The sequence below is a fragment of the Convolutriloba macropyga genome, chromosome 12 (assembly GCF_964194025.1).
Source record: "Convolutriloba macropyga chromosome 12, txConMacr16.3, whole genome shotgun sequence".
Classification (NCBI taxonomy): Eukaryota; Metazoa; Xenacoelomorpha; order Acoela; family Convolutidae; genus Convolutriloba; species Convolutriloba macropyga.
This window is the reverse complement of record NC_134479.1, coordinates 4688723-4977080: the sequence shown is the minus strand read 5'-3', so window position 1 is coordinate 4977080 and position 288358 is coordinate 4688723.

Genomic DNA, 288358 nt, shown 5'->3' with positions numbered 1-288358 from the left:
ATGTTGCTACTTGTTCTATTGTTTCATTTTGTTTTATGTTTAATATTTCATTGATATCATTTTCGTTTTCATAAGTAAGAAAATATAACGCTGTAAAGAAGTCTATTGAATTGGTTTGGTACATCTCTTCGTTTTGTTTTATGAATGTAACGTTTTGATACATGAAACCAATTAGGCCTTCATTTATTGTTATTTTATGTTGTTGTTTGTTTATTAGGAATATGTCTATAAAATGTTCGGTTTCTGATGTAAGATCTTTAATATCTGTAAATGATATGTTTTGATATTTGTTTATCGGTTCAAAATAGTGTTTAGAACTATAAAGTTTCTTTCCTTTTGAGTTTTCCATTTGTTTAAATATTGGTATTGGAAATGTTATGCATTTATTTTGTTCTCTATCTAGATAGATCGTTTCTTTGTTGAAAATTGGGTAAAGTCTAGAATAATATGGGTATCCTTTTGTACTGTTCATAAAAAATGTTATATCATTGTCTAGAATTGTACTAGTATTTATTGTTAGTTTGTTTGTGTTCACGTTTATTGTTTCTATATACTCCTTGAAAAATGGGGTTCCTAGGATATTGTGGTTACATTTTGTTATATAGAAATGAATATTAAAATTGTATTGTAGTTTGTTTCTGTTGTTTGATACTCTATCTGTTGTAAGATTTAATGTTATAGTTCCAAGTGTCTCTATAGTAGTATTATTTGCTGCTGTTAATGTTTTGTTTGCTCTTTCCAGATGTATTTCTGGGTTGTTATATTGTATCTCGTTCCAAGTATCTTCATTTATGAGATTTAATGTTGCTCCAGAATCAAGTAGGAAATCAATTTCTAGTATTGGTTTTTGTTTTGTGAAATCTTGTTCAAATTTATTGCATTGATACATCGGTAGAATCCATGTCGGGTTGTTTTCTAATGCATTCACTATGTGGTTACACGTTTCTTCGTTTGCATTGTAGAATTTGTCAAGCATTTCCTGGTCTTCATTCGATGAATCTGATGTGTATTCGTATTCATCTATGCCTGGTGGATCCTCTTTTTGTCTCTCAGCTTCAATGCTATTTATTCTATTTTTGTTATTATTGTTATAATTATGTCCGTTCGATCTGCGATCTTGTGATCTATTTCTGTCATTATATTCTCTATTTGTTGAATTTCGTCTGTCTTTCCTAGCATTGTTATTATTTGTATGTGTGCGATAGTTGTTTGAATTATGCCTACTATCGCTGATCGATCTATTTCTGTAGTTATCTCTTCTACTTGAATCTCTACTATTGTACCTCTGTCTATCATAATTATTATTATAATTGTTATATCTGTTGTTATTGTTATTATATGGTGATTGTGGTCTTGTTTGACTGTTATATCTTGAATTCGACCTACTGTTGTTTCGACTGTTATAATCATTGCTTCTGTTGTAGCTGTTTGTCCTGCTTCTGCTATGGTTATTTCTATTGTAACTTAAATTTCTGTTATTATAATTGTTATAGTTTTTGTTTCGTCGATCATTCGGTGTATTATAGTTATTTCGAGATTGTGGTCTATATGTTGTTCTGCTTCTCGAACTGTTATAGACTGGTGACGTCGATGGTAATTGACGTCCATTAACATTATTTGAGTCAATTCTCCGATTTGGTAGGTTTTGGTTGTTTCTCATATGACCGTAAAAGGATTTTTCTTTTGGTCTTGGTATGCTTTCTCTTCTTGGTCTTTTAAAGCATCTGCCTTTTGTATGACCATGAGAGCTACAGTAACTACAAAATAATGCAAATTTTGGTCGTCCTTTAAAGTTTTTTCTGTCGTAAGTATTGTTAATTCCATTAAGGACATTACAAATTGTTCCTTCAAACTGTTCTAAATCGTTTTGGTTTAAATCGTTTATATTGTTACATGCGATATTCATTTGTTTAAGATCGTCGTGAATACTATTTGTTGTTTGGTTGACTTCATATAATCGTTTGTGATTATTTGTTATTGTTCTTGTCAAATCCATTTGGTCTATCTTGTCTACTAAGTTTTTGAATGTCATTTCTGGTTCTCTTGGTGTTTGTTTATGGTTTGCGTGTTTTTTCAGTGCTGCTGTTTTTAATTCGTTATCCAAACATCTAATAAATGTTTGGTTCATTACGCTGTTTCGATAATCTTCTGTATACAATGAATATGCTGTTTTGACAAGTGTTTCTATTCGTAGTGCAAGTGAGCGTAGTGACTCGTTAGTATGTTTTTGTAGTTGTTGTAATACTATTTTTGCTTGTTGTTTTGATTTTTCTGAATCGAACATGTCTGAAAATTCTTTACAGAAAATTTCCCAATCTAATTTTGTTTCACTCGGTAGAGTTGAATACCATTTTTGGGCTGGGCCTTGTAATGTATGTAATATTAAGGCTGCTCGTTTTACTTTCCATTGATGGTGACCTGGTTTATTAACTGGTTCTATGCCGCTGCTGAATATCATCGCTGCGACTATACTGTTCAAATATTCTTCGACAGTATACGCTGGATCTCTGCCATCGAATGGTCTTATTGTTGTTGGTACTGACCCGCTACTTATATTTTGTTCAATTAATGGTTCTTCGTTTATGCTCATTGATGTCAATTGTTTATAAAATGGTAGTGGAGGTTCTGTAACTGTTGTTTCTCTTTCTTCCGTTGTATTAGAATTAGTAGTTTGTGAATTTGATACTCTTGTTCTGATTTCGTGTCTATGATCTGTTAAATAATTAGTCTCTGTGTTTCTATTTTCTGAGTGTCTATTGTTTTGTGTGTTTATGTCATTTATAGTTTTTTCTAGTTTGTCAAACATAAATTGTAATGCTTCGTTTTGTTTTCTTTCCATGTTCTCAATTATTTGTCGAAATCTATTTTCTATGTTATCTATTAATTTATTTGTATTGTTTGTTACTTGTTCTGTTATTTCGTTTTTTAAGTTATTATAGTTTTGTGCTTCTTGTTGCCAATTTTGATCGTTATTATCCGTTAGGGTATTTATATAATTATTATTTCTATAGTTGTTATTATCCGTTAATTGAGTTTTCTTTCGTACTCTTTGATTCACTGTATTTGGTATCCAATTGTGAAATCCTATTTCTTTTTCTCTTTCTTCGGAATCCGAAATAAATGTTTCGTCTGTAATTGTTTGATGATAACCAAATAAATTTGATGTTAACAGTTTATCTGGTTTAATTGTTGATTTTTGTTTTGTTTGGAGATTTGTATTCAATTGAATATCCTTCGGTGTCGAAGTTGTTGTTACTGTTTTCGATAGGTTAAATGTGGTAGAACCCGTTTGTCCCTGATCCAATATTTGTATATAATTTTCTAAACCTTGTATGTAATTTATGCTATCTGAGCATACTTTTAATGTGCTTTCAAAATACGGTGAATAATACTCACTGTTCCAGATTTGTTTTAGTTCCTCATTGATTTTTTCAATTTCTATTCTGAATGCTATTCCAAATTCTTTTCTTTTTTCGTTAATATGTTCAAAATTATCTAACCAGAATAGGAATGTGAATTCAGAAATTATTTGTACTACATCTAAGGTGGCTGATTTCAATTCTGTTTTTAACTCAATAATCCTAGTTAACCAATTATTATAATTTGTTATATCATTTCGAAGTTTATCGTTAACTGAGTGTATCGGTTTGTGATGTTCATTTAGATACTCAGATGTATTTCGTAGTATTTCGTATGTTGAAGTCGGTATCGCTTTTAATTTTGTTCTATCTTGGGATTCTTCGTGCCGTTTTAAAAATGTTTTTAACATGTCTGGTAGCGTTATGTCGTTTTGGAAATTATAGTACATCCGTTTTTGGTTGTTTTCATTTGTTAATGAAAATATATAGTTTTTATTTAGTTGGTCTCTTCCTAGTAGTATTACTGGAAGATAATGAGCTAAATGATTTCTATGTATACTTATTTGTTGTATGTGTTTTGTTTCTTTGAAGAAGTTATTCTTCAAATTTATTAATATTTTGTGTATTTTTTCGCGATTTTCGAAAGGACAATCATCAGAGATTTTGAATGGTATTAAGTAATTGTCATAATTGTTATCATCTAGTTGTTGATGGAAATTACTGGCCATTGTTATTACTGTAGTGTTCTTTAATTGATAGGTTATTCTGTTTTTATTGTTAGTTTTTCCGTTACGGATAGTGAAAAATAATTGTTTGTTATTTCAAAATTAGTCCGGCACTGGTCGCACCAGATAAGACGTGTTCTAGGGCTTACCTTTATTAGGGTACTTCCTGAACTGTCTTATGGTTGTCTCAAGAATATAGTATATCTTAAGGCTTACCTGACTAACTAAAGTTCTATTCCTCTAGTCTGTTACTCTTCTATCTGAGCTTCAGCAGACAGTGCACCGGCCGCAATGCTAAAGTCTAGCGTATATCTCAATACAAAACAAGAGCGGAGTAGAGAGAGAGAGAGAAATATACTTTATTATTATATCAGGTCTGACTGGTACCGACTAAAGGGTAGAGTTGTCTTGTTGTCTCTGGGAATAACAAATAAACATTTAAGGGAAGGATATTTCCATAATTTCAACCAATCAGGGTTGAGTATTTCAGTATTTATTTATTAAATAAAATAAGTTTATAAATCCTTTTGTTGGAAGTCAACACTGACTCCAATTAATAACTCAAAACTTCTAACTACAAACTATTAACTACTAACTACTAACTACTAACAGATAAAACTAACTATTAACTACCAACTACTGACTGCTAACTACTAACTATTAACTACTTACTACTATCTGCTAACTACTAGCTACTAACTACTAACTTCTAACTACTAACTACTAACTACTAAATATTAACTTACTACTGAAAAATAACTACTAACTACTAACTGCTAACTACTAGTTACTGACTACTAACTACTAACTACTAATCACTAAATACTAACAACTAACAACTAACTACTAACAACTAATTAGTAACTACTAACTTCTAACATCTAAGTATTAACTACTAACAACTAAGAACTAATTACTAACGGCTAACTAATAACTACTAACTACGAACTACTAAGTACTAACTACTAACTGCTAATTACTATCTACTTACAACTAACAACTAACTACTAACAACTAATTAATAACTACTAACTACTACTATCTAAGTACTAACTACTAACTACTAACTACTAAATACTAATTGATAACTGTTAACTAATAACTACTTACTACTAACTACTAACTACTAGCTAATTACTACTTACTACTAACTAATAACTACTAACTACTAACAACTAACTATTTACTACTAACTTCTAATTCATAACTACTAAATACTAATTGATAACTATTAACTACTAACTACATACTACTAACTGCTAACTACTAGCTACTAACTACTTACTACTAACTACTAACAACTAACTACTGAATATTAACTACTAACTACTTACTACTAACTACTATCTACTAACTGCTAAATATTAATTACTAACTACTTACTACTGAAAACTAACTACTAACTACTAACTGCTAACTATTAGCTACTGACTACTAACTACTAACTACTCACTACTAACTAATAATCACTAACAACTAACAACTAACAACTAACTACTAACAATTGATTAGTAACTACTAACTACTAACATCTAAGTAACTACTAACTACTAATTACTAACGGCTAACTATTAACTACTAACTATGAACTACTAAATACTGACTAATAACTGCTAACTACTAAATACTAACAACTAACAACTAACTACTAACAACTAATTAATAACTACTAACTACTAACATCTAAGTACTAACTACTAACTACTTACTATTAAATACTAATTGATAACTATTAACTACTAGCTACTTACTACTAACTGCTAACTACTAGCTACTTACTACTAACTGCTAACTACTAACTACTAACTACTATTTATTTACTACTAACTACTAACTCCTAACTAGTAACTACTAACAAACAACAACTACCTAATAACTACTAACTAATAACTACTAACTGCTAACTACTAACTACTAACTGCTAACTACTAATTACTAACTACTAACTGCTAACTACTAACTACTAACTACTAAACTACTAACTACCAGCTACTAACTACTAAAAACTAACTATTAGCTAGAAACTATTAACTGCTAACTACTAAATAAAATCTACTAACACCTAACAACTAATGAATAACTCAAAACTACTAACTACTAACTACTAACTGCTAACTACTAACTACCAATTGCTGACTTCTAACTACTAACTGGAGTCAATGTTGATTGACATCCACAAAACAGAAAAGGACTTTATTTATGAAACTAAATAAAGTCACAAATACTCGTTTCTGATTGGTTAAAAAAAGAATAAATATCCTTCCCTGAATGTTTGACTGTTTCCTTTTGCAGACTCTCTTTAGTTGGTGCCTAATGGAGTCACACCTGATATAATAATAAAGTATTTCTCGCTCTCTCTCTCTCTACTCCGCTATTGTTTTGTACTGAGATATACGTTAGATTTTAGCATTGTGGCCCATACACTCTCTACTGAAGCTCAGGTAGAAGAGTAACAAACTAGAGATATAGAGCTTTAGTTAGTCAGGTAAGCCTTAAGATTAGATAATGATCTTGAGACACTATAAAACCTCAGAGAAGTAACCTCGATAGGTAACTCTACTCGAGACACGTCTTATCTGGTGCGACCAGTAAATTGCTTTCAGAAACGAACCAAACAAAACCACAATATTTTTATTTTTTTTCCATAACTGATCTATTATTGATAACCAAACAGATTTAGTCTAGACATAACGATAAACAAATGACTACCAGCCATTCACAACAGCAAATGACTACCAGTCAATTCTTAACACCATTTACGATCGCTAACAATTGCACTGATGAAAATCGTGAAATTATAAACAGAATAATAATAAATTTGAAGAATAACATCTTCAAAGAAGCTAAACATATACAACAGATTAACATTCACAGACACCATCTGGTTCACTACTTACCAGCGATATTACTAGAGAGAGACCATTACAACAAAAATTACACCTTTACCTTAACAGATGAAATAGGAAGTCGAAGATCATTTTACAATTTCCAAAATGAAACAACTCTAGAAAACATGTTAAAATTACTCTTGAGGAGACATCAAGACTCTCAAGATAGAACAAAAATAACAACTATGCCAAACTCAACATACGAACTAATAAGAAATACTATTGAGTTCTTATCCGGAAAAACAAAACAACTAAAATCAGTGAATGATAGATTGCGAAATGATATAATAAATTACAATAACTGGCTGACAAGAATTATTGAAATAAAACCAGACATGAATAAAGCAACATTAGAGGTGGTTAGAATAATATCAGAATTCACATTCTTATTCTGGCTAGATAATATTTAACATATCAACGACAAAAGAAAAGAATTCGGAGAAATATTTGAAGAAGAAATAAAAAGTCTGAACACTTACTTAAAAATCCTCTGGAATCCTGACTATTACTCACCATATTTTGAGAATATCCTTAGAATAAGCTCAGACAGTTTGAAATACATAGTAGGACTTGATAGTAACGTAATAATCAGTGATCTAGGACAAATTGTATCAACAGCATTTAATCAGACAAAAAACATGACATCAACGTCTACAACAAAAGACATCCAAAGTAATACAAAATTACAGTTGCAACAAAAATCTACAATAAAACCAGATAAACAATTAACATCTAACTTATTGAGATACAAAAATAAAGCACTTACAGATGACATAGATATTTACGATCCGGAAGAGGATGAACTAAAATTGGGAAACTGGCTTCCACCATCAGTAAATCAAAGAACTAGGAAAAAAGACCAATATCCATTACAGAGTTATTATAATCCCAAATATCCAAATGTTAATTCACTAACTGATAACTCGGAACAACAAAATACATATTGGGAAAAAAACACATGAGTATAATGAATTACAAGATGAAATAACAGCAAAAGTAACAAATCACACAAACAAATTGATAGATAACTTAGAACACAGGTTCACACAAATGAATGAAAATATAGAACGAAAACAAGAAAAAGCATTTGGAATGATGTTTGAAAAACTCAGAACATTGGAAAATATCAACAGACAAAACAAAATAAGAACAGAAATCAGAGATACAGAGACAAATAGCAAACACAATAATAGACAATCAGAAACTCACACAAGAAGAAAAACTTCAATCACAACAGAAGAAAGAGAAACTACGGTCACAGAAGCGCCTCTACCATTCTAAAAACAATTGACATCAATGAGTATAAATGAGGAACCACAAAAAGAACAAAACATAAGCAGCGACTCAGTACCAACAACAATAAGACCATTTGACGGTACAGACCCAGCTTGCACTGTTGAAGAATACTTAAATAGTATTGTTGCATTAATGATTTTTAGCAGCGGCATAGAACCAATAAATAGACCGGGACACCATCAGTGGAAAGTAAAAGAGCAGCTTTTATACTACACACATTCCAAGGACCAGCTAAAAAATGGTACTCTACTTTACAGAGCGAAACCAAATTGGATTGGAAAACATTTTGTAAAGAATTCTCAGATATGTTCGACTCACAAAAATCAAAACAACAAGCGAAAATAGTAGTACAGCAACTACAAAAACATACTATTGAATCATTACGATCATTAGCATTACGCATCGAAACCTTAGTGAAAACAGCATACTCGCTATACGCTGAAGACTATAAAAATAGCGTCATGAATAAAACATTCACCTGATGTTTAGATAATAAATTAAAAACAGCCGTACTGAAAAAACAAGCACAATATAAACAAACACCAAGAGAACAAGAAATGCCACTTAAATCATTAGTTGATAAAAAGACCAAATGGATTTAACGAGAAGAATAACAAATAATCACAAAAGACTGTATGAAGTTAACCAAAGTACAACAAGTATTACCGACGATTTACAACAGATGAATACAGCATGCAATAACATCAACGATTTCAATCAAAACGATCTAGAACAATTTGAAGGTACAATTTGTAACGTACTTAACGGTATCAATAACACATATGGTAGAAAAAATTTCAAAGAAAGACCAAAATTTGCACTCTTTTGCAGCTATTGTAGGTCCCACGGACACACCAAAGGGTTATGCTTTAAAAGACCGAGAAGAGAAAGCATAGCAAGAACGAAAAAAAAGATCCTTCTATGGACATATGAGAAATAAAATCTACCGAGCAGAAAAATTGACTCAAATAACGTCAATGGACGACAATTACCTACTACATCACCTGTTTATAACAATTCATGTAGCAGAACTCCACATAGATCACAATCAAGAGACAGATATTACAATAGATCGACCAGTAGAGATAACAACAACCACCAAAGATCTCGAAATTATAACTGAAGTAACGGAGATAGAAGTACAAGGTTTAATAGAAGTAACTACAACAGAAGCAGAAATAACAGCTATAACAGAAACAATAATTATAATAGATATAATAATAGCAGATCAAATTCTCGATATACAAACCGAAGTCATTAGAGACAAAACCCACAATACAATAAAAACTATATTAATAATAATAATATTAATATTAATAATAATAATAATAATAATAATAATAATAATAATAATAATAGTAGTAGTAATAATAATAATAATAATAATAATAATAATAATAATAATAATAATAATAATAATAATAATATTAATAATAATAATAATAATAATAATAATAATAATAATAATAATAATAATAACAATACTAATAATAATAATAATAATAATAATAATAATAATAATAATAATAATAATAATAATAATAATAATAATAATAATATTAAAATTAATAATAATAAGAATAATAATAATAATAATAATAATAATAATAATAATAACAATAATAATTATAATAATAATAATAATAATAATAATAATAATAATAATAATGATAATAATAATAATAATAAAAACAGTAACAAACTTAACAGACAAAGACAATACAGCAAAGACTCAAAAGGAAATGATAGATAAAGACAAAGATCGAATAGTAACAACAGACACAACTCAAACAATAACAGAGATAATAGAAAAAAATTCATTGCATAGGGAACAAAGTAACAATCAGATAAAATTAATGATAGAAATAATTATAACAATCATAATAAGAGTAGAAAAAACCAAATTGACACAAAATCACAAAACGATTACCCACCGGGGATTGACGAATACGAATACACTTCAGAATCTTCAAACGAAGATCAAGACATCTTAGATTAATTCTATAATGCACATGAAGATACATGCAGTACAATCATAAACACATTAGAAAGTAATCCAACTTGGATACAACCAATGTACCAAGGCAACAAACTAGAACAAGATTTTACAAAACAAAAACCATTACTGGAAATATATTTCCTATTAGACTCAGAAGCAACATTAAATCTACTAAACGAAGATACGTGGAATGAAATAAAACACAACAACCCATAAATACGCTGGGAAAAAGCAAATAAAACACTTACAGCAGCAAACAATACAACAATAGAAACAATAGGAACAGTAACATTGAAATTAACTCCCGAAAGAATATCTAAGAAGGAAACAAACTTCAACAAACCTTTACTATATACTACTACGTAAACCAATGTAACCATAAAATTCTGGGAACTCCATTCTTCAAAGAATACATAGAAACAATAAATGCTAACACAAATAAACTTACAATAAATACCAATACTATTATAGATAACGATATCGCTTTCTTTATGAATAGTACAAAAAGATACACCAACTATTCTCGATTATATCCTATCTTCAGTAAAGAACCAATATACTTTGAAAGTAATCAACACAAATGCATCAGCTTTCCGATACCTATATTCCAGCGAATGGAAAAATCAGACGGAAAAACAATTTATGGATCAATACACTATTTTGATCTAATAAATATATACCATAATATCTCATTCACAGATATAAAAGATCTAACAATAGAGAAAGAACATTTAGCGACATATTCGTAATTAATTAAAACAAACACAAAATAACAATAAACAACGGTTTTACATACCAAGATATAACATTCAGAAAAAAATGAGGAAAGATATCAAACCAACTCAATAGACTTCTTTTCAGCACTCTACCATTTCACATATGACAACGAAAAAGACATTAACGAAATCCTGAATATACAAGAAAACGAAACAATTGAATAAGTTGCAATATTTGGAAGAAAATCTATTTTCAAATTTTAAATTTGACATTAGCAAATATGGCGAACAAGAGAAAGAATTCATACAAATGTTTGACTTTCAACATTCACACTTGACACAAGATCAATTTGAAAAGTTAGTATCAATCATACTAAACTATAAAAAAGTTTACGCAACGACAAAATTTGACGTAGGAAAGACAAAAGTAAAATTGAACCTTCATATGAAAAAAGATGCAATTTCCAAAAAAAACAAAGAATTAGCAAAGTACCGATACACCTCAGAGAACGAATTCAAAAACTACTAGATGTTTTTTTTTTAAAAAGTATGATATACTTGCACCAGTCAATAAAGAACAACTATCAACGGGTAACACATTTACTAACCCAGTTATAAAATTACGAAAAGGAGAATCCTTGAAAATAGTACTCGATACTAGATACCTGAAAACCATAATCGACGAATCAGAATGCAACTGGCCAATCGAACCTGTCGATTTAGTTCCAACAAGAATAAATGGAACAATATTTACAACAGCAGATCTCAATAGTGCATATAACCAAGTACCACTTGACGAACAATCAAGGAGGTACACCCATTTTACAATTGGCAAAGAACAATATTGCTTTAAATGACTATTTTACGGGATATCAATAGGCCGAGCAGCCTTTGCATCAATTCTAACACATTTCTTTTACCCCTTAATTGGAAATGGAACAGTAATTACTTACGTAGATGATATTTTTATGCAAACTAATTCATACGAACAAATGTATGAAACATTGCAAGACTGTTACAAAATACTATTCAAAGAAAACCTTAAAGCAGCACCAGACAAAACATATTTCATGTTGAAAAAAGGTAAATTCCTTGGACACATTATAGAAGATATGAAAGTAAAACCACTCACTTCTCGAATTGATGGTTTCCAAAAACTGGAACCACCCACAAGTATGAAAGCGTTACAAATATACCTTGGAACAATTCATTTTCTTGCAAAGTAAGTTTACGGCATGCAACCATTATTGCAACCATTGTATAATCTTCTACGCAAAGAAAACGACTTCAAATGGACAAATGAACATCAGAAGATCTTCAATGAAATGAAAAGAACAATAACATATCAACTAGAATTAACGATGCCGTATACAACAAAACCATTTTACATATTAACAGATGCTTCAAATAAAGGAATTGGAGCAGCACTATTACAACAACCAACGGAAAAGAAAAAAAAACTGATATCATTATTCAAGATTCAACAATTCACGATTGTTTACACCAATATAAATGCAACTCTCAACACTAATAATAGAATGCTCATCTATATTTTTTGCACTAACGGAATACGAATTCTTATTTACAGGCTCAAATCACCCAATTGTATTATTTACAGACCATAAACCAATAATTTATTTATTTACTCAAAAAAACAAACCAAACCATAGAATATATAGATTTCAATTAATACTAATTGAATTTCCAAATCTACATATTATTTGGACAGAGGGAAAGAACTTTGCTTTACCTGATCTCTTGAGCAGAACAATTGATGAGGAACATTCCACCAAATCACGGTGGAATGTTCCTCAAAATAACAGTAGAAATTCCAGAAAACACAAAATTTTTCTTTGCAAAGACACCATTTGCAAATAATTTGGAATGTGAATACAGCATATGTAATAACACGAATGACGAAAACTCGGATATAACACACTACCCAGTGTTAGCTAATATTCATAACAGTTATTTTGAAATAAACATTGAGAAAAAATAAGTATCATTCAATTTCATTTGAAAAATAAAACACAGAAACAAAAATTAATTTAATATCTAAATATAAACCAAAAATCAAAAATTGGAAATTACCAATAGTAAAAAAAGATGATCTCATAATTGATAAAAATCAAAAGGGACCATACACAGCACATCACGATGACGATTATCTCAGACTAATAAAAAATGTCAAAAAACAACCAAAAACAAATTACGAAAAAGTAAAAATAACAGATATTTTCTAAGACAAAAAAAAACAAAAATAAAAGAAACACAAATATTAGACCCAGTCCTCCATAAAGTGAAGATGTGGAAAAAACACAACAATAAACCACACTCAATTACAATAAATATTAGAGGAAAAAAAGGACTATTTGCCTACTTCATAAAACACAAATCAATCATAATTGACGAAAAATCAGGAATGATGAAAATAATTACAAAGATCAATATTACGTATTTGTCTACCACTGACACTACTACTTAGTGCATTCTACGAAAACCATTGCATTGATCTAGTAGGTTATACTGGCCTCGAGAAAACAAAACGGAACATAATGGAAAAATATTATTTTCCAAATATTAACACTTGGATAAAAATACTAATAGCCGATTGCATTCAATGTCAAACAAAAAAAATATTTGCAAATACAAAAACAAAAAGCAAACAAGGACAAATAGCAACAATAAAAACATAAATCAATGAAATGATCATCATTGACACCAAAAGGACCAATTCACCCAACATCTGAGGAAAACAATTACATATTTGCAATTGTTCATGCATTCTCGCATTACGTAACGATTATGTGTGTACCAAAAAACAACGCATATTATGCTTTCACAGCATTATTTGAACATTGGTTCATGAAACTCGGACTACTTGAAGAAATTAGATCAGATAACGGATCAGAGTACATTAACACCGAATTAACACACTTATGCAACTACTTTGAAATCAAATTCAAGCCAAGCACAATATATGCACCTTGGACCAATGGTTTAGTTGAAGGAACAAACAGAATACTTTGACAGTTTATTAGAACACTACTAAATGCAAAATATAATAATTGGTCAAGGAAAGCAAAATTCTTTCCTTATGCATACAATACACAATATCAAACACAATTAGGTATGTCACCATACGAAGTTGTTTTTAACCAGAAACCTTGAAAACCCATAAAACTGAAACTTGGAACCACAACGGATGAGTTTGGAAATTGCGAAACAACAGAGACAAGCGCGTGCAATACACAAACAACCCATACCCACTTAGAGAAACAATTTAATCACCCAAAAATCGCCAAACTTCAAAAAGGGACATTCGCAAAATCGTTTCTTGATAAAAAGAGACATTTTTATGAAATATACCAAACAATGACAAAAAGTCTTCAATACAGAAAAAAGTTAACAGATGAAATGAACCGTAGATTCAGAACCACCAAACCATAGAGAAAAACACATTTGTTCTAGTAACAAACCAGTAACAAATTAACGGAGTATCCAAAAAGCTGCTACCACTAAAAACAGGACCATATCTTGTAATAGATAAACCGACAGAAACCACATACATCCTCAAAGATAATAACAAGGACCATTTTACAATACATCGAAATCACATTGTGCCATTTTATCCTAAGGAACAGCATATTAAGTTAGAACTACAAAACTACCTACTAACTAACGAAATTCCATCACTTAAACAACCTGATAAACAAGAACCCAAAATCAAAAAAAAACCAGATAACACAAACAGTGATCACCAGTATAATCTTCGAAAACGAAAGGTTCAGTTAACATAATTCAAATAATTACAAAATTTTTTTTCTAGTATAACATATTAGTATACTCGTTAATGTATTATTATGAAAAAAAATACTTTTATGAAAAGACTATTCTAAACAAGTTTATATATATATATATATATATATATATATATATATTTTCTTCAACAAATTAGATATTTAAATAACATTATTATATACTTCTACACTATTGCTAATATACTACTATTATAAATTGTAATTTTACCTATATAACCATTCAGAAATAAAACTACAATTAGATCCAACTATCCTTATAAATATTTTCAACCTGCTTTTCAACTAACTTCTCCTTTTTTACAACTAAGTTTTTAAGTAACTTATCAACTATTTTCAACTAACTTTTTAATTAAATTACCCTTTACAATATATCATTTTCATCCCACGTACAGACAATGGCCATTTCTATATACATTTTTAGTCACACGATGATTATTTTACAGTACACTCCCTCCTAACCCGAACCAACCCATACCCCCTAACCGTTGAAATAGTATGAGAAAACAAATATATTAGAAAGTACAAAACACAAATAGTTCAAATAATACCAGTTCAATATCAAACAGTTAAACATGAATAACACCGAACAGCTAAATCAGCTAAAAAGGTTCAACAATAAACCTAATCGCTAACCAATAAAAAATATTACCTACGAATATTGTTAACTCTTATTGATTAATACCATTAGTAATAAAAAATTTTTATATGAAATTCAACCTTAATGAATAATCGTACCGAGTACACTTACCTAGAGTAACACTTTTTAGCAACAATAAAAGAGTAGTAAAAAATAAGCAAAACACTAATAAAAACACACTTAGATAGAATTAATATTAACAAATTCACCGCCGTCATCCAGGACACACTAGCCTCTCTTTCACTATCTCCACTGCCATCTCATACTCTACAATTATCCTGCAGCTCCACCTCCAGCTTCCTCCATCGCCATGTCATCATTCCCGTCTCTTCCTCTCCATCCTTCATCATCCAACCTCTCCCTCTTCCAACCACTCCAGCTTCATCTTCACTTCAGCTTCATCTCCACCCTTGCTCACATCTAATAAACATCAAACACTAACACATAAAAAAATGTAAGCAAATATAACACTCATAAATATAAACATCTGTTTAACAAAACATGTATACGACTTATTCTATTCTTCACAACTATTCCTATCCACACCCACACACAATCTCTTTACCTCAAATCTCATCTTGCATCCTCTACCAAAAGCTTCCTCTCTCACCTTCTTCCAGACTTCCTTCCGAACACACCACCTTTGAACACACTTCCTTCTGAACACACCACCGTTGAACACACCAACATTGAACACTTCCTCAGCTATTGAGCACATCACCATCTATTACCGTTTCATGATCAATCGCCGACGTTCACTCCACAGTAAACAAAATACAAATAAACACACCACCATCCGTAATAAACAAACCAGCCTGTTCCGTTAGTGCAAAGATTATTGCTGAGCATTTTCTTATTAGAGTTGAGGATCGCACTTCTATTGGTGTAAACAAACTGGAATTTGCTTGAACAAAAAGAACAAAAAAAAGGTAAGTCAGGTGAGTCACCGGACATCAGGAGCGCCTTCATCAACACCAGGGCCGTCACGAAAGGACCTTCACCCACTGGAAGTGGTGCTGGAATAGATACTTTCGTGGTTGTTGATGTTCAATCCTTGCTTTTTGGGCAACCTTTGTCCAGGAACTGACCTACTGACGAACCGATCAAACGCAACACAACCAAAAAGAAAAAGAAAATACTTCAGGGAGATTAAAGATAAATTGTCTGACTGTAATACTCAAAAACATTCAAAAACTCAACAACCGGAAAGATGGAGGCAATGTTGGTTGAAATCCACAAAAGAGAAAAAGAATTTATTTATGAAAATAAATAAAGTCAAAAATACTCGTTTCTGATTGGTTAAAGAAGAATAAATATCCTACCTTGAATGTTTGACTGTTTCCCTTTTCAGACTCTCTTTAGTTCGTTCCTACCTGATATAATAATGAAGTATATTTTTCTCTCTCTCTACTCCGATCTTGTTTTGTATTGAGATATACGTTAGACTTTAGCATTGGGGCCCGTGCACTGTCTACTGAAGCTCAAGTAGAAGAGTAACAGACTGGAGATATACAACATTAGTTACACAGAAAAGCCTTAAGATTAGATAATATTCTTGAGACGCTATAAGAACTCAGTGGAGTAACCTCGCATGGTAACCCTACTCGAGACACGTCTTATAACTGCTAACCACAAACAGCTTAAAACTGAGTACTAACTCTTAACAACTAACGACTAAATACTAACTATAACTTACTAACTACTAACTACTAACTACTGGATACTAAAAACTAACTATTAGCTACTAACTCTTAACTACTAACTAATAAAAACAATCTACTAACTACTAACCAATAACTCAAAACTACCAACTACTAACTACTATCTGTTAACTGCTAAGTACTAACTACTAACTGCTAACTACAAACTATTAACTACTTACTACTAACTACTAACTACTAACTACTAACTACTAACAACTAACTACTAACTACTAACTACTAACTACTGACTACTAAAAAATAACTATTAGCTACCAACTACTATCTGCTAACCTCAAACTACAAACTAATAACAACTAACTACTAATTACTAATTCAAAACTACTAACTACTAACTACTAACTGCTAACCGCTAAGTACTCCCTACTAACTACTAACTACTAACTACTAACTACTAACAACTAACAACTAACTACTAACTACTAACTACTGACTACTAAAAACTAACTATTAGTTTAACTACTAACTGCTAACTACTAACTAAAAACTACGAACAACTAACTACTAATTACTAATTCAAAACTACTAATAACTAACTTCTAACTGCTAACTGCTAAGTACTAACTACTAACTACTAACTAATAACTACTAACTACTAACTCTTAATAACTAACTATTAACTACTAACTACTGACTACTAAAAACTAACTATTAGCTACAAACTACTAACTGCTAACTGCTAACTAAAAACTACTAACAACTAACTAGAAACTACTATTTCAAAACTTCTAACTGCTAACTACTAACTACTAACAACTAACTACTAACTGCTAACTACAAACTACAAACTAATAACAACTAACTACTAATTACTAAATCAAAACTACTAACTACTAACTACTAACTGCTAACCGCTAAGTACTAACTACTAACTACTAAATACTAACAACTAACAACTAACAACTAACTACTAACTACTGACTACTAAAAACTAACTATTAGCTTTAACTACTAACTGCTAACTACCAACTAAAAACTACGAATAACTAACTACTAATTACTAATTCAAAACTACTAATAACTAACTTCTAACTGCTAACTGCTAAGTACTAACTACTAACTACTAACTAATAACTACTAACTACTAACTCTTAATAACTAACTATTAACTACTAACTACTGACTACTAAAAACTAACTATTAGCTACAAACTACTAACTGCTAACTGCTAACTAAAAACTACTAACAACTAACTAGAAACTACTATTTCAAAACTTCTAACTGCTAACTACTAACTACTAACAACTAACTACTAACTGCTAACTACAAACTACAAACTAATAACAACTAACTACTAATTACTAAATCAAAACTACTAACTACTAACTACTAACTGCTAACCGCTAAGTACTAACTACTAACTACTAAATACTAACAACTAACAACTAACAACTAACTACTAACTACTGACTACTAAAAACTAACTATTAGCTTTAACTACTAACTGCTAACTACCAACTAAAAACTACGAATAACTAACTACTAATTACTAATTCAAAACTACTAATAACTAACTTCTAACTGCTAACTGCTAAGTACTAACTACTAACTACTAACTAATAACTACTAACTACTAACTCTTAATAACTAACTATTAACTACTAACTACTGACTACTAAAAACTAACTATTAGCTACAAACTACTAACTGCTAACTGCTAACTAAAAACTACTAACAACTAACTAGAAACTACTATTTCAAAACTTCTAACTACTAACTACTAACTGCTAACAGCTAACTACTAAATTCTAACTACTGACTACTAAACAATAACTATTAGCTACCAACTACTAACTGCTAACTACAAACTACAAACTAATAACAACTAACTACTAATTACTAAATCAAAACTACTAACTACTAACTACTAACTGCTAACCGCTAAGTACTAACTACTAACTACTAACTACTAACAACTAAAAACTAACTACTAACTACTAATTAGTAACTACTAACAACTAACAACTAACTACTAACTACTAACTACTGACTACTAAAAACTAACTATTAGCTTTAACTACTAACTGCTAACTACCAACTAAAAACTACGAACAACTAACTACTAATTACTAATTCAAAACTACTAATAACTAACTTCTAACTGCTAACTGCTAAGTACTAACTACTAACTGCTAACTAAAAACTACTAACAACTAACTAGAAACTACTATTTCAAATCTACTAACTACTAACTACTAACTACTAACTGCTAACTGCTAAGTACTAACTACTAACTACTTAATACTAACGGATAACTACTACCTACTAACTACTAACCATTAACTACTAACTACTAATTACTAAAAACTAACTACTAACCACTAACTGCTAACTACTTACTACAAACTGCTAACAACTAACTACCCGCTACTAACTACTCATAACTAACTGCTAACTTTTAACTACTAACTACTGACTACTAACAACTAGCTACTAACAACTAATTAGTAACTACAAACTACTAACTACTTACTACTAACTACTTACTACTAACTACCAACTAATAACTAATAACTACTAACTGCTAATTACTAACTTCTTAATGCTAACTACTAACTACTAACTACTAAATACTAGCTGCTAACTACTAACCACTAACTACTTACTACTAACTGCTAACTACTAACTACTAACTACTTACTACTAACCACTAACTACTAACTACTAACTATTAAGTACTATAAAAAAACTGCTGACTACTTACTACTAAATACTAACTACTATCAGCTAACTACTAACTACTTACTACTAGCTACCAACTAATAACTAATAACTACTAAGTACTAATTACTAACATATAAATACTAACTACTAACTACTAACTACTAAATACTAACTGCTAACTGCTAACTAATAAATTCTGAATACTTACTACTAACTTCTAATTATTAACTACTAACTAGTTACTACTAACTACTATCTACTAACTACTAACTCCTAACTACTAAAAATTAACTATTAGCTACTAACTACTAACTACTTACTGCTTACGAATAACTACTAACTACTAACCAATAACTACTAACTACTAATTACTAAAAACTAACTACTAACTACTAACTGCTAACAACTAACTACTCGATACTTACTCCTAATCACTAACTGCTAACTATTAACTACTAACTACTGACTACTAACAGCTAACTACTAACAACTAATTAATAAATACTAACTGCTAACTACAATCTACTTACTACTAACTACTAACTACTTACTACTAACTACTTACTACTAACTACCAACTAATAACTAATAACTACTAACTGCTAATTACTGACTTCTTAAAGCTAACTACTAACCACTAACTACTTACTACTAACTGCTAACTACTTACTACTAACTACCAACTAATAACTAATAACTACTAACTGCTAATTACTAACTTCTTAATGCTAACTTCTAACTACTAACTACTAAATACTAGCTGCTAACTACTAACCACTAACTACTTACTACTAACTGCTAACTACTAACTACTAACTACTTACTACTAACCACTAACTACTAACTACTAACTATTAAGTACTATAAAAAACTGCTGACTACTTACTACTAAATACTAACTACTATCAGCTAACTACTAACTACTTACTACTAGCTACCAACTAATAACTAATAAATACTAAGTACTAATTACTAACATATAAAAACTAACTACTAACTACTAACTACTAAATACTAACTGCTAACTGCTAACTAATAAATTCTGAATACTTAGTACTAACTTCTAATTATTAACTACTAACTAGTTACTACTAACTACTATCTACTAACTACTAACTCCTAACTACTAACTACTAACTGCTAACTATTTCTACTAATTACTTATTACTAACTACTAACTGCTAGCTACCAACTAAAAACTATTAACTACTAAGTACTAAATACTAACATATAAATACTAACTACTAACTGCTAACTAAATACTATATGCTAACTCCTAACTACTAAAAACTAACTATTAGCTACTAACTACTAACTACTTACTGCTTACGAATAACTACTAACTACTAACTACTAACCATTAACTACTAACTACTAATTACTAAAAACTAACTACTAACTACTAACTGCTAACAACTAACTACTCGCTACTTACTCCTAATCACTAACTGCTAACTATTAACTACTAACTACTGACTAGTAACAGCTAACTACTAACATCTAATTAATAAATACTAACTGCTAACTACAATCTACTTACTACTAACTACTAACTACTTACTACTAACTACTTACTACTAACTACCAACTAATAACTAATAACTACTAACTGCTAATTACTGACTTTTTAACGCTAACTACTAACCACAAACTACTTACTACTAACTACTAACTACTAACTATTAAGTACTATAAAAAACTGCTGACTACTAACTACTAAATATTAACTACTAACAACTAACTACTAACTACTTACTACTAGCTACCAACTAAAAACTAATAACTACTATGTACTAATTACTAACATATAAATACTAACTACTAACTACTAACTACTAAATACTAACTGCTAACTGCTAACTAATAAATTCTGAATACTTACTACTAACTTCTAATGATTAACTACTAACTACTTACTACTAACTACTATCTACTAACTACTAACTCCTAACTACTAAAAACTAACTATTAGCTACTATCTACTAACTACTTACTGCTAACGAATAACTACTAATTACTAACTACTAACCATTAACTACTAACTACTAATTACTAAATCAAAACTACTAACTGCTAACTACTATCTACTAACTACTAACTCCTAACTACTAAAAATTAACTATTAGCTACTAACTACTAACTACTTACTGCTTACGAATAACTACTAACTACTAACCAATGACTACTAACTACTAATTACTAAAAACTAACTACTAACTACTAACTGCTAACAACTAACTACTCGATACTTACTCCTAATCACTAACTGCTAACTATTAACTACTAACTACTGACTACTAACAGCTAACTACTAACAACTAATTAATAAATACTAACTGCTAACTACAATCTACTTACTACTAACTACTAACTACTTACTACTAACTACTTACTACTAACTACCAACTAATAACTAATAACTACTAACTGCTAATTACTGACTTCTTAAAGCTAACTACTAACCACTAACTACTTACTACTAACTGCTAACTACTTACTACTAACTACCAACTAATAACTAATAACTACTAACTGCTAATTACTAACTTCTTAATGCTAACTTCTAACTACTAACTACTAAATACTAGCTGCTAACTACTAACCACTAACTACTTACTACTAACTGCTAACTACTAACTACTAACTACTTACTACTAACCACTAACTACTAACTACTAACTATTAAGTACTATAAAAAACTGCTGACTACTTACTACTAAATACTAACTACTATCAGCTAACTACTAACTACTTACTACTAGCTACCAACTAATAACTAATAACTACTAAGTACTAATTACTAACATATAAAAACTAACTACTAACTACTAACTACTAAATACTAACTGCTAACTGCTAACTAATAAATTCTGAATACTTAATACTAACTTCTAATTATTAACTACTAACTAGTTACTACTAACTACTATCTACTAACTACTAACTCCTAACTACTAAAAACTAACTATTAGCTACTAACTACTAACTACTTACTGCTTACGAATAACTACTAACTACTAACTACTAACCATTAACTACTAACTACTAATTACTAAAAACTAACTACTAACTACTAACTGCTAACAACTAACTACTCGCTACTTACTCCTAATCACTAACTGCTAACTATTAACTACTAACTACTGACTAGTAACAGCTAACTACTAACAACTAATTAATAAATACTAACTACTAACTACAATCTACTTACTACTAACTACTAACTACTTACTACTAACTACTTACTACTAACTACCAACTAATAACTAATAACTACTAACTGCTAATTACTGACTTTTTAACGCTAACTACTAACCACAAACTACTTACTACTAACTACTAACTACTAACTATTAAGTACTATAAAAAACTGCTGACTACTAACTACTAAATATTAACTACTAACAACTAACTACTAACTACTTACTACTAGCTACCAACTAAAAACTAATAACTACTATGTACTAATTACTAACATATAAATACTAACTACTAACTACTAACTACTAAATACTAACTGCTAACTGCTAACTAATAAATTCTGAATACTTACTACTAACTTCTAATGATTAACTACTAACTACTTACTACTAACTACTATCTACTAACTACTAACTCCTAACTACTAAAAACTAACTATTAGCTACTAACTACTAACTACTTACTGCTAACGAATAACTACTAATTACTAACTACTAACCATTAACTACTAACTACTAATTACTAAATCAAAACTACTAACTACTAACTACTAGCTGCTAACCGCTAAGTACTAACTACTAACTACTAACTACCAACTACTAACAACTAACAACTAACTACTAACAACTAACTACTGACTACTAAAAACTAACTATTAGCTTTAACTACTAACTGCTAACTACCAACTAAAAACTACGAACAACTAACTACTAATTACTAATTCAAAACTACTAATAACTAAATTCTAACTGCTAACTGCTAAGTACTAACTACTAACTACTAACTAATAACTACTAACGACTAACTCTTTATAACTAACTATTTACTACTAACTACTGACTACTAAAAACTAACTATTAGCTACAAACTACTAACTGCTAACTAAAAACTACTAACAACTAACTAGAAACTACTATTTCAAATCTACTAACTACTAACTACTCACTACTAACTGCTAACTGCTAAGTACTAACTACTAACTACTTAATACTAACGGATAACTACTACCTACTAACTACTAACCATTAACTACTAACTACTAATTACTAAAAACTAACTACTAACCACTAACTGCTAACTACTAACTACTGACTACTAACAACTAGCTACTAACAACTAATTAGTAACTACTAACTGCTAACTACTAACTACTTACTACTAACTACTAACTACTTACTACTAACTACTTACTAATAACTACCAACTAATAACTAATAACTACTAACTGCTAATTACTAACTTCTTAATGCTAACTACTAACTACTAACTACTAAATACTAGCTGCTAACTACTAACCACTAACTACTTACTACTAACTGCTAACTACTAACTACTAACTACTTACTACTAACCACTAACTACTAACTACTAACTATTAAGTACTATAAAAAAACTGCTGACTACTTACTACTAAATACTAACTACTACCAACTAACTACTAACTACTTAATACTAGCTACCAACTAATAACTAATAACTACTAAGTACTAATTACTAACATATAAATACTAACTACTAACTACTAACTACTAAATACTAACTGCTAACTGCTAACTAATAAATTCTGAATACTTACTACTAACTTCTTATTATTAAGTACTAACTACTTACTACTAACTACTATCTACTAACTACTGACTCCTAACTACTAAAAACTAACTATTAGCTACTAACTACTAACTACTTACTGCTTACGAATAACTACTAACTACTAACTACTAACCATTAACTACTAACTACTAATTACTAAAAAACTAACTACTAACTACTAACTACTAACAACTAACTACTCGCTATTTACTCCTAATCACTAATTGCTAGCTATAAACTTCTAACTACTGACTACTAACAGGTAGCTACCAACAACTAATTAATAAATACTAACTGCTAACTACAAACTACTTACTACTAAATACTAACTACTTACTACTAACTACTTACTACTAACTACCAACTAATAACTAATAACTACTAACTGCTAATTACTAACTTCTCAATGCTTGCTACTAACCACTAACTACTTACTACTAACTGCTAACTACTAACTACTAACTACTTACTACTAACTACTAACTACTAACTACTAACTACTAACTATTAAGTACTATAAAAAACTGCTGACTACTAACTACTATATACTAACTACTAACAACTAACTACTAACTACTTACTACTAGCTACCAACTAATAACTAATAACTACTAAGTACTAATTACTAACATATAAATACTAACTACTAACTACTAACTACTAAATACTAACTGCTAACTGCTAAGTAATAAATTCTGAATACTTACTACTAACTTCTAATGATTAACTACTAACTACTTACTACTAACTACTATCTACTAACTACTAACTCCTAACTACTAAAAACTAACTATTAGCTACTAACTACTAACTACTTACTGCTAACGAATAACTACTAATTACTAACTACTAACCATTAACTACTAACTACTAATTACTAAAAACTAACTACTAACTACTAACTGCTAACAACTAACTACTCGCTGCTTACTTCTAATTACTAACTGCTAACTATTAACTACTAACTACTGACTACTAACAACTAGCTACTAACAACTAATTAGTAACTACTAACTGCTAACTACTAACTACTTACTACTAACTACTAACTACTTACTACTAACTACTTACTAATAACTACCAACTAATAACTAATAACTACTAACTGCTAATTACTAACTTCTTAATGCTAACTACTAACTACTAACTACTAAATACTAGCTGCTAACTACTAACCACTAACTACTTACTACTAACTGCTAACTACTAACTACTAACTACTTACTACTAACCACTAACTACTAACTACTAACTATTAAGTACTATAAAAAAACTGCTGACTACTTACTACTAAATACTAACTACTACCAACTAACTACTAACTACTTACTACTAGCTACCAACTAATAACTAATAACTACTAAGTACTAATTACTAACATATAAATACTAACTACTAACTACTAACTACTAAATACTAACTGCTAACTGCTAACTAATAAATTCTGAATACTTACTACTAACTTCTAATTATTAAGTACTAACTACTTACTACTAACTACTATCTACTAACTACTGACTCCTAACTACTAAAAACTAACTATTAGCTACTAACTACTAACTACTTACTGCTTACGAATAACTACTAACTACTGACTACTAACCATTAACTACTAACTACTAATTACTAAAAAACTAACTACTAACTACTAACTACTAACAACTAACTACTCGCTATTTACTCCTAATCACTAATTGCTAGCTATAAACTACTAACTACTGACTACTAACAGCTAGCTACCAACAACTAATTAATAAATACTAACTGCTAACTACAAACTACTTACTACTAAATACTAACTACTTACTACTAACTACTTACTACTAACTACCAACTAATAACTAATAACTACTAACTGCTAATTACTAACTTCTCAATGCTTGCTACTAACCACTAACTACTTACTACTAACTGCTAACTACTAACTACTATCTACTTACTACTAACTACTAACTACTAACTACTAACTACTAACTATTAAGTACTATAAAAAACTGCTGACTACTAACTACTATATACTAACTACTAACAACTAACTACTAACTACTTACTACTAGCTACCAACTAATAACTAATAACTACTAAGTACTAATTACTAACATATAAATACTAACTACTAACTACTAACTACTAAATACTAACTGCTAACTGCTAAGTAATAAATTCTGAATACTTACTACCAACTTCTAATGATTAACTACTAACTACTTACTACTAACTACTATCTACTAACTACTAACTCCTAACTACTAAAAACTAACTATTAGCTACTAACTACTAACTACTTACTGCTAACGAATAACTACTAATTACTAACTACTAACCATTAACTACTAACTACTAATTACTAAAAACTAACTACTAACTACTAACTGCTAACAACTAACTACTCGCTGCTTACTTCTAATTACTAACTGCTAACTATTAACTACTAACTACTGACTACTAACAGCCAACTACTAACAACTAATTAATAAATACTAACTACTAAATACAAAATACTTACTACTAACTACTAACTACTTACGACTAGCTGCTTAACGCTAACTAACAACTAATAACTAATAAATACTAACTACTAATTACTAACTTCTAAATACTAACTACTTACTACTAACTACTGAATAATAACTGCTAGCTACTAACTACTAACTATTTACTACTAACTGCTAACTACTAACTACTAACTACTTACTACTAACTACTAACTACTAACTACTAACTATCAAGTACTATAAAAAAAAATGCTAACTAAAATCTACTAAATACTAACTACTAACTACTTACTACTTACTACTAGCTACCAACTAATAACTACTAAGTACTAATTACTAACATATAAATACTAACTACTAACTGCAAACTTAATATTATATGCTAACTGCTATCTACTAAGTGATAAATACTTACTCCTAACTACTAACTATTAACTACTTACTACTTACTCCTAACTACTAGCCACTAACTCGTAGCAATTAACTACTAACAAATAACAATTAACTATCAACTAATGACTACTAACTACTAACTACTAACTACTAACTACTAACTGCTATCTACTAACTACTAACTGCTAACTACTAACTACTTACTACTAACTACTAACTACTTACTACTAACTGCTTACTACTAACAACTTACTACTAACCGCTAAAGACTAACTGCTAACTACTAACTAATAAATTCTGATTACTTACTACTAACTTTTATTTATTAACTACCAGCTACTTACTAATAACTACTATCTACTAACTACTAACTCCTAACTACTAAAAACTAACTATTAGCTACTACTACTAAATACTTACTGCTAACGAATAACTACTAACTACTAACCATTAACTACTAACTACTAATTACTAAAAACTAACTACTAACTACTAACTGCTAACAAATAACTACTCGCTACTTACTACTAAATACTAACTGCTAACTATTAACTACTAACTACTGACTACTAACAGCTAACTACTAACAACTAATTAATAAATACTAACTGCTAACTACAAACTACTAACTACTTACTACTAACTACTATCTACTAACTACTAACTCCTAACTACTAAAAACTAACTATTAGCTACTACTACTAACTACTTACTGCTAACGAATAACTACTAACTACTAACTACTAACCATTAACTACTAACTACTAAGTACTAAAAACTAACTACTAACTACTAACTGCTAACAACTAACTACTCGCTACTTACTACTAAAAACTAACTGCTAACTATTAACTACTAACTACTGACTACTAACAGCTAACTACTAACAACTAATTAATAAATACTAACTGCTAACTACAAACTACTAACTATTAATTACTAACTACTTACTCCTAACTATTAGCCACTAACTCCTAGCAATTAACTACTACCAAATAACAATTAACTATCAACTAATGACTACTAACTACTAACTACTAACTACTAACTACTAACTGCTATCTACTAACTACCAACTGCTAACTGCTAACTACTAACTACTTACTACTAACTACTAACTACTTACTACTAACTGCTTACTACTAACAACTTCCTACTAACTGCTAAAGACTAACTGCTAACTACTAACTAATAAATTCTGATTACTTACTACTAACTTCTAATTATCAACTACTAACTACTTACTACTAACTACTATCTAATAACTACTAACTCCTAACTACTAAAAACTAACTATTAGCTACTACTACTACTAACTACTTACTGCTAACGAATAACTACTAACTACTAACTACTAACCATAAACTACTAACTACTAATTACTAAAAACTAACTACTAACTACTAACTGCTAACAACTAACTACTCGCTACTTACTACTAAATACTAACTGCTAACTATTAACTACTAACTACTGACTACTAACAGCTAACTACTAACAACTAATTAATAAATACTAACTGCTAACTACAAACTACTTACTACTAACTACTAACTACTAACTACTAAATAATAACTGCTAGCTACTAACTACTAACTGCTAACTAAATATTATATGCTAACTGCTAACTACTAAATGATAAATACTTACTACGAACTACTAACTATTAACTACTAACTACTTACTCCTAACTACTAGCTACTAACTCATAGCAATTAACAACTAACAAATAACAATTAACTATCAACTAATGACTACCAACTACTAACTACTAACTACTAACTGCTATCTACTAACTACTAACTGCTAACTGCTAATTACTAACTACTTACTACTAACTACTAACTACTTACTGCTAACTGCTTACTACTTACTACTTACTACTAACTGCTAAAGACTAACTGCTTACTACTAACTAATAAATTCTGAATACTTACTACTAACTTCTAATTATTTACTATTAACTAATTACTACTAGCTACTAACTACTTACTGCTAACGAATAACTACTAACTACTAACTACTAACTACTAACCATTAACTACTAACTACTAATTACTAAAAACTAACTACTAACGACTAACTGCTAACAACTAACTACTCGCTACTTACTACTAATTACGAACTGCTAACTATTGACTACTAACTACTGACTACTAACAGCTAACTACTAACAACTAATTAATAAGTACTAACTACTAACTACTTACGACTAACTGCTTAACGCTAACTAACAACTAATAACTAATAAATACTATCTACTAATCACTAACTTCTAAATACTAACTACTAACTACTAAATACTAAATAATAACTGCTAGCTACTAACTACTAACTGCTAACTAAATATTATATGCTAACTGCTAACTACTAAATAATAAATACTTACTACTAACTACTAACTATTAACTACTAACTACTTACTCCTAACTACTAGCTACTAACTCATAGCAATTAACAACTAACAAATAACAATTAACTATCAACTAATGACTACTAACTACTAACTACTAACTGCTATCAACTAACTACTAACTGCTAACTGCTAATTACTAACTACTTACTACTAACTACTAACTACTTACTGCTAACTGCTTACTACTAACTAGTTACTACTAACTACTAAAGATTAACTGCTAACTACTAACTAATAAATTCTGAATACTTACTACTAACTTCTAATTATTAACTATTAACTACTTACTACTAACTACTAACTACTTACTGCTAACGAAAAACTACTAACTACTAACTACTAACCATTAACTACTAACTACTAATTACTAAAAACTAACTACTAACGACTAACTGCTAACAACTAACTACTCGCTACTTACTACTAATTACGAACTGCTAACTATTGACTACTAACTACTGACTACTAACAGCTAACTACTAACAACTAATTAATAAATACTAACTACTAACTACTTACGACTAACTGCTTAACGCTAACTAACAACTAATAACTAATAAATACTAACTACTAATTGCTAACTTCTAAATACTAACTACTAACTACTAACTACTAAAAAATAACTGCTAGCTACTAACTACTAACTACTTACTACTAACTGCTAACTACTAACTACTACTTACTAACTACTAACTACTAACTACTAACTATCAAGTACTATAAAAAACTGCTAACTACTATCTACTAAATACTAACTACTAACTACTTACTACTTACTACTAGCTACCAACTAATAACTAATAACTACTAAGTACTAATTACTAACATACAAATACTAACTACTAACTGCTAACTAAATATTATATGCTAACTGCTAACTACTAAATGATAATGCTTACTAATAACTACTAACTTTAACTACTAATTACTTACTCCTAACTACTAGCTACTAACTCCTAGCAATTAACTACTAACAAATAACAATTAACTATCATCTAATGACTACTAACTACTAACTACTAACTACTAACTACTTACTACTAACTACTAACTACCTACTACTAACTGCTAACTACTAAGTACTAACAACTTAATACCAACTACTAACTACTAACTACTAATTATAAAGTATTATTAAAAAAACTGCTAACTACTATCTACTGTCTAACTACTTACTACTAACTGCTATCTACTAACTACTAACTCCTAACTACTAAAAACTAACTATTAGGTACTAACTACTAAGTACTTACTGCTAACGAATAACTACTAACTACTAACTACTAACCATTGACTACTAACTACTAATTACTGAAAACTTACTACTAAATACTAACTGCTAACAACTAACTACTCGCTACTTACTACTAATTACTAACTGCTAACTATTAACTACTAACTACTGACTACTAACAGCCAACTACTAACAACTGATTAATAAATACTAACTGCTAACTACTAACTACTTACTACTAACTACTATCTACTTACGACTAACCACTTACCACTAACTAACAACTAATAACTAGTAACTACTAACTACTAATTACTAACTTCTAAATACTAACTACTAACTACTAACTACTAAATAATAACTGCTAGCTACTAACTACTAACTACTTACTACTAACTGCTAACTGCTAACTACCAACTACTAACTACTAACTATCAAGTACTATAAAAAAACTGCTAACTACTATCTACTAAATACTAACTACTAACTACTTACTACTTACTACTAGCTACCAACTAATAACTAATAACTACTAAGTACTAATTACTAACATATAAATACTAACTACTAACTGCTAACTATATACTATATGCTAACTGCTCACTACTAAATGATAAATGGTTACTACTAACTTCTAACTATTAACTACTAACTACTTACTACTAACGCCTAGGAATTAACTACTAACAAATAACAATTAACTACCAATTAATGACTACTAACTACTAACTACTAACTACTAACTGCTATCTACTAACTACTAACTGCTAACTGCTAACTACTAACTACTTACTACTAACTACTAACTACTTATTACCAACTGCTTACTACTAACTACTTACTACTAACATATAAAGACTAACTGCTAACTACTAACTACTAACTACTTACTACAAACTACTAACTACTAACTACTAACTATTAAGTATTATTAAAAAAATGCCAACTACTATCTACTGTCTAATTACTTACTACTAACTACTATCTACTAACTACTAACTCCTAACTACTAAAAACTAACTATTAGCTACTAACTACTAAGTACTTACTGCTAACGAATAACTACTAACTACTAACTACTAACCATTAACTACTAACTACTAATTACCGAAAACTAACTACTAACTACTAACTGCTAACAACTAACTACTCACTACTTACTACTAATTACTAACTGCTAACTTTTAACTACTAACTACTGACTACTAACAGGTAACTACTAACAACTAAATAATAAATTTTAACTGCTAACTAATAAATACTTACTACTAACTACTAACTACTAACTACGAACTACTTACTACCAACTACTAACTACTAACTACTAACTATTAAGTATTATAAAAAAACCTGCTAACTACTATCTACTAAATACTAACTACTAACTACTTACTACTTACTACTAGCTACCAACTAATAACTAATAACTACTAAGTACTAATTACTAACATAAAAAAACTAACTAATAACTGCTAACTAAATACAATATGCTAACTGCTAACTACTAAATGATAAATACTTGCTACTAACTACAAACTATTAACTACTAACTACTTACTACTAATCACTAGCTACTAACTCCTAGCAACTAACTACTAACAAATAACAATTAACTACCAACTAATGATTACTAACTACTAACTATTAACTACTAACTGCTTTCTACTAACTACTAACTGCTAACTGCTAACTACAAACTACTTACTATTAACTACTAACTACTTACTACTAACTACTTACTACTAACTGCTTACTACTAACTACTTACTACTAACTACTAAAGACTAACTGCTAACTACTAACTACTAACTACTTACTACTAACTGCTAACTACTAACTACTAACTACTTACTATCAAATACTAACTACTAACTATTAAGTACTATAAAAAACTGCTAATTACTATCTACTAAATACTAACTACTAACTACTTACTACCACCTACCAACTAATAACTAATAACTACTAAGTAACAATTACTAACATATTAATACTAACTAAATACTATATGCTAATTGCTAACTACTAAATGATAAATAATTACTACTAACTACTAATTATTAACTACTAACTACTTACTACTAACTACTAACTACTAACTCCTAGCTACTAACTACTAACAAATAACAACTAACTACTAGCTAATTACTACTCACTACTAACTACTAACTGCTATCTACTAACCACTAACTACTAACTACTAACTACTAACAACTATCTGCTAACTACTAACTACTAACTACTAACTGCTAACTACTAACTACTAACAACAAAAAACTAACTATTACCTACTAAATAATAAATGCTATCTACGAACTACTGATAACAACTATCTACTAATTACTAATTAAAAACTACTAACTACTTACTACTAACTACTAACTACTTACTACTAACTGCTTACTACTAAATACACACTAATAACTAATAACTACTAACTACTAACTACTAACTACTAAATACTAACTGCTAAGTAGTAACTACTAACTACTTACTACTAACTGCTAACTAATAACTACTAACTACTTATTACTAACTAATAACTACTAGCTACCAACTAATAACTATTAACTACTAAGTAAAATTATAGTAAACTTACATATAAATACTAACTATTAACAGCTAACCAAATAATATATCCTAACGGCTAACTACTAAATGATAAATACTTGCTTCTAACTACTAACTATTAGCTACTAACTACTTACTACTAACTACTAACAAATAGGGACTAACTACTAACTAACGACTACTAACTACTAACTACTAACTGCTAACTGCTATCTTCAAACTATTTACTACTAACTGCTAACTACTAACTAGTAACTACTTATTACTAACTAGTAACTACTAACTACTAGCTACCAACTAATAACTAATAACTACTAAGTACTAATTACTAACATATAAATACTAACTACTAACTGCTAACCAAATAATATATGCTAACTGCTAACTACTAAATGATAAAAACTTACTTCTAACTACTAACCCTAACTACTAACTACTTACTACTAACTACCAACTACTAACAGCTAACCACTAACTACTAACTACTAACTACTAACTGCTAACTACTAACTACTACTATACTAACTACTAACTAAAAACTACTAGCTACTACCTACTAACTACTAACTACTAACTACTAACTACTGAAAACTATCTATTACCTACTAAATAATAAATGCTATCTACTAACTACAAACTAAAAACAACTATCTACTAATTACTTATTAAAAACTACTAACCACTAACTACTAACTGCTAACTGCTAAGTACCAACTAATAACTAAAAACTACTAGCTACTAACTACTAACTACTAACTACTAAAAACTATCTATTACCTACTAAATAATAAATGCTATCTACTAACAACAAACTAAAAACAACTATCTACTAATTACTTATTAAAAACTACTAACCACTAACTACTAACTGCTAACTGCTAAGTACCAACTAATAACTAAAAACTACTTACTACTAACTACTTACTACTAACTGCTTACTACTAACTACTTACTACTAACTACTAAAGACTAACTGCTAACTACTAACTACTAACTACTTACTACTAACTGCTAACTACTAACTACTAACTACTTACTATCAAATACTAACTACTAACTATTAAGTACTATAAAAAACTGCTAATTACTATCTACTAAATACTAACTACTAACTACTTACTACCACCTACCAACTAATAACTAATAACTACTAAGTAACAATTACTAACATATTAATACTAACTAAATACTATATGCTAATTGCTAACTACTAAATGATAAATAATTACTACTAACTACTAATTATTAACTACTAACTACTTACTACTAACTACTAACTACTAACTCCTAGCTACTAACTACTAACAAATAACAACTAACTACTAGCTAATTACTACTAACTACTAACTACTAACTGCTATCTACTAACCACTAACTACTAACTACTAACTACTAACAACTATCTGCTAACTACTAACTACTAACTACTAACTGCTAACTACTAACTACTAACAACAAAAAACTAACTATTACCTACTAAATAATAAATGCTATCTACGAACTACTGATAACAACTATCTACTAATTACTAATTAAAAACTACTAACTACTTACTACTAACTACTAACTACTTACTACTAACTGCTTACTACTAAATACACACTAATAACTAATAACTACTAACTACTAACTACTAACTACTAAATACTAACTGCTAAGTAGTAACTACTAACTACTTACTACTAACTGCTAACTAATAACTACTAACTACTTATTACTAACTAATAACTACTAGCTACCAACTAATAACTATTAACTACTAAGTAAAATTATAGTAAACTTACATATAAATACTAACTACTAACAGCTAACCAAATAATATATCCTAACTGCTAACTACTAAATGATAAATACTTGCTTCTAACTACTAACTATTAGCTACTAACTACTTACTACTAACTACTAACAAATAGGGACTAACTACTAACTAACGACTACTAACTACTAACTACTAACTGCTAACTGCTATCTTCAAACTATTTACTACTAACTGCTAACTACTAACTAGTAACTACTTATTACTAACTAGTAACTACTAACTACTAGCTACCAACTAATAACTAATAACTACTAAGTACTAATTACTAACATATAAATACTAACTACTAACTGCTAACCAAATAATATATGCTAACTGCTAACTACTAAATGATAAAAACTTACTTCTAACTACTAACTATTAACTACTAACTACTTACTACTAACTACCAACTACTAACAGCTAACTACTAACTACTAACTACTAACTACTAACTGCTAACTACTAACTACTACTATACTAACTACTAACTAAAAACTACTAGCTACTACCTACTAACTACTAACTACTAACTACTAACTACTGAAAACTATCTATTACCTACTAATTAATAAATGCTATCTACTAACTACAAACTAAAAACAACTATCTACTAATTACTTATTAAAAACTACTAACCACTAACTACTAACTGCTAACTGCTAAGTACCAACTAATAATTAAAAACTACTAGCTACTAACTACTAACTACTAACTACTAAAAACTATCTATTACCTAATAAATAAAAAAAGCTATCTACGAACTACAAACTAATAACAACTATCTACTAATTACTAATTAAAAACTACTAACTACTAACTACTAACTGCTAACTGCTAAGTACTAACTACTAACTACTAAATACTAACTGCTAAGTAGTAACTACTAACTACTTACTACTAACTGCTAACTACTAACTACTAATTACTTATTACTAACTAATAACTACTAGCTACCAACTAATAACTATTAACTACTAAGTACTAATTACTAACATATAAATACTAACTACTAACAGCTAACCAAATAATATATCCTAACTGCTAACTACTAAATGATAAATACTTACTTCTAACTACTAACTGTTAGCTACTAACTACTTACTACTAACTACTAACAAATAGGAACTAACTACTAACTAATGACTACTAACTACTAACTACTAACTGCTAACTGCTATCTTCAAACTACTTACTACTAACTGCTAACTACTAACTAGTAACTACTTATTACTAACTAGTAACTACTAACTACTAGCTACCAACTAATAACTAATAACTACTAAGTACTAATTACTAACATATAAATACTAACTACTAACTGCTAACCAAATAATATATGCTAACTGCTAACTACTAAATGATAAAAACTTACTTCTAACTACTAACTATTAACTACTAACTACTTACTACTAACTACCAACTACTAACTACTAACTACTGAAAACTATCTATTACCTACTAAATAATAAATGCTATCTACTAACTACAAACTAAAAACAACTATCTACTAATTACTTATTAAAAACTACTAACCACTAACTACTAACTGCTAACTGCTAAGTACCAACTAATAACTAAAAACTACTAGCTACTAACTACTAACTACTAACTACTAAAAACTATCTATTACCTACTAAATAATAAATGCTATCTACTAACAACAAACTAAAAACAACTATCTACTAATTACTTATTAAAAACTACTAACCACTAACTACTAACTGCTAACTGCTAAGTACCAACTAATAACTAAAAACTACTTACTACTAACTACTTACTACTAACTGCTTACTACTAACTACTTACTACTAACTACTAAAGACTAACTGCTAACTACTAACTACTAACTACTTACTACTAACTGCTAACTACTAACTACTAACTACTTACTATCAAATACTAACTACTAACTATTAAGTACTATAAAAAACTGCTAATTACTATCTACTAAATACTAACTACTAACTACTTACTACCACCTACCAACTAATAACTAATAACTACTAAGTAACAATTACTAACATATTAATACTAACTAAATACTATATGCTAATTGCTAACTACTAAATGATAAATAATTACTACTAACTACTAATTATTAACTACTAACTACTTACTACTAACTACTAACTACTAACTCCTAGCTACTAACTACTAACAAATAACAACTAACTACTAGCTAATTACTACTAACTACTAACTACTAACTGCTATCTACTAACCACTAACTACTAACTACTAACTACTAACAACTATCTGCTAACTACTAACTACTAACTACTAACTGCTAACTACTAACTACTAACAACAAAAAACTAACTATTACCTACTAAATAATAAATGCTATCTACGAACTACTGATAACAACTATCTACTAATTACTAATTAAAAACTACTAACTACTTACTACTAACTACTAACTACTTACTACTAACTGCTTACTACTAAATACACACTAATAACTAATAACTACTAACTACTAACTACTAACTACTAAATACTAACTGCTAAGTAGTAACTACTAACTACTTACTACTAACTGCTAACTAATAACTACTAACTACTTATTACTAACTAATAACTACTAGCTACCAACTAATAACTATTAACTACTAAGTAAAATTATAGTAAACTTACATATAAATACTAACTACTAACAGCTAACCAAATAATATATCCTAACTGCTAACTACTAAATGATAAATACTTGCTTCTAACTACTAACTATTAGCTACTAACTACTTACTACTAACTACTAACAAATAGGGACTAACTACTAACTAACGACTACTAACTACTAACTACTAACTGCTAACTGCTATCTTCAAACTATTTACTACTAACTGCTAACTACTAACTAGTAACTACTTATTACTAACTAGTAACTACTAACTACTAGCTACCAACTAATAACTAATAACTACTAAGTACTAATTACTAACATATAAATACTAACTACTAACTGCTAACCAAATAATATATGCTAACTGCTAACTACTAAATGATAAAAACTTACTTCTAACTACTAACTATTAACTACTAACTACTTACTACTAACTACCAACTACTAACAGCTAACTACTAACTACTAACTACTAACTACTAACTGCTAACTACTAACTACTACTATACTAACTACTAACTAAAAACTACTAGCTACTACCTACTAACTACTAACTACTAACTACTAACTACTGAAAACTATCTATTACCTACTAATTAATAAATGCTATCTACTAACTACAAACTAAAAACAACTATCTACTAATTACTTATTAAAAACTACTAACCACTAACTACTAACTGCTAACTGCTAAGTACCAACTAATAATTAAAAACTACTAGCTACTAACTACTAACTACTAACTACTAAAAACTATCTATTACCTAATAAATAAAAAAAGCTATCTACGAACTACAAACTAATAACAACTATCTACTAATTACTAATTAAAAACTACTAACTACTAACTACTAACTGCTAACTGCTAAGTACTAACTACTAACTACTAAATACTAACTGCTAAGTAGTAACTACTAACTACTTACTACTAACTGCTAACTACTAACTACTAATTACTTATTACTAACTAATAACTACTAGCTACCAACTAATAACTATTAACTACTAAGTACTAATTACTAACATATAAATACTAACTACTAACAGCTAACCAAATAATATATCCTAACTGCTAACTACTAAATGATAAATACTTACTTCTAACTACTAACTGTTAGCTACTAACTACTTACTACTAACTACTAACAAATAGGAACTAACTACTAACTAATGACTACTAACTACTAACTACTAACTGCTAACTGCTATCTTCAAACTACTTACTACTAACTGCTAACTACTAACTAGTAACTACTTATTACTAACTAGTAACTACTAACTACTAGCTACCAACTAATAACTAATAACTACTAAGTACTAATTACTAACATATAAATACTAACTACTAACTGCTAACCAAATAATATATGCTAACTGCTAACTACTAAATGATAAAAACTTACTTCTAACTACTAACTATTAACTACTAACTACTTACTACTAACTACCAACTACTAACAGCTAACTACTAACTACTAACTACTAACTACTAACTGCTAAATACTAACTTCTACTATACTAACTACTAACTAAAAACTACTAGCTACTACCTACTAACTACTAACTACTAACTACTAACTACTGAAAACTATCTATTACCTACTAAATAATAAATGCTATCTACTAACTACAAACTAAAAACAACTATCTACTAATTACTTATTAAAAACTACTAACCACTAACTACTAACTGCTAACTGCTAAGTACTAACTACTAACTACTAACTACTAACTACTAACTAATAACTACTAATAGCTAACTACCAACTAATAACTAAAAACTACTAACTACTAACTGCTATATACTAACTACTAACTACTAACTGCTTACTACTAACTACTATCTACTAACTACTAACTACTAACTACTAACTAATAACTGCTAACTACTAACTACTAACTACTAACTACTAACTACTAACTACTAACTGCTAACTATTTCTACTAACTACTTACTGCTAACTACTAACTACTAACTAATAACTACTGACTACTAAAAACTAACAACTAACTACTAACTACTGACTTCTAAAGACTAACTTTTAGCTGCTAACAACTAACTGCTAACTATAAACTACAAACTACTAACAACTAATTACTAATTACTAAATCAAAACTACTAACTACTAACTTCTAACTGCTAACTACTAACTACTAACTCCTAACTACTAACTACTGACAAATAACAACTAACTACTAACTAAAGACTACTAACTACTAACTACTAACTGCTATCTACAAACTACTAACAACTAACTGCTAACTACTAACTACTAACTACTAACTGCTAACTACTAACTACTAACTACTAACTACAAACTAATAACTAATAACTACTAACTACTAATTGCTAACTTCTTAATACTAACTACTCACTACTAACTACTAAATACTAACTGCCAAGTACTAACTACTAACTACTTACTACTAACTGCTAACTACTAACTACTAACTACTTATTACTAACTACTAACTACTAGCCACCAACTATTAACTATTAACTACTAAGTACTAATTACTAACATATAAATACTAACGACTAACTGCTAACTAAATACGATATGCTAACTGCTAACTACTAAAAGATAAACATTTACTATTAACTACTAACTATTAACTACTAACTACTTTCTACAAACTATTAACTACTAACTCCTAACTACTAACTACTATCAAATAAGAACTAACTACTAACTAATGACTACTAACTACTAACTACTAACTGCTAACTGCTATCTACAAACTACTTACTACTAACTGCCAACTACTAACTACTAACTACTTATTACTAACTACTAACTACTAACTACAAGCTACCAACTAATAACTAAAAACTACTAAGTACTAATTACTAACATATAAATACTAACTACTAACTGCTAACCAAATAATATATGCTAACTGCTAACTACTAAATGACAAATACTTACTTCTAACTACTAACTATTAACTACTAACTACTTACTACTAACTCCTAACTACTAACTCCTAACTACTAACTACTAACTACTAACAAATAACAACTAACTACTAACTAATTACTACTAACTACTTACTACTAACAGCTATCTACTAACTAATAACTACTAACTGCTAAATACTAACTACTAACTACTAACTACTAACTGCTAACTACTAACTACTATCTACTAACTACTAACTAAAAACTACTAAGTACTAATTACTAACATATAAATTCTAACTACTAACTGCTTACCAAATAATATATGCTAACTGCTAACTACTAAATGATAAATACTTACTTCTAACTACTAACTATTAACTACTAACTACTTACTACTAACTACTAACTACTAACTACTAACTACTAACTACTAACAAATAACAACTAACTACTAACTAATTACTACAACTACTTACTACTAACTGCTATCTACTAACTACTAACTGCTAACTACTAACTACTAACTACTAACTGCTAACTACTAACTACTAACTACTAACTACAAACTAATAACTAATAACTACTAACTACTAATTGCTAACTTCTTAATACTAACTACTCACTACTAACTACTAAATACTAACTGCCAAGTACTAACTACTAACTACTTACTACTAACTGCTAACTACTAACTACTAACTACTTATTACTAACTACTAACTACTAGCCACCAACTATTAACTATTAACTACTAAGTACTAATTACTAACATATAAATACTAACGACTAACTGCTAACTAAATACGATATGCTAACTGCTAACTACTAAAAGATAAACATTTACTATTAACTACTAACTATTAACTACTAACTACTTACTACAAACTATTAACTACTAACTCCTAACTACTAACTACTATCAAATAAGAACTAACTACTAACTAATGACTACTAACTACTAACTACTAACTGCTAACTGCTATCTACAAACTACTTACTACTAGCTGCCAACTACTAACTACTAACTACTTATTACTAACTACTGACTACTAACTACAAGCTACCAACTAATAACTAAAAACTACTAAGTACTAATTACTAACATATAAATACTAACTACTAACTGCTAACCAAATAATATATGCTAACTGCTAACTACTAAATGACAAATACTTACTTCTAACTACTAACTATTAACTACTAACTACTTACTACTAACTCCTAACTACTAACTCCTAACTACTAACTACTAACTACTAACAAATAACAACTAACTACTAACTAATTACTACTAACTACTTACTACTAACAGCTATCTACTAACTACTAACTACTAACTGCTAAATACTAACTACTAACTACTAACTACTAACTGCTAACTACTAACTACTATCTACTAACTACTAACTAAAAACTACTAAGTACTAATTACTAACATATAAATTCTAACTACTAACTGCTTACCAAATAATATATGCTAACTGCTAACTACTAAATGATAAATACTTACTTCTAACTACTAACTATTAACTACTAACTACTAACTACTTACTATAAACTATTAACTACTAACTCCTAACTACTAACTACTATCAAATAAGAACTAACTACTAACTAATGACTACTAACTGCTAACTACTAACTGCTAACTGCTATCTACAAACTACTTACTACTAACTGCCAACTACTAACTACTAACTACTTATTACTAACTTCTAACTACTAACTACTAGCTACCAACTAATAACTATTAACTACTAAGTACTAAATACTAACATATAAATACTAACTACTAACTGCTAACTAAATACTATATGCTAACTGCTAACTACTAAATAAAAATTTTTTACTATTATCTACTAACTATTAACTACTAACTACTTACTACTAACTACTAACTTCTAACTACTAACTACTATCAAATAAGAACTAACTACTAACTAATGACTACTAACTACTAACTACTAACTGCTAACTGCTATCTACAAACTACTTACTACTAACTGCTAACTACTAACTACTAACTACTTATTACTAACTACTAACTACTAACTACAAGCTACCAACTAATAACTAAAAACTACTAAGTACTAATTACTAACATATAAATACTAACTACTAACTGCTAACCAAATAATATATGCTAACTGCTAACTAATAAATGACAAATACTTACTTCTAACTACTAACTATTAACTACTAACTACTTACTACTAACTCCTAACTACGAACTCCTAACTACTAACTACTAACTACTAACAAATAACAACTAACTACTAACTAATTACTACTAACTACTTACTACTAACAGCTATCTACTAACTACTAACTACTAACTGCTAAATACTAACTACTAACTACTAACTACTAACTGCTAACTACTAACTACTATCTACTAACTACTAACTAAAAACTACTAAGTACTAATTACTAACATATAAATTCTAACTACTAACTGCTTACCAAATAATATATGCTAACTGCTAACTACTAAATGATAAATAATTACTTCTAACTACTAACTATTAACTACAAACTACTTACTACTAACTACTAACTACTAACTACTAACTCCTAACTACTAACTACTAACTACTAACAAATAACAACTAACTACTAACTAATTAATACAACTACTTACTACTAACTGCTATCTACTAACTACTAACTACTTACTACTAACTGCTAACTACTAACTGCTAACTGCTATCTACAAACTACTTACTACTAGCTGCTAACTACTAACTACTAACTATTTATTACTAACTACTAACTACTAGCTACCAACTAATAACTAATAACTACTAAGTACTAATTACTAACATATAAATACTAACTACTAACTGCTAACCAAATAATATTTGCTAACTGCTAACTACTAAATGATAAATACTTACTTCTAACTACTAACTATTAACTACTAACTACTTACTACTAACTACTAACTACTAACTCCTAACTACTAACTACTAACAAATAACAACTAACTACTAAGTAATTACTACTAACTACTTACTACTAACTGCTATCTACTAACTACTAACTACTAACTGCTAACTACTAACTACTAACTACTAACTACTAACTACTAACTGCTAACTACTAACTATTATCAACTAACTACTAACTAAAAACTACTAGCTACTAACTACTAACTACTAACTACAAAATTAACTAATACCTACTAAATAATAAATGCTATCTACGAACTACAAACTAATAACAACTATCTGCTAATTACTAATTAAAAACTACTAAACACTTACTACTAACTACTAAATACTTACTACTAACTGCCTACTACTAACTACAAACTAATAACTAATAATTACTAACTACTAATTGCTTATTTCTAAATACTAACTACTAACTACTAAAAACTATCTATTACCTACTAAATAAAAAAAGCTATCTACGAACTACAAACTAATAACAACTATCTACTAATTACTAATTAAAAACTACTAACTACTAACTACTAACTGCTAACTGCTAAGTAGTAACTACTAACTACTAACTACTAACTACTAACTAATAACTACTAACAGCTAACTACCAACTAATAACTAAAAACTACTAACTACTAACTGCTATATACTAACTACTAACTACTAACTGCTAACTATTAACTACTAACTACTAACTACTAACTGCTAACTACTAACTAATAACTGCTTACTACTAACTACTAACTACTAACTACTAACTACTAACTACTAACTACTAACTACTAACTACTAACTGCTAACTATTTCTACTAACTACTTATTACTAACTACTAACTACTAGCTACCAACTAAAAACTATTAACTACTAAGTACTAAATACTAACATATAAATACTAACTACTAACTGCTAACTAAATACTATATGCTAACTGCTAACTACTAAATGGTAAATTTTTACTATTATCTACTAACTATTAACTACTAACTACTTACTACTAACTACTAACTACTAACTCCTAACTACTATCAAATAAGAACTAACTACTAACTAATGACTACTAACTACTAACTACTAACTGCTAACTGCTATCTACAAACTACTTACTACTAACTGCTAACTACTAACTACTAACTACTTATTACTAACTACTAACTACTACTTACTAGCTACCAACTAATAACTAAAAACTACTAAGTACTAATTACTAACATATAAATACTAACTATTAACTGCTAACCAAATAATATATGCTAACTGCTAACTACTAAATGACAAACACTTACTTCTAACTACTAACTATTAACTACTAACTACTTACTACTAACTCCTAACTACTAACTCCTAACTACTAACTACTAACAAATGACAACTAACTACTAACTAATTACTACTAACTACTTAATACTAACTGCTATCTACTAACTAATAACTACTAACTGCTAACTACTAACTACTAACTACTAACTACTAACTGCTAACTACTAACTACTATCTACTAACTACTAACTAAAAACTACTAAACACTAATTACTAACTGCTAACTGCTATCTACAAACTACTTACTACTAGCTGCTAACTACTAACTACTAACTATTTATTACTAACTACTAACTACTAGCTACCAACTAATAACTAATAACTACTAAGTACTAATTACTAACATATAAATACTAACTACTAACTGCTAACCAAATAATATTTGCTAACTGCTAACTACTAAATGATAAATACTTACTTCTAACTACTAACTATTAACTACTAACTACTTACTACTAACTACTAACTACTAACTCCTAACTACTAACTACTAACAAATAACAACTAACTACTAAGTAATTACTACTAACTACTTACTACTAACTGCTATCTACTAACTACTAACTACTAACTGCTAACTACTAACTACTAAATACTAACTACTAACTACTAACTGCTAACTACTAACTATTATCAACTAACTACTAACTAAAAACTACTAGCTACTAACTACTAACTACTAACTACAAAATTAACTAATACCTACTAAATAATAAATGCTATCTACGAACTACAAACTAATAACAACTATCTGCTAATTACTAATTAAAAACTACTAAACACTTACTACTAACTACTAAATACTTACTACTAACTGCCTACTACTAACTACAAACTAATAACTAATAATTACTAACTACTAATTGCTTATTTCTAAATACTAACTACTAACTACTAAAAACTATCTATTACCTACTAAATAAAAAAAGCTATCTACGAACTACAAACTAATAACAACTATCTACTAATTACTAATTAAAAACTACTAACTACTAACTACTAACTGCTAACGGCTAAGTAGTAACTACTAACTACTAACTACTAACTACTAACTAATAACTACTAACAGCTAACTACCAACTAATAACTAAAAACTACTAACTACTAACTGCTATATACTAACTACTAACTACTAACTGCTAACTATTAACTACTAACTACTAACTACTAACTGCTAACTACTAACTAATAACTGCTTACTACTAACTACTAACTACTAACTACTAACTACTAACTACTAACTACTAACTACTAACTACTAACTGCTAACTATTTCTACTAACTACTTATTACTAACTACTAACTACTAGCTACCAACTAAAAACTATTAACTACTAAGTACTAAATACTAACATATAAATACTAACTACTAACTGCTAACTAAATACTATATGCTAACTGCTAACTACTAAATGGTAAATTTTTACTATTATCTACTAACTATTAACTACTAACTACTTACTACTAACTACTAACTACTAACTCCTAACTACTATCAAATAAGAACTAACTACTAACTAATGACTACTAACTACTAACTACTAACTGCTAACTGCTATCTACAAACTACTTACTACTAACTGCTAACTACTAACTACTAACTACTTATTACTAACTACTAACTACTACTTACTAGCTACCAACTAATAACTAAAAACTACTAAGTACTAATTACTAACATATAAATACTAACTATTAACTGCTAACCAAATAATATATGCTAACTGCTAACTACTAAATGACAAACACTTACTTCTAACTACTAACTATTAACTACTAACTACTTACTACTAACTCCTAACTACTAACTCCTAACTACTAACTACTAACAAATGACAACTAACTACTAACTAATTACTACTAACTACTTAATACTAACTGCTATCTACTAACTAATAACTACTAACTGCTAACTACTAACTACTAACTACTAACTACTAACTGCTAACTACTAACTACTATCTACTAACTACTAACTAAAAACTACTAAACACTAATTACTAACATATAAATACTAACTACTAACTGCTAACCAAATAATATATGCTAACTGCTAACTACTGAATGATAAAAACTTACTTCTAACTACTAACTATTAACTACTAACTACTTACTACTAACTACTAACTACTAACTCCTAACTACTAACTACTAACAAATAACAACTAACTACTAACTAATTACTACTAACTACTTACTACTAACTGCTAGCTACTAACTATTATCAACTAACTACTAACTAAAAACTACTAACTACTAACTACTAACTACTAACTGCTAACTACTAACTATTATCAACTAACTACTAACTAAAAACTACTAGCTACTAACTACTAACTACTAACTACTAACTACAAAAAACTAACTAATACCTACTAAATAATAAAGGCTATCTACGAACTACAAACTAATAACAACTATCTGCTAATTACTAATTAAAAACTACTAAACACTTACTACTAACTACTAAATACTTACTACTAACTGCCTACTACTAACTACAAACTAATAACTAATAATTACTAACTACTAATTGCTAATTTCTAAATACTAACTACTAACTACTAAAAACTATCTATTACCTACTAAATAAAAAAAGCTATCTACGAACTACAAACTAATAACAACTATCTACTAATTACTAATTAAAAACTACTAACTACTAACTACTAACTGCTAACTGCTAAGTAGTAACTACTAACTACTAACTACTAACTACTAACTACTAACTAATAACTACTAACAGCTAACTACCAACTAATAACTAAAAACTACTAACTACTAACTGCTATATACTAACTACTAACTACTAACTGCTAACTATTAACTACTAACTACTAACTACTAACTGCTAACTACTAACTAATAACTGCTTACTACTAACTACTAACTACTAACTACTAACTACTAACTACTAACTACTAACTACTAACTGCTAACTATTTCTACTAACTACTTATTACTAACTACTAACTACTAGCTACCAACTAAAAACTATTAACTACTAAGTACTAAATACTAACATATAAATACTAACTACTAACTGCTAACTAAATACTATATGCTAACTGCTAACTACTAAATGGTAAATTTTTACTATTATCTACTAACTATTAACTACTAACTACTTACTACTAACTACTAACTCCTAACTACTAACTACTATCAAATAAGAACTAACTACTAACTAATGACTACTAACTACTAACTACTAACTGCTAACTGCTATCTACAAACTACTTACTACTAACTGCTAACTACTAACTACTAACTACTTATTACTAACTACTAACTACTACTTACTAGCTACCAACTAATAACTAAAAACTACTAAGTACTAATTACTAACATATAAATACTAACTATTAACTGCTAACCAAATAATATATGCTAACTGCTAACTACTAAATGACAAACACTTACTTCTAACTACTAACTATTAACTACTAACTATTTACTACTAACTCCTAACTACTAACTCCTAACTACTAACTACTAACAAATGACAACTAACTACTAACTAATTACTACTAACTACTTACTACTAACTGCTATCTACTAACTAATAACTACTAACTACTTACTACTAACTACTAACTACTAACTCCTAACTACTAACTACTATCAAATAAGAACTAACTACTAACTAATGACTACTAACTACTAACTACTAACTGCTAACTGCTATCTACAAACTACCTACTACTAACTGCTAACTACTAACTACTTATTACTAACTACTAACTACTAACTACTAGCTACCAACTAATAACTAAAAACTAATAAGTACTAAATACTAACATATAAATACTAACTACTAACTGCTAACCAAATAATATATGCTAACTGCTAACTAATAAATGACAAATACTTACTTCTAACTACTAACTATTAACTACTAACTAATTACTACTAACTACTTACTACTAACTGCTATCTACTAACTACTAACTACTAACTGCTAACTACTAACTACTAACTACTAACTACTAACTGCTAACTACTAACTACTATCAACTAAATACTAACTAAAAATTACTAGCTACTAACTACTAACTACTAACTACTAACTACAAAAAACTAACTATTACCTACTAAATAATAAATGCTATCTACGAACTACAAACTAATAACAACTATCTGCTAATTACTAATTAAAAACTAATAACTACTAACTACTAACTTCTAACTGCTAAGTAGTAACTACTAACTACTAACTACTAACTACTAACTACTAACTACTAACTAATAACTACTAACAGCTAACTACCAACTAATAACTAAAAACTACTAACTACTAACTGCTATATACTAACTACTAACTACTAACTGCTAACTACTAACTACTAACTACTATCTACTAACTACTAACTACTAACTACTAACTACTAACTACTAACTACTAACTGCTAACTACTAACTACTAACTGCTAACTATTTCTACTAATTACTTATTACTAACTACTAACTGCTAGCTACCAACTAAAAACTATTAACTACTAAGTACTAAATACTAACATATAAATACTAACTACTAACTGCTAACTAAATACTATATGCTAACTGCTAACTACTAAATGATAAATTTGTACTATTATCTACTAACTATTAACTACTAACTACTTACTACTAACTACTAACTACTAACTCCTAACTACTAACTACTATCAAATAAGAACTAACTACTAACTAATGACTACTAACTACTAACTACTAACTGCTAACTGCTATCTACAAACTACTTACTACTAACTGCTAACTACTAACTACTTATTACTAACTACTAACTACTAACTACTAGCTACCAACTAATAACTAAAAACTAATAAGTACTAAATACTAACATATAAATACTAACTACTAACTGCTAACCAAATAATATATGCTAACTGCTAATTACTAAATGACAAATACTTACTTCTAACTACTAACTATTAACTACTAACTACTTACTACTAACTCCTAACTACTAACTCCTAACTACTAACTACTAACAAATAACAACTAACTACTAACCAATTACTACTAACTACTTACTACTAACTGCTATCTACTAACTAATAACTACTAACTGCTAACTACTAACTACTAACTACTAACTGCTAACTGCTAAGTAGTAACTACTAACTACTAACTACTAACTACTAACTACTAACTAATAACTACTAACAGCTAACTACCAACTAATAACTAAAAACTACTAACTACTAACTGCTATATACTAACTACTAACTACTAACTGCTAACTATTAACTACTAACTACTAACTACTAACTGCTAACTACTAACTAATAACTGCTTACTACTAACTACTAACTACTAACTACTAACTACTAACTACTAACTACTAACTACTAACTGCTAACTATTTCTACTAACTACTTATTACTAACTACTAACTACTAGCTACCAACTAAAAACTATTAACTACTAAGTACTAAATACTAACATATAAATACTAACTACTAACTGCTAACTAAATACTATATGCTAACTGCTAACTACTAAATGGTAAATTTTTACTATTATCTACTAACTATTAACTACTAACTACTTACTACTAACTACTAACTCCTAACTACTAACTACTATCAAATAAGAACTAACTACTAACTAATGACTACTAACTACTAACTACTAACTGCTAACTGCTATCTACAAATTACTTACTACTAACTGCTAACTACTAACTACTAACTACTTATTACTAACTACTAACTACTACTTACTAGCTACCAACTAATAACTAAAAACTACTAAGTACTAATTACTAACATATAAATACTAACTATTAACTGCTAACCAAATAATATATGCTAACTGCTAACTACTAAATGACAAACACTTACTTCTAACTACTAACTATTAACTACTAACTACTTACTACTAACTCCTAACTACTAACTCCTAACTACTAACTACTAACAAATGACAACTAACTACTAACTAATTACTACTAACTACTTACTACTAACTGCTATCTACTAACTAATAACTACTAACTACTTATTACTAACTACTAACTACTAACTCCTAACTACTAACTACTATCAAATAAGAACTAACTACTAACTAATGACTACTAACTACTAACTACTAACTGCTAACTGCTATCTACAAACTACCTACTACTAACTGCTAACTACTAACTACTTATTACTAACTACTAACTACTAACTACTAGCTACCAACTAATAACTAAAAACTAATAAGTACTAAATACTAACATATAAATACTAACTACTAACTGCTAACCAAATAATATATGCTAACTGCTAACTAATAAATGACAAATACTTACTTCTAACTACTATCTATTAACTACTAACTAATTACTACTAACTACTTACTACTAACTGCTATCTACTAACTACTAACTACTAACTGCTAACTACTAACTACTAACTACTAACTACTAACTGCTAACTACTAACTACTATCAACTAAATACTAACTAAAAATTACTAGCTACTAACTACTAACTACTAACTACTAACTACAAAAAACTAACTGTTACCTACTAAATAATAAATGCTATCTACGAACTACAAACTAATAACAACTATCTGCTAATTACTAATTAAAAACTAATAACTACTAACTACTAACTGCTAACTGCTAAGTAGTAACTACTAACTACTAACTACTAACTACTAACTACTAACTAATAACTACTAACAGCTAACTACCAACTAATAACTAAAAACTACTAACTACTAACTGCTATATACTAACTACTAACTACTAACTGCTAACTACTAACTACTAACTACTATCTACTAACTACTAACTACTAACTACTAACTACTAACTACTAACTACTAACTGCTAACTACTAACTACTAACTGCTAACTATTTCTACTAATTACTTATTACTAACTACTAACTGCTAGCTACCAACTAAAAACTATTAACTACTAAGTACTAAATACTAACATATAAATACTAACTACTAACTGCTAACTAAATACTATATGCTAACTGCTAACTACTAAATGATAAATTTTTACTATTATCTACTAACTATTAACTACTAACTACTTACTACTAACTACTAACTACTAACTCCTAACTACTAACTACTATCAAATAAGAACTAACTACTAAATAATGACTACTAACTACTAACTACTAACTGCTAACTGCTATCTACAAACTACTTACTACTAACTGCTAACTACTAACTACTTATTACTAACTACTAACTACTAACTACTAGCTACCAACTAATAACTAAAAACTAATAAGTACTAAATACTAACATATAAATACTAACTACTAACTGCTAACCAAATAATATATGCTAACTGCTAATTACTAAATGACAAATACTTACTTCTAACTACTAACTATTAACTACTAACTACTTACTACTAACTCCTAACTACTAACTCCTAACTACTAACTACTAACAAATAACAACTAACTACTAACTAATTACTACTAACTACTTACTACTAACTGCTATCTACTAACTAATAACTACTAACTGCTAACTACTAACTACTAACTACTAACTACTAACTGCTAACCACTAACTACTATCTACTAACTACGAACTAAAAACTACTAAGTACTAATTACTAACATATAAATACTAACTACTAACTGCTAACCAAATAATATATGCTAACTGCTAACTACTAAATGATAAATACGTACTTCTAACTACTAACTATTAACTACTAACTACTTACTACTAACTACTAACTACTAACTCCTAACTACTAACTACTAACAAATAACAACTAACTACTAACTAATTACTACTAACTACTTACTACTAACTGCTATCTACTAACTACTAACTACTTACTACTAACTGCTAACTACTAACTACTAACTACTTATTACTAACTACTAACTACTAGCTACCAACTAATAACTATTAATTACTAAGTACTAATTACTAACATATAAATACTAACTACTAACTGCCAACTAAATACTATATGCTAACTGCTAACTACTAAATGATAAATACTTACTTCTAACTACTAACTATTAACTACTTACTACTAACTACTAACTACTAACAAATAACAACTAACTACCAACTAATTACTACTAACTACTTACCACTAACTGCTATCTACTAACTTCTAACTACTAACTGCTAACTACTAACTACTAACTACTAACTACTAACTGCTAACTACTAACTACTATCAACTAACTACTAACTAAAAATTACTAGCTACAAACTACTAACTACTAACTACTAACTACAAAAAACTAACTATTACCTACTAAATAATAAATGCTATCTACGAACTACAAACTAATAACAACTATCTGCTAAATACTAATTAAAAACTACTAAATACTTACTACTAACTACTAAATACTTACTACTAACTGCCTACTAATAACTACAAACTAATAACTAATAATTACTAACTACTAATTGCTAATTTATAAATACTAACTACTAACTACTAAAAACTATCTATTACCTACTAAATATAAAAAGCTATCTACGAACTACAAACTAATAACAACTATCTACTAATTACTAATTAAAAACTACTAACTACTAACTACTAACTGCTAACTGCTAAGTAGTAACTACTAACTACTAACTACTAACTAATAACTACTAACAGCTAACTACCAACTAATTACTAAAAACTACTAACTACTAACTACTAACTGCTATATACTAACTACTAACTACTAACTGCTAACTACTAACTACTAACTACTAACTGCTAACTACTAACTAATAACTGCTTACTACTAACTACTAACTACTAACTACTAACTACTAACTACTAACTATTAACTACTAACTGCCAACTATTTCTACTAACTACTTACTGCTAACTACTAACTACTTACTACTAACTACTGACTACTAAAAACAAACTACAAAATACCAACTACTGACTACTAAAAACTAACTTTTAGCTGCTAACAACTAACTGCTAACTATAAACTACAAACTACTAACAACTAACTACTAATTACTAAATCAAAACTACTAACAACTAACTGCTAACTACTAACTACTAACTACTAACTACTAACTGCTAACTACTAACTACTAACTACTAACTACAAACTAATAACTAATAACTACTAACTACTAATTGCTAACTTCTTAATACTAACTACTAACTACTAACTACTAAATACTAACTGCTAAGTACTAACTACTAACTACTTACTACTAACTGCTAACTACTAACTACTAACTACTTATTACTAACTACTAACTACTAGCTACCAACTAATAACTATTAACTACTAAGTACTAATTACTAACATATAAATACTAACTACTAACTGCTAAGTAAATACTATATGCTAACTGCTGACTACTAAATGATAAATGTTTACTATTAACTACTAACTATTAACTACTAACGACTAACTACTAACTACTAACTACCAACTCCTAACTACTAACTACTATCAAATAAGAACTAACTACTAACTAATGACTACTAACTACTAACTACTAACTGCTAACTGCTATCTACAAACTACTTAATACTAACTGCTAATTACTAACTACTAACTACTTTTTACTAACTAATAACTACTAACTACTAGCTACCAACTAATAACTATTAACTACTAAGTACTAATTACTAACATATAAATATAAACTACTAACTGCTAACCAAATAATATATGCTAACTGCTAACTACTAAATGATAAATACTTACTTCTAACTACTAACTATTAACTACTAACTACTTACTACTAACTACTAACTACTAACTCCTAACTACTAACTACTAACAAATAACAACTAACTACTAACTAATTACTACTAACTACTTACTACTAACTGCTATCTACTAACTACTAAATACTAACTGCTAACTACTAACTACTAACTACTAACTACTAACTGCTAACTACTAACTACTATCTACTAACTACTAACTAAAAACTACTAGCTACTAACTACTAACTACTAACTACTAACTACAAAAAACTAACTATTACCTACTAAATAATAAATGCTATCTACGAACTACAAACTAATAACAACTATCTGCTAATTACTAATTAAAAACTACTAACTACTAACTGCTAACTGCTAAGTACCAACTAATAACTAAAAACTACTAGCTACTAACTACTAATTACTAACTACTAAAAACTATCTATTACCTACTAAATAAAAAAGTTATCTACGAACTACAAACTGAAAACAACTATCTACTAAATACTAATTAAAAACTACTAACTACTAACTGCTAACTGCTAAGTACTAACTACTAACTACTAACTACTAACTACTAACTAATAACTACTAACAGCTAACTGCCAACTAATAACTAAAAACAACTAAATACTAACTACTAACTGCTATATACTAACTACTAACTACTAACTGCTAACTACTAACTACTAACTACTAAATACTAACTGCTATATACTAACTACTAACTACTAACTACAACTGCTAGCTACTAACTAATAATTGCTAACTACTAACTACTAACTACTAACTACTAACTACTAACTACTAAATACTAACTACTAACTACTAACTATTAACTACTAACTACTAACTACTAACTACTAACTACTAACTACTAACTACTAACTACTAACTACTAACTACTAACTATTTCTACCAACTACTTACTGCTAACTACTAACTACTAACTACTGACTACTAGAAACTAACTACTAACTACTAACTACTAACTACTAACTACTATCTACTAACTACTATCTACTAAATACTAATTAAAAACTACTAACTACTAACTGCTAACTGCTAAGTACTAACTACTAACTACTAACTATTAACTACTAACTAATAACTACTAACAGCTAACTGCCAACTAATAACTAAAAACAACTAAATACTAACTACTAACTGCTATATACTAACTACTAACTACTAACTGCTAACTACTAACTACTAACTACTAAATACTAACTGCTATATACTAACTACTAACTACTAACTACAACTGCTAGCTACTAACTAATAATTGCTAACTACTAACTACTAACTACTAACTACTAACTACTAACTACTAAATACTAACTACTAACTACTAACTATTAACTACTAACTACTAACTACTAACTACTAACTACTAACTACTAACTACTAAATACTAACTACTAACTACTAACTATTAACTACTAACTACTAACTACTAACTACTAACTACTAACTACTAACTACTAACTACTAACTACTAACTACTAACTATTTCTACCAACTACTTACTGCTAACTACTAACTACTAACTACTGACTACTAGAAACTAACTACTAACTACTAACTACTGAAAACTAACTTTTAGCTGCTAAATACTAACTGCTAACTATAAACTACAAACTACTAACAACTAACTACTAATTACTAAATAAAAACTTCTAACTACTAACTTCTAACTGCTAACTACTAACTACTAACTACTAACTCCTAACTACTAATTACTAACAAATAACAACTAAATGCTAACTAATGACTACTAACTACTAACTACTAACTGCTATCTACAAACTACTAACAACTAACTGCTAACTACTAACTACTAACTACTAACTACTAACTGCTAACTACTAACTACTAACTACTAACTACTAACTAAAAACCACTATCAGCTAACTACCAACTAATAACTAAAAACTACTAACTACAAAATACTAACTGCTGACGGCTAAGTATTAGCTACTACCCACTACTAACAACCAACTGCTAATTACAAACTAATAACTGCTAACTACTAACTACTAACTACTAACTGCTAACTATTTCTACTAACTTCTTTCCACTAGCTACCAACTAATAGCTAATAACTACTAAGTAATAATTACTAACATATAAATTGATAACTGCAAAATGATAAATAGTTACTACTAACTACTATCTATTTACTACTAACTACCTACTACTAACTACTAACTACTTACTCCTAACTACTAACTACTAACAAATAACAACTAACTACTAACTAATGACTATTAACTACTAACTACTAACTGCTATCTACTAACTACTAACTACTAAGTACTAACTATTAACTACTAACTACTAACTGCTAACTACTAACTGCTAACTATTTCTGCTAACTACTTACAACTAACTACTAACTACTAACTACTAATTACGAACTACTAACTACTAACTACTAACTACTAACTACTAACTACTAACTACTAACTACTAACTACTAAGTACTAACTACTAACTACTAACTACTAACTGCTAACTACTAACTACTAACTGCTAACTACTAACTAATAACTGCTAACTACTAACTACTAACTACTAACTACTAACTACTAACTACTAACTACTAACTACTAACTACTAACTACTAACTACTAACTACTAACTACTAACTACTAACTACTAACTACTAACTACTAACTACTAACTACTAACTACTAACTACTAACTACTAACTACGAACTACTAACTACTAACTACTAACTACTAACTACTAACTACTAACTACTAACTATTAATTGCTAACTACTAACTACTAACTACTAACTACTAACTGCTAACTACTAACTAATAACTGCTAACTACTAACTACTAACTACTAACTACTAACTACTAACTACTAACTACTAACTACTAACTACTAACTACTAACTACTAACTACTAACTATTAATTGCTAACTACTAACTACTAACTACTAACTACTAACTGCTAACTACTAACTAATAACTGCTAACTACTAACTACTAACTACTAACTACTAACTACTAACTACTAACTACTAACTACTAACTATTAATTGCTAACTACTAACTACTAACTACTAACTACTAACTGCTAACTACTAACTAATAACTGCTAACTACTAACTACTAACTACTAACTACTAACTACTAACTACTAACTACTAACTACTAACTACTAACTACTAACTACTAACTACTAACTACAAACTACTAACTACTAACTACTAACTACTAACTACTAACTACTAACTACTAACTACTAACTATTTCTACCAACTACTTACTGCTAACTACTAACTACTAACTACTGACTACTAAAAACTAACTACTAACTACTAACTACTGAAAACTAACTTTGAGCTGCTAAATACTAACTGCTAACTATAAACTACAAACTACTAACAACTAACTACTAATTACTAAATCAGAACTTCTAACTACTAACTTCTAACTGCTAACTACTAACTACTAACTCCTAACTACTAATTACTAACAAATAACAACTAAATGCTAACTAATGACTACTAACTACTAACTACTAACTGCTATCTACAAACTACTAACAACTAACTGCTAACTACTAACTACTAACTACTAACTACTAACTACTAACTGCTAACTACTAACTACTAACTACTAACTACTAACTAAAAACCACTATCAGCTAACTACCAACTAATAACTAAAAACTACTAACTACAAAATACTAACTGCTGACGGCTAAGTATTAGCTACTACCCACTACTAACAACCAACTGCTAATTACAAACTAATAACTGCTAACTACTAACTACTAACTACTAACTGCTAACTATTTCTAATAACTTCTTTCTACTAGCTACCAACTAATAGCTAATAACTACTAAGTAATAATTACTAACATATAAATACTAACTAAATACCATATGCTAACTGCTAACTACTAAATGATAAATAGTTACTACTAACTACTATCTATTTACTACTAACTACCTACTACTAACTACTAACTACTTACTCCTAACTACTAACTACTAACAAATAACAACTAACTACTAACTAATGACTACTAACTACTAACTACTAACTGCTATCTACTAACTACTAACTACTAAGTACTAACTACTAACTACTAACTACTAACTGCTAACTACTAACTGCTAACTACTAACTGCTAACTATTTCTGCTAACTACTTACAACTAACTACCAACTAATAACTAAAAACTACCTACTTTTAACTACCAACTGCTATCTATTAACTACTAACTACTATCTGCTATCTACTAACTACTAAATACTAACTGTTATCTACTAACTACTAACTACTAACTACGAACTACCAACTGCTATCTACTAACTACTAACTACAAAAAACTAACTATTACCTACTAAATAATAAATGCCAACTACGAACTACAAACTAATAACAACTATCTACTAATTACTAATTAAAAACTACTAACTACTTACTACTAACTACTAACTACTTACTACTCACTACTAACTGCTTACTACTAACTACCAACTAATAACTAATAATCACTAACTACTAATTACTAACTTCTAAATACTAACTACTAACTACTAACTACTAAATACTAACTGCTAAGTTCTAACTACTAACTATTTACTACTAACTACTAACTACTTACTACTAACTGCTAACTACTAACTACTAACTACTTATTACTAACTACTAACTACTTACTACTAGCTACCAACTAATAACTAATAACTACTAAGTACTAATTACTAACATATAAATACTAACTACTAACTGCTACCTAAACACTATATGCTAACTGCTAACTACTGAATGATAAATACTTACTACTATGTACTAACTGTTAACTACTAACTACTTACTACTAACTACTAACTACTAACTCCTAACTACTAACTTCTAACAAATAACAACTAAGTATTAACTAATGACTACTAACTACTAACTACTAACTGCTAGCTACTAACTATTAACTAAAAACTACTAGCTACTAACTACTAACTACTAAAAACTATCTATTACCTACTAAATAATAAATGCTATCTACGAACTACAAACTAATAACAACTATCTACTAATAACTAGTTAAAAACTACTAACTACTATCTACTAACTGCTAACTGCTAAGTACTAACTACTAACTACTAACTACTAACTAATATTTACTAACAGCTAACTACCAACTAATAACTAAAAACTACTAATTACTAACTACTTACTACTAGCTACCAACTAATTACTGATCACTACTAAGTACTAATTACTAACATATAAATACTACTACTAACTGCTAACTACACACTATATGCTAACTGCTAACTACCGAATGATAAACACTTACTACTAAGTACTAACTATTAACTACTAACTACTTACTACTAACTACTAACTACTAACTACTAACAAATAACAACTAACTACTAACTAATGACTACTAACTACTAACTACTTACTACTAACTGGTTACTACTAACTACCAACTAATAACTAATAACTACTAACTACTAATTACTAACTTCTAAATACTAAATACTAACTACTAACTACTAAACACTAACTGCTAAGTACTAACTACTAACTACTTACTACTAACTGCTAACTACTAACTACTAACTACTTACTACTAACTACTAAGTACTAACTACTAGCTGCCAACTAATAACTAATAACTACTAATTACTAACATATAAATACTAACTACTAACTGCTAACTAAAGACTATATGCTAAATGCTAACTAATAAATGATAAATATTTACTACTAACTAATAACTACTAAGTACTAAAAACTATCTATTACCTACTAAATAAAAAATTCTATCTACGAACTACAAACTAATAACAACTATCTACCAATTACTAATTAAAAACAGTAGTCACTACTAACTACTAACTGCTAACTGCTAAGTACTAACTACTGACTACTAACTACTAACTACTAACTAATAACTACTAACAGCTAACTACCAACTAATAACTAAAAACTACTAACTACTAACTACTAACTACTAACTTCTATCTACTAACTACTAGCTACTAACTGCTAACTACTTACTACTACCTACTAACTGCTAACTACTAACTAATAACTGCTAACTACTAACTACTAACTACCAACTAATAACTAAAAACTACTAACTACTAACTACTAACTGCTATCTACTAACTACTAGCTACTAACTGCTAACTACTTACTACTACCTACTAACTGCTAACTACTAACTAATAACTGCTAGCTACTAACTACTAACTACTAACTACTAAATCCTAACTACTAACTGCTAACAAATAACAACTAACTACTAACTAATGACTACTAACTACTAACTACTAACTACCAACTGCTATATACTAACTGCTAACTGCTATCTAATAACTACTAACTACTAACTACTTACTACTAACTACTAAGTACTAACTACTAGCTACCAACTAATAACTAATAACTACTAATTACTAACGTATGAATACTAACTGCTAACTAAACACTATATTCTAAATGCTAACTACTAAATGATAAATTTTTACTACTAACTACTAACTATTAACAACTAACTACTTACTTCTAACTACTAACTACTAACAAATAAGAACTAACTACCAACTAAGGACTACTAACTACTAACTACTAAATACTAACTGCTATCTACTTACTATTAACTACTAACTGCTATCTACTAACTACTAACATCTAACTGCTAACTACTAACTAATACTATACTAACTATTAACTAAAAACTACTAGCTACTAACTATTAACTACTAACTACTAACTACTAACTACTAAAAACTATCTTTTACCTACTAAATAATAAATGCTATCTACGAACTACAAACTAATAACAACTATTTACTAATTACTAATTAAAACTACTAACTACTAACTAGTAACTGCTAACTGCTAAGTACTAACTACCAACTACTAACTACTAACTACTAACTACTAACTAATAACTACTAACAGCTAACTACCAACTATTAACTAAAAACTACTAGCTACTAACTACTAACTACTATCTACTAACTACTAACTACTAAATACTAAAAATTATCTTTTACCTACTAAATAAAAATGCTATCTACGAACTACAAACTAACAACAACTATCTTCTAATTAATAATTAAAAACTACTTACTACTAATTACTAACTGCTAACTGCTAAGTGCTAACTACTAACTACTAACTACTAACTAATAAATATTAACAGCTAACTACCAACTAATAACTAAAAACTACTAACTACTAGCTACTAACTGCTATTTACTAACTACTAACTACTAACTACTAACTGCTAACTACTAACTAATAACTGCTAACTACTAACTACTAACTACTGACTCCTAACTACTAACTACTAACAAATAACAACTAACTACTAACTAATGACTACTAACTACTAACTACTAACTACCAACTGCTATCTACTAACTACTAACTACTATCTGCTATCTACTATTTACTAACTACTAACTGCTATCTACTAACTACTAACTACTAACTATTAACTGCTAACTACTAACTACTACTATACTAATTACTAACTAAAAACTACTAGCTACTAACTACTAACTACTAACTACTAACTACTAACTACCAACTGCTATCTACTAACTACTAACTGCTATCTGCTATCTACTAACTACTAACTACTATCTGTTATCTACTAAATACTAACTACTAACTAATAACTGCTAACTACTAACTACTAACTAAAAACTACTAGCTACTAACTACTAACTACCAACTACTAACTACTAAATACTAAAAATTATCTTTTACCTACTAAATAAAAAATGCTATCTACGAACTACAAACTAACAACAACTATCTACTAATCACTAATTTAAAAACTACTTACTACTAACTACTAACTGCTAGCTGCTAAGTGCTAACTACTAACTACTAACTACTAACTAATAAATACTAACAGCTAACTACCAACTAATAACTAAAAACTACTAACTACTAGCTACTAACTGCTATTTACTAACTACTAACTACTAACTACTTACTGCTAACTACTAACTAATAACTGCTAACTACTAACTACTAACTACTAACTCCTAACTACTAACTACTAACAAATAACAACTAACTACTAACTAATGACTACTAACTACTAACTACTAACTACCAACTTCTATCTACTAACTACTAACCACTATCTGCTATCTACTAACTACTAACTACTAACTGCTATCTACTAACTACTAACTACTAACTATTAACTGCTAACTACTAACTACCAACTGCTATCTACTAACTACTAACTGCTATCTGCTATCTACTAACTACTAACTACCATCTGTTATCTACTAAATACTAACTACTAACTAATAACTGCCAACTACTAACTACTAACTAAAAACTACTAGCTACTAACTACTAACTACCAACTACTAACTACTAAATACTAAAAATTATCATTTACCTACTAAATAAAAAATGCTATCTACGAACTACAAACTAACAACAACTATCTACTAATCACTAATTTAAAAACTACTTACTACTAACTACTAACTGCTAGCTGCTAAGTGCTAACTACTAACTACTAACTACTAACTAATAAATACTAACAGCTAACTACCAACTAATAACTAAAAATTACTAAATACTAGCTACTAACTGCTATTTACTAACTACTAACTACTAACTTCTAACTGCTAACTACTAACTAATAACTGCTAACTACTAACTACTAACTACTAACTCCTAACTACTAACTACTAACAAATAACAACTAACTACTAACTAATGACTACTAACTACTAACTACTAAATACCAACTGCTATCTACTAACTACTAACTACTATCTGCTATCTACTAACTACTAACTACTAACTGCTATCTACTAACTACTAACTACTAACTATTAACTGCTAACTACTAACTACTACTATACTAATTACTAACTAAAAACTACTAGCTACTAACTACTAACTACTAACTACTAACTACTAACTACCAACTGCTATCTACTAACTACTAACTGCTATCTGCTATCTACTAACTACTAACTACTATCTGTTATCTACTAAATACTAACTACTAACTAATAACTGCTAACTACTAACTACTAACTAAAAACTACTAGCTACTAACTACTAACTACCAACTACTAACTACTAAATACTAAAAATTATCTTTTACCTACTAAATAAAAAATGCTATCTACGAACTACAAACTAACAACAACTATCTACTAATCACTAATTTAAAAACTACTTACTACTAACTACTAACTGCTAGCTGCTAAGTGCTAACTACTAACTACTAACTACTAACTAATAAATACTAACAGCTAACTACCAACTAATAACTAAAAACTACTAACTACTAGCTACTAACTGCTAACTACTAACTACTAACTACTAACTGCTAACTACTAACTAATTACTGCTATTTACTAACAACTAACTACTAACTCCTAACTACTAACTACTAACAAATAACAACTAACTGCTAACTAATGACTACTAACTACTAACTACTAACTACCAACTGCTATCTACTAACTACTAACTACTATCTGCTATCTACTAACTACTAACTACTAACTGCTATCTACTAACTACTAACTACTAACTACTAACTGCTAACTACTAACTACTACTATACTAAATACTAACTAAAAACTACTAGCTACTAACTACTAACCACTAACTACTAACTACCAACTGCTATCTACTAACTACTAACTGCTATCTGCTATCTACTAACTACTAACTACTAACTAAAAACTACTAGCTACTAACTACTAACTACCAACTACTAACTACTAAATACTAAAAATTATCTTTTACCTACTAAATAAAAAAAGCTATCTACGAACTACAAACTAACAACAACTATCTACTAATCACTAATTTAAAAACTACTTACTACTAACTACTAACTGCTAGCTGCTAAGTGCTAACTACTAACTACTAACTACTAACTAATAAATACTAACAGCTAACTACCAACTAATAACTAAAAACTACCAACTACTAGCTACTAACTGCTAACTACTAAATACTAAAAAATTATCTTTTACCTACTAAATAAAAAATGCTATCTACGAACTACAAACTAACAACAACTATCTACTAATTACTAATTAAAAACTTTTTACTACTAACTACTAACTGCTAACTGCTAAGTGCTAACTACTAACTACTAACTACTAACTAATAAATACTAAACGGCTAACTACCAACTAATAACTAAAAACTACTAACTACTAGCTACTAACTGCTAACTACTAACCACTAACTACTAACTACTAACTGCTAACTAATAACTAATAACTGCTATTTACTAACTACTAACTACTAACTCCTAACTACTAACTACTAACAAATAACAACTAACTGCTAACTAATGACTACTAACTACTAACTACTAACTACCAACTGCTATCTACTAACTACTAACTACTATCTGCTATCTACTAACTACTAACTACTAACTGCTATCTACTAACTACTAACTACTAACTACTAACTGCTAACTACTAACTACTACTATACTAACTACTAACTAAAAACTACTGGCTACTAACTACTAACCACTAACTACTAACTACCAACTGCTATCTACTAACTACTAACTGCTATCTGCTATCTACTAACTACTAACTACTATTTTTTATCTACTAACTGATAACTACTAACTACTATCTGCTATCTACTAACTACTAACTACTAACTGCTATCTACTAACTACTAACTGCTAACTACTAACTACTACTATACTAACTACTAACTAAAAACTACTAGCTACTAACTACTAACCACTAACTACTAACTACCAACTGCTATCTACTAACTACTAACTGCTATCTGCTATCTACTAACTACTAACTACTATTTGTTATCTACCAACTACTAACTACTAACTACTAAAAACTATCTAATACCTACTAAAAAAATGCTGTCTACGAACTACAAACTAATAACAACTATCTACCAATTACTAACTAAAAACTACTATCTACTAACTACTAACTGCTAACTGCTAAGTACTAACTACTAACTACTAACTACTAACTACTAACTACTAATTACTAACTACTAACTAATAACTACTAACAGCTAACTACCAAATGATAACTAAAAACTACTAGCTACTAACTATTAACTACTAACTACTAAAAACTATCTATTACCTACTAAATAACAAATGCCATCTACGAACCACAAACTAATAACAACTACTTACTAATTACTAATTAAAAACTACTAACTACTAACTACTAACTACTAACTGCTAACTACTAACTACTAATTACTAACTACTAACTAATAACTACTAACAGCTAACTACCAAATAATAACTAAAAACTACTAGCTACTAACTATTAACTACTAACTACTAACTACTATCTGCTATCTACTAACTACTAACTACTAACTGCTGTCTACTAACTACTAACTACTAACTACTAACTGCTAACTACTAACTACTACTATACTAACTACTAACTAATAACTACTAACAGCTAACTACCAAATAATAACTAAAAACTACTAGCTACTAACTATTAACTACTAACTACTAACTACTATCTGCTATCTACTAACTACTAACTACTAACTGCTGTCTACTAACTACTAGCTACTAACTACTAACCACTAACTACTAACTACTAACTACCAACTGCTATCTACTTACTTCTAACTGCTATCTGCTATCTACTAACTACTAACTACTATTTGTTATCTACCAACTACTAACTACTAACTACTAAAATCTATCTAATACCTACTAAAAAAATGCTATCTACGAACTACAAACTAATAACAACTATCTACCAATTACTAACTAAAAACTACTAACTACTAACTACTAACTGCTAACTGCTAAGTACTAACTACTAACTACTAACTACTAACTACTAACTACTAATTACTAACTACTAACTAATAACTACTAACTGCTAACTACCAAATAATAACTAAAAACTACTAGCTACTAACTATTAACTACTAACTACTAAAAACTATCTATTACCTACTAAATAACAAATGCTATCTACGAACTACAAACTAATAACAACTACTTACTAATTACTAATTAAAAACTACTAACTACTAACTACTAACTACTAACTGCTAACTGCTAAGTACTAACTACTAACTACTAACTACTAACTACTAACTACTAACTACTAATTACTAACTACTAACTAATAACTACTAACAGCTAACTACCAAATAATAACTAAAAACTACTAGCTACTAACTATTAACTACTAACTACTAAAAACTATCTATTACCTACTAAATAACAACTACGAACTACAAACTAATAACAACTACTTACTAATTACTAATTAAAAACTACTAACTACTAACTACTAACTACTAATTACTAACTACTAACTAATAACAACTACCAGCTAACTACCAACTAATAACTAAAAACTACTAGCTACTAACTACTAACTACTATCTACTAACTACTAACTACTAAATACTAAAAACTATCTTTTACCTACTAAATAAAAAATGCTATCTACGAATTACAAACTAATAAAAACTATCTACTAATTACTAATTAAAAACTACTTACTACTAACTACTAACTGCTAACTGCTAAGTGCTAACTACTAACTACTAACTACTAACTAATAAATAATAACAGCTAGCTACCAACTAATAACTAAAAACTACTAACTACTAACTGCTAACTACTAACTACTACTATACTAACTACTAACTAAAAACTACTAGCTACTAACTACTAACCACTAACTACTAACTACCAACTGCTATCTACTAACTACTAACTGCTATCTGCTATCTACTAACTACTAACTACTATTTGTTTTCTACCAACTACTAACTACTAACTACTAAAAACTATCTAATACCTACTAAAGAATGCTGTCTACGTACTACAAACTAATAACAACTATCTACCAATTACTAACTAAAAACTACTAACTAATAACTACTAACTGCTAACTGCTAAGTACTAACTACTAACTACTAACTACTTACTACTAACTACTAATTACTAACTACTAACTAATAACTACTAACAGCTAACTACCAAATAATAACTAAAAACTACTAGCTACTAATTATTAACTAATAACCACTAAAAACTATCTATTACCTACTAAATAACAAATGCTATCTACGAACCACAAACTAATAACAACTACTTACTAATTACTAATTAAAAACTACTAACTACTAACTACTAACTACTAACTGCTAACTGCTAAGTACTAACTACTAACTACTAACTACTAACTACTAACTACTAATTACTAACTACTAACTAAAAACTACAAACAGCTAACTACCAAATAATAACTAAAAACTACTAGCTACTAACTATTAACTACTAACTACTAACTACTATCTGCTATCTACTAACTACTAACTACTAAGTGCTATCTACTAACTACTAACTACTAACTGCTAACTAGTAACTGCTACTATACTAACTACTAACTAAAAACTACTAGCTACTAACTACTAACCACTAACTACTAACTACTAACTACCAACTGCTATCTACTAACTACTAACTGCTATCTGCTATCTACTAACTACTAACTACTATTTGTTATCTACCAACTAATAACTACTAACTACTAAAAACTATCTAATACCTACTAAAAAAATGCTATCTACGAACTACAAACTAATAACAACTATCTACCAATTACTAACTAAAAACTACTAACTACTAACTACTAACTTCTAACTGCTAAGTACTAACTACTAACTACTAACTACTAACTACTAATTACTAACTACTAACTAATAACTACTAACAGCTAACTAACAAATAATAACTAAAAACTACTAGCTACTAACTATTAACTACTAACTACTAAAAACTATCTATTACATACTAAATAACAAATGCTATCTACGAACTACAAACTAATAACAACTACTTACTAATTACTAATTAAAAACTACTAACTACTGACTACTAACTACTAACTGCTAACTGCTAAGTACTAACTACTAACTACTAACTACTAACTACTAACTACTAATTACTAACTACTAACTAATAACTACTAACAGCTAACTAGCAAATAATAACTAAAAACTACTAGCTACTAACTAATAACTACTAACTACTAAAAACTATCTATTACCTACTAAATAACAAATGCTATCTACGAACTACAAACTAATAACAACTACTTACTAATTACTAATTAAAAACTACTAACTACTAACTACTAACTACTAATTACTAACTACTAACTAATAACAACTACCAGCTAACTACCAACTAATAACTAAAAACTACTAGCTACTAACTACTAACTACTATCTACTAACTACTAACTACTAAATACTAAAAACTATCTTTTACCTACTAAATAAAAAATGCTATCTACGAATTACAAACTAATAAAAACTATCTACTAATTACTAATTAAAAACTACTTACTACTAACTACTAACTGCTAACTGCTAAGTGCTAACTACTAACTACTAACTACTAACTAATAAATAATAACAGCTAGCTACCAACTAATAACTAAAAACTACTAACTACTAACTACTAACTGCTATCTACTAACTACTAGCTACTAACTGCTAACTACTAACTACTAACTATTAACTACTAACTACTAACTACTATCTGCTATCTACTAACTACTAACTACTAAGTGCTATCTACTAACTACTAACTACTAACTGCTAACTAGTAACTGCTACTATACAAACTACTAACTAAAAACTACTAGCTACTAACTACTAACCACTAACTACTAACTACCAACTGCTATCTACTAACTACTAACTGCTATCTGCTATCTACTAACTACTAACTACTATTTGTTATCTACCAACTACTAACTACTAACTACTAAAAACTATCTAATACCTACTAAAAAAATGCTATCTACGAACTACAAACTAATAACAACTATCTACCAATTACTGACTAAAAACTACTAACTACTAACTTCTAACTGCTAAGTACTAACTACTAACTACTAACTACTAACTACTAATTACTAACTACTAACTAATAACTACTAACAGCTAACTACCAAATAATAACTAAAAACTACTAGCTACTAACTATTAACTACTAACTACTAAAAACTATCTATTACCTACTAAATAACAAATGCTATCTACGAACTACAAACTAATAACAACTACTTACTAATTACTAATTAAAAACTACTAACTACTAACTACTAACTACTAATTACTAACTACTAACTAATAACAACTACCAGCTAACTACCAACTAATAACTAAAAACTACTAGCTACTAACTACTAACTACTATCTACTAACTACTAACTACTAAATACAAAAAACTGTCTTTTACCTACTAAATAAAAAATGCTATCTACGAATTACAAACTAATAAAAACTATCTACTAATTACTAATTAAAAACTACTTACTACTAACTACTAACTGCTAACTGCTAAGTGCTAACTACTAACTACTAACTACTAACTAATAAATAATAACAGCTAGCTACCAACTAATAACTAAAAACTACTAACTACTAACTACTAACTGCTATCTACTAACTACTAGCTACTAACTGCTAACTACTAACTACTAACTATTAACTACTAACTACTAACTACTATCTGCTATCTACTAACTACTAACTACTAAGTGCTATCTACTAACTACTAACTACTAACTGCTAACTAGTAACTGCTACTATACTAACTACTAACTAAAAACTACTAGCTACTAACTACTAACCACTAACTACTAACTACTAACTACCAACTGCTATCTACTAATTACTAACTGCTATCTGCTATCTACTAACTACTAACTACTATTTGTTATCTACCAACTACTAACTACTAACTACTAAAAACTATCTATTACCTACTAAAAAAATGCTATCTACGAACTACAAACTAATAACAACTATCTACCAATTACTGACTAAAAACTACTAACTACTAACTACTAACTTCTAACTGCTAAGTACTAACTACTAACTACTAACTACTAACTACTAATTACTAACTACTAACTAATAACTACTAACAGCTAACTACCAAATAATAACTAAAAACTACTAGCTACTAACTATTAACTACTAACTACTAAAAACTATCTATTACCTACTAAATAACAAATGCTATCTACGAACTACAAACTAATAACAACTACTTACTAATTACTAATTAAAAACTACTAACTACTAACTACTAACTACTAATTACTAACTACTAACTAATAACAACTACCAGCTAACTACCAACTAATAACTAAAAACTACTAGCTACTAACTACTAACTACTATCTACTAACTACTAACTACTAAATACTAAAAACTATCTTTTACCTACTAAATAAAAAATGCTATCTACGAATTACAAACTAATAAAAACTATCTACTAATTACTAATTAAAAACTACTTACTACTAACTACTAACTGCTAACTGCTAAGTGCTAACTACTAACTACTAACTACTAACTAATAAATAATAACAGCTAGCTACCAACTAATAACTAAAAACTACTAACTACTAACTACTAACTGCTATCTACTAACTACTAACTACTAACTACTAACTAATAAATAATAACAGCTAGCTACCAACTAATAACTAAAAACTACTAACTGCTAACTACTAACTACTAACTAATAAATAATAACAGCTAGCTACCAACTAATAACTAAAAACTACTAACTACTAACTACTAACTGCTATCTACTAACTACTAGCTACTAACTGCTAACTAATAAATAATAACAGCTAGCTACCAACTAATAACTAAAAACTACTAACTACTAACTACTAACTCCTAACTACTAACAAATAACAACTAACTACTAACTAATGACTACTAACTACTAACTACTAACTACTAACTGCTAACTACTAAATAATAACTGAAAAGTACTAACTACTAACAACTAACTAATAAATACTAACAGCTAGCTACCAACTAATAACTAAAAACTACTAACTACCAACTACTAACTGCTATCTACTAACTACTAGCTACCAACTCCTAACTACTATCTACTAACTACTAACTACTAACTGCTAACTACTAACTAATAACTGGTAACTACTAACCACTAACTACTACTTACTAACTACTAACTAATAACTACTAACAGCTAACTACCAAATAATAACTAAAAACTACTAGCTACTAACTATTAGCTACTAACTACTAAAAACTATCTATTACCTACTAAATAACAAATGCTATCTACGAACTACAAACTAATAACAACTACTTACTAATTACTAATTAAAAACTACTAACTACTAACTACTAACTACTAACTGCTAACTGCTAAGTACTAACTACTAACTACTAACTACTAACTACTAACTACTAACTACTAAATACTAACTACTAACTAATAACTACTAACAGCTAACTACCAAATAATAACTAAAAACTACTAGCTACTAACTATTAACTACCAACTACTAAAAACTATCTATTACCTACTAAATAACAAATGCTATCTACGAACTACAAACTAATAACAACTACTTACTAATTACTAATTAAAAACTACTAACTACTAACTACTAACTACTAACTGCTAAGTACTAACTACTAACTACTAACTACTAACTACTAATTACTAACTACTAACTAATAACTACTAACAGCTAACTACCAAATAATAACTAAAAACTACTAGCTACTAACTATTAACTACTAACTACTAAAAACTATCTATTACCTACTAAATAACAAATGCTATCTACGAACTACAAACTAATAACAACTACTTACTAATTACTAATTAAAAACTACTAACTACTAACTACTAACTACTATCTACTAACTACTAACTACTAAATACTAAAAACTATCTTTTACCTACTAAATAAAAAATGCTATCTACGAATTACAAACTAATAAAAACTATCTACTAATTACTAATTAAAAACTACTTACTACTAACTACTAACTGCTAACTGCTAAGTGCTAACTACTAACTACTAGCTACTAACTAATAAATAATAACAGCTAGCTACCAACTAATAACTAAAAACTACTAACTACTAACTACTAACTACTAGCTACTAACTGCTAACTACTAACTACTAACTAATAACTGCTAACTACTAACTACTAACTACTAACTCCTAACTACTAACTACTAACAAATAACAACTAACTACTAACTAATGACTACTAACTACTAACTACTAACTACTAACTGCTAACTACTAAATAATAACTGAAAAGTACTAACTACTAACAACTAACTAATAAATACTAACAGCTAGCTACCAACTAATAACTAAAAACTACTAACTACCAACTACTAACTGCTATCTACTAACTACTAGCTACCAACTCCTAACTACTATCTACTAACTACTAACTACTAACTGCTAACTACTAACTAATAACTGCTAACTACTAACTACTAACTACTAATTACTAACTACTAACTAATAACTACTAACAGCTAACTACCAAATAATAACTAAAAACTACTAGCTACTAACTATTAAGTACTAACTACTAAAAACTATCTATTACCTACTAAATAACAAATGCTATCTACGAACTACAAACTAATAACAACTACTTACTAATTACTAATTAAAAACTACTAACTACTAACTACTAACTACTAACTGCTAACTGCTAAGTACTAACTACTAACTACTAACTACTAACTACTAACTACTAACTACTAAATACTAACTACTAACTAATAACTACTAACAGCTAACTACCAAATAATAACTAAAAACTACTAGCTACTAACTATTAACTACTAACTACTAAAAACTATCTATTACCTACTAAATAACAAATGCTATCTACGAACTACAAACTAATAACAACTACTTACTAATTACTAATTAAAAACTACTAACTACTAACTACTAACTACTAATTACTAACTACTAACTAATAACAACTACCAGCTAACTACCAACTACTAACTAAAAACTACTAACTACTAAATACTAAAAACTATCTTTTACCTACTAAATAAAAAATGCTATCTACGAATTACAAACTAATAAAAACTATCTACTAATTACTAATTAAAAACTACTTACTACTAACTACTAACTGCTAACTGCTAAGTGCTAACTACTAACTACTAACTACTAACTAATAAATAATAACAGCTAGCTACCAACTAATAACTAAAAACTACTAACTACTAACTACTAACTGCTATCTACTAACTACTAGCTACTAACTGCTAACTACTAACTACTAACTAATAACTGCTAACTACTAACTACTAACTACTAACTCCTAACTACTAACTACTAACAAATAACAACAAACTACTAACTAATGACTACTAACTACTAACTACTAACTACTAACTGCTAACTACTAAATAATAACTGAAAAGTACTAACTACTAACTACTAACTAATAATTACTAACAGCTAGCTACCAACTAATAACTAAAAACTACTAACTACCAACTACTAACTGCTATCTACTAACTACTAGCTACTAACTCCTAACTACTATCTACTAACTACTAACTACTAACTGCTAACTACTAACTAATAACTGCTAACTACTAACTACTAACTACTAACTCCTAACTACTAACGACTAACAAATAACAACTAACTACTAACTAATGACTACTAACTACTAACTACTAACTACTAACTGCTAGCTACTAAATAATAACTGAAAAGTACTAACTACTAACTACTAACTAATAAATACTAACAGCTAGCTACCAACTAATAACTAAAAACTACTAACTACCAACTACTAACTGCTATCTACTAACTACTAGCTACTAACTCCTAACTACTATCTACTAACTACTAACTACTATCTGCTATCTACTAAATACTAACTATTAACTGCTATCTACTAACTACTAACTACTAACTACTAACTGCTAACAACTAACTACTACTATACTAACTACTAACTAAAAACTACTAGCTACTAACTACTAACTACTAACTACTAACTACCAACTGCTATCTACTAACTACTAACTACTATCTGCTATCTACTAACTACTAACTACTAACTGTTATCTACTAACTACTAACTACTAACTACTAACTACTAACCACTAACTACTACTATACTAACTACTAACTAAAAACTACTAGCTACTAACTACTAACTACTAACTACTAACTAATAGTAGTGGACAAAACAGGGAAATGAAACACAACTAAAATTTTTTTTGTTTCCTAACACCATCACAGGAAACCAACCACCAGCAAAATTTGTCCCTTTCTCCTAACGCTAATCACGCATGTCGAGCAGGAACAAATTTTGCTGCTTGCTGGTTTCCTTGTTTTATCCACTACTACTTATTCACTCTAAGTCTAACATTAAAATATGAAGTGTTTTAATTCTAGAAAAAAAATAATATACAACTTACCAAAATTTTTGTTTTATTTCCTAACACTAATCACAGGAAATTACCCAACACTAAAATTTGTTCCTAACATCAATCCACGAAGTGGTTACATCAATCCAGGAAGTGGTTGGAGAACCAAGACCGAAGGTCCTTACATCAATCACACATTTCGTCTAGGAACACATTTACTATTTGTTTCCTTAACCAAACACCACTCAAACTTGTTTTATTTTCGTCATAGAAACTCGGAAATGAAACACCACTCAAACTTGTTTATTTTCCTCATAGAAACTCAGAAAATAAAGTTTGTGACTACCAAGTCGTCTGCTATCTGCTTTCCGTGTTTTATCCACAACTACAGCCACCAATAAAATTTAACCCCTTCTCCTTACACTAATCCATGAAGTGGTTACACCAATCCATGAAGCGGTTGGGGAACCAAGACCGAAGGTCCTTACACCAATCCATCAATAAAAAACTACATGACAGATAAATTAATATTATACTTATAAACATGCTCCTTGAATTGATTTCTAGTATTGCCATATCTGTATCTATCAAGATAAATACACAATCTACACTTAGCATTTCTAAATCTATAGTAAGAAATATGTTTATTAACCCCACACATACAACATGTTAAATATAAATTCTTATCATTATAATGTTTTCCTAAATGTTCAATATAATCCTTTACTTTGATTACATTCTCACATATATAACAAGAATATTCTAATTCTTTACTGTTATCACAACACTCTTTCCAAGGCTTATTTTTTCACTTATCACACTTCATTTTTTACTTTCGAAAAATTATTTTTTCCATAATTTTCCCTAGCAAAATACACCATGTCTCACTCAACAAACAGTAATGTAAACCTTTGTGATTTATGTGATTTATCCTTTGGTTCAAGGAAGGATTTTCTCAAACACACTTTAATAAACCAACACCAGAAAAGAGCTAGGGATATTATTATGGATCTTGATGAAGCTGAAACTAAAACTAAACCTAAAGCCGAAGACAACATCTACACCAGAATTAAATCGGCGAAGCCGTTTGGGAACCAAGGGCAGAGCCCCTTTCACGGATATGAGTGTAAAGAATGTCATGAAGAGTTTAGGAATAAAATAGCTCTAACTACTCACTCATATAGTCATAATCGTAAGTATCTAGAAAACACAGAAGACTTTGATATAAACTCCAGTCAGAACATGAAACAATTTTATAATACTGATAAAGGGGGGAATTACATTAAAGATATAGATGAAGCAACTAATTACTCTTTAGAAGAAATTAAAAACTGCTACCAGTTTCGTAGAGTTAAGAGTTTTAAATATAAGATTACAGTCGAGTGTGATTATAAGAAGAGAACCAAAGAAGACGTTAAGATTGCAAAAAAATTTTTCAATACTGACTACATTAATAATAATGCGATTTATGAAAATGGAGACTTCGCGGATTGGCTAAACTTCGAAAAGGAAACATATGAAGGTTATGGTTATGATTTCGAGTTTCTTGGAATAAGAAGTATTCAATTCAACATTGAACCAACTAAAGCATCTATTGGTAGCTATATAGATTTACCAGCTGATCTCAAAAACTCTAAATCGATATTAAATATACGCAATTCCAAATACAACTGCTTGCAACTAACTGTTACTGCTTGGCTATATCCAGTCATAGTTAATGCAACACGTGAAAGTAAATATGTAGATAAACTAATTGAACCAAAACAACAATATGAAGATGACTTTGGATATATATTAAGAATACAGAAATTATACAATATTAATATTTGGTTATACACACCTTGTGGTGGGGGTAAAGTAGAATTGTTTAAACCAGTGGATGACTTTAATAAAGATAGAAACGATGTAAGAATACTAGCTTGGGGGATGGTACTACAGAACACTGTGCTCTAATTAAAAACATAGAAACCTTGTTAGATCGACCAAATAGAATGAATCACAAATTCTATTACTGTGATAGATGTACATATTGGTTTGATTCAAAAATTGAATATGACAAACATGAATGCAACAACTAATTCAAACCAGAGATTGTTTGTCTTAAGAAAAAACATGTTACTTTTATAAGTGAACACAAACGTCAGAATATAAAAAATACTATAACTGCCGATATAGAATGTTGCATTGTTGAAGTCTCAACTAATGATTGTAAATATGTAATAGCTGAAGATATTCCAATAGCTGTGGGTTACACCTGGCAAGGTAACTTCAAGCACTACTTCGGTCTTGATTGTATCAAAAGATTTGCTAGAGATCTATTAGAGATAGAAACAGAAAATAATTTCAAACATAATGAAAAGATGATATTCACAGAAGAAGATAAATTATACCATGAAACTAATAACACTTGTCATATCTGCAGCAAAACATGTATTAATAAAGTGAGAGATCATTGTCATGAAACTGGTAAATATAGAGGACCAGCATGTAAGATATGTAATCTGAGGTATAAACAACAAAACTTCATTCCTGTAATATTCCATAATGGCTCTGGCTATGACTTCAACTTACTATACAGTGAACTCTTCAAACAGAATAATGATAAAAGAAAAGTAGATAACATACAACTAGCTGCTGGTAAGTCTAAGATGTTTAGCATTGGTTGTCTCAAATTCTTAGATAGTTATAACTTATTAGCTATGCCTCTAGATCAAATGGCAAAGATATACGGATGTAAAACTAAAACATTATATCCATATGAATACTTTGGTTTAGATGATTATGACAGCGAAGCTGCCAATGGTAGCAAAGCTACCTACCAAGAAGTTATAGGTAATCTAAAAATAGAAGACTTTAAATCCTCTCTACATAATAAATTACCAACACAAGAAGAAGTAGATAACTTTAATAATGAAAACAGTCATAAAACTGGTAAAGATCTAACTATAGAGTATTTACAGAATGATGTGGAAATATTAGACTATTGCATGAATGAATATTTTAAACTAAGCATGAAAGAATTCAAGCTCAATCCCCTACACTATGTAAGTCTCCCAGGTTATAGTTTTGATTGTTGGTTAATGTCAAGCGGTGTAACATTAGATACATTACAAGATAAAAAAATGCTAGATGGTTTTGTTGGAGCAAAGAGAGGTGGTATATGCGGCATAATGGGTGTTAGATATATAGATAACAGTGATGGTAAGATCATATAGTACATAGACGCAAACAACCTATATGGTTATGCAAAGATGCAAAAGCTACCTTATAAGGACTTCCAGTTTACTACTACTACTCTAGACACTATACTAAATACTCCAGATGATAGTGATCATGGTTATTATATAGTTTGTGATATTGATTATACTAATGAATGTAAAGAGAGAACAGAGCAACTAGCACTAATGCCTAATAAGAGAAAGATAAATGATAATGAATTAGGTTACAGAGAAAGAGATGGAGGCAAAGCAAGATCAGAGAAATTAATCTTAGATCAAAACAACAAAACAGAATATATGGTTCATTATAGGATGTTAAAGTTCTATGTTGAGATGGGAGTAAAAGTAACAAAAATACATAGAGTAATTAAATTTAAACAAGACTTTATATGTAGAGATTATATACAAAACAACACAAATAAAAGAGCAACAGCTAAAACTGAAGCAGAGAAGGATTTAAGGAAATTAATGAATAACTCCCTATATGGAAGAATGTGCATGAATCCCCTACACTTCCTTCAAAGCAAGTTCTTGCATGATAATGAAAAGATAATGAAAAGTGTAAGTAAACCAACATTTTAGAATATAACTAGATATAGAGATTATAGCCAAATAGAATATATAAAGAAAAAAATAGAATATAGCTCACCTGTATATGTGGGAGTAACAATACTCGAACTTAGCAAATTACACATGTATGATGTATTCCATAATATTCTACAACCATCCCTCAAAGATCTAACACTTCACTATATGGATACGGATAGTTTCGTATTAAGTTATAGTGAAGGTAAAGTTAGTGATGAGCATATGGATCTATCAAATCTCGAAAAACCAATCAAGACAAATAATAAAGTCCCCGACAAGTTTAAGCATGAGCTTGGGAGTAGGACTATTGAGGAATTTATAGTCTTAACACCTAAGACTTATAGTTTTAAAGATAGCCCAAAGAATACTAAAGAAAAAGGAATAAAGAAGCATAATAATGCTAAACATGAAGAGTATTATGATGCATTAATGAATAATATACAGAGAACAGTAGATGAATGTAGAATACAAAAAGTTGGTAATAACATGACAACAACAAAAACAACTAAGATTAGTTTAAATATATTTGATGATAAAAGGTTTTATGTAAATAACATTAAAAGCTATCCTCACGATGAGAATCTATATCTATTCAAAAGAGATCTAGTAAATAAAATCTTTGAAGCATATTTAAATTTAAACAAAGACCTACTTATAAATAATATTAAAGAGCTAACCATTAATGATGATAGAAAGTTAATCCTTGCTGGAATTACACTATATAATGATTTATTATAATTATAAAAAATGACTAAACTAGAGAAACTTATAGAATTAAACAACCTAGAAAAACAAAACAGAAGAAATAGATTAGAAGATAAATTAAAACAACAAGAGTATTATGGTGAAATAGAAGAGTTATTTGATCCTTTAACAAAAACTATCAGTGAAACTGCTTCGCAGATAAATGCAAACAATAAACACAATCTAATATTAAGTGAACAAACATTGAGAGCAATAGATTGGCAAAATCAAGAGTTAGATAAACAAACTAAGATGATTGGTGAAACTGCTTCGCAGATCGAGCAAGCTGGTTCCCAGTTTAATGAAACTGCTTTGCAGATGGGTGAAACCGCTTCTCGGGTTCATGAAACTGCTTCCAAGATTGGTAAAACGTTAAACGGGACCATAAAGCAAACTCAAGATATAGCACCAGTTTATGTTGATACAAAAACAGCCAAACTTCTTCATGACATGGGGGCTCAAACTAATCCTCAATTAAAATTAGAACTCGTAGATTTACCTAGTAGGAGATATAAAATGAATGGTGTTGATATAACTCTAGAGCAGGGTGAATTTTGAGTTAGGGATAATGTATATGAGTTTTCAGAAGGATTTACTGATTTTCTTACTAAATCAAATGTAACATATGATGATAAGCTTGAGGAAGATGAAAGCAAAATTAAAAGGTTTTTAAAGGATATTAGATATGATTTAGGAAAAGGGGATAAGAAAAGTGCTAGATATAGAACAATAAAACGTATAATGGAGGTAAGAGATGATATATTTGGCAGGGGATTAAAAAGCAACCCAAATAGTTTAGTAGAAAGATGAGAACTATTAATACTAGAAACAAAAGCTGGTCATGATGGATTATATGATGAAATGCTAGATATATCTAAACAACTATTATCTATGAATATTATTAATCAAGAGCAACTAGATAATTTTGTTTTTAACTATAGTAAATGAATAATGATGGAAAAACAACAACAACTCCTAGCTAAAGAAGTATTCAGTCCTCAAATAACAAAGTTTAGAAGAGAAAGAATAATACCATTATATAAAGATGAAACATGGTCAGCTGATTTAATTGATAAGTCATCTCTAAGTAAATACAATAATAATTATAAGTTTATATTAACAGTTATAGATATATTCACAAAATATGCATGGGCTGTTCCATTAAAGAATAAATCTGGTTTATCTATAACTAATGGTTTTAAAACAATCCACTGGGTGGCTCTGAAAGTCGAAAACCAGAAAAGTTATGGGTAGATAGAGGTAGTGAGTTTTATAATAAAACATTTAAATCTTTACTTAAAGAATATGAAACGAACATATATTCTACTTATAGTGATTTAAAGGCTGTGTTTATAGAGAGATTCAATAGAACATTATTACGTATAATAAATAAACCAATGTTCATCAATGGTGATGGTAATTGGGTAAATATATTAAGTGATGCAGTCATAACATATAACAATAACATCCATTCAACAATTAATATGACACCTGTTGATGCTTCTAATAATCCCGATAAGGTTAAATACACTTTTAATTTTAAGAATATTAAGCCAAAACTTAAAGTCGGTGATTATGTTAGAAATGCAGATAAACGCAATATCTTCTCTAAGGGATACACTTCTAATTGGAATAGAGAACTATTTAAAGTTAAGGAAGTTCTAAAAACACAACCACCAACATATAAGATAGAAGATTTTAATGGAGAGATAATAGAAGGTAAATATTATGAACAGGAATTATTAAAATCCAAGTTTGATTTCGAATCTAATAATAAAGTTTTGGAAACATTAAATATAGACCTCCGGTGATCTGCGAAGCAGGTTCCCTGATAAGCCAGCAAGCTGGATCAAATCTTTCTGTAAACAAATACAAAGATGACAAGAAATAGATTCAATCAAGCTAAACATAAATCAACATTAACATCAACAAACAACTTAACACTAAGTAAGGCTCGTGGGTTATTCCTAGAAGATAATGATAATATTGATATGACGGATACCTATAAAATTACAAATGTTCATCCTCCAATAGATGAAAAGGATGTGGTTAATAAAGAGTATTGTGACAATAACTTATTATCCTCTTCTAATAAAATTGATATTTTAAGTAGAAACATAACTGAACTAAGAAAAGGTGAATTTGATAAAGTTACAACTAAATTATTACAGCTAAATGAAATACAAGTTAATGAAAATCTGATTAAAGAATTCATTAAATCAGCAAATGAAGTCACAAATACTGTTAACTTTTGTAATAAAGTTGCTGCAGATACTATCTCTAAATACAATCAATTTAAACAAGAATTTGATAATAATAAGTTTAATCAGAATATCACTAACATACAACTAGATGAAATGTTTACTAATGGTCTAAGGGAAATGAAAGATTACAATAAATCTCTTAGAGGTGTTATAGTACAAAAATTTCTATACTTTTACGAAGTAAGTTACTTGATAATAAAGAGCAAGACAGACTTGAGATGCATTATGGATTTAAACAAGAAGATATAACAAAAGAAATAGAAAGTTTTTTCAATAATGAAAATGAGTCAGCCAACAGCACCGAGTGAGAGCTTACTGTATCCAGATTTATCATCAGTATCAGAACGGTTGATAAATGAAAAGATTCAAGCTAATAATAAATTTAACAATAATATTAACATTATAAAAGATATTAGAAATAATTATGAAACTGAAACTAATAATTATAATAGGAAGTTAAGTAGATATAAAATTTATATTAACGTAGCTGAGATAACAGAAATACTATTATCATCAATTGCAACAACAGCAACAACAACATCAGTTGCATTAACAGGTATTGGATTACCTTATTCTATACCCACAATGTTTGCTACAGCAACTGTTTGTGGTTCATTATCAAAAACAATTAATACTAAAATAAGAAATAAAATTGTAAAATATTCACAAATGTATATTCTAGCTAAACAGTTTAGTGATAAATTTAATAAACTATATACTAAATCAATGAATGATAATAAAATAGATAATGATGAATATAATGAATTAGTCAAGGTATATGAGGATTATAAGAAGAACAAGAAAAATAAACTAAGTGTTTTTTAAACTAAAGTTAGTAGTGTTTAGTTATAATAACATATTTAATAATAATATTATTAGTATTAATATTTATCCGCGAACAGACTCCGTCTGTGGTAAACCAAGCGGTTACACCGATCAGGGAACCTGCTTCGCCGATCGATAGATATAGAGTTAGAATTAAATTATCTCTTCTTTGTACCTAAGTATAAACCTCTTCCTTTTTTGTACTACCTTTATACCTTCACCAGTAGTTGCAAATTTAATTAAATCAGGTGTGGCTGATAAAGCAGCTCTAGGGTTTCTAGATGCAGCTGCAGTTCCTATTTTACTTGCAATCTCTTATGCTCTTACTGGATTATTAGCAACTTTCTTTCCAAAGTTAACTGTTGCTTTACCAACACTCTTAAAGAAATCTTTCAATCCCTCAGCTTCTATTGTTGCATCAAATACTGTCATTGATTTTTTCCTTCCACATTTAGTGCAGGATCCTCTTAACATTTTAGTATCTTTGGCTGAGATAACTCCTCTTATATTATTAGTACAACTATAATGTCTACCACCAACACAATATGAATTGGCTTTGAACTTATTTCTATATATAAAAAGACTCATTTCTATATATAAAAAAAATGGAAGTTAAAAAGTATAATCCTTTTGTTGTTATTAAACTCAAGCCTAGGCCTAAGCCTAAACCAAAGCTTGAAGCTAGAGGCTTAGCTCTAGAGAATAAAAAGAAATTAGATATTATTTATGCTAAAGGTTTTGTTAATACTAAAAAGAAATAGTTGGATATTAACAAGAGTAAAAATTAGAGATGACTAGCTATAAGTATAAGTATAAGTATATGGTTATGTATATAATTATAACAATAACTATATTATACTATACTTATCTATCTAAAATTATAATTATAATTAAGACTTAATTATAATTAAGACTTAAATTATAATTATGATATAATAGACCTTCGGTCATTAATCTCTACGAGATAATATCAACCATCTTATAACCATCACTATTAACACTAATAACCTTTCTAGTTAATACTAATGCATGACATATAACATCTGCAACTGCAACACTAAATTTAAAATTAAGTTGTATTGGTTGTGGACCTATATGATCCCTTTGATATCTAGTATCGAATACATATATTCTATAATTACTTTTGAATGTTCTATGATTTTTGTATATGGTTTTATATTATGTGGTAACCCATTATAATCTTTATTAAAGCTAACAATCTCTTTGAAAGCCTCATTATAATTATTGGTTCCATAATTAATATTCATTCTATCCTCGAGATAAAACTCACTACCAATCTTACAATAACATTCAGTAACATTCATTACATCAAATGTACTTGCATCATGAGTTTGTTCATCAACACTATTATTTTCAAAACCAACTATTATATATTGTGGTCTTTCCATGCCACTTTCCATACCTAGATCAAACAAGAAGTTAGTAGCATTAGGTACGTTCTTATAAAACGTCTTTCTTTCATAATAACTGGTCTATATTATTTTTTTTATTTAATCCTTTCTGCGCAATAATTCTATTATCCTTACTAGGATCAATACTAGGCACACACCATGATATATCTCTAATTTCTATATTATCATCATTAGCAACTGCACCAGGATTAGCATTAACTCTATATAGAGCTCTATCCTTATTATTCCTTTTTAATATTAGTTTAAATCCTAAACCACATATAATCTTTTCTAAATCATTTACGAAACCAAATAGATCACTCATCTTAACCATCATATACATATGACCTCGTTCTACAGCAATATGGTCACCTTTAAGTTGACTATCTCTATTGCTCTGATTTCTAATGAAATCACTCTCATATTCATCATCAGTACTAGTTAATAACTTATACATCAATAGATTAGGATGACAATGATCTATATATTCAATAGTCCTACCACCACTAGTTTCAAGCTTAATTGAACTAAACAATGCCATCATACCATAATTAACTAATCTGATATTAGCATCATTAGCAAATACACCACCAGCATCATTTGATACAACAAACTCTGTCTCTAGATATTTAAATGATTCTCTTCTCTATTTAGTATGATATTAATATTGGTATTAACCGTATTCATTGTTGCCAGGTTATTTGGTTTATATTTTATAATCTTACTTTTATGTATATCATTTTTGTAACCATAAGTTGCATCCAAATTAAAATCCATTTTTATTAGATAAAAAATGACAGACAACTTGATTCTATATGAACTACAAAATATACACGAAGCTTTAACTAAAACTAAAGAAGAGCATACACTTAACTTTAGAATGATAAAACGAACAGAAAATTTTAACTTTAGTGAACCTATACCTAATACAACAAAATCAGGTTTAATTAGATTATCTGTTTATAATTCGGTGTTTAATGTGAATAGGAGAAATAATCAATTCTTATATGCTAGTACTGTTATAGAAGATGATGAAGCTTTACCTCGGGCTCTTAGCTCTGACCCTAACCTTAACCCTATCTCTACCTCAAGCCCAAACATTACATCTATACTTAATTATAGTTATAAAGGAATCCCGTTGCTATATTCAACTATTACACCGGGAGCATATGAGTTAACTGACAGCAGAATTAATAAAAGAAGAAACTGATGGTAATGTTATAATAGAACCTGATAAGAATACGATGAAATGTTTAATGGAAATAAAAGAAGGAGCACTCAGCTTTGATGTAGAAAACTCACTAGTCTCATTACTAGGATTTAGAAAAATAATTTATATTAAAGGTAGATATAAATCTCAGAAAATCATTGATATTATGGGTTTTAGTAATATTAACATTCATTGTAATATTATATCTGGAGTTAAAGATAATGGTAAAGATACAGATATACTATATACTTTTAACCTAACTGAACCACCAGGTTACTTGATAAATATTATACCAACTAATATCTTGTATCAAAATGTAACTAAAGATAGAATAGAATATATAGAATTTCATATTAAAGATGAGCATGGAAGACCTATAGACTTTAATGGTGATGTATTAAGTTTTACTTTACATTTGATTTAGACTTAGACTTAGACTTAGACTTATACTTACACTTAGACTTATCTGCGAACGAGCTCTGCTCGTGGTAAGCCAAGCAGGTTCCCTGATACTTATACTTAGACTTAATTATGAAACTCCCCGATCCCAATTAATTCTTAGTTTACCATTAATATTTTTATTTTTACTTATATCAATTACAATATAATTATACGGTTCTTTCCATACCTTATTACATATATTAGCAAAATCATTATAACTAAGTTCCACATTATTAAAGAAATCTTGATATATAGATATGAGGGCTTTACCTCTCTGTTCAAATAAAATAAATAGATTACAGTTCTCTCTAACACTCTGTCTATCCAGAGAGAACAGGTTTTGATTAAGATATATCATATTACAATTATTATGTCTATCTCTACAAAATTATTCATTAATAACTGGTTCTTTGGCTCTAACATCATCGAATATCATTAGTTTCTTTAAGTCTTTGGGTAGTTTATCAGGAGATGGTAAATCTTTTTTATCTTTAATAAATTCAACATCTGCTTTTGGGTTTATTCTTTTTATACCATGGTACTGATCACCAGTAAGTCCAATGATGTATAGCTTATCAAAGTATATACTAGCTAGAATTAGGTTTTTTCAATAAGAATGTCTTACCACATTCACTAGGACCAGATATTATACATCTAAAGTTATCTGGGAATGCGGCTTCAGTAATTATATCATCATCATTTAGCCATGAATATAGATCATCATTTATGTTTATAGAGATATTATTAGTAGGACTATGGGACTTGCGTGAAGCGGTTCCACCGATGTTTCACCATTACTAATGCTATTACTATTGCTATTCCTATTAGATTTACTCTTTTGATATTTTTCATCAAATAGATCTGTGAAGCAGGTTTCCTTATATATAAAATTATCTCTATCATTATCATTATCATTATCATTATCATTATTAGCAAAGCTACTTCGTAGATCATTAACATTATCATTATCAGTATCATTATCATTATCATTATCATTATCATTATTAGCAAAGCTACTTCGTAGATCATTAACATTATCATTATCATTATCATTATCATTGTCATTATCATTATCATTATCATTATCATTATCATTATCATTATCATTATCATTATCATTATCATTATCATTAACATTATCATTATTAGCAAAGCTACTTCGTAAACCTTTATCAATGACAATATCACTATCATTATTAGCAAAACTACTTCGTAGATCATTATCATTATCCTTATAATTATCATTAACAGTATCAATAACATTATCATCTGCGAACCAGGTTCCCTGATTAACATTATCATTATTATTAACATTATCGTTAACATCATCTCTACTACAATTCAAACAAAAACACTCAATATACATTCCTGGATATTTACATTGATTAACTAGAATATTCAAAGCAATGTTAATTCTAAATCCTCTATCAATAAGATAGATCATGTATAAACAATAAGCCCCACAATAAGATTGATCATATTGTTGTATTCTTTCATCAGAGCCTAGATCATCATATTTTTCTAAATATAATGGTGGCGTCTCAACACCAAAACTATCAAAGTAATAAACAGGACCACCTTCTCTTCTTATAACTAAAATCCAATGTGTACCTTCAGTTGGATGTAAATTTACAATAATGTTGAAGTTAGGTTCATTAATATTATCTGGAGTTTGATCTCTCATAACAATTTCAATTGGTGTTAGACTTATATCTTTTCCTATATCTTTTATTCTGATATCACTCATAGCCTTATTATCAATATTAAATTTATTTTTATATTGCTCAAAAGTTAGGATAAGCATTTTTTATATAAAAAATATTATATTTATCTATGTTTTCATTTATAAAAATGGAGACAGGTAGTGTGGTTATAATTTTTATTTTCTTAATTATATTTTGTTTTATAATATATGATTCAATACCGAGTAAATTCGCAAAACTAGAAGAAAGCTTTGGCGGATTTATGAATAGGAGTCTAGTTAGATTTGAATATGAAAAGTCACCATTACATACTATTGTTTATGGTGGAACTGGTACAGGTAAAACATTTTTTATTAGACAATACTTAAAATTATACTCAGTCAAAGATCAAGATCAAAATCAAGATCAAAATCTAGATCAAAATCAAGATCAAAATCAAGATCAAAATCTAGATCTAAATCAAGATCAAAATCAAGATCAAAATCAAGATCAAAATCAAGATCAAAATCAAGATCAAAATCTAGATCAAAATCAAGATCAAAATCAAGATCAAAATCTAGATCAAAATCAAGCTAAAAATATAGTTATAGTGTGTAAAGATGACAGAGACTGGATAGATCCCGAGACTAATAAGTTTTATACTGGGTTTAATAAATGTGATATAAATATGATCACAAAAAATAATATGCATAAATTTCAAAATTGTGTAATAGTACTTGATGATATGGGTGATAAGTTAACTAAGGATATAGGTTATTATTTTACTGAAGGTAGACATTATAATATTCAAATGATTGTAATGTGTCATAAACCAGCTCAAATAATTAGTACAGCAAGAAAGAGTTGTGATACTATTTATTTAACAACTTATAATGGACCTGACCTATTTAAAAACTTTAATGATATATATATTATATATATATATATATATATATATATATATATATATATATATATATATATGTGAACATGACTTTAGTAAAATAATTAGTGAGTTAAATAGTAACCATTATAATCGTACAGATGGATTGGCAAATGAAATTCGTTATGGTATAATTAAATATAATAAGAAAGAAAATACTTTTATTATTATTAGTAGTAATAGAACAATGATATATGACTCGAGAGTTGGTTTCCTTGATTTAAAAGCTCTCAGTTTAAAAGATGAGTTAGAAGGAGAAGATATAAATAAACTTATAGCATATATGAAACCACTAATGATTAATGCAACAGATAGAAATGTTATTAATCATGATAATTATCAGTTTTATTTTAATAAACTTCTTACTTTAAAAGGTATTAAAATACAGAATGATGTTTTAACTCAGGAAGTGGTTAAAGCAAATGGTCTTAGATTATTTTCAAATATTTTAGGTATTATAAGTTCAGGTTTAATGATATATAATTTCATGAGTCCTGATATAACAGTAAGAAATGCCGGACATGTGGCAACTGCAGCGAGTACTATGTTGAATTGAACAAGTACATTATTGAACTATGGATTTGGCAGAAATCAAGATCAAGATCAAGATCAAGATCTGGAACATGAAAGGGAATATATTGATCAGCGAAGCTGTTACACAGATCTGCGAAGCAGTTACACTCATAAATATACTGGAATTTTAATTAAAGAGGGACGAGAGAATTTAAACAGTCTATACATAATAATGAAGAATTTAGAAATGAAATAATAAATACGTTAAAAATAAAATGCAATTTTAGATAGGAGATGTAAAACTAATATACTCAATACGTTAGGAAATAAATATTTAGCAGAGTGTATCAAATTTAAAGATAATACTAAAGATGTAATTGAAATCTTGGGTAAATATGTTGAGTATAATTGAAATCAGTGAAACTGCTTCGCAGATTTGACCAATTATAAATGGTTATGAAATGTTTAGAGTGTAACTACAAATGTGGAAACATTGCTTGTTTAAAATATCATTACAAATCATGTCATAAAGATAAAATTGATAAATGTATATGTGGTAATATAACAATAAGTGCTATTTGTGCTAATGATTTTCTCCATGGGGTTGTTCTTTAAAAAATGAATCTAGTTCTAGTTCCAATTTTAGCTCTAACCCTAGTTCTAATTCTATTTCTAGTTCTAGTTCTAACCCTAGTTCTAGTTCTAACCCCAGTTCTAACCCTAGTTCTAACCCTAGTTCTAGTTCTAGTTCTAATTCTAGTTCTGATTCTGGTTCTGGTTCTGGTTCTATCTATGACTATAACTCTGACTCAGATCCTAACCCCAACCCTAACCTTATCCCTAACCCTAACCCTAACCTTATCCCTAACCCCAACCTTAACACAAGCTCAGAAGTATTAACTAGATGTTGTAATAAGTGTAATTATATAAAACCACTAAATAATTTTGATGAGGGTAAGTATACATGTAGAAGTTGTACTTCAGCTAAAGTTAATTGTCCATATTGTACTTCTGTTGTGAGATATGATGGGATACGGGCTCTTGTAAAGAAACAACATCCAGATATAGAATTGACTAGAGGATTTAGTAGAAATCTGCGAAGCAGGTTCCCTGATCTGAGTGGGAAAAAGCAAAGTTCTAGAACTGTAAGTCCTTTAGTCAATGAACAAGCTGAAGATCTGGGAATTTGCAAAACAACTCCGTTGAGCAGCTTCACTGATAGTTGCTCATGTAAATATTATGATTTTGTATTATTTCTTATTAATAATGGAATAAACATAGAAAAAGTAAAAGAAAATATAAATTTATTGAAAAGTATAGACAATTTGAAATGAAAATATATATATTAGAAATACAAAATGGAAATGAACAGATGTTTAGCTTGTAGAAAACAGTGTCATAGTATATGTGAATTCGTTAATCATGTTAAAAATCCAAATCATGATAAACAAATTATTTCATCCTATTCCAAGTATGTGGATACCCCTAAGAAAATAATAGACTTTATAGAATACAATAAAAATATAATTGCAAAAGCGGGAACGTTAAGGGATAGCCCAGACCCTATGGCAATAATGATGGTTGAGATGATGATATATAATATATTAACTACTAAACCAGCGGATGTAATACATGAACTATATAAATGAGTAGTAATATAACAATCATTTTTTATATTTAACTGTAAATGTTATAATTTTGTATTATTTCTTATTAATAATGAAATAAATATAGAAAAATTTATAAAAAGAGGGAATCACTCTTTAAGAGTGAAAAAAGAGCGATATTTCTACTGGGGGTTCACTCCGAATAAGAGTGAATCACTATTAAAGAGTTAAATGTAATTTTTGCATTTTTTGATCGAAGAGAATGTAGTCAAAGTAAAGGATTATATTGAACATTTAGGAAAACATTATAATGATAAGAATTTATATTTAACATGTTGTATGTGTGGGGTTAATAAACATATTTCTTACTATAGATTTAGAAATGCTAAGTGTGGATTGTGTATTTATCATCATAGATACAAATATGGCCATACTAGAAATCAATTCAAGGAGCATGTTTATGAGTATAATATTAATTTATCTGTCATGTAGTTTTTTATTGATGGATTGGTGTAAGGACCTTCGGTCTTGGTTCCCCAACCGCTTCATGGATTGGTGTAACCACTTCATGGATTAGTGTAAGGAGAAGGGGTTAAATTTTATTGGTGGCTCTAGTTGTGGATAAAACACGGAAAGCAGATAGCAGACGACTTGGTAGTCAGAAACTTTATTTTCTGAGTTTCTATGAGGAAAATAAACAAGTTTGAGTGGTGTTTCATTTCCGAGTTTCTATGAGGAAAATAAATCAAGTTTGAGTGGTGTTTGGTTAAGGAAACAAATAGTAAATGTGTTCCTAGACGAAATGTGTGATTGATGTAAGGACCTTCGGTCTTGGTTCTCCAACCACTTCGTGGATTGATGTAACCACTTCGTGGATTGATGTTAGGAACAAATTTTAGTGTTGGGTAATTTCCTGTGATTAGTGTTAGGAAATAAAACAAAAATTTTGGTAAGTTGTATATTATTTTTTTTCTAGAATTAAAACACTTCATATTTTAATGTTAGACTTAGAGTGAATATGTAGTAGTGGATAAAACAAGGAAACCAGCAAGCAGCAAAATTTGTTCCTGCTCGACATGCGTGATTAGCGTTAGGAGAAAGGCGTAACTACATGCGTAACTACTAACTGGTATCTACTAACTACTAACTACTAACTACTAACTGCTAACTACTAACTACCACTATACTAACTAAAAACTACTAGCTACTAACTTCTAAATACTAACTACTAACTACTAACTACTAACTACTAACTACTAACTACTAAAAACTATCTATTACCTACTAAATAATACATGCTATCTACGAACTACAAACTAATAACAACTATCTACCAATTACTAATTAAAAACTACTAACTACTAACTACTAACTGCTAACTGCTAAGTACTAACTACTAACTACTAATTACTAACTACTAACTACTAACTACTAACTAATAACTACTAACAGCTAACTACCAACTAATAACTAAAATCTACTAGCTATAAACTACTAACTACTAACTACTTAGTACTAAAAGTTATCTATTACCTACTAAATAAAAATTGCTATCTACCAACCACAAAATAATAACAACTATCAACAAATTACTAATTAAAAACTACTATCTACTAACTACTAACTGCTAACTGCTAAGTACTATCTACTAACTACTAACTAGTAACTAATAACTACTAACTACTAACTAACAACCACTAACAGCTAACTACCAACTAATAACTGAAAACTACTCACTACTAACTACTAACTGCTATCTACTAACTACTAGCTACTAACTCCTAACTACTAACGACTAACAAATAACAATTAACTACTAACTAAGGACTACTAACTACTAACTACTAACTACTAACTGCTATCTACTAACTACTAACTACTAACTGCTATCTACTAACTACTAACTACTAACTACTAACTACTAACTACTAACTACTTACTACTAACTGCTTACTACTAACAACTTACTACTAACCGCTAAAGACTAACTGCTAACTACTAACTAATAAAATTCTGATTGCTTACTACTAACTTCTAATTACTAACTACTAACAACTTACTACTAACTACTATCTACTAACTACTAACTCCTAACTACTAAAAACTAACTATTATCTACTACTACTAACTACTTACTGCTAACGAATAACTACTAACTACTAACTACTAACCATTAACTACTTCCTACTACTAATTACTAAAAACTAACTACTAACTACTAACTGCTAACAACTAACTACTCGCTACTTACTACTAAATACTAACTGCTAACTAAATGTTATAATTTTGTATTATTTCTTATTAATAATGAAATAAATATAGAAAAATTTATAAAAAGAGGGAATCACTCTTTAAGAGTGAAAAAGAGCGATATTTCTACTGGGGGATCGCTCCGAATAAGAGTGAATCACTTTTAAAGAGTGAAATGTAAATTTTGCATTTTTTGATCGAAGAGAATGTAGTCAAAGTATAGGATTATATTGAACATTTAGGAAAACATTATAATGATAAGAATTTATATTTAACATGTTGTATGTGTGGGGTTAATAAACATATTTCTTACTATAGATTTAGAAATGCTAAGTGTAGATTGTGTATTTATCTTCATAGATACAGATATGGCCATACTAGAAATCAATTCAAGGAGCATGTTTATAAGTATAATATTAATTTATCTGTCATGTAGTTTTTTATTGATGGATTGGTGTAAGGACCTTCGGTCTTGGTTCCCCAACCGCTTCATGGATTGGTGTAACCACTTCATGGATTAGTGTAAGGAGAAGGGGTTAAATTTTATTGGTGGCTGTAGTTGTGGATAAAACACGGAAAGCAGATAGCAGACGAATTGGTAGTCACAAACTTTATTTTCTGAGTTTCTATGAGGAAAATAAACAAGTTTGAGTGGTGTTTCATTTCCGAGTTTCTATGAGGAAAATAAATCAAGTTTGAGTGGTGTTTGGTTAAGGAAACAAGTAGTAAATTTGTTCCTAGTCGAAATGTGTGATTGATGTAAGGACCTTCGGTCTTGGTTCCCCAACCACTTCGTGGATTGATGTAACCACTTCGTGGATTGATGTTAGGAACAAATTTTAGTGATGGTTAATTTCCTGTGATTAGTGTTAGGAAATAAAACAAAAATTTTGGTGAGTTGTATATTATTTTTTTTCTAGAATTAAAACACTTCATATTTTAATGTTAGACTTAGAGTGAATATGTAGTAGTGGATAAAACAAGGAAACCAGCAAGCAGCAAAATTTGTTCCTGCTCGACATGCGTGATTAGCGTTAGGAGAAAGGGACAAATTTTGCTGGTGGTTGGTTTCCTGTGATAGTGTTAGGAAATAAAACAAAATTTTAGTGGTGTTTCATTTCCCTGTTTTTTCCACTACTACTACTAAATACTAAAAACTATCTATTACCTACTAAATAATAAATGCTATCTACGAACTACAAACTAATAACAACTATCTACCAATTACTAATTAAAAACTACTAACTGCTAACTACTAACTGCTAACTGCTAAGTACTAACTACTAACTACTAATTACTAACTACTAACTACTAACTACTAACTACTAACTACTAACTAATAACTACTAACAGCTAACTACCAACTAATAACTAAAATCTACTAGCTATTAACTACTAACTACTAACTACTAAGTACTAAAAAATATTTATTACCTACTAAATAAAAAATGCTATCTACGAACTACAAAATAATAACAACTATCTACTAATTACTAATTAAAAACTACTATCTACTAACTACTAACTGCTAACTGCTAAGTACTATCTACTAACTACTAACTACTAACTAATAACTACTAACTACTAACTAACAACTACTAACAGCTTACTGCCAACTAATAACTGAAAACTACTCACTACTAACTACTAACTGCTATCTACTAACTACTAGCTACTAACTCCTAACTACTAACTACTAACTACTAACTACTAACTGCTAACTACTAACTAATAACTGCTAACTACTAACTACTAACTACTAACTCCTAACTACTAACTACTAACAAATAACAACTAACTACTAACTAATGACTACTAACTACAAACTACTAACTACCAACTGCTATCTACTAACTACTAACTACCATCTGCTATCTAATAACTACTAACTACTAACTGCTATCTACTAACTACTAACTACTAACTACTAACTGCTGACTACTAACTACTACTATACTAACTACTAACTAAAAACTTCTAGCTGCTAGCTACTAACTACTAACTACTAACTACTAACTACTAAAAACTATCTATTACCTACTAAATAATAAATGCTATCTACGAACTACAAACTAATAACACTTATCTACTAATTACTAATTAAAAACTACTAACTACTAACTGCTAACTGCTAAGTACTAACTACTAACTACTAACTACTAACTACTAACTACTAACTACTAACTACTAACTACTAACTACTAAATAATAACTACTAACAGCTAACTACCAACTAATAACTAAAAACTTCCTACTATTAACTACTAAACGCTATCTACTATTTACTAACTACTAACTGCTAACTACTAACTAATAACTGCTAACTACTAACTACTAACTACTAACTCCCAACTACTAACTACTAACAAATAACAACTAACTACTAATTAATGACTACTAACTACTAACTACTAACTACCAACTGCTATCTACCAACTACTAACTACTATCTGCTATCTACTAACTACTAACTACTAACTACTAACTCCTAACTACTAGCTACTAACAAATAACAACTAACTACTAACTAATGACTACTAACTACTAACTACTAACTACCAACTGCTATCTACTAACTACTAACTACTATCTGCTATCTACTAACTACTAACTACTAACTGCTATCTACTAACTACTAACTACTAACTGCTAACTACTAACTACTACTATACTAACTACTAACTAAAAACTACTAGCTGCTAGCTACTAACTACTAACTACTAACTACTAACTACTAACTACTAAAAACTATCTATTACCTACTAAATAATAAATGCTATCTACGAACTACAAACTAATAACAACTATCTACTAATTACTAATTAAAAACTACTAACTACTAACTACTAACTGCTAACTGCTAAGTACTAACTACTAACTACTAACTACTAACTACTAACTACAAACTACTAAATAATAACTACTAACAGCTAACTACCAACTAATAACTATAAACTACCTACTATTAACTACTAACTGCTATCTACTAACTACTAACTACTAACTGCTACCTACTAACCAATAACTGCTAACTACTAACTACTAACTACTAACTCCCAACTACTAACTACTAACAAATAACAACTAACTACTAATTAATGACTACTAACTACTAACTACTAACTACCAACTGCTATCTACCAACTACTAACTACTATCTGCTATCTACTAACTACTAACTACTAACTGCTATCTACTAACTACTAGCTACTAACTACTAACTGCTAACTACTAACTACTACTATACTTACTACTAACTAAAAACTACTAGCTAATAACTACTAACTACTAACTACTAACTACTAGCTACTAACTTCTAAAAACTATCTATCACCTACTAAATAATAAATGCTATCTACGAACTACACACTAATAACAACTATCTGCTAACTACTAATTAAAAACTACTAACTAAAAACTACTAACTGCTAACTGCTAAGTACTAACTACTATCTACTAACTACTAACTACTAACTACTAACTAATAACTACTAACTACTAACTGCTATCTGCTAACTACTAGCTACTAACTGCTAACTACTAACTTCTAACTACTAACTACTAACTACTAGCTACTAACTTCTAAAAACTATCTATCACCTACTAAATAATAAATGCTATCTACGAACTACTCACTAATAACAACTATCTACTAACTACTAATTAAAAACTACTAACTAAAAACTACTAACTACTAACTACTAACTACCAACTACTATCTACTATCTACTAACTACTAACTACTAACTACAAACTACTAAATAATAACTACTAACAGCTAACTACCAACTAATAACTATAAACTACCTACTATTAACTACTAACTGCTATCTACTAACTACTAACTACTAACTGCTTCCTACTAACCAATAATTGCTAACTACTAACTACTAACTACTAACTCCCAACTACTAACTACTAACAAATAACAACTAACTGCTAATTAATGACTACTATCTGCTAACTACTAGCTACTAACTGCCAACTACTAACTACTAACTACTAACTACTAACTGCTAACTACTAACTGCTATCTACCAACTCCCAACTACTAACTACTAACAAATAACAACTAACTACTAATTAATGACTACTATCTGCTAACTACTAGCTATTAAATGCCAACTACTATCTACTAACTACTAACTACTAACTACTAACTGCTAACTACTAACTAATGACTACTAACTACTAACTACTATCTACCAACTGCTATCTACTAACTACTAACTACTAACTACTAACTGCTAACTACTAAATAATACTATACTAACTGCTAACTAAAAACTACTAGCTGCTAGCTACTAACTACTAACTACTAACTACTAACTACTAACTACTAACTACTAACTACTAACTACTATACACTATCTATTACGTACTAAATAATAAATGCTATCTACGAACTACAAACTAATAACAACTATCTACTAATTACTAATTAAAAACTACTAACGACTAACTACTAACTGCTAACTGCTATCTACTAACTACTAACTACTAACTGCTATCTACTAACTACTAACTAATAACTGCTAACTACTAACTACTACTATACTAACTACTAACTACTAAATACTATCTATTACCTACTAAATAATAAATGCTATCTACGAACTACAAACTAATAACAACTATCTACTAATTACTAATTAAAAACTACTAACTACTAACTACTAACTGCTAACTGCTAAGTACTAACTACTAGCTACTAACTAATAACTACAAACTACTCAATAATAACTACTAACAATAACAATAAATATTAACTACTAACAGCTAACTACCAACTAATAACTATAAACTACCCACTATTTACTACTAACTGCTATTTACTAACTACTAACTACTAACTGCTACCTACTAACCGATAACTGCTAACTACTAACTACTAACTACTAACTCCCAACTACTAACTACTAACAAATAATAACTAACTACTAATTAATGACCACTAACTACTAAATACTAACTACCAACTGCTATCTACCAACTACTAACTACTATCTGCTATCTACTAACTACTAACTACTAACTGCTAACTACTAACTTCTAACTACTAACTACTAACTACTAGCTACTAACTTCTAAAAACTATCTATCACCTACTAAATAATAAATGCTATCTACGAACTACACACTAATAACAACTATCTACTAACTACTAATTAAAAACTACTAACTAAAAACTACTAACTACTAACTACTAACTACCAACTACTATCTACTATCTACTAACTACTAACTACTAACTACAAACTACTAAATAATAACTACTAACAGCTAACTACCAACTAATAACTATAAACTACCTACTATTAACTACTAACTGCTATCTACTAACTACTAACTACTAACTGCTTCCTACTAACCAATAATTGCTAACTACTAACTACTAACTACTAACTCCCAACTACTAACTACTAACAAATAACAACTAACTGCTAATTAATGACTACTATCTGCTAACTACTAGCTACTAACTGCCAACTACTAACTACTAACTACTAACTACTAACTGCTAACTACTAACTGCTATCTACCAACTCCCAACTACTAACTACTAACAAATAACAACTAACTACTAATTAATGACTACTATCTGCTAACTACTAGCTATTAAATGCCAACTACTATCTACTAACTACTAACTACTAACTACTAACTGCTAACTACTAACTAATGACTACTAACTACTAACTACTATCTACCAACTGCTATCTACTAACTACTAACTACTAACTACTAACTGCTAACTACTAAATAATACTATACTAACTGCTAACTAAAAACTACTAGCTGCTAGCTACTAACTACTAACTACTAACTACTAACTACTAACTACTAACTACTAACTACTAACTACTATACACTATCTATTACGTACTAAATAATAAATGCTATCTACGAACTACAAACTAATAACAACTATCTACTAATTACTAATTAAAAACTACTAACGACTAACTACTAACTGCTAACTGCTATCTACTAACTACTAACTACTAACTGCTATCTACTAACTACTAACTAATAACTGCTAACTACTAACTACTACTATACTAACTACTAACTACTAAATACTATCTATTACCTACTAAATAATAAATGCTATCTACGAACTACAAACTAATAACAACTATCTACTAATTACTAATTAAAAACTACTAACTACTAACTACTAACTGCTAACTGCTAAGTACTAACTACTAGCTACTAACTAATAACTACAAACTACTCAATAATAACTACTAACAATAACAATAAATATTAACTACTAACAGCTAACTACCAACTAATAACTATAAACTACCCACTATTTACTACTAACTGCTATTTACTAACTACTAACTACTAACTGCTACCTACTAACCGATAACTGCTAACTACTAACTACTAACTACTAACTCCCAACTACTAACTACTAACAAATAATAACTAACTACTAATTAATGACCACTAACTACTAAATACTAACTACCAACTGCTATCTACCAACTACTAACTACTATCTGCTATCTACTAACTACTAACTACTAACTGCTATCTACTAATTACTAGCTACTAACTACTAACTGCTAACTACTAACTACTACTATACTTACTACTAACTAAAAACTACTAGGTACTAACTACTAACTACTAACTACTAACTACTAGCTACTAACTACTAAAAACTATCTATTACCTACTAAATAATAAATGCTATCTACGAACTGCACACTAATAACAACTATCTACTAATTATTAATTAAAAACTACTAACTACAAACTACTAACTGCTAACTGCTAAGTACTAACTACTAACTACTAACTACTAACTACTAAATAATAACTACTAACTACTAACTGCTATCTGCTAACTACTAGCTACTAACTGCTAACTACTAACTACTAACTACTAAATACTAACTGCTAACTACTTAATGACTACTAACTACTAACTACCAACTGCTATCTACTAACTACTAACTACTATCTGCTATCTACTAGCTACTAACTACTAAATGCTATCTACTAACTACTAACTACTGACTACTAACTGCTAACTACTAACTACTACTATACTAACTACTAACTAAAAACTACTAGCTGCTAGCTACTAACTACTAACTACTAACTACTAACTAATAACTACTAACTACTAATTACTAAAAACTATCTATTACCTACTAAATAATAAATGCTATCTACGAACTACAAACTAATAACAACTATCTACTAATTACTAATTAAAAACTACTAACTACTAACTAATAACTGCTAACTGCTAAGTACTAACTACTATCTACTAACTACTAACTACTAAATAATAACTACTAACAGCTAACTACCAACTAATAACTAAAAACTACCTACTATTAACTACTAACTGCTATCTACTAACTACTAACTGCTAACTACTGACTAATAACTGCTAACTACTAACTACTAACTACTAACTCCCAACTACTAACTACTAACAAATAACAACTAACTACTAATTAATGACTACCAGCTACTAACTACTAACTATCAACTGCTATCTACCAACTACTAACTACTATCTGCTATCTACTAACTACTAACTGCTATCTACTAACTACTAGCTACTAACTACTAACTGCTAACTACTAACTACTACTATACTTACTACTAACTAAAAAATACTAGCTACTAACTACTAACTACTAACTACTAACTACTAACTACTAACTACTAAAAATTATCTATTACCTACTAAATAATAAATGCTATCTTCGAACTACAAACTAATAACAACTATCTACTAATTACTAATTAAAAACTACTAACTACTAACTACTAACTGCTAACTGCTAAGTACTAACTACTAACTACTAACTACTAACTACTAAATAAGAACTACTAACAGCTAACTACCAACTAATAACTAAAAACTACCTACTATTAACTACTAACTGCTATCTACTAACTACTAACTGCCAACTTCTGACTAATAACTGCTAACTACTAACTACTTACTACTAACTCCCAACTACTAACTACTACTATACTTACTACTAACTAAAAAATACTAGCTACTAACTACTAACTACTAACTACTAACTACTAACTACTAAAAACTATCTATTACCTACTAAATAATAAATGCCATCTACGAACTACACACTAATAACAACTATCTACTAATTACCAATTAAAAACTACTAACTACAAACTACTAACTGCTAACTGCTAAGTACTAACTACTAACTACTAACTACTAACTACTAAATAATAACTACTAACTACTAACTGCTATCTGCTAACTACTAGCTACTAACTGCTAACTACTAGCTACTAACTACTAACTACTAACTGCTAATTACTAACTAATAACTGCTAACTACTAACTACTAACTGCTAACTCCTAACTACTAACTACTAACAAATGATAACTAACTACTAACTAATGACTACAAACTACTAACTACTAACTACCAACTGCTATCTACTAACTACTATCTGCTATCTACTAACTACTAACTACTAACTGCTGTCTACTAACTACTAACTACTAACTGCTAACTACTAAATAATAACTACTAACAGCTAACTACCAACTAATAACTAAAAACTACCTAATACTAACTACCAACTGCTATCTACTAACTACTAACTACTAACTGCTAACTACTAACTAATAACTGCTAACTACTAACTACTAACTCCTAACTACTAACTACTAACCAAATAACAACTAACTACTAACTAATGACTACTAACTACTAACTACTAACTACCAACTGCTATCTACCAACTACTGACTACTATCTGCCATCTTCTAACTACTAACTACTAACTGCTATCTACTAACTACTAACTACTAACTACTAACTGCTAACTACTAACTACTACTATACTTACTGCTAACTAAAAACTACTAGCTACTAACTACTAACTACTAACTACTAACTACTAACTGCTATCTACTAACTACTAAATACTAACTCCTAACTACTAAATAATAACTACTAACAGCTAACTACCAACTAATAACTAAAAACTACCTACTATTAACTACTAACTGCTATCTACTAACTACTAATTACTAACTACTAACTACTAACTACTAACTGCTAACTACTAACAGCTAACTACCAACTAATAACTAAAAACTACCTACTATTAACTACCAACTGCTATCTATTAACTACTAACTACTATCTGCTATCTACTAACTACTAACTACTAACTACTAACTGTTATCTACTAACTACTAACTACTAACTACTAACTGCTAACTACTAAATAGTAACTACTAACAGCTAACTACCAACTAATAACTAAAAACTACCTACTATTAACTACTAACTGCTATCTACTAACTACTAACTACTAACTGCTAGCTACTAACTAATAACTGCTAACTACTAACTACTAACTACTAACTCCCAACTACTAACTACTAACAAATAACAACTAACTACTAACTAATGATTACTAACTACTAACTACTAACTACCAATTGCTATCTACCAACTATTATCTACTATCTGCTATCTACTAACTACTAACTACTAACTGCTATCTACTAACTACTAACTACTAACTACTAACTGCTAACTACTAACTACTACTATACTTACTGCTAACTAAAAACTACTAGCTACTAACTACTAACTACTAACTACTAACTACTAACTGCTATCTACTAACTACTAAATACTAACTCCTAACTACTAAATAATAACTACTAACAGCTAACTACCAACTAATAACTAAAAACTACCTACTATTAACTACTAACTGCTATCTACTAACTACTAATTACTAACTACTAACTACTAACTACTAACTGCTAACTACTAACAGCTAACTACCAACTAATAACTAAAAACCACCTACTATTAACTACCAACTGCTATCTATTAACTACTAACTACTATCTGCTATCTACTAACTACTAACTACTAACTACTAACTGTTATCTACTAACTACTAACTACTAACTACTAACTGCTAACTACTAAATAGTAACTACTAACAGCTAACTACCAACTAATAACTAAAAACTACCTACTATTAACTACTAACTGCTATCTACTAACTACTAACTACTAACTGCTAGCTACTAACTAATAACTGCTAACTACTAACTACTAACTACTAACTCCCAACTACTAACTACTAACAAATAACAACTAACTACTAACTAATGATTACTAACTACTAACTACTAACTACCAATTGCTAACTACCAACTATTATCTACTATCTGCTATCTACTAACTACTAACTACTAACTGCTATCTACTAACTACTAGCTACTAACTACTAACTGCTAACTACTAACTACTACTATACTTACTACTAACTAAAAACTACTAGCTACTAACTACTAACTACTAACTACTAAAAACTATCTATTACCTACTAAATAATAAATGCTATCTACTGCACACTAATAACAACTATCTACTAATTACTAATTAAAAACTGCTAACTACAAACTACTAATTGCTTACTGCTAAGTACTAACTACTAACTACTAACTACTAACTACTAAATAATAACTACTAAATACTAACTGCTATCTGCTAACTACTAGCTACTAACTGCTAACTACTAACTACTATCTACTAACTGCTAACTACTAACTATTAACTGCTAACTACTAACTACTAACTACTAACTCCTAACTACTAACTACTAACAAATGACAACTAACTACTAACTAATGACTACTAACTACTAACTACTAACTACCAACTGCTATCTACTATCTACTAACTACTATCTGCTATCTACTAACTACTAACTACTAACTGCTATCTACTAACTACTAACTACTAACTACTAACTGCTAACTACCAAATAATAACTACTAACAGCTAACTACCAACTAATAACTAAAAACTACCTACTACTAACTACTAACTGCTATCTACTAACTACTAACTACTAACTGCTAACTACTAACTAATAACTGCTAACTACTAATTACTAACTACTAACTCCTAACTACTATCTACTAACAAATAACAACTAACTACTAACTAATGACTACTAACTTTTAACTACTAACTACCAACTGCTATCTACCAACTACTAACTACTATCTACTATCTACTAACTACCAAATACTAACTACCAACTGCTATCTACCAACAACTAACTACTATCTGCTATCTACTAACTACTAACTACTAACTGCTATCTACTAACTACTAGCTACTAACTACTAACTGCTAACTACTAAATACTACTATACTTACTACTAACTAAAAAATACTAGCTACTAACTACTAACTACTAACTACTAACTACTAACTACTAAAAACTATCTATTACCTACTAAAAAATAAATGCTATCTACGAACTACAAACTAATAACAACTGTCTACTAATTTCTAATTAAAAACTACTAACTACAAACTACTAACTGCTAACTGCTAAGTACTAACTACTAACTACTAACTACTAACTAGTAAATAATAACTACTAACTACTAACTGCTATCTGCTAACTACTAGCTACTAACTGCTAACTACTAGGTACTAACTACTAACTACTAACTGCTAATTACTAACTAATAACTGTTAACTACTAACTACTAACTACTAACTCCTAACTACTAACTACTAACAAATGATAACTAACTACTAACTAATGACTACAAACTACTAACTACTAACTACCAACTGCTTTCTACTAACTACTAACTACTATCTGCTATCTACTAACTACTAACTACTAACTGCTGTCTACTAACTACTAACTACTAACTGCTAACTACTAAATAATAACTACTAACAGCTAACTACCAACTAATAACTAAAAACTACCTACTACTTACTACCAACTGCTATCTACTAACTACTAACTACTAACTGATAAATACTAACTAATAACTGCTAACTACTAACTACCAGCTCCTAACTACTAACTACTAACAAATAACAACTAACTACTAACTAATGACTACTAACTACTAACTACTAACTACCAACTGCTATCTACCAACTACTAACTACTATCTGCCATCTACTAACTACTAACTACTAACTGCTATCTACTAACTACTAACTACTAACTACTAACTGCTAAATACTAACTACTACTATACTTACTGCTAACTAAAAACTACTAGCTACTAACTACTAACTACTAACTACTAACTACTAACTGCTATCTACTAACTACTAACTACTAACTGCTAACTACTAAATAATAACTACTAACAGCTAACTACCAACTAATAACTAAAAACTACCTACTATTAACTACTAACTGCTATCTACTAACTACTAATTACTAACTACTAACTACTAACTACTAACTGCTAACTATTAACAGCTAACTACCAACTAATAACTAAAAACTACCTACTATTAACTACCAACTGCTAACTATTAACTACTAACTACTATCTGCTATCTACTAACTACTAACTACTAACTGTTATCTACTAACTACTAACTACTAACTACTAACTGCTAACTACTAAATAATAACTACTAACAGCTAACTACCAACTAATAACTAAAAAGTACCTACTATTAACTACTAACTGCTATCTACTAACTACTAACTACTAACTGCTAGCTACTAACTAATAACTGCTAACTACTAACTACTAACTACTAACTCCCAACTACTAACTACTAACAAATAACAACTAACTACTAATTAATGACTACTAACTACTAACTACTAACTACCAACTGCTATCTACCAACTATTATCTACTATCTGCTATCTACTAACTACTAGCTACTAACTACTAACTGCTAACTACTAACTACTACTATTTTTACTACTAACTAAAAACTACCAGCTACTAACTACTAACTACTAACTACTAACTACTAACTACTAACTACTAAAAACTATCTATTACCTACTAAATAATAAATGCTATCTACGAACTACACACTAATAACAACTATCTACTAATTACTAATAAAAAACTACTAACTACAAACTACTAACTGCTAACTGCTAAGTACTAACTACTAACTACTAACTACTAGGTACTAACTACTAACTACTAACTGCTAATTACTAACTAATAACTGTTAACTACTAACTACTAACTACTAACTCCTAACTACTAACCACTAACAAATGATAACTAACTACTAACTAATGACTACAATCTACTAACTACTAACTACCAACTGCTATCTACTAACTACTAACTACTATCTGCTATCTACTAACTACTAACTACTAACTGCTATCTACTAACTACTAGCTACTAACTGCTAACTACTAGGTACTAACTACTAACTACTAACTGCTAATTACTAACTAATAACTGTTAACTACTAACTACTAACTACTAACTCCTAACTACTAACTACTAACAAATGATAACTAACTACTAACTAAAGACTACAAACTACTAACTACTAACTACCAACTGCTATCTACTAACTACTAACTACTATCTGCTATCTACTAACTACTAACTACTAACTGCTAACTACTAGGTACTAACTACTAACTACTAACTGCTAAATAATAACTACTAACAGCTAACTACCAACTAATAACTAAAAACTACCTACTACTTACTACCAACTGCTATCTACTAACTACTAACTACTAACTGCTAAATACTAACTAATAACTGCTAACTACTAACTACTAACTCCTAACTACTAACTACTAACAAATAACAACTAACTACTAACTACTAACTACTAACTACTAACTACTAACTACTAACTGCTATCTACTTACTCCTAACTACTAACTGCTAACTACTAAATAATAACTACTAACAGCTAACTACCAACTAATAACTAAAAACTACCTACTATTAATTACTAACTGCTATCTACTAACTACTAATTACTAACTACTAACTACTAACTACTAACTGCTAACTATTAACAGCTAACTACCAACTAATAACTAAAAACTACCTACTATTAACTACCAACTGCTATCTATTAACTACTAACTACTATCTGCTATCTACTAACTACTAACTACTAACTGTTATCTACTAACTACTAACTACTAACTACTAACTGCTAACTACTAAATAATAACTACTAACAGCTAACTACCAACTAATAACTAAAAACTACCTACTATTAACTACTAACTGCTATCTACTAACTACTAACTACTAACTGCTAGCTACTAACTAATAACTACTAACTACTAACTACTAACTACTAACTCCCAACTACTAACTACTAACAAATAACAACTAACTACTAATTAATGACTACTAACTACTAACTACTAACTACCAACTGCTATCTACCAACTATTATCTACTATCTGCTATCTACTAACTACTAGCTACTAACTACTAACTGCTAACTACTAACTACTACTGTACTTACTACTAACTAAAAACTACTAGCTACTAACTACTAACTACTATCTACTAACTACTAACTACTAACTACTAAAAACTATCTATTACCTACTAAATAATAAATGCTATCTACGAACTACACACTAATAACAACTATCTACTAATTACTAATTAAAAACTACTAACTACAAACTACTAATTGCTAACTGCTAAGTACTAACTACTAACTACTAACTACTAACTACTAACTACTAACTACTAAATAATAACTACTAACTACTAACTGCTATCTGCTAACTACTAGCTACTAACTGCTAACTACTAACTACTATCTACTAACTGCTATCTACTAACTAATTACTGCTAACTACTAACTACTAACTACTACTTACTAACTCCTAACTACTAACTACTAACAAATGACAACTAACTCCTAACTAATGACTACTAACTACCAACTGCTATCTACTATCTACTAACTACTATCTGCTATCTACTAACTACTAACTACTAACTGCTATCTACTAACTACCTACTACTAACTACTAACTGCTATCTACTAACTACTAACTACTAACTGCTAACTACTAACTAATAACTGCTAACTACTAATTACTAACTACTAACTCCTAACTACTAACTACTAACAAATAACAACTAACTACTAACTAATGACTACTAACTACTAACTACTAACTACCAACTGCTATCTACCAACTACTAACTACTATCTGCTATCTACTAACTACTAACTGCTATCTACTAACTACTTACTACTAACTACTAACTACTAACTGCTAACTACGAACTACTACTATACTTACTGCTAACTAAAAACTACTAGCTACTAACTACTAACTACTAACTACTAACCACTAACTACTAACTACTAGAAACTATCTATTACCTACTAAATAATAAATGCTATCTACGAACTACACACTAATAACAACTATCTACTAATTACTAATTAAAAACTACTAACTACAAACTACTAATTGCTAACTGCTAAGTACTAACTACTAACTACTAACTACTAAATAATAACTACTAACTACTAACTGCTATCTGCTAACTACTAGCTACTAACTGCTAACTACTAACTACTATCTACTAACTGCTAACTACTAACTAATTACTGCTAACTACTAACTACTAACTACTACTTACTAACTCCTAACTACTAATTACTAACAAATGACAACTAACTCCTAACTAATGACTACTAACTACCAACTGCTATCTACTATCTACTAACTACTATCTGCTATCTACTAACTACTAACTACTAACTGCTATCTACTAACTACTAACCACTAACTGCTAACTACTAACTAATAACTGCTAACTACTAATTACTAACTACTAACTCCTAACTACTAACTACTAACAAATAACAACTAACTACTAACTAATGACTACTAACTACTAACTACGAACTACCAACTGCTCTCTACCAACTACTAACTACTATCTGCTATCTACTAACAACTAACTGCTATCTATTAACTACTTACTACTAACTACTAACTACTAACTGCTAACTACGAACTACTACTATACTTACTGCTAACTAAAAACTACTAGCTACTAACTACTAACTACTAACTACTAACCACTAACTACTAACTACTAGAAACTATCTATTACCTACTAAATAATAAATGATATCTACGAACTACACACTAATAACAATTATCTACTAATTACTAATTAACAACTACTAACTACTAACTACTAACTGCTAACTGCTAAGTACTAACTACTAACTACTAACTACAAAATAATAACTACTAACAGCTAACTCCCAACTAATAACTAAAAACTACCAACTACTAACTACTAACTGCTATCTGCTAAATACTAGCTACAAACTGCTAACTACTAACTACTAAGTACTAATTACTAACTGCTAACTACTAACTAAAAACTGCTAACTACTAACGATTAACTACTAACTCCTAACTACTAACTACTAACAAATAACAACTAACTACTAACTAATGACTACTGACTACTAACTACTAACTCCCAACTGCTATCTACTAACTACTAACTACTCTCTGCTAACTACTAACTACTAAATGCTAACTACTAACTAATAACTGCTAACTACTAACTACTAACTACTAACTCCTAACTACTAACTACTACCAAATAACAACTAACTACTAACTAATGACTACTAACTACTAACTACTAACTACCAACTGGTATCTACCAACTACTAACTACTATCTGCTATCTCCTAACTACTAACTACTAACTGCTATCTACTAACTACTAAATAATAACTACTAACAACTAACTGCTATCTGCTAACTACTAGCTACTAACTGCTAACTACTAACTACTACCTACTAACTGCTAACTACTAACTAATAACTGCTAACTACTAACTACTAACTACTAACTACTAACTACTAACTCCTAACTACTAACTACTAACAAATGACAACTAACTACTAACTAATGACTACTAACTACCAACTACTAACTACCAACTGCTATCTACTATCTAATAACTACTATCTGCTATCTACTAACTACTAACTACTAACTGCTATCTACTAACTACTAACTACTAACTACTAACTGCTAACTACCAAATAATAACTACTAACAGCTAACTACCAACTAATAACTAAAAACTACCTACTACTAACTACTAACTGCTATCTACTAACTACTAACTACTAACTGCTAACTACTAACTAATAACTGCTAACTACTAATTACTAACTACTAACTCCTAACTACTAACTAATAACAAATAACAACTAACTACTAACTAATGACTACTAACTACTAACTACTAACTACCAACTGCTATCTACCAACTACTAACTACTATCTGCTATCTACTAACTACTAACTGCTATCTACTAACTACTAACTACTAACTACTAACTGCTAACTACGAACTACTACTATACTTACTGCTAACTAAAAACTACTAGCTACTAACTACTAACTACTATCTACTAACCACTAACTACTAACTACTAAAAACTATCTATTACCTACTAAATAATAAATGATATCTACGAACTACACACTAATAACAATTATCTACTAATTACTAATTAACAACTACTAACTACTAACTACTAACTGCTAACTGCTAAGTACTAACTACTAACTACTAACTACAAAATAATAACTACTAACAGCTAACTACCAACTAATAACTAAAAACTACTAATTACTAACTACTAACTGCTATCTGCTAAATACTAGCTACAAACTGCTAACTACTAACTACTAAGTACTAATTACTAACTGCTAACTACTAACTAATAACTGCTAACTACTAACTATTAACTACTAACTCCTAACTACTAACTACTAACAAATAACAACTAACTACTAACTAATCACTACTGACTACTAACTACTAACTCCCAACTGCTATCTACTAACTACTAACTACTATCTGCTAACTACTAACTACTAAATGCTAACTACTAACTAATAACTGATAACTACTAACTACTAACTACTAACTCCTAACTACTAACTACTACCAAATAACAACTAACTACTAACTAATGACTACTAACTACTAACTACTAACTACCAACTGGTATCTACCAACTACTAACTACTATCTGCTATCTCCTAACTACTAACTACTAACTGCTTACTACTAACTACTACTATACTTACTGCTAACTAAAAACTACTAGCTACTAACTACTAACTACTAACTACTAACTACTAACTACTAACTACTAACTACTAAAAACTATCTATTACCTACTAAATGATAAATGATATCTACGAACTACACACTAATAACAACTATCTACTAATTACTTATTAAAAACTACTAACTACTAACTACTAACTGCTAACTGCTAAGCACTAACTACTAACTACTAACTACTAACTACTAAATAATAACTACTAACAGCTAACTACCAACTAATTACTAAAAACTACTAACTACTAACTACTAACTGCTATCTGTTAACTACTAGCTACTAACTGCTAACTACTAACTACTAACTACTAATTACTAACTGCTAACTACTAACTAATAACTGCTAACTACTAACTACTAACTAGTAACTCCTAACTACTAACTACTAACAAATAACAACTAACTACCAACTAATGACTACTAACTACTAACTACTAACTACCAGCTGCTATCTACTAACTACTATCCGCTATCTACTAACTACTAACTACTAAATGCTATCTGCTAACTACTAGCTACTAGCTACTGACTGCTAACTGCTATGTACTAACTACTAACTACTAACTACTAACTACTAACTACTAACTACTAACATTTAAATAATAACTACTAACAGCTAACTACCAACAAATAACTTAAAACTACTAACTACTACTATACTAACTACTAACTAAAAACTACTAGCTACTAACTACTAACTACTAACTACTAACTACTAACTACTAAAAACTATCTATTACCTACTAAATAATAAATGCTATCTACGAACTACAAACTAATAACAACTATCTACTAATTACTAATTAAAAACTACTAACTACTAACTACTAACTGCTAACTGCTATGTACTAACTACTAACTACTAACTACTAACTACTAACTACTAACTACTATCTACTAACTACTAACTACTAACTTTTAAATAATAACTACTAACAGCTAACTACCAACAAATAAATTAAAACTACTAACTAATACTAAACTAACTACTAACTAAAAACTACTAGCTACTAACTACTAACTACTAACTACTAACTACTAACTACTAACTACTAACTACTAACTACTAACTAATTACTGCTAACTACTAACTACTAACTACTAACTACTAACTTTAAAATAATAACTACTAACAGCTAACTACCAACAAATAACTTAAAACTACTGACTACTAACTGCTAACTACTAACTACTACTAAACTAACTACTAACTAAAAACTACTAGCTACTAACTACTAACTACTAACTACTAACTACTAACTACTAACTACTAACTACTAACTACTAACTACTAACTAATTACTGCTAACTACTAACTACTAACTACTAAATAATAACTACTAACAGCTAACTACCAACTAATAACTAAAAACTACTAACAGCTAACTACTAACTGCTATCTACTAACTACTAGCTACTAACTACTAACTACTAACTACTAACTACTAACTACTAACTACTAACTACTAACTGCTAACTACTAACTAATTACTGCTAACTACTAACTACTAACTACTAACTCCTAACTACTAACTACTAACAAATAACATCTAACTACTAACTAAGGAATACTAACTACTAACTACTAACTACCAACTGCTTTCTACTAACTACTAACTACTATCTGCTATCTACTAACTACCAACTACTAACTGCTATCTACTAACTACTAACTACTAACTACTAACTAATAACTGCTAACCACTAACTACTACTATACTAACTAAAAACTACGAGCTACTAACTACTAACTACTAACTACTAACTACTAACTACTAACTACTAACTACTAACTACTAACTACTAACTACTAACTACTAACTACTAACTACTAACTACTAACTACTAACTACTAACTACTAAAAACTATCTATTACCTACTAAATAATAAATGCTATCTGCGAACTACAAACTAATAACAACTATCTACTAATTACTAATTAAAAACTACTAACTACTAACTACTAACTGCTAACTGCTATGTACTAACTACTAATTACTAACTACTAACTACTAACTACTAACTACTAACTACTAACTACTAACTACTAACTACTAACTTTTAAATAATAACTACTAACAGCTAACTACCAACAAATAACTTAAAACTACTAACTACTAACTGCTAACTACTAACTACTACTAAACTAACTACTAACTAAAAACTACTAGCTACTAACTGCTAACTACTAACTACTAACTACTAACTACTAACTACTAACTACTAACTACTAACTAATAACTACTAACAGCTAACTACCAACTAATAACTAAAAACTACTAACTGCCAACTACTAACTGCTATCAACTAACTACTAGCTACTAACTGCTAAATACTAACTACTAACTACTAACTACTAACTGCTAACTGCTAACTGCTAACTACTAACTAATTACTGCTAACTACTAACTACTAACTACTAACTCCTAACTGCTAACTACTAACAAATAACATCTAACTACTAACTAATGACTACTAACTACTAACTGCTAACTACCAACTGCTATCTACTAACTACTAGCTACTATCTGCTATCTACTAACTACCAACTACTAACTGCTATCTACTAACTACTCACTACTAACTACTAACTGCTAACTACTAACTACTAACTACTAAAAACTATCTATTACCTACTAAATAATAAATGCTATCTACGAACTACAAACTAATAACAATTATCTACTAATTACTAATTAAAAACTACTAACTACTAACTACTAACTACTAACTACTAACTACTAAAAACTATCTATTACCTACTAAATAATAAATGCTATCTGCGAACTACAAACTAATAACAACTATCTACTAATTACTAATTAAAAACTACTAACTACTAACTACTAACTGCTAACTGCTATGTACTAACTACTAATTACTAACTACTAACTACTAACTACTAACTACTAACTACTAACTACTAACTACTAACTTTTAAATAATAACTACTAACAGCTAACTACCAACAAATAACTTAAAACTACTAACTACTAACTGCTAACTACTAACTACTACTAAACTAACTACTAACTAAAAACTACTAGCTACTAACTACTAACTACTAACTACTAACTACTAACTACTAACTACTAACTACTAACTACTAACTAATAACTACTAACAGCTAACTACCAACTAATAACTAAAAACTACTAACTGCCAACTACTAACTGCTATCTACTAACTACTAGCTACTAACTGCTAAATACTAACTACTAACTACTAACTACTAACTGCTAACTGCTAACTGCTAACTACTAACTAATTACTGCTAACTACTAACTACTAACTACTAACTCCTAACTGCTAACTACTAACAAATAACATCTAACTACTAACTAATGACTACTAACTACTAACTGCTAACTACCAACTGCTATCTACTAACTACTAGCTACTATCTGCTATCTACTAACTACCAACTACTAACTGCTATTTACTAACTACTCACTACTAACTACTAACTGCTAACTACTAACTACTAACTACTAAAAACTATCTATTACCTACTAAATAATAAATGCTATCTACGAACTACAAACTAATAACAATTATCTACTAATTACTAATTAAAAACTACTAACTACTAACTACTAACTGCTAACTGCTATGTACTAACTACTAACTACTAACTAATAACTACTGACTCCTAACTACTAACTACTAACTACTAACTACTAACTACTAAATAATAACTACGAACAGCTAACTACCAACTAATAACTAAAAATTACTACTTACTAACTACTAACTGCTATTTGTTAACTACTAGCTACTAACTGCTAACTACTAACTACTAACTACTAATTACTAACTGCTAACTACTAACTAATAACTGCTAACTACTAACTACTAACTCCTAACTACTAACTACTAACAAATAACAACTAACTACTAACTAATGACTACTAACTACTAACTACTAACTACCAATTGCTATCTACTAACTACTAACTACTATCTGCTATCTACTAACTACTATATACTAACTGCTATCTACTAACTACTAACTACTAACTACTAACTGCTAACTACTAACTACTACTATACTAACTACTAACTTAAAACTACTAGCTACTAACTACTAACTACTAAATACTAACTAATAACTACTAACTACTAACTAATAACTACTAACAGCTAACTACCAACTAATAACTAAGACTACTAACTGCTAACTACTAACTGCTAACTACTTACTAATAACTGCTAACTACTAACTACTAACTACTAACTCCTAACTACTAACTACTAACAAATAACAACTAACTACTAACTAATGACTACTAACTACTAACTACTAACTACCAACTGCTATCTACTAACTACTAACTACTATCTGATATCTACTAACTACTAACTAAAAACTACTAGCTACTAACTACTAACTACTAACTACTAACTACTAACTACTAACTACTAACTAATAACTACTAACAGCTAACTACCAACTAATAACTAAAAACTACTAACTGCTAACTACTAACTGCTAACTACTAACTAATAACTGCTAACTACTAACTACTAACTACTAACTCCTAACAACTAACTACTAACAAATAACAACTAACTACTAACTAATGACTACTAACTACTAACTACCAACTACCAACTGCTATCTACTAACTACTAACTACTATCTGCTATCTACTAACTACTAACTACTAACTACTAGCTACTAACTACTAACTACTAACTACTAACTACTAACTACTAACTACTAACTAATAACTACTAACAGCTAACTACCAACTAATAACTAAAAACTACTAACTGCTAACTACTAACTGCTAACTACTAACTGCTATCTACTAACTACCAGCTACTAACTGCTAACTACTAACTACTAACTACTAACTGCTAACTACTGACTAATTACTGCTAACTACTAACTACTAAATCCTAACTACTAACTACTAACAAATAACATCTAACTACTATCTAATGACTACTAACTACTAACTACTAACTACCAACTGCTATCTACTAACTACTAACTACTATCTGCTATCTACAAACTACCAACTACTAACTGCTTTCTACTAACTACTAACTACTAACTACTAACTACTAACTACTAACTACTAACTACTAACTAATAACTACTAACAGCTAACTACCAACTAATAACTAAAAACTACTAACTGCTAACTACTAACTGCTATCTACTAACTACCAGCTACTAACTGCTAACTACTAACTACTAACTACTAACTGCTAACTACTAACTAATTACTGCTAACTACTAACTACTAAATCCTAACTACTAACTACTAACAAATAACATCTAACTACTAACTAATGACTACTAACTACTAACTACTAACTACCAACTGCTATCTACTAACTACTATCTACTATCAGCTATCTACAAACTACCAACTACTAACTGCTTTCTACTAACTCCTAACTACTAACTACTAACAAATAACAACTAACTACTAACTAATGACTACTAACTACTAACTACTAACTACCAATTGCTATCTAATAACTACTAACTACTATCTGCTATCTACTAACTACTATATACTAACTGCTATCTACTAACTACTAACTACTAACTACTAACTGCTAACTACTAACTACTACTATACTAACTACTAGCTAAAAACTACTAGCTACTAACTGCTAACTACTAACTGCTAACTACTAACTCCTAACTACTAACTACTAACAAATAACAACTAACTACTAACTAATGACTACTAACTATGGACTACTAACTGCCAACTGCTATCTACTAACTACTAACTACTATCTGATATCTGCTAACTACTAACTAAAAACTACTAGCTACTAACTACTAACTACTAACTACTAACTACTAACTACTAACTACTAACTACTAACTAATAACTACTAACTACTAACTACTAACTCCTAACTACTAACTACTAACAAATAACAACTAACTACTAACTAATGACTACTAACTACTAACTACCAACTAATAACTAAAAACTACTAACTGCTAACTACTAACTGCTAACTACTAACTAATAACTGCTAACTACTAACTACTAACTCCTAACTACTAACTACTAACAAATAACAACTAACTACTAACTAATGACTACTAACTACTAACTACCAACTACCAACTGCTATCTACTAACTACTAACTACTATCTGCTATCTACTAACTACTAACTACTAACTGCTATCTACTAACAACTAACTACTAACTGCTAACTACTAACTACAACTATAATAACTACTAACTAAAAACTACTAACTGCTAACTACTAACTACTAACTATTAACTACTAACTACTAACTACTAACTACTAACTACTAACTAATAACTACTAACAGCTAACTACCAACTAATAACTAAAAACTACTAACTGCTAACTACTAACTGCTATCTACTAACTACCAGCTACTAACTGCTAACTACTAACTACTAACTACTAACTACTAACTGCTAACTACTAACTAATTACTGCTAACTACTAACTACTAAATCCTAACTACTAACTACTAACAAATAACAACTAACTACTAACTAATGACTACTAACTACTAACTACTAACTACCAATTGCTATCTAATAACTACTAACTACTATCTGCTATCTACTAACTACTATATACTAACTGCTATCTACTAACTACTAACTACTAACTACTAACTGCTAACTACTAACTACTACTATACTAACTACTAGCTAAAAACTACTAGCTACTAACTACTAACTACTAACTACTAACTACTAACTACTAACTAATAACTAATAACAGCTAACTACCAACTAATAACTAAAAACTACTAACTGCTAACTACTAACTGCTAACTACTAACTAATAACTGCTAACTACTAACTACTAACTACTAACTCCTAACTACTAACTACTAACAAATAACAACTAACTACTAACTAATGACTACTAACTACTAACTACCAACTAATAACTAAAAACTACTAACTGCTAACTACTAACTGCTAACTACTAACTAATAACTGCTAACTACTAACTACTAACTCCTAACTACTAACTACTAACAAATAACAACTAACTACTAACTAATGACTACTAACTACTAACTACCAACTACCAACTGCTATCTACTAACTACTAACTACTATCTGCTATCTACTAACTACTAACTACTAACTGCTATCTACTAACAACTAACTACTAACTGCTAACTACTAACTACAACTATAATAACTACTAACTAAAAACTACTAACTGCTAACTACTAACTACTAACTATTAACTACTAACTACTAACTACTAACTACTAACTACTAACTAATAACTACTAACAGCTAACTACCAACTAATAACTAAAAACTACTAACTGCTAACTACTAACTGCTATCTACTAACTACCAGCTACTAACTGCTAACTACTAACTACTAACTACTAACTACTAACTGCTAACTACTAACTAATTACTGCTAACTACTAACTACTAAATCCTAACTACTAACTACTAACAAATAACAACTAACTACTAACTAATGACTACTAACTACTAACTACTAACTACCAATTGCTATCTAATAACTACTAACTACTATCTGCTATCTACTAACTACTATATACTAACTGCTATCTACTAACTACTAACTACTAACTACTAACTGCTAACTACTAACTACTACTATACTAACTACTAGCTAAAAACTACTAGCTACTAACTACTAACTACTAACTACTAACTACTAACTAATAACTAATAACAGCTAACTACCAACTAATAACTCAGAACTACTAACTGCTAACTACTAACTACTAACTAAAAACTACTAGCTACTAACTACTAACTACTAACTACTAACTACTAACTACTAACTACTAACTACTAACTACTAACTACTAACTACTAACTAATAACTACTAACAGCTAACTACCAACTAATAACTAAAAACTACTAACTGCTAACTACTAACTGCTAACTACTAACTAATAACTGCTAACTACTAACTACTAACTCCTAACTATTAACTACTAACAAATAACAACTAACTACTAACTAATGACTACTAACTACTAACTACCAAATACCAACTGCTATCTACTAACTACTAACTACTATCTGCTATCTACTAACTACTAACTACTAGATGCTATCTACTAACAACTAACTACTAACTGCTAACTACTAACTACAACTATAATAACTACTAACTAAAAACTACTAACTACTAACTACTAACTACTAACTACTAACTACTAACTAATAACTACTAACAGCTAACTACCAACTAATAACTAAAAACTACTAACTGCTAACTACTAACTGCTATCTACTAACTACCAGCTACTAACTGCTAACTACTAACTACTAACTACTAACTGCTAACTACTAACTAATTACTGCTAACTACTAACTACTAAATCCTAACTACTAACTACTAACAAATAACATCTAACTACTAACTAATGACTACTAACTACTAACTACTAACTACCAACTGCTATCTACTAACTACTACCTACTATCTGCTATCTACAAACTACCAACTACTAACTGCTTTCTACTAACTACTAACTACTAACTGCTAACTACTAGCTACTACTATACTAACTAAAAACTACTAGCTACTAACTACTAAATCCTAACTACTAACTACTAACTACAAACTACTAAAAACTATCTATAACCTGCTAAATAATAATTGCTATCTACGAACTACAAACTACTAACTGCTATCTACTAACTAATAACTACTAACAGCTAACTACCAACTAAAAACTAAAAACTACTAGCTATTAACTACTAACTACTAACTACTAACTACTAACTACTAACTACTAACTACTAACTAATAACTACTAACAGCTAACTACCAACTAATAACTAAAAACTACTAACTGCTAACTACTAACTGCTAACTACTAACTAATAACTGCTAACTACTAACTACTAACTCCTAACTACTAACTACTAACAAATAACAACTAACTACTAACTAATGACTACTAACTACTAACTACCAAATACCAACTGCTATCTACTAACTACAAACTACTATCTGCTATCTACTAACTACTAACTACTAAATGCTATCTACTAACAACTAACTACTAACTGCTAACTACTAACTACAACTATAATAACTACTAACTAAAAACTACTAACTACTAACTACTAACTACTAACTACTAACTACTAACTACTAACTACTAACTACTAACTAATAACTACTAACAGCTAACTACCAACTAATAACTAAAAACTACTAACTGCTAACTACTAACTGCTATCTACTAACTACCAGCTACTAACTGCTAACTACTAACAACTAACTACTAACTGCTAACTACTAACTAATTACTGCTAACTACTAACTACTAAATCCTAACTACTAACTACTAACAAATAACATCTAACTACTAACTAATGACTACTAACTACTAACTACTAACTACCAACTGCTATCTACTAACTACTAACTACTATCTGCTATCTACAAACTACCAACTACTAACTGCTTTCTACTAACTACTAACTACTAACTGCTAACTACTAGCTACTACTATGCTAACTAAAAACTACTAGCTACTAACTACTAAATACTAACTACTAACTACTAACTACAAACTGCTAAAAACCATCTATAACCTGCTAAATAATAATTGCTATCTACGAACTACAAACTAACAACAATAATCTACTAATTACTAATTAAAAACTACTAACTACTAACTACTAACTGCTAACTGCCATGTACTAACTACTAACTATTAACTACTAACTACTAACTACTAACTGCTAACTACTAGCTACTACTATACTAACTAAAAACTACTAGCTACTAACTACTAAATCCTAACTACTAACTACTAACTACAAACTACTAAAAACTATCTATAACCTGCTAAATAATAATTGCTATCTACGAACTACAAACTACTAACTGCTATCTACTAACTAATAACTACTAACAGCTAACTACCAACTAAAAACTAAAAACTACTAGCTTTTAACTACTAACTACTAACTACTAACTACTAACTACTAACTACTAACTACTAACTAATAACTACTAACAGCTAACTACCAACTAATAACTAAAAACTACTAACTGCTAACTACTAACTGCTAACTACTAACTAATAACTGCTAACTACTAACTACTAACTCCTAACTACTAACTACTAACAAATAACAACTAACTACTAACTAATGACTACTAACTACTAACTACCAAATACCAACTGCTATCTACTAACTACTAACTACTATCTGCTATCTACTAACTACTAACTACTAAATGCTATCTACTAACAACTAACTACTAACTGCTAACTACTAACTACAACTATAATAACTACTAACTAAAAACTACTAACTACTAACTACTAACTACTAACTACTAACTACTAACTACTAACTACTAACTACTAACTAATAACTACTAACAGCTAACTACCAACTAATAACTAAAAACTACTAACTGCTAACTACTAACTGCTATCTACTAACTACCAGCTACTAACTGCTAACTACTAACAACTAACTACTAACTGCTAACTACTAACTAATTACTGCTAACTACTAACTACTAAATCCTAACTACTAACTACTAACAAATAACATCTAACTACTAACTAATGACTACTAACTACTAACTACTAACTACCAACTGCTATCTACTAACTACTAACTACTATCTGCTATCTACAAACTACCAACTACTAACTGCTTTCTACTAACTACTAACTACTAACTGCTAACTACTAGCTACTACTATACTAACTAAAAACTACTAGCTACTAACTACTAAATACTAACTACTAACTACTAACTACAAACTGCTAAAAACCATCTATAACCTGCTAAATAATAATTGCTATCTACGAACTACAAACTAACAACAATAATCTACTAATTACTAATTAAAAACTACTAACTACTAACTACTAACTGCTAACTGCCATGTACTAACTACTAACTATTAACTACTAACTACTAACTACTAACTGCTATCTACTTACTACTATCTACTAACTGCTATCTACTAACTACTAACTAAAAACTGCCATCTATTAACTACCAACTACTAACTACTAACTGCTAACTACTAACTACTACTAAACTAACTACTAACTAAAAACTACTAACTACTAACTACTAACTACTAACTACTAAAAACTATCTATTTCCTTCTAAATAATAAATGCTATCTACGAACTACAAACTAATAACAAATATCTACTAATTACTAATTAAAAACTACTAACTACTAACTACTAACTGCTAACTGCTATTTACTAACTACTAACTACTAACTACTAACTACTAACTGCTATCTACTAACTACTAACTACTAACTGCTATCTACTAACTACTAACTAATAACTACTAACTACTAACTACTAACTGCTAACTACTAGCTACTACTATACTAACTAAAAACTACTAGCTACTAACTACTAAATACTAACTACTAACTACTAACTACTAACTACTAACTACTAAAAACTATCTATTACCTACTAAATAATAATTGCTATCTACGAACTACAAACTAACAACAATAATCTACTAATTACTAATTAAAAAATACTAACTACTAACTACTAACTGCTAACTGCCATGTACTAACTACTAACTACTAACTACTAACTACTAACTACTAACTGCTATCTACTTACTACTATCTACTAACTGCTATCTACTAACTACTAACTAAAAACTGCCATCTACTAACTACTAACTACTAACTACTAACTGCTAACTACTAACTACTACTATACTAACTACTAACTAAAAACTACTAACTACTAACTACTAACTACTAACTACTAAAAACTATCTATTTCCTACTAAATAATAAATGCTATCTACGAACTACAAACTAATAACAAATATCTACTAATTACTAATTAAAAACTACTAACTACTAACTACTAACTGCTAACTGCTATTTACTAACTACTAACTACTAACTACTAACTACTAACTACTAACTACTAACTGCTATCTACTAACTACTAACTACTAACTGCTATCTACTAAATACTAACTAATAACTACTAACTACTAACTACTAACTGCTAACTACTAGCTACTACTATACTAACTAAAAACTACTAGCTACTAACTACTAAATACTAACTACTAACTACTGACTACTAACTACTAAAAACTATCTATTACCTACTAAATAATAATTGCTATCTACGAACTACAAACTAACAAAAATAATCTACTAATTACTAATTAAAAACTACTAACTACTAACTACTAACTGCTAACTGCCATGTACTAACTACTAGCTACTAACTACTAACTACTAACTACTAACTGCTATCTACTTACTACTATCTACTAACTGCTATCTCTTAACTACTAACTAAAAACTGCTATCTACTAACTACTAACTACTAACTACTAACTGCTAACTACTAACTACTACTATACTAACTACTAACTAAAAACTACTAACTACTAACTACTAACTGCTATCTACTAACTACTAACTACTAACTGCTATCTACTAAATACTAACTAATAACTACTAACTACTAACTACTAACTGCTAACTACTAGCTACTACTATACTAACTAAAAACTACTAGCTACTAACTACTAAATACTAACTACTAACTACTGACTACTAACTACTAAAAACTATCTATTACCTACTAAATAATAATTGCTATCTACGAACTACAAACTAACAAAAATAATCTACTAATTACTAATTAAAAACTACTAACTACTAACTACTAACTGCTAACTGCCATGTACTAACTACTAGCTACTAACTACTAACTACTAACTACTAACTGCTATCTACTTACTACTATCTACTAACTGCTATCTCTTAACTACTAACTAAAAACTGCTATCTACTAACTACTAACTACTAACTACTAACTGCTAACTACTAACTACTACTATACTAACTACTAACTAAAAACTACTAACTACTAACTACTAACTACTAACTACTAACTACTAAAAACTATCTATTTCCTACTAAATAATAAATGCTATCTACGAACTACAAACTAATAACAAATATCTACTAATTACTAATTAAAAACTACTTACTACTAACTACTAACTGCTAACTGCTATGTACTAACTACTAACTACTAACTACTAACTACTAACTACTAACTACTAACTACTAACTACTAAATACTAACTACTAACTTCTAACTGCTATCTACTAACTACTAACTACTAACTGCTATCTACTTACTAATAACTACTAACAGCTAACTACCAACTAAAAACTAAAAACTACTAGCTATTAAATACTAACTACTAACTACTAACAAATGACAACTAACTACTAACTAATGACTACTAACTACTAACTACTAACTACCAACTGCTATCTTCTAACCACTAACTGCTATCTGATATCTACTAACTACTAACTACTAACTGCTATCTACTAACTACTAACTAAAAACTGCTATCTACTAACTACTAACTACTAACTACTAACTACTAACTGCTAACTACTAACTACTACTATACTAACTACTAACTAAAAACTACTAACTACTAACTACTAAAAACTATCTATTTCCTACTAAATAATAAATGCTATCTACGAACTACAAACTAATAACAAATATCTACTAATTACTAATTAAAAACTACTTACTACTAACTACTAACTGCTAACTGCTATGTACTAACTACTAACTACTAACTACAAACTACTAACTACTAACTACTAACTACTAACTACTAAATACTAACTACTAACTTCTAACTGCTATCTACTAACTACTAACTACTAACTGCTATCTACTTACTAATAACTACTAACAGCTAACTACCAACTAAAAACTAAAAACTACTAGCTATTAAATACTAACTACTAACTACTAACAAATGACAACTAACTACTAACTAATGACTACTAACTACTAACTACTAACTACCAACTGCTATCTTCTAACCGCTAACTGCTATCTGATATCTACTAACTACTAACTACTAACTGCTATCTACTAACTACTAACTATTAACTACTAACTGCTAACTACTAAATAATAACTACTAACAGCTAACTACCAACTAATAACTAAAAAGTACCTACTACTATCTACTAACTGCTATCTACTAACTACTAACTGCTAACTGCTAACTACTAACTAATAACTACTACTATACTAACTACTAACTAAAAACTACTAACTACTAACTACTAACTACTAACTACTAAAAACTATCTATTTCCTACTAAATAATAGATGCTATCTACGAACTACAAACTAATAACAAATATCTACTAATTACTAATTAAAAACTACTAACTACTAACTACTAACTGCTAACTGCTATGTACTAACTACTAACTACTAACTAAAAATTACTAACTGCTAACTACTAACTACTAACTACTAACTGCTATCTACTAACTACTAACTACTAACTGCTATCTACTAACTACTAACTAATAACTGCTAACTACTAACTACTACTATACTAACTACTAACTACTAAATACTAACTACTAACTACTAACTACTAACTTCTAACTGCTATCTACTAACTACTAACTACTAACTGCTATCTACTAACCAATAACTACTAACAGCTAACTACCAACTAAAAACTAAAAACTACTAGCTATTAAATACTAACTACTAACTACTAACAAATGACAACTAACTACTAACTAATGACTACTAACTACTAACTACTAACTACCAACTGCTATCTACTAACTACTAACTGCTATCTGCTATCTACTAACTACTAACTATTAACTACTAACTGCTAACTACTAAATAATAACTACTAACAGCTAACTACCAACTAATAACTAAAAACTACCTACTACTATCTACTAACTGCTATCTACTAACTACTAACTACTAACTACTAACTGCTAACTACTAACTAATAACTGCTAACTACTAACTACTAACTACTAACTCCTAACTACTAACTATTAACAAATAACAAATAACTACTAACTAATGACTACTAACTACTGACTACTAACTTCCAACTGCTATCTACCAAGTACTAGCTACTATCTGCTATCTACTAACTACTAACTACTAACTGCTATCTATTAACTACTAACTACTAACTGCTAACTACTAACTACTAACTACTAACTACTAACTACTAACTACTAACTACTAACTACTAACTACTAACTACTAAAAACTATCTATTAACTACTAAATAATAAATGATATCTACAAACTACAGACTAATGACAACTATCTACTAATTACTAATTAAAAACTACTAACTACTAACTATTAACCGCTAAATGCTAACTACTACAAAATAACTACTAACAGCTAACTACCAACTAATAACTAAAAACTCTTAACTACTAACTACTAACCGCTATCTGCTAACTAATAGCTACTAACTACTAACTACTAACTACTAACTACTAACAAATAACAACTAACTACTAACTAATGACTACTAACTACTACCTACTAACTACCAACTGCTATCTACTAACTACTAACTACTATCTGCTATCTACTAACTACTAACTACTAACTGCTATCTACTAACTAATAACTAAAAACTACCTACTACTATCTACTAACTGCTATCTGCTAACTACTAACTACTAACTGCTAACTACTAACTAATAACTGCTAACTACTAACTACTAACTACTAACTCCCAACTACTAACTATTAACAAATAACAACTAACTACTAACTAATAACTACTAACTACTGACTTCTAACTATCAACTGCTATCTACCAACTACTAGCTACTATCTGCTATCTACTAACTACTAACTACTAACTGCTATCTACTAACTACTAACTACTAACTGCTAACTACTAACTACTACTATAATTACTGCTAACTAAAAACTACTAGCTACTAACTACTAACTACTAACTACTAACTACTTACTACTAACTACTAACTACTAAAAACTATCTATTACCGACTAAAAAATAAATGATATCTACGAACTACACACTAATGACAACTATCTACTAATTACAAATTAAAAACTACTAACTACTAACTACTAACTGCTAACTGCTAAGTACCAACTACTAACTACTAACTACTAACTACTAAAAATAACTACTAACAGCTAACTACCAACTAATAACTAAAAACTACTAACTAGTAACTACTAACCGCTATCTGCTAACTAATAGCTACTAACTACTAACTACTAACTACTAACTACTAACTAATGACTACTAACAGCTAACTACCAACTAATAACTAAAAACTACTAACTGCTAACTACTAACTAAGAACTGCTAACTACTAACTACTAACTCCTAACTACTAACTACTAACAAATAACAACTAACTACTAACTAATGACTACTAACTACTAACTACTAACTACCAACTGCTATCTACTAACTACTAACTACTATCTGCTATCTACTAACTACTAACTACTAACTGCTATCTACTAACTACTAACTACTAACTGCTAACTACTAACTACTACTATACTAACTACTAACTAAAAACTACTAGCTACTAACTACTAACTACTAACTACTAACTACTAACTACTAACTAATAACTACTAACAGCTAACTACCAACTAATAACTAAAAACTACTAACTGCTAACTACTAACTGCTATCTACTAACTACCAGCTACTAACTGCTAACTACTAACTACCAACTACTAACTACTAACTGCTAACTACTAACTAATTACTGCTAACTACTAACTACTAAATCCTAACTTCTAACTACTAACAAATAACATCTAACTACTAACTAATGACTACTAACTACTAACTACTAACTACCAACTGCTATCTACTAACTACTAGCTACTATCTGCTATCTACTAACTACTAACTACTAACTGCTATCTACTAACTACTAACTACTAACTGCTAACTACTAACTACTACTATAATTACTGCTAACTAAAAACTACTAGCTACTAACTACTAACTACTAACTACTAACTACTAACTACTAACTACTAACTACTAAAAACTATCTATTACCGACTAAATAATAAATGATATCTACGAACTACACACTAATGACAACTATCTACTAATTACAAATTAAAAACTACTAACTACTAACTACTAACTGCTAACTGCTAAGTACCAACTACTAACTACTAACTACTAACTACTAAAAATAACTACTAACAGCTAACTACCAACTAATAACTAAAAACTACTAACTGCTAACTACTAACTAAGAACTGCTAACTACTAACTACTAACTCCTAACTACTAACTACTAACAAATAACAACTAACTACTAACTAATGACTACTAACTACTAACTACTAACTACCAACTGCTATCTACTAACTACTAACTACTCTCTGCTATCTACTAACTACTAACTACTAACTGCTATCTACTAACTACTAACTACTAACTGCTAACTACTAACTACTACTATACTAACTACTAACTAAAAACTACTAGCTACTAACTACTAACTACTAACAACTAACTACTAACTACTAACTAATAACTACTAACAGCTAACTACCAACTAATAACTAAAAACTACTAACTGCTAACTACTAACTGCTATCTACTAACTACCAGCTACTAACTGCTAACTACTAACTACTAACTACTAACTACTAACTGCTAACTACTAACTAATTACTGCTAACTACTAAGTACTAAATCCTAACTTCTAACTACTAACAAATAACATCTAACTACTAACTAATGACTACTAACTACTAACTACTAACTACCAACTGCTATCTACTAACTACTAACTACTATCTGCTATCAACTAAGTACCAACTACTAACTGCTTTCTACTAACTACTAACTACTAACTACTAACTGCTAACTACTAACTACTACTATACTAACTAAAAACCACTAGCTACTAACTACTAACTACTAACTACTAACTACTAACTACTAAAAACTATCTATTACCAACTAAATAATAATTGGTTTCTACGAACTACAAACTTATAACAATAATCTACTAATTACTAATTAAAAACTACTAACTACTAACTACTAACTGCTAACTGCCATGTACTAACTACTAACTACTAACTACTCACTACTAACTACTAACTACTAACTGCTATCTACTTACTACTAACTACTAACTGCTATCTACTAACTACTAACTAAAAACTGCTATCTACTAACTACTAACTACTAACTACTAACTGCTAACTACTAACTACTACTATACTAACTACTAACTAAAAACTACTAACTACTAACTACTAACTACTAACTACTAACTACTAAAAACTATCTATTTCCTACTAAATAATAAATGCTATCTACGAACTACAAACTGATAACAAATATCTACTAAATACTAATTAAAAACTACTAACTACTGACTACTAACTGCTAACTGCTATGTACTAACTACTAACTACTAACTACTAACTACTAACTACTAACTACTAACTACTAACTACTAACTGCTATCTACTTACTACTAACTACTAACCGCTATCTACTAACTACTAACTAATGACTGCTAACTACTAACTACTACTATACTAACTACTAACTACTAACTACTAAATACTAACTACTAACTACTAACTACTAACTACTAACTTCTAACTGCTATCTACTAACTACTAACTACTAACTGCTATCTACTAACTAATAACTACTAACAGCTAACTACCAACTAAAAACTAAAAACTACTAGCTATTAACTACTAACTACTAACTACTAACTACTAACAAATGACAACTAACTACTAACTAATGACTACTAACTACTAACTACTAACTACCAACTGCTATCTACTAACTACTAACTACCATCTGCTATCTACTAACTACTAACTACTAACTGCTATCTACTAACTACTAACTATTAACTACTAACTGCTAACTACTAAATAATAACTACTAACAGCTAACTACCAACTAATAACTAAAAACTACCTACTACTATCTGATAACTGCTATCTACTAACTACTAACAACTAACTGCTAACTACTAACTAATAACTGCTAACTACTAACTACTAACTACTAACTCCTAACTACTAACTATTAACAAATAACAACTAACTACTAACTAATGACTACTAACTACTGACTACTAACTACCAATTGCTATCTACCAAATACTAACTACTATCTGCTATCTACTAACTACTAACTACTAACTGCTATCTACAAACTACTAACTACTAAATTAACTACTAACTACTACTATAGTTACTGCTAACTAAAAACTACTAGCTACTAACTACTAACTACTAACTTCTAACTACTAACTACTAACTACTAACTACTAAAAACTATCTATTACCTACTAAATAATAAATGATATCTACGAACTACACACTAATGACAACTATCTACTAATTACTAATTAAAAACTACTAACTGCTAACTTCTAAGTACTAACTACTAACTACTAACTGCTAACTACTAACTAATAACTGCTAACTACTAACTACTAACTACTAACTCCTAACTACTAACTCCTAACAAATAACAACTAACTACTAACTAATGACTACTAACTACTAACTACTAACTACCAACTGCTATCTACTAACTACTAACTACTATCTGCTATCTACTAACTACTAACTACTAGCTGCTATCTACTAACTACTAACTACTAACTACTAACTGCTAACTACTAACTACTACTATACTAACTACTAACTAAAAACTACTAGCTACTAACTACTAACTACTAACTACTATCTACAAACTATTAACTACTAATTGCTAACTACTAACTACTACTATACTTACTGCTAACTAAAAACTACTAGCTACTAACTACTAACTACTAACTTCTAACTACTAACTACTAACTACTAATTGCTAACTACTAACTACTACTATACTTACTGCTAACTAAAAACTACTAGCTACTAACTACTAACTACTAACTTCTAACTACTAACTACTAACTACTAACTACTAAAAACTATCTATTACCTACTAAATAATAAATGATATCTACGAACTACACACTAATGACAACTATCTACTAATTCCTAATTAAAAACTACTAACTGCTAACTTCTAAGTACTAACTACTAACTACTAACTGCTAACTACTAACTAATAACTGCTAACTACTAACTACTAACTACCAACTCCTAACTACTAACTCCTAACAAATAACAACTAACTACTAACTAATGACTACTAACTACTAACTACTAACTACCAACTGCTATCTACTAACTACTAACTACTATCTGCTATCTACTAACTACTAACTACTAGCTGCTATCTACTAACTACTAACTACTAACTACTAACTGCTAACTACTAACTACTACTATACTAACTACTAACTAAAAACTACTAGCTACTAACTACTAACTACTAACTACTAACTACTATCTACAAACTACTAACTACTAATTGCTAACTACTAACTACTACTATACTTACTGCTAACTAAAAACTACTAGCTACTAACTACTAACTACTAACTTCTAACTACTAACTACTAACTACCAACTGCTATCTACTAACTACTAACTACTATCTGCTATCTACTAACTACTAACGACTAGCTGCTATCTACTAACTACTAACTACCAACTACTAACTGCTAACTACTAACTACTACTACACTAACTACTAACTAAAAACTACTAGCTACTAACTACTAACTACTAACTACTAACTACTATCTACAAACTACTAACTACTAATTGCTAACTACTAACTACTACTATACTTACTGCTAACTAAAAACTACTAGCTACTAACTACTAACTACTAACTTCTAACTACTAACTACTAACTACCAACTGCTATCTACTAACTACTAACTACTATCTGCTATCTACTAACTACTAACTACTAGCTGCTATCTACTAACTACTAACTACCAACTACTAACTGCTAACTACTAACTACTACTACACTAACTACTAACTAAAAACTACTAGCTACTAACTACTAACTACTAACTACTAACTACTATCTACAAACTACTAACTACTAATTGCTAACTACTAACTACTACTATACTTACTGCTAACTAAAAACTACTAGCTACTAACTACTAACTACTAACTTCTAACTACTAACTACTAACTACCAACTGCTATCTACTAACTACTAACTACTATCTGCTATCTACTAACTACTAACTACTAACTGCTAACTACTAACTACTACTATACTAACTACTAACTAAAAACTACTAGCTACTAACTACTAACTACTAACTACTAACTACTATCTACAAACTACTAACTACTAATTGCTAACTACTAACTACTACTATACTTACTGCTAACTAAAAACTACTAGCTACTAACTTCTAACTACTAACTACTAACTACTAACTACTAAAAACTATCTATTACCTACTAAATAATAAATGATATCTACGAACTACACACTAATGACAACTATCTACTAATTACTAATTAAAAACTACTAACTGCTAACTTCTAAGTACTAACTTTTAACTACTAACTGCTAACTACTAACTAATAACTGCTAACTACTAACTACTAACTACTAACTCCTAACTACTAACTCCTAACAAATAACAACTAACTACTAACTAATGACTACTAACTACTAACTACTAACTACCAACTGCTATCTACTAACTACTAACTACTATCTGCTATCTACTAACTACTAACTACTAGCTGCTATCTACTAACTACTAACTACCAACTACTAACTGCTAACTACTAACTACTACTACACTAACTACTAACTAAAAACTACTAGCTACTAACTTCTAACTACTAACTACTAACTACTAACTACTAAAAACTATCTATTACCTACTAAATAATAAATGATATCTACGAACTACACACTAATGACAACTATCTACTAATTACTAATTAAAAACTACTAACTGCTAACTTCTAAGTACTAACTTTTAACTACTAACTGCTAACTACTAACTAATAACTGCTAACTACTAACTACTAACTACTAACTCCTAACTACTAACTCCTAACAAATAACAACTAACTACTAACTAATGACTACTAACTACTAACTACTAACTACCAACTGCTATCTACTAACTACTAACTACTATCTGCTATCTACTAACTACTAACTACTAGCTGCTATCTACTAACTACTAACTACTACTACTAACTGCTAACTACTAACTACTACTATACTAACTACTAACTAAAAACTACTAGCTACTAACTACTAACTACTAACTACTAACTACTAACTACTAACTACTAACTAATAACTACTAACAACTAACTACCAACTAATAACTAAAAACTACTAACTACTAACTACTAACTGCTATCTGCTAACTAATAGCTACTAACTGCTAGCTACTAACTACTAACTACTAATTACTAGCTGCTAACTACTAACTAATAACTGCTAATTACTAACTACTAACTACTAACTCCTAACTCCTAACAAATAACAACTAACTACTAACTAATGACTACTAACTACTAACTACTAACTACCAACTGCTATCTACTAACTACTAACTACTATCTGCTATCTACTAACTACTAACTACTAGCTGCTATCTACTAACTACTAACTACTAACTACTAACTGCTAACTACTAACTACTACTATACTAACTACTAACTAAAAACTACTAGCTACTAACTACTAACTACTAACTACTAACTACTAACTACTAACTACTAACTACTACCTACTAACTAATAACTACTTACAGCTAACTACCAACTAATAACAAAAAACTACCAACTGCTAACTACTAACTGCTAACTACTAACTACTAACTACTAACTGCTAATTGCTAACTACTAACTAATTACTGCTAACTAGTAACTACTAACTACTAACTCCTAACTACTAACAAATAACATCTAACTACTAACTAATGACTACTAACTACTAACTACTAACTACCAACTGCTATCTACTAACTACTAACTACTATCTGCTATCTACTAACTACCAACTACTAACTGCTATCTACTAACTATTAACTACTAACTACTAACTGCTAACTACTAACTACTACTATACTAACTAAAAACTACTAGCTACTAACTTCTAACTACTAACTACTAACTACTAACTACTAACTACTAACTACTAAAAACTATCTATTACCTACAAAATAATAAATGCTATCTACGAACAACAAACTAATAACAACTATCTACTAATTACTAATTAAAAACTACTAACTACTAACTACTAACTGCTAACTGCTATGTACTAACTACTAACTACTAACTGCTAACTACTAACTACTAACTACTAACTACTAACTACTAACTACTAACTACTAACTACTAACTACTAACTACTAACTACTAACTGCTATCTACTAACTACTAACTACTAACTACTAACTGCTAACTACTAACTACTACTATACTAACTAAGAACTACTAGCTACTAACTTCTAACTACTAACTACTAACTACTAACTACTAACTACTGACTACTAAAAACTATCTATTACCTACTAAATAATAAATGCTACCTACGAACAACAAACTAATAACAACTATCTACTAATTACTAATTAAAAACTACTCACTACTAAATACTAACTGCTAACTGCTATGTACTAACTACTAACTACTAACTACTAACTACTAACTACTAACTACTAGCTGCTAACTACTAACTACTACTATACTAACTACTAACTACTAACTCCTAACTTCTAACTACTAACTGCTATCTACTAACTACTAACTACTAACTGCTATCTACTAACTAATAACTACTAACAGCTAACTACCAACTAATAACTAAAAACTACTAGCTAATAACTACTAACTACTAACTACTAAGTACTAAAAACTGTCTATTACCTACTGAATAAAAATGCTATCTACGAACTACAAACTAATAACAACTATCTACTAATTACTAAATAAAAACTACTAACTACTAACTACTAACTGCTAACTGCTATGTACTAACTACTAACTACTAACTACCAACTACTAACTACTAACTACTAACTGCTATCTACTAACTAATAACTACTAACAGCTAACTACCAACTAATAACTAAAAACTACAAGCTAATAACTACTAACTACTAACTACTAACTACTAACTAATAACTGCTAACTAGTAACTACTACTATATTTACTACTAACTACTAAATACTAACTACTAACTACTACTATACTAACTACTAACTACTAACTACTAGCTACTAACTACTAACTACTAACTACTAACTGCTATCTACAAACTACTAACTACTAACTGCTATCTACTAACTAATAACTACTAACAGCTAACTACCAACTAATAACTAAAAACTACTAGCTATTAACTACTAACTACTAACTACTAACTACTAACTGCTAACTGCTAACTACTAACTAATTACTGCTAAGTAGTAACTACTAACTACTAACTCCTAACTACTAACTACTAACAAATAACATCTAACTACTAACTAATGACTACTAACTACTAACTACTAACTACCAACTGCTATCTATTAACTACTAACTACTATCTGCTATCTACTAACTACCAACTACTAACTGGTATCTACTAACTACTAACTACTAACTACTAACTGCTAACTACTAACTACCACTATACTAACTAAAAACTACTAGCTACTAACTTCTAACTACTAACTACTAACTACTAACTACTAACTACTAACTACTAACTACTAAAAACTATCTATTACCTACTAAATAATAAATGCTATCTACGAACAACAAACTAATAACAACTATCTACTAATTACTAATTAAAAACTACTAACTACTAACTACTAACTCCTAACTTCTAACTACTAACTGCTATCTACTAACTACTAACTACTAACTGCTATCTACTAACTAATAACTACTAACAGCTAACTACCAACTAATAACTAAAAACTACTAGCTAATAACTACTAACTACTAACTACTAAGTACTAAAAACTGTCTATTACCTACTAAATAAAAATGCTATCTACGAACTACAAACTAATAACAACTATCTACTAATTACTAAATAAAAACTACTAACTACTAACTACTAACTGCTAACTGCTATGTACTAACTACTAACTACTAACTACTAACTACTAACTACTAACTACTAACTACTAACTACTAACTGCTATCTACTAACTACTAACTAATAACTGCTAACTAGTAACTACTACTATATTTACTACTAACTACTAACTACTAACTACTAACTACTAACTACTACTATACTAACTACTAACTTCTAACTACTAACTACTAACTACTAGCTACTAACTACTAACTACTAACTACTAACTGCTATCTACAAACTACTAACTACTAACTGCTATCTACTAACTAATAACTACTAACAGCTAACTACCAACTAATAACTAAAAACTACTAGCTATTAACTACTAACTACTAACTACTAACTACTAACTGCTAACTGCTAACTACTAACTAATTACTGCTAACCAGTAACTACTAACTACTAACTCCTAACTACTAAATACTAACAAATAACATCTAACTACCAACTAATGACTACTAACTACTAACTACTAACTACCAACTGCTATCTACTAACTACTAACTACTATCTGCTATCTACTAACTACCAACTACTAACTGCTATCTACTAACTACTAACTACTAACTACTAACTGCTAACTACTAACTACTACTATACTAACTAAAAACTACTAGCTACTAACTTCTAACTACTAACTACTAACTACTAACTACTAACTACTAAAAACTATCTATTACCTACTAAATAATAAATGCTATCTACGAACAACAAACTAATAACAACTATCTACTAATTACTAATTAAAAACTACTAACTACTAACTACTAACTGCTAACTGCTATGTACTAACTACTAACTACTAACTACTAACTACTAACTACTAACTACTAACTACTAACTACTAACTGCTAACTACTAACTACTACTATACTAACTACTAACTACTAACTACTAACTCCTAACTTCTAACTACTAACTGCTATCTACTAACTACTAACTACTAACTGCTATCTACTAACTAATAACTACTAACAGCTAACTACCAACTAATAACTAAAAACTACTAGCTAATAACTACTAACTACTAACTACTAAGAACTAAAAACTGTCTATTACCTACTAAATAAAAATGCTATCTACGAACTACAAACTAATAACAACTATCTACTAATTACTAAATAAAAAATACTAACTACTAACTACTAACTGCTAACTGCTATGTACTAACTACTAACTACTAACTACTAACTACTAACTACTAAATACTAACTGCTATCTACTAACTACTAACTAATAACTGCTAACTAGTAACTACTACTATATTTACTACTAACTACCAACTACTAACTACTAACTACTAACTACTAACTACTAACTACTAACTACTAACTACTAACTACTAATTACTAACTACTAACTACTAACTACTAAAAACTATCTATTACCTACTAAATAATAAATGCTATCTACGAACAACAAACTAATAACAACTATCTACTAATTACTAATTAAAAACTACTAACTACTAACTACTAACTCCTAACTTCTAACTACTAACTGCTATCTACTAACTACTAACTACTAACTGCTATCTACTAACTAATAACTACTAACAGCTAACTACCAACTAATAACTAAAAACTACTAGCTAATAACTACTAACTACTAACTACTAAGTACTAAAAACTGTCTATTACCTACTAAATAAAAATGCTATCTACGAACTACAAACTAATAACAACTATCTACTAATTACTAAATAAAAACTACTAACTACTAACTACTAACTGCTAACTGCTATGTACTAACTACTAACTACTAACTACTAACTACTAACTACTAACTACTAACTACTAACTACTAACTGCTATCTACTAACTACTAACTAATAACTGCTAACTAGTAACTACTACTATATTTACTACTAACTACTAACTACTAACTACTAACTACTAACTACTAACTACTACTATACTAACTACTAACTTCTAACTACTAACTACTAACTACTAGCTACTAACTACTAACTACTAACTACTAACTGCTATCTACAAACTACTAACTACTAACTGCTATCTACTAACTAATAACTACTAACAGCTAACTACCAACTAATAACTAAAAACTACTAGCTATTAACTACTAACTACTAACTACTAACTACTAACTGCTAACTGCTAACTACTAACTAATTACTGCTAACCAGTAACTACTAACTACTAACTCCTAACTACTAAATACTAACAAATAACATCTAACTACCAACTAATGACTACTAACTACTAACTACTAACTACCAACTGCTATCTACTAACTACTAACTACTATCTGCTATCTACTAACTACCAACTACTAACTGCTATCTACTAACTACTAACTACTAACTACTAACTGCTAACTACTAACTACTACTATACTAACTAAAAACTACTAGCTACTAACTTCTAACTACTAACTACTAACTACTAACTACTAACTACTAAAAACTATCTATTACCTACTAAATAATAAATGCTATCTACGAACAACAAACTAATAACAACTATCTACTAATTACTAATTAAAAACTGCTAACTACTAACTACTAACTGCTAACTGCTATGTACTAACTACTAACTACTAACTACTAACTACTAACTACTAACTACTAACTACTAACTGCTAACTACTAACTACTACTATACTAACTACTAACTACTAACTACTAACTCCTAACTTCTAACTACTAACTGCTATCTACTAACTACTAACTACTAACTGCTATCTACTAACTAATAACTACTAACAGCTAACTACCAACTAATAACTAAAAACTACTAGCTAATAACTACTAACTACTAACTACTAAGAACTAAAAACTGTCTATTACCTACTAAATAAAAATGCTATCTACGAACTACAAACTAATAACAACTATCTACTAATTACTGAATAAAAAATACTAACTACTAACTACTAACTGCTAACTGCTATGTACTAACTACTAACTACTAACTACTAACTACTAACTACTAACTACTAAATACTAACTGCTATCTACTAACTACTAACTAATAACTGCTAACTAGTAACTACTACTATATTTACTACTAACTACCAACTACTAACTACTAACTACTAACTACTAACTACTAACTACTAACTACTAACTACTAACTACTAACTACTAATTACTAGCTACTAACTACTAACTACTAACTACTAACTGCTATCTACGAACTACTAACTACTAACTGCTATCTACTAACTAATAACTACTAACAGCTAACTACCAACTAATAACTAAAAATTACTAGCTATTAACTACTAACTACTAACTACTAAGTACTAAAAACTATCTATTACCTACAAAATAATAAATGCTAACTACGAACAACAAACTAATAACAACTATCTACTAATTACTAATTAAAAACTACTAACTACTAACTACTAACTGCTAACTGCTATGTACTAACTACTAAATACTAACTACTAACTACTAACTACTAACTACTAACTACTAACTGCTATCTACTAACTACTAACTAATAACTGCTAACTACTAACTACTACTATACTAACTACTAACTACTAACTACTAACTACTAACTGCTATCTACTAACTACTAACTACTAACTGCTATCTACTAACTAATAACTACTAACAGCTAACTAACAACTAATAACTAAAATCTACTAGCTATTAACTACTAACTACTAACTACTAAGTACTAAAAACTATCTATTACCTACTAAATAAAAATGCTATCTACGAACTACAAACTAATAACAACTATCTACTAATTACTAATTAAAAACTACTATCTACTAACTACTAACTGCTAACTGCTAAGTACTAACTACCAACTACTAACTACTATCAGCTAACTACCAACTAATAAATTAAAACTAGTAACTACTAACTGCTATCTACTAACTACTAGCTACTAACTCCTAACTACTAACGACTAACAAATAACAACTAACTACTAACTAATGACTACTAACTACTAACTACTAAATACTAACTGCTATATACTAACTACTAACTACTAACTGCTATCTACTAACTACTGACTACATACTGCTAACAACAAACTACTAGCTACTACCTATTAACTACTAACTACTAACTACTAACTAATAAAAACTATCTATTACCTACTAAATAATAAATGATATCTACGAACTACAAACTAATAACAACTATCTACTAACTACTAATTAAAAACTACTAACTACTAACTACTAACTGCTAACTGCAAAGTACTAACTACTAACTAATAAATACTAACAGCTAACTACCAACTAATAACTAAAAACTACTAAATACTAACTACTAACTGCTTTCTACTAACTACTAGCTACTAACTGCTAACTACCAACTGCTAACTACTAATGGAGTCAAGTCTGACTTCCAGAAAAGACTATTTGAAAGACTTTATTATTTAAATAAATAAAGACTGAAAATACTCTTCCCTGATTGGATAAAAAGGGAATAATATCTTTTCCTTTCTTTCCATTAGATGCTTACCTGTTTTCCCTTTTCTCAGAAGAGAAGGCTATTTAGTCAATTCCAGTTACCTTCCTGATATAATAATAAAGTATATTTCTCTCTCTCTACTCCGCTCTTGTTTTGTATTGAGATATACGTTAGACATTAGCATTGGGGCCCGTGCACTGTCTACTGAAGCTCAGATAGAAGAGTAACAGACTAGAGATATAGAACTTTAGTTAGTCAGGTAAGCCTTAAGAGTATACCTTATTCTTGAGACAACAATAAGACAGTTCCGGAAGTACCCTAATAAAGGTAAGCTCAGAACACGTCTTATCTGGTGCGACCAGTGCTGAACTAAATTGGGAAAACAACTCTTAATAAGCTAATAACAAATTTATTGTTGGTAAACACAACGCATATAAAGAAAAGAACATTAAAATGGCTTACAACTATGATGAACAAACAAGTACTAACAATTTCTTAATACCATTTACAATTGCTAGCGATTGCCCACAAGAAAACTGTGAAATTATATACAGAATAATAACAAACTTGAAGAATAACCTCTTCAAAGAAACAAAACATATACAACAGAATAATATAAACAGAAACCATCTAGTACATTACCTACCAGTAATACTACTGGATAGAGATCAAGATAACAAACATTACACATTTACACTAACAGATGAAAAAGGAAATAAAAAGATATTTTCTAATTTCCAAAATGAAACAACACTATCGGATATGCTTAAAATATTCTTAAAAAGACATGAGGAATTACAAGATAAAACAAAACTGACAGCAATAACATCTACAACTTACGAAACATTAAGAAATACAGCCGGGTACCTAAACGAACATCGTCAACAAATACAGTCAGTAAACGATAGATTACGACTAGACATAAAAAATTATAACAATTGGCTAACAAAAATAATTGAATTAAAACCAGATTTGAAAACATCAACATTAGATATAATAAAAATAGTATCTGAATTTACATTCCTATTTTGGTTAGACAACTTTGAACATATAAATGAAAAACGAATTCAATTCGGAGAAACGTTTCCCGATGAAATCAATTATCTATGTAACGAACTACAAAACATTTGGAATAGCGAACACTATTCAGAGCATTTTGAAAGTACATTAAAAGTATGCTCAGATAGCATAATATTCATTGAAGGATTACAAAGTCATGTAAAAATCACGGATCAAGGACAGGCAGGATCTTCTTCATTTAATTTATCAAGAACTCTAACATCAACATCGACACCGAAAGATATTCAAACAAATAATAACTTACAACCAAAACAAAAATCAACAATAAAACCTGATAAACTGCTAACATCGAATTTATTTGGAAACCAACAAAATATAGCAGATGACATAGATATCTCAGACTCAGAAGGAAGAGAGATAAGATTTGAAAACCAATTACCACCATCAGTGAACCAAAATGTTCGGCGGAAATATCCAATGAGAGATAACCACAATAGAAACAATACTAGTTCGCTGAATGAAAACCAGGAACAACAAGAACGATATTGGGGACAACAAGCAAATAATTACATGGAACTAAAAGATGAAATAACAGCCACAGTAACAAACCACACAAATAAACTAATAGATGATCTGGAAATGAAATATCAACAAATGAACAGAAAAATGGAGAAACGACAAGACGAAGCCCTCGAAATGGTATTCGATAGACTAGACAAAACCCTAGAAAACTTTCGAAGACAAAATAATTTCAGAACAGAAACCGAAAACATACAGAACAATAGAAACATAGATAATAATAATATACAATATAACAATATGCATCATAATAATAACCAAAATAACAGACAACAAGAAAATCGTACTAGAAGAAGAAATTCTATTACAACAGAAGAAAGAGAAACAACTGTAACAGAACCTCCCTTACCATTCTATAAACAATTAACATCAATGAGTATTAATGAAGAACCACAAATAGAACAAAACATTAGTAGTGGTTCAGTACCCACAACAATTAGACCATTCGATGGTACAGACCCAGCATACACTGTCGAAGAATACTTAAATAGTATAGTTGCAGCAATGATATTCAGCAGCGGCATAGAACCAGTAAACAAACCTGGACATCACCAATGGAAAGTTAAAAGAGCAGCTTTAATATTACATACATTACAAGGACCAGCACCAAAATGGTTTTCAACACTACCGAGTGAAACAAAACTCGATTGGGAAACATTTTTTAAAGAATTCTCAGATATGTTCGACTCGGAAAAGTCAAAACAACAAGCGAAGATAGTATTACAACAATTACAAAAACACACAAACGAATCATTAAGATCACTTGCATTTAGAATAGAAACACTAGTAAAAACAGCATATTCACTGTATACAGAAGATTATATAAATAGCGTAATGAATCAAACATTCATTAGATGCTTAGAGAATGAACTAAAAACAGCAGCGTTGAAAAAACATGCGAATCATAAACAAACGCCAAGGGAACCAGAGATGCCATTCAAAACATTAAGAGATAAAATAGACCAAATGGATTTAACAAGAACAATAACTAATAATCATAAAAGATTGTACGAAGTCAATCAAAGTACAAGTAATATCAATGAAGATATAAAACAAATGAGTATAGCTTGCAATAATATAAACGAACTTAATCAAAACGACCTAGAACAATTTGAAGGAACAATATGTAACGTTCTTAACGGAATTAATAATACATATGACAAAAAGAACTTTAGAGGAAGACCGAAATTTGCATTATTTTGTCGTTATTGCAGTTCACATGGACATACTAAAGGTAGATGCTTTAAAGGACCACGTCGAGAAAACATAGCACGACCAAAAGAAAAGTCATTCTACAGACATTTGAGAAATAACCAAAATTTACCAAACAGAAGAATTGATTCAAACAACATTAACGGAAGACAATTACCATCAACATCACCAATATACAACATTTCACGAAGTAGAACACCATATAGATCACAATCAAGAAATAACTATAATAATAATAATAATAATAACACAAATCCTAGAGATAATAGAAATTATCAAGGATATCGGAGATCAAACAACTACAATAACAGAAGTACCAGCTATAACAGAAATAATTACAGTAGAAACAGAAGTAATAGTTACAATAGAAATTATAACTATAATAGAAACAACACTAGTAGATCAAGTTCAAGATATACAGACAGAAACAATTCAAGACAACAGTCACCATATAACAAAAATAATAGTTATAATAGCAATAACAGACAAAGACACAACAGCAGAGACTCTAGTAGAAACGACAAATATAGACAACGTTCTAATAGTAACAACAGAAATTACTCAAACAATAATAACAAGGATAACAGCAGAAATCAATCACAAAACGACAATTACAGACATTATAATATAGAACGACGCAATGATGGAAACAGATATAATAATAACAAAAACAGAATAATTAATGTAGAATCAGACAAACAAAATGATGACCCATTTGGCATTGATGAATATGAATACACATCAGAATCATCAGATGAAGATCAAGAAATATTAGATAAATTCTACAACGCGAACGAAGACACCTGCAATACAATAATAAACACACTAGAGAGTAACCCAACTTGGATACTACCAATTTATCAATGTAATAAATTTGAACAAGATTTTACAAAACAAAAACCGATACTAGAAATCGATTTCCTTTTAGATTCAGGAGCAACATTGAATTTACTAAAAGAAGATACTTGGAACGAAATCAAATACAATAACCCAGAAATACAATTAGAAAGAGCAAACAAAACTTTAACAGCAGCGAATAACACAACCATAGAAACATTTGGAACAGTAACACTAACATTAACACCAGATAGAATCTCAAATAACAGAAATAAGCCTCAAAACAATTTTCACATACACTTCTATGTAACACAATGCAACCATAATACATAATATCCTAGGAACCCCATTCTTCAAAGAATATATAGAAACAATAAACGTTAACACTAATAGACTAACATTAAATACAAACACCATCTTAGATAAGGATATCATATTCTATATGAACAGCACAAAAGGTTATCCGTACTATTCTCGATTATACCCGATATTTAACAGAGAGATAATTAATATCGAACAAAATCAGAATAAAAATATAACAATTCCAATTCCGATATTCAAACAAATGAAAAAATCAAATGAAAAAACAATTCGTAAATCACATTTCTATTTCGAACCAATAAACAAATATCAGAATATATCTTTCACAGATATAAAGGACTCCACAGCAGATGAAGAGTACTTCATAGAGATTTTATTAATTAACAAAAATCGACACCGAATAACTATAAATACCGGATTAATTGGTTTCATGAACAGAAACATTACATTTAAACGGCAAAAAGAAGAGATATACCAGACAAATTCAAAAGACTTATTCACAGCATTGTATCATCTAACATACGAAAATGAAAACGATATTAATGAAATACTTAACATACAAGAAAACGAAAAAATTGAACAAGTAGCAACATTTGAAAGAAAACCATACTTTAAATGCAAATTCAATATTACCAAGTACCCAGAACAAGACAAAGAATTTATACAAATGTTCGATTTCCAATAGTCACACTTAACACAAGAAGAGTTTGAAAAAGTAGTAACAATCATACTACACTATAAACAAGTATACGCAACATCAAAATTTGACGTAGGAAAAACAAAAGTAAAATTAAACCTACCCATGAAAACAGATGCAGTTTTCAAAAACCGAAGAATAAGCAAAGTACCGATACACCTTCGATAACGAATACGAAAACTATTAGATGCATTAAAAAATATGACATAATTGCACCCGTTAACAAAGAACAACTATCAACAGGAAAGACGTTCACAAATCCAGTAATAATATTACGAAAAGGAGAATCCTTAAAAATCGTACTTGATGCAAGATACTTGAACAGCATGATAGACGAATCAAAATGCAATTGGCCTATAGAACCAGTTGACGTCGCACTCACAAGAATCAACGGAACAATATTTACAACAGCTGATCTAAATAGTGCATACAACCAAATACCTTTAGACGAAGAATCAATGAGATACACCCATTTTACAATCGGAAACGAACAATACTGTTTTAAACGATTATTCTACGGAATATCAATTGGACCAGCAGCATTTGCATCAATATTAACACATTTCCTATATCCTCTAATAAGGAAAGGAACAGTCATCACATATGTTGATGATATCTTCATACAGACAACTTCTTATGAACAAATGTTTGAAACACTAATAGAATATCACAAAAAACTTCTTAAAGAAAATCTTAAAGCAGCACCTGATAAAACATACTTTATGTTAAAAAAAGTCAAATTCCTAGGACACATAATTGAAGATAAAAACGTGAAACCACTTACATCAAGAATTGATGGATTCCAGAAACTGGAACCACCAAACAGAATGAAAGCATTACAGAGATACCTCGGAACAATAAATTTCCTTGCGAAATATGTCTACGGTATGCAACCAATACTTCAAACATTATACAATCTCTTACATAAGGAGAGTGATTTCAAATGGACAAAAGAACATCAAACTATTTTTGAACAAATGAAAAGAACAATAACACATAAACTCGAAATAACAATGCCGGACACCATAAAACCATTCTATATCATAACAGATGCCTCAAACACAGGCATTGGAGCAGCATTGTTACAACAGCATCCAACTGAAAAGAAAATGAGATTAATATCAGCAAACTCTAGACTCTTTACACCATTTGAGATGCGATTATCTACATTAATTAGAGAATGCTCCGCGATTATATTCGCCCTAACAGAATATGAGTTTCTACAGACAGGCTCAAATCACCCAATTATCTTATTTGCAGATCACAAACCAATAATTTATCTATTCACACAAAAGAACAAACCTAATCACAGAGTTTACAGATTTCAACTTATACTGATGAAATTTCCAAATTTACACATCATTTGGACGGAGGGACAAAACCTAGCCTTACCAGACCTTCTCAGCAGAACAATAGATGAAGAACACTTTACTAAAACACGCAATATAACAGTACAAATACCGGAAAACGTAAAAATTTTTCTTCGCAAAAACACTATTGCAAACAACTTAGAATGCAAGTACAGCATATGTAACAACACAGATGAAGACAATAAAGAAAAAACACACTACCCAGTTTTAGCTAACATACATAACAATTATTTTGAAATAAATATTGATAAAAACGAATATCATCCAATCTCCTACGAGAAATATAACAAAGAAACAAAAACAAATTTAATACCGAAATACAAACAAAAAACAAAAAATTGGCAATCACCATTCGTAGAAAAAGACGACCTAATTATTGAAAGAAACCAAAAAGGACCCTACACAATTCATCACGACGATGACTACCTTAGACTCATAAACAATTATAAACAAGAATATAATTACGATAACGCAAAAATAACAGACATATTCTATAATGAAAAAACGAAAAGAACAGAAGATCTGATCAAAGAAACACAGATAATAGATCCAGTACTTCACAAAGTAAAAATGTGGAAAAAACACAACAATAAAACACATTCAGTAACATTGGATATACGCGGAAACAAAGGACTATTCGCATATTATCGAAAATTTAAATCAATAATAATTGATGAACAAACCGGAGTCATTAAAATTATAATTCGAATTCACAAAAATACAATACAACGAATCTGTCTACCGCTAACATTATTATTATGTGTTTTCTACGAAAACCATTGTACAGACACAGTAGGTCATAAAGGACTTGAAAAAACAAAAAGAAACATAGTGGAGAAATATTATTTTCCAAACTTAACAACCTGGATAAAAATCCTGATAGCAGATTGCATTAAATGCCAAACAAACAAAGTCTTCGCGTACACTAAAACAAAAAGCAAACAAGAACAATTAGCACCGACAAAATCATATTTTAACGAAATTTTTATGATAGATACAAAAGGACCAATCCACCCAACATCAGAAGGAAACAATTTTATCTTTGTGATAGTAGATGCATTTTCACACTATGTAACAATAATGTGTGCACACAAAAATAATGCACATTATGCATTCACAGCATTATTTGAACATTGGTTTATGAAATTCGGATTACCAGAAGAAATTCCTTCCGATAACGGATCGGAATACATTAATACAGAATTAACACATTTATGTAACTATTTCGAAATTAAGTTTAAACCAAATACAACATACGCACCTTGGACAAACGGACTAGTAGAAGGAACAAATAGAATAATTGGACAATTTATCGAACTTTATTAGATGAGAAATACCAAAATTGGTCAAGAAAAGCATAGTTTTTTCCATATGCGTACAATACACAATATCAAACACGATTAGGTATGTCACCTTATGAAGTTGTTTTCAACCAAAAGCCAAGAAAACCAACAAAAATTAAACTTGGAACAACAACAGACGAAATGGGAAATTGCAACCCAACAGAAACAAGTGCATGTAACACACAACCGGCACATACCCATTTAGAAAAACAATTTAGTCACCCAAAAATAGCAAAATTACAAAAAAGAACATTTGCAAAATGGTTCCTCGACAAAGAAAAACATTATAACGATACATATCGAACAATAACAAGAATTTTACAGAACAGGAAAAAGTTAACAGATGAATTGAACATCCGATTCAGAACAGCAAAACCTCTTGAAAAAAACACATTTGTATTAATAACAAATCAACAACAGATTGACGGCGTATTTAAAAAATTATTACCACTAAAGACAGGACCTTACCTTATTATCGACAAACCTACAGAAACGACATACATACTAAAGGACAACAATAAAGAGTATAATACAATACACAGAAATCATATAGTACCATATTACCCAAAAGAAAGACATATTAAACTAGAATTACAAAACTATTTATTAACAAACAAAATTCCAATATTAAAACAACCTACTATAAACAAATCAACTAAAAAACATATAACACAGGATGAAATTAAACAAACTCATAATTACAAACTTCGTAAGAAGAAAATAACATTAACACAATAAACAGAATAATAAATACTATTTATAATAAAAATAAAAGTGATAATAATAATAGTAATAATGATGATAATGCTAACCAAATTAATACTAATAGTAATAACAATAGTAATAATAATAATTCTAATACTAATACCTAGTACAAAAACTACGATATACAGTGTATTTGTAACACTTGACATTGATAACATACATAGATCTTTTACACCAATCCACTATAGATCGTGGTGTCGAATTTAAAACCTTTCGCTAACTTACAATTAATAATCAGCACATACTCCACTCCCCACATTATTCAAAATTATAAATGTATAAAATATTCATTTCACTTAACCGATTGTAGCAAAAGTCATTTCATGATAATCCGTACATACAGCTATCAGTAATACAGCTACAAATAGGATTTTGTAATCACTTAATGTATTATTATTATTATTATTGTAATTCATACTAACTATTTTTAACCCCCCCATCTTCGTGACACCTCTTAAATAATATCTACGAATAATTCTGAAATCTATCGGATTACATCCATTACATCATTCTAATGTACGTTCCTCAGTACATCCAGTATTTCTGCGAGCACACATACCTAACCATAACCTTGTGTGCAAAACCCCAGGATCAGTAAAAACACAAAACAAAATGATATTTATATTAAAACAAGACAATAAAATAAACAACAAACATGATTAAAACATACAACGAATGAAATAACTACCAGGTGTTAACATTCACCTAACCACTAACCAATTATACCTTTTATAAAACATTGGATCATACCCAGAGATATAACAACCCATTTTATGGATTAGTTATGAACTAACAATGCGGAATATTAACACTCCATAAATACCTTTAAGGAAAAACTACCACCATATAGTTTAACACCTTATAGTGAGAAATGAAAAAAGCAACAGAATATAAAAGCAAAAAGGGATTTAATAGTCATACACACTGAAAGTTTAAACAATCGCTGTAAACATTACTGACCAAAATATCTTCTCGTCCCAGACTGACGTCCATATACAACATCCATCCGACCTCTCCATCAGAGATAGTAATTGACAACAGCATCCATTACCATCGGCGAAATAAATAACAAATGTTCAAATAACAAAAAATCAAATAACAAATACAAACTATCCACAAAGGATATACTAATACAAATAGGTTTTTGATAGTAGCCCTTGAAACCCCAACTAAGAATGTCACAAAGGGTAATTTCTCATGTAAACAAAATCAAGTAAACAAAAATCAAAGAAACAAGAATACAAAAATTATTTTATGTTCCGAAGCTTAAAACTGGAATAGACGTTTCGAGATAGTAAATGTTATACAATAAACAAAGAACAAAAGATACAAGTAATCAAAGGACAAATAAACAAATCCTTTCTAACAGGATTAAGGATCTATCCACCTCACGGAATGGAACAGATATTTTGAAGACATCGATATTCAAGAACACGTTTAAGGACACGACGTTCTTTTCTTAAGAACACTAATGAAAATAAAAAAGGGATTCAACAATAATAAGGAATAAGTACACAACAATGATGACTCAGAAGTAAACGAAAAAAAAGGGTAAAAGTAACAAAATAATAATTAATAAAACGGTTGTAACAGCAATAAAAACGGAAGCTAAAAATAATGAGTACAAAAAAGATAACAAAGAATATACCACTAGTAAAAAATAAAATAACGTATCGGCTGAACGAATAACAGAATAACATCCTCTGAAAATAACGTCCTGTAAAGTGTAATAAATGGAAAAACTTCCTTTCCAACAATGACACAACGCATCCAGTTATCTCCAACAATCAGATCTAAAACACACTAATAAACGTTTACACTCATAAATACACGTTATCTTTGAATAGACATATAAATTCACGCAAAAGAACACTATATCCATTCACATTTCTTGAAACACCCCTATACCCTACACACATTTAGGCATTCGGCCATCAGACATTCGGCTAATAGACATTTAATATAAATATTCGGCTAATAGACCTTCGATATTATGATCAGTTAATCAACTGTGCACCTTTCTTGCACAGAACCGAACAACATACGTCATACATATACACGTCATACCAAATACGGACGTCATACATCTCATTAGTGAAAATACGGACATTAGTAAACTTACGGACGTTAAAAGGCATAGACATCATTAGTAAAGAAACGGACGTTATACGACATCATTAGTACATCTCATTAGTAACACAAACAATAACTAAAACCCAATAAAGACGCCATTAACGGGAAGAAACTAACAAATTGATAACATCCATAAGGGGATGACAAGATGTTAAACAATTTACAGAGACACACTGTCTCTTTGCAGACGCAATTAGTAACAAAAAGTAAATGTCAAGCCAATTAACATTTTTCAGCACCATGAACAAAATGGTGATTACCAAGACAGATCTTACCAAGATCATTAGTAGTTGAAATACACATTTCAATTACGTCTAAACTTCTTTTACGTCAAAGCTTCTCGAAACAAAGCAATTCATAAAAAACTACCAATTACCATTTAAAAGTTGCAAAGTTGCAAAAACTGCAACAACGTATCCAATTATCACTAACACAAGTTCAGTAATTAGAACTTTTTGCACCAAATTACTTGGTATAAGTTGGCGTCACCAACCATACCAATGATCAAACAACCTACTTCAATACAAAAGACAATGGTAAAATTGGCGCCAACATCAGACTCATTAGCATAACATACCATGATGGAAACACGTCAACTAACCATCAAAAATACTAATTACATACCAATATACCAATTACAAGGAAAAACAACATCTTGAGAACAAAAGTTCCAAAAAATGTCAAAAGAAACTTCAATTCAAGAACTGGGAACCTAACAATCTAATTGGACCTAGTAATTATTAAAATTGACAACTTAAAACCCAAGAAATGAAAAACGGGAGATATGTAAATGTCAGAAACATTGTACAGAGCAAGAAACAAGAAAGTAAAAATCACAACTCAGATTTTGTCTCGTACAAGTCACAACCACCGAATAACTCGAAAAAATTTCTTGAAAATTTCAGCTAAGTTGAAAACTAAAATAACAGTTAGAAAATTCAGATAACTCCATTCGGAGTTCACATTTAAACACTCTTAGTAAATACAACTTCTTCTATTTGTAACTTTTCATTTTTTTAACTTTTCATATCGAAAATAAACTCTCACAACATATCTCAGATATAGTAAACCTATTTGAAAACTCGAAAAGCAAAATTGACGAAATATTGCATTGCCTCTTCCTAATAAACAGTTTTACCATCATTCCATCAGAAAACAAACCAGCAATACCAGGTAACGTGAATTACTTTAACTTCTTTTCAGAAAGGCTAATTCACCACTATAGCCATCATTTTGATGAAAAACCACCAATGTTAAGCGTATCAGAGTTTATGCAATCATTAAACAACAATCAACTTTTCATAAAAATCCAAGTACAAAGAGACAACTTTATTCAACTCGATTTTCCTTTTGGTAATCATATACACTTCAATAACGATAGTATCAGAGTATCAGACTGCAAAATATTGGACAGTAATTGTTTAATTATTATTGAAGGCACGACTGAAACCGGACAAGAAGTAAAACTTTTTTGGGGAGAAAAGCACTTTTAATTATTAAAAGACATAACGCTCTGCAACGAAACCATTACAGAATTTGAAACATTGAAAAAACAAATACACACAGATCGATGTGTTGATATCAATAAACTAAACACAGTTTTTATAGTAGTCTGCAAGAAAGAAGCTATTGAACTAGTAGACGATAAACTAAAAGAATAACATGATACCAATCATTGTTATTATAGTATACCACTAAATTGAAGTAAATTATTAAACCGTATAACACAGTTTAGTTTCAAGCAAATAACTGCCACTTTTCAGTTAAGCAGTAACAAACTCCAACGTAAAACAAACATCAAACAACAACAACGTACAAACATTCACACGATAAACCAGCTTCAGCAATTGATTTCCCAGACACATTAATAGCTACCTATTTAATACTATCTAAAATAATATTCTTCCTCACTATATTTTTAGTACCGTGCATAGTATTTATAACTGCATACCTAGCTGTAGTAACAATAAATGAAGTAATTAGAAATCGTAGAGTGATATATGCAAGCCCACCGATACAATAGGTAAATGCAAAACACTCATTCTGATATTTATCATATATGTAAAACAGATATCGATATAGTAGAACTGGAAATATTTAAATTCATTAAAATTGCAAATATAATATATTTTTTAGTACGAATGTGTTTCGGATTAATAGATTACTTTGTAAACCCATAAAAATTGATCAAACTCCCGACATAGAAGAATCTATATTTTACACACTACACTCACAAAAGTTCTATCCACAAAGCGGATTCCCTGAAGAATCATCATTTTACGGAAACGTTATCATCTACCAGCTAAACTTAAGACCACAAAATAACGAAATTTGAATATCAAACTTAGGAGCACAAATACATCAACCAGAACAAGAGTTGACATCACTAATAATCATAGCACCTCCATATATTCATATCCCACCACACGGACCAGGTTCCGGAGCGTAAAAAACAAAATCAGCAAAAATTGAGTCATTAAGTAATAACAGTAATAGTAACAATAACCAAGAACAACCACATCATAACGAAGTAACAGATCTAACAAATATACCGACATCACCAGAAGTAGACGATACAGACCCTGGAAACAAAAACCCGTATACAGTACGGCGTGATAGAACAGAAACTAGACATCTACTACGCGGACGCCGTAGAGCTTCACTATCATTTCCAACACAAGACTCAACATTAGTCTCGTACGGCTCCACAGACATAGAATCAAATATAAAAAGACCTATAGAAACCGGACAATCAAAACCACCTAGTCGAACCGGAACACCAACCGGAACACCAACCCGAACACCAGCACTCCATAATTTTAATATAAGTTCACCAAGCGATCAATCAAGTGTTAATACTATCCCAACACCTACATCATCTGAATTACGAGCAAATCCTTTCTTACCGCCCACATTTCAACAAAGACAAGACTTCAAATTTGTGCAAGATCATTTTCGTATACAACCAGTACATTCACCACATAGCTCACTTTGGTCAGCAACTTCTCCACAACAAACAGCAAGTATAAATACAACACCACAGAGTTCAAATCAACCGTCATCATCTAACACATCAATCAGTGTACCACGAGTGGAAGTAACAAATTCATTAAAACCACCACGAAATACAGCACTTTCACCAGCATCATTTATACCGGAATTAAGATTAGCATCAAGCCATCCAGGAGGAACTCGGGCAACACCAGTACTAAATCCAAATCCACCTACTTTATGTAGAACTAATGAACATACATATCTTTTTGCATTAGATCACAAAACTTGGAATCCACCTCCATCGTTATTAGGACCTACCAACCTTGGTGATACACTTACCAATTGGTCAAGAAATAGACTTACAAATACTTTAAATCTAACACATCGCCAAAGAAACACAGCACTTGAAGTTCTAGCAACACCATCTTTAGAGCTAAAGTTTAAAGCAACGATCAAATACAACACTATATTCAATCACCCATTTCATGGAGCAACACCTTCTATAGTAACTACAACAACACCAGCACCGTTCATCTGCATTGATTTTATTTATAAATTTGATAGATATACTAAACAAACTTTAGGTTTTGCAACATTTTATAACCCTCACACAGGCTTATCATATACATGCCGTTTCAACTAAAATCCATAATACTAATATTATTATTAATATCAATATTTATTTATATGTATTTTGAAACGAAAATACAATCACAACATAAATTACGAAATAGAATCAAAGAACAAATCAGAAACCGTATTAATGAACGAATGGAAAAACAAATCCAGAAATTTCAAAATAAAAACAAAACACAAACAAATATACCACACAACACAACACAAGGAGCTTTCAACAAATTGGAGGACCATATATCTAATAATACAACCAAATTCAAAACAAACCCAAATCTCTTTATATACAATGACAACAGTAAAGAACTAGAAGAATATCGAAATATTTCGGACTATGAACAAATGTGGGAAATAGCTATTGATAAATGGACACGAAACTGGAATATCTATAGAGAACGTCTAACAGATAGCATTCTGGAAAAATTCCAACTAAATAACAAGAGGCAAAAACGCCAAACAAAGGAAGATTATGTCGAATTAACAGGACAAAATATAAATGGTTCAGCAATTGGACCTCAGGACATCTTCATCGAACATTATGATTGCGATGCAGAAGAAATAACAAATGTAAAGTACTATGAATTAAACAAAATCAGTACATGTATATTCAAACCACTAGATTTAGATATGACCAAAACAGAAGTACAACTATTATCAAAAGCACAAGCAGTAGAAATCAAAGCTTAGAAATAAGAGAAATATCACTTATACTAAATCTTGACGTAGAAGAAATATCATACATGTTAACAAAACTACCATGTGACCTCCAGAAAGGAGAGTGTCTGCCGACACCTTTCACAAAAGCAACAATAGTTTGGGAACCACAAACCCATTTTCAATTATTTGAACTAATTCGATTTGATGCATACATGGTAAAATACCAGGACAGATACTGGATAGAAACAAATGCAGAATGGAAAACAAAACAAAAACCAGATATACAAGAAAAAAATAAAATTAAATAAAACAGCCTCAATAGCAACACGATTTGAGGTGTACCCAATAGTTGAACACGAATGTGGATCACCACAACCAATACATAAAACAAAATACGATGATATCTACATAATATACGAATATGGCTTTGATATGCATACAGGACAAAAAATAACAAGAAAGAAAGATAAATTCGACGATGAAAAATTCATAAAAATAAAAACAAAAGAAATCACGTCATCACACACACGCTACGAAGATGAAGATAATCAACAATTTTACTACGGCTTTGTAAATGAAAACACACACCTACATATGAAAATGGACTTATATATGAGTAACATATATTCAAGAATAAGTCTACAAGCAATCGAATTTTATTCACAAATTTGCAAACGAATTCGGAATCTCCGACAACTAACCTTAACACAAGTACAAAAGAACACACCACTTCTAGGATACATCCTTACAGGAGATAGATCGATATTTGTCAAACAAGAAGGAGTTAATGTTATGAAAATGTACAAATGTGCAAAGAAATCATCACCACTTTACGTACCACAAACACGTGAATGTTACGATAAAATACCAATTCTATACAAGAATAGAGTACAATACGTACATCAATTAACACATCAAACGTACCTTTGGGCAAAAAAGGTACCGTGTTCACATAGTAATTTTGATCAACTCGTATCTATAGATACCGAAGGAGCAGCTAGATACAGATTGACACCATATCCAGTTAAAGTAGAAACAGTACTAAACACTATATCACCAGAAGAAATAGTATTAGACAACATGTTTAGTAAAGCAAGCTTAATAGAAAGCGGAATATATAGTAAGGAACAATTAGTGCAAGAACGAAAAAGAGATTTACTACATGAATACATGAGAGATCGGGAACAACCATTACAAGAAGCACAATCAGCTAATGCACTAAAACTATTAGAACTCGAACAACTAGGATTATTACAAACATACAAAAATTATGAACAATCACTAAGATGGCTAGGAGATTTGAACATTAATGGATATAACTTCAAAATAGATCAACCAAGTGTTAACTGGAAAGAAATTTTTGACGGTGCATGGCTAAAAGAACAAATTTTAACAATCTTTGGTTGGCCATGGTACATCTTAGAGAAAATGGCTATCATTTAGGATATGATTAGCATGATACTATTCATAACAAACCTTGTTATCAAGTTCTATAACGCTTTCGCCATTCATAAAGCAATTGGAAAACAAGTGAGCATAACAAAAATACTATTAACCGGAATCTTTGGAATATTCTCACAAACAATTACACTGTTAGTACCTCAAATACAAGAAGAAGATATAGATGACGACAGCGATGATAATAATTCAAATTATGGGAACTTAAATAACAGACCAAGAAAAAATAAACCTAACTTTCGTAGACATTCAACGGAAGTAACAACATCAACTCATAATAACAATGAGATACCAACAGAAATTTATGTTGACACAAATTATAAACATTATAACACTACAATTCGTAGAACGGAAAACGGATTACAATTACGAACTTTGGAATCATCGACAAAGATACAGAAACCACCATTACCAGAAAGAAAATATAAACCAGAACCATTTAAAATAGAACAGTTAGAAACAATAAAAGAGAATAAATTACAAACAATACTACCACAACTGATCACACCACCTCCGGCATACCAATGCCTAGGAAACAGTTTATCAGCACCTATCCCTAGTGCACCAAAGATCGAACAACATAATATTTTATTTAACAAACACCCATATGAAACACCAATACCAATTAATCAACCAACACCGTATGAAATTCCGAAACCTTCATCAACATCTAACGAACAAAAACATCTTATACCTACGTCAAAACTTCTCGATATACAAAACCCTCCACCAATTGATTTTGATCAACTAAAATTAACGGCTAACAAAATGCATAACCGCAGCCATAGCTTAGACATACTCAAAAATGATCAGCCACACACAATTGAAGTCACATACTTTGACACTCATTCGGCTGATACATACGAAATTTAAAATCAGATTTAAATTAGGGAACAACTAACAATAGTTTTGTATTTTACACACCCCCCTTCCAATTTAAATAATAGAACGTTTACTTTATTGAAAACAAAATGCATGAAGACGTCCAGTAAAAAATAACAAAACACTTTACCCTATAACAAAGTAACCACTAACGAGTGGGTATATAACTAATAAAAGTAGAAAATAGTTTTTATAACAGTCTCTATACCAATTGTAACCATTGTATTATTCAAAGCATAATTATATTACTCAAAGAATAATCCTTCATGAGTTTTAGCATATGGCTACAAGCATGGATTATGATTAACCATACAAAGTAGATTCACCCTTCAACTACGACGTTGAAGAGGGGGAACTAAGCCCGGGATCCGAACGATCAAGTCCCGGTACAATCAGAGATAATGTCTCGGACTGTGGAACTCAAACAGATGACCAAATGGGAAGCACTGATGAAACAGTAACAACTATGCGAGTACACTTGGATAACACTCCAGAGAACACTCAAACTCCACAGGAAATAGCACGTAAAATTAGAAATAAATTTCATCAATCAAGACAAAATGAGGATAGACGGAATTTACCATCATTTAATAATAACAGAATTACTATTACTAGTGAACAAAGCACAAATACAAATTTGCATAGTTATGAAAATAACCGACCAGTTAACAATCAGAACCGTTCAACTACGGAACAGTACACATCACCACCACTTCCAAATTACCCACCACCAATGCGACCGCCACCACCATCTGACCATATTATAGAAAACCCGAAGACCCAACCTCATGATCAACAGCAATTGTTCATGAAAACAGCCAATAATAGGCCGAACAATCTAAGATTTCCATATGCAGTAACACCGAGATCAAATAATAAGAAATCATTTTTCCATCAATCAACAAATGAGCAAACACCAACGGCAACAGTTATGGAAACCATTTGGTTCCAGGACAAAGACCCTAGAGCACTTAATAGCCCACACAGTAGCAATTACAATCCATTATTGTCATACAGAAATTGGGCTAACATGCCATTCGATTCGCGAGAGTATAACTTCTTCATGACACCCTTACACAATCTTAAGGACCGTGTGTCAGAGTACTTCCCACCTCTGCCACCAGAAAACACAAACACAGTTAAACGTAGCACAAAAAACATGGGAAGAGACAAACTCCACCAAACACTGTATCCTAAATTAAAACAATTTTACAGCCTAACTGAAAGATTTCTGTACGATTAAGATTACGAATTCCAGCTACCAGTAACATGTAACTACGATCTGCTAATAGCGAAAGCCTCTCATGATCTATCTGCATATAGTATATATGAACATCAAATATTTCAACTGAGTTTCAATTTTCTCAACCCAACGCCAAAAGACGTACAAAATAACAATTACAGAGTACATGAGACCAAACTTATACATAATCTCATATACTACACATTTCTACGAAATAAAAACCACACTACTTCGAAAAGCTACATTCATATGAACGACCAGCTCACATCGCCCTACTTTTTGAATTACGGATATCGTTTGAAATGGGAGTATACTTTGGGCACACTCAGAAATTTTGACCCAGTAAAAATTATTACGTCTTTCAACCAAAAGATACACCTGAACGGCCTCTAATGGTACCTCTCGAAGCTTTACAACCTTGTGAGGAATACCATATCTATCACCTCGAAGGTAGCGTAGCAAACCGCGCTTTTACAAACAGAATTAATTTCAACAACGAACGGAAAATACCAGAATTAGAACAAGAATTATGCAATACAATCAAAGCATCCATTACGGACATCCCAATACAAGATATCACGAACTTACTTGCATATTTCTTTTTGAAGGATGACCACTTTGTGAAAGAATATAATCACTATAAAGAACGGACAAACCATCCGAAACAGACGGAGAGATTATAATATTCTCAAGACAGTAACAAGTAACAACTTCTAATCGTCTAAATCTATACCAACAAGTAACAAGAAACAACTAACCATGAAAACTACCCTGCATATATGGTTATCTATGTTCATTTCAGATAGTTAGTAATTCTTTTTATAACTCAGACAATCTACCCCTTCATTCTAAATGTATTTGTAAAATCCCAACTTTACAATCAAATACTTTATAAAACCATTTGACATCCTTCTTTTGAATAATCGTACATTAGATTAACAATTTGTATTCTTTACATGCATGTACCATTGTACTAATTTTTAGAATATCTAATACCTAATAAAATATAAAAACCAAAAACAATTTTTATTTTTCCTGAAGCTCTAACCTTATTTCTAGATTGTACATGTATATATGCAAAGAATTTTCCATAGTTAGTTATATGCAATTTTGTAGATAAGTAAATTCAAAAAAATAACTAACAATTGTAATTCACCACGAACTGACGGAAATTAGAACAACTGATAATACACACTATACAGTGTGAACAATATGCAACTGAACAAACAATGAATAATGCAATAGACATACTAGCTTTACGTATAACGTGTAATAATACCTTTCAGACCATGAGTCATTCACATGACAATTTAACAGATATAAACTTTAATTTTTTGGACAATCTAGTTAGGTACACAACGTTGGAACAGAAATACAGGTTTAAAGTTAAAATAACACAACGAAGTGTTACATGATTTTCCAAACAATCCATCACAGTGTAAGAAATTCCAACACAGATAGAACAAAAGTATTTCAACTATGAAAATTTCACATGTAAAAACATGTAAATAAACCGATAACTAAATGAATGTAAAACATGTAATCACTCATTAGAAGAATACAACACATGTATATATGGAATACACTCCATTAGTTCATTAGTAACAACTCACAGGTTTACCTTTATTCAGTAACAACTAACATAGTAGTACTCCAAATACCGAAAGAGTCTTTGGATTATTTAGAATGATTGAATGTAAGCGCGCAGACAGAGACTTTAACTTAATTTCTGATGTTAAAGAAATAGAAGTTGATTGAATACGGTAATTGGACATTTTTGGACATATCCATTACAAACCCATAAGCGAGATCTATAAACCCTTTACAAAATACATAACATAGAGACAAAATGTAGAAGTATAGCAATACAATTCGTAAGAATTGATTGCATCAGAATAACTTCTGATTTCGCGCAGGAATCGGGTTATTAATACATGTTCATCTTCAGTAACAAAATTTGTACTAATCCAACATAGCCAAACAATCACATGTCACTTCTCGATTGTATCAACAACTTGTGTTGACAACCTACACAATTACCCTCAATTTTTCCATCGAATTCCATAAATCATATAACATAATATACCTAACACTTAACATATAAGATTTCAATTTTCTTTTCAACCGGAAGGGATACTACGTATAACAGAACAGTGAAACCTAACACAGGTTATAATAGAGAAAAACTTTCTGAACACCTAACAACTGACAACAACAAACTAAACCAATCCAGGTAAGTCAGGTAAGTTACCGGACATCAGGATCGCCTCCAGACATCAACACCGGGCCTACCCGAAAGGATCTTTACCCACTGGACGTGGTAATGAAATAGATACTTTTGTGGTTGTTGATGTTCACTCCTTGCTCTTTGGGCAACCGATGTCTAGGAATCGACTTGCTGACGAACCGATACAAAGCAACATATTCAAAAAAGAAAGAAAATCCTTCAGAGAGAATACAGAGAGATTGACTTATTATATTATACAAGAGACTTTCAAAAAACTCAAAACCCCGGAAAGATGGAGTCAAGTCTGACTTCCAGAAAAGACTATTTGAAAGACTTTATTATTTAAATAAATAATGACTGAAAATACTCTTCCCTCATTGGATAAAAAGGGAATAATATCTTTTCCTTTCTTTCATTTAGATGTTTACCTGTTTTCCCTCTTCTCAGAAGAGAAGGCTATTTAGTCAGTACCAGCTACCTTTCTGATATAATAATAAAGTATATTTCTCTCTCTCTACTCCGCTCTTGTTTTGTTTTGAGATATACGTTAGACATTAGCATTGGGGCCCGTGCACTGTCTACTGAAGCTCAGATAGAAGAGTAACAGACTAGAGATATAGAACTTTAGTTAGTCAGGTAAGCCTTAAGAGTACAACTTATTCTTGAGACAACCATAAGACAGTTCCGGAAGTACCCTAATAAAGGTAAGCTCAGAACACGTCTTACTAATTAAAAACTGCTAACTACTAACTACTAACTAATAACTACTAATATCTAACTACCAACTAATAACTAAAACCTACTAACTACTAACTACTAACTGCTATCTACTAACTATTAGCTACTAACTCCTAACTACTAACGACTAACAAATAACAACTAACTACTAACTAATGACTTTTAACTACTAACTACTAACTGCTATCTACTAACTACTAACTACTAACTACTAACTGCTATCTACTAACTACTAACTACTAACTCCTAACTACTAATTACTAACAAAAACAACTAACTACTAACTAATGACTACTAACTACTAACTACTAACTACTAACTGCTATCTACTAACTATTAACTACTAACTGCTATCTACTAACTACTAACTACTAACTCCTAACTACTAATTACTAACAAACAACAACTAACTACTAACTAATGACTACTAACTACTAACTACTAACTACTAACTACTAACTGCTATCTACTAACTACTAACTACTAACTACTAACTCCTAACTACTAATTACTAACAAATAACAACTAACTACTAACTAATGACTACTAACTACTAACTACTAACTACTAACTACTAACTGCTATCAACTAACTACTAACTACTAACTGCTATCTACTAACTACTGACTACTAACTGCTAACTACTAACTACTACTATACTAACTACTAACTAAAAACTACTAGCTACTACCTATTAATTACTAACTACTAACTACTAACTACTAAAAACTATCTATTACCTACTAAATAATAAATGCTATCTACGAACTACAAACTAATAACAACTATCTACTAATTACTAGTTGAAAACTACTAACTACTAACTGCTAACTGCTAAGTACTAATTACTAACGATTAACTACTAAATAATAACTACTAACAGCTAACTACCAACTAATAACTAAAGACTATGAGCTACTAACTACTAACTACTAACTACAAACTACTAACTACAACTAAGTATTACAAACTATTTATTACCTACTAAATAAAAAATGCTATCTACGAATTACAAACTAATAACAGCTATCTACTCATTACTATCTAACAACTACTAACTACTAACTACTAACTGCTAACTGCTAAGTACTAACTACTAACTACTAACTACTAACTAATAACTACTAACAGCCAATAACCAACTAATAACTAAAAACTACTAAATACTAACTACTAACTGCTATCTACTAACTACTAGCTACTAACTGCTATCTACTAACTACTAACTACTAACTGCTAACTACTAACTGCTAACTACTAACTAAAAACTGCTAACTACTAAAAACTAACTAATAACTACTAACAGCTAACTACCAACTAATAACTAAATCCTACTAACTACTAACTACTAACTGCTATCTACTAACTACTAGCTACTAACTCCTAACTACTAATTACTAACAAAAAACAACTAACTACTAACTATTGACTAATAACTACTAACAGCCAATAACCAACTAATAACTAAAAACTACTAAATACTAACTACTAACTGCTATCTACTATCTACTAACTACTAACTGCTATCTACTAACTACTAACTACTAACTGCTATCTACTAACTACTAACTACTAACTGCTATCTACTAACTACTAACTACTAACTGCTATCTACTAACTACTAACTACTAACTGCTATCTACTAACTACTGACTACTAACTACTAACTACTAACTACTAAAAACTATCTATTACCTACTAAATAATAAATGCTATCTACGAACTACAAACTAATAACAACTATCTACTAATTACTAGTTAAAAGCTACTAACTACTAACTGCTAACTGCTAAGTACTAATTACTAACGATTAACTACTAAATAATAACTACTAACAGCTAACTACCAACTAATAACTAAAGACTATGAGCTACTAACTACTAACTACTAACTACAAACTACTAACTACAACTAAGTATTACAAACTATTTATTACCTACCAAATAAAAAATGCTATCTACGAATTACAAACTAATAACAGCTATCTACTCTTTACTATCTAAAAACTACTAACTACTAACTACTAACTGCTAACTGCTAAGTACTAACTACTAACTACTAACTACCAACTAATAACTACTAACAGCCAATAACCAACTAATAACTAAAAACTACTAAATACTAACTACTAACTGCTATCTACTAACTACTAGCTACTAACTGCTAACTACTAACTACTAACTACTAACTGCTAACTACTAACTGCTAACTACTAACTAAAAACTGCTAACTACTAACTACTAACTAATAACTACTAACAGCTAACTACCAACTAATAACTAAATCCTACTAACTACTAACTACTAACTGCTATCTACTAACTACTAGCTACTAACTCCTAACTACTAATTACTAACAAAAAACAACTAACTACTAACTATTGACTAATAACTACTAACAGCCAATAACCAACTAATAACTAAAAACTACTAAATACTAACTACTAACTGCTATCTACTAACTACTAACTACTAACTGCTATCTACTAACTACTAACTACTAACTGCTATCTACTAACTACTAACTACTAACTGCTATCTACTAACTACTAACTACTAACTGCTATCTACTAACTACTAACTACTAACTGCTATCTACTAACTACTGACTACTAACTACTAACTACTAACTACTAAAAACTATCTATTACCTACTAAATAATAAATGCTATCTACGAACTACAAACTAATAACAACTATCTACTAATTACTAGTTAAAAGCTACTAACTACTAACTGCTAACTGCTAAGTACTAATTACTAACGATTAACTACTAAATAATAACTACTAACAGCTAACTACCAACTAATAACTAAAGACTATGAGCTACTAACTACTAACTACTAACTACAAACTACTAACTACAACTCAGTATTACAAACTATTTATTACCTACCAAATAAAAAATGCTATCTACGAATTACAAACTAATAACAGCTATCTACTCTTTACTATCTAAAAACTACTAACTACTAACTACTAACTGCTAACTGCTAAGTACTAACTACTAACTACTAACTACCAACTATTAACTACTAACAGCCAATAACCAACTAATAACTAAAAACTACTAAATACTAACTACTAACTGCTATCTACTAACTACTAGCTACTAACTGCTAACTACTAACTACTAACTACTAACTGCTAACTACTAACTGCTAACTACTAACTAAAAACTGCTAACTACTAACTACTAACTAATAACTACTAACAGCTAACTACCAACTAATAACTAAATCCTACTAACTACTAACTACTAACTGCTATCTACTAACTACTAGCTACTAACTCCTAACTACTAATTACTAACAAAAAACAACTAACTACTAACTATTGACTACTAACTACTAACTACTAACTACTAACTACTAACTGCTATCTACTAACTATTAACTACTAACTGCTATCTACTAACTACTAACTACTAACTACTAACTGCTAACTGCTAACTACTAACTACTACTATACTAACTACTAACTAAAAACTACTAGGCACTACCTATTAACTAATAACTACTAACTACTAACTACTAAAAACTATCTATTACCTACTAAATGATAAATGCTATCTAAGAACTACAAACCAATAACAACTATCTACTAATTACTAATTAAAAACTACTAACTACTAACTACTAACTGCTAACTGCTAAGTACTAACTACTAACTACTAACTACTAACTAATAACTACTAACAGCTAACTACCAACTAATAACTAAAAAATACTAGCTATTAACTACTAACTACTAACTACTAACTACTAACTACTAAGTACTAAAAACTATTTATTACCTACTAAAAAAAATGCTATCTACGAATTACAAACTAATAACAGCTATCTACTAATTACTAATTAAAAACTACTAACTACTAACTACTTACTGCTAACTGCTAAGTACTAACTACTAAATACTAACTACTAACTACTAACTACTAACTAATAACTACTAACAGCTAACTACCAACTAATAACTAAATACTACTAAATACTAAATACTAACTGCTAACTACTAACTACTAACTAATAACTACTAACTGCTAACTACTAACTAAAAACTGCTAACTACTAACGACTAACTACTAACTACTAACTACTAACACTTAACTAATAACTACTAACAAATAACAACTAACTACTAACTAATGACTACTAACTACTAACTACTAACTACTAACTGATATCTACTAACTACTAACTACTAACTACTAACTACTAACTAATAACTACTAACAGCTAACTACCAACTAATAACTAAAAAATACTAGCTACTAACTCCTAACTACTAATTACTAACAAAAAACAACTAACTACTAACTATTGACTACTAACTACTAACTACTAACTACTAACTACTAACTGCTATCTACTAACTATTAACTACTAACTGCTATCTACTAACTACTAACTACTAACTACTAACTGCTAACTGCTAACTACTAACTACTACTATACTAACTACTAACTAAAAACTACTAGGCACTACCTATTAACTAATAACTACTAACTACTAACTACTAACTACTAAGTACTAAAAACTATTTATTACCTACTAAAAAAAATGCTATCTACGAATTACAAACTAATAACAGCTATCTACTAATTACTAATTAAAAACTACTAACTACTAACTACTTACTGCTAACTGCTAAGTACTAACTACTAAATACTAACTACTAACTACTAACTAATAACTACTAACAGCTAACTACCAACTAATAACTAAATACTACTAAATACTAAATACTAACTGCTAACTACTAACTACTAACTAATAACTACTAACTGCTAACTACTAACTAAAAACTGCTAACTACTAACGACTAACTACTAACTACTAACTACTAACACTTAACTAATAACTACTAACAAATAACAACTAACTACTAACTAATGACTACTAACTACTAACTACTAACTACTAACTGATATCTACTAACTACTAACTACTAACTACTAACTACTAACTAATAACTACTAACAGCTAACTACCAACTAATAACTAAAAAATACTAGCTACTAACTCCTAACTACTAATTACTAACAAAAAACAACTAACTACTAACTATTGACTACTAACTACTAACTACTAACTACTAACTACTAACTGCTATCTACTAACTATTAACTACTAACTGCTATCTACTAACTACTAACTACTAACTACTAACTGCTAACTGCTAACTACTAACTACTACTATACTAACTACTAACTAAAAACTACTAGGCACTACCTCTTAACTAATAACTACTAACTACTAACTACTAAAAACTATCTATTACCTACTAAATGATAAATGCTATCTAAGAACTACAAACCAATAACAACTATCTACTAATTACTAATTAAAAACTACTAACTACTAACTACTAACTGCTAACTGCTAAGTAATAACTACTAACTACTAACTACTAACTAATAACTACTAACAGCTAACTACCAACTAATAACTAAAAAATACTAGCTATTAACTACTAACTACTAACTACTAACTACTAACTACTAAGTACTAAAAACTATTTATTACCTACTAACAAAATGCTATCTACGAATTACAAACTAATAACAGCTATCTACTAATTACTAATTAAAAACTACTAACTACTAACTACTAACTGCTAACTGCTAAGTAATAACTACTAACTACTAACTACTAACTAATAACTACTAACAGCTAACTACCAACTAATAACTAAAAAATACTAGCTATTAACTACTAACTACTAACTACTAACTACTAACTACTAAGTACTAAAAACTATTTATTACCTACTAAAAAAATGCTATCTACGAATTACAAACTAATAACAGCTATCTACTAATTACTAATTAAAAACTACTAACTACTAACTACTTATTGCTAACTGCTAAGTACTAACTACTAAATACTAACTACTAACTACTAACTAATAACTACTAACAGCTAACTACCAACTAATAACTAAATACTACTAAATACTAAATACTAACTGCTAACTACTAACTACTAACTAATAACTACTAACTGCTAACTACTAACTAAAAACTGCTAACTACTAACGACTAACTACTAACTACTAACTACTAACACTTAACTAATAACTACTAACAAATAACAACTAACTACTAACTAATGACTACTAACTACTAACTACTAACTACTAACTGATATCTACTAACTACTAACTACTAACTGCTATCTAATAACTACCAGCTACTAACTACTAACTACTAACTACTAAGTACTAAAAACTATCTTTTACCTTCTAAATAAAAAATGCTATCTACGAACTATAAACTAATAACAACTATCTACTTATTACTAATTAAAAACTACTATCTACTAACTACTAACTGCTAACTGCTAAGTACTAACTACTAACTACTAACTACTACCTACTAACTACTAACAAATAACTACTAACAGCTAACTACCAACTAAAAACTAAAAACTACTGAATACTAACTACTAACTGCTATCTACGAACTACTAGCTACTAACTGCTAACTACTAACTACTAACTAATAACTACTAACTGCTAACTACTAACTAAAAACTGCTAACTATTAACTACTAACTACTAACTACTAACACTTAACTAATAACTACTAACAAATAACAACTAACTACTAACTAATGACTTCTAACTACTAACTACTAACTACTAACTACTAACTGATATCTAGTAACTACTAACTACTAACTGCTATCTACTAACTACTAACTACTAACTGCTATCTACTAACTACCAGCTACTAACTACTAACTACTAACTACTAAGTACTTAAAAACTATCTATTACCTTCTAAATAAAAAAATGCTATCTACGAACTACAAACTAATAACAACTATCTACTTATTACTAATTAAAAACTACTATCTACTAACTACCAACTGCTAACTGCTAAGTACTAACTACAAACGGCTAACTACCAACTAATACCTAAAAACTAAAAACTACTAACTACTAACTGCTATCTCCTAACAACTAGCTACTAACTACTAACTACTAACTGCTAACTACTAACTAAAAACTGCTGAATACTAACTACTAACTACTAACTACTAACTACTTACTCCTAACTACTAACTACTAACAAATAACAACTAACTGCTAATTAATGACTACTAACTACTAACTACTAACTACTAACTACTATCTGCTATCTACTAACTACTAACTGCTGTCAACTAACTACTAACTGCTATTTACTAAGTACTACTACACTAACTACTAAATAAAAACTACTAGCTAATAACTACTAACAACTAACTACTAACTACTAACTACAAAAAACTATCTAATACCTACTAAATAATAAATACCTATCTACGAACTACAAACTAATAACAACTATCTACTGATTACTAATTAAAAATTACTCAATACTAACTACTAACCGCTAACTGCTAAGTGCTAACTACTAACTACTAACTACTAACTACTAACTACTAACGACTAACTAATAACCACTAACAGCTAACTACCAACTAATAACTAAAAACTACTAGCTACTAACTACTAACCACTAACTCCTAACTTATAACTACTAAGTACTAAAAACTATCTATTATCTACTAAATAAAAAATGCTATCTACGAACTACAAACTAATAACAAATATCTACTACTTACTAATAAAAAAAACTACTAACTACTAACTACTACCTGCTAACTGCTAAGTACTAACTACTAACTACTGACAACTAACTACTAACTAATAACTACTAACAGCTAACTACCAACTAATAGCTAACAACTACTAACTACAAACTACTAAATGCTATCTACTAACTACTAGCTACTAACTGCTATCTACTAACTACTAACTACTAACTAATAACTGCTAACTACTAACTAATTAGTGCTAATTACTGACTACTAACTACTAACTACTAACTGCTAACTATTTCTACTAACTACTTACTACTAACTACTAATTACTAATTACTAACTACTGACTACTAAAAACTATCTACTAACTACTAACTACTGACTACTAAAAAAACGATTAGCTGCTAACTATTATTTGCTAACTATAAACTACAAACTACTAACAACTAACTAACAACTAACTACTAACTTCTAACTGCTAACTGTTAACTACTAACTCCTAGCTACTAACTACTAACAAATAACAACTATCTACCAACTAATGACTAATGACTACTAACTCCTAACTACTAACTGCTATCTACTAACTACTAACAAATAACCACTAACTACTAACTACTAACTACTAACTACTAACTACTAACTAAAAACTACTAACTACTAACTGCTAAATGCTAAGTACTAACTACTAACTACTAACTATTAACTACTAACTAATGACTACTATCAGCTAACTACCAACTAATAACTAAAAACTACTAACTACAAACTACTAACTGCTGACTGCTAAGTATTAACTACTACCCACTACTATCAACTAACTGCTAATTACTAACTAATAACTGCTGACCACTAACTACTAACTACAAACTACTAACTGCTAACTATTTCTACTAACTACTTACCCCTAACTACTAGTTTCTAACTACTGACTACTAGAAACTAACTATTAGCTGCTAACTACTAGCTGCTAACTATAAACTACAAGCTACTAACAACTAACTACTAATTACTTACTCAAAACTACTAACAACTAACTACTAACTGCTATCTACTAACTACTAGCTACTAGATGCTAACTACTAACTACTAACTTCTAACTACTAACTGCTAACTAATAACTAATAACTGCTAACTACTAACTACTAACTACTAACTACTAACTGCTAACTGTTTCTACTAACTACTTACTACTAACTTCTAACTACTAACTACTGACTACTAAAAACCAACTACTAACTACTAACTACTGACTACTATAAAATAACTATTAGCTGCTAACTACTAACTGCTAACTATAAACTACAAATTACTATTAACTAACTACTAATTACTAAATCAAAACTACTAACAACTATTTTCTAACTGCTAACTACTAACTAATAACTACTAACTACTAACTACTAACAAATAACAACTAACTACTAACTATTGTCTACTAACTACTAACTACTAACTGCTATCTACTAACTACTATCAACTAACTGCTAACTACTAACTACTAACTACTAACTACTTACTACTAACTACTAACTGCTAACTACTAACTTCTAACTACTAACTAAAAACTACTAACTTCTAACTGCTAACTGCTAAGTACTAACTACTAACTACTAACTATTAACTACTAACTAAAGACTATTATCAGCTAACTACCAACTAATAGCTAAAAACTACTGACTACAAACTACTAACTGCTGACTGCTAAGTATTAACTACTACCCACTACTATTAACTAACTGCTAATTACTAACTAATAACTGCTAAACACTAACTACTAACTACTAATTACTAACTGCTAACTATTTATGCTAACTACTAACTAATAACTCCTAACTACTAACTACTAACAAATAAAAACTAACAACTAACTAATGTCTACTAACTACTAACTACTAACTGCTATCTACTAACTACTATCAACTAACTGCTAACTACTAACTAGTAACTACTAACTACTTACTACTAACTACTAACTGCTAACTACTAACTTCTAACTACTAACTAAAAACTACTAACTTCTAACTGCTAACTGCTAAGTACTAACTACTAACTACTAACTACTTACTACTAACTACTAACTGCTCACTACTAACTTCTAACTACTAACTTCTAACTGCTGACTGCTAAGTATTAACTACTACCCACTACTATTAACTAACTGCTAATTACTAACTAATAACTGCTAAACACTAACTACTAACTACTAACTACTAACTGCTAACTATTTCTACTAACTACTTACTACTAACTACTAGCTTCTAACTACTGACTACTGAAAACTAACTATTAGCTGCTCACTACTAGCTGCTAACTATAAACTACAAGCTACTAACAACAAACTACTAATTACTTACTCAAAACCACTAACAACTAACTACTAACTGCTATCTACTAACTACTAGCTACTAGATGCTAACTACTAACTACTAACTTCTACTTACTAACTGCTAACTACTAACTAATAACTGCTAACTACTAACTACTAACTACTAACTACTAACTGCTGACTATTTCTACTAACTACTTACCACTAACTTCTAACTACTAACTACTGACTACTAAAAAACAACTACTAACTACTAACTACTGACTACTATAAACTAACTATTAGCTGCTATCTACTAACTGCTAACTATAAACTACAAATTACTATTAACTAACTACTAATTACTAAATCAAAACTACTAACAACTATTTTCTAACTGCTAACTACTAACTAATAACTCCTAACTACTAACTACTAACAAATAACAACTAACTACTAACTAATGTCCACCAACTACTAACTACTAACTGCTATCTACTGACTACTATCAACTAACTGCTAACTACTAACTACTAACTACTAACTACTTACTACTAACTACTAACTGCTAACTACTAACTTCTAACTACTAACTTAAAACTACTAACTTCTAACTGCTAACTGCTAAGTACTAACTACTAACTACTAACTATTAACTACTAACTAAAGACTATTATCAGCTAACTACCAACTAATAACTAAAAACTACTAACTACAAACTTCTAACTGCTGACTGCTAAGTATTAACTACTACCCACTACTATTAACTGACTGCTAATTACTAACTAATAACTGCTTAACACTAACTACTAACTACTAACTACTAATTGCTAACTATTTCTACTAACTACTGACTACTAAAAACTAACTATTAGCTGCTAACTACTAAGTGCTAACTATAAATTACAAACTACTAACAACTAACTACTAATTACTTACTCAGAACTACTAACTACTAACTTCTAACTGCTAACTGCTAAGTACTAACTACTAACTACTAACTACTAACTATTAACTACTAACTACTAACTACTAAAAACCATCTATTAACCACCAACTACTAACTGCTAACTACTAATTACTAACTACTAACTACTAACTACTAGCTACTAACTATTAACTACAAACTACCAACTACTAAAAACTAACTTCTAACTACTAAGTGCTAACTAATAACTACTAACTTTTAACAACTAACTACTAACTGCTAACTACTAACTAAAAATTACTAACAACTAACTGCTAATTACTAATTCAAAACTACAAATTACTAACTACTAACTGCTAATTGCTAAGTACTAACTACTAACTGTTAAATACTAACTAAAAAATACTAACTACTAACGCTTAGTAACTAATTTTTAACTACTATCTACTGACTAATAAAAACCAATTATTAGCTACTAACTACTAACTGCTACCTACTAACTAAAAACTACTAACAACTAACTTTGAAATTAATAATAGAAAACTACTATCTACTAACAACTAACTTCTAACTGCTAAGTACTAACTACTAACTACTAACTACTAACTACTAACTTATAACTACTAACAGCTAACAACCAAATAATAACTAAAAACTACTAACTAATGACTACTTACTGCTATCTGCTAACTACTAGCTACTAACTGCTTACTACTAACTACTAACTACTAACTACTAACTGCTAACTACTAACTAATAACTGCTAAATACTAACTACTAACTACTAACTACTAACTCCTAACAACTAACTACTAACAAATAACAACTAACTACTAACTAATGACTACTAACTACTAACTACTAACTACTAACTGCTATCTACTAACCACTAACTACTAACTGCTATCTACTGACTACTAACTTCTAACTACTAACTGCTATCTACTAACTACTAACTACTAACTGCTATCTACTAACTACTAACCACTAACTAATAACTACTAACAGCTAACTACCAAATAATAACTAAAAACTACTAACTAATGACTACTTACTGCTATCTGCTAACTACTAACTGCTATCTACTAACTACTAACTACTAACTGCTATCTAGTAACTGCTAACCACTAACTACTAACTGCTACTTACTAAGTACTACTATACTAACTACTAACTAAAAACTACTAGCTACTAAATACTAACTACTAACTACAAACTACTAACTACCAAAAACTGTCATTTATTTACTAAATAATAAATGCTATCTACGCTCTACGAGCTAATAACAACTATCTACTAATTACTAATCAAAAACTACTAACTACTAACTACTAACCGCTAACTGCTAAGTACTAACTACTAACTACTAGCTGATAACAACTAACAGCTAACTACCAACTAATAACTAAAAACTATTAGCTACTAACTACTAACTACTAACTCCTAACTACTAACTACTAAGTACTAAAAACTATCTATTACCTACTATAAAAAAATGCTATCTACGAACTACAAACTAATAACAACTATCTACTAATTACTAATTAAAAACTACTAACTACTAACTACTAACTGCTAACTGCTAAGTGCTAACTACTAACTACTAACTACTATCTACTAACTAATAACTAATAACTACTAGCAACTAACTATCAACTAATAACTAAAAACTACTAACTACTATCTACTAACTGCTATCTACTAACTACTAGCTACTAACTGCTAACTACTAACTTATAACTACTAACTACTAACTGCTAACTACTAACTAATAAGTGCTAATTACTAACTACTAACTGCTGACTACTAAAAACTAACTACTAACTACTACTTACTGACTACTAAAAACTAACTATTAGCTGCTAACTATTAACTGCTAACTATAAATTACAAACTACTAACAACTACTAATTACCAAATCAAAACTACTAACTACTAACTCCTAACTACTAACTACTAATAAATAACAACTAACTACTAACTAATGACTAATGACTACTAACTACTAACTACTAACTGCTATCTACTAACTACTAACAACTAACTGCTAACTACTAACTACTAACTACTAACTACTAACTAAAAACTACTAACTACTAACTGCTAACTGTTAAGTACTAACTACTAACTACTAACTATTAACCACTAACTAATAAAAACTATTAGCTAACTACCAACTAATAACTAAAAACTACTAACTACAAACTACTAACTGCTGACTGCTAAGTATTAACTACTACCCACTACTATCAACTAACTGCTAATTACTAACTAATTACTGCTAACTATTTCTACTACTACTTACTACTAACTACTAACTACTAATTACTGACTACTAAAAACTAACTTTTAGCTGCTAACTACTAACTGCTAACTGTAAACTACAAACTACTAACAACTAACTACTAATTACTTACTCAAAACTACTAACTACTAACTTCTCACTGCTAACTGCTAGGTACTAACTACTATCTACTAACTACTAACTAAAAACTACTAACTACTAACTACTAACTACTAACTACTAAAAACAAACTATCATCTACCAACTACTAACTGCTAACTACTAATTACTAACTACTAACTACTAGCTACTAACTATTAATTACTAACTACCAACTACTAAAAACTAACTACTAATTACTAAGTGCTAACTACTAACTACTAACTACTAACAACTAACTACTAACTGCTAACTACTAACTAAAAATTACAAACAACTAACTGCTAATTACTAACTCAAAACTACTAATTACTAACTACTAACTGCTAACTGCTAAGTACTAACTACTAACTGATAAATACTAACCAAAAACTACTAACTACTAACTCTTAATAACTGAATATTAGCTACTATCTACTGACTACTAAAAACTAACTATTAGCTATTAACTACTAACTGCTAACCACTAACTAAAAGCTACTAACAATTAACTAGAAATTACTAATTCAAAACTACTAACTACTAACTACTAACTGCTAACTGCTAAGTACTAACTACTAACTACTTACTACTAACGAATAACTACTAACTACTAACTACTAACTAATGACTACTAAAAACTAACTATTAGATAATAACTAATAACTGCTAACTACTCACTAAAACTACTAACAACTAACTTCTAATTACTATTTCAAAACTACTAACTACTAACTACTAACTGCTAGGGACTAACTACTAACTACTTACTACTAAAGAATAACTACTAAATACTAACTACTAGCCATTAACTACTAACTGCTAATTACTAAAAACTAACTACTAACTTCTAACTGCTAACTACTAACTACTAACTGCTAACAACTAACTACTCGCTACTAACTACTAATTACTAACTGATAACTATTAACTACTAACTACTGACTACTAACAACTAACTACTAACAACTTATTACTAACTACTAACTGCTAACTACTAACTGCTAACTACTAACTACTTACTACTAACTACTAACTACTTACTACTAACTACCAACTAATAACTAAAAACTACTAACTACTAATTACTAACTTCTTAATACTAACTTCTAACTACTAGCTACTAACTATTAACTGCTAACTACCAACTACTAAAAACTAACTACTAACTACTAACTGCTAACTACTAACTACTAACTACTAACAACTAACTACTAACTAGAAATTACTAATTCAAAACTACTAACTACTAACTACTCACTGCTAACTGCTAAGTACTAACTACTAACTGCTTACTACTAACTAAAAATTACTAACAACTAACTGGTAATTACTAATTCAAAACTACTAATCACAAACTACTAACTGCTAACTGCTAAGTACTAACTACTAACTGATAAATCTAACTAATAACTACTAACTACTAACTCTTAATAACTAATTATTAACTACTATCTACTGACTACTAAAAACTAACTATTAGCTGCTAACTATCAACTGCCAACTACTAACTAAAAACTACTAACAACTAACTAGAAATTACTAATTCAAAACTACTAACTACTAACTGCTAACTGCTAAGTACTAACTACTAACTGATAAAAACTAACTAATAACTACTAACTACTAACTCTTAATAACTAACTATTAACTACTATCTACTGACTACTAAAAACTAACTATTAGCTACTAACTACTAACTGCTATTTACTAACTAAAAACTACTAACAACTAACTAGAAATTACTAATTCAAAACTACTAACTTCTAACTACTAACTGCTAACTGCTAAGTACTAACTACTAACTGCTTACTACTAACGAATAACTACTAACTACTAACTACTAACTACTGACTACTAAAAGCTAACTATTAGTTACTAACTAATAACTGCTCACTACTAACTAAAAACTACTAACAACTAACTACTAATTACTATTTCAAAACTACTAACTACTAACTACTAACTGCTAAGTACTAACTACTAACTATTTACTACTAAAGAATAACTACTAACTACTAACTACTAACCATTAACTACTAATTGCTAATTACTAACTTCTAACTGCTAACTATTAACTACTAACTGCTAGCAACTAACTACTTGCTAGTAACTACTAATTACTAATTACTAACCATTAACTACTAACTACTGACTTTTAACAACTTTTAACAACTACTGACTTTTACTAACTACTTACTACTAACTACTAACTACTTGCTACTAACTACCTACTACTAACTACCAACTAATAAATAATAACTACTAACTACCAACAACTAACAACTAACTACTAACTACTAACTACTAACCAAAAATTACTAACAACTAACTGCTAATTAATAATTCAAAACTACTAAATACTAACTACTAACTCTTAATAACTAGCTTTTAATGACTATCTACTGACTACTAAAAACTAACTATTAGATACTAACTTCTAACTGCTAACTACTAAGTACTAACTGCTAACAACTAACTACTCGCTACTAACTACTAATTACTAACTGCTAACTATTAACTACTAACTACTGACTACTAACACCTAACTACTAACAACTTATTACTAACTACTAACTGCTAACCACTAACTGCTAACTGCTAAGTACTAACTACTAACTGCTTACTACTAACGAATAACTACTAACTACTAACTACTAACTACTGACTACTAAAAGCTAACTATTAGTTACTAACTAATAACTGCTCACTACTAACTAAAAACTACTAACAACTAACTACTAATTACTATTTCAAAACTACTAACTACTAACTACTAACTACTAACTGCTAAGTACTAACTACTAACTATTTACTACTAAAGAATAACTACTAACTACTAACTACTAACCATTAACTACTAACTGCTAATTACTAACTTCTGACTGCTAACTATTAACTACTAACTGCTAGCAACTAACTACTTGCTAGTAACTACTAATTACTAATTACTAACTATTAACTACTAACTACTGACTTTTAACAACTTTTAACAACTACTGACTTTTACTAACTACTTACTACTAACTACTAACTACTTGCTACTAACTACCTACTACTAACTACCAACTAATAAATAATAACTACTAACTACCAACAACTAACAACTAACTACTAACTACTAACTACTAACCAAAAATTACTAACAACTAACTGCTAATTAATAATTCAAAACTACTAAATACTAACTACTAACTCTTAATAACTAGCTATTAATGACTATCTACTGACTACTAAAAACTAACTATTAGATACTAACTTCTAACTGCTAACTACTAAGTACTAACTGCTAACAACTAACTACTCGCTACTAACTACTAATTACTAACTGCTAACTATTAACTACTAACTACTGACTACTAACACCTAACTACTAACAACTTATTACTAACTACTAACTGCTAACTACTAACTGCTAACTGCTAAGTACTAACTACTAACTGCTTACTACTAACGAATAACTACTAACTACTAACTACTAACTACTGACTACTAAAAGCTAACTATTAGTTACTAACTAATAACTGCTCACTACTAACTAAAAACTACTAACAACTAACTACTAATTACTATTTCAAAACTACTAACTACTAACTACTAACTGCTAAGTACTAACTACTAACTATTTACTACTAAAGAATAACTACTAACTACTAACTACTAACCATTAACTACTAACTGCTAATTACTAACTTCTGACTGCTAACTATTAAATACTAACTGCTAGCAACTAACTACTTGCTAGTAACTACTAATTACTAATTACTAACTATTAACTACTAACTACTGACTTTTAACAACTTTTAACAACTACTGACTTTTACTAACTACTTACTACTAACTACTAACTACTTGCTACTAACTACCTACTACTAACTACCAACTAATAAATAATAACTACTAACTACCAACAACTAACAACTAACTACTAACTACTAACTACTAACCAAAAATTACTAACAACTAACTGCTAATTAATAATTCAAAACTACTAAATACTAACTACTAACTCTTAATAAGTAGCTATTAATGACTATCTACTGACTACTAAAAACTAACTATTAGATACTAACTTCTAATTGCTAACTACTAAGTACTAACTGCTAACAACTAACTACTCGCTACTAACTACTAATTACTAACTGCTAACTAATAACTACTAACTACTGAATACTAACAACTAACTACTAACAACTTATTACTAACTACTAACTGCTAACTACTAACTACTTACTACTAACTACAAACTACTTTCTACTAACTAATTACTACTAACTACCAACTAATAACTGATAAATACTAACTACTAATTACTAACTTCTTAATACTAACTACTAACTACTAGCTACTAAATATTAACTACTAACTACCAACTACTAAAAACTAACTACTAACTACTAACTGCTAACTACTAACTACTAACTACTAACAACTAACAACTAACTACTAACTGCTTACTACTAATTAAAAATTACTAACAACTAACTGCTAACTACTAATTAAAAACCACTAATTACTAACTACTAACTGCTAAGTGCTAACTACTAACTGATAAATACTAACTAATAACTACCAACTACTAACTCATAATAACTAACTATTAACTACTATCTACTGACTACTAAAAACTAACTATTAGCTACTATCTACTAACTGCTAACTACTAACTAAAAACAACTAACAACTAAATAGAAATTACTAATTCAAAACTACCAACTACTAACTACTAACTGCTAACTGCTAAGTACCTACTACTAACTACTTACTACTAAAGAATAACTACTAACTACTAACTACTAACTACTGACTACTAAAAACTAACTATTAGTTACTAACTAATAACTGCTAACTACTTACTAAAAACTACTAACAACAAACTACTAATTACTATTTCAAATTTATTATCTACTAACTACTAACTGCTAAGTACTAACTACTAACTACTTACTACTAAAGAATAACTACTAACTACTAACCATTAACTACTAACTGCTAATTACTAAAAACTAACTAATAACTTCTAACTGCTAACTACTAACTACTAACTGCTAACAACTAACTGCTCGCTACTAACTACTAACTACTAATTGCTAACTATTAACTACTAACTGCTGACTACTAACAACTAACTACTAACAACTTATTACTAACTACTAAATGCTAACTACTAGCTACTTACTACTTACTATTAACTACTTACTACTAACTAATTACTACTAACTACCAACTAATAACTGATAAATACTAACTACTAATTACTAACTTCTTAATACTCACTACTAACTACTAGCTACTAAATATTAACTACTAACTACCAACTACTAAAAACTAACTACTAACTACTAACTGCTAACTACTAACTACTAACTACTAACTACTAACAACTAACAACTAACTACTAACTGCTTACTACTAATTAAAAATTACTAACAACTAACTGCTAACTACTAATTAAAAACCACTAATTACTAACTACTAACTGCTAAGTGCTAACTACTAACTGATAAATACTAACTAATAACTACCAACTACTAACTCATAATAACTAACTATTAACTACTATCTACTGACTACTAAAAACTAACTATTAGCTACTATCTACTAACTGCTAACTACTAACTAAAAACAACTAACAACTAAATAGAAATTACTAATTCAAAACTACCAACTACTAACTACTAACTGCTAACTGCTAAGTACCTACTACTAACTACTTACTACTAAAGAATAACTACTAACTACTAACTACTAACTACTGACTACTAAAAACTAACTATTAGTTACTAACTAATAACTGCTAACTACTTACTAAAAACTACTAACAACAAACTACTAATTACTATTTCAAATTTATTATCTACTAACTACTAACTGCTAAGTACTAACTACTAACTACTTACTACTAAAGAATAACTACTAACTACTAACCATTAACTACTAACTGCTAATTACTAAAAACTAACTAATAACTTCTAACTGCTAACTACTAACTACTAACTGCTAACAACTAACTGCTCGCTACTAACTACTAACTACTAATTGCTAACTATTAACTACTAACTGCTGACTACTAACAACTAACTACTAACAACTTATTACTAACTACTAAATGCTAACTACTAGCTACTTACTACTTACTATTAACTACTTACTACTAACTAATTACTACTAACTACCAACTAATAACTGATAAATACTAACTACTAATTACTAACTTCTTAATACTCACTACTAACTACTAGCTACTAAATATTAACTACTAACTACCAACTACTAAAAACTAACTACTAACTACTAACTGCTAACTACTAACTACTAACTACTAACTACTAACAACTAACAACTAACTACTAACTGCTTACTACTAACTAAAAATTACTAACAACTAACCGCTAACTACTAATTAAAAACCACTAATTACTAACTACTAACTACTAACTGATAGATACTAACTAATAACTACCAACTACTAACTCTTAATAACTAACTATTAACTACTATCTACTGACTACTAAAAACTAACTATTAGCTACTATCTACTAACTGCTAACTACTAACTAAAAACTATTAACAACTAAATAGAAATTATTTATTTCAAAACTACTAACTACTAACTACTAACTGCTAACTGCTAAGTACTAACTACTAACTACTTACTACTAACGAATAACTACTAACTACTAACTACTAACTACTGACTACTAAAAACTAACTATTAGTTACTAACTAATAACTGCTAACTACTTACTAAAAACTACTAACAACTAACTACTAATTACTATTTCAAATTTACTATCTACTAACTACTAACTGCTAAGTACTAACTACTAACTACTTACTACTAAAGAATAACTACTAACTACTAACTACTAACCATTAACTACTAACTGCTAATTACTAAAAACTAACTAATAACTTCTAACTGCTAACTACTAACTACTAACTGCTAACAACTAACTACTCGCTACTAACTACTAACTACTAATTGCTAACTATTAACTACTAACTGCTGACTACTAACAACTAACCACTAACAACTTATTACTAACTACTAACTGCTAACTACTAACTACTTACTACCTACTATTAACTACTTACTACTAACTAATTACTACTAACTACCAACTAATAACTGATAAATACTAACTACTAATTACTAACTTCTTAATACTCACTACTAACTACTAGCTACTAAATATTAACTACTAACTGCCAACTACTAAAAACTAACTACTAACTACTAACTGCTAACTACTAACTAATAACTACTAACTACTAACAACTAACAACTAACTACTAACTGCTTACTACTAACTAAAAATTACTAACAACTAACCGCTAACTACTAATTAAAAACCACTAATTACTAACTACTAACTACTAACTGATAAATACTAACTAATAACTACCAACTACTAACTCTTAATAACTAACTATTAACTACTATCTACTGACTACTAAAAACTAACTATTAGCTACTATCTACTAACTGCTAACTATTAACTACTAACTGCTGACTACTAACAACTAACCACTAACAACTTATTACTAACTACTAACTGCTAACTACTAACTACTTACTACCTACTATTAACTACTTACTACTAACTAATTACTACTAACTACCAACTAATAACTGATAAATACTAACTACTAATTACTAACTTCTTAATACTCACTACTAACTACTAGCTACTAAATATTAACTACTAACTGCCAACTACTAAAAACTAACTACTAACTACTAACTGCTAACTACTAACTACTAACTACTAACTACTAACAACTAACAACTAACTACTAACTGCTTACTACTAACTAAAAATTACTAACAACTAACCGCTAACTACTAATTAAAAACCACTAATTACTAACTACTAACTACTAACTGATAAATACTAACTAATAACTACCAACTACTAACTCTTAATAACTAACTATTAACTACTATCTACTGACTACTAAAAACTAACTATTAGCTATTATCTACTAACTGCTAACTACTAACTAAAAACTATTAACAACTAAATAGAAATTATTTATTTCAAAACTACTAACTACTAACTACTAACTGCTAACTGCTAAGTACTAACTACTAACTACTTACTACTAACGAATAACTACTAACTACTAACTACTAACTACTGACTACTAAAAACTAACTATTAGTTACTAACTAATAACTGCTAACTACTTACTAAAAACTACTAACAACTAACTACTAATTACTATTTCAAATTTACTATCTACTAACTACTAACTGCTAAGTACTAACTACTAAATACTTACTACTAAAGAATTACTACTAACTACTAACTACTAACCATTAACTACTAACTGCTAATTACTAAAAACTAACTAATAACTTCTAACTGCTAACTACTAACTACTAACTGCTAACAACTAACTACTCGCTACTAACTACTAACTACTAATTGCTAACTATTAACTACTAACTGCTGACTACTAACAACTAACCACTAACAACTTATTACTAACTACTAACTGCTAACTACTAACTACTTACTACCTACTATTAACTACTTACTACTAACTAATTACTACTAACTACCAACTAATAACTGATAAATACTAACTACTAATTACTAACTTCTTAATACTCACTACTAACTACTAGCTACTAAATATTAACTACTAACTGCCAACTACTAAAAACTAACTACTAACTACTAACTGCTAACTACTAACTACTAACTACTAACTACTAACAACTAACAACTAACTACTAACTGCTTACTACTAACTAAAAATTACTAACAACTAACCGCTAACTACTAATTAAAAACCACTAATTACTAACTACTAACTACTAACTGATAAATACTAACTAATAACTACCAACTACTAACTCTTAATAACTAACTATTAACTACTATCTACTGACTACTAAAAACTAACTATTAGCTACTATCTACTAACTGCTAACTACTAACTACTAACTGCTAACAACTAACAACCAACTACTAACTGCTAACTACTAACTAAAAATTACTAACAACTAACTGCTAACTACTAATTCAAAACCACTAATTACTAACTACTAACTCTTAATAACTAACTATTAACGACTACCTACTGCCTACTAAAAACTAACTATAAGCTACTAACTTCTAAATGCTAACTACTAACTACTAACTGCTAACAACAAACTACTCGCTACTAACTACTAAATACTAACTGCTAACTCTTAACTACTAACTACTGACTCCTAACAACTAACTACTAACAACTTATTACTAACTACTAACTGCTAACTACTAACTACTTACTACTAACTACTAACTACTTACTACTAACTACTTACTACTAACTACCAACTAATATCTAATAAATACTAACTACTAATTACTAACTTCTTAATACTAACTACTAATTACTAGCTACTAACTATTAACTGCTAACTACCAACTACTAAAACCTAACTACTAACTACTAACTGCTAACTACTAACTACTAATTACTAACTACTAACAACTAACAACCAACTACTAACTGCTAACTACTAACTAAAATTTACTAACAACTAACTGCTAACTACTAATTCAAAACCACTACTTACTAACTACTAGCTACTAACTGCTAAGTGCTAACTACTAACTGATAAATTCTAACTAATAACTACTAACTACTAACTCTTAATAACTAACTATTAACTACTATCTACTAACTGCTAACTACTAACTAAAAACTACTAACAACTAAATAGAAAATACTAATTCAAAACTACTAACTACTAACTACTAACTGCTAACTGCTAAGTACTAACTACTAACTACTTACTACTAACGAATAACTACTAACTACTAACTACTAACTACTGACTGCTAAAAGCTAACTATTAATTACTAACTAATAACTGCTAACTACTAACTAAAAACTACTAACAACTAACTACTAATTACTGTTTCAAATTTACTAACTACAAACTACTAACTGCTAAGTACTAACTACTAACTACTTACTACTAACTACTAACTACTTACTACTAACTACTTACTACTAACTACCAACTAATAACTAATAAATACTAACTACTAATTACTAACTTCTTAATACTAACTACTAACTACTAGCTACTAACTATTAACTGCTAACTACCAACTACTAAAAACTAACTACTAACTACTAACTGCTAACTACTAACAACTAACTACTAACTGCTAACTACTAACTAAAAATTACCAACAACTAACTGCTAATTACTAATTCAAAACTACTAATTACTAACTACTAACTGCTAACTGCTAAGTACTAACTACTAACTGATATATACTTACTAATAACTACTAACTACTAACTCTTAATAACCAACTATTAACGACTCTCTACTGACTACCAAAAACTAACTATTAGCTACTAACTTCTAACTGCTAACTACTAACTACTAACTGCTAACAACTAACTACTCGCTACTAACTACTAATTACTAACTGCTAACTAATAACTACTAACTACTGACTACTAACAACTAAATACTAACAACTTATTACTAACTACTAACTGCTAACAACTAACTACTTACTACTAACTGCTAACTACTTACTGCTAACTACTTATTACTAACTACCAACTAATAACTAATAACTACTAACTACTAATTACTAACTTCTTAATACTTACTACTAACTACTAGCTACTAACTATTAACTACTAACTACAACTACTAAAAACTAATTACTAAGTACTAACTGCTAACTACTAACTACTAACTACTAACAACTAACAACTAACTACTAACTGCTAACAACTAACTAAAAATTACTAACAGCTAACTGCTAACTACTAATTCAAAACTACTAATTACTAACAACTAACTACTAACTGCTAAATACTAACTAATAACTATTAACTACTATCTACTGACTACTAAAAACTAACTATTAGCTACTATCTACAAACTGCTAACTACTCACTAAAAACTACTAACAACTAAATAGAAATTACTAATTCAAAACTACTAATTACTAACTACTAACTGCTAACTGTTAAGTACTAACTACTAACTACTTACTACTAACGAATAACTACTAACTACTAAATACTAACTACTGACTACTAAAAACTAACTACTAGTTACTAACTAATAACTGCTAACTACTAGCTAAAAACTACTAACAACTAACTACTAATTACTATTTCAAAACTACTAACTACTAACTACTAACTGCTAAGTACTAACTACTAACTACATACTACTAAAGATTAACTACTAACTACTAACTACTAACCATTAACTACTAACTGCTAATTACTAAAAACTAACTACTAACTTCTAACCGCTAACTACTAACTACAAACTGCTAACAACTAACTACTCGCTACTAACTACTAATTACTACTTGCTAACTATTAACTACTAACTACTGACTACTAACAACTAACTACTGACAACTTATTGCTAACTACTAACTGCTAATTACTAACTACTTACTACTAACTACTAACTATTTAATACTAACTACCAACTAATAACTAATAACTACTAACTACTAACAACTAACTACTAACTGCTAACTAATAACAAAAAATCACTAACAACTAACTGCTAATTACTAGTTCAAAACTACTAATTACTAACTACTAACTGCTAACTGCTAGTACTAACTACTAACTGATAAATACTAACTAATAACTACTAACTACTAACTCTTAATAACTAACTATTAACTACTATTTACTGATTACTGAAAACTAACTATTAGCTACTAACTACTAACTGCTAACTACTAACTAAAAACTACTGACAACTGACTAGAAATTACTATTTCAAAACTACTAACTACTAACTACTAACTGCTAAGTACTAACTACTAACTACTTACTACTAACTACTAACTACTAACTACTAACTACTAACTACTAACTACTAACTACTAACTACCAACTACTAACAACTAACTACTAACTACTAACTACTAACTACTAACTACTAACTACTTACTACTAACGAAAAACTACTAACTACTAACTACTAACTACTGACTACTAAAAACTAACTACTAGTTACTAACTAATAACTGCTAACTACTAGCTAAAAACTACTAACAACTAACTACTAATTACTATTTCAAAACTACTAACTACTAACTACTAACTGCTAAGTACTAACTACTAACTACATACTACTAAAGATTAACTACTAACTACTAACTACTAACCATTAACTACTAACTGCTAATTACTAAAAACTAACTACTAACTTCTAACCGCTAACTACTAACTACAAACTGCTAACAACTAACTACTCGCTACTAACTACTAATTACTACTTGCTAACTATTAACTACTAACTACTGACTACTAACAACTAACTACTGACAACTTATTGCTAACTACTAACTGCTAATTACTAACTACTTACTACTAACTACTAACTATTTAATACTAACTACCAACTAATAACTAATAACTACTAACTACTAACAACTAACTACTAACTGCTAACTAATAACAAAAAATCACTAACAACTAACTGCTAATTACTAGTTCAAAACTACTAATTACTAACTACTAACTGCTAACTGCTAGTACTAACTACTAACTGATAAATACTAACTAATAACTACTAACTACTAACTCTTAATAACTAACTATTAACTACTATTTACTGATTACTGAAAACTAACTATTAGCTACTAACTACTAACTGCTAACTACTAACTAAAAACTACTGACAACTGACTAGAAATTACTATTTCAAAACTACTAACTACTAACTACTAACTGCTAAGTACTAACTACTAACTACTTACTACTAACTACTAACTACTAACTACTAACTACTAACTACTAACTACTAACTACTAACTACCAACTACTAACAACTAACTACTAACTACTAACTACTAACTACTAACTACTAACTACTTACTACTAACGAAAAACTACTAACTACTAACTACTAACTGCTGACTACTAAAAACTAACTATTAATTACTAACTAATAACTGCTAACTACTAACTAAAAACTACTAACAACTAACTACTAATTACTATTTCAAAACTACTAACTACTAACTACTAACTGCTAAGTACTAACTACTAACTACTTACTACTAAAGATTAACTACTAACTACTAACTACTAACCATTAACTACTAACTGCTAATTACTAAAAACTAACTACTAACTTCTAACCGCTAACTACTAACTACAAACTGCTAACAACTAACTACTCGCTACTAACTACTAATTACTACTTGCTAACTATTAACTACTAACTACTGACTACTAACAACTAACTACTGACAACTTATTGCTAACTACTAACTGCTAACTACTAACTACTTACTACTAACTACTAACTATTTAATACTAACTACTTACTACTAACTACCAACAAATAACTAATAACTACTAACTACTAACAACTAACTACTAACTGCTAACTAATAACAAAAAATTACTAACAACTAACTGCTAATTACTAGTTGAAAACTACTAATTACTAACTACTAACTGCTAACTGCTAAGTACTAACTACTAACTGATAAATACTAACTAATAGCTACTAACTACTAACTCTTAATAACTAACTATTAACTACTATTTACTGATTACTGAAAACTAACTATTAGCTACTAACTACTAACTGCTAACTACTAACTAAAAACTACTGACAACTGACTAGAAATTACTAATTCAAAGCTACTAACTACTAACTACTAACTGCTAACTGCTAAGTACTAACTACTAACTACTTACTACTAACGAAAAACTACTAACTACTAACTACTAACTACTGACTACTAAAAGCTAACTATTAATTACTAACTAATAACTGCTAACTACTAACTAAAAACTACTGACAACTGACTAGAAATTACTAATTCAAAGCTACTAACTACTAACTACTAACTACTAACTGCTAAGTACTAACTACTAACTACTTACTACTAAAGAATAACTACTAACTACTAACTACTAACCATTAACTACTAACTGCCAATTACTAAAAACTAACTACTAACTTCTAACTGCTAACTACTAACTACTAACTGCTAACAACTAACTACTCGCTTCTAACTAGTTACTAACTTCCAACTATTAACTACTAACTACTGACTGCTAACATCTAACTACTAACAACTTATTACTAACTACTAACTGCTAACTACTAACAACTTACTACTAACTACTTACTACTAAAGAATAACTACTAACTACTAACTACTAACCATTAACTACTAACTGCCAATTACTAAAAACTAACTACTAACTTCTAACTGCTAACTACTAACTTCTAACTGCTAACAACTAACTACTCGCTTCTAACTAATTACTAACTTCTAACTATTAACTACTAACTACTGACTGCTAACATCTAACTACTAACAACTTATTACTAACTTCTAACCACTAACTACTAACTACAAACTGCTAACAACTAACTACTAGCTACTAACTACTAATTACTACTTGCTAACTATTAACTACTAACTACTGACTACTAACAACTAACTACTGACAACTTATTGCTAACTACTAACTGCTAACTACTAACTACTTACTACTAACTACTGACTATTTAATACCAACTACTTACTACTAATTACCAACTAATAACTAATAACTACTAACTACTAAAAACTAACTAACGAAAAACTACTAACTACTAACTACTAACTACTGACTACTAAAAACTAACTATTAATTACTAACTAATAACTGCTAACTACTAACTAAAAACTACTAACAACTAACTACTAATTACTATTTCAAAACTACTATCTACTAACTACTAACTACTAACTACCTACTACTAACGAATAACTACTAACTACTAACTACTAACCATTAACTACTAACTGCCAATTACTAAAAACTAACTACTAACTTCTAACTGCTAACTACTAACTACTAACTGCTAACAACCAAATACTCGCTTCTAACTAATTACTAGCTTCTAACTATTAACTACTAACTACTGACTGCTAACATCTAACTACTAACAACTTATTACTAACTACTAACTGCTAACTACTAACAACTTACTACTAACTACTTACTACAAACTACCAACTAATAACTAATAACTACTAATTACTAATTACTAACTTCTTAATACTAACTACTATCTACTAACTACTTAATACTAACTGCTAACTACTAACTGCTAACTACTAACTACTTACTACTAACTACTAACTATTTATTACTAACTACTTACTACTAACTACCAACTAATAACTAATAACTACTAACTACTAACAACTAACAACTAACTACTAACTGCTAACTACTAACTAAAAATTACTAACAACTAACTGCTAATTACTAGTTCAAAACTACTAATTACTAACTACTAACTGCTAACTGCTAAGTACTAACTACTAACTGATAAATACTAACTAGTAACTGCTAACTACTAACTAAAAACTACTAACAACTAACTACTAATTACTATTTCAAAACTACTAACTACTAACTACTAACTGCTAAGTACTAACTACTAACTACTTACTACTAAAGAATAACTACTAACTACTAACTACTAACCATTAACTACTAACTGCCAATTACTAAAAACTAACTACTAACTTCTAACTGCTAACTACTAACTACTAACTGCTAACAACTAACTACTCGCTTCTAACTAATTACTAACTTCTAACTACTAACTACTAACTACTGACTGCTAACATCTAACTACTAACAACTTATTACTAACTACTAACTGCTAACTACTAACAACTTACTACTAACTACTTACTACAAACCACCAACTAATAACTAATAACTACTAACTACTAATTACTAACTTCTTAATACTAACTACTATCTACTAACTACTTAATACTAACTGCTAACTACTAACTGCTAACTACTAACTACTTACTACTAACTACTAACTATTTACTACTAACTACTTACTACTAACTACCAACTATTAACTAACAACTACTAACTACTAACAACTAACAACTAACAACTAACTACTAACTGCTAACTACTAACTAAAAATTACTAACAACTAACTGCTAATTACTAGTTCAAAACTATTAATTACTAACTACTAACTGCTAACTGCTCAGTACTAACTACTAACTGATAAATACTAACTAATAACTACTAACTACTAACTCTTAATAACTAACTATTAACTACTATTTACTGATTACCGAAAACTAACTATTAGCTGCTAACTACTAACTGCTAACTGCTAAGTACTAACTACTAATAACTTACTACTAACGAAAAACTACTAACTACTAATTACTAACTACTGACTACTAAAAACTAACTATTAAGTACTAACTAATAACTGCTAACTACTAACTACTAATTAATATTTCAAAACTACTAACTACTAACTACTAACTGCTAAGTACTAACTACTAACTACTTACTACTAAAGAATAACTACTATCTACTAACTACTAACCATTAACTACTAACTGCTAATTACTAAAAATTAATTACTAACTTCTAACTGCTAACTACTATTTACTAACTGCTAACAACTAACTACTCGTTTCTAACTAATTACTAACTGCTAACTATTAACTACTAACTACTGACTGCTAACATCTAACTACTAACAACTTATTACTAACTACTAACTGCTAACTACTAACAACTTACTACTAACTACTTACTACTAACTACCAACTAATAACTAATAACTACTAACTACTAATTACTAACTTCTTAATACTAACTACTATCTACTAAGTACTAAATACTAACTGCTAACTACCAGCTACTAACTACTAACTACTTACTATTAACTTACTAATTACTAACTACTAAAAACTAACTATTATCTTCTAAATAATAAATGCTATCTACGAACTACAAACTGCTAACAACTAACTACTAATTACTAATCAAAAACTACTAACAACTAACTGCTAACTGCTAAGTACTAACTACTAACTGCTAACTACTAACTACTAACTATTAAGTACTATAAAGATATGCTAACTACTAACTACTAAATATTAACTACTAACTACTAACCACCAACTGCATACTACTAGCTACCAACTAATAACTAATAACTACTAAGTACTAAATACTAAGATAGAAATGCTAACTACTAACTACTAACTACTAAATACTAACTGCTAACTGCTAACTACTTAAATCTAAATACTTACAACTAACTACTAACTATTAACTACTAACTACTTACTACTAACTACTTACTACTAACTACTAACTCTTAACTACTAAAGAATAACTATTAGCTACTAACTACTAACTGCTACTTACTAACTGAAAACTACTAACAACTACTAATTACTAGTTCAAAATTACTATCTACTAAATACTAACTGCTAACTGCTAAGTACTAACGAACAACTGCTAACTACCAACTACTCACCATTAACTACTAACTACTAATTACTAATTCAAATCTACTAACTGCTAACAACTAACTACTCGCTACTTATTACTAATCACTAACTGCTAACTATTAACTACTAACTAATGACTACTAACAACTAACTACTAACAATTAATTAATAAATACTAACTGCAAACTACTAACTACTTAATACTAACTACTAACTACTTACTACTAACTGCTTACTGCTAACTACCAACTAATAACTAATAACTACTAACTACTAATTAATAACTTCTAAATACTAACTACTAACTACTAACTACTAAATACTAACTACTAAATACTAACTGCTAACTACTAACTACTAACTACTTACTACTAACTGCTAACTACTAACTAATATCTACTCACTACTAACTACTTACTACTAGCTACCAACAAATAACTAATAACTACTAAGTTTCAATTACAAACATATAAATACCCACTACTAATTGCTAACTACTTAAAACTAACTACTAACTACTACTAACTACTAAATACTAACTACTAAATACCAACTGCTAACTACTAACTACTAACTACTGACTACTAAAAACTAACTATTAGCTACTAACTACTAACTGCTAACTACTAACTACTCACAACTAACTGCTAACTACTTACTAATAACTACTAACTACCGACTACTAACTACTAACTACTAACTACTAAAAATTAACTATTATCTTCTAAATATTAAATGCTATCTACGAACTACAAACTGCTAACAACTAACTAATAATTACTAATCAAAAACTACTAACTACTAACTGCTAACTGCTAAGTACTAACGACTAACAACTAACTACTAACTAATAACTACTAACAGCTAACTACCAACTAATAAAAAAACTACTAATTACAAACTACTAACTGCGGACTGCTAAGTTTTAACAACTACCCACTACCAACAGCTAACTTTCAACTACTAACTAATAACTGCTAACTACTAAGTACTAAATACTAACTACTAACTGCTAACTATATCTACTAACTACTTACTACTAACTACTAACTACTAACTACTGACTACTAAAAACTAACTATTAGCTACTAACTACTAACTGCTAACTTTAAACTACAACCTACTAACAACTAAATACTAATTACTAATTCAAAACTACTAGCTACTAACTTCGAACTGCTAACTGCTAAGTACTATCTACTAACTACTAACTAAAAGCTAACTATTAACTAGTCTCTACTAACTACTTAATACTAACTACTGACTACTAACTTCTAATAATTAACTACTAACTACTAATTACTGAAAACTAACTACTCGCTACTAACGACTAATTACTAACTGCTAAACATTATTATTACTAACTACTTACGACTCACTACCAACTAATAACTAATAACTACTAACTACTAAATAATAACTACTAACTACTAACTACTAACTGCTAACTACTACCTACTAACTACTAACTGCTAACTACCTACTACTAACGACTAACTATTAACTACTAACTAAAAACTACTAACTACTAACTACTAACAACTAACTACTAATTACTAATTAAAAACTGCTAACTATTTCTACTAACTACTTACTACTAACTTCTAGCTACTAATAACTGACTACTAAAAACTTACTATTAGCTACTAACTACTAACTGCTAACTACTAACTGCTAATTATTTCTACTAACTACTTACTACTAACTACTAACTACTAACTACTGACTACTAAAAACCAACTATTAGCTACTAACCACTAACTGCTAACTATGAACTACAAACTGCTAACAACTAACCACTATTTACTAATTCAAAACTACTAACTACTAACTGCTAACTACTACCTACTAACTACTAACTACTAACTGCTAACTACCTACTACTAACGACTAACTATTAACTACTAACTAAAAACTACTAACTACTGACTACTAACAACTAACTACTAATTACTAATTAAAAACTACTAACTACTAACTACTAACTGCTAACTGTTAACTACTAACTAATAACTGCTAACTACTAACTACTAACTACTAACTACTAACTGCTAACTATTTCTACTAACTACTTACTACTAACTACTAGCTACTAACTACTGACTACTAAAAACTTACTATTAGCTACTAACTACTAACTGCTAACTACAAACTACTAACTAATAACAACTAACTACTAATTACTAATTCAAAACTACTAACTACTAACTTCTAACTACTTACTACTAACTGCTTACTACTAACTACCAACTAATAACTAATAACTACTAACTACTAATTACTGACTTCTAAACACTAGATACTAACTACAAACTACTAAAACTTAAAAACTAGCTATTAACTACTGTCTACTAAATACTTACTACTAACAACTAACTACTAACTACTAAATTTTAACTACTAACAACTAATTACTAAAAACCAACAAATAACTACTAACTGCTAACTACTAACTGCTAATTATTTCTACTAACTACTTACTACTAACTACTAACTACTAACTACTGACTACTAAAAACCAACTATTGGCTACTAACCACTAACTGCTAACTCTAAACTACAAACTACTAACAACTAACCACTATTTACTAATTCAAAACTACTAACCACTAACTTCTAACTACTTCCTACTAACTACTTACTACTAATTACCAACTAATAACCAATAACTACTAACTACTAATTACTAACTTCTAAATACTAACTACTAACTACTAATTACTAACTACTAAATAGTAACTGCTAATTACTAACTACTAACTACTTACTACTAACTACTAACTACTAACTACTGACTACTAAAAACTAACTATTAGCTACTAACTAACATTTGCTAACTATAAACTACAAACTACTAACAACTAACTACTAAATACTAATTCAAAACCACTAACTACTAACTTCTAACTACTTACTACTAACTGCTTACTACTAGCTACCAACTAATAACTAATAACTACTAAGTACCAATTACTAACATATAAATACTAACTACTAACTGCTCACTACTAAATACTAACTAATAACTGCTAACTACTAACTACTAAATACTAACTACTAACTGCTAACTATTTCTACTAACTACTTAGTACTAACTACTAGCTACTAACTACTGACTACTAAAAACTTACTATTAGCAACTAACTACTAACTGCTAACTACAAACTACTAACTAATAACAACTAACTACTAATTACTAATTAAAAACTACTAACTACTAACTACTAACTGCTAACTGTTAACTACTAACTAATAACTGCTAACTACTAACTACTAACTACTAACTACCAACTGCTAACTATTTCTACTAACTACTTACTACTAACTACTAGCTACTAACTACTGACTACTAAAAACTTACTATTAGCTACTAACTACTAACTGCTAACTACAAACTACTAACTAATAACAACTAACTACTAATTACTAATTCAAAACTACTAACTAATAACTTCTAACTATTTACTACTAACTGCTTACTACTAACTACCAACTAATAACTAATAACTACAAACTACTAATTACTGACTTCTAAACACTAACTACTAACTACAAACTACTAAAAACTTAAAAACTAGCTATTAACTACTATCTACTAAATACTTACTACTAACTGCTAACTACAACCTACTAACTACTAACTACTAACTGCTAACTACCTACTACTAACGACTAACTATTAACTACTAACTAAAAACTACTAACTACTAACTACTAACAACTAACTACTAATTACTAATTAAAAACTACTAACTACTAACTACTAACTGCTAAATGTTAACTACTAACTAATAAATGCTAACTACTAACTACTAACTACTAACTACTAACTGCTAACTATTTCTACTAACTACTTACTACTAACTACTAGCTACTAACTACTGACTACTAAAAACTTACTATTAGCTACTAACTACTAACTGCTAACTACAAACTACTAACTAATAACAACTAACTACTAATTACTAATTCAAAACTACTAACTACTAACTTCTAACTACTTACTACTAACTGCTTACTACTAACTACCAACTAATAACTAATAACTACTAACTACTAATTACTGACTTCTAAACACTAACTACTAAATACTAACTACTAAAAACTTAAAAACTAGCTATTAACTACTATCTACTAAATACTTACTACTAACAACTAACTACTAACTACTAAATTTTAACTACTAACAACTAATTACTAAAAACCAACAAATAACTACTAACTGCTAACTACTAACTGCTAATTATTTCTACTAACTACTTACTACTAACTACTAAATACTAACTACTGACTACTAAAAACCAACTATTGGCTACTAACCACTAACTGCTAACTCTAAACTACAAACTACTAACAACTATCCACTATTTACTAATTCAAAACTACTAACTACTAACTTCTAACTACTTCCTACTAACTGCTTACTAATAATTACCAACTAATAACCAATAACTACTAACTACTAATTACTAACTTCTAAATACCAACTTCTAACTACTCAATAATAACTACTAAATAGTAACTGCTAATTACTAACTACTAACTACTTACTACTAACTACTAACTACTAACTACTGGCTACTAAAAACTAACTATTAGCTACTAAATCACATCTGCTAACTATAAACTACAAACTACTAACAACTAACTACTAATTAATAATTCAAAACCACTAACTACTAACTTCTAACTACTTACTACTAACTGCTTACTACTAGCTACCAACTAATAACTAATAACTACTAAGTACCAATTACTAGCATATAAATACTAACTACTAACTGCTAACTACTAAATACTAACTAATAACTGCTAACTACTAACTACTAACTACTAACTGCTAACTATTTCTACTCACTACTTACTACTAACTACTAGCTACTAACTACTGACTACTAAAAACTTACTATTAGCTACTAACTACTAACTGCTAACTACAAACTACTAACTGCTAACTACAAACTACTAACTAATAACAACTAACTACTAATTACTAATTCAAAACTACTAACTACTAACTTCTAACTACATACTACTAACTGCTTACTACTAACTACCAACTAATAACTAATAACTGCTAACTACTAATTACTGACTTCTAAACACTAACTACTAACTACAAACTACTAAAAACTTAAAAACTAGCTATTAACTACTATCTACTAAATACTTACTACTAACTACTAACTACTAACTACTAAATATTAACTACTAACAACTAATTACTAAAAACCAACAAATAACTACTAACTGCTAACTACTAACTGCCAATTATTTCTACTAACTACTTACTACTAACTACTAACTACTAACTGCTAACTATTTCTACTAACTACTTACTACTAACTACTAGCTACTAACTACTGACTACTAAAAACTTACTATTAGCTACTAACTACTAACTGCTAACTACAAACTACTAACTATTAACAACTAACTACTAATTACTAATTCAAAACTACTAACTACTAACTTCTAACTACTTACTACTAGCTGCTTACTACTAACTACCAACTAATAACTAATAACTACTAACTACTAATTACTGACTTCTAAACACTAACTACTAACTACAAACTACTAAAAACTTAAAAACTAGCTATTAACTACTATCTACTAAGTACTTACTACTAACTACTAACTACTAACTACTAAATATTAACTACTAACAACTAATTACTGAAAACCAACAAATAACTACTAACTGCTAACTACTAACTGCTAATTATTTCTACTAACTACTTACTACTAACTACTAACTACTAACTACTGACTACTAAAAACCAACTATTGGCTACTAACCACTAACTGCTAACTATAAACTACAAACTACTTACAACTAACCACTATTTACTAATTCAAAACTACTAACTACTAACTTCTAACTACTTCCTACTAACTGCTTACTACTAATTACCAACTAATAACCAATAACTACTAACTACTAATTACTAACTTCTAAATACTAACTGCTAACTACTAATTACTAACTACTAAGTACCAACTGCTAATTACTAACTACTAACTACTTACTACTTACTACTAACTACTAACTACCGACTATTAAAAACTAACTATTAGCTACTAACTAACATCTGCTAACTATAAAACACAAACTACTAACAACTAACTACTAATTACTAATTCAAAACCACTAACTACTAACTTCTAACTACTTACTACTAACTGCTTACTACTAGCTACCAACTAATAACTAATAAATACTAAGTACCAATTACTAACATATAAATACTAACTACTAACTGCTAACTACTAAATACTAACTGCTAACTAATAACTACTAAATGATAAATACTTACTACTAAGTGTTAACTATTAACTACTAACTACTTACTACTAACTCCTAACTACTCACTACTAACAAATAACAACTAAACGCTAACTAATGACTACTAACTACTAACTACTAACTACTAACTGCTATCTACTAACTACTAACTACTAACTGCTAACTACTAACTACTAACTACTAACTAATAACTGCTAACTACTTACTACTAACTACTAACTAAAAACTACTAGCTGCTAACTACTAACTACTAACTAATAATTACTAACTACTAAAAAGTAACTATTACCTACTAAATAATAAGTGCTATCTACGAACTACCAACTACTAGCAACTAACTACTAATTACTAATTAAAAACTACTAATTACTAACTGCTAACTGCTACCTACTAACTTTTAACTACTTACTACTAACTGCTTACTACTAACTACCAACTAATAACTAATAACTACTAACTACTAATTACTGACTTCTAAACACTAACTACTAACTACAAACTACTAAAAGCTTAAAAACTAGCTATTAACTACTATCTACTAAATACTTACTACTAACTACTAACTACTAACTACTAAATATTAACTACTATTGACTAATTACTAAAAACCAACAAGTAACTACTAACTGCTAACTACTAACTACTAATTATTTCTACTAACTACTTACTACTAACTACTAACTACTAACTACTGACTACTAAAAACCAACTATTGGCTACTAACCACTAACTGCTAACTATAAACTACAAACTACTAACAACTAACCACTATTTACTAATTCAAAACTACTAACTACTAACTTCTAACTACTTCCTACTAACTGCTTACTACTAATTACCAACTAATAACCAATAACTACTAACTATTAATTACTAACTTCTAAATACTAACTACTAACTGCTAACTACTAAATACTAACTGCTAACTAATAACTACTAAATGATAAATACTTACTACTAATTATTAACTATTAACCACTAACTACTTACTACTAACTCCTAACTACTAACTACTAACAAATAACAACTAACCGCTAACTAATGACTACCAACTACTAACTACTAACTACTAACTACTAACTACTAACTACTAACTACTAAATATTAACTACTAACAACTAATTACTAAAAACCAACAAATAACTACTAACTGCTAACTACTAACTACTAATTATTTCTACTAACTACTTACTACTAACTACTAACTACTAACTACTGACTACTAAAAACCAACTATTGGCTACTAACCACTAACTGCTAACTATAAACTACAAACTACTAACAACTAACCACTATTTACTAATTCAAAACTACTAACTACTAACTTCTAACTACTTCCTACTAACTGCTTACTACTAATTACCAACCAATAACCAATAACTACTAACTACTAATTACTAACTTCTAAATACTAACTACTAACTGCTAACTACTAAATACTAACTGCTAACTAATAACTACTAAATGATAAATACTTACTACTAATTATTAACTATTAACCACTAACTACTTACTACTAACTCCTAACTACTAACTACTAACAAATAACAACTAACCGCTAACTAATGACTACCAACTACTAACTACTAACTACTAACTACTAACTACTAACTACTAACTACTAACTACTAAATATTAACTACTAACAACTAATTACTAAAAACCAACAAATAACTACTAACTGCTAACTACTAACTACTAATTATTTCTACTAACTACTAACTACTAACTACTAACTACTAACTACTGACTACTAAAAACCAACTATTGGCTACTAACCACTAACTGCTAACTATAAACTACAAACTACTAACAACTAACCACTATTTACTAATTCAAAACTACTAACTACTAACTTCTAACCACTTCCTACTAACTGCTTACTACTAATTACCAACTAATAACCAATAACTACTAACTACTAATTACTAACTTCTAAATACTAACTATTAACTACTAATTACTAACTACTAAATACTAACTGCTAATTACTAACTACTAACTACTTACTACTAACTACTAACTACAAACTACTGACTACTAAAAACTAACTATTAGCTACTAACTAACATCTGCTAACTATAAACTACAAAACTACTAACAACTAACTACTAATTACTAATTCAAAACCAATAACTACTAACTTCTAACTACTTACTACTAACTGCTTACTACTAGCTACCAACTAATAACTAATAACTACTAAGTACCAATTACTAACATATAAAGACTAACTACTAACTGCTAACTTCTAAATACTAACTGCTAACTATTAACTACTAAATCATTAATACTTACTACTAAGTATTAACTATTAACTACTAACTACTTACTACTAACTCCTAACTACTAACTACTAACAAATAACAACTAACCGCTAACTAATGACTACTAACTACTAACTACTAACTACTAACTGCTATCTACTAACTACTAACTACTAACTGCTTACTACTATCTACTAACTACTATCTAATAACTGCTAACTACTTACTACTAACTACTTACTACAAACTACTAACTAAAAACTACTAGCTGCTAACTATTAACTACTAACTAATAATTACTAACTACTAAAAAGTAACTATTACCTACTAAATAATAAGTGCTATCTACGAACTACAAACTACTAACAACTAACTACTAATTACTAAATAAAAACTACTAACTACTAACTGCTAACGTCTAAGTACTAACTACTAACTACTACCTACTAACTAATGACTACTAACTACTAACTACTAACTACTAACTACTCACTGCTATCTAATAACTACTAACTGCTAACTACTAACTACTAACTACTAACTACCAACTACTTGCTACTAACTACAAACTACTACCTACTAACTAAAAACTACTAGCTACTAACTACTAACTACTAACTACTATTTACTAATTACTAACTACTAAAAACTAACTACCACCTACTAAATAATAAATGCTATCTACGAACTACAAACCACTAATTACTAATTAAAAACTACTTACAAACTAACTACTAATTACTAATTAAAAACTACTAACTACTAACTGCTAACTGCCAAGTACTAACTACTAACTACTAACTAATAACTACAAACAGCTAACAGCTAACTACCAACTAATTAAAAAAAACTACTAACTACAAACTAATAACTGCTGACTGCTAAGTATTAACTACTACCCACTACTAAAAAATAACTGTTAACTACTAACTAATAACTGCTAACTACTAACTACTAAATACTAACTACTTGCTAACTATTTCTACTAACTCCTTACTACTAACTACTAACTACTAACTACTGACTACTAAAAACTAACTACTAGCTACTAAATACTAACTGCTAACTTTAAACTACAAACTACTAACAACTAAGTACTAATTACTACTTCAAAACTACTAACTACTTACTTCTAACTGCTAACTGCTAAGTACTACCTACTAACTACTAACTAATAACTACAAACTACAGACTACTAACTACTAACTACTAAACGCTAACTAATAACTACTATCTACTAACTACTTACTACTAACTACTGACTACTAACTACAAATAATTAACTACTAACTACTAATTATTGAAAACTAACTACTAACTGCTTACTACTAATTACTAACTAAAAACTACTAGCTACTAACTACTAACTACTAACTACTAAAAGCTAACTAATAACTACTAACTGCTAACTACTATTTGCTAATTATTTCTACTAACTACTTACTACTAACTACTAACTACTAACTACTGACTACTAAAAACCAACTATTGGCTACTAACCACTAACTGCTAACTATAAACTACAAACTACTAACAACTAACCACTATTTACTAATTCAAAACTGCTAACTACTAACTTCTAACTACTTCCTACTAACTGCTTACTACTAATTACCAACTAATAACCAATAACTACTAACTACTAATTACTAAATTCTAAATACTAACTATTAACTACTAATTACTAACTACTAAATACTAACTGCTAATTACTAACTACTAACTACTTACTACTAACTACTAACTACTAACTACTGACTACTAAAAACTAACTATTAGCTACTAACTAACATCTGCTAACTATAAACTACAAACTACTAACAACTAACTACTAATTACTAATTCAAAACCAATAACTACTAACTTCTAACTACTTACTACTAACTGCTTACTACTAGCTACCAACTAATAACTAATAACTACTAAGTACCAATTACTAACATGTAAAGACTAACTACTAACTGCTAACTTCTAAATACTAACTGCTAACTATTAACTACTAAATGATTAATACTTACTACTAAGTATTAACTATTAACTACTAACTACTTACTACCAACTCCTAACTACTAACTACTAACAAATAACAACTAACCGCTAACTAATGACTACTAACTACTAACTACTAACTACTAACTGCTATCTACTAACTACTAACTACTAACTGCTTACTACTATCTACTAACTACTATCTAATAACTGCTAACTACTTACTACTAACTACTTACTACAAACTACTAACTAAAAACTACTAGCTGCTAACTATTAACTACTAACTAATAATTACTAACTACTAAAAAGTAACTATTACCTACTAAATAATAAGTGCTATCTACGAACTACAAACTACTAACAACTAACTACTAATTACTAAATAAAAACTACTAACTACTAACTGCTAACGTCTAAGTACTAACTACTAACTACTACCTACTAACTAATGACTACTAACTACTAACTACTAACTACTAACTACTCACTGCTATCTAATAACTACTAACTGCTAACTACTAACTACTAACTACTAACTACCAACTACTTGCTACTAACTACTAACTACTACCTACTAACTAAAAACTACTAGCTACTAACTACTAACTACTAACTACTATTTACTAATTACTAACTACTAAAAACTAACTACCACCTACTAAATAATAAATGCTATCTACGAACTACAAACCACTAATTATTAATTAAAAACTACTTACAAACTAACTACTAATTACTAATTAAAAACTACTAACTACTAACTGCTAACTGCCAAGTACTAACTACTAACTACTAACTAATAACTACAAACAGCTAACAGCTAACTACCAACTAATTAAAAAAAACTACTAACTACAAACTAATAACTGCTGACTGCTAAGTATTAACTACTACCCACTACTAAAAAATAACTGTTAACTACTAACTAATAACTGCTAACTACTAACTACTAAATACTAACTACTTGCTAACTATTTCTACTAACTCCTTACTACTAACTACTAACTACTAACTACTGACTACTAAAAACTAACTACTAGCTACTAAATACTAACTGCTAACTTTAAACTACAAACTACTAACAACTAAGTACTAATTACTACTTCAAAACTACTAACTACTTACTTCTAACTGCTAACTGCTAAGTACTACCTACTAACTACTAACTAATAACTACAAACTACAGACTACTAACTACTAACTACTAAACGCTAACTAATAACTACTATCTACTAACTACTTACTACTAACTACTGACTACTAACTACAAATAATTAACTACTAACTACTAATTATTGAAAACTAACTACTAACTGCTTACTACTAACTACTAACTAAAAACTACTAGCTACTAACTACTAACTACTAACTACTAAGAGCTAACTAATAACTACTATCTACTAACTACCTACTACTAACTACTGACTACTAACTACTAAGAATTAACTCCTAAATACTAATTATTAAAAACTAACTACTAACTGCTAACTACTAACTACTTACTAAAAACTACTCGCCACTAACCACTAATTACTAATTGCTAAATATTAACTACTAACTAATAATTACTAACTACTTACGACTAACTACCAACTAATAACTAATAACTACTAACTACTAAATACTAACTACTAACTACTAACTACTAACTGCTAACTACTAACTACTAACTATTACCTACTAACTAAAAACTACTAGCTACTAACTACTAACTACTAACTACTATCTACTAATTACTAACTACTAAAAACTAACTATTACCTACTAAATAATAAATGCTATCTACGAACTACAAACTACTAACAACTAAATGCTAATTACTAATTAAAAACTACTTACTATTAACTACTAACTGCTAACTGCTAAGTACTAACTACTAACTACTAACTACTAACTAATAACAACTAACAGCTAACTACCAACTAATAAAAAACTACTAACTACAAACTACTAACTGCTGACTGCTCAGTATTTACTACTACCCACTACTAACAACTAAATGTTAACTACTAACTACTAACTGCTAACTACAAACTACTAACTACTAACTACTAAAAGCTAACTATTAACTACTATCTACTAACTACTTACTACTAACTACTGACTACTAACTACCAACAACTAACTGTTAACTACTAAGTAATAACTGCTAACTACTAACTACTAACTACTAACTACTAACTACTAACTGCTAACTATTTCTACTAACTACTTACTACTAACTACTATCTATTAACTACTAACTCCTAATAATTAACTACTAACTACTAATTATTAAAAACTAACTACTAACTGCTAACTACTAACTACTAACAACTAACTACTCGCTACTAAATACTAAATACTAACTGCTAAATATTAACTACTAACTACTTATTACAAGCTACTTACGACTAACTACCAACTAATAAAAAAACTACTAACTACAAACTACTAACTGCTGACTGCTAAGTATTAACTACTACCCACTACTAACAACTAAATGTTAACTACTAACTACTAACTGCTAACTACAAACTACTAACTACTAACTACTAAAAGCTAACTATTAACTACTATCTACTAACTACTTACTACTAACTACTGACTACTAACTACTAATAATTAACTACTAACTACTAATTATTAAAAACTAACTACTAAATGTTAACTCTCAACTATTAACAACTAACTACTCGCTACTAACTACTAATTATTAACTGCTAAATATTAAAAACTAACTACTTATTACTAACTACTTACGACTAACTACCAACTAATAACTAATAACTACTAACTAGTAAATACTAGCTACTAACTACTAACTACTAACTGCTAACTTCTAACTACTAACTACTAACTGCTAACTTCTTACTATTAACAACTAACTATTAACCACTAACTAAAAACTACTAGCTACTAACTACTAACTACTAACTACTAATTACTAACTACTAAAAAAAACTATTACCTACTAAATAATAAAAGCTATCTACGAACTAGAAACTACTAACACCTAACGACTAACTGCTAACTGCTAAGTACTAACTACTAACTACTAACTAATAACTACTAACAGCTAACTATCAACCAATAAAAAAACTACTAACTACAAACTACTAACTGCTGACTGCTAAGTATTAACTACTACCCACTACTAACAACTAATTGTTAACTACTAAATAATAACTGCTAACTACTAACTCCTAACTACTAACTACTAACTACTAACTGCTAACTACTAACTACTAAATATTAACTACTAACCACTAATTACTAAAAACCAACTAAAAACTACTAACTGTTAACTACTAACTGCTAAATATTTCTACTAACTACCTACTACTAACTACTAACTACTAACTACTGACTACTAAAAACTAACTATTAGCTAATAACTACTAACTGCTAACTATAAACTACAAACTACTAACAACTAACTACTAATTACTAATTCAAAACTACTAACTACTAACTTCTAACTGCTAACTGCTAAGTACTATCTACTTACTACTAACTACTAACTACTAACTACAAACTACTAACTACTAACTACTGACTACTAAAAACTAAATATTAGCTACTAACTACTAACTGCTAACTATAAACTACAAACTACTAACAACTAACTACTAATTACTAATTCAAAACTACTAACTGCAAACTTCTAACTGCTAACTATTAACTACTAACTACTCGCTACTAACTACTAATTACTAACTGCTAAATATTAACTACTAACTACTTAGTACTAACTACTTACGACTAACTACCAACTAATAACTAATAACCACTAACTACTAAATACTAACTACTAACTACTAACTGCTAACTGCTAAGTACTAAGTACTAACTACTAACTACTAACTAATAACTAAAAACTACACACTACTAACTACTAACTGCTAAAAATTAACTTTTAACAACTATCTACTAAATACTTACTCCTAACTACTAACTACTAAATTTTAACTACTAACTACTTATTACTAAAAACCAACTACTAACTAGTAACTGCTAACTACTAACTACTAACAATTAACTACTCGCTACTAACTACTAATTACTAACTGCAAAAGGTTAACTAAAAACTACTTGCTACTAACTACTTACGACTAAATGCCAACTAATAACTAATAACCACTAACTACTAACTGCTAACTGCTATAACTGCTAAGTACTAATTACTAACTATTAACTACTAACTAATAACTAAAAACTAACTACTATCTACTAAATATTTACTACTAACTACTAACTACTAACTACTAAATATTAACTACTAACTACTAATTACTAAAAACCAACTACTAACTAATAACTGCTAACTACTAACTACTAACTATTAACTACTAAGTGCTAACTATTTCCACTAACTACTTACTACTAACTACTAACTACTAAGTACTAACTACCGACTACTAAAAACTAACTATTAGCTACTTACTACTAACTGCTAACTATAAACTACAAATTACTAACAACTAACTACTAATTACTAATTCAAAACTACTAACTACTAACTTCTAACTGCTAACTGCTAAGTACTATCTACTAACAACTAACTACTAACTAATAACTACAAACTACTAACTACTAACTACTAAAAGCTAACTATAAACTACTATCTATTAACTTCTGACTACTAACTACTGACTACTAAATACTAATAATTAATTACTGACTACTAATCACTAAAAACTAACTACAAACTGCGAACTGCTAACTACTAACTACTAACAACTAACTACTCGCTACTAAGTACTAATTACTAACTGCTAAATATTAACCACTAACTACATATTACTAACTACTTACGACTAACTACCAACTAATAACTAATAACTACTAACTACTAAATACTAACTACTAACTACTAACTGCTAACTGCTAAGTACTAACTTTTAACTACTAACTACTAACTAATAACTACAAACTACTAACTACTAACTACTAAAAACTAACTATTAACTACTATCTAATGAATACTTACTACTAACTACTAACTACTAAATATTAACTATTAACTACTAATTACTAAAAACCAACTACTAACTACCAACTGCTAACTACTAACTACTAACTGCAAAAGGCTAACTACTAATTTTTTGCTACTAACTACTTACTACTAACTACCGACTAATAACTAAAAACTATTAACTACTAATTACTGACTTCTAAATACTAACTACCAACTACTAACTACTACTTACTAAATACTAACTGCTAACTACTGACTACTAACTACTTACTACTAGTTGCTAACTACTAACAACTAAATACTTACTACTAACTACTAACTACTAACTGATAAATATTAACTACTAACTACTTATTACTATATTTTTAAGACTAACTACCAACTAATAACTAGTAACTACTATCTACTAAATACTGACTACTAACTACTAACTGCTAACTGCTAAGTACTAACTATTAATTACTAATTACTAACTAATAACTACAAACTACTAACTACTAACTACAAAAAACTATTAACTACTATCTACTAAATAATTACTTCTAACTACTAACTACTAAATATTAACTACTAATTACTAATTACTAAAAACCAACTACTAACTACCAACTGCTAACTACTAACTACTAACTGCAAAAGGCTAACTACTAATTTTTTGCTACTAACTACTTACTACTAACTACCGACTAATAACTAAAAACTATTAACTACTAATTACTAACTTCTAAATACTAACTACCAACTACTAACCACTACTTACTAAATACTAACTGCTAACTTGTGACTACTAACTACTTACTACTAGTTGCTAACTACTAACAACTGAATACTTACTACTAACTACTAACTACTAACTGATAAATATTAACTACTAAGTACCTATTATTATCTTTTTACAACTAACTACCAACTAATAACTAATAACTACTATCTACTAAATACTGACTACTAACTACTAACTGCTAACTGCTAAGTACTAACTATTAATTACTAACTACTAACTAATAACTACAAACTACTAACTACTAACTACAAAAAACTACTATCTACTAAATAATTACTTCTAACTACTAACCACTAAATATTAACTACTAATTACTAATTACTAAAAACCAACTACTAACTACCAACTGCTAACTACTAACTACTAACTGCAAAAGGCTAACTACTAATTTTTTGCTACTAACTACTTACTACTAACTACCGACTAATAACTAAAAACTATTAACTACTAATTACTAACTTCTAAATACTAACTACCAACTACTAACTACTACTTACTAAATACTAACTGCTAACTACTGACTACTAACTACTTACTACTAGTTGCTAACTACTAACAACTGAATACTTACTACTAACTACTAACTACTAACTGATAAATATTAACTACTAACTACCTATTATTATCTTTTTACAACTAACTACCAACTAATAACTAATAACTACTATCTACTAAATACTGACTACTAACTACTAACTGCTAACTGCTAAGTACTAACTATTAATTACTAACTACTAACTAATAACTACAAACTACTAACTACTAACTACAAAAAACTACTATCTACTAAATAATTACTTCTAACTACTAACTACTAAATATTAACTACTAATTACTAATTACTAAAAACCAACTACTAACTACTAACTGCTAACTACTAACTACTAACAAATGACTAATCGCTACTAACTACTAATTACTAACTGCAAAAGTTTAACTACTAACTACTTGCTACTAACTACTTACTACTAACTATCAACTAATAACTAAAAACTATTAACTACTAATTACTAACTTCTAAATACTAATTACTGACTACTAACTACTAAATACTAACTGCTAACTACTAAATACTAACTACTTACTACTAGTTGCTAACTACTAATTACTAACCCCTTACTACTAACTATTAACTACTAGTTATTAAGTACTATAAAAAAACTGCTAACTACTAACTACTAAATGGTAACTACTAACTACTAACTACTTACTACAAGCCATCAACTAATAACTAATAACAACTAAGTACTAATTACTAGCATATAAATACGAACTACTAACTACTAAAAACTAACTGCTAACTGCTAACTATTAACTACTAAACACTAACTACTAACTACTAACTATTAACTACTAACTGCTAACTACTAACTACTAAAAAATAACTACTCGCTACTTACTACTAATTACTAACTTATAAAGGTTAACTACTAACTACTAACTACTAAATATTAAGTACTATAAAAACTGCTAACTACTAACTACCAAATGCTAACTACTAACTACTAACTCCTTACTACAAGCTGCCAACTAACAACTAATAACTACTAAGTACTAATTACTAGCATATATATACTAACTACTAACTACTAAAAACTAACTGCTAACTGCTAACTACTAACAAATAAGTGCTTTTTACTAACTACTAACTAATAACTACTAACTGCTAACTACTAACTACTACCAAATAACTACATGCTACTAACTACTTACTAGTAACTATCAACTATTAACTACTGATTACTAACTTCTAAATACTAACTACTAACTACTAACTACTAACTACTTACTACTAACTGCTAACTACTAACTACTAACTACTTACTACTAACTACTAACTACTAATTATTAAGTTCTATAAAAAAAATGCTAACTACTAACTACTAAAGGCTAACTACTAACTACTAACTAGTTACTGCAAGCTACATACTAATAACTAATAACTAAGTACAAATTACAATCATATAAATATTATCTATTAAATACGAACCACTAAATACTAACTGCTAACTGCTAACTACTAACTACTAAATACTAATATTAAATACTAACTATTAACTACTAACTAATTACTACTAACTACTAACAAGTAACTACTAACTGCTAGTTCTTAACTAATAACTACTAACAAATAACAACTAACTACTAACTATTAACTTCTATCTACTAAGTACTTACTACTAACTACTAACTACTAACTACTAAATATTAACTACTAACTACTAATTACTAAAAACCAACTACTAACTACTAACTGCTAACTACTAATTACTAACAAATAACTAATCGCTACTTACTACTAATTACTAACTACTAAATACTAACTGCTAACTACTAACTACTAACTTCTTACTACTAGTTGCTAACTACTAATTACTAACTACTTACTACTAACTACTAACTACTAGTTACTAAGTACTATAAAAAAACTGCTAACTACTAACTACTAAATGCTAACTACTAACACCTAACTACTTACTACAAGCTACCAAATAATAACTAATAACAACTAAGTACTAATTACTAGCATATAAATACTAACTACTAACTACTAAATACTAACTGCTAAACGCTAACTACTATCTACTAAATACTTACTACTAACTACTAACTATTAACTACCAACTGCTAACTACTAACTACTAACAAATAACTACTCGCTAGTAAATACAAATTACTAACTGCTAAAGGTCAACTACTAACAACTAACTACTAGCCACTAATTATTAAGTAGTATAAAAAAATGCTAACTACTAACTACAAAATGCTAACTACTAACTACTAACTACTTACTACAAGCTACCAACTAATAACTAATAACTACTAAGTACTAATTACTAGCATTTAAATACTAACTACTAACTACTAAATACTAACTGCTAACTGCTATCTACTAACTACTAATTGTTACTACTAACTACTAACTATTAACTAGCAACTGCTAACTACTTACTACTAACTACCAACTAAAAACTAAAAACTATTAACTACTAATTACTAACTTCTAAATACTAACTACTAACTACTAACTACTAAATACTAACTGTTAACTACTAACTACTAACTACTTACTACTAACTGCTAACTACTTACTACTAACTACTAACTACTGATTATTAAGTACTATAAAAAACTGCTTACTACTAACTACTAAATGCTAACTACTAACTACTAACTACTTATTACAAGCTACAGACTAAAAACTAATAACTACTAAGTACAAATTACTAACATATAAATACTAACTATTAACTACAAACTACTAAGTACTAACTGCTAACTGCTATCTACTAACTACTAAATACTTACTATTAACTACTAACTATTAACTACTAACTACTTCCTACTAAGTACTAACAAGTAACTACTAAGTGCTAGTTCCTAACTACTAACTACCAACAAATAACAACTAACTACTAACTACTGACTACTAACTACTAACTACTAATTGCTAACTACTAACTCCTAACTACTAACTACTAACTAGTTACTGCAAGCTACATACTAATAACTAATAACTAAGTACAAATTACAATCATATAAATATTATCTATTAAATACGAACCACTAAATACTAACTGCTAACTGCTAACTACTAACTACTAAATACTAATATTAAATACTAACTATTAACTACTAACTATTACTACTAACTACTAACAAGTAACTACTAACTGCTAGTTCTTAACTAATAACTACTAACAAATAACAACTAACTACTAACTATTAACTTCTATCTACTAAGTACTTACTACTAACTACTAACTACTAACTACTAAATATTAACTACTAACTACTAATTACTAAAAACCAACTACTAACTACTAACTGCTAACTACTAAATACTAACAAATAACTAATCGCTACTTACTACTAATTACTAACTACTAAATACTAACTGCTAACTACTAACTACTAACTTCTTACTACTAGTTGCTAACTACTAATTACTAACTACTTACTACTAACTACTAACTACTAGTTACTAAGTACTATAAAAAAACTGCTAACTACTAACTACTAAATGCTAACTACTAACACCTAACTACCTACTACAAGCTACCAAATAATAACTAATAACAACTAAGTACTAATTACTAGCATATAAATACTAACTACTAACTACTAAATACTAACTGCTAAACGCTAACTATTATCTACTAAATACTTACTACTAACTACCAGCTATTAACTACCAACTGCTAACTACTAACTACTAACAAATAACTACTCGCTAGTAAATACAAATTACTAACTGCTAAAGGTTAACTACTAACAACTAACTACTAACCACTAATTATTAAGTACTATAAAAAAAATGCTAACTACTAACTACAAAATGCTAACTACTAACTACTAACTACTTACTACAAGCTACCAACTAATAACTAATAACTACTAAGTACTAATTACTAGCATTTAAATACTAACTACTAACTACTAAATACTAACTGCTAACTGCTATCTACTAACTACTAATTGTTACTACTAACTACTAACTATTAACTAGCAACTGCTAACTACTTACTACTAACTACCAACTAAAAACTAAAAACTATTAACTACTAATTACTAACTTCTAAATACTAACTACTAACTACTAACTACTAAATACTAACTGTTAACTACTAACTACTAACTACTTACTACTAACTGCTAACTACTTACTACTAACTACTAACTACTGATTATTAAGTACTATAAAAAACTGCTTACTACTAACTACTAAATGCTAACTACTAACTACTAACTACTTATTACAAGCTACAGACTAAAAACTAATAACTACTAAGTACAAATTACTAACATATAAATACTAACTATTAACTACAAACTACTAAGTACTAACTGCTAACTGCTATCTACTAACTACTAAATACTTACTATTAACTACTAACTATTAACTACTAACTACTTCCTACTAAGTACTAACAAGTAACTACTAAGTGCTAGTTCCTAACTACTAACTACCAACAAATAACAACTAACTACTAACTAATGACTACTAACTACTAACTACTAATTGCTAACTACTAACTCCTAACTGCTAACTACTAACTGGTAACTACTAACTGCTCTCTACTAACTACTAGCTACTATCTATTAACTAAAAACTACTAGCTACTAACTACTAACTACTAACTACAAACTACTAAAAACTAACTACTAACTGCTAACTGTAAGTACTAACTACCAACTACTAACTACTAATTACTAACTGCTCTCCACTAACTACTAGCTACTAACTACTAGCTAAAAACTACTAGCTACTAACTACTAACTACTAAAAACAAACTATTAGCTACCAACTACTAAGTGCCAACGACGAACTACAAACTACTAACAACTGACTACTAATTACTAATTAAAAATTACTAAAAACTAACTACTAACTGCTAACTGCTAAGTACTAACTACCAACTAATAACTACTAACTACTAACTACAAACTGCTCTCTACTAACTACCAGCTACTAACTACTAACTAAAAACTACTAGCTACTAACTACTAACTACTAAAAAAAACTATTAGCTACCAACTACTAACTACTAACTACTAACTACTAACTAATAACAACTAACTTCTAACTACTAACTACTAAAAACTAAATATTAACTACTATCTACTGACTACTTACTGCTAACTACTAACTACTAACTACAAATTATTAACTACTAACTACTAATTACTAACTGCTGTCTACTAACTAATAACAACTAACTACTCGCTAGTAACTACTAATTACGAACTACTAGCTACTAACTAAAAACTACAAACTACTAACAACTAACTACTAATAAATAATTCAAAACTAATATCTACTAACTACTATCTGCTAACTGCTAAGTAATAACTACTAACTACTAGCTACTAACTAATAACTACAAACTACTAACAACTAACTACTAAAAACTAACTATTAACTACTACGTACTAACTACTTACTACTAACTACTAACTATTAACTACTAACTGCTAACTACTGGCTACTAACTACTTAATACTAACTACCAACTACTAACTACTAATTACTAACTTCTAAATACTAACTACTAACTACTAACTACTAACTACTAACTACTAACTACTAATTACTTACTACTAACTGCTAACTACTAACTACTAACTACTAACTACTATAAGTACTAATAAGTACTACTAAGTACTATAAAAAAACTGCTATTACTAACTGCTAAATGCATACTACTAACTACTAACTACTTACTACAAACTACATGCTAATAAATAATAACTACTAAGTACTAATTACTAGCATTAAAATACTAACTACTAACTACTAAATACTTACTACTAACTACAAACTATTTACTACTAACTGCTAACTACTAACTACTAACAAATAACTACTCGTTACTAACTACTAATTACTAACTGCTAAAGATTACCTACTAACTACTAACTACTAACTATTAACTATTAATTATAAAGTACCCAAAAAAATTGCTAACTACTAACTACTAAATGCTAACTACTAACTACTAACTACTTAATACAAGCTACCGACTAATAACTAATAACTACTAAGTACTAATTACTAGCATTAAAAACTAACTACTTACTACTAAATACTAACTGCTAACTGCTGACTACTAACTACTAAATACTTAATACTAACTACTAACTTTTAACTACTAACTGCTAACTACTAACTACTAACAAATAACTACTCGTTACTAAGTACTAATTACTAACTGCTAAACGTCAACTGCTAACTACTTGCTACTAACTACTTACTACTAACTACTAACTACTAATTATTAAGTACTATAAAAAAACTGCTAACTACTTACTACTAATTGCTAACTACTAACTACTAACTACTTACTACAAGCTATATACTAATAACTAATAACTACTAAGTACAAATTACTAATATATTAATACTAACTTTTAACTACGTACTACTATATACTAACTGCTAACTGCTAACTACTAACTACTAAAAACTTACTATTAACGATTTAATATTAACTACTTACTACTTAATACTAACAGCTAACAAGTAACTACTTACTGCTAGTTCCTAACTACTAACTACTATCAAATAACAACTTACTACTAACTAATGACTACTAACTACTAACTACTAACTGCTAAAGACTAAATACTAACTGCTAACTGCTAACTACTAACTACTAAATACTCAGTACTAACTACTAACTATTAACTACTAACAAATAACTACTCGCCACTAACTACTAATTACTAACTGCTAAAGGTTAACTACTAACTACTAACTACTAACTACTAATTAATAAGTACTATAAAAGAATTGCTAACTACTAACTACTAAATGCTAACTACTAACTACTAATTATTAAGTACTATAAAAAAACTGCTAACTACTTACTACTAAATGCTAACTACTAACTACTAACTACTTACTACAAGCTATATACTAATAACTAATAACTACTAAGTACAAATTACTAATATATTAATACTAACTTTTAACTACGAACTACTAAATACTAACTGCTAACTGCTAACTACTAACTACTAAAAACTTACTATTAACTATTTAATATTAACTACTTACTACTTACTACTAACAGCTAACAAGTAACTACTTACTGCTAGTTCCTAACTACTAACTACTATCAAATAACAACTTACTACTAACTAATGACTACTAACTACTAACTACTAACTGCTAAAGACTAAATACTAACTGCTAACTGCTAACTACTAACTACTAAATACTCAGTACTAACTACTAACTATTAACTACTAACTGCTAACTATTAACTAATAACAAATAACTACTCGCCACTAACTACTAATTACTAACTGCTAAAGGTTAACTACTAACTACTAACTACTAATTATTAAATACTATAAAAGAATTGCTAACTACTAACTACTAAATGCTAACTACTAACTACTAATTATTAAGTACTAAAAAAAACTGCTAACTACTTACTACTAAATGCTAACTACTAACTACTAACTACTTACTACAAGCTATATACTAATAACTAATAACTACTAAGTACAAATTACCAATATATTAATACTAACTTTTAACTACGAACTACTAAATACTAACTGCTAACTGCTAACTACTTACTACTAAAAACTTACTATTAACGATTTAATATTAAGTACTTACTACTTACTACTAACAGCTAACAAGTAACTACTTACTGCTAGTTCCTAACTACTAACTACTATCAAATAACAACTTACTACTAACTAATGACTACTAACTACTAACTACTAACTGCTAAAGACTAAATACTAACTGCTAACTGCTAACTACTAACTACTAAATACTCAGTACTAACTACTAACTATTAACTACTAACTGCTAACTATTAACTACTAACAAATAACTACTCGCCACTAACTACTAATTACTAACTGCTAAAGGTTAACTACTAATTATTAACTACTAACTACTAATTATTAGGTACTATAAAAGAATTGCTAACTACTAACTACTAAATGCTAACTACTAACTACTAATTATTAAGTACTATAAAAAAACTGCTAACTACTTACTACTAAATGCTAACTACTAACTACTAACTACTTACTACAAGCTATATACTAATAACTAATAACTACTAAGTACAAATTACTAATATATTAATACTAACTTTTAACTACGAACTACTAAATACTAACTGCTAACTGCTAACTACTAACTACTAAAAACTTACTATTAACGATTTAATATTAACTACTTACTACTTACTACTAACAGCTAACAAGTAACTACTTACTGCTAGTTCCTAACTACTAACTACTATCCAATAACAACTTACTACTAACTAATGACTACTAACTACTAACTACTAACTGCTAAAGACTAAATACTAACTGCTAACTGCTAACTACTAACTACTAAATACTCAGTACTAACTACTAACTATTAACTACTAACTGCTAACTATTAACTACTAACAAATAACTACTCGCCACTAACTACTAATTACTAACTGCTAAAGGTTAACTACTAACTATTAACTACTAACTACTAATTATTAAGTACTATAAAAGAATTGCTAACTACTAGCTACTAAATGCTAACGACTAACTACTAATTATTAAGTACTATAAAAAAAACTGCTAACTACTTACTACTAATTGCTAACTACTAACTACTAACTACTTACTACAAGCTATATACTAATAACTAATAACTACTAAGTACAAATTACTAATATATTAATACTAACTTTTAACTACGAACTACTAAATACTAACTGCTATCTGCTAACTACTATCTACTAAATACTCAGTACTAACTACTAACTATTAACTACTAACTGCTAACTATTAACTACTAACAAATAACTACTCGCCACTAACTACTAATTACTAACTGCTAAAGGTTAACTACTAACTACTAACAACTAACTCTTAATTATTAAGTACTATAAAAAAACTGCTAACTACTAACTACTAAATGCTAACTACTAACTACTAACTACTTACTACAAGCTACATACTAATAACTAATAACTACTAAGTACAAATTACTAACATATAAATACTAACTATTAACTACGAACTACTAAATACTAACTGCTAACTGCTAACTACTAACTACAAAATACTTACTACTAACTACTAATTATTATCTACTAACTGCTAACTACTAACTACTAACAAATAACTACTCGCTACTAACTACTAATTACTAACTGCTATAGGTTAACTACTAACTACTAACAACTAACTACTAATTATTAAGTACTATAAAAAAACTGCTAACTACTAACTACTAAATGCTAACTACTAACTACTAACTACTTACTACAAGCTACATGCTAATAACTAATAACTACTAAGTACAAATTACTAACATATAAATACTAACTATTAACTACGAACTACTAAATACTAACTGCTAACTGCTAACTACTAACTACAAAATACTTACTACTAACTACTAATTATTATCTACTAACTGCTAACTACTAACTACTAACAAATAACTACTCGCTACTAACTACTAATTACTAACTGCTATAGGTTAACTACTTACTACTAACAACTAACTACTAATTCTTAAGTACTATAAAAAAAACTGCTAACTACTAACTACTAAATACTTACTACTAACTACCAACTATTAACTACTAACTACTAACTATTAACAAGTAACTACTCGCTACTAACTGCTATTTACTAACTGCTAAATGCTAACTACTAACTAATAACTACATACTACAAGCTACCAACTAATAACTAATAACTACTAAGTACTAATTACTAGCATATAAATACTAACTACTAACTACTAAATACTAACTGCTAACTGCTAACCACTAACTACTAAATACTTACAACTAACTACTAAATATTAACCCCTAACTGCTAACTACTAACTACTAACAAATAACACTCGCTACTAAGTGCTAATTACTAACTGCTAAAGGTCAACTACTAACTACTTGCTACTAACTACTTACTACTAACTACCAACTACTAACTACTAATTACTAACTTCTAAATACTAACTACTAACTATTAATTACTAACTACTAAATACTAAATACTAACTGCTAACTAACAACTACTAACTACTTACTACTAACAGCTAACTACTAACTACTAACTACTTACTACTAACTACTAACTACTTACTACAAGCTACATACTAATAACTAATAAATACTAAGTACAAATTACTAACATATAAATATTAACTATTAACTACGAACTACTAAATACTAACTGCTAACTGCTAACTACTAACTACTAAATACTTACTATTAAAGAATAATTATTAACTACTAACTACTTACTACTAACTACTAACAAGTAACTACTTACTGCTAGTTCCTAACTATTAACTACTAACAAATAATAACTTACTACTAACTAATGACTACTAACTACTAACTACTAACTGCTAACTACTAAATACTAACAGCTAACTGCTAACTGCTAACTACTAACTACAAAATACTTACTACTAACTACTAACTATTAACTACTAACTGCTGACTACTAACTACTAACAAATAACTACTCGCTACTAACTACTAATTACTAACTGCTAAAGGTTAACTACTAACTACTAAAAACTAACTACTAATTATTAAGTACTATAAAAAAACTGCTAACTACTAACTACTTACTACAAGCTACATACTAATAACTAATAACTACTAAGTACAAATTACTAACATATAAATACTAACTATTAACTACGAACTACTAAATACTAACTGCTAACTACTAACTACAAAATACTTACTACTAACTACTCACTATTAAATACTAACTGCTAACTACTAACTACTAACAAATAACTACACGCTACTAACTACTAAATACTAACTGCTAAAGGTTAACTACTAACTACTAACAACTAACTACTAATTATTAGGTACTATAAAAAAACTGCTAACTACTAAATACTAAACACTTACTACTAACTATTAACTACTAACTGCTAACTACTAACTACTAACAAATAACTACTCGCTACTAACTGCTATTTACTAACTGCTAAATGCTAACTACTAACTACTAACTACATACTACAAGCTACCAACTAATAACTAATAACTACTAAGTACTAATTACTAGCATATAAATACTAACTTCTAACTACTAAATACTAAGTGCTAACTGCTAACTACTAACTACTAAATACTTACTACTAACTACTAAATATTAACTACTAACTGCTAACTACTAACTACTAACAAATAATACTCGCTACTAAGTACTAATTACTAACTGCTAAAGGTCAACTACTAACTACTTGCTACTAACTACTTACTCTTAACTACCAACTACTAACTACTAATTACTAACTTCTAAATACTAACTACTAACTACTAACTACTAACTACTAATTACTAAACACTAACTGCTAACTAACAACTACTAACTACTTAATACTAACTGCTAACTACTAACTACTAACTACTTACTACTAATTACTAATTACTAATTTTTAAGTACTATAAAAAAACAGCTAACTACTAACTACTAACTGCTAACTACTAAATACTAACTGCTAACTGCTAACTACTAACTACCAATAACTTACTACTAACTACTAACTATTAACTGCTAACTGCTAACGACTAACTACGAACAAATAACTACTCGCTATCAACTACTAATCACTAACTGCTGAAGGTTAACTACCGACTACTAAATGCTAACTACTAACTACTTACTACAAGCTACATACTAATAACTAATAACTACTAAGTACAAATTACTAACATATAAATACTAACTATTAACTATGAACTACTAAATACTAACTGCTAACTGCTAACTACTAACTACTAAATACTTACTACTAACTACTAACTATTAACTACTAACTGCTAACTACTAACTACTAACAAGAAGTTACTCGCTACTAACTACTAATTACTAACTACTAAATACTTACTATTAACGACTAACTATTAACTACTAACTACTTACTACTAACTACTAACAAGTAACTACTTACTGCTAGTTCCTAACTACTAACTACTAACAAATAACAACTTACTACTAACTAATGACTACTAACCACTAACTACTAACTGCTAACTACTAAAATTTAGCTGCTAACTGCTAACTACTAACTGCTAAAAACTTACTACTAACTACTAACTATTGACTACTAACTGCTAACTACTAACTACTCACAAATAATTACTCGCTACTAACTACTAATTACTAACTGCTAAATGCTAACTATTAACAACTAACTACTTACTACAAGCTACCAACTAATAACTAATAACTACTAAGTACTAATTACTAGCATATAAATACTAACTACCAACTACTAAATACTAACAGCTAACTGCTAACTACTAACTACTAAACAGTTACTATTAACGACTTACTATTAACTTCTAACTACTTACTACTAACTACTAACAAGTAACTACTAACTGCTAGTTCCTAACTACTAACTACTAACAAATAACAACTTAATACTAAGTAATGACTACTAGCTACGAACTACTAACTGCTAACTACTAACTACTAACTACTAACTGCTAACTACTAACTACTAACTACTAACTGCTCTCTACTAACTACTAACTACTAACTAGTAACTACTAACTACTAAAAACAAAATATTACCTACTAACTACTAACTGCTAACTACGAATCACAAGCTACCAACAACTAACTACTAGTTACTAAATAAAAACTACTAAAAACTAAATACTGCTAACTGCTAAGTACTAACTACTAACTACTAACTACTAACTGCTCTCTACTAACTACTAGCTACTAACTACTAACTAAAAACTACTAGCTACTAACTACTAACTACTAAAAACAAACTTTTAGCTACCAACTCCTAACTGCTAACTATAAACTACAAACTACTAACAACTAACTACTAATAAATAATTCAAAATTAATATCTACTAACTACTAACTGCTAACTGCTAAGTAATAACTACTAACTACTAACTACTAACTAATAACTACTAACTACTAACAACTAACTACTAAAAACTAACTATTAACTACTACCTACTAACTAATTACTACTAGCTACTAACTATTAACTACTAACTGCTAACTACTAACTACTAACAAATAACTACTTGCTAGTAACTACTTACTACTAACTACCAACTACTACTCACTAATTACTGATTTCTAAATACTAACCACTAACTACTAACTACTAACTACTAACTACTAAATACTAACTGCTAACTACTAACTACTAACTACTTACTACTAACTGCTAACTACTAACTACTAACTACTTACTACTAACTACTAACTACTAATTTTTAAGTACTATAAAAAAACTGCTAACTACTAACTGCTAAATGCTAACTACTAACTACTAACTACTTACTACAAGCTACATACTAATAACTTATAAACACCAAGTACTAAATACTAACATATAACTCCTAACTATTAACTACGAACTACTCACTGCTAACTGCTAACTACTAACTACTAAATACTTACTATTAACTAATAACTAATAACTACTAACTACTTACTACTAACTACTAACAAGTAATTACTAAGTGCTAGTTCCTAACAACTAATTACTAACAAATAACAACTAACAACTAACTAATGACTACTAACTACTAACTGCTAACTACTAACTACTAACTGCTAACTACTAACTGGTAACTACTAACTGCTCTCTACTAACTACTAGCTACTAACTACTAACTAAAAACTACTAGCTACTAACTACTAACTAGTAGCAACTAACTACTAACTACAAACTATTACCTACTAACTACTAACTACGAACTACAATCTGCTAACAACTAACTACTAATTACTAATTAAAAACTACTAACTACTAACTACTAACTGCTATCTACTAACTACTAGCTACTAACTACTAACTACTAAAAAAAACTTTTAGCTACCAACTCCTAACTGCTAAACATAAACTACAAACTACTAACAACTAACTACTAATAAAAAATTCAAAATTAATATCTACTAACTACTAACTGCTAACTGCTAAGTAATAACTACTAACTACTAACTACTAACTAATAATTACTAACTACTAACAACTAACTACTAAAAACTAAATATTAACTACTACCTACTAACTAATTACTAATAACTACTAACTATTAACTACTAACTGCTAACTACTAACTACTAACAAATAACTACTTGCTAGTAACTACTTACTACTAACTACCAACTACTAACTACTAATTACTGATTTCTAAATACTAACCACTAGCTACTAACTACAAACTACTAAGTACTAAATACTAACTGCTAACTACTAACTACTAAATACTTACTACTAATTGCTAAGACTAACTACTAACTACTTACTACTAACTACTAACTACTAATTATTAAGTACTATAAAAAAACTGCTAACTACTAACTGTTAAATGCTAACTACTAACTACTTACTACAAGCTCCATACTAATAACTTATAACTACTAAGTACAAATTACTAACATATAACTACTAACTATTAACTACGAACTACTAACTGCTAACTGCTAACTGCTAACTACTAACTACTAAATACTTAATACTAACTACTAACTACTAACTACTAACTACTAACTACTAACTACTGACTACTAAATACTAACTATTAAGTACTATGAAGAAACTATTAACTACTAACTAATAACTACTAACTACTTACTACTAACTACTAACAAGTAACTCCTAAGTGCTAGTTCCTAACCACTAACTACTAACAAATAACAACTAACTACTAACTAATGACTACTAACTACTAACTACTAACTGCTAACTACTAACTACTAACTGCTAACTACTAACTGGTAACTACTAACTGCTCTCTACTAACTACTAGCTACTAACTACTAATTAAAAACTACTAGCTACTAACTACTAACTACTAAAAACTAACTATTAACTACTAACTGCTAACTACTAACTACTAACAAATAACTACTTGCTAGTAACTACTTTCTACTAACTACCAACTACTAACTACTAATTACTGATTTCTAAATATTAACCACTAACTACTAACTACAAACTACTAACTACTAAATACTAACTGCTAAGTACTAACTACTAACTACTTACTACTAACTGCTAACTACTAACTACTAACTACTAATAAATAATTCAAAATTAATATCTACTAACTACTAACTCCTAACTGCTAAGTAATAACTACTAACTACTAACTACTAACTAATAACTACTAACTACTAACAACTAACTACTAAAAACTAACTATTAACTACTACCTACTAACTAATTACTAATAGCTACTAACTATTAAATACTAACTGCTAACTACTAACTACTAACAAATAACTACTTGCTAGTAACTACTTACTAATAACTACCAACTACTAACTACTAATTACTGATTTCTAAATACTAACCACTAACTACTAACTACTAACTACTAACTACTAAATACTAACTGCTAACTACTAACTACTAACTACTTACTACTAACTGCTAACTACTAACTACTAACTACTTACTACTAACTACTAACTACTAATTATTGAGTACTATAAAAAACTGCTAACTACTAACTGCTAAATGCTAACTACTAACTACTAACTACTTACTACAAGCTACATACTAATAACTTATAAACACCAAGTACTAATTACTAACATATAACTACTAACTATTAACTACAAACTACTAACTGCTAACTACTAACTACTAACTGCTAACTACTAACTGGTAACTACTAACTGCTCTCTACTAACTACTAGCTACTAACTACTAACTAAAAACTACTAGCTACTAACTACTAACTAGTAGCAACTAACTACTAACTACAAACTATTACCTACTAACTACTAACTACGAACTACAAACTGCTAACAACTAACTACTAATTACTAATTAAAAACTACTAACTACTAACTACTAACTACTGACTGCTATCTACTAACTACTAGCTACTAACTACTAACTACTAAAAACAAACTTTTAGCTACCAACTCCTAACTGCTAACTATAAACTACAAACTACTAACAACTAACTACTAATAAATAATTCAAAATTAATATCTACTAACTACTAACTGCTAACTGCTAAGTAATAACTACTAACTACTAACTACTAACTAATAACTACTAACTACTAACAACTAACTACTAAAAACTAACTATTAACTACTACCTACTAACTAATTACTACTAACTACTAACTATTAACTACTAACTGCTAACTACTAACTACTAACAAATAACTACTTGCTAGTAACTACTAACTACTAACTACCAACTACTAACTACTAACTACTTACTACTAACTGCTAACTACTAACTACTAACTACTTACTACTAACTACTAACTACTAATTATTAAGTACTATAAAAAGAACTGCTAACTACTAACTGTTAAATGCTAACTACTAACTACTAACTACTTACTACATACTAATAACTTATAACTACTAAGTACAAATTACTAACATATAACTACTAACTATTAACTACGAACTACTAACCGCTAACTGCTAACTGCTAACTACTAACTACTAAATACTTAATACTAACTACTAACTACTAACTACTAACATCTAACTACTAACTACTAACTACTAACTACTAAATACTAACTATTAAGTACTATGAAGAAACTATTAACTACTAACTAATAACTACTAACTACTTACTACTAACTACTAACAAGTAACTACTAAGTGCTTTTTCCTAACCACTAACTACTAACAAATAACAACTAACTACTAACTAATGACTACTAACTACTAACTACTAACTGCTAACTACTAACTACTAACTGCTAACTACTATCTGGTAACTACTAACTGCTCTCTACTAACTACTAGCTACTAACTACAAATTAAAAACTACTAGCTACTAACTACTAACTACTAAAAACAAACTATTAGCTAACAACTACTAACTGCTAACTACGAACTAAAAACTGCTAACAACTAACTACTAATTACTAATTAAAAACTACTAACTACTAACTAATAACTGCTCTCTACTAACTACTAGCTACTAACTACTAACTAAAAACTACTAGCTACTAACTACTAACTACTAAAAACAAACTATTAGCTAACAACTACTAACTGCTAACTACGAACTAAAAACTGCTAACAACTAACTACTAATTACTAATTAAAAACTACTAAAAACTAACTACTAACTGCTAACTGCTAAGTACTAACTACCAACTAATAACTACTAATTACTAACTACAAACCGCTCTCTTCTAACTACTAGCTAATAACTACTAACTACTAAAAACAAACTATTAGCTACCAACTACCAGCTGCTAACTTTAAAATACAAACTTCTAACAACTAACTACTAATAAATAATTCAAAACTTATATCTACTAACTGCTAACTGCTAAGTAATAACTACTATCTACTAACTACTAACTACTAACTACTAACTACTAACTACTAAAAACAAACTATTAGCTACCAACTACTAGCTGCTAACTATAAAATACAAACTACTAACAACTAACTACTAATAAATAATTCAAAACTTATATCTACTAACTGCTAACTGCTAAGTAATAACTACTAAGTACTAACTACTAACTACCAATTATTAACTACTAACTACTAATTACTAAAAACTAACTACTCACTACTAACTGCTGACTACTAACTACTAGCAACTAACTACTCGCTAGTGAGTACAAATTATGAACCTGCTAAATATCAACCACTAACTATTAAAAACTAACTACTAACTACTAACTAAAAACTACTAGCTACTAACTACTAATTACTAACTACTAACTACTAAAAACTCACTATCACCTACTAACTAATAACTGCTAACTACGAACTACAAACTACTAACAACTAACTACTAATTACTAATAAAAACTACTAACTACTAAGTACTTACTGCTAACTGCTAAGTACTAACTACTAACTGCTAACTACTAACTAATTACTACTAACTACTAACTACTTTTTACTGACTACCAAAAACCAACTATTAGCTACTAACTACCAACTGCTAACTATAAACTACTAACTACTAACAACTAACTACTAATTACTAATTCAAAACTACTACTACTAACAACTAACTGCGAACTGCTAAGTACTAACTACTAACTACTAACTGTTAACAACTAACTACTAAATACTAACTAACAAAAAATAACTATTAACTACTATCGACTAAATACTTACTACTAACTACTAACTACTAACTACCAATTATTAACTACTAACTACTAATTACTAAAAAGTAACTAGAAACTACTAACCGCTGACTACTAACAACTACCAACTATCTACTCGCTAGTAACTACTAATTACGAACTGCTAAATACTAACTACTGACTACTAACTACTAAATACTAACTACTAACTAATAACTAAAAACTACTAGTTACTAACTATTAATTACTAACTACTAACTACTAAAAACTCACTATCACCTACTAACTACTAACTGCTAACTACGAACTACAAACTACTAACAACTAACAACTAATTACTAATAAAAACTACTAACTACTAACTACTTACTGTTAACTGCTAAGTACTAATTACTAACTGCTAAATACTAACTAATAACTACTAACTACTAACTAATATTTACTGACTACTAAAAACCAACTATTAGCTTCTAACTACTAACTGCTAACTATAAACTACAAACTACTAACAACTAACTACTAATTGCTAAGTCAAAACTAGTACTACTAACTACTAACTGCTAACTGCTAAGTACTAACTACTAACTACTAACTGTTAACGACTGACTACTAACTACTAACTAATAAAAACTAACTATTAACTACTATCGACTAACTACTTACTACTAACTACCTACTACTAACTACCAATTATTAACTAATAACTACTAATTACTAAAAAGTAACTACGAACTACTAACTGCTGGCTACTAACTACTACCAACTATCTACCCGCTTGTAACTACTAATTACGAACTGCTAAATTTTAACTACTAACTACTAACTACTAATTACTAACTACTAACTACTAACTAAAAACTAATAGCTACTAACTATTAATTACTAACTACTAACAACTAAAAACTCACTATCACCTACTAACTACTAACTGCTAACTACGAACTACAAACTACTAACAATTAACTACTAATTACTAATAAAAACTACTAACTACTAACTACTCACTGCTAACTGCTAAGTACTAACTACTAACTACTAACTAGTAGCTACTAACTACTAACTACTAACTACAAAAACTAACTATTAACTACTATCTACTAAATACTTACTACTAATTACTAACTACTAACTACTATCTATTAACTACTAACTACTAATTACTAAAAACTAACTACTCGATCCTAACTACTAATTAATAACTGCTAAATTTTAACTACTAACTACTAAATACTAACTACTATCTACTAACTATTGACTACTAGCTACTAACTACTAAGTAAAAACTATTACCTACCAATTACTAATAATTACTAAAAAAACTACTAACTACTAACTACTTACTGTTAACTGCTAAGTACTATCTACTAACTGCTAAATACTAACTAATAACTACTAACTACTAACTAATATTTACTGACTACTAAAAACCAACTATTAGCTTCTAACTGCTAACTGCTAACTATAAACTACAAACTACTAACAACTAACTACTAATTGCTAAGTCAAAACTACTACTACTAACTACTAACTGCTAACTGCTAAGTACTAACTATTAACTACTAAATACTAACAACTAACAACTAACTACTAACTAATAACTAATAACTACTAACTACTAACTACTAACTACTACCTACTACTAACAACTAACTGCTAACCACTAACTAATAACTAATAACTACTAACTACTAACTACTACCTACTACTAACAATTAATTGCTAACTACTAACTATTAACTACTGAATACTAAATACTAACTACTAACTATTAACTACTAACTACTAACTAAGAACTACTTGCTACTAACTACTAATTACTAACTTCTAACTACAAACTACTAACTGCTAATTACGAACTAGAAACTACTAACAACTAACTCTTAATTACTAATAAAAACTGCTAACTACTAACTACCTACTGCTAACTGCTAAGTACTAACTACTTACTGCTGACTACTAACTATTAACTACTAACTACTACTACTAACTACTAACTACAAACTACTATTTACTGACCACTAAAAACCAACTATTAGCTACTATCTACTAACTGCTAACTATAAATTACAAACTACTAACTACCAACTACTAATTACTAATTCAAAACTACTACTACTAACTACTAACTGCTAATTGCTAAATACTAACTACTAACTACTAAATACTAACAACTAACAACTAACTACTAACTAATAACTAATAACTACTAACTACCAGCTACTACCTACTACTAACAACTAACTGCTAACCACTAACTAATAACTAATAACCACTAACTACTAACTACTACCTACTACTAACATTTAATTGCTAACTACTAACTATTAACTGCTAAATACTAAATACTAACTACTAACTATTAACTACTAACTACTAACTAAAAACTACTAGCTACTAACTACTAACTACTAACTACTACCTACTACTAACATTTAATTGCTAACTACTAACTACTAACTACTAAATACTAACTACTAACTACTAACTATTAACTACTAATTGCTAACTACGAACTAGAAAATACTAACAACTAACTACTAATTACTAATAAAAACTGCTAACTACTAACTACCTACTGCTAACTGCTAAGTACTAACTACTTACTGCTAACTACTAACTATTAACTACTAACTAATACCACTAACTACTAACTACAAACTACTATTTACTGACCAGTAAAAACCAACTATTAGCTACTATGTACTAACTGCTAACTATAAATTACAAACTACTAACAACCAGCTACTAATTACTAATTCAAAACTACTACTACTAACTACTAACTGCTAACTGCTAAATACTAACTACTAACTACTAAATACTAACAACTAACAACTAACTACTAACTAATAACTAATAACTAATAACTACTAACTACTACCTACTACTAACAACTAACTGCTAACCACTAACTAATAACTAATAACTGCTAACTACTAACTACTACCTACTACTAACAATTAATTGCTAACTACTAACTATTAACTACTGAATACTAAATACTAACTACTAACTATTAACTACTAACTACTAACTAAAAACTACTAGCTACTAACTACTAATTACTAACTTCTAACTACAAACTACTAACTGCTAACTACGGACTAGAAACTACTAACAACTAACTACTAATTACTAACAAAAACTGCTAACTACTAACTACCTACTGCTAACTGCTAAGTACTAACTACTTACTGCTAACTACTAAATATTAACTACTAACTACTACTACTAACTACTAACTACAAACTACTATTTACTGACCACTAAAAACCAACTATTAGCTACTATCTACTAACTGCTAACTATAAATTACAAACTACTAACTACCAACTACTAATTACTAATTCAAAACTACTACTACTAACTACTAACTGCTAACTGCTAAATACTAACTACTAACTACTAAATACTAACAACTAACTACTAACTAATAACTAATAACTACTAACTACCAACTACTAACTACTACCTACTACTAACAACTAACTGCTAACCACTAACTAATAACTAATAACTACTAACTACTAACTACTACCTACTACTAACGTTTAATTGCTAACTACTAACTATTAACTACTAAATACTAAATACCAACTACTAACTATTAACTACTAACTACTAACCAAAAACTACTAGCTACTAACTACTAATTACACTTTCTAACTACAAACTACTAACTGCTAACTACGAACTAGAAACTACTAACAACTAACTACTAATTACTAATAAAAACTGCTAACTACTAACTACTTACTGCTAACTGCTAAGTACTGACTACTAACTGCTAACTGCTAACTTTTAAATACTAACTACTTACTACTGACTACTAACTACAAACCACTATTTATTGGCTACTAAAAACCAACTATTAGCTACTAACTACTAACTGCTAACTATAAACTACAAACTACTAACAACTAACTACTAATTACTAATTAAAAACTACTACTACTAACTACTAACTACAAACTACTAACAACTAACTACTAACTACTAACTACTAACTATGAACCACTAACTACAAACTACTAACTACCAGCTAAATACTACTACGAACTACATACTACTAATATTTAACTACTAATTAGTAAAAAAAAACTACTAACTACTAACTACTAACAGCTAACTAATAACTACTGACTACTAACTACTAACTGCTAACTACTAACTACTAAATATCAAATAATAACTAATATCTACTAACCACTAACTACCCACTGCTAATTACTAACTACTAACTATTAACCACTAACTGCTAACTACTAACTACTAACTAATAACTACTCTCTACTTACTAAATACTAACCACTAACTACTAACTACTAACAACTAACTACTAACTTCTAATTACTAACTGCAAACTTCTAACTACTAGCTACTAACTACTTACTAACTCCTAACTATTAAATACTAACAACGAACTACTATCTTCTTACTAATAACTACTAACTAATAACTTCTAACTAATAACCACTGACTAATAACTACTAATCGTTCACTAATAACTACAAAATAATAACTACTATCTAATGACTACTATCTACTATCTACTAACTACCAACTCCTAACTACTAACTACTACAGCGAACTACTACCACGTAGCTAATAACTATTAACTACTAATTTCCATATTCTAGCTGTTAATTAGTAGCAACTAGCTACCAGCTACTAACAACATACTGTCTATCAACTGCTAACTACTATCTACTAACTACTAACTGCTAACTGCTAACTGCTAACTACTAACTACTAACTACTTACTAACTACTAAATACTAAATACTGACTACTAACATTTATCTACTAACTACAAACTATTAACTACTAACTGCTAACTACTTACTACTAACTGCTAACTACTAACTACTAACCACTATCGAGTAACTATTATCTACTAACTAATAACTACCAACTGATAACTTTTAACTAATAACTACTATCTACTATCTACTAACTACCAACTCCTAACTACTAACTACTAACTACTAACTACTAACTACTAACTACACTCTACTAACGCCTAACTAGTAACTACTAATTACTAAATTTTAACTTCTAACTGATAATTATTAACATTTAACTGAAAACTACTAACAACTTACTAACTACTAACTACTAATTACTAATTACTAACTTCTAAAAACGAACTACCAACTACTAACTACGAACTACTAAATATCAACTAATAACTAGTAACTACTAACTATTAACTACTAATAGCTAAATACTAACTACTAGCCACTAACTATTAACTATTAACTGCTAACTACTATCTACTAACTACTAACTGCTATCAACTTATCGACTACTAACTACTAAATACTAACTACTAACAATCAAACACTAACTACCATCTATTAACAAAAACTACTAAATTCTTACTAATAACTACTAACTACTAACTTCTAACTAGTAACCACTAAATATCAACTAATAATTAATAAGTACTAACTATTAACTACTAACTACTAAAAAGTAACTACTAAATATCAACTAATAACTGGTATCTACTAACTACTTACTAATAACTACTTAATACTAACTACTAACAATCAAACGGTAACTATTAACTAATAACAAAAACTACTAAATTCTTACTAATATCTACTAACTACTAGCTTCTAATTAATTATCACTAAATAATAACTACTAATCGCTAACTACTAACTACTAAACTATAACTACTATCTACTAACTACTAACTCCTAGCTACTAACTACTAACAACGAACTACTAACACTTAACTAATAACAAATAACTACTAATTTCTTTTTTCTAACTGTTGATTACTAACAGCTAGCTACAAGCTACTAACAACTTACTAACTACTAACGACTAACTACTATCTACTAACTACTAAATACTAACTACTAACTACGAACTACTAATAAATACTAATTACTAACTACTAACTACCAAAGAATAACTAATAACTACTAACTACTAACCACTAACTACTAACTACTAAATATCAATTAATAACTAATATCTACTGACTACTAACTACCCACTGCTAATTACTAACTACTAACTATTAACCACTAACTGCTAACTGCTAACTACTAACTAATAACTACTAACTACTTACTAAATACTAACCACTAACTTCTAACTACTAGCTACTAACTACTTACTAACTCCTAACTATTAAATACTAACAACGAACTACTATCTTCTTACTAATAACTACTAACTACTAACTTCTAACTAATAACCACTGACTAATAACTACTAATCGTTCACTACTAACTACAAAATAATAACTACTATCTAATGACTACTATCTACCATCTACTAACTACTAACAACGAACTACTACCACGTAGCTAATAACTACTAACTACTAATTTCCATATTCTAGCTGTTAGTTACTACCGTACTGTCTACCAACTGCTAACTACTAACTATTAACTACTAACTGCTAACTGCTAACTACTAACTACTAACTACTTACAAACTACTAAATACTAAATACTGACTACTAACAATTGTCTACTAACTACAAACTAATAACTACTAACTGCTAACTACTTACTACTAACTGCTAACTACTAACTACTAACCACTATCGAGCAACTATTATCTACTAACTAATAACTACCAACTGATAACTTTTAACTATTAACTACTATCTACTATCTACCAATTCCTAACTACTAACTAATAACTACTAACTACTAACTACTAACTACAATCTACTAACGCCTAACTAGTAACTACTAATTACTAAATTTTAACTTCTAACTGATAATTAATAACATCTAACTGCAAACTATTAACAACTTACTAACTACTAACTACTAATCAATAATTACTAACAACTTCTAAAAACTAACTACCAATTACTAACTACTAACTACTAAATATCAACTAATAACTAGTAACTACTAACTATTAAATACTAATAGCTAAATACTAACTACTAACAACTAATTACTAACTACCAACTGCTAACTACTAACTACTAACTATTAACTACTAACTTCTAAATACTAACTACTAACTACAAACAACTAACTACTTATTAACTAATAACTACAAAACACTAACTACAAACAACTAACTACTAACTACTAACTAATAACAACTAACTACTAACTTCTAACTACTAGATGCTAACTACTAACTACTAACTTCTAATTACTTATTAATTACTAACTACTAACTACTGACAACAAACTACTAATTTCTAACTAATGACGACTAACTACTAACTTCTAACTTCTAACTTCTAACTGCTAGTTACTAACATCTAACTGAAAACTACTAACAAATTACTAACTACTAACTACTAATTACTAATTACTAACGACTAAAAACCAACAACTAACTACTAACTACTAAACATCAACTAATAACTAGTATCTACTAACTACTAACTACTAATAGCTAAATACTAACTACTAACTACTAATTACTAACTACCAACTGCTAACTACTAACCAATAACTATTGACTATTAACTGCTTACTACTAACTACTAACTACTATCTACTTACTAACTACTACTACTAAATGATAACTACTAACAACTAAACACTAACTACTAATTAATAACAAAAACTAATAAATTCTAACTAATAACCACTAACTACTAACTTCTAACTACTAACCACTAACTAATAACTACTAATCGCTAACTACTAAGTACTAAACGATAACTACTATCTGATAACTACTAGCTCCTAGCTGCTAACTACTAACAACGAACTACTAACATTTAACTAATAAAACTAACTACTTATTTCTATTTTCTAACTGTTAATTACTAACAGCTAGCTACAGGCTACTAACAGCATACTAACTACTAACTACTAACTACTATCTACTAACTACTAAATATCAAATATTATCTAATAGCGGCTTACTGCTAACTACTAACTACTAACTACTATTTAATAACTGCTAACTAATAAATATCATCTAATAACTAATATCTACTAACTACTAACTACTAACTACTGAATACTAACTACTAAAAACTAATTCCGCACTACCAACTGCTAATTACTATCTACTATCTATTAACTATTAACTGCTAACTACTAACTACTGACTATTAACTACTAACTACTTACTAACTACTAACCACTAAATACTAACTACTAACAACTAAACACTAACTACTAACTAATAACAAAAATAAATTAACTACTACTAAACAAAAACTACTATCTACCAACTTTTAACTTCTAGCTACTAACAACGAACTACTAACACTTCACTAATAACTAACAACTACTAATTGCTATTTTCTAACTGTTAATTACTAACAGCTAGCTACCTGCTACTATCAACATACTAACTACTAACTACTTAATACTAACTACTATCTACTCACTACTAACTAATAAATATCAACTAATAACTAATATCTACTAACTACTAACTACTAACTAATCAATACTAACTACTAACTACTAATTTCTAACTACCAACTGCTAATTAATAACTAATCACTAATAACAACTGACTACTAAATTCCAACTACTAACTGCAAACATCTAACTACTAGATAATAACTACTTGCTAACTACTAACTACTAACTACTTAAAACAAACTACTATCTTCTAACTAATAACTACTATCTAATAACTACTAACTACTATCTACTAACTACTATCAACAAACTACTACCACTTAACTAATAACTACTAGTTACTAATTTTTGTTTTCTAACTGTTAATTACTAACAAATAGCTACAAATTACTAACAACCTACTATCTACCAACTGCTAATTACCAACTACTAACTATTAACTACTAACTGCTAACTTCTAACTACTAACTACTAACTACTTAATACTGACTACTAACAACTATCTACTAACTAATAGCTAATGACAACTAACTACTAATTTCTTTCTACTAACTGCTAACTATTAACTACTAACTAGTTACTAACTGCTAGATACTAACTACTAATAACGATCTACTAAATTCTAACTACTTACTAGCTATTAACTACTAAATACTGACTACTAACGACTATCTACTAACTACTATCTTATAAGAACTAACTACTAATTTCTAACTACTAACTTCTAATTCTAACTACTAACCACTAACTAATAACTACTTATCGCTAACTACTAACTACTAACTAACAACTAATATATTATAACTACTATCTACTATCTACTAACAAGTAACTCCTAACTACTAACTACAAACAACGAACTACTACCACTTAACTAAAAATTACAATTAATTGCTTTTTTCTAACTGTTAATTACTAATAACTAGCGACAAGCAACTGACAACATACTAACTACTAACTACTAACTATTAATTACTAACTTCTAACTACTAACTACTAACTACTAACTACTTAATAAATTCTAACTACTAAATACTGACCACTAACAACTATCTATTAACTAATAACTAATAACAACAAACTACTACCTTCTAACTACCAACTGCTAATTACTAACCACTAACTAATAACTACTAACTGCTATCTACTAACTCTTAGCTACTAACTACTAACTACTTATTAACTACTAACAACGAACTACTATCTTCTAACTAATAACTACTAACTTCTAACTTCTAACTTCTAACCAGTAACTAATAACTACCAATCGCTAACTACTAACTGCTAACTAATAACTACTACCTAATAATTACTATTTACCATCTACTAACTACTAACAACGAACTACTACCACTTAACTAATAACTACTAACTACTAATTTCTATTTTCTAACTGTTAATTACTAACAACTAGCTACAAGCTACTAACAACATACTATCTACCAACTGCTAACTACTAACTACTAACTATTAACTACTAACTGCTAACTACTAACTACTAACTACTAGCTACTAAATACTGACTACTAACAACTATCTACTAACTACTAAATAATGACAACTAACTACTAATTTCTAACTACTAACTGCTAACTACTAACTACTATTTTCTAACTACTAACCACTAACTAATAACTACTAATCGCTAACTACTAACTATTAACTAACAACTACTAAATAATAACTAATATCTACTATCTACTAACTACTAACTCCTAACTATTAACTACTAACAACGAACTACTACCACTTAACTAAAAACTACTAACTACTAATTTCTTTTTTCTATCTGTTAATTACAAACAACTAGCTACAAGCGGTAACAACATACTAACCACTAACTACTAACTACTAACATTAACTACTATCTACTAACTACTATTTAGTAACTACTAACTACTAACTGCTATCTGCTAGCAACGAACTACTACCACTTTACTAAAAACTACTAACTACTAATTTCTAACCACTAACTGCTAATTATTAACTAATAAATACTTACTAACTACTAAATACTGACTACCAACAACTATCTACTAACTACTAACTAATAACAACTAACTACTAATTTCTAACTAATAACTGCTAATTACTAACTACTAACTTCTAACTACTAACTACTAAATACTAACAACTACTATCGAATAACTAACATCTACTATCTACTAACTACTAACTCCTAACTTCTAACTACTAACAACGAACTACTACCACTTAATTTAAAACTACTAACTATTAATTTCTTTTTTCTAACTCTTAGCTATAAAAACTAGCAACAAGCGACTAACAACATACTAACTACTAACTACTAACTACTAACTTCTAACTACTATCTACTAACTACTAACTAGTAAATACTAACTACTAACGACGAACTACGAACTATTAAACTGCTAACTTATATCTACTAAGTAATAACTACTAACTACTAGCTACTGACTACTAACTACTAACTACTAAATTCTAACTATTGCTAATTGCTAAAAACGAACTACTACCACTTAACTAATAACTACTAACTACTAATTTCTATTTTCTAACTGTTAATTACTAACAACTAGCTACAAGCTACTAACAACATACTAACTACTAACTACTAACTGCTAACTACTTAATACCGACTACCAACAACTATCTACTAACTAAAAACTAACAACAACTAACCACTATCTTCAAACTACTAACTGCTTACTACTAACTACTAACTCCTAACAACCATCAACTAACTAATAACCACTAGTTTCTAACTACTAATTCTAACTACTAACCACTAACTAATAACTACTAATCGCTAACTACTAACTACTAACTAACAACTACTATCTAATAACTACTATCTACTATCTACTAACTAGTAACTCCTAATTACTAACTACTAACAACGAACTACTACCACTTAACTAAAAATTACTAACTACTAATTGCTTTTTTCTAACTGTTAATTACTAACAACTACCTACAAGCGACTAACAACATAATAACTACGAACTACTAACTACTAACCGCTAACTGCTAACAACGAACTACTACCACTTAACTAATAACTACTAACTACTAATTTCTTTTTTCTAACTGTTAATTACTAACAACTAGCTACAAGCTATTGACAACATACTAACTACTAACTACTAACTATTAATTACTAACTGCTAACTACTAACTACTAACTACTAACTACTTACTAAATTCTTAATACTAAATACTGACCACTAACAACTATCTATTAACTAAAAACTAACAACAACTAACCACTATCTTCAAACTACTAACTGCTTACTACAAACTACTAACTCCTAAGTACCATCAACTAACTAATAACCACTAGTTTTTAACTACTAATTCTAACTACTAACCACTAACTAATAACTACTAATCGCTAACTACTAACTACTAACTAACAACTACTATCTAATAACTACTATCTACTATCTACTAACTAGTAACTCCTAATTACTAACTACTGACAACGAACTACTACCACTTAACTAAAAATTACTAACTACTAATTGCTTTTTTCTAACTGTTAATTACTAACAACTAGCTACAAGCGACTAACAACATAATAACTACGAACTACTAACTACTAACCGCTAACTGCTAACAACGAACTACTACCACTTAACTAATAACTACTAACTACTAATTTCTATTTTCTAACTGTTAATTACTAACAACTAGCTACAAATTATTGACAACATACTAACTACTAACTACTAACTATTAACTACTAACTGCTATCTACTAACTACTAACTACTAACTACTAACTACCTACTTACTGATAACCACTAAATACTAACTACTTACAACTAACTACTAACTAATAACAACTAACTAATAACTTCTAACTACTAACTGCAAACAACTAACTACTAGCTACTAACTACTTACTAACTACTGCCAACGAACTACTATCTTCTAACTAATAACTACTAACTTCTAACTTCTAACTACTAACCACTAACTAATAACTACTAATCGCTAACTATTAACTACTAACTAATAACTTCTATCGAATAACTACTATCTACCATCTACTAACTACTAACAACGAACTACTACCACTTAACTAATAACTACTAACTACAAATTTCTATTTTCTAACGGTTAATTACTAACAACTAGCTACAAGCTACGAACAACATACTATCTACCAACTGCTAACTACTAACTACTAAAAATTAACTAATAACTGCTAACTACTAACTACTAACTACTAAATACTAAATACTGACTACTAACAACTATCTACTAACTACTAACTATTGACAACTAACTACTAATTTCTAACTACTAACTGCTAACTATAACTATTATTTTCTAACTACTAACCACTAACTAATAACTACTAATCGCTAACTATTAACTACTAACTAACAACTACTATCTTATAACTAATATCTACTATCAACTAACTACTAACTCGTAACCACTAACTACTAACAACGAACTGCTACCACTTAACTAAAAACTACTAACTACTAATTTCTAACTACTAACTGCTAATTAATAACTACTAACTATTTACTAACTACTAGATACTAACTACTAACAACGAACTACTAACTTCTAACTACTTACTAACTACTAACTACTAAATATTGACTACGAACAACTATCTACTAACTGCTAACTAATAACAACTAACTACTAATTTCTAACTAATAACTACTAACTTCTAATTTCTAACTACTAACCACTAACTAAAAACTACTAATCGCTAACTACTAACTACTAACTAATAACTACTATCGAATAACTACCATCTACTATCTAATAACTACTAACTCCTAACTACTAACTACTAACTACTAACAACGAACTACTACCACTTAATTTAAGTCTACTAACTACTAATTTCTTTTTTCTAACTCTTAACTACTAAAAACTAAGAGCGACTAACAACATACTAACTACTAACTACTAACTACTAATTACTAACTACTAACTTCTAACTACAATCTACTAACTACAAACTAGTAGATACTAACTACTAACGACGAAATACTAACTACTAACTGCTAACTGCTAATTGCTAACAACGAACTACTACCACTTAGCTAATAACTAATAACTACTAATTTTTATTTTCTAACTGTTAAATACTAGCAACTAGCTACAAGCTACTAACAACATACTAACTACTAACTACTAACTGCTAACTACTAAATACTAACTACGAACTAATTAATAAAAATTAACTGCTAAATACCGACTACTAACAACTATCTACTAACTAAAAACTAACAACAACTAACTACTATCTTCAAACTACTAACTGCTTACTACTAACTACTAACTTCTAACAACCAACAACTAACTAATAACCACTAATCGCTAAGTACTAACTACAAACTAATAACTATTATCTAATAACTACTATCTACTAACTACTAACTCCTAACTACTAACTACTTACTAAATACTAACTACTAAATACCGACTACTAACAACTATCTACTAACTAAAAACTAACAACAACTAACTACTATCTTCAAACTACTAACTGCTTACTACTAACTACTAACTAAAAACAACTAACTATTAAATAAAAAATACTAATCGCCAACTACTAACTACTAACTAATATCTACTATCTAATAACTGCTATCTACTATCTACTAACTACTAACAACGAGCTACTACCACTTAACTAAAAAGTACAAACTACTACTTTCATTTTTCTAACTGTTAATTACTAACAACTAGCTACAAGCGACTAACAACATACTAACTATTAACTAGTAACTGCTAACTAGTAACTATTAACTACTTACTAACTACTAACTACTAAATATCGACTACTAACAACTATCTACTAACTAAAAACTAACAACAACTAATTACCGTCTTCAAACTACTAACTGCTTACTACTAACTACTAACTAATAACAACTAACTATTAAATAAAAAATACTAATCGCCAACTACTAACTACTAACTAATATCTACTATCTAATAACTGCTATCTACTATCTACTAACTACTAACAACGAGCTACTACCACTTAACTAAAAAGTACTAACTACTAATTTCATTTTTCTAACTGTTAATTACTAACAACAAGCTACAAGCGACTAACAACATACTAACTATTAACTACTAACTACTAACTTCTAACTACTATCTACTAACTACTAACTAGTAAATACTAAATGCTAACTGCAAACTACTAACTACTAACTGCTAACTACTAACAACGAACAACTACCACTTAACTTATAACTACTAACTACTAATTTCTATTTTCTAACTGTTAATTAATAACAACTAGCTACAAGCTACTAACAACATACTAACTACAATTTACTAACTATTAACTAGTAACTGCTAACTATTAACTAATAACTACTTACTAACTACTAACTTCTATCTAATAACGGCTATCTACTATCTACTAACTACTAACAACGAGCTACTACCACTTAACTAAAAAGTACAAACTACTACTTTCATTTTTCTAACTGTGAATTACTAACAACTAGCTAAAAGCGACTAACAACATACTAACTATTAACTAGTAACTGCTAACTAGTAACTATTAACTACTTACTAACTACTAACTACTAAATATCGACTACTAACAACTATCTACTAACTAAAAACTAACAACAACTAATTACCGTCTTCAAACTATTAACTGCTTACTACTAACTACTAACTAATACCAACTAACTACTAACTAAAAAATACTAATCGCCAACTACTAACTACTAACTAATATCTACTATCTAATAACTGCTATCTACTATCTACTAACTACTAACAACGAGCTACTACCACTTAACTAAAAAGTACTAACTACTAATTTCATTTTTCTAACTGTTAATTACTAACAACAAGCTACAAGCGACTAACAACATACTAACTATTAGCTACTAACTACTAACTTCTAACTACTATCTACTAACTACTAACTAGTAAATACTAAATGCTAACTGCAAACTACTAACTACTAACTGCTAACTACTAACAACGAACAACTACCACTTAACTTATAACTACTAACTACTAATTTCTATTTTCTAACTGTTAATTAATAACAACTAGCTACAAGCTACTAACAACATACTAACTACAATTTACTAACTATTAACTAGTAACTGCTAACTATTAACTATTAACTACTTACTAACTACTAACTTCTATCTAATAACGGCTATCTACTATCTACTAACTACTAACAACGAGCTACTACCACTTAACTAAAAAGTACAAACTACTACTTTCATTTTTCTAACTGTTAATTACTAACAACTAGCTACAAGCGACTAACAACATACTAACTATTAACTAGTAACTGCTAACTAGTAACTATTAACTACTTACTAACTACTAACTACTAAATATCGACTACTAACAACTATCTACTAACTAAAAACTAACAACAACTAATTACCGTCTTCAAACTACTAACTGCTTACTACTAACTACTAACTAATACCAACTAACTACTAACTAAAAAATACTAATCGCCAACTACTAACTACTAACTAATATCTACTATCTAATAACTGCTATCTACTATCTACTAACTACTAACAACGAGCTACTACCACTTAACTAAAAAGTACTAACTACTAATTTCATTTTTCTAACTGTTAATTACTAACAACAAGCTACAAGCGACTAACAACACACTAACTATTAACTACTAACTACTAACTTCTAACTACTATCTACTAACTACTAACTAGTAAATACTAAATGCTAACTGCAAACTACTAACTACTAACTGCTAACTACTAACAACGAACAACTACCACTTAACTTATAACTACTAACTACTAATTTCTATTTTCTAACTGTTAATTAATAACAACTAGCTACAAGCTACTAACAACATACTAACTACTATTTACTAACTATTAACTAGTAACTGCTAACTATTAACTATTAACTACTTACTAACTACTAACTACTATCTAATAACGGCTATCTACTATCTACTAACTACTAACAACGAGCTACTACCACTTAACTAAAAAGTACAAACTACTACTTTCATTTTTCTAACTGTTAATTACTAACAACTGGCTACAAGCGACTAACAACATACTAACTATTAACTAGTAACTGCTAACGAGTAACTATTAACTACTTACTAACTACTAACTACTAAATATCGACTACTAACAACTATCTACTAACTAAAAACTAACAACAACTAATTACCGTCTTCAAACTACTAACTGCTTACTACTAACTACTAACTAATAACAACTAACTACTAACTAAAAAATACTAATCGCCAACTACTAATTACTAACTATTATCTACTGTCTAATAACTGCTATCTACTATCTACTAACTACTAACGACGAGCTACTACCACTTAATTAAAAAGTACTAACTACTAATTTCATTTTTCTAACGGTTAATTACTAACAACTAGCTACAAGCGACTAACAACATACTAACTATTAACTACTAACTACTAACTTCTAACTACTATCTACTAACTACTAACTAGTAAATACTAAATGCTAACTGCAAACTACTAACTACTAACTGCTAACTACTAACAACGAACAACTACCACTTAACTTATAACTACTAACTACTAATTTCTATTTTCTAACTGTTAATTAATGACAATTAGCTACAAGCTACTAACAACATACTAACTACTATTTACTAACTATTAACTAGTAACTGCTAACTTTTAACTATTAACTACTTACTAACTACTAACTACTATCTAATAACGGCTATCTACTATCTACTAACTACTAACAACGAGCTACTACCACTTAACTAAAAAGTACAAACTACTACTTTCATTTTTCTAACTGTTAATTACTAACAACTAGCTAAAAGCGACTAACAACATACTAACTATTAACTAGTAACTGCTAACTAGTAACTATTAACTACTTACTAACTACTAACTACTAAATATCGACTACTAACAACTATCAACTAACTAAAAACTAACAACAACTAATTACCGTCTTCAAACTACTAACTGCTTACTACTAACTACTAACTAATAACAACTAACTACTAACTAAAAAGTACTAATCGCCAACTACTAACTACTAACTAATATCTACTATCTAATAACTGCTATCTACTATCTACTAACTGCTAACAACGAGCTACTACCACTTAACTAAAAAGTACTAACTACTAATTTCATTTTTCTAACTGTTAATTACTAACAACTAGCTACAAGCGACTAACAACATACTAACTATTAACTACTAACTACTAACTTCTAACTACTATCTACTAACTACTAACTAGTAAATACTAAATGCTAACTGCAAACTACTAACTACTAACTGCTAACTACTAACAACGAACAACTACCACTTAACTTATAACTACTAACTACTAATTTCTGTTTTCTAACTGTTAATTAATAACAACTAGCTACAAGCTACTAACAACATACTAACTACTATTTACTAACTATTAACTAGTAACTGCTAACTATTAACTATTAACTACTTACTAACTACTAACTACTAAATACCGACTACTAACAACTATCTACTAACTAAAAACTAAAAACAACTAACTGCTATCTTCAAACTACTAACTGCTTACTACCAACTACTAACTCCTAACACACAACAACTAACTAATAACCACTAATCGCTAACTACTAACTACTAACTAACAACTACTATCTAATAACTAATATCTACTATCAACTAACTACTAACCCGTAACCACTAACTACTAACAACGAACTGCTACCACTTAACTAAAAACTACTAACTACTAATTTCTAACTACTAACTGCTAATTAATAACTACTAACTACTTACTAACTACTAGATACTAACTACTAACAACGAACTACTAACTTCTAACTACTTACTAACTACTAACTACTAAATATTGACTACTAACAACTATCTACTAACTGCTAACTAATAACAACTAACTACTAATTTCTAACTAATAACTACTAACTTCTAATTTCCAACTACTAACCACTAACTAATAACTACTAATCGCTAACTACTAACTACTAACTAATAACTACTATCGAATAACTACCATCTACTATCTACTAACTACTAACTCCTAACTACTAACTACTAACAACGAACTACTACCACTTAATTTAAGTCTACTAACTACTAATTTCTTTTTTCTAACTCTTAACTACTAAAAACTAGCTACAAGCGACTAACAACATACTAACTACTAACTACTAACTACTAACTGCTAACTACTAAATACTAACTACGAACTAATTAATAAAAATTAACTACTAAATATCGACTACTAACAACTATCTACTAACTAAAAACTAACAACAACTCACTACTATCTTCAAACTACTAACAGCTTACTACTAACTACTAACTTCTGACAACCAACAACTAACTAATAACCACTAATCGCTAAGTACTAACTACAAACTAATAACTATTATCTAATAACTACTATCTACTATCTACTAACTACTAACTCCTAACTACTAACTACTTACTAAGTACTAACTACTAAATACCGACTACTAACAACTATCTACTAACTAAAAACTAACAACAACTAACTACTATCTTCAAACTACTAACTGCTTACTACTAACTACTAACTAATAACAACAAACTACTAACTAAAAACTACTAATCGCTAACTCCTAACTACTAACTAATAACTACTATCTAATAACTGCTATCTACTATCTACTAACTACTAACAACGAGCTACTACCACACTTAACTATAAAGTACAAACTACTACTTTCATTTTTCTAACTGTTAATTACTAACAACTAGCTACAAGCGACTAACAACATACTAACTATTAAATATTAACTGCTAACTAGTAACTATTAGCTACTTACTAACTACTAACTACTAAATACCGACTACTAACAACTATCTACTAACTAAAAACTAACAACAACTAATTACTATCTTCAAACTACTAACTGCTTACTACTAACTACTAACTAATAACAACTAACTACTAACTAAAAATTACTAATCGCCAACTACTATCTACTAACTAAAATCTACTATCTAATAACTGCTATCTACTATCTACTAACTACTAACAACGAGCTACTACCACTTAACTAAAAAGTACTAACTACTAATTTCATTTTTCTAACTCTTAAATACTAAAAACTAGCTACAAGCGACTAACAACATACTAACTACTAACTACTAACTACTAACTACTAACTTCTAACTACAATCTACTAACTACTAACTAGTAGATACTAACTACTAACGACGAAATACTAACTACTAACTGCTAACTGCTTATTGCTAACAACGAACTACTACCACTTAGCTAATAACTAATAACTACTAATTTTTATTTTCTAACTGTTAATTACTAGCAACTAGCTACAAGCTACTGACAACATACTAACTACTAACTACTAACTACTAACTGCTAACTACTAAATACTAACTACGAACTAATTAATAAAAATTAACTACTAAATACCGACTACTAACAACTATCTACTAACTAAAAACTAACAGCAACTCACTACTATCTTCAAACTACTAACAGCTTACTACTAACTACTAACTTCTAACAACCAACAACTAACTAATAACCAGTAATCGCTAAGTACTAACTACAAACTAATAACTATTATCTAATAACTACTATCTACTATCTACAAACTACTAACTCCTAACTACTAACTACTTACTAAGTACTAACTACTAAATACCGACTACTAACAACTATCTACTAACTAAAAACTAACAACAACTAACTACTATCTTCAAACTACTAACTGCTTACTACTAACAACTAACTAATAACAACTAACTACTAACTAAAAACTACTAATCGCTAACTACTAACTACTAACTAATAACTACTATCTAATAACTGCTATCTACTATCTACTAACTACTAACAACGAGCTACTACCACTTAACTAAAAAGTAAAAACTACTACTTTCATTTTTCTAACTGTTAATTACTAACAACTAGCTACAAGCGACTAACAACATACTAACTATTAACTAGTAACTGCTAACTAGTAACTATTAGCTACTTACTAACTACTAACTACTAAATACCGACTACTAACAACTATCTACTAACTAAAAACTAACAACAACTAATTACCATCTTCTAACTACTAACTGCTTACTACTAACTACTAACTAATAACAACTAACTACTAACTAAAAACTACTAATCGCTAACTACTAACTACTAACTAATAACTACTATCTAATAACTGCTATCTACTATCTACTAACTACTAACAACGAGCTACTACCACTTAACTAAAAAGTAAAAACTACTACTTTCATTTTTCTAACTGTTAATTACTAACAACTAGCTACAAGCGACTAACAACATACTAACTATTAACTAGTAACTGCTAACTAGTAACTATTAGCTACTTACTAACTACTAACTACTAAATACCGACTACTAACAACTATCTACTAACTAAAAACTAACAACAACTAATTACCATCTTCTAACTACTAACTGCTTACTACTAACTACTAACTAATAACAACTAACTACTAACTAAAAACTACTAATCGCTAACTACTAACTACTAACTAATAACTACTATCTAATAACTGCTATCTACTATCTACTAACTACTAACAACGAGCTACTACCACTTAACTAAAAAGTAAAAACTACTACTTTCATTTTTCTAACTGTTAATTAATAACAACTAGCTACAAGCGACTAACAACATACTAACTATTAACTACTAACTACTAACTTCTAACTACTATCTACTAACTACTAACTAGTAAATACTAAATGCTAACTGCAAACTACTAACTACTAACTGCTAACTACTAACAACGAACAACTACCACTTAACTTATAACTACTAACTACTAATTTCTATTTTCTAACTGTTAATTAATAACAACTAGCTACAAGCTACTAACAACATACTAACTACTATTTACTAACTATTAACTAGTAACTGCTAACTATTAACTATTAACTACTTACTAACTACTAACTACTAAATACCGACTTCTAACAACTATCTACTAACTAGAAACTAAAAACAACTAACTGCTATCTTCAAACTACTAACTGCTTACTACCAACTACTATCTCCTAACAGACATCAACTAACTGATAACCACTAATCGCTAACTACTAACTACTAACTAATAACTACTATCTAATAACTACTATCTACTATCTACTAACTACTAACTCCTAACTACTAACTACTTACTAAGTACTAACTACTAAATACTGACTACTAACAACTATCTACTAACTACTAACTAATAGCAACTAACTACTAACTAATAACTACTAATAGCTAACTACGAACTACTAACTAATAACTACTATCTAATAACTGCTATCTACTATCTACTAACTACTAACAACGAACTACTACCACTTAACTAATATTTACTAACTATTAATTTCTACCTTCTAACTGTTAATTACTAACAATTAGCTACAAGCTACTAACAACATACTCACTACTAACTACTAACTATTAACTAGTAACTGCTAACTACTAACTGCTAACTACTAACTACTAACTTCTAACTATTAACTACTTACTAACTACTAACTACTAAATACTGACTACTAACAACTATCTACTAGCTAAAAACTAACAACAACTAACTACTAACTCCTAACTACTAACCACTAACAACGAACTACTACCACTTAACTAATACTTACTAACTACTAATTTTTTATTTTCTAACTGTTAATTACTAACAACTAGCTACAAGCTACTAACAACATACTACCTACTAACTACTAATTATTAACTGCTAACTGCTAACTACTAACTAATGACTACGAACTACTTACTAAGTACTAACTGCTAAATACTGACTACTAATAACTATCTACTAACTACTAACTAATAATAACTAACTACTAACTTCTAAGTACTTACTGCTAACTACTAACTACTATCTACTAACTACTAACTAGTAACTACTAACTACAAACTACGAACTACTAACTACTAACTGCTGTCTGCTAGCAACGAACTACTACCACTTTACTAAAAACTACTAACTACTAATTTCTAACTACTAACTGCTAATTATTAACTACTAACTACTTACTAACTACTAAATACTAACTACTAACAACGAACTACTAACTTCTAACTACTTACTAACTACTAACTACTAAAAAATGACTACTAACAACTGCTAACTAATAACAACTAACTACTAACTTCTAACTACTATCCACTAACTAATAACTACTAATCGCTAACTACTAACTGCTAACTAATAATTACAATCGAATAACTACCATCTACTATCTACTAACTACTAACAACGAACTACTACCACTTAATTTAAAACTAATTACTACTAATTTCTTTTTTCTAACTCTTAACTACTAAAAACTAGCAACAAGCGACTAACAACATACTAACTACTAACTACTAACTAGTAACTACTAACTTCTAACTACTATCTACTAACTACTAACTAGTAATTACTAACTACTAACAACGAACTACTAATTACTAACTGCTAACTGCTAATTGCTAACAACGAACTACTATCGCTTAACTAATAACTACTAACTACTAATTTCTATTTTCTAACTGTCAATTACTAACAACTAGCTACAAGCTACTAACAACACACTAACTACTAACTACTAACTACTAACTGCTAACTACTAAATACTAACTACTAACTAATTAATAAATACTAACTACTAAATACCGACTACTAACAACTATCTACTAACTAAAAACTAACAACAACTAACTACTATCTTCAAACTACTAACTGCTTACTACTAACTACTAACTACTAACAACCAGCAACTAACTAATAACCACTAATCGCTAACTACTAACTACTAACTAATAACTACTATCTAATAACTGCTATCTACTATCTACTAACTACTAACAACGAGCTACTACCACTTAACTAAAAAGTTCTAACTACTAATTTCTTTTTTCTAACTGTTAATTATTAACAACTAGCTACAAGCTGCTAACAACATACTTGCTACTAACTACTAACTATTAACTAGTAACTACTAACTGCTGACTATTAACTACTAACTACTAACTACTAACTACTAACTATTAACTACTTACTAACTACTAACTACTAAATACTGACTACTAATAGCTATCTACTAACTAATAACCAATAACAAAAAACTACTAACTTCTAACAATTAACTACTAACTATTAACTAGTAACTGCTAACTACTAACTATTAACTACTAACTACTAACTGCTAACTATTAACTACTTACTAAATACTAACTACTAAATACCGACTACAAATAATTATCTACTAACTAATAATTAATAACAACTAACTACTAACTTCTAACTAATAACTGCTAACCACTAACTACTAACTCCTAACTACTAACCACTATTATCGAACTAGTACCACTTAACTAATACTTACTAACTACTAATTTTTTATTTTCTAACTGTTAATTACTAACAACTAGCTACAAGCTACTAACAACATACTACCTACTAACTACTAACTATTAACTACTAACTGCTAACTTCTAAGTACTTAGTGCTAACTACTAACTACTAGCTACTAACTACTTACTAACTACTAACTACTAACTACTAACAACGAACTACCATCTTCTAACAATTAATTACTAACTACTAACTTCTAACTACTAACCACTAACTAGTAACTACTAATCTCTAAATAGTAACTACTAACTAATAACTAGAATCTAATAACCACTATCTACTATCTATCAACTACTAACAACGAACTACTACCATCTAACTAATAACTACTAACTACTAGTTTCTATTTTCTAACTTTTAATTACTAACAACTAGCTACAAGCTACTAACAGCATACTATCTACCAACTGCTAACTACTAACTACTAACTACTAACTATTAACTACTAAGTACTAACTACTAACTACTAACTACTAACTACTAACTACTAACTACTAACTACTAACTACTAACTACTAACAACTATCTACTAACTACTAACTAATGACAACTAACTACTAACTTCTAGCTAGTAACTGCTAACTACTAACTACTAACTACTTACTAACTACTAGATACTAACTACTAACAAGGAACTACTAACTTGTAGCTACTTGCTAAATACTAACTACAAAATACTGACTACAAACAACTATCTATTAATTGCCAACTGATAACAACTAACTAATAAATTCTGACTCCTTACTGCTAATCACTAACTACTAACTTCAAACTACTAACCACTAACTATTAACTACTAACTACTAACTACTAACTACTAACTACTAACTACTAACTACTTACTAACTACTAACTACTAAATACCGACAACTAACAACTATCTACTAACTACTAACTAATGACAACTAACTACTAACTTCTAGCTAGTAACTGCTAACTACTAACTACTAACTACTTACTAACTACTAGATACTAACTACTAACAAGGAACTACTAACTTCTAGCTACTTGCTAAATACTAACTACTAAATACTGACTACAAACAACTATCTATTAATTGCTAACTGATAACAACTAACTAATAAATTTTGACTCCTTACTGCTAATCACTAACTACTAACTTCAAACTACTAACCACTAACTATTAACTACTAACTACTAAATACTAACTATTAACTACTTACTAACTACTAACTACTAAATACTGACTACTAACAACTATCTACTAACTAAAAACTAACAACAACTAACCACTAACAGCTAACTACTAACTACTAACTCATAACTACTAACCACTAACAACGAACTACTACCACTTAACTAATGCTTACTAACTACTAATTTTTTATTTTCTAACTGTTAATTACTAACAACTAGATACAAGCTACTAACAACATACTACTTACTAACTACTAACTACTAACTACTAACAACGAACTACCATCTTCTAACAGTTAATTACTAACTACTAACTTCTAACTACTAACCACTAACTAATAACTACTAATCGCTAAATACTAACTACTAACTAATAACTACAATCTAATAACCACTATCTACTATCTATCAACTACTAACAACGAACTACTACCACCTAACTAATAACTACTAACTACTAACTACTAATTTCTATTTTCTAACTTTTAATTACTAACAACTAGCGACAAGCTACTAACAGCATACTATCTACCAACTGCTAACTACTAACTACTAAATACTAACTACTAACTACTAAGTACTAACTACTAACTACTAACTACTAACTACTATCTACTAACTACTAACTACTAACTACTAACTACTAACTACTAACTACTAACTACTAACTACTAACTACTAACTACTTACTAAGTACTAACTACTAAATACCGACAACTAACAACTATCTACTAACTACTAACTAATGACAACTAACTACTAACTTCTAGCTAGTAACTGCTAACTACTAACTACTAACTACTTACTAACTACTAGATACTACATACTAACAAGGAACTACTAACTTCTAGCTACTTGCTAAATACTAACTACTAAATACTGACTACAAACAACTATCTATTAATTGCTAGCTGATAACAACTAACTAATAAATTCTGACTCCTTACTGCTAATCACTAACCACTAACTATTAATTACTAACTACTAAATACTAACTATTAACTACTTACTAACTACTAACTACTAAATACTGACTACTAACAACTATCTACTAGCTAAAAACTAACAACAACTAACCACTAACAGCTAACTACTAACTACTAACTCATAACTACTAACCACTAACAACGAACTACTACCACTTAACTAATACTTACTAACTACTAATTTTTTATTTTCTAACTGTTAATTACTAACAACTAGCTACAAGCTACTAACAACATACTACCTACTAACTACTAACTATTAACTACTAACTGCTAACTACTAACTAATAACTACCAACTACTTACTAACTACTAACTGCTAAATACTGACTACTAATAACTATCTACTAACTACTAACTAATAACAACTAACTCTTAACTTCTAAGTACTTACTGCTAACTACTAACTACTATCTACTAACTACGAACTACTAACTACTAACTGCTATCTGCTAGCAACGAACTACTACCACTTCACCAAAAACAAACTACTAACTACTAATTTCTAACTACTATATGCTAATTATTAACTACTAACTACTTACTAACTACTAACAACGAACTATTAACTTCTAACTACTTACTAACTACTAACTACTAATTACTGACTACTAACAACTATCTACTAACTGCTAACTAATAACAACGAACTACTAACTTCTAACTAATAACTACTAACTACTAACTTCTAACTACTATCCACTAACTAATAACTACTAATCGCTATTTACTAACTACAAACTAATAACTACAATCGAATAACTACCATCTACTATCTACTAACTACTAACAACGAACAAATACGACTTAATTTAAAACTACTGACTACCAATTTCTTTTTTCTAACTCTTAACTACTAAAAACTAGCTACAAGCGACTAACAACATACTAACTACTAACTACTAACTAATAACTACTAACTTCTAACTACTATCTACTAACTACTAACTAGTAAATACTAACTACTAACAACGAAATACTAACTACTAACTGCTAACTGCTAATTGCTAACAACGAACTACTACCACTTAACTAATAACTACTAACTACTAATTTCTTTTTTCTAACTGTTAATTACTAACAACTAGCTACAAGCTACTAACAACACGCTAACTACTAACTACTAACTACTAACTGCTAACTACTACATACTAACTACTAACTAATTAACAAATACTAACTACTAAATACCGACTACTAGTAACTATCTACTAACTAAAAACTAACAACAACTAAATGCTATCTTCAAACTACTAACTGCTTACTACTAACTACAAACTCCTAAAAACCAGCAACTAACTAATAACCACTAATCGCTAACTACTAACTATTAACTAATAACTACTATCTAATAACTACTATCTACTATCTACTAACTCCTAACTACTAACTACTCACTAAGTACTAACTACTAAATACTGATTAATATCAACTATCTACTAACTACTAACTAATAACAACTAACTACTAACTAATATCTACTAATCGCTAACTACTAACTAATAACTACTATCTAATAACTGCTATCTACTATCTACTAACTACTAACAACGAGCTACTACCACTTAACTAAAAAGTACTAACTACTAATTTCTTTTTTCTAACTGTTAATTACTAACAACTAGCTACAAGCGACTAACAACATACTCAGTATTGACTACTAACTAATAACTTCTAACAAGTAAATACTCACTGCTAACTGCGAACTACTAACTACTAACTGCTAACTACTAACTGCTAACTACTAACATCGAAATACTACCACTTAACTAATAACTAATAACCACTAATTTCTATTTTCTAACTGTTAATTACTATCAACTAGCTACAAGCTACTAGCAATATACTAACTACTAACTACTAACTATTAACTAGTAACTGCTAACTGCTGACTATTAAATACTAACTACTAAAAATTAACTACTTACTAACTACTAACTACTAAATACTGACTACTAATAATTATCTACTTACTAATAACTAAAAACAACTAACTAATAACTTCTAACTACTAACTGCTAACCACTAACTACTAATTCCTAACTACTAACCACTAACATCGAACTACTACCACTTAACTAATACTTACTAACTACTAATTTTTTATTTTCTAACTGTTAATTACTAACAACTTGCTACAAGCTACTAACAACATACTACCTACTAACTACTAACTATTAACTACTAACTGCTAACTACTAACTAATAACTACTAACTACTTACTAACTACTAACTACTAAATACTGACTACTAGTAACTATATACTAACTACTAACTAAAAACAACTAACTACTAACTTCTAAGTACTTAGTGCTACTTACTAACTACTAGCTACTAACTACTTACTAACTACTAACTACAAACTACTAACAACGAACTACCATCTTCTAGCTATTAAATACTAACTAATAACTTCTAAGTACTAATCGCTAACTACTAACTACTAACTAATACTTACAATCTAATAACTATCTACTATCTATCAACTACTAACCACGAACTACTACCAATTAACTAATAACTACTAACTACTAAATTCTTTTTTCTAACTTTAAATACTAACAACTAGCTACAAGCTACCAACAGCATACTATCTACCAACTGCTAACTACTAACTACTAACTACTAACTACTAAGTACTAACTACTAACTACTAACTACTAACTACTAACTACTAACTACTAACTACTAACTACTAACTACTAACTACTAACTATTTACTAACTACTAACTACTAAATACCGACAACTAACAACTATCTACTAACTACTAGCTAATGACAACTAACTACTAACTTCTAACTAGTAACTGCTAACTACTAACTACTAACTACTTACTAACTACTAGACACTAACTACTAACAAGGAACTACTAACTTCTAGCTACTTACTAAATACTAACTACTAAATACTGACTACAAAGAACTATCTATTAATTGCTGACTGATAACAACTAACTAATAATTTCTGACTACTTACTGCTAACTACTAACTACTAACTTCAAACTACTAACCACTGACTAATAACTACTAATCGCTAAGTACTAAATACTAACTAATAACTACTATCTAATAACTACTATCTACGATCTACTAACTCCTAACTACTAACTTCTAACAGCGAACTACTACCACTTAACTAAAAACTACTAACTACTTATTTCTTTTTTCTAACTGTTAATTACTAACAAATAGCTGCAAGCGACTACCAACATACTAACTATCAACTACTAGCTACTAAGTTCTAACAACTATGTACTATTTACTAATTAGTAAATACTAACTACTAACTACCAAATACTAACCACTAACTGCTAACTACTAACAACGAAATACTACCACTTAACTAATAACTACTAACTACTAATTTATATTTAAGTGTTAATTACTAACAAATAGCTACAAGCTACTAACAATATATTAACTACTCACTACTAACTGCTAACTAATAACTGCTAACTACTAACTACTTACTAACTACTAACTACTAAATAATGCCTACTAAAAACTACCTACTAACTAATAACTAATAAAAACTAACTACTAACTACTAACTACTAACTACAAACTACTAACTACAAACAACTAACTCTTAACTACTAACCACTAACTAATAACTACTAATCGCTAACTACTTACTATTAACTAATAACTACTATCTAATAACTACTATTTAATATCTACCAACTACTAACTCCTAACTACTAACTACTAAAAACGAACTACTACCACTTAACTGAAAAATACTAACTACTAATTTCTTTTTTCTAACTGTTAATTACTAACAACTCGCTACAAGCTTCTAACAACATACTAACTACTAACTACTAACTTTTAACTACTATCTACTAACTACTAACTAGTGAACACTAACTATTAATTACGAACTACTAACTACTAACTGCTAACTACTAAAAACGATCTACTACCACTTAACTAATAAATAATAACTATTAATTTCAAATTTCTAACTGTTTTTTACTAACAACTAGCTACAAATTACTAACAACATACTACCTACTAACTACTAACTACTAACTATTATCTACTAACTACTATCTAAAAAAAAACTAACTACAAACTCCAAACTACTAACAACTAAAAACTAATTACTTACTACTAACTTCTAATTGCTAACTACTAAATACTAACTACTAAATACAAACAGCTAATTAAAACTACTAACCATCAACTACTAACTACTGACTACTTACTTACTTACTAACTACTTACTATTAACAACTGACTAATAACTACTAACATCCAACTAATAACTACAATCTTTTAACTATTAACTTCTAACTGCTAACTACTAACTACTATTTGCTAACTACTTACTATTAACCACTATCCACTAACTTCTAGCTTATAACTAATAACTACTAACTAATAATTACTATCTACCATATACCAACTACTAACTCCTAACTACTAACTAATAACTACTCACTACTAACTACTAACTAGTTTTTCTAACTACGAACTTTTAACTACTAACTAATAGCTACCAACTACTAACTACCAACAGCTAACTAATAACTACTAACTACAAACTAATAACTGCCAACTATTAATTACTAACTGCTAATTACTAACCACTAAACAATATCTTCTAACGGTTAACTACTAACTAATAATTTCTAACTAATAACTATTAACTAATAACTACTATCTACTATAAACTAAATACCAACTCCTAACTATTAACTACTAACTACTAAATACTAACACCTAACAATTAACTACTAACTACTAACTTCTAGCTACTAACTGCTAATTACTGTCATCTTACTGAAATCTACTAACAACTTACTAACTACTAACTACTAATTACTAATTACTATCTACTAACTACTAAATACCAACTACTAAATACTAAATAGTAACTACTATCAATTAACTACTAACTACCTATTACTAACTACAACCTACTGAATACTAACTACTAACTAATAACCTAATAACTAACTACCAGCTGCTAACTACGAACTAATAACTACTTGCTGCTAACTACTAATAACTAACTACTAAAAACCAGCTAATAAATAATAACTACTAACTATTAACTACTAACTGCTAAATACTAAATACTAAGTAATAAAAACTAACTACTAACTACTAACTACTAACTAAAAACAACTATCTACTAACTTCTAACTACTAACTGCTAGGTACTAAATACTAACCACTAATTAATTAAAAACTACTAACTACTAACTACTAACAACAAATTACTAACTTCTAACTAATAACTACTAACTACTATCTACTAACTACTATCAAGTAAATACTAACTACAAGCTACAAAATTTTAACTACTGAACACTAACTACTAACTACTAACTTCTAACTGCTAACTACTAAATACTAACTACTAAATGCAAACAGCTAACTTATAAGTACTAGCTATCACCTACTAACTACTATTTACCTACTTACTTACTAACTACTAACTACTAACAATTGTCTAATTACTACTAACAACCAACCAAAAACTACTAACTTTTAACTGTTAACTACTAACTGCTAACTACTAACTACTATTTGCTAACTACTTACTAGTAAGCACTATCCACTAACTTCTAGCTTATAACTAATAACTACTAACTAATAACTACTATCTACTATCTACTAACTACTAACTCCCTACTACTATCTACTAACTACTCTCTACTAACTACTAACTGCTTACTACTATTTTCAAACTGCTAACTACTTACTACTACTTAATACTAATTGCTACCTCCTATTTACAAACAAATTTTTACTATCTACTAACTACAAACTACTAACTCCTAACTACTCACTACCAACTACTTTTTTCTAACTACAAACATTAACTACTAACTAATAGATACTAATTACTAACTACCAACAGCTAAGTAATAATTACTAATTACAAACTAATAACTACTAACTACTAACTGCTAACTACTAACAACTATCTACTAGCGATTAAATTTAACCAATAACTACTAACTAATAACTATTACCTATTAACTACTATCTACTATCTACTAAAAACCAACTCCTAACTACAGACTACTAACACCCAACAAATAACTACTAACTACTTACTTCTAACTACTAACTGCTAATTACTAACGTCTTACTGAAAGCTACTAACAACTTAATAACTACTAATTACTAATTACTAATGAGTAACTACTAACTACTAACTACCAACTACTAAATACTAACTAGTAACTACTATCAACTAACTACTAACTACTAACTACTAATTATAACTACTAACTACTAAAAACCAACTGATAACTAGTATCTACTAACTACAAACTACTAACTATTAACTACTAATTGATAACTACTAACTACTAACTACTAACTACTAACGATTGACTAGCTACTCACTATTAATACTATCTGCTATTTACTAACTACTAACCACTAACTAATTAAAAACTACTAACTATTAACTACTAACAACAAACTACTAACTTCTAACTAATACCTACTAACTACTAACTTCTAACTACTAACCACTAACTAATAAATACTAATCGCTAACTACTAACTACTAACTTATAACTACAATCTAATACCTACTAACTATTAAATCCTAACTACTAACTACTAACAACGAACTGCCACCACTTAACTAATAACTACTAACTACTAATTACTATTTTCTAACTGTTCATTACTAACATTTAGCTACAAGCTACTAACAACAAACAAATTACTACTACTAAATACTAAATATTAGTTACTATCTACTAACTACTAAGTAGTAAATACTAACTCCTAACAACGAACTACTAACTACTTTCTGCTGACTACTAACTACTAAATGTCAACAAATAACTAATATCTACTAAATACTAACTATTAACTACCAACCGCTAAATACAAACTACTTACTATCTACTATTTACTAAATACTGAATACTGACAACTAATGAATATTTACTAACTAATAACAACTGACTACTAACTACTAACTACTAACTACTAACTACTAACTACTTGCCACTATCTACTAACCATTAACTATTAACTAATAACTACTAACTAACAACTACTAACTAACACTTACTATATACTATCTACCAACTACCAACTCCTAACTACTAACTACTAACTACAAACTACTAACACCTAACAAGAAACTACTACCTTCTTACTTCTAACTACTAACTGCTAATTACTAACATTTAGCTGAAAGCTACTAAAAACTTACTAACTACTGACTACTAATTACTAAATACTAACTAGTAACTACTAAATAATAAGTATTAACTACTACCAACTATTTACCAACTAATAGCTGCTAACTACAAAATCAACTAATAGCTAGTATCTACTAATTATTAACTACTAACTACTAAATAATATTTACTAACTACTAATTACAAAAAAACCAACTGCTAACTTCTATTTACTAACTATTAAATACTAGCTGCTAACTACTAACTACCATTCACTAACTACTAATTACTAAATACTGACATCTAACAACTAACTACTAACTACTAACTAATATCAACTAACTACTAACTTCTATCTACTAACTGCTAACTACTATCTACTAACTACTTACTAGCTACTAACTACTAACATTAAACCACTAACTTCTAACTAATAACTAGTAACTACTAACTTCTAACTCTTAACCACTTAAATAGTTGCTGCTGACTACTAACTACTAACTACTAAATACCAATTAATAACTGATAACTACTATATACTAACATAACTACTAACTACTAACTACTAAATGTCAACTAATAACTAATATCTACTAACTACTAACTATTAACTACCAACTGCTAACTATCAACTACTTACTATCTAATATTTATTAAATACTAAATATTAACTACTAATTACTAACTACTAACTAATAACAACCAACTACTAATTTCTAACTGATAACTACTAACTACAAACTAACAACTACTAACTGCTAACTACTAAATACTAACTGCTAACTACTAACTACTTACCACTATCTACTAACCATTAACTACTAACTAATAACTACTAACTACTAACTGCTAGCTAATACTTATTATCTACTATCTACTAAATACCAACTCCTAACTACTAACTACAAACTACTAACACCTAACAAATAACTACTACCTACTTACTTCTAACTACTAACTGCTAGTTGCTAAAATTTAACTGAAAGCTACTAAGAACTTACTAACTACTAACTACTTGTTCCTAAATACTAACTAGTAACTACTAAATGCTAAGTAATAACTACTACCGGCTATTTACGAACTGGCTGCTAACTACAAAATATCAACTAATAGCTAGTATCTACTAATTATTAACTACTAACTACTAAATACTATTCACTAACTACTAAATACTAAATACCAACTGCCAACTTCTATTTAGTAACTATTAACTACTAGCTGCTAACTACTAACTACTATTCACTAACTACTAACTACTTACTAACTACTAACTACTAAATACTAACATCTAACAACTAACTACTAACTACTAACTAATATCAACTAACTACTAGATTCTAACTAATTACTGATAACTACTAAATACTAACTACTTGCTAGCTACTAACTACTAACAACAAACTAATAACTTCTAACTAATAACTACTAACTACTAACTTCTCATTCTTAACCAATTAAATACTTGCTGCTAACTACTAACTACTAACTTCTTAAAACCAACTAATAAACAATTGCTACTAACTACTAACTACTAAGTACTAACTCCTAACTACTAACTACTAAATATCAATTAATAACTAATATCTACTAAATACTAACTACTAAATATCAGCTAATAACTAATATATACCAACTACTAACTACTAACAAAAAACTACTAACGTCTAACTAATAACTACTAACTAACTTCTACCTGTTAACCACTAACTAATAACTAGCAATCGCTAACTACTAACTACTAATTAAAAACTGCTATCTAATAACTACTATCTACTATCTACTAACCATTAACTGCTAACCACTAACTACTAACATTGAAAAACTACGACTTAACTAATGACTGCTAATTACTAATTTCTTTTTTCTTACCGTTAATTACTAACAACTAGCCACAAGCTACTAACAACATACAAACTACTAGCTGCTTTTACTAACTACTAAATACCAATTAACAACTTACTTACAACCAACTAACTACTATATTTCAACTACGAACTATTAACTACCAACTACTATCTACTAACTACTAACTACTAAATACTAACATCTAACAATTAACTACTAACTACTAACTAATATCAACTAACTACTAGATTCTAACTGATTACTGATAACTACTAAATACTAACTACTTGCTAGCTACTAACTACTAACAACAAACTAATAACTTCTAACTAATAACTACTAACTACTAACTTCTCATTCTTAACCAATTAAACACTTGCTGCTAACTACTAACTACTAACTACTTAAAACCAACTAATAAATAATTACTACTAACTACTAACTACTAAGTACTAACTCCTAACTACTAACTACTAAATATCAATTAATAACTAATATCTACTAACTACTAACTACTAAATATCAGCTAATAACTAATATACACTAACTACTAACTACTAACAAAAACTACTAACGTCTAACCAATAACTACTAACTAACTTCTACCTATTAACCACTAACTATTAACTACCAATCGCTAACTACTAACTACTAATTAAAAACTGCTATCTAATAACTACTATCTACTATCTACTAACCATTAACTCCTAACTACTAACTACTAACATTGAAAAACTACGACTTGACTAATGACTGCTAATTACTAATTTCTTTTTTCTTACCGTTAATTACTAACAACTAGCCACAAGCTACTAACAACATACAAACTACTAGCTGCTATTACTAACTACTAAATACCAATTAACAACTTACTTACAACCAACTAACTACTATATTTCAACTACGTACTATTAACTACCAACTACTCTCTACTAACTACTAACTACTAAAAACCAACTAATAACTAATAACTACTAACTAATAACTACTAACTACAAACTACTAATGACTAACTATTAACAATTAACTACGAACTACTAACTAATATCAACTAACTACTAACTTCTAACTACCAACTGCTAACTACTAACTACTAACTACTTACTAACTACTAACTACCGACGACGAACAACTAACTACTAACTTCTAACTAACATCTACTAACTACTAACTTTTAACTACTTACCACTAACTAATAACTGCTAATCGTTAGCTTTTAACTACTAACTAATAACTACTATCTAACAACTACTATCCACCATCTACTAACTATTAACTCCTAACTACTAACTACTAACAACCAACTGCTACCACTAAACTCATAACGACTAACTACTATTTTCTATTTTCTAACTGTTAAATACTAACAACTAGCTACAAGCTACTAACAACACACAAGCTACTAATTGCTATTACTAACTACTAAATACCAATTAACAACTTATAACTACTAACTACTAACTATTAACTCCTAACTACTAACTACTAACTACTAACTACTAACTACTAACTACTAACTACTAACTACTAACTACTAACTACTAACTACTAACTACTAACTGCTTAATAACTACTATTTAAGAAATACTAACTCTTAAAAACTAACTACTAACTACTAACTACTAACTACTAACTACTAACTACTGACTACTAACTACTAACTACTAACTACAAACTGCTTAATAACTACTATTTAAGAAATACTAACTCTTAAAAACTAATTACTAACTCCTAACTACTAACTAATAAATATCAACTAATAACTAATATCTATAAACTGCTAATTATTAATTATTAACTGCTAACTACTAACTACTTATTAACTACTAACTACTAACAGCTAACTACTAACAACTAACTAATACCTACTAACGGCTAATTTATAACTACTATTTACTAACTATTAAGTACTAACTACTTACTAACTACTAACTACTAACAAATAACTGATAACTAGTAACTACTAACTACTGACAACTAACTAATAACTGCTATCTACAATCTACTAACTACTAACTACTAACTACTAACTATCAATTACTTATTAACTACTAACTACTAACTACTAACAAATAACTATTAACTACCAAATACTAACTGCTAACTACTAACTACTAACAAAAAACTAATAACTACTATCTACTACATATTAACTACTAGCTACTAACTACTAACTACTTAATAACTACTAACTACTAACATCTAACTACTGACAACTAAATAATAACTACTAACTGCTAATTTATAACTACTAACTACTATTTACTAACTAATAAGTACTAACTACTTACTAACTACTAACTACTAATTCCTAACAACTAACTAATAACTACTATCTACTATCTACTAAATACTAACTACTAACTACTAACTACTAACTAAGAACTACTACAAACTAACTATGAACTACTAACTACTAACTGCTAACAACTAACTACTAACTACTAACTACTAACTACTAACTACTAAATACTAACTACTAAATACCAACTACTTATTAACTACTAACTACTAACTACTAACTACTAACAACTAACTATTAACTACTAACTACTAACTAATAACTGCTAACTACTAACTACTAACAACTAACTATTAACTACTAACTACTAACTAATAACTACTAACTACTAACAACACACTAATAACTATTATCTACTATATACTAACTACTAGTTAATAACTACTAACTACTCAATAACTACTAACTAATAACAGCTAACTATTAACAACTAACTAAAACTACTAACTGCTAATTTATAACTAGTAACTACTTTTTACTAAATACTAAGTACTAACTACTTACTAACTACTAACTACTAACTACTAACAAATAACTAATAACTACTAACTACTAATTCCTAACAACTAACTAATAACTACTATCTACTATCTACTAACTATTAACTACTAACTACTAACTAAGAACTACTACAAACTAACTAAGAACTACTAACTACTAACTGCTAACTACTAACTACTAACTACTAACTACTAACAACTAAATACCAATTACTTATTAACTACTAACTACTAACTACTAACAACTAACTATTTACTACTAACTACTAACTACTAACTACTAACTATTAACAACTAACTAATAACTACTAACTGCTAATTTATAAATACTAACTACTATTTACTAACTACTAAGTACTAACTGCTTACTAACTACTAATTACTAACTACTAACAAATAACTAATAACTACTATCTACTAACTACTAACAACTAACTAATAACTACTAATTTCTAACTACTAACTACCAACTACTTTTTAACTACTAACTACTAACTACTAACTACTAACAATTAACTATCAACTACTAGATACTAACTACTAACTACTAACTACTTAATAACTACTAACTACTAACAGCTATTTACTAACAACTAAAAAATAACTACTATCTACTATATACTAACTACTAGCTACTAACTACAAACTACTTAATAACTACTAACTAATAACAGCTATTTACTAACAACTAAGTAATAACTACTAACTGCTAATTTATAACTACTAACTACTATTGACTAACTACTAAGTACTAACTACTTACTAACTACTAACAACTAAATATTAACAAATAACTAATAACTACTAACTACTAACTACTAACAACTAACTAATAACTACTATCAATTATCTACTAACTACTAACTACTAACTAAAAACTACTACAACCTAACTAAGAACTACTAACTACTAACTTCTAACTACTAACTGCTTATTACTAACAACTAACTTCAAGCCACTAACAACTTACTAACTACTATCTACTAACTAGAAACTACTATCTTTTAAGTAATAACTACTAGCTACTAATTACTAACTACTAACTACTAACAACAAACTAATAACTACTATCTACTATATACTAACTACTAGCTACTAAGTACTAACTACTTAATAACTACTAACTACTATGAGCTAACTACTAACAACTAACTAATAACTACTAACTGCTAATTTATAACTACTAACTATTGTTTACTAACTACTAAGTACTAACTACCTACTAACTACTAACTACTATATATTAACAAATAACTAATAATTACTAACTACTAACTACTAACAACTAACTAACAACTACTATCTACTATCTACTAACTACTAACTACTAACTACTAACTACTAACTACTAACTACTAACTACTAACTGCTAATTTATAACTACTAACTACTATTTACTAACTACTAAGTACTAACTACTTGCAAACTACTAACTACTGAATATAAACAAATAACTAATAACTACTATATACTATCTACTAACTACTAACTACTAACTACTAACTAAAAACTACTACAACCTAACTAAGAACTACTAACTACTAACTTCTGACTACTAACTGCTTATTCCTTACAACTAACTTCAAGCTACTAACAACTAACTAACTACTAACTACTAACTACTTAATAACTACTAACTACTAACAGCTAACTACTAACTACTAACAACTAACTATTAACTATTAACTAATAACAAATAACTAATAACTAGTAACTACTAACTACCAACAAATAACTAATAATTACTATCTACTATCTACTAAATACTAACTACTAACTACTAACTACTAACTACTAACAACTAACTATTAACTACTAACTACTAAGTAAATAATAAATACTAACTGCTTATTTATATCTACTATCTACTATTTACTAACTACTAAGTACTAACTACTTACTAACTACTAACTATTAATTATTAACAAATAACTAGTAACTACTATTTACTAACTACTAACAACTAACTAATAACTACTATCTACTATCAACTAACTACTAACTACTAACTACGAAATACTAACTAAAAACTACTACAACCTAACTAAGAACTACTAACTACTAACTTCTAACTACTAACTGCTTATTACTAACAACTAACTTCAAGCTACTAATAACTTACTAACTACTAACTACTAAATACTAACTAGTAACTGCTATCTTTTAAGTAATAACTAGTAACTATAAACTACTAATTACTAACTACTAACTACTTAATAACTACTAACTACTAACAGCTAACTACTAACAACTAACTAATAACTACCAACTGCTAATTTATAACTACTTACTACTATTTACTAACTACTAGGTACTAACTACTTACTAACTACTAACTATTAACTATTAACTAATAACAAATAACTAATAACTAGTAACTACTAACTACCAACAACTAACTAATAATTACTATCTACTATCTACTAAATACTAACTACTAACTACTAGCTACCAACTACTTATTAACTCCTAACTACTAACTACTAACTACTAACAACTAACTATTAACTACTAACTACTAACTACTAACTACTAACTACTAACAACAAACTAATAACTACTATCTACTATATACTTTTTACTAGCTAATAACTACTAACTATTTAATAACTACTAACTACTAACAGCTAACTACTAACAACTAACTAATAACTACTAACTGCTAATTTATAACTACTAACTTCTATTTACTAACTACTAAGTACTAACTACTTACTAACTACTAACTACCAACAAATAACTAATAACTACTAACTACTAACTACTAACTACTAACAACGAACTAATAACTACTAACTTCTAACTACTAAATTTTAACTACCAACTACTTATTAACTACTAACTACTAACTACTAACTACTAACAATTAACTATCAACTACTAACTACTAACTACTAACTACTAACAACAAACTATTACCTACTAACTACTAACTACTAACTACTAACAACAAACTAATAACTACTATCTACTATATACTAACTACTAGCTACTAACTACTAACTACTCAAAAACTACTAAATACTAACAGCTAACTACTAACAACTAACTAATAATTACTAAATGCTAATTTATAACTACTAACTACTATTTACTAACTACTAAGTACTAACTACTTACTAACTACTAACTACTAACTACTAACTACTAACAAATAACTAATAACTACTAACTACTAATTCCTAACAACTAACTAATAACTACTATCTACTATCTACTAACTACTAACTACTAACTACTAACTAAGAACTACTACAATCTAACTAAGAACTACTAACTACTAACTGATAACTACTAACTACTAGCTACTAACTAGTAACTACTAACTACTAACTACTAACTACTAACTACTAACAACTAACTACCAACTAATTATTAACTACTAACAACTAACTTTTAACTACTAACTACTAACTACTATCTACTAACTACTAACTACTAACAACAAACTAATAACTACTATCTACTACATACTAACTACTAGCTACTAACTACTAAATACTTACTAACTACTAAATACTAACAGCTAACTACTAACAACTAACTAATAATTACTAACTGCTAATTTATAACTACTAACTACTATTTACTAACTACTAAGTACTAAATACTTATTAACTATTAACTACTAATTATTAACAAATAACTAGTAACTACTATTTACTAACTACTAACAACTAACTAATAACTACTATCTACTATCAACTATCTACTAACTACTAACTACGAAATACTAACTAAAAACTACTACAACCTAACTAAGAACTACTAACTACTAACTGATAACTACTAACTACTAGCTACTAACTAGTAACTACTAACTACTAACTACTAACTACTAACTACTAACAACTAACTACCAACTAATTATTAACTACTAACAACTAACTTTTAACTACTAACTACTAACTACTATCTACTAACTACTAACTACTAACAACAAACTATTAACTACTATCTACTACATACTAACTACTAGCTACTAACTACTAAATACTTACTAACTACTAAATACTAACAGCTAACTACTAAAAACTAACTAATAATTACTAACTGCTAATTTATAACTACTAACTACTATTTACTAACTACTAAGTACTAACTACTTATTAACTATTAACTGCTAATTATTAACAAATAACTAGTAACTACTAACTACTAACTACTAACTACTAACTACTAACTACTAACAACTAACTACCAACTAATTATTAACTACTAACAACTAACTTTTAACTACTAACTACTAACTACTATCTACTAACTACTAACTACTAACAACAAACTAATAACTACTATCTACTACATACTAACTACTAGCTACTAACTACTAAATACTTACTAACTACTAAATACTAACAGCTAACTACTAACAACTAACTAATAGTTACTAACTGCTAATTTATAACTACTAACTACTATTTACTAACTACTAAGTACTAACTACTTATTAACTACTAACTACTAACAAATAACTAATAACTACTAACTACTTACTACTAACTACTAACAACTAACTAATAACTACTAACTTTTAACTACTAACTACCAACTACTTATTAACTACTAACTACTAACTACTAACTACTAACAAATAACTATCAACTACTAACTACTAACTACTAACTACTAACTACTAACAACAAACTAATAACTACTATCTACTATATACTAACTACTAGCTACTAACTACTAACTACGTAATAACTACTAAATACTAACAGCTGACTACTAACAACTAACTAATAATTACTAACTGCTAATTTATAACTACTAACTACTATTTACTAACTACTAAGTACTAACTACTTACTAACTACTAACTACTAACTACTAACTACTAACAAATAACAAATAACTACTAACTACTAATTCCTAACAACTAACTAATAACTACTATCTACTATCTACTAACTACTAACTACTAACTACTAACTAAGAACTACTACAAACTAACTAAGAACTACTAACTACTAACTGATAACTACTAACCACTAGCTACTAACTAGTAACTACTAACTACTAACTACTAACTACTAACTACTAACAACTAACTACCAACTAATTATTAACTACTAACAACTAACTTTTAACTACTAACTACTAACTAATATCTACTAACTACTAACTACTAACAACAAACTAATAACTACTATCTACTACATACTAACTACTAGCTACTAACTACTAAATACTTACTAACTACTAAATACTAACAGCTAACTACTAACAACTAACTAATAATTACTAACTGCTAATTTATAACTACTAACTACTATTTACTAACTACTAAGTACTAACTACTTATTAACTATTAACTACTAATTATTAACAAATAACTAGTAACTACTATTTACTAACTACTAACAACTAACTAATAACTACTATCTACTATCAACTAACTACTAACTACTAACTACGAAATACTAACTAAAAACTACTACAACCTAACTAAGAACTACTAACTACTAACTTCTAACTACTAACTGCTTATTACTAACAACTAACTTCAAGCTACTAACTACTTACTAACTACTAACTACTAACTACTAACTACTAACAAATAACTAATAACTACTAACTACTAATTCCTAACAACTAACTAATAACTACTATCTACTATCTACTAACTACTAACTACTAACTACTAACTAAGAACTACTACAAACTAACTAAGAACTACTAACTACTAACTGATAACTACTAACTACTAGCTACTAACTAGTAACTACTAACTACTAATTACTAACTACTAACTACTAACTACTAACTACCAACTAATTATTAACTACTAACAACTAACTTTTAACTACTAACTACTAACTACTATCTGCTAACTACTAACTACTAACAACAAACTAATAACTACTATCTACTACATACTAACTACTAACTACTAACTACGAAATACTAACTAAAAACTACTACAACCTAACTAAGAACTACTAACTACTAACTTCCAACTACTAACTGCTTATTACTAACAACTAACTTCAAGCTACTAATAACTTACTAACTACTAACTACTAAATACTAACTAGTAACTACTATCTTTTAAGTAATAGCTAGTAACTATAAACTACTTATGACTAACTACTAACTACTTAATAACTACTAACTACTAACAGCTAACTACTAACAACTAACTAATAACTACCAACTGCTAATTTATAACTACTAACTACTATTTACTAACTACTAGGTACTAACTACTTACTAACTACTAACTATTAACTACTAACTAATAACAAATAACTAATAACTAGTAACTACTAACTACCAACAACTAACTAATAATTACTATCTACTATCTACTAAATACTAACTACTAACTACTAGCTACCAACTACTTATTAACTCCTAACTACTAACTACTAACTACTAACAACTAACTATTAACTACTAACTACTAACTACTAACTACTAACTACTAACTACTAACAACAAACTAATAACTAATATTTACTAACTACTAAGTACTAACTACTTACTAACTACTAACTACCAACAAAAAACTAATAACTACTAACTACTAACTACTAACTACTAACAACTAACTAATAACTACTAACTTCTAACTACTAACTACTAACTACCAACTACTTATTAACTACTAACTACTAACTACTAACTACTAACAATTAACTATCAACTACTAACTACTAACTACTAACTACTAACAACAAACTATTACCTACTAACTACTAACTACAAACAACAAACTAATAACTTCTATCTACTATATACTAACTACTAGCTACTAACTACTAACTACTCAAAAACTACTAAATACTAACAGCTAACTACTAACAATTAACTAATAATTACTAAATGCTAATTTATAACTACTAACTACTATTTACTAACTACTAAGTACTAACTACTTACTAACTACTAACTACTAACTACTAACTACTAACAAATAACTAATAACTACTAACTACTAATTCCTAACAACTAACTAATAACTACCATCTACTATCTACTAACTACTAACTACTAACTACTAACTAAGAACTACTACAAACTAACTAAGAACTACTAACTACTAACTGATAACTACTAACTACTAGCTACTAACTAGTAACTACTAACTACTAACTACTAACTACTAACTACTAACTACCAACTAATTATTAACTACTAACAACTAACTTTTAACTACTAACTACTAACTACTATCTACTAACTACTAACTACTAACTACTAACAACAAACTAATAACTACTATCTACTACATACTAACTACTAGCTACTAACTACTAAATACTTACTAACTACTAAATACTAACAGCTAACTGCTAACAACTAACTAATAATTACTAACTGCTAATTTATAACTACTAACTGCTATTTACTAACTACTAAGTACTAACTACTTATTAACTACTAACTACTAACAAATAACTAATAACTACTAACTACTTACTACTAACTACTAACAACTAACTAATAACTACTAACTTCTAACTTTTAACTACTAACTACCAACTACTTATTAACTACTAACTACTAACTACTAACTACTAACAATTAACTATCAACTACTAACTACTAACTACTAACTACTAACAACAAACTAATAACTACTATCTACTATATACCAGCTACTAGCTACTAACTACTAACTACGTAATAACTACTAAATACTAACAGCTGACTACTAACAACTAACTAATAATTTTTAACTGCTAATTTATAACTACTAACTACTATTTACTAACTACTAAGTACTAACTACTTACTAACTACTAACTACTAACTACTAACTACTAACAACAAACTAATAACTACTATCTACTATATACTAACTACTAGCTACTAACTACTAACTACTTAATAACTACTAAATACTAACAGCTAACTACTAACAACTAACTAATAATTACTAACTGCTATTTTATAACTACTAACTACTATTTATTAACTACTAAGTAATAACTACTTACTAACTACTAACTACTAAATATTAGCAAATAACCAATAACTACTAACTACTAACAACTAACTAATAACTACTATCTACTAACTACTAACTACTAACTAAAAACTAGTACAACCTAACTAAGAACTACTAACTACTAACTTCTAACTACTAACTGCTTATTACCAACAAATAACTACTAACTACTAACAACTAACTAATAACTACTATCTAATATCTACTAACTATTAACTACTAACTACTAACTACTAACTACTAAATACCAACTAGTATCTAATAACTACTAACCATTAACTACTAACTACTAACTACTAACTACTAACTACTAATTACTAACTATCAACTACTAACTACTAACTACTAACTACTAACTACTAACTACTAACTACTAACTACTAACTACTAACTACTAACAACTAACTACTAACTACTAACAACTAACTAATAACTACTATCTAATATCTACTAACTATTAAATACTAACTACTAACTACTAACTAAGGACTACTACAAACTAACTAAGAACTACTAACTACTAACTGCTAACTACTAACTACTAACCACTAACTACTTGCTACTAACTACTATCTACTAACTACCAACTACTAACTACTAACTACTAACTACTAACTACCAACTGCTTTTCAACTACTAACTACTAACTACTAACTACTAACAACAACATATTAACTACTAACTACTAACTGCTAACTACTAACAACTAGCAACTAACAACAAACTAATAACTAATATCTACTATATACTAACTACTAGCTACTAACTACTAACTACTTACTAACAACTAACTACTAACAGCTAACTACTAACAACTAACTAATAACTACTAACTGCTAATTTATAACTACTAACTACTATTTACTAATTACTGAGTACTAACTACTTACTAACTACTAACTACTAAATTTTAACAAATAACTAATAACTACTAACCACCAACAACTAACTAATAACTACTATCTACTATCTACTAACTACTAACTACTAACTACTAACTAAAAACTAGTACAACCTAACTAAGAAATACAAACTACTAACTTCTAGTACTAACTGCTTATTACTAACAACTAACTTCAAGCAACTAACAACTTACTAACTACTAACTGCTAACTACTAACTAAAAACTAGTACAACCTAACTAAGAACTACTAACTACTAACTTCTAACTACTAACTGCTTATTACTAACAACTAACTTCAAGCTACTAACAACTTACTAACCACTAACTACTAACTACTAACTACTAACTACTAACTAAAAACTAGTACAACTTAACTAAGAAATACTAACTACTAACTTCTAGTACTAACTGCTTATTACTAACAACTAACTTCAAGCAACTAACAACTTACTAACTACTAACTGCTAACTACTAACTAAAAACTAGTACAACCTAACTAAGATCTACTAACTACTAACTTCTAACTACTAACTGCTTATTACTAACAACTAACTTCAAGCTACTAACAACTTACTATCTACTATCTACTAACTACTAACTACTAACTACTAACTAAAAACTAGTACAACCTAACTAAGAAATACAAACTACTAACTTCTAACTACTAACTGCTTATTACTAACAACTAACTTCAAGCTACTAACAACTTACTAACTACTAACTACTAACTACTAACTACTAACTAAAAACTAGTACAACTTAACTAAGAAATACTAACTACTAACTTCTAGTACTAACTGCTTATTACTAACAACTAACTTCAAGCAACTAACAACTTACTAACTACTAACTGCTAACTACTAACTAAAAACTAGTACAACCTAACTAAGAACTACTAACTACTAACTTCTAACTACTAACTTAAGACGTGTTCTAGAGCTTACCTTTATTAGGGTACTTCCTGAACTGTCTTATGGTTGTCTCAAGAATAATAGTTAATCTTAAGGCTTACCTGACTAACTAAAGTTCTATTCCCCTAGTCTGTTACTCTTCTATCTGAGCTTCAGTAGACGGTGCACGGGCCCCAATGCTACGGTCTAACGTTTATCTCAATACAAAACAAGAGCGGAGTAGAGAGAGAGAAATATACTTTATTATTATATCAGGATGGTAACTGGTACTGACTAAATTACTTTCTCTTCTGCTGAGAGAGGGTAGATGGGTAAACACATAAAGGGAAAGGAGGATAAAATAATATATCATTTTTATCCAATCAGGAAAGAGTATTTCAGTCTTTCTGAATAAAGTCTTTCAAATATTAAATATTCCTTTTTGGAAGTCATGTCTGACTCCATCTTTCCGGGGTTTAGAGTTGTTTTGAAAGTCTTCCAATCGAATATAGTAGAATATAGTTTATTAATTTCTCTGTAATCTCTCTGAAGGATTTTCTTTCTTTTTAGTTGTGTTGCTTGAAGATCGGCTCGTCTGTGAGTCGATTCCGAAACATCGGTTACCGAAAGAGCAAAGAGTGAACATCAACAACCACAAAAGTATCTATTCCACCACCACACTATCCAGTGGGCGGAGATCCTTCTGGGTAGGCCCGTCGTTGATGTTGTAGGTGTCCTGATGTCCGGCATCGACTTACCTGACTTACCTGGTTTGCTTGGTTTGTTAGTTGTTAGTTGTTAAGAATCGTTTTTAGATTCACTACATGTTCTAATACGTAGTATCCCTTCCGGTTGGAAAGAAAACTTAGAGATGTATGTTATATGTTTATATGTTAAATGTTATTTAACCAGTTATGGTTTTGAGAGTGACATAAAGGAGAGTATGTCAACGAAATGGCTAATAACGTGTTTGTTTTTAGTGACATGTGATTTGTCGGCCATGCTAGTCAATTTTGTTATATGAGTTGAACATATAGCAATCAATGCTCGTGTTTGAAGTCATGAGTTATTCTAATGGTATTAATTCTTACAATTGTTTTGTCATACTTCTACGATTGCCCTGTTGTGAGTTGTTACTGAGGAAACGTTTTTCGTGTCTGTAAGAGTGTGAAAATGCTGCTTATCACTTTGGTATATTGTTTCGTTAAACTCTAGTCTCTTATGAATTTTTTAAAGGCTTACAGATCTCGCTTATAGTAGTTTGTAATGGGTATGCGCACGGATGACAATTTCCTAGTCCTAATTAACAGTTTCATTTTTATGAATTAATGTAACGTCTCTGTCTGCGCGCTTACGATCTAAGGATCGACATTTCCCGAGATCTGAAAACTGTTTTCTATGTGAATTGTTACAATGATATCGGATTGTTAGTTGTTACTATAGCTATCATCGTATAGTAGTTATTTGAATTACATATAGTTCATGTATTTTGTTTTGTCACTTTTACAAATTTGCATGTGAAAATTTCGATTTGAATGAAAATTCTGTTCTCTTTTGTTTTTAATCTGACTGTTTCGTATATGTTACTCTAGTTTAGATTTAAAGTTTGTTATGAATAACAAATTTGTAATGTACTTTTTGTATGGTTAAATTGGAAGTTGTATTGAGGTATTCAATATGTTAGAATCTGTTTTATGAGAAAATGTCATGTCCTATAGTATTGTGTTACTCACAGTGTTGTTAACATGGCTTATGAGTCATTTATTCAAATGTTATGCACATTATTCATGCACATTATTCATGTGGTTTGTTTGTTCTGTTTTTATTTTATTTGTCTATTTGCTTTATTTACAAAATTACATGTGTGTTGCATATAACTAACTATGGAGAAATCTTTGCATATTTACATATACAGTTTTATAAAGTAGGTTAAGTTTGTATCTAAAAAAAGTAAAAACTTGTTTTTGGCTTTAAACTTTTTATTTCAAACTGGTAAACATTAAGTATGAGAAATGGATATGGAAAATAACATAAGAGGAGAGGTATGTTCCATAGTCAGGGGTAAAATCCAGAATCATGAATTTACAAATTTATTTAAATATTTGGAAGAATTTGTTTGAAATGATAAAGATTTACAAACATATGCAAGGATTACAAACATGGTTTGGCGATGTTACAGTTTGTTGTATTTTGTACGTCAGTTCGTTAAATACTGAGACGTTGAATTGTTACTTGTTACAATGATAGCGTTACTATAGCTTCTGCGTTTGTTTCGGATGGTTACTCCTTTCACAGTAGTGATTATATTTTTTCAAGAAGTATTCGTCTTTTGAGAGATAGTAGCCAAGTAAGTTAACGATTTCCTGTAAGGGGGTTTCTGTTATTGATGCTTGTAAGGCATTGCAAATTTCTCTTTCTGTATCTGGAATCTTTCGTTCGTTATTAAAGTTTAGGCGGTTTGTAATTGCCCTATTTGTTACGCTCCCTGTGAGATGATATACATGGTACTCCTCACAAGGTTCGATTGCTTCCAGAGGTACCATGAGCGGTCGCTCTGGTGCGTCTTTTGGCTGGAACACGTAGTAGTTCTTAATTGGGTCAAAGTTTCTCAATGTTCCAATAGTATAATTCCATTTTAATTTGTAGCTGTAATTTAGGAAATATGGTGATGTCAATTGGTCATTGATATGGACGTAGCTTTTAGATACTGTATGTTGTTTGTCTCTAAGGAATGTATAGTATATCAGATTGTGAATTAATTTCGTCTCATGTACTCTATAATTGTTACTTTGAACGTCCTTTGGTGTAGGGTGGAGGAAGTTAAAACTCAGCTGAAAAATCTGGTGTTGCTGTGTAAAGGCGCTGTACGCGGATAGATCTTGAGAGGCTTTTGCCACTAAAAGATCAAAGTTACAGTCTACTGGTAATCGAAACTCATAATCGTAGTCGTACAGGAAACGTTCCGTAAGACTGTAGAATTGTTTTAGCTTAGGGTATTGAGATTGGTGTATTTTATCTCTACCCATATTTTTCGTGCTTCTTTTTACAGTATTTGTATTTTCCGACGGGAGTGGTGGAAAAAATTCTGATACACGGTCTTTCAGTGTATGTAATGGTGCCATAAAGAAGTTATAGGATCGAGAATCAAATGGCATTTCTGCCCAATTTCGGTACGAGAGGAGTGGATTGTAGTTCATTCCGTGAGGGTTACTAAGATTTTTTGGATCCTTGTTTTGGAACCAAATCGTCTCCATGACCGTCTCGGTCGGGGTCTGTTCGTTTGTTGATTGATGAAAGAACGATTTTCTGTTATTAGAGCGGGGTGTCACCGCATATGGAAATCTTAGATTGTTAGTGGTTGGGATTGTTGTTCTCGTGAATAAACGTTGTCTAACATTGTTCTGTGTGTGTGGTTGATCAATTATGTAGTTATCTGATGGTGGGGGTGGACGTACTGGCGGGGGGTAATTTGGTAGGGGTGGTGACATATATGTGTCACTACTGTTGTGGTTATAGTTTTGTCGTGGTCTTGTGTTTTGATAGCTATGTGCAGCTATATTTGTTCCTTGTTCTGATATGTTGTTAATATTATTGTTACTAGTATCAAAAGATTGAAGATTTCGTCTATTAACAAATTTGTTTTGTATCTTTCGTGCTATTTCTTGTGGTGTCTGCACGATTTGTGTTTCATTTTCCAGTTCGACTCTGAATGTTTTGATTTTCTCGTCATCTGTGATCATATTGGTTTCAGTTTGTGTTCCACAGTCAGATGCACAGTCCCGAATAGTCCCGGGGCTGGATCTGCCTGATTCACAACTCAACTCTCCTTCTTCCACTTCGTAGGAGAATGGCGAGTCTGATTTGTATGGCGAGTCGTACTCCATGTTAGATGCCATAGTTGAATGCTAAAACTCAAATACGATTAGTTCAGTCTGAATTATATCTTCGATTTATTATATGTTTGTTATAATAAAAATTGTTACACATTCTGATCTCGTTTTTGTATAGTTTTTGTATGGTAGGTCGTTAGTATATTAAATACTTATGAGTAGTTTGTTTTAGTCAAAAATAAAATGGTAAAGTAAAAAATTTGGCAAGTAATGGCGGGTGATTTGGTAATGTTAGTTGTTACTAAAGGGAATTGTTTGTTTTTAGATTTCATATGTATCAGCCGAATGAGTATCGTAGTATGTGACTTCATTTGTATGTGGCTGATCATTTTTAAGAATATCTAGGCTGTAGCTACGATTTTGCATTTTGTTATTTGTTAGTTTTAATTGGTTGAAATCTATTGGCGGCGGGTTCTGTATTTCTAAAAGTCTGGAAGTTGGTATTAATTTATGTTGATTATGTTGATTATTTGATGGTTGAGGAATTTCATACGGTGTCTGTTGTGTTATAGGTGATTCGTATGAATAGGGTTTAATTTGCATGTGCGATTGTTCTATATTAGGTGCGCTTGGAATTGGTATTGGGATTGGTACAGGTGGTAGACTACTCAAGCGTTGGTACGCTGGAGGTGGTGTTATAAGTTGTGGTGGTATTGGTGGTGGTATTGGTGGTAGTGGTTGGGTTTTATTTTCATTTATTGTTGTTAATGTTTTCATTTTGAATTGTTCTGTTTTGTGTTTTCTTTCTGGTAGTGGTGGTGCTTGTTTCTTTGTTGGTGACTCTAATGTACGTAGTTGTAAACCATGTTCTGTCCTTCGTATAGTAGTGTTATAGTGTTTGTAGTTCGTATCCACATAATGTTCTGTCGGTTTATCTCTACGAGTTAATGTTGGTATTTCTGTTGAATGTCGTCTGAAATGTTGAATATGTATTCGTGAATTATTATGTCCTTTACTGTAATGTGAATTGTTATCATCATTACTATTATCGTTATTATTGTCGTAATCATCTTCTTGTATTTGTGCAACTAGTTGGGTTAGTGTTTGTGAGAATATTCCAAAAATTCCTGTTAATAATATTTTTGTTATACTTGCTTGTTTCCCAATCGCTTTATGTATTGCAAAAGCGTTGTAGAATTTTATAATTAGGTTTGTTACAAATAATATCATGCTCATCATCGCATAGATGATAGCCATTTTTTCAAGTATGTACCATGGCCAACCAAAGATAGATAGTATCTGATCTTTCAGCCATGCTGCATCGAAAATTTCCTTCCAGTTTACACTTGGTTGATCAATCTGAAAGTTATATCCATTTATGTTCAAGTCTTTTAACCATTTAAGTGAATGTTCATAATTTTTGTATGTTTGTAATAATCCTAATTGTTCTAATTCGAGTAGTTTTTGTGCGTTAGCAGATTGTGCTTCTTGAAGTGGTTTTTCGCGATCTCTCATATATTCGTGTAGTAAATCTCTTTTTCGTTCTTGTATTAATTGTTCTTTGCTAAATATTCCACTTTCAATGAGGCTTGCTTTGCTGAACATATTATCAAGTACTATTTCTTCCGGTGATATTGTTTCTAATATTGTTTCTACTTTTATTGGATATGGTGTCAATCTGTATCTTACTGTTCCTTCTGTGTCTATTGAGATCAGTTGATCGAAATTACTATGTGAACATGGAACTGTTTTCGCCCAAAGGTATGTTTGTCGTGTTAGTTGATGAACGTATTGTACTCTATTTTTGTATAGTATTGGTATTTTGTCGTAACATTCACGTGTTTGTGGTACGTATAATGGTGATGATTTCTTTGCACATTTGTACATTTTCATCACATTGACTCCTTCTTGTTTCTCAAATATGGATCTATCTCCTGTAAGGATGTATCCTAATAGTGGTGTATTCTTTTGTACTTGTGTTAATGTCAATTGTCGAATATTGCGAGTTTGTTCGCATATTTGTGAATAGAATTCTATTGCCTGTAGACTAATGCGTGAATATATATTACTCATATAGAGGTCCATTTTCATTTGTAGATGTGTGTTCTCGTTTACAAAACCATAATAATAATTTTGATGTTCTTCGTCTTCATATCTTTTGTATGCATTTGACATAATTTGTTGTGGTTTTATTTTTATAAATTTTTCTTCTTCAAATTTGTCTTCTTTTCTTGTTACTTTAAGTCCTGTATGCATATCAAAACCATATTCGTATATTATATAAATATCATCGTATTCTGTTTTATGTAACGGTTGTGGTGATCCACATTCTCGTTCAACTAATGGGTAGATTTCAAATCTTGTTGCGATTGAGGATGTATCATTAAATTTTACTTTTTGATGTACGTCTGGTTTTTGTACTGATGACCATTCCGCGTTTGTTTCTATCCAATATCGTTCCTGATACTTAACCATATATGCATCAAACCTAATAAGTTCGAATAGTTGGCAATGTGTTTGGGGTTCCCAAATGATTGTTGCTTTTGTAAAGGGTGTTGGTAAACATTCTCCCTTGTGGAGATCACATGGTGGTTTTGTTCCCATATATGATATGTCTTTTGTATCCAGGTTTAGTATTAATGAGACTTTTCTTATCTCTAGAGTCCAGTCTAAAATGTCAATTCTATTTTGTTTTTTGACGCCTGATAGGCAGTTTGATTGTGCATTTTTGATTTCATTCGGTACCCACATTGGATTTGTATAATCATATACCAGTCTTCCATATGGTGGTACCATTGGAGTGTCTACTCTGAATTGTATATTTCCTTGTACGTTTTCTAGTCTCTTTTGTAATGGTGGGTTTGATAAGTAGTTGAATGATATGTTATGCCTTGTTGGCCTGTATTTTGTATTTTTAAGGACGTTAATTCTGGCGAGTTCGTTACGAACTTCGTCTGGGTCTAAGATTTTCGTTCTTCGTGCATCTGATACATAATAGCTCGGTCTGTTTGCTCTAATGTAATGAGTGTGTTGGGAACACCATTCTACTTTTTCTTTGATCGTTCCTGTAACAGCATATGCTTTAATTTCTACAGCTTGTGCTTTTGATAATAATTGAACTTCTGTTTTTGTCATTTCTAAGTCCAATGGTTTAAATTTACATGTGCTGATTTTGTTCAGTTCGTAGTATTTTACGTTTGTTATTTCTTCTGCGTTGCAGTCGTAGTGTTCGATAAAAATGTCTTGAGGTCCTACTGCTGATCCATTAATGTTTTGTCCTTTCAATTCAACGTAATCTCCTTTTGTCTGTCGTTTGTTTCTTTTATTACTTAGTTGGAATTTTTCCAAAATACTGTCTGTTAATTGTTCTCTGTAGAAATTCCAATTTCGTGTCCATTTATCTATGGCTATTTCCCACATTTGTTCGTAATCTGTACTATTCGTAAATTCTTTTAAGTCTGATGATGTATACTTTGATGGTAATTCGTATATTTCCGTTTCAGATTTTGTGTTGTTATTAAATACATGATCCATTAACTTGTTAAAGTTATCTTGGTCGGTTACATTTATGTTATTTGTTTTTGTTTTGTTTTTCTTTTGGAAATTCTCTATATGTTTTTCTATACGTTCTTGTATGTGTTCTTTAATTTGTTCTCTGATATTTTGTTTTGTTTTATATCTTGATCTTATTTCTGTGTCTATTTTCATATAGATAAATAATGTTATTAGTAATAATATTAATAGTATGGATTTTAATTGAAGCGGCATGTGTATGATAGTCCTGTGTGGGGATTATAGAATGTTGCAAATCCTAAAGTTTGTTTTGTGTATCGATCGAGTTTGTAGATGAAATCAATGCAAACAAATGGTGCTGGTATCGTTGTTGTTACAATAGATGGTGTGGTCGCGTGAAATGGATGGTTAAATATGGTGTCGTATTTTATTGTAGTATTGAATTTTAGTTCTAGAGATGGTGTTGCTAGAACTTCAAGTGCTGAATTTCGTTGGCTATGTGTTAAATTTAAGGTATTTGTAAGTCTACTTCTTGACCAATTTGTGAGAGTATCTCCAAGATTAGTTGGTCCGTATAGTGGTGGAGGTGGATTCCAGGTTTTATGATCTAATGGAAAAAGATATGTATGATCATTAGTTCTACTTAAAGTAGGTGGATTTGGATTGAGTACGGGTGTTGCTCTAGTTCTTCCAGGGTGTGTAGATGACAATCTTATTTCTGGTATAAATGAAGTAGGTGATAATGCTCTATGTTGTGGTGGTTGTAGAGAATTTCCTATTTCTATTCGTGGTACGCTGATAGATGTATTTGTTAATGAGGATGTTCTTGGTGTTCTTCGTGGTGTTGAACTTGTACTTGCTGATTGTTGCGGTGATGTTGCTGACCAAAGTGAGCTATTTGGTGATTGTATTGGTTGTACACGGAAGTGTTCTTGTACAAAATTGAAATCTTGTCTTTGTTGTGTTGTTGGCGGTAAAAATGGGTTAGCTCGAAGTTCTGATGTTGTGGGTGTTGGTATAGTATGAACGCTTGACTGGCTTGGTGACGCGATACTAAAGTTTGATAATGTTGGTGTACCTATTCGACTTGGTGGTTCTGTTTGTTCTGCTTCTAAAGGTCTTATTATATTTGATTCTATATCAGTTGATCCGTATGATACTAATGTAGAGTCTTGTGTAGGAAATGATAATGATGCTCTACGTCTACCTCTTAGTAGATGTCGTGTATCTGTTCTTGCTCGTCTTACTGTATATGGGTTTTCGTTTTCGGGGTTTGTTTCTTCTATTTCTGGTGATGTGGGTATATTTGTTAAGTCTGTTACTTCGTTGTGATGTGGTCTTTCTGGGTGACTGTTACTATTATTATTATTATTTGATGAAGCAATTTTTGCTGTTTTTAGATAATTTCAGGCTCCAGAACCTGGTCCGGGTGGTGGATGTTGTATGTACGGTGGGGCTAGTATAACTACTGGTATTAATTCTTGTTCTGGTTGGTGTGTTTGAGCTCCTAGGTTTGTAATCCAAATTTCGTTAGTTGTTAGTCTAATATTTAGTTGATATATGACAATGTTACCATGTAGTGGTGATGTGTTGGGGAATCCAATTTGGAGGTAGAACTTTTGTGTATGTAATGTATGATATATCGATTCTTCAATGTCTGGGTTGGTATCAATTTTTATGGGTTTACAAAATATTCTATTAGTCCTAAGCACGTACGTACGAAGAAGTATATTATAATTGCAATTTTTATAAATTTAAATATTTCTAATTCGACAATATCTATGTTTGTTTTACATATGTGGTAAATATCGGGGTGCGTTTCATGCATCGGGTTATTGTACTGGTGGGCTTGCATATACAACTCGGCGGTTGCGTATAACTTCGCTTATTGTTATAATAGCTAAATATGTCGATATTACTACAATGCAAGGTACTAGGAGTATTGTTAGGAAGAATATTACTTTAGATAGTATAAAGTAGATTGTGATTAAGGATTCGTTGAAATCTATTTTTGAAACTGATAAATAAAATGTGTAACTTTGTTATTAATTATGTAAATGTGAGGTGTAATGCTGCACTGAGAAGTGACAGTTATTTGCTCAATTGTAACTGACACTTAACCGTGCCGCACTACAGATATTATTATGCTGTATTTATCTGTAGATTACTATGACGATTACTGGTATCATATCTGAAAGTTTGTGTGGCAATATATTTCTTAAAATTTTTCTCTTTGGTTTTGTTTTTAAGACGTGTTTTTATCGTCTATAAGTGTTATAGCGTCTTTTTTACACACAACTATAAAAACTGTTTTTAGTTTGTTAAGGTCAATACATTGGTCTGTTTGGATCTGTTGTTTCAGTAAGTTATACTCTGTGATTGTTTCGTTACAAATGGTTATTTGTTTTAGTAGTTCAAAATGTTTTTCTCCCCAAAATAGTTTTACTTCTTGTCCGCTTTCTGTTTTTCCTTCAATAATAAATAGACAATCTTTATCCGAGAATTGACAAAGTGTTGTTCTTATACTATCGTTATCAAAATGAATGTGGTTTCCAAATGAGTAATCTAATTTTGCAAAATTTTCTCTTTGGACTTGTATTTTTATACAAAACTGTTTCGTGTTCAAAGAGTTGAAAAACTCTGACACTTTTATCATTGGTGGTTTTTCATCACTGTGGTGACTGTAGTGATGGATTAGTCTTTGGTAGAAGAAGTTCAAATAGTTTAATGAATAGTTAAAAGGATTCAGCTTACCTGGTGTTGTTGAATTGTTGAATGAAAAGGATAAATGAACGACTTGCAACAAATATGGAAAAAGTTATGAAAGAAGTTATGAAGTGATTCAAAATTTGTTTAGTTATTAGATATATTGAGATATATGAATTTCTTTTTTAAGATAGAATATTTTTAGTCTTAAGACTAAATTTTGTATTTGTAGTTTAGAATTTTCAGCTTAGCTGAGTTTTTTCGCAAATTTTTCAGATTTTTGAACAAGTTTAACGGTTGTGGTTTGTGCGAGGCAAAATCAGAATTGTGATTCTTACTTTCTTTTCGAAGGCTCTCTATAATGTTGGTGACATTTTCATATCTTCCGTTTTTCATTTTTTGGATTTTAAGTTGTCAATTTCAGTAATTACTGGGTCCAATTATGGTGTTAGTTTCCTCGTTTGATGAATTGGACTTTCCTCTGATTGTTCCGATGCTCTTTGTTCTCGAGATTTTTGTTTTCCTTGTAATTGGTATGTTGACATTTGTTTGATGGTTAGATGGTATACTTTCAGCATGGTATGTTAATTCTTTCTTGGTGCCAATTATATGGTATCAATAGAGTTAGTCTGCTGTTTTTATGTCAATTATGCCATGTCTTTTTTTCTGAAGTAATCTCTGTCATCATTAGGAGGGTTAGTTAACGATGGTTAGTGGCGCTAGTGGGTGATGGTTAGTGGTGCCAGTTATTATCAATCAGCTTGGTACTTTTTGTTCTAATTAGCTATATGGTATGTCTGTCTGTTGTATGCCTTTGATGGTGCAACTCTGCAGATGGTGCAACTCTGCAGATTTTAATTATTGACGTAGTTGAAATGTTTATTTCATCTACTAATGATCTTGGTAAGACCTGTCTTGTTTAATCACCATGTGTGAGGTGAAAATGTTAATTGGTTTACCATTTATGTTTTGTTACTAATTGCGTCTGCATAGAGACCGTTTGTCTCTGACGTTTGTTGTTTAAGATATTGTCAATTTGGGAAGTTTTTCCTTGTAATTGGTTTTAGTTTTAGTTTGAGTTACTAATGAGGTATAGTAATGATGTATATGACGTCCGTTTCTTTGTTAATACGGAAGATGGTGTCTTTACTAATGATGTCTGTGACATTTTAGTTATTGACGTCCATTAAATAATAACGTCCGTATTTTCACTAATGAGTTGTATGATGTCCGCATTTTGCACTAATTAGGTGAATAACGTCCGTTTTTCACTAATAAGGTATATGACGTGTTAGTGAATGACGTATATGTAAAGTTTTTGCAAATTTGTTTGCAAAAGTGTGCAAAACGTTCATACTATCGAAGATATCTTAGTCGAAATGTGTAATTGTATTATGAGTTTGATTTGGTTAATATATATATATATATATATATGTTCGAATGTAATGAAATAGAAATGTTTATTTATGTTTTAGATCTGATCTTTGGTGATTATGAGGTGTTGGATATGGAATGGTGGAATGGTGGAGATTCTGTGATTCTGTCATTATTTTGCATGGAGGAAGTTATTCTTAATAATATTATTCGCATTCGTTATAGCTGAGAATTGTTATATGCGTATTCGGCTTATTCGTTTATTCGTCTGACTGACACATTGTTGAAGTTGTTCCGCATGTTTATTCTTGTTATTTTGTACTTATTATTTTGTAACTTCCGCTTTGTCGTTTACGCAGTTATTATGCCACGGTGTACATTAATTGTTTTTGTACTGTTATTCTAATTAGTTCTGTTTCCTTATTTTCATTGTTTTTCTATGTAGTTAGTCATCTTTGTTGCCCTTATTATTCCGTAAATGGATTATTCTGAATTGTTAGCAGCTTCGAAATATCTATTCCATTTCGAGAGTGTTTACGTTATTATAACACTCTTGATCTTTGATCCTTTGTTCTTTGTTTCTTTATTATGTTTTGTTCTTTTGTTTATTGTAAATATCAATCTTCACATACTGTCTATTCCAGTTTCAAGCTTTGGAACATCAAAAATATACTCTTTGTTATTTGAATTATTTTGTTATTTGTTTTCTTGTTTACATGAGAAATTACCCTTGTTAATCTTCATTTTGAGGTTTCGTGGGCTACTATCAATTACCAATTTGTTTTAGTATATCCTTTATGGATACTTTTTATGGATACTTTGTTTATTTGTTTATTTGTTTTATTGATGGAGATCTTCGGTGGTGGTGTGTGTTGGAGACGTGTGTTTGACATCTTCGGTGGAGATGTGTGTTGTCAGTTCTGAGTACAGACACTTGAGTACAGATATTCAGTTAGCAAACGTTGACAGTTTCATCCTAATTTGTGTATTTTCTCTTTTTGTCTTTTATAAATGTTTATCCCTGTTACTAAAAGGTGTTAACGGTTGGGTAACATAACATTTGTTAACGGTTGGATAATATAACATTTGTTAAAATCATAATTATGGGTCTTGCATCAAATGAGATGTAAAAGTTAAATTGCATTGGTATTGTGTGATTTCTCTATGGGTTAGAGGTTATGTGGATTTGAGCACCTTTTAGTAGTGTTCTTTATATATCTGTTCTGTTTGTTATTCATATTGTTTGTGTACTTTTTAATTTATATGTTCTTTTTTATGTTTTGATTTTATGGGGGGGGGGGGTTATGACACACAAGGTTCGGGTTAGGGGGGGAGGTTTGTCTTGTATAAATACTGAACATATGAAACATAGTATGAAAATGTTGGATATAAAGTGTAGGAATACTGAACACTATTGAGGTGTTGTATTGGATGACAGGAATACTTTATAACTAGTTTGTGTTAAAATAGCCGTGTTAGTATATTAGTTGTTGAGTGGATAGTATTTCCACTTTAGGTTGTTACACTAGCTATTGAGGAGTAACAAACTGTATACATCAAATGGAGGTAGTACTTCAATGGCATTAGTACTATTATTATTATTATTATAATTATTATTATTAGTATTAATTATTATTTATAGTAAAATTTACTGACAAAGTTGGGGAATTGTTATTTTCCTCTTTCGAAGATTATAACTATGAGATTGTGTGATCTCATCAGGCGGTGTATACCGTTTTGATGTTGTTTGGGTATTGGGTTGTTTTAGCGTTGGGATTTCTTTCGTTAATAAGTAATTTTGTAATTCTAATTTAATATGTTTTTCTTTCGGAAAGTATGGTACAATATGATTTCTATGTATTGTAATGTGTTTATTAGTATTGTCCTTCAGTATGTATGTTGTTTCTGTGGGTTTATCAATAATTAAATATGGTCCTGTTTTTAGAGGTATTAATTTCCTTGATACTCCGTCAATCTGTTGTTGATTTGTGATCAAGACGAATGTGTTTTTATCAAGTGGTTTCGCTGTTCTGAACCTTGAATTTAATTCATCAGTTAACTTTTTTCTATTTCTTAATATTTTTGTTATGGTTTGATATGTGTCATTATAATGTTTTTCTTTGTCAAGAAACCATTTTGCGAACGTTCCATTTTGTAGTTTTGCTAATTTTGGGTGACTGAATTGCTTATCTAAGTGAGTATGTGCGGGTTGTGTTTTGCATGCGCTTGTTCTTGTTGGGTTACAGTTTCTCATCTCGTCTGTAGTTGTTCCAAGTTTAATCTTTGTTGGTTTTCTTGGTTTTTGATTGAAAACAACTTCATAAGGTGACATGCCTAATCTTGTCTGGTATTGCGTATTATATGCATACGGAAAGAATTTTGCTTTTCTAGACCAGTTTTGGTACTTTTCGTTGAGTAATGTTCTGATAAATTGTCCAATTATTCTATTAGTTCCTTCCACTAATCCGTTTGTCCAGGGTGCATATGTTGTGCTTGGTTTAAATTTGATTTCAAAGTAATTACAAAGGTGTGTTAATTCTGTATTTATATATTCCGATCCGTTATCGGAACGAATTTCTTCGGGTAGTCCGAATTTCA